The 288358-nt window shown below is 44.0% G+C and overlaps 6 protein-coding genes across 13 annotated transcripts in view; 3 read left to right on the top strand and 3 right to left on the bottom strand.

The window, feature by feature from the left end:
* The window catches only part of LOC142760782 (kelch-like protein 10), a 12078-nt gene extending 11884 nt beyond the window's left edge, over window positions 1-194 (top strand). Inside the window, exon 5 of the mRNA XM_075863960.1 lies at window positions 1-194. This exon is cut by the window's left edge and continues 251 nt beyond it. Within this exon, the coding sequence (XP_075720075.1) occupies window positions 1-112 (112 nt within the window). The 3' untranslated portion in view covers window positions 113-194.
* Window positions 195-71616: 71422 nt separating this feature from the next.
* Window positions 71617-94601, bottom strand: ING5 (inhibitor of growth family member 5). 2 transcript variants are annotated; one of them, XM_075861391.1, is made up of 8 exons: window positions 94344-94601; window positions 83924-83995; window positions 83257-83423; window positions 77416-77527; window positions 76925-77012; window positions 76661-76796; window positions 75017-75078; window positions 71617-74107 (listed from the first exon to the last, which is right to left on the bottom strand). In XM_075861391.1, the coding sequence occupies exons 1-8, from the start codon at window positions 94378-94380 to the stop codon at window positions 74071-74073; spliced, it is 711 nt and encodes a 236-aa protein (XP_075717506.1). In that variant the 5' UTR covers window positions 94381-94601; the 3' UTR covers window positions 71617-74070. The 2 variants fall into 2 exon arrangements, with proteins under 2 accessions (XP_075717506.1, XP_075717507.1); XM_075861392.1 differs by lacking the exon at window positions 94344-94601 and adding an exon at window positions 94059-94129.
* DTYMK (deoxythymidylate kinase) lies at window positions 94203-142178 on the top strand. 3 transcript variants are annotated; one of them, XM_075861389.1, is made up of 5 exons: window positions 94203-94942; window positions 113963-114065; window positions 120865-120955; window positions 121451-121648; window positions 141943-142178. In XM_075861389.1, the coding sequence occupies exons 1-5, from the start codon at window positions 94732-94734 to the stop codon at window positions 142057-142059; spliced, it is 720 nt and encodes a 239-aa protein (XP_075717504.1). In that variant the 5' UTR covers window positions 94203-94731; the 3' UTR covers window positions 142060-142178. The 3 variants fall into 3 exon arrangements, with proteins under 3 accessions (XP_075717504.1, XP_075717503.1, XP_075717505.1); XM_075861388.1 differs by having other exon boundaries at window positions 94204-94942; window positions 113963-114071; XM_075861390.1 differs by lacking the exon at window positions 94203-94942 and adding an exon at window positions 110922-111039 and having other exon boundaries at window positions 113963-114071.
* Window positions 142179-146799: 4621 nt separating this feature from the next.
* ATG4B (autophagy related 4B cysteine peptidase) lies at window positions 146800-184076 on the bottom strand. Of its 3 annotated transcripts, none has more exons than XM_075861385.1 (13): window positions 184031-184076; window positions 180851-180952; window positions 180111-180182; window positions 174074-174172; window positions 171871-171969; window positions 170748-170820; window positions 170586-170665; window positions 169836-169990; window positions 165003-165081; window positions 164162-164307; window positions 163125-163181; window positions 160569-160662; window positions 146800-148037 (listed from the first exon to the last, which is right to left on the bottom strand). In XM_075861385.1, exons 1-13 carry the CDS (start codon window positions 184062-184064, stop codon window positions 147964-147966), a joined length of 1164 nt encoding a protein of 387 aa, XP_075717500.1. In that variant the 5' UTR covers window positions 184065-184076; the 3' UTR covers window positions 146800-147963. The 3 variants fall into 3 exon arrangements, with proteins under 3 accessions (XP_075717500.1, XP_075717501.1, XP_075717502.1); XM_075861386.1 differs by lacking the exon at window positions 184031-184076 and adding an exon at window positions 183482-183567; XM_075861387.1 differs by lacking the exon at window positions 184031-184076 and adding an exon at window positions 183285-183305.
* On the top strand, window positions 183605-196181 carry THAP4 (THAP domain containing 4). 3 transcript variants are annotated; one of them, XM_075861381.1, is made up of 6 exons: window positions 183605-183952; window positions 185170-186071; window positions 191439-191595; window positions 192426-192535; window positions 194702-194805; window positions 195991-196181. In XM_075861381.1, the coding sequence occupies exons 1-6, from the start codon at window positions 183876-183878 to the stop codon at window positions 196108-196110; spliced, it is 1470 nt and encodes a 489-aa protein (XP_075717496.1). In that variant the 5' UTR covers window positions 183605-183875; the 3' UTR covers window positions 196111-196181. The 3 variants fall into 3 exon arrangements, with proteins under 3 accessions (XP_075717496.1, XP_075717497.1, XP_075717498.1); XM_075861382.1 differs by having other exon boundaries at window positions 183608-183952; window positions 185170-185483; XM_075861383.1 differs by lacking the exons at window positions 183605-183952; window positions 185170-186071 and adding an exon at window positions 188633-188729.
* A 35025-nt stretch (window positions 196182-231206) lies between these two features.
* On the bottom strand, window positions 231207-287896 carry BOK (BCL2 family apoptosis regulator BOK). The gene is made up of 5 exons (XM_075863959.1): window positions 287655-287896; window positions 262904-263212; window positions 249781-249909; window positions 244472-244635; window positions 231207-231850 (listed from the first exon to the last, which is right to left on the bottom strand). The coding sequence occupies exons 2-5, from the start codon at window positions 263127-263129 to the stop codon at window positions 231725-231727; spliced, it is 645 nt and encodes a 214-aa protein (XP_075720074.1). The 5' UTR covers window positions 263130-263212; window positions 287655-287896; the 3' UTR covers window positions 231207-231724.
* Window positions 287897-288358: the final 462 nt, after the last annotated feature.

Below are 288358 nucleotides of genomic sequence, written 5' to 3'. Positions count from 1 at the left end.
TTGTTGTGTAGTATCCTGCCTCACCAATATCCGAGACTATGCAGCCCGCCGAGACATCCTTTACAGAGATGAGGTTAAGGCTTCGTCTTCCACAAGTTCACTACCAACATAATTATTTAAACACAACTTAATACAAAACACAAAATATTTTCATTCCACCAGACCAACCAATAATAAAAGTTGTACAAACTGAACTGAAAGTCATATCACATTACGTTTTAGGCCTACATTTAGCGTGTATGTCGGGAAAACTCCCTATGTACTCGCTAAACGTGTCCATAAGGCTCTATTAGCTTAACGAAGGTCAAAAGATTGTCCTTTTGGCCTCCATGGGGCTGGTATATATCGGTATACCTTTTTTTGGGGGGATATAATCACGTAGATTATGCTATTCCATCCTGAGGGATCCCGCTAGAAAAATGAATACCGTGTGGGGTACTGTATGGACAATGATTTTAGGGGCTTTAGACTACGGAGTTATACAGAGCATCAGAAGGGCTCTTGTTGGGGCCTCTGGGACTGCAGGAGCCCCTGATGTCACTGTCTGATCGAGAGAGTCTAAGGCTACTCTAAGGTCTTCGCCAGAGCCGACCGCAAGGCTGGATGGTTTTTGCTGCATAGAATCCAGGTTGTATTAGCAGAGTTCAGTGTTGGATAAGAGGTGCAATGCAGGCAAACCTGAACAGGAACCAGACAGCCAGAGGGTAAACAGAACGTCCAAAACAATAAACAAGTGGATAACAGGTAAAACTGAGGTCAGAATCAGCCTGGAGTAGATAATCAAAATTGGTAAACAAAGGGTTATCCAAATACACCCCGAGGTCGAATTCCAAGAAGTCCAAAAGTCAGAGGTAAAGGGTGTAGGTAAGTAGCTTGATCAAAACACATTCAGACAGGAAATTCACAAGCAAAGAACAGGTGGAGGAAGCCAGGTATAAATACTAAACCTACACCTGATAGCCAGAAGGACAGAGAAAGGAGATAGGCATAAGGTAAAACCAGAACTGCCCAGAAGCTAGAACAGTAGTCATGGTGATCTTAAGGGAACAGGCATTTTCCTAACAGTATCCCTCTGTATACAGTGAAATACGTTGCTCCCCCCCTGTATTATCATAGTTATTAGTTTAGAATATTCATAAGATGCCCATTACAAAGTTAACAATGGGTGCATCTGTGCACACTGCATCTGTGCCCATTTCCCCACAGCACAACGCTTCATGTAGCGCTGTCCCCGGGGACTTCGGGCGACGCATCCCACTGTATACTGTAGCGTCCATGGCTGTGGACCGTCGAGATTACTCACCCCTCGATGGCCGCAGCCATGGGTCTGTGAGCGATGGCCCGCATCTCGTAGACGCCAGCGCTCACTTCCGCTCCATTCTGCTGTGTCCCGTGTACATGTAAATAATCATCAATTAACCCATGATCACCCTGGACGATAAAAAGGGTCTACCCTTTTCTCATTGCCAGAGCATTGTTGTGTTTACTAGTGTTAGTCTTGAAAATGGTCCCTTAGTGTTTTCCTGTTCCCAGTGTTCCTATACCTGCTACCTGTATCCTGTATCCCATGCTATCGTTGTTCCTGTGCCTTAGAAAGTTGGAGTCGTGTTTTGCCATCGATCACGCCTGCTGTGTGACACCACGCCTGGTGTCTGCTGCCAAGGTCCCATCTGTGCCTAGCCGTTACTACCGGACTATATAGACATTGACTTGGTACACTGTTTGGCCAGTGTAGCGTCCATGGCCGCGGGCCGTCGGGTTTACTCACCTCCTGACGCCCGCAGCCATGGATATGTGAGCGCTGGTCTCCGTCTCCCTCCTGGGAGAGGCCAGCGCTCACTTCCGCTCCGTTCGGCTGGGTCCCGTAGGGTGCACGCGCACGCTCGCGCCCGGCCTTAAAGGGTCAGCGCGCGCAATTAGGAAATCGTCATCACTATCAACTGCCACGATTTCCTGGTCTATAAGAAGGCCCCTGGCCTTCTAATCCTTGCCTGAGCGTTGTTAGTCTTTCCCAGTCTGTCTCGCAATGGTCCCTTAGTGTCTCCCGTTCCAGCTGTTACCCGTGCCCTGTTACCGTTCCTGTATTCCGTATTGTTCTAGTTCCTGTGCCTACCAGCGTTGGAGTGTCATCTGCCACGTCAAGTGTCTTCTGCCACGTCAAGTATCATCTGCCACGTCAAGTGTCATCTGCCACGTCAAGTGTCTTCTGCCACGTCAAGTGTCATCTGCCACATCAAGTGTCTTCTGCCACGCCAAGTGTCATCTGCCACGTCAAGTGTCTTCCGCTTCATCGGATACTGCCCGCCACGTCTGTCGCCACCTACCGCATCTGCCTCCATCCGTGCTGAAGCCACAGCCACGGTCCGGACTATTTCAGGTACCCCAGCATTACTGTCTGCCATTGACTTCCGCATAGACTGTGACCTGGTCAGCTGCCTCCCCGCTACGGCGGAGCGGCCTAGTGGGTCCACATACCCTGTGTCCGTGACAGCCAGCTGCTATCCCACTACGGTGGTATGGCCCAGTGAGTCCACATATCCACAGATCGTGACATATGCCTATACAGCGACATATGTCTCTACCTTCCTGAATCTTCATAGATATTAATTTTAGAATATTCATAAGATGTCCCATTACAAAGGAAACAATCGGTGGGTGTATGTGTGCCCACTTAAGGGTCCCTTGGTTGTGCAGTTGGGGGCGACCAAAAAATTACATGCACTTCATGGAAATGGAGATGCGAAGATGGTGGGTTTTTTAGTGGATGCAGGTGCAAGTACATTATTGTTTTTAATAAGGCATCTTTAACCCTCAAATTAAGGGCAATTTATAGTCTTTAATCCTGGAATTCTGAACTTTGATCACTATGAGCCGCTACAGAACATGTTTCAGGCATTGGTAATGTGCATGACTGATGTTTAATTCTGGCTACTTTCGTTCATAAATGTAAGGCCTAGTTTTAGCTAGGTTTTATGTATGACCATGTGAAAAGGTTTATTTTATAGAGTTAACGCATGCATTCACCTTTAAACACTATGTTAGGCTTTCAGCCGCTGGCGTGAAAAGAAAGTAGCATGACCTTTCTTGCCGCGGTTCTGCCTCTGAACTCCCATTGAGATCAAGCGTTTTTCGCTGTGTTTTTTTGCGGCAAGAAAGAGCAGGCAGGTCAAATTCTGCCTCAAATTTCCTTGAAGAATTTTGAGGCAGATTTTTTCTGCCTGCAAAATACTCTGTGTGAACAGGGCCTTACAGTGTGCATATTTTGATATGCCTTTGTAAATACTTTGCTTTACTTATCTTGAGTTACAACCCGCATTTTCATCCACAGTTGCATTCACAATACTTTATTTATTATCTTCCAACATTCCTTGCTCAGTGCATGTACAGAGTTTGCTCTTGTGATTTGCATTCTGGAAAGTTGTTATCTTTATTTTATTAAATTTTGGTGAGTACAAAACATTCCAACATATACGACAATATAAATATATCCTAGACCCACCCACTCCATACAAGAAAAGAAAGGAGGCAGAGAAAGGAATAAAAATACCACACCACTAATGAAGTAGAACTATTGCAATATAACATTATATAACATGGTGAACACCATAAAAAAACAAAATAAAAACGCAAGAATTGCTGTTTTTTGGTCACCTCATCTCCCCTAAAAAAATTGAATAAAAATTGATCAAGAATTCTTATGTACCCCCCGTAGCAGCAGATGTAAGCGGACGTGTGTAGCTGGAGCTCCCGCTGTGTCCATCCTGAAAGTACTGATTAACCCTGATTTACCTGGTAATACTTACCGACCTGGAGGCTGGGAAGCTGGGGGAGTCGATACCGTTTATCACAGCTGCAATGACCCAATCCAAAAAGCAAAAAATGCCGCCGGCGAGTCCGGGGCCAGGAAGTCAAGGTGGCGCCGAGGAGACTGAATGCAGGAGCAGACACATGCGGTCTGAAGCAGCAGACAGGCTGGAGAGTTTTTCACGAACCCCTCGTGCGAACGGATCTGCAGCAGGCAAGACGCCGGTGGCTAGCAGTGGAAAGGCAGGCAGCCTGGCCTCGGGCTCCAGATACTCTGTGCTGGGAGAGGACACGGTGAGTGAGGAGGAGGAAGAGCTGGGTAGTCAGCGGCGGGACAGGCGTGTTGAGGAAGATGGAGGCAGAACGCATCACAGGAGAGACCAGGTGAAGGAGCCTTCCCTCACAGACATACTTGCTGCGGTGAAGCAGAATTCCTCGATCTTATCTATGCTGACTGGGCAGGTGGGAGGCCTGAAGGAAGATATTCTGCTGTTACGAAATGATTTACAGAAAGTGGCAGAAAGAACCACAGTTATTGAGGGGAGAGTGTCTCAAGTGGAAGATGTTCTACCGGAGCTCAGACGTGATGTACAGTCTCATTCCTTGGCGGTGGTAGCCCTGCATGCTAAGGCGGATGATTTAGAAAACCGGTTACGCAGAAACAACGTGTGTTTGGTCGGAGTGCCAGAAAAAGCAGAGGGCAATAACTCGGATGAGTTTTTGGACAAATGGCTGCTGGAGCAGTTTGGCCGGGAAGAGCTGTCTCCTTTATATGCTGTTGAACGGGCGCTCAGAGTACCTACCAGACCGGGACCGCCGGGGAGACCCCCGAGACCCCGAGACCGGTCTTAGTGAAGCTGTTACACTACAAGGACAGAGATAGGATACTGCGGAAGGCAAGGGAACGGCAGGATATCTCCATTAATGGCGCTAAAATATCCTTTTATCCGGATTTCTCTGCGGAAGTACAGAAGAAGCGGCTGCAATATTGGGACGTAAAGAAGTGTCTGAGGAACCTGGCCATACCATATTCCATTATGTATCCGGCTAAATTGTGGGTGGTTGCATTTGGGACTGCTTCATTCTTTGAGAACCCCAGAGAGGCTGCCAGATAGCTGGATTGCAATGAGGCACGGCTGCGGAGAACAGCTGGAGAAGAGGATGCGTGAAAGCCCGCCTAGGCGGTGAAGTTTGGAGCCACGTTGTCGTTTGCGGGACTGTAGTACATTATATGTTATTATGCAGTTCTCCGGTGTGTGAGCACCCTTGTCTGAAACGCAGCAGGGTGGTATCCTTTTAACAAATTGGCCGTACTTGATGGCGATGATATTGTGGGATCATTACTGATGGGGTCGGTTAAATGTTTATCCTGGAATGTCCAGGGAATACGGGAAGCTAGGAAACATCAGGCAATCCTCAACTGGGTTAAACAACAAAATGCCCTGATAGTGGGGCTGCAAGAAACACATCTGACTAGAGAATCTGTGTCCCTATTGCAAAGAGTGTGGATCGCACATGGGTTTCACTCCTTTCATACGACTTATTCTAGGGGGGTGAGTTTGCTGATACACAGGAGTCTTCCCTTTGTTTGTCATTCGTCTTTCTCTGATGAGGAGGGGAGGTATGTGGGAGTGCACTGTACTATATATCATTGGGAGTGTATTCTAGTGGTACTGTACATCCCTCCGCCTTATTCTAGCATTGTACTTAAACGAGTTACGGAGAAACTCTCCAGGTGGCCGGAGGTACCGCTAATCTTGATGGGGGACTTTAATGCAGTGATGTCTGAAGGGCTGGATAGGTTCCATAGGGGAGGGGGAGGGCAAAGGGGTGAACTGACTGCCTTTGGAAGATTAATGGTGGAACTGGGCTTGCGGGATATTTGGAGAGATAAGCATCCAGGGGTGAGGCAGTTCTCGTCCGCATCGTCCACGTTTCAGTTTCTTTCACGAATAGATTTGGTAGCATGCTCAGCTTCAGCAGTGCCGTATGTAGTGCAAATTGAATATCTACAGAGGGCGTTGTCGGACCACTCTCCGATGGCGGTGACGCTGGAAGTGGGTGTAAGACCTACCAGGAATCCCGGGAATTGGAAGCTGAATGCGTTTTGGCTGAAATTGATGGATGGCGGGGAAATACGGGACCTGATAAAAGAATATTTCATTTTTAATACTGAGTCAGTGCCGCAAGGGGTGTTATGGGACACAATGAAGGCGTGGCTGAGAAGAGTATTCATTCAATATATTAAACGAAGAAAAATTAAATCTAGGCAACTGGGAGAAAGTCTAGAGAATCGGGTGACAGAAACAGAAGGGAGACATGTGGAAGAGGAGTCCGAGGAGACACTTAGACATTGGGTTGAGGCTCAGACGCTGTTGAAAAATCACCAACTAGCAATGGCGGATAATAAACGCTTATTCCTTAAACAGAAATATTATGAAGAAGGGGAAACTGCGGGGAGGTTACTCGCTAGGATGGCACAGCCGCACGGGAGTAATAATTTCATTCATGGTCTTAGGGGGGAGGGTGGAGAAAGACACGGGGCAAATCTTGCAAATATTTAAGCGGTTTTATACGGACCTATACACATCCAAAGTGTATTACGACACACAGCAATTGGACGAGTATCTGGGAAGCATTAATTTGCTTACCTTGGGCCAGGAGGACCGTGAAAGCTTGGAGGCACCTATTTCCTTGGAGGAGTTGGAACAGGCGATAAGGGATAAGGCAAATGAGAAAGCTCCGGGTCCAGATGGGTTACCAGGGGAGATCCATAAGGAATATGGGACGGAATTAGCGCCACAATACTTGATTACTTTGCTGGATAGCTTTGACAGAGGCAAATTACCGGACTCCCTATATGAAGCGACGATAGTGGTTCTCCCAAAAGAGGGGAAAGACAGTCAATTACCGGAGTCCTATAGACCGATATCCTTGCTGACATCGGATGTTAAGATTTTGGCAAAGGTACTAGCGCTGCGGCTAAATAAGGTGGTTCAGCATGTTGTGCATGAAGACCAATCGGGGTTCATGCCCTCCAAATCAACGGCTGTCAACCTCAGGCGGCTGTTTCTAAATCTTTAGGCGACACCGGACGTTCAGGGAGGAAGGGCTGTGCTAACATTAGATGCCGCGAAAGTGTTCGATTGTGTAGAATGGGGGTACCTATGGTGGGTAATAGAAAAGATGGGATTCGGCCCTAACTTCGTGAAGTGGGTACAGTTGCTGTACGTGGACCCTACAGCCCGAATACTTGTGAATGGTGCATTGTCCAAAAAGTTTTCGCTGGCCCGGGGTACGCGCCAGGGGTGCCCACTGTCACCATTGCTGTTTGCCTTGGCGGTGGAACCACTGGCGTGTCTCATAAGACAGGAGGAGCGCATACGGGGCTTGCAATATGGGGAACTGGAGGAAAAAATGTTGCTATATGCAGATGATATTTTAATATATATGACAGACACTGAGAACACTCTGGAGGTAGTAATGGACACGATCACAAGGTTTGGGGTGTTCTCAGGATTAAATATTAACTGGACCAAGTCTGCTCTTATGCCACTTGACCCGGTAAACATTGTGGATACTGGAGTGGGACCCCGGGTTCGGATAGTCTCTGAATTTACGTACCTAGGGGTTAAGGTGACGGCTAGGGTTCAAGACTATATGTCTTTGAATGTTTTACCACTGCTACCTAAGGTGAAACATAAGGTGGACGCCTGGAACAGGCTCCCGCTCTCTGCTCTGGGGAGGGCTAATCTAATCAAGATGATCCTTATGCCTCAAGTTTTATATATCCTTCATAATTCCCCAGTATGGATACCTAAACACTGGTTCAGACGATTGCACAATCTCTTTCGGGATCTGGTCTGGAAAAAAGGGGTTCAGAGGATTAAATTGGAGAAACTGCAATTGCCTAAAGATGAAAGGGGGGTCGCGCTGCCAAATGCCTGGATATATTACCTGGCCGCACAGAGCCAACAGTTTAAGCGGTGGGAGGACACAGAGACATGGGGTTCTAGCGCACGCTTATTGTCATACTTGGGGGGAGGACTCAACCCACTAGAGGGCCTGGAAGCGCATACCTTTAAGAGATTGGCGAGTGCTAAACCAACATTACTCCTGATACATAAAGTCTGGTGGCAATGCAAACAGATCTTGGGAGTGGGAATGTGTAGCAAATATACGCCCTTATGGCATAATCCGGTCCTGTGGGAATTGTATCAATTAGAGGGCATGCAAAAATGGGAGTTGGCAGGAGTTAGGCGACTACAGCACCTGTATGATGATAACGTGCTGAGATCATTTCAGCAGCTGAAAGACCTATTTCCACTGGAGCACAGTATGTTTTACCAATATTTGCAGATCCGTCATGCCCTACAGGCGCAGGCGCATGTGGTGGACCTGACGGTTTGTGCTCTGGGGATCCTAGAATATGTGGGACGGGCAGACACGACCAAAGGCCTGATCTCAATGGCATACAGGAGCTTGCTGTCCAAACACCTGGGAGACCCGATGGTGCTGGTAAAAGAGAAATGGGAACAGGATATCGGTCCATTAACCATAGAGGAGTGGGAGGAGATATTAGCGTCCACATGTCACTTATCCCTCAGTCTGGCGCAGAGGAGATCCCAACTCTTCTTGATACATAGAGTGTACCGCACCCCGTGGGTATTAAAACAGATGGGTATTAGAGCGGATGCTAAATGTCCTAGGTGCACGGAGGAGAAGGCGGACATATATCATATGTTTTGGACATGTGAGGCCCTGAGGACCCTATGGGGGAAATATTGGATCTGATAAAGCAGGTGTATGGTCGGGAATTGGCGGCAGACCCTAAAGTTATGTTGTTGGGAGCGGTGGGGGAATTGGAGAGTGACAGAATGGCAAGTCTGGCAATTGCAAAAATATTATATCAGACGAGGAAATGCATTGCTAAACACTGGCTGGACCCGGAGCCACCAGGGATGAGGGAAATTGTAGGAATGTTGAATCATAGTATCCTGATGGAGCATAAGATATTTTCGAAAAGGGGCACGGAAAAAAAATTTGATAAACAATGGAGCAGATGGTTGGCTTGTCCTGAGGTGCTGTCACCTGAACTGAGTAGACTAAGGGCAAGAGTCATCTGAGGAATTGGAGGTGACCGAGTTTGGAGCAAAGAGGGGGTGGAGGGGAAACATGATAATAGAGCTGTTTTCTGGTCAGGATAGGTATTGGAAACAATTGGTGGAGATATGGTTGGGGGCTGTGCGGGGGGGGGGGAGGGTATGTTGGGGGTTTTCTGATATGCTGTAATTATTGTATACGATGTTGAAAAACTTGAATTGTGAATGTCAATGTGTTATCTTATTTTGGTGTTCGTATCAATAAAATTGGATTGATTTAAAAAAAAAAAAATAAAGAATTCTTATGTACCCAAAATGGTATCAATAAAAACTACTAATAGCTTGCCCTGCAAATAAAATGCCCTCACACCACTCAATCACTGGAAAAATAACAAAGTTATGGCTCTCAAAATACGGAGGCACAAAACATTTTTTTAGCAATTAGTTTTTCCTTGTAAAAGTTTTTTTCCCAGTTTCCCAATACATTATATGGTACAATAAATGGTGCCATGAAAAACTACAACTCAGGCTGCAAAAATCAAGCCCTCATACTGCTTTATTTAAAAATTTAAAAAAGTTTAGTAACTACCCCAGAAAATGTGCATCTATCAGGAAACTACTGGAGGAATGGTCCAGATACCACATATCATCGATGGGCAGGCTCATTGCAGTTAGAATGACAATTCTACCCAAGCTGCTGTATTTATTTAGGGCCCTTCCTGTTAAGGTTCCTCTTCATGCCATCTCACATATACAGCGGATAATAAACAAATTCATATGGGCGAACTGAGGATCAAGAGTTAGTAAATCCACTTTGCATCGTTCAACATTTAGAGGTGGACATAGCCTCCCAGACCTGATATTATATTATTATCTCAAATCTCACAAATCACAGCCTGGAACTGTAATCCCAACACTGTCAAATGGGTTCTGTTTGAATCTCTTACCACATCTCCATCCTCACTTCGGGCACTGATGTGCTCTCCAGAATTAAAATCTCAGATTCCTGACATCGACAATAAAATTATCAAACACTCCCTAACACTCTGGTTACTTTGCCGGGATAGGTTATTAATAATAATAATAATAATAATCATCTTTATTTATATAGCGCCAACATATTACGCAGCACTTTACAATTTAGAGGGAACATGAAACAAACAATATCAGACATTACATAGTGACAAAGTTAATTTACAATTCAAACCTGAGGAGTGAGGACCCTGCTCGCAAGAGCTTACAATCTATGAGGAAATAAAGGAGACACAAAGTGTAACAGTGTTTGTTCTGTACAATAGTCCAGCCATTTTTATAAACATGGGCTGGTACACATAAAGCTGCATGGGCCGGTCACCAGCCAGTATCCGTGTATGACTGACATGAAGAGAAGGAGTGTTACGGAATCTTATTCTGATGACTAATCTAAAAGGGGGGCCATGGAAAGGAGTCAGATTAGGGGACATTATAGGCCTGTCTAAATAGATGTGTTTTCAGGGCACGTTTAAAACTGTTGGTATTGGGAATTAATCTGATTGTCTGGGGTAGCGCATTCCAGAGGACCGGTGCAGCACGAGAAAAATCTTGGAGACGGGAGTGGGAGGTTCGGATTATGGAGGATTTTAATCTAAGGTCGTTGGCAGAACGTAGAGCTCGAGTAGGGTGGTGGACAGAGATGAGGGAGGAGATGTAAGGAGGTGCAGCACTGTGGAGAGCTTTGTGGGTGAGAGTAATAAGTTTGAATTTTATTCTGAAGGGGATGGGCAACCAGTGCAGTGACTGGCACAGATTAGAGGCATTGGTGTAGCGGTTGGTCATAAATATGAGCCTGGCTGCTGCATTGAGGATAGATTGCAGAGGGGAGAGTTTGGTGAGGGGAAGATCGACTAGTAATGAGTTACAGTAGTCAAGACGAGAGTGAATCAGAGCAACAATGAGAGTTTTGGCGGTTTCCTCCGTAAGAAAAGAGCGGATTCTGGAGATATTTTTGAGGTGAAAATGACAGGAGCGTGAAAGTGATTGAATGTGAGGAGTAAAGGAAAGATCTGAGACAAAAATAACCCCGAGACAGCGGGCGTGCTGCTTAGGAGTTATGATAGTGCCACACACAGAGATGGAGACATCAGGTTTAGGGAGGTTAGTAGATGGTGGGAACACAAGGAGTTCAGTTTTAGAAAAATTCCGTTTTAGATAGAGAGGACATGATGTTAGAAACAGCGGACAGACAATCACTGGTGTTTTGTATTAGAGCAGGGGTGATGTCACGGGAAGAGGCATACTTATATCACATCCATCTCCTTTACAACCTTTATTACTTAATCCTAATTTCCCACCGGGATTGCACCCAGAGGACTTTCAGTGGTGGACCTCATCAGGTCTCAATTCCTTATCAACATTATGCAAAGATGGTAAACCCCTCCCTTTTGAGACCTTACGTCAGGACCTTCAAATCCCTCTCTGGGAACATTATAGATACCTACAAATACACCACCTTCTTTGTGGATCTGCCTTTCTACCACATGACCCCAGTCTAACTTTTTATGAAGCTACCTGTCGAGACTCACCTAGGGAAAAGGGGCTGATTTCAGTCTTGTACTCACAACTTAGAAGCGCAACATACAATGGTCCTACTACATATATGCTAGCTTGGGAAAGAGAACTAGGGACTTTACCTGATTCGACCTCGTGGCAGCAGATATATGATAGAACGGCTACAGTCTATCTATCGAACAACATTAAGGAAACCTCGTATAAAATTTTAACAAGATGGTACCTCACACCTGATAGAATAGTCAAAATGTTCCCGGGTAGTTCTGATACTTGTTTTAGAAACTGTGGAGAGAGGGGAACTATGGCCCACATATGGTGGTCCTGTCCAGCGGTACAGGCTCACTGGAAAATAATAGAACGCCTAATTAACTCTAAATTATATTTACAAGTCATCTCCTTGGTCGACATTGCTGAATGCAGACATTCCTGATATACCTAAACAAAATAGAAAATTAATCTCACATATTCTATCGGCAGCAAAATGGACAGTAGCAATAAGCTGGAAATCCCTAACTATTCTGTTTTTGAGGACACTGAACAAAATTAAAGAGATACATCAATTTGAGAAAATAGTCAGTGTTCTCGAAAACAGACTTCCAAAATGTGATGCCCAGTGGATAGGTTGGTCCTCGTAAAGACTTTTGTTTGATTATGTGAATTACTTATACATGAAAGAACTAAAAACTTTGATAAAGTTATCTGCACCAGGTTTTGATTGTTTTTGTTTTTAAGTATAATTCTTTCTCACTAACTTCTTGCAACTCGAACATGATATTCGAACATCACCTAGAAATAACCCTTTACCGAGTTTTGTTTTTTTAACCCCTTCCCGACATTTGGCGTACATGTACGTCATGGAAAGCATTGACTTCCCGCATCTTGCCGTACATGTACGCCGAATGTTTGGGACCGGCTCAGAAGCTGAGCCGGTGCCATCATCACCGGATCTCAGCTGTATCTTACAGCTGACATCCGGCTGTAACGGCGGGGACCGAAATTAGCTTCGATCCCCGCCATTAACCCCTTAAGTGCAGCGCTCAAACGCAATCGCTGCACTTAAGGTGTTTGCAGCTCATCGGAACCCCAGTAATGAAATTGCCGGGGTTCCGGTGGCTGCAATGGCAACCGGAGGCCTAATACTGGCCTCCCGGTCTGCCTAGCACCGAAGCCGGTCAAGATCCGCCCGGCGGCGGAGCCTTATCGGCTTCCGTAGCTGCCGGCAAGATGGCGTCGGGTCAGGAGCTGATCTCATCAGCGGTGGAAGTCAGCTGTACTGTACAGCTGACATCCACCTGTACCGGCAGGAACCGGAGCTAGCTCCGATCCCTGCCATTAACCCCTTCGATGCAGCAATCGAAAGCGATTGCTGCATCGTAGCGGTTACTAGCAGATCGCCAGCCCTGACAGGCAATCAGGACTGGCGACTGCTCATTATGGCAACAGGAGACACAATGGTCTCCTGCTCTGCCATTACGGAAGCCGATTTAGGCCCCGCCGGGAGGCGAAGCCTAATCGGCTTGCTGTCATTGAATGACTGACAGATCTAATACATTGCACTACATAGGTAGTGCAATGTATTAGAAAAAAAATAATCTGACCGTTGGACCTTCAAGTCCCCTAGGGGGACTTGAGAAAAAGTGTAAAAAAAGTATAAAAAAGTGTAAAAAAAAGTGCAAATAATAAAAGTTTGAAAGCGATTGCTGCATCGTAGCGGTTACTAGCAGATCGCCAGCCCTGACAGGCAATCAGGACTGGCGACTGCTCATTATGGCAACAGGAGACACAATGGTCTCCTGCTCTGCCATTACGGAAGCCGATTTAGGCCCCGCCGGGAGGCGAAGCCTAATCGGCTTGCTGTCAGTGAATGACTGACAGATCTAATACATTGCACTACATAGGTAGTGCAATGTATTAGAAAAAAAAAAATCTGACCGTTGGACCTTCAAGTCCCCTAGGGGGACTTGAGAAAAAGTGTAAAAAAAGTATAAAAAAGTGTAAAAAAAAGTGCAAATAATAAAAGTTTGAAAACAATAAAAGTTTCAAGTAATCAAATAAAACACAATCCCCCTTTTACTCTTATCAAGTCCTTTATTATTGAAAAATAATAATAAACCATATGTATTTGGTATCGCCGTGACCGTAACGACCTGAGGTATCAAAATATTATATTATTTATTGAACGCGGTGAACAGCGTAAAAAAAAACGTAAAAAACGTTACCAGAGTTTCTGTTTTTTAGTCACTTTGCCCTACAAATGTTAGAATAAAAAGTGATCAAAAAGTCACACGTATCCAAAAATGGTACCTATAAAAACTATAGCTCGTCCCACAAAAAACAAGCCCTCATACACCTCCGTCGACAAAAAAATTAAAAAGTTATGGTTCTCACAACTTGGCGACAGAAAAAATACATTCTTTTTACAAAAGTAATTTTATTGTGCAAAAAGTTGTAAAACATAAAAAAGTGCTATATATTAGGTATCGCCGGAATCGTACTGACCCGCAGAATAAAGTTAACATGTAGTTTATAATGCGTGGTGAACGCTGTATTAAAAAAAAAAAAAAAAAGCTGTGCCAGAATTGCGTTTTTTTGTTTACCTGGCATCCCAAAAAATAGGATAAAAGGTGATCAAAAAGTTGCATGTACCCCAAAATGGTACCAATAATAACTACAGCTCGTCCCGCAACAAACCAGCCCTCATACCGCTACGTCTATGAAAAATAAAATTAGTTATGGCTCCAATAAGTCAGGAAATAAAAAAATATGCAGTTGTGCCCGAGGGGAACATTTCTTCTGTTTGAAGAGGCGATTTATCAAGGACCTAAAATTAGGGAACCAAGAAAGGGAGGGCCCAAACATATCCGCTGGAAGCGACGGTGCCCGTATTATACCAGGACAACACTTCCTAGCAAAATTCCCCAAACTACAAAGGCGCGGAGTGTGGATCAAAAGGGGGATAATAAAGGACGCCATATATCAGTGCGACACCGGCCTGTGCAGAAAGGATTGCTTCACAGCGTAACACACATCTATGGATTATTTTATTGGTTTTTTTTTACCCCATTATTATACCACCTGACTATGCCCCTTATATACTCCGCCCGGCTTACATATGCCCTACATTATAAACGGAAACACCAGTAAGACTCCAAACAAAACTACTACCAAGCAAAATCCACGCTCCAAAAGCCAAATGGCATTTCCTCCCATCTGAACCCTACAGCGTGCCCAAACAGCAGTTTCCTTCCACATATATGGCACCGTCATACCCGGGAGAACCCTTTTAGCAATTTTTGGGGTGTGTGTCTCCAGTGGCATAAGCTGGGCACGACATATTTGCCACTGAATGGCATATCTAGGGAAAAATATAAATTTTTAATTTGCACCATCCACAGCGTATTCATTTATGGAAAAGAACTGTGGGGTGAAAATGCTCACTACACCCCTTAATAAATGCCTTGAGGGGTGCAGTTTCCATAATGGGGTCACTTCCCAGGGGTTTATTTTTATTATTTCGCATCTGAGCCTCTGCAGTTGTGAACCAATACTTTGTAAATCGCCAAATTAGGCCTCAATTTTACATGGTACGCTTTCACTCCTGAGCCTGGTCGACTGTCCAGGCAAGAGATTAGGGCCACATGTAGGGTGTTTCTAAAACCAGGAAACCCAGCATAATAATTAGAGAGCTGTCTTGTTATGGTGGCACAAGCCGGGCACCACATATTGTCCACATATCTGTGGAAAAAATCCCATTTTCACTCTGCAACATCGAGTTCACACTAATTTCTACAAAACACCTGCAGGGTTAACATGCTCACTACACCTCTAGGTAAATGCATTGAGGGGTGTAGTTTCCAAAATTGGGTCACTTCTGGGGGGTTTCCACTGTTTTGGGCCCACAGACGCCCAGAAACCAATCCAGCAACATCTGCACTCCAAATGGCGGTCCTTCCCTTCTGAGCCCTGCCGTGTGCCCAAACAGCAGTTTATGACCACATATGGGGTATTGCCATACTCGGTAGAAATTGCTTTACAAATGTTGGGTTCTTTTTTTTCCTTTATTTGTTGCGAAAATGAAAAAATTTGCGCTAAAGCTACGTCTTATTGAAGAAAAAGGATTGTTTTTATTTTCACTGCCCAATTCTAATAAATTCTATGAAACATCTGTGGGGTCAAAATGCTCACTACGCCCCTAGATGAATTCCTCAAGAGGTGTAGTTTCCTAAATGGTGTCACTTTTTGGGCGTTTTCATTGTTTTTTCCCCTCAGGGGCTTTGCAAATGTGACATGGCCGCCGCAAACCATTCCTGCTCAATGTGATCTCCAAAAGCCAAATAGCGCTCTTTCCCTTCTAAGCCAAGCCGTGTCTCCAAACAGCCGTTTATTACCACATGTGGGGCATTGTTTTACTCGGGAGAAATTGCTTTACAAATTTTGTGCTGCTTTTTCTCCTTCAGTCCTTGTGGAAATGAGTAAAAATAAGCTAAACCTACATTTTCTTTGAAAAAATGTTGATTTTTATTTTCAGGGCCTACTTCCAATAATTTCTGAAAAAAACCTGTGGGGTCAAATCGCTCACTATACCCCTAGATAATTTCCTCAATGGGTGTAGTCTCCAAAATGGGGTCACTTGTGGGGGGTTTCCACTGTTTTGTCTCCTCAGGGACTTCGTAAATGTGACATGGCCTCCGCAAACCATTCCTGCTAAACTTGAGCTCCAAAAGCCAAATAGCGCTATTTCCCTTCTCAGCCCTGCCGTGTCTCCAAACAACCGTTTATTACCACATGTGGGGTATTGTTTTACTCGGGAGAGATTGGTTTACAAATTTTACGGTGCTTTTTCTCCTTCAGTCCTTGTGGAAATGAGAAAAAATTAGCTAAACCTACATTTTCTTTGAAAAAATTTAGATTGTCATTTTCAGGGCCTATTTCCAATAATTTATGCAAAAAACCTGTTGGGTCAAAACGCTCACTATACCCCTAGATAATTTCCTCAATGGGTGTAGTTTCCAAAATGGGGTCACTTGTGGGGGGTTTCCACTGTTTTGTCCCCTCAGGGGCTTTGTAAATGTGACATGGCCTCCGCAAACCATTCCTGCTAAACTTGAGCTCCAAAAGCCAAATAGCGCTCTTTCCCTTCTCAGCCCTGCCGTGTCTCCAAACAACCGTTTATTACCACATGTGGGGTATTGTTTTACTCGGGAGAAATTGCTTTACAAATTTTACGGTGCTTTTTCTCCTTTAGTCCTTGTGGAAATGAGAAAGAAAATCGCTAAACCTACATTTTCTTTGAAGAAATGTTGATTTTAATTTTCACGGCCTACTTCCAATAATTTCTGTAAAAAACCTGTGCGGTCAAAATGCTCACTGTACCCCTAGATAATTTCCTTGAGGTGTGTAGTTTCCCAGATGGGGTCACTTTTGGGGGATTTTTTACTGTTTTGGCACCGCAAGAGCCCTTCAAACCTGACATGGTGCCTAAAATTTATTCTAACAAAAATAAGGCCCCAAAATCCACTAGGTGTTCCTTTGCTTCTGAGGCCGGTGCTTCAGTCCAGTAGCACGCTACGGCCACATGTGGGATATTTCCTAAAACTGCAGAAACTGGGCAACAAATATTGAGTTGCATTTCTCTGGTAAAACCTTCTGTGTTAGGCTGGGTTCACACGACCTATTTTCAGACGTAAACGAGGCGTATTATGCCTCGTTTTACGTCTGAAAATAGGGCTACAATACGTCGGCAAACATCTGCCCATTCATTTGAATGGGTTTGCCGACGTACTGTGCAGACGACCTGTAATTTACGCATCGTTGTTTGACAGCTGTCAAACGACGACGCGTAAATTGACTGCCTCGGCAAAGAAGTGCAGGGCACTTCTTTGCCACGTAATTTGAGCTGTTCTTCATTGAACTCAATGAAGCACAGCTCAAGATTTACGAGCGTCTCAGAGTGTCTCAGACGCCTCGTAAATTACGAGGAGGAGCATTTACGTGTGAAACGAGGCAGCTGTTAACAGTCTGTCTTTTCACATGTAAATGCCTCTCATCGTGTGAACATACCCTTATAAAAAAAAATTGTACTAAAAATTTATTTCTGCAAAAAAATATGAAATTTGTAAATTTCACCTCTACTTTGCTTTAATTCCTGTGACATGTGTAAAGGGTTAAGACATTTTCTAAATGCTGTTTTGAATACTTTGAGGGGTGAAGTTTTTAAAATGGGGTGACTTTTTGGGGGTTTCTAATATATAAGGCCCTCAAAGCCACTTCACAACTGAACTGGCCCCTGTAAAAATGGCCTTTTGAAATTTTCTTGAAAATGTGAGAAATTGCTGCTAAAGTTCTAAGCCTTGTAACGTCATAGAAAAATAAAAGGATGTTCAAAAAACGATGCCAATCTAAAGTAGGCATATGGGGGATGTTAATTAGCAACAATTTTGTGTGTCATAAGTGCCTGTCTTACAAGCAGATACATTTAAATTGAGAAAAATGCTAATTTTTGCAATTTTTCGCTAAATTTGGGTGTTTTTCACAATTAAATACTGAACATATTGAGCAAATTTTGCCAGTAACTTAAAGTCCAATGTGTCACGAGAAAACAGTCTCAGAATCGCTTGGATAGGTGAAAGCATTCCGGAGTTATTACCATAAAAAGTGACATGCCAGATTTGAAAAATGAGGCTCGGTCAGGAAGGTCAAAAGTGGCTAAAGAGGGAAGGGGTTAAACATCCTTTTTATTGACAATTTTTCACATTTTGTATTAAACATATAATATAGTATTTGCGTCATAATTGAAGAACACGCAATTTGCAAAACAGAATAAAATAAAATGCAATACAATCATGGCATATGACCAGGTTCACATAGTAAATGAAAAAAAAACAGTACTTCCCCTACCCCTGAACACGACTTAGGTCAGCAAAAGTAAACAGCGCATAGAATATAATTTTAATAATAATAATAATAAGCCAGAACTAAAGAGAGCCAGAGGAAAGTAGTCGGGAGACGTCACTCACTTCCTGCCCCAGGTCCTCCATCGTGTCGGACGAGCGAGGACACATCGGTACCAGAGGCTACAGTTAATTCTGCAGCAGCATCAGCGTTTGCAGGTAAGTAGCTACATCGACTTACCTGCAAACGCCGATGCTGCTGCAGAATCAAATGTAGCCTCTGGTGCCGATGTGTCCTCGCTCGTCCGACACGATGCAGGACCTGGGGCAGGAAGTGAGTGACGTCACAGCGTGATCTCTCGAGAACACGCTGTGTTTGTGCACTGCCAGAAGCTGGGTGTTAACGAAGAGAAGTGGATGATGCTGATTCGTCAGCATCATACACTCCCATTCACAACGCCCAGCTAGTAAAAGAAGTAAAAACGCCCAGATGTACGCACATAATACACGCCCAGTTGTACTTTTACTTTAAACACGCCCAGTTGTACTTTAGAAAGCCTCATTTGCATAAATATAAAAATGGTCATAACTTGGCCAAAAATGCTTGTTTTTTAAAAAAAAAAACGTTACTCTTATCTACATTGCAGCGCCAATCTGCTGCAATAGGAGATATGGGTTGCAAAATCTGGTGACAGAGCCTCTTTAAGCAAAAGCGGGAGCGTTTGGAATGGGTATAAAAGTTTAGGGAAACTGACCATCTTGATCAAATGGCATCTCCCCAGAAGGGATAACGGCAACTGACGCCACCTCGTGAGTTCAGCCTGTATTTTTGTAAGGAGCGGTGGATAATTCAGGCCATACAGGGTCTCAGGTACCTTCCCTATCTTAATGCCTAAATAAGTAATACATTGTTTAACTGGGTATATCCCGCACCCCAAGGATTGCCAGAAGGCCCTAGGTAATGGATGACCTAACTCCAGCAGTTCACTTTTAGCGACATTGATTCTGTACCCCGAGCATTGCCCAAAGTCTAGCAAAAAACGAAAAACAGGCAATAAATGCTCCTGAGGATTTGACATAAAAAGTATAACATCGTCATCAAACAAGGCTATCTTAACTGCCGAAGACCCCACCTGAATACCTTTAACCCCTTAATGACCGGCCTATTTTGGACCTTAATGACCAAGCTATTTTTTACGTTTTTCAATCGTCGCATTCCAAGAGCTATAACCTTCTTATTTTTCCGTCGACATAGCTGTATAAGGTCTTGTTTTTTGCGGGACAAGTTGCACTTTTTAATAGCACCATTTTTAGGTACATATTATTTATTGATTAACTTTTATTAACTTTTTTTTGGGGGGAATAGAAATAAATCTGAAATTTCGCCACTCTTTTTTGCATCCTAAATCTACGCCGTTTACCGTGTGGTATAAATAACACAATAACTTTATTCAGCGGGTTGTTACGATTGCAACGATACCAAATTTGTATAGTTTTTGTATGTTTTACTACTTTTACACAGTAAAAACGCTTTTTTTCAAAATTCTTTGTTTTTGTGTCTCCATATTTGAAGAGCCGTAACGTTTTTATTTTTTCGCCGATGCGGTCGTATAAGGGCTTTTTTTTTGCGGGACGACGTGTCGTTTTTATTGGTACCATTTTGGAGTAGATGCGACTTTTTGATCACTTTTTATCACATTTTTTTAAAGTCAGTATTCACAGAAAACAGCAATTTTTCCATAGTTTTTTATTATTTTTTTTACGGCGTCCACCGTGCGGGTTAAATAATGTAATAGATTTATAGTCGGGGTCGTTACGGACGCGGCGATACCAAATATGTGTAACTTTTTAACTTTATTTTGTTTTTTTAATAGTAAAGCATTTTGTAAGGGGAAAAGCTGGGTTTTTCATTTTTTTCATTTTTTTTTTTAAATTAACTTTATTAAACTTTTTTTTCACTTTTTTACTAGTCTCATTAGGGGACTATAATATGCGATTCTGCGATCGCATTTATAATACACTGCAATACTTTTGTATTGCAGTGTATTACTGCCTGTCCGTTTAACACGGACAGGCATCTGCTAGCTCATGCCTGCGGCATGATCTAGCAGGCATTCACTCCAGGCAGCCTGGGGGCCTTTATTAGACCCCCGGCTGCCATTACAGACACAGACACTCGGCGATCGTATCGCCGGGTGTCGGTGGGAGAGAGAGGGAGCTCCCTCTCTCCAAAACCACTCAGATGCGGTGCTCGCTATTGAACACCGCATCTGAGGGGTTAAACGTGTGAGATCGATACTAATATCGATCTCACACGGCAGAGCAGGGACGCTCCCAGCCCTCAGCTGCCTCTAGCAGCTGAGAGCAGGGAGATCTGAAGTTCCCTGCTCTGTAAACTTATTCCGATGCCGCGACGTAAAAAGTCTATGGCATCGGAATAAGGCCCGTTAGTGACCGACGTAGAAACACGATGGGTCAGTCACTAACGGGTTAAACAATGTGGACTCCTCCAGAAATCTAGCCATAGGTTCCAGTGCTAAATTAAATAATAGTGGCGACAAGGGACATCCCTGACGGGTCCCTTTATACAGTTGAAAGGGGGCCGAAAGAAATCCTGAGGAATGGATTCGAGCTTGGGAATTAACGTAAACACCCTTCAGAAAGATCCTAAAGGCTCCCTGGATATGCATCCTGTCCAGCACCATCCCCAGCCATTCCCACTGTATGTTATCGAAAGCTTTCTCTGCGTCCAACGCCAAGAGTGCCGGTCGGGTACCTGGCCGGGGATCATGCCTGACTGTTTCTAACACCGTCAACACCTTTTGCAGATTTGCCACTGCTGCTCTACCCCTGACAAAGCCCATTTGGGATCTTCCCACCAATGTAGGTAAATATAAAGCCAAGCGATTTGCAAAAATTTTGGAGAGTAACTTCTGGTCTTGGTCTACCTTTACTGAGTTTTAATACACAATGACCTAGGAAGAGATTATTTGTTTTTTACTAACACCATACTTGTACATGTGTTTGAATACCAATAAAGGTATCATACCTATTATACTTTTGTCTTTTTTGACACAAAAGTATTTAACATTTCATAATATATTGTTATATAATAAACAACAAAAAGCAAATTCCTTTTGTATTCAAGCTACATCAGGGAGGGGTTAAAAACAAGTATTTCTGTTCTATTGCAGACCCAATGGCACATATGTAGAATGCTTTCCCTGTTTTGTTTTCTTTTCATCTCTAATTAGTCACTTATTGTCATTAGCCTCTTAACCCCTTAACGACATGTCACGTACTAGTACGTGACAGCCATTAAGGGGAAGTATGGAGCATAAAACAAGACATAAATTTCGTATATCGCCGTAATCGTATCAACCTGTACAATAAGGTGAATATGTCGTTTTTACTGCCTGATGGACGCTGTAAAAACAAAACCCCCCAAAAAATGGCGTAATCGCTGTTTTTTGCCCATTCCACCCCACAAATATTTTTTTCCAGCTTCCCAGTACATTATGCGGTACAATAAATAGTGCCATGAAAAACTACAACTTGTCCCATGAAAAATAAGCCCTCATTTGGCTATGTCGACAATGAAATAAAAAGGTTATGGCTTTTGGAAGGCAGGAAGGAAAAAACGAAAATAAAAAACCAAATATTGGCCCGGTCTCTAAGGGGTTAAAGCCCAAAGACGAGCAATATTTCAGCCAAGGTTCCTCAGCTAGAAGGTTGTGGTAATGGTAATGCCATTGTAGCGTCCATGGCCGCGGGCCGTCGGGTTTGCTCACCTCCCGATGCCCGCAGCCATGGATCTGTGAGCGCTGGTCCCCGTCTCCTTCCTAGGAGACGCCAGCGCTCACGTCCGCTCTGATCCGCTGTGTCCCGTAGGGTGCGCGCACACGCTCGTGCCCGCTCTTAAAGGGCCAGCGCGTGCACATGAAAACAATCATCATCATCAACTCACATGATTTCCTGGATTTTACGAAGGCCCCAGCCCTTCTGATCCTTGCCTGAGTGTTGTTAGTTTATCCCAAGTCTGTCTTGCAAATGGTCCCTTAGTGTTTCACGTTCCAGTTTTTACCCGTGCCCTGTTAGCTGTTCCTTTATCCCGTGCTCTGTTCTTGTTCCTGTGACTACTAGTGTTGGAGTCGTCTCCTACTGCACCTGCTGTCGTTTGCCACGTCCAATGTCTTATGCTACGGCTTGTTCACTACTCTCCTGCTCTGCGTTTGGCACCTCGTACTCTCCTGGTTTGACTCGGCTTGTTCACTTCTCTTGTTGCTCACGGTGTTGCCGTGGGCAACTGCCCCTTTCTCCCCTAGCTCTGTGTACCCTTGTCTGTTTGTCTGTCGTGCACTTATTGAGCGTAGGGACCGTCGCCCTGTTGTACCCCGTCGCCTAGGGCAGGTCATTGCAAGTAGGCAGGGACTGAGTGGCGGATAGATTAGGGCTCACTTGTCTGTCTCCCCACCCCCGTCATTACATCGATCTTTGAGGAACCTGGGAGAGTTTCTTCGGCTGCTGCATCCTTGCTAACCCTACACCAGGGAGACCTCTCCGTGGGCGAGTATGGCATTCAGTTCCATATCCTGGCTGCTGAATTGACCTGGAACAACGAGGCTTTGGTGGCTACATTCTGGCAGGGACTGTCTTTAGGGATCAAGGATGAGCTGGCTGCTCGCGATCTGCCATCTACTCTGGACGATCTTATCCTACTCGCCTCCCGGGTTGACATGAGGATCCGGGAACGTTCCCAAGAGGTTCTCCGGGAGAGAGAACTTCCTAGGCTGGATTCTGCTGTCCTGCAATCTCCCTCAGTCATCCCACCAGAGGATCCGATGCAGGGTAATTATGTCAAATTGTCTACCCAGGAGAGACAACGCAGACGCACTTCTAGACTTTGTTTGTATTGCGGCCGTGGAGGCCATATTGTGCGTCTGTGTCCCCAGAGACTGGAGAGACCCCCTTGTATAGGATTGGTTGGAGAGACAACCCTAGGTGGAACGGAATCTAACAGAGCATTCGGTTCCAAATTGACTATTCCTGTGACCCTGGCATCCGGCGAGAGTACGCATCAAGTCTCTGCCTGGGGGGCGTGGCTTAGCGGCATATGTGAGCAGACGCAGGAACCGGAGCTCCCGCTGCCGATATCCTGAAACACATCCTGTGGCTAAATTCCTCTAACGAAGACATACCTGTGCAGAGAGGGGAGAAAGAGGAGAACCTGGTGACATTATTCTGTAGACTCTGGAGGCTGTAATGACCCGTTCAAGGAAGTCTAAGGCGGCAGAGGAAGGTGAGCTGGGATTACAAGATGGCGCTGACATGTGCGTGATGGCAGAGAGCAGAGACTTGAGAGGGGCGGCGGCATCCCGACTGGAGCGCTTTGCTAGAAAGACACCCGTGAAGGCAGATGCTGGAGGAGAGATGACAGGAGGAGGGAAAAAGCAGGCAGGCTGCTCCGGGTCCAGATATGAACCGCTGCGGGCACAGGTAACTCAGAGGAGGAGGAGGAGAATGGAGAAGATGTTGCAGGCAGCTCAGGAGGAGGGCTGGATCGAGGCCCGCACAATTCAAATAAGCCTGGGCCTACGTTGGCAGATGTTTTTTCGGCGGTAAGCCTATGTAATGCCACGCTAGCTAAACTCACTTGCCAGGTGGGCGGAATAAAGGAGGATATTTCCATGATACGGCACGATCTGCAGAAGGTGTCGGAGCGTACAACAGCGGTGGAAGGTAGAGTCAGTGATGTGGAAGACAGAATGCTGCCCATGAGGAGAGACGTAAATGCGGTAGCTGTGGATGTTACTTATCTGTTATCTAAAACGGATGACCTGGAGAACCGTTTACGTCGCAATAACGTAAGGATGGTGGGAATACCCGAAAAAGTGGAAGGGTCCAATCCGGATTCCTATTTCGAAAAATGGCTACTGGAGGTGTTTGGCAAGGAGTCGTTGACACCATTGTTTGCGGTGGAAAGAGCCCATAGAGTACCAACTCGCCCGGGTCCACCTGGACGGCCGCCAAGACCTGTGCTGGTAAAGCTGCTTCATTATAAGGACAGAGATTTAAGTCTTCGCCAGGCCCGGGAAAAGCAGGATATACGGGTGAATGGTGTGAAAGTGTCATTTTACCCGGATTTCTCTGTAGAGGTCCAGAAAAGGAGGATGCAATTTATGGATATCAAACGACGACTGAGGGATCTGCGTGTTCAATACTCCATGTTGTACCCGGCGAAACTTCGAGTTGCGGCGCTGGGATCCGTACAATTTTTTGAGAACTCAAAAGATGCGTTAAGATGGCTGGACAGTCACGAGGATCGCCTTCGTCAGAATCGAGAGGAAGCTGCTGCGTGATTATCAAGTGGATGGTTGAAGAGGGGACTCTGCTTACTAGGAAAAAGAAGGAGGATGCGCCGCACAGGGGAATAAGGCATTGTTTTTTTATGCATTTTATTAACTGTTCTAATTTGGGGCTGCAGCCTCTAGGTTTATAATGCTGAAGGAAAGACAGAGATGTCAAGTTAATTGAATATGTTGGAGTCACTAAAATGCTATATATCTATGGTAGTAAGGTGGCGGGAGGTTTGTGGTTCTCAGGTTTATATTGTGGGAAAAGATGTGTTTCTGCAGTGTAAATGGGAAGCTGAACAGTCACATTGGTGGAGATTTCTTCATCAGCCCGGGCCCTCTTTGGAGGGTAAGTTTCTGGAATGTTGGGCGGGCTAGGGAGGGGGGTGGAGGGAGGAGAATGTTTTGGAGGGAAAGGGAGTTGGAAGTGCAGTACGCTCTGATTGGCACTGGATTCAAGGGTAATGGCCTCTGTCAGATAAAAGAAATGGATAGATGGGGGGTAGGATAAATCTTTTGTCCTGGAATGTGAGAGGTATGGGAGAGGCAAGAAAACGGCGAGCTATATTTGACTTTCTGAAAGGGCAGTCTGCTGGAGTGATGGGACTACAGGAAACGCATCTTATCGCTGATACTGTGCAACAGGCACATAGGGTGTGGATTAGACACAGCTTTCACTCATTTCATTCCACATATTCAAGGGGGGTTAGTCTCCTGGTTCATAGGGATGTACCGTTTTGCTGTTTGGCTTCCTTTAGAGATGGAGAGGGCAGATATGTAGGGGTACATTGTAAGTTGTTTAATTGGGAATGTATAATTGTGGTACTGTATGTACCTCCCCATACTCGGTGGTTCCAATAAGAGAAGTGTTGGAAAGGCTGGCTAGTTGGCCGATGGTCCCGACTATACTTATGGGAGACTTCAACAATGTAATGGATATAAGACGTGATAAATTTCCAAAAGGGGGGGGGGTAGGTGAGGCTGTTCTGACGCGGTTTGGGAAGTACATGATAGAGGTGGGGTACACGGATGTGTGGCGGGCAAAGTGGCCCTCTACTACGCAATATTCTTGTGTGTCATCTACTTATGGATCGTTGTCTAGAATAGATTTGATGTTTAGTAACGGGTTAGGGATTGAGTGTGTGGAAGGGGTGGAATATCTGCCAAGGTCACTGTCTGATCACTCCCCAATGATATTGAAAGTTCGAACTAGTCCGCAGACAGGGGGGCTAAGACTGCATTGGAGGCTAAATCCGTTCTGGATACGACTAGTGGGGGAGGAGATAATAACTGCGAGCTTGCAGGAGTACTTTGAGTTTAATAAAGGTACGGTACCTATAGATATCTTATGGGACGCTATGAAGGCAAATACCAGGGGGGTGTATATCCGGGAAATCACGACCATTAAAAATAGATCACGACAGGTGGGAAAACATCTGCTGGAAAGGGTGACATTATCCGAGGAGAATCATGTAGCTAATAATACAGCAGAAACGAAGGCCCAGTGGAAGGTAGCCCTAAAATTACTAAAGGAACATCAACTGGAACAGGCAGCTAATAAAAGGTTGTTTTTGCAGCAAAAATATTATGAGGAGGGGGAAATGACGGGCAGATTGTTGGCAAATATGGCTAGGCCTCAGCGGGAGGGTGCGTTCATCCACCAATTGCAGGACAAAGAGGGGACACTGGTTGGAGAAACAGGGGACATACTGGGTGTGTTGAAATCCTTCTATACCGAGCTGTATCGTACGAGGGTAGATTATCCGGAAGATCTATTGACAGACTATCTAGAGGAAATGGAGTGGGTTACCTTAGGGGAGGAGGAGAGAGAGTGGCTGGAAGAGCCAATTACTTTGGAGGAATTGCAGGAAGCAGTGAGTTCTATGGCAAATGAAAAGGCTCCAGGCATGGATGGTATACCTACGGAGATGTACAAAACATATGGGGGGGAGCTTCTGCCAGAGTTATTAGAGGTGTTCCAAGATAGTTTTGCCAGGGGACGACTGCCACAGACTATGTATGAAGCGGCAATAGTAGTCATTCCTAAAGAGGGGAAAGATCGAACACAGCCGGACTCTTATAGACCAATATCCCTGCTGTCCGCAGATGTAAAAATTTTGGCAAAGGTTCTGGCTAATAGGCTGACAAGAGTGGTGACTAAGGTAGTGGGCCCGGATCAGTCGGGATTTATGCCATCAAGATCTACAGCGGTTAATCTAAGAAGATTATTCTTGAATTTGCAGACAGAGGCTGCAGATACACAGTGTAGAGCAGTGTTGTCCTTAGACGCGGCTAAGGCATTTGATAGTGTGGAGTGGGGGTATCTGTGGGCTGTTTTGGAGCGGTTTGGATTTGGGAATAATTTTATAACATCGGTAAAATTGCTGTATAAGGAACCGGTGGCTAGGATTAGAGCCAATGGGCGGATGTCAGATTCCTTTAGACTGGAGAGGGGGACGCGTCAGGGATGTCCACTTTCCCCGCTATTATTCGCTCTAGCGATCGAACCTCTAGCAAATGTGGTAAGGCAACATCCGGGTATAGAAGGATTTCGATGTGGGGAGCTGGAAGAACGCATAGCATTATATGCGGATGATATTTTACTATTTCTGGGAGAGATAGTTCGGTCACTGCCGTTGATAATGATCATATTGGAACGGTTTGGCAAATTTTCAGGGCTGCAAATTAATTGGAGTAAGTCGACATTGATGCCACTCAAACCATTGGAGGTGCCACTGGTGGTGGGGGGAATTGCTATACCTTGTGTTAAAGAATTTAAATATCTGGGGATTAAGGTCTCGGGGAGGGTGCAGGATTTTGTTGCGCTGAATGTGAAACCATTATTGGACAAACTAAAAGATAAGACTAGAATATGGCTTGGGCTACCACTTTCAGCGCTAGGAAGAGCAAACCTGATCAAAATGATTCTGATGCCTCAGGTTCTTTATGTGGTGCATAATGCCCCAGTGTGGTTGCCTAAATACTGGTTCAGGAGAATACATAATCTGTTTAGGGACTTAGTGTGGAAAAGGGGGATCCCCAGGATTAAATTGGAAAAATTACAATTACCAACGGAAAAGGGAGGATTAGCTATTCCAAATGCGTGGATATACTACTTGGCAGCCCAAGCACAACATTTTAAAGGTTGGAAGAATAGGGAAGAGTGGGGTTCTAGTGGGAAACTGGTGCATCATTTGAGTCGGGGAGAGGATATACTAGAGGCAATGGAGTCTCATAAACTGAGGAGGGAGGCGAAAGGGAAACCGACTTTGCTATTGATACATAGGGTCTGGTGGGAATGCAAAAAAATACTGGGCGTTACTGGGTGCTCCAATTATATGCCTCTATGGGATAATCCATACTTATGGGAGTTCCATATCTTGGACGGCTTTCAGGAGTGGGAACAAGCTGGGGTCAGATATGTATACCAGGTATATGAGGGGGGAAGTCTCAAATTGTTCTCACAGTTACAGGAGGAGTTTGGACTCCCACATCGGATGTTTTATCAATACCTTCAGTTGCGGCATGCGGCGCAGGCCCAGGGTAGATTGGTGGACTTGGGCTGCTCTACTATGGGAGTGATGGAACAGGTATTGGGAGCAAAAGAAACTAAAGGGATTATTTCTGTGATCTATGGTACATTACTTTCCAAATTCCTTGGAGATCCGATGGGGGTGATCAGATGCAAATGGGAAGAGGATGTGGGGAATATATCTGATGATGAGTGGGAGGAGATACTGGAATCGCCCAAAATGCTCTCCATTAATGTAGCACACAGGAGGTCACAACTTTTTCTCCTACATAGAGTGTATAGGACGTCTAAGGTGTTAATGCAAATGAGACTCAGACCAACGCAGGAGTGTCCCAGGTGTTCGTTTGAGGGGGCAGACATAAAGCATATGTTCTGGAGTTGTCCGAAGCTGAATGATTACTGGAAGGAGGTTGGAGGCATGGTAGAGAGGGTATTTGGGAGAGTTTTTCCGTTGGAACCTAAGATCTATGTGTTGGGCTGCATGGGGGAGGAGGGAGGAGATGGAGCTGAATTACTGGCCATAAAAAAGGTTTTGTATCATGCTAGGAAACTAATAGCAAAATATTGGCTGAATGCGGATCCCCCGGAGGTGTCTGAGCTAGTGGGATACGTTAACCACACGGTGGCATTGGAACATCGGATATATCTAAAACGTGGGGCAATACACAAATACGATAAGCAATGGGGAAAATGGGAACACAATTATGGCACTACAGGGAGGTAGAATACACCTTAAGGAGGAATGATAAGGAGGCAAGTATGGATATATCAGTAGGAGGCAGGAGAGAGAATGGTTATATGAGTCAGGGAAAGGAGGAGGTACTGCGGGGGGGGGGGGGAGTTGGGATGGAGGGAAGGGGGAGTTATGATACATATAACTGTATATGTTGTACAAAACTGAAAATGTATTGACTGTTGGAACCAAGTTAATGTACATGAGATGTATAATGTATGTTGTATTATCAATAAAAACTGGTTTGATTTAAAAAAAAAAAAGTCTCTGCCTATCTTGACTCTGGCTCTGCTGCAAACTTCATCCAGAAAGAGCTAGTGGATCATCTTCAGTTGCCCACAGTTCCCCTAGAGACGTCTTTGGCTGTTGCATCTGTAAATGGACTGCCTCTGCCGGATCCCATAATTTCTAAAACCAAGCCGTTGAAGCTCCAGGTTGGAGTCCTGCATTCTGAATTAATTTCCTTCCTTGTTTTGCCAAAGGCCATCAATCCTGTTCTGCTGGGCCTGCCTTGGCTTCGACTACATGCCCCAAACCTGGACTGGAATTCTGGAGAGGTTCTCCAATGGGGCTCCAAGTGCCATGGTCGTTGTCTGTTGCAGATCCATCCTGTCAAGCCTCCTCTGCCTCAGTCGATGGCGGGACTGCCTTCCCATTTTGCTCAGTATGCAGAGGTTTTCAGCAAAGGGGAGGCTGAGACGCTGCCGCCACATCGGACCTATGACTGCCCCATTGAACTGGTTCCTAATGCCTCTCTCGACCGTGGACGGGTATATCCTCTCTCCTTGCCTGAGTCTCTATCCATGTCGGCCTATATCAAGGAGAATCTGGAGAGGGGTTTTATACGAAAGTCTTCCTCCCTGGCCGGGGCTGGATTCTTCTTCGTTAAAAAGAAGGATGGATCCCTTCGTCCCTGCATTGACTACAGGGGCCTCAACCTGATCACAGTCAAGAACAAATACCCGTTGCCACTCATTTCTGAGCTGTTTGATCGCATACGAGGGGCCAAAAATTTTTCTAAGCTAGACCTGCGGGGGGCTTACAATCTAGTCCGGATTCGCCGGGGTGATGAATGGAAGACGGCATTTAACACCCGGGACGGGCACTATGAATACCTAGTGATGCCCTTCGGACTGTGTAACGCTCCCGCAGTGTTTCAGGAGTTCGTTAACGATATCTTCCGGGATCTACTCTATGTCTGTGTTGTTGTTTATCTCGATCATATTTTGATTTTTTTCCCCAGATCCGACGACTCATCGGAGGCATGTCCGTCAGGTTCTACTACGATTGAGGGAGAATCATTTATACGCCAAGTTGGAGAAGTGCGTCTTTGAGAAGAGATCTCTGCCCTTCCTGGGCTACATCATTTCGGATCAAGGCCTCAAGATGGATCCTGAGAAAGTGAAAGCTGTCCTGGAGTGGCCACGTCCTCAAGGCTTAAGGGCCATACAGCGGTTCCTGGGATTCGCCAATTTCTACCGGCAGTTTATTCCTAACTTCTCTTCTCTGATGGCCCCCATCTCGTCCCTTACCAAGAAGGTTGTGAACGCCAAATTGTGGACTCCAGAGGCAGAGTCCGCATTTATTAGCCTCAAGAAAGCCTTCACTTCAGCCTCGATCCTCCATCATCCTGACGTATCTCGGCAGTTCTCTCTGGAAGTGGACGCTTCCTCTGTTGGTGCAGGTGCACTTCTGTTCCAGAGGAGCTCCAAAGGAAAGGCAGTAGTATGTGGCTACTACTCTAGACTGTTTTCTTCTGCTGAGCGCAATTACTCCATTGGCGATCGGGAGCTGCTGGCCATCAAATTGGCTCTGGAGGAGTGGAGACATCTTCTGGAGGGCGCTGCTCACCCCATCCTGATTTTCACCGACCACAACGACTGAATCCCCGTCAAGCCAGGTGGTCGCTGTTCTTCACCCGTTTTCAGTTTGTGCTCCACTACCGTCCCGCGGACAAGAATGTGAGGGCCGATGCCCTGCCCAGATCGTTTGAGACGGAAGACACGGTGGAGTCCCTTCAGACCATCATAGACCCGTCCTGCATTGTCACTGCTAATCCTCTGCAGGTTAGAGTCATCCCTCCTGGGAGGACTTTTGTTCGGTTGGCAGACAGGAGAAGAATTCTCCGCTGGGGACATAGTTCTAAACTTGCTGGGCACGCTGAGTGTCCGTAAAACCCGAGACCTGATTGCTCGTCACTTTTGGTGGCCCACGCTACCTAAAGATGTTCTGGACTTTGTCTCTTCTTGCACGGTGTGTGCCTCTAACAAAGTGACTCACTCCAAGCCTGCCGGCCTGCTTCAACCTCTGCCTGTACCCAATGCCCCCTGGCAGCACATTGCGATGGACTTCGTCACAGACCTTCCCCTCTCAGCAGGATGTAACACTGTCTGGGTGGTGGTGGACCGGTTCTCTAAGATGGCTCATTTTATCCCGCTGACCGGCGGCCTACCTTCTGCTCCCCGACTGGCGAGTCTCTTCATTCAGCACATCTTTTGCTTGCATGGCTTGCCTCTACACATCGTGTCAGATCGGGGTGTTCAGTTTACCTCTAAGTTCTGGAGAGCCCTCTATAAACTCCTGGATGTGAGTTTGGACTTTTCCTCAACCTATCACCCCCAGTCCAATGGGCAAGTTGAGAGGATCAACCAGATCATGTAAAATTATCTCCGCCACTTCATCTCTTCACAGCACGATAACTGGGTACAGCTTCTTCCATGGGCCGAGTTTTCATACAACAACCACACAAGTGAGTCCACCACTTCCACTCCGTTTCACATCGTGTACAGTCAACATCCCAGAGTCCCTCTTCCTGTGTCGACTTCATCTCAGGTACCCGCTGCTGACTCTGCATATGGGGACTTCCTGCAAATCTGGCAACAGACCCGGTCCTCTATTTTGCTGGCGGTAGATCGCATGAAGCGAAAGGCAGATACTAGGAGAAGAGAGGGAACTAAAGTCTGGCTGTCCTCTCTGAAAAAATTTGCTTGAGGGTGCCTTCATACAAGTTTGCTCCCAGGTTCCTTGATCCTTTAGAGATCCTGCAACAAATCAACCCTGTCTCCTATAATATGCGGCTGCCTCCTACCCTCAGAATCCCTAACTCCTTCCATGTGTCCCTCCTGAAACCAGTGGTCCTGAACCGCTACAGCAAGACTTCTAGTTCCACAGTTGCTCCCAGCGGTCCTTCCGATGTATTCGAGGTAAAGGAGATCCTGGACTGCAAAAGGGTAGGAGGAAGGACTTTCTATTTGGTGGACTGGAGAGGGTTTGGTCCTGAGGAGAGGTCCTGGGAGCCAGAAGAGAACCTCAGCACTCCTGCTCTTACTAAAAAGTTCCTCTCTCACTCTGGCCCCAAGAAGAGGGGGCGTAAGAGGGGGGATACTGTAGCGTCCATGGCCGCAGGCCGTCGGGTTTACTCACCTCCCGACGCCCGCAGCCATGGAGCTGTGAGCGCTGTTCCCCATCTCCTTCCTAGGAGACGCCAGCGCTCACTTCCGCTCCGTTTGGCTGTGTCCCGTAGGGTGCGTGCGCACGCTCGTGCCCGGCCTTAAAGGGCCAGCGCGCGCAAATAGGAGGAAGTGATCATCATCAACTGCCACGATTTCCTGGTCTATAAGAAGGCCCCCGGCCTTCTAATCCTTGCCTGAGCGTTGTTAGTTTTCCCAGTTTGTCTTGCAAATGGTCCCTTAGTGTTTCCCGCTCCTGTTGTTACCCGTGCCTTGTTCCCCGTTCCTGTTTCCCGTGCTGTGCCTTAGTATCAAGTCGTGCCACGTCCGGTGTCTTCTGCAACGTCCGGAGGAATCAACCACGTCCTGTGTCATCTGCCACGTCCAGAAGAATCTGCCACGTCCTGTGTCATCTGCCACGTCCAGAGGAATCTGCCACGTCCTGTGTCATCTGCCACATCCGGAGGAATCCGCCACGTCCTGTGTCATCTGCCACGTCCGGAGGAATCCGCCCCGTCTGGCGCAACTTGCGGCTCCTGTGTCATCCGCCACGTTTGGCGCTGTCTGCTGCAACCTTCTCCATCTGTGCCAGAGCTGCGCCCACCGTCTTGTCTATCCAGGTATACTTGTGCGGGACATTGTATTTCTGGGGCTTCCTGTGGTTTGGCCAGCTGCCTCCCCGTTACGGCGGTACGGCCTAGTGGGTCCACTAACCCGCTCCGTGACACTAACTAAAAAGGAAGTGTTATGGTCCCTACCACCTAGGTCTCTGAACATCCCATAAGCCCACCCGGCATAGGAGAGGTTGGCTAAGGCGGGCCAGCCGATGGAGGTACCCACCCTTTTATATACCTCTGCATTAAAGGGGCAATGAAGCAGGAAATGCTCCATACTCTCCAGTGTATTGCTACACTCCTCCCGAGGACATCCTCTGTCATCAGTGTTTCTGTACTTCAGATTGCCCCTTACGTACAGACCAGTAGGAGGGTCCACGTCGCCAATCCCTCCTGGCTTTTACGACATCTGCCAAAAGTGACAGTCTGGTCTCTTGCAAAAACAAAACATCAGCTTCAACTCGGCTGAGAAAAACAAAGGCTGCAAATTTAGCCATATCTGACTTAATGCTGTCGACATTAATGGAAGCCAGCGTCAACGGTGCGGGTACCGCCATCCTGGATGGGAAAATTAGACGGCTTTCTTCTTCCCTCCACTGTCATGATCTGAAGAGGACCCTCCAGACCCTTTCTCTTTAGTTCTTTTTTTGGAGGTAGTGGCGTCCATCTCCTCCTGGAGGACCTCCCCCCCCCCTCACTCACACTCCCATCCTCTTCCCCTTGTCCCAGGTTGACCCCTGCCCCAGAGGCCTTTGTACCTCTCGGGGGAAGGGGCCCAGCACCCCCTGAGACCCCTACCTCACCCTCCTCCTCACTTTGCTGAGGAGCTGGAAGATCCATGAGGGCTTGGTAGTGGTTGGGGGAGAGCACCGAGGGGTGCAGATTTTACCTTCCGTGGCCGGGGCTTGGCCAGATGACTTTGGCCCCCTCAAGATCTTATCCTTTGTTTTTTTTATGCTGTACCCTCTCTTCCTCACTAACACTTTCATATTGGGAGGATTGAGAGTCCTCAGCCACTTGCTCCCTCTGGATCCTCCTTACCTCCTCATCCAGTTCAGCGTCCCCAAGGGCATCCGTCTCCAGGGCAGGCTCCGGGTTCAGGCCAGAGGTCCCCCCAGTTACCTGGGCTTCCCTCAGCTCCCTCTCCTTTTGCTTCTTCTCCAGCCTTCGATGGTAGGAAGGCTGGAGCCCTTTTCTTGATGTCTTCACTTGCCCTTTTGCCTCGCCGTCTCTGCATGCCTCCTCACCCACAGGAGCCACAGCACTCTCTTCTCCTGCAGGCTTGGCAACAGCATTGACCACGGAGCGAGGACACCTACTGAATGGGTGACCTAAGTCACCACACAGGGGACACCTAATCTGGTCACACGATGCAGCTAGATGACCTACCCCCCACAGTGAGCGCATTTCTGCACCGTGCAGGCCGCACTCAAGTGTGAGGGGTCGCCACACCGGTGACACAGCCTCGGCTGTCCCTGGTAGAAGACCAGGATGCGATCCCTCCCAAGGAAAGCAGAGGATGGAATGTGGGACACAGTTTGCCCCAGACGCTTAAGTTTCACCATAAACGTCCAAGCCCCCGACCAGATGCCAAACTCATCCAGATTTTTCCTGGGAATCTCCGCTACCTCTCCAAACCGACTTAACCAGGTCATGATGTCAACACAAGAAAGTGACTCGTTACGGGTGAGAACGGTCACCTTCTTGAGACCATTCTGGCGGGATATTGCTTGTGCAGCAAAATCCCGCCAGCCCGGCTTGTCCTTCACCAGCTCATAATTCCCCCAGAAGACCTCCAGGCCTCCCGGTTGAACAAAGCTGATGTCAAACTCAGCTGAGCCATGAGGGTGTATCAGGGCAAAAGTGTCACGTGCCCTGAAGCCCATCCCCAGCAGCAGCTCCACCACCGTTTTTCTGGGGGGACAGATCTCATTGCCACACCACTGGCGACGGACCACATTCCTCCTGACCACAGCCTGCCCGGTTGTCGGGAGTGACCACTGATCCCCTCTTTTCTCTCGGAAGGCCTCCAACCCGTACCTATCTATCCAGAAAGATAGGTCCCTCTGCACACCCCCTACAATTAGGGACTGCTTCCCCTCCCTTAAGGCCTGCAGGAGGCGCTGTTGCAAGTGACCTTCCCCAGGGCCAGAGGACGAGGATGGGTGGGCCGGTGGTCCCCCCCCCACTACCCTGGCATAAGTCCTGCTTAGGGCACTGGGGAGTGGAGCACCAGGCCCCGCCACATCACCGGCTGATACATTCACCCGTGATCCTACCATTCCCTTGGCCAAGCCAGGTTCTTTATTTTTTTGTTTTTCCGGTGCTTTCCCTGCCCTGACCCCAACCCCCACCTCTGCATCATCAGGTGCAGCTATGGAGGGGCCGCCAGATGACATAAGCGGCACCTCCACGCGACCCTCCGCATCATCGGTGTCCATATCGCTTGCCAGGGCAGGAAAAGACAGTTCTTTACTTGCAGAAATATTTTTATTCTTATCTTTATTTTTTCTTTCTTTATTAACTTTATTGCCTTCGGTGACTTAATTTGCTTTTTCTTTTGCAGGGCTGCTTTGCAGCGGCCGTTCTGCACTTATTCTTGCCAGGCCACTCCCCTCCTCCGCTCCGGAGTGGCTAGCTCCGCCCCTTGCAGAGGCTCTGACTCCGCCCATATCCGAGGCATTGGGTGCCTGCAGACCTATCACGCCGACCGGTGCCTTTGTGACAGGACCGGCCACGTTACAGGCACCCGACCCACGGGACCGCGCTGCAGCCGACTTCCGGTCCGTCCCCTCCTCCGATGCACGGCTCACACCGCCCACCAGGGCTCGCCGTCAGCCTGGTCTGGGACCACGCCCCCTGCTGCGCTCCGACTTCACTGTGAGTAGCGTCCGGCGCCATTTTGCCCGTCCTCGCTTCAATCTTCCCGCTTTCCCGCCCCGACTCCACATCAGAAGAAGGGGCTGGGGGGCTTGCGAGACCTACACTCTGGGCCAGAATCTCTTCTGAACCGGAGTGCAGGGGAGACCCATGAACATATACGAGCCTCACCTCTTGTTTTAGCCGTTTCTCCTCCCTCTGCTTCTGTCTCAGCTTCTTCCTTCTCCGCTTCTCTGCTGCCGCACTTCGTGCTTCCTCCTCCAGGGGGCAGATCCGGGCCGAAGCTGAAGTTCTCCAGAGACACGGGGGACTCCTGATCCCGGATCTGTGTTAGTATCCCAGGGGGATGCTCTCCCTCCAACCCGGAACTGGACTCTGGCAGGCGTGCCATGTTGGGAGAGATCTCCTCCCTCACCGTGAGCTCCCCTGACTCGCGTGGTACCTCAGAGTCCGACTCACTGTCAGGGACCGGCACCGGCGTGTCAGGGGTTTCTCCCACGGTGACCTCCATGCTGGTCTCCATGCTGGTCTCAGCTGCCTCTTCCTGCTGCTTCCCCCCTCTCTGGCTTGCATCAGCCATCGCCTGGAATCTGTCTTCATTTTTTAGCTTTTCGGCGAAGACTCCCCTTCCGGCCATTATCGTTCCCCTCCGCTCCTCCACCTCCTTCACTTCCCTTAGCAGGGCACGGACCTGTGCAGCGAACTTCGCCCACCTGCTGCCTGATGACTTGGCTGCCCTCTGCCGGGCCATGGTCAGGTCGCCGCTGATTCGCTGCAGGGACCTCCCCAGATCTTTGTACTCCTCCATGTGGGCCACCAGGCGGGAGCCAAACATGGCGGCGTCTTCTCCTGGCCTCAGTGACCCCCACTCGGACGGGTCCCTGCAGCCTTGTTGATCCATTCCCAGTTGTCCTTCTCCTCTCCTCATGGCATGCTGCGATGCCCCAACCCTGGGAGAGGACGAGGCCACGCTGTTACTGCCTCGAGATGTCCTTCTCTCCCCCAGGGCTGGCTCCACTTTCCCAGCTGGCTGGGATGTCCCTCCACCCCCCACTGGCCTTCTCCGGAGGGTGGAGGACCGGGACTCCATCTCCAGATGGAGCCCCCCCTCGGGGCACTCTGCTAGCCCAGGTAGGTGTAGTAAACCTGGGCAGATGATAAAGCAGAGTCCCCGGGACGGTATATGCTCCAAGCACAGTGCACCACACCCAAAACACTCCTCTCTCCTCAGAGATTAAGCTCGTTCTGGCACCTGTCTTAGCCTGAATCCACCGCTACTGTCTACATTGCCTCAGGTACCCTTGTACCTCATTGTAATGTACCTGTTTGGCCAGCTGCTATCCCGCTAGGCCGTACGGCCCATACGCCTTTACTTCTGCCTCTCTTCTTCATCATACTGATGTGACTCGACAGTTTTCCTTGAAGCACTCCTGTTTCAAAAGAATACCAAGGGTAAGGCAGTATCATGCGTATTTTTCTCCAAACTCTTCTCTCCTGCTGGGCGCAACTACTCCATTGGGGACCGAGAATTGCTCGCTGTCAATTTGGCCTTGGAAGAGTGGAGGCACCTCGCAGCGTGACAGTGGCAGATGGCACCAGATGGGTAACGTGGGCCACCAGTAGTGACAAGCAAAAAAAGTCCCAAGTCTTACAGACACCAGAGTGCCCAGCCAATTTTGAATTATGCCCCGAGCGCAAATTATTTTCCTGTCAGCGGAACGGACAAAAATGTTTTCAGAAGCAATGTCCTTGATCTGCAGAGGGTTTACGGCAATAATCCTTGAGGGATCAATGATGTATTGAGGACTTTCTTCATCATTCTCAAATGACTGGGACTTGGCATCGGCCTTAATGTTTTTGTCCGCAGAGTGGAAGTGAAGAAGAAATCTAAATCAAGCGCAGAACAGCGACCATCTGGCTTGATGAAGATTTAGTCGCTGTGCGGACTGCAAATATGTAAGATTCATATGATCTGTGTAGATGATGATGGGATGATTAGCCCACTCCAGCAGGTGCCTCCACTCTTCCAAAATCCAAATTGACAGTGAGCAATTCTCGGTTCCCAATGGAGTAGTTGCGCCCAACAGGAGAGAAGAGTTTGGAGAAAAATCTGCATGATACTGCCTTACCCTTGGTATTCTTTTGAAACAGGAGTGCTTTAGCACCAATGGAAGAGGCATTGACCTTCAAGGAAAACTGTTGAGTTTCATCAGGATGATGAAGAAGAGTGGCAGAAGTAAAGGCGCTCTTGATGTTGAAGAATGCCGACTCTGCCTCAGAGGTCCAGTTGTTGCCGTTTACTCCCTTCTTGGTAAAGGCAGAGATAGGGGCAGTAAGAGATGAGAAATTTGGCATGAACTGATGATAGAAATTTGTCCCCAACAGTTAACTCTCCTTGATTTAGGGTCAGCAGTGGGGCAGCTGCAGAGGATGTTCGACCCGGTTCCTTGAACACTGTAGCAAATCAGAGTACTCTGGACCCCCTCATTCCAAGATAAGGTTCACCTATGCCAGAGTTTTGCCAGAGTCAAGAGAAATAATAAAAGCGACCTTCGCCTCGTCAGAGGGGAAGAGATCAGCACGTAACTTGAAATGAATTGTACACTGATTGATAAAGCCTCTACAGGTCTTAGGATCCCCGTCGTAGCAAGGAGGTAGGGGCAGCTAAATGACAGATCCAGGACAGGCTGGAGGAATAGCAGGTGGTGGAGTAGCGGAAGAGCCAGGGGAGGAACAGATGGATGATCCAAACAGTTGATGACAGAGTTCACAGCCTGTAAGAGTTGACACTGGCGTCCCTGAAGGTCACGCATGTCCACTTGCATCAGCTAGATCGCAGTTTTACGTTGACCAGCAGGATCCATGGCCTGAGCGTACTGTCACGCTCCTGAGGTATGTGGACCCATTAGGCCGCTGAGTGGCAGCTGGCCAAAGAACAGTCTATGCAAAAGTCTTTGGCACAAGAGTACCTGTAAGAGTCCAGACAGACACAAGACGTAGCAGATGCTTTGGTACAGATTGTTCTTGGCACATATGATGTTTGATGTAGCAGATGGCACCAGACGTGGCCGATGACATCAGACGTGGCCGATGACAGAAGACATGGCAGATGGCACAAGACGTGGCAGCTGAGGCACACACGACTCCAACAATAGGCTTAGGCTCAGGAACAAACACAACAACAGGATACAGGATACGGGAAGCAGGATACGGGAAGACTGGGAGCAGGAAACAATTAACCCGTTAGTGACCGGCCCATCGTGTTTCTACGTCGGTCACTAACGGGCCTTATTCCGATGCCATAGACTTTTTACGTCGCGGCATCGGAATATGTTTACAGAGCAGGGAACTGTCAGATCTCCCTGCTCTCAGCTGCTAGAGGCAGCTGAGGGCTGGGTGCGTCCCTGCTCTGCCGTGTGAGATCGATATTAGTATCGATCTCACACGTTTAACCCCTCAGATGCGGTGCTCAATAGCGAGCACCGCATCTGAGTGGTTTTGGAGAGAGGGAGGGAGCTCCCTCTCTCTCCCACCGACACCCGGCGATACGATCGCCAAGTGTCTGTGTCTGTAATGGCAGCCGGGGGTCTAATAAAGGCCCCCAGGCTGCCTCGAGTGAATGCCTGCTAGATCATGCCGCAGGCTAGCAGATGCCTGTCCGTGTTAAACGGCCAGGCAGTAATACACTGCAATACAAAAGTATTGCAGTGTATTATAAATGCGATTGCAGAATCGCATATTATAGTCCCCTAGTGGGACTAGTAAAAAAGTGAAAAAAAAGTTTAATAAAGTTAATTTAAAAAAAAATGTGAAAAAAAATGAAAAACCCAGCTTTTCCCCTTACAAACTGCTTTACTATTAAAAAAAACAAAATAAAGTTAAAAAGTTACACATATTTGGTATCGCTGCGTCCGTAACGACCCCGACTATAAATCTATTACATTATTTAACCCGCACGGTGAACGCCGTAAAAAAAATAATAAAAAACTATGGAAAAATTGCTGTTTTCTGTGAATACTGACTTTAAAAAATGTAATAAAAAGTTAAAAAGTGATCAAAAAGTCGCATCTACTCCAAAATGGTACCAATAAAAACTACAAGTCGTCCCGCAAAAAAAAGCCCTCATACGACCGCATCGGCGAAAAAATAAAAACTTTACGGCTCTTCAAATATGGAGACACAAAAACAAATAATTTTGAAAAAAAGCGTTTTTACTGTGTAAAAGTAGTAAAACATACAAAACTATAAAAATTTGGTATCGTTGCAATCGTAACAACCCGCTGAATAAAGTTATTGTGTTATTTATACCACACGGTAAACGGCGTAGATTTAGGACGCAAAAAAGAGTGGCAAAATGTCAGATTTTTTTCTATTCCCCCCCAAAAAAAAGTTAATCAATAAATAATATGTACCTAAAAATGGTGCTATTAAAAAGTGCAACTTGTCCCGCAAAAAACAAGACCTTATACAGCGATGTCGACGCAAAAATAAGAAGGTTATAGCTCTTGGAATGCGACGATTGAAAAACGTAAAAAATAGCTTGGTCATTAAGGTCCAAAATAGGCCGGTCATTAAGGGGTTAAGGAACCATTTGCAATATGAACATGGATAAACAACAACAATGCACAGGCAAGGAGGAAGAGGGCAGAGTCCTTTTCATACAGCAGGGAGAGTAGGGATTAGCTAGGGAGCTTTTTGTAGGTGTGCGCTGGACCTTTCAGGCTGGGAGCGAGCAAGCGCGCGCACCCTTGCAGCAGCCGAGGACAGTATAGTGTTCTGGCCTCTCAGAGGAGGGAGACGTCAGCATGAGCTCGTGGGTCTGTGGTCGAGGCTGTCGGCGGGTGAGTAATGTCGGTGGTCAGCAACCGCGGCCAGTGCCGCACCTGCCATGAGACGAGGTGAGCCGTAGAGGGAGGCATTTTCAGCCAGGGACAGACAGAACCGCATGATGGGCACATCTGTAACACTCCTCCTCTCTGAAGCTGTACGCAGCACGCGCCACCAGAGAGGAGCAGGTCTGCAGGAGGAGAGGTCGAGCGAAGAGGAGAAGTGTCGAGACGCACGAGGTACGTTCCTGCCTTAACTCAGTCGGCCGAAGCTGCTGGGACCGGGACCCGGGTGTATACTGCAAGGGGGGTCTGGGCATTTTACTGACAGCCAAGGGCTCTATGGAGCTGGAATAATCCACCCCATAGAGCCCTCACATCACTACAATGGAAGGATGGGGGGGGGGGGATCTGAGTGTCTAACTTACTGCAGAGGGCTCTATATGGGGGGGGTTCTGACTTTAGAACAGTCAGTCAGATGCTCAGACCCCCCCTAACCTTGCAGTATAGTAACTAGTCAGGGCTCTATGGGGGGGGGGGATAATAGAGCCCTCTGCTGTCAGTAAAACGTCAAGACCCCCCTCCCTTGCAGTATACTCCCGGCCCCACAGCATTGGCTGACCTCTTTTAAATTAGTAGGGGCAGGAAACTGAGTGCAATATAATCCTTCCCCATAAACCTGCCCCCGCTAATTCAAAAGTGATCGGCCGATGCTGAAAGGCAGGGGATTCTACATGGGGCGGTCTGAGCATCTTACTGACAGCCGACGGCTCTAGAGGGGGAATAATCTTCCTTATAGAGTCACTAGCTACCATACTGCAAGGTTAGCGGTGTCTGAGCGTCTGACTGACTGCTGAGGACTCTAAGGGGAATCCGCGTCCTTAGAGCCCTTAGCAGTCAGTTAAACGCCCAGACCCCCACCTTGCAGTATAGTAATTAGTGAGGGCTCTATGGGGGGGGGGGGGGATTATTCAGCCCCATAGAGCTCTCAGCTGTCAGTAAGATTCTCAGACAACCCCCCAGCAATTAAATTAGTGGGGGCAGGAAGCTGAGCGCAGTATAGCTCCCCCACAGCACTCCCCCACAGCAGTCAGAGTCAGTACCCTCCTTGCAGTATAATCCCACCTTAGCACTTTCTAATTACTTTTTATTAAAAATTATTTTTACTTTTTGAGATACATCTGCTCAGTATCCTGTATACAGAGCAGCTGTATATAGCGCTGAATCCTGTATCCGTCAGGTCAGCTGGACTGACTGATTCAGTGTCAGCGGGTCCTGCAGGATTGTCACATCTAAGTTCATAACTGATCAAAACTTCTGACATGTCAAAAGTTTTTTAAAAAGTTGTTACACTTTAAAGAGAACTTTTCACCTTCCCATAGATGTGCATTTGAGTGCAGCATGTAATGGTCAGGGGCACTTTACATTTTTTTTCCTACCCTCTTTCCTTATTTAGATATCGGTGCCGTAATATTTGGCACCCGATATTTAAATAACCCCATGAACTGTCAATGGGGTGGTAATTGGCAAGGGGGCGTGTAACATCGCTGTGACACGGTACCAATCAGCTACGGACAGTGTCAACAGCAAGAGCTGGAGAGAGGAGAGCATGTGCGCGCGCACGCTCTCACTCTTCAGCTCTCGGCAGGCAAGTACAAGACTGTGTGATCTCTCGCGATAGATCAGTCTTGTCGTCCTTGTCTGCCGAAAGCGAAAGAGTGAGAGTCTGCGTGTGCGCACAGCTCCGATGCCATGGAACAGAAGAAGAATTCACACTCTTCTTCTCCTCTTCTGTTCCGTAGTGGTGGCGGAGCTGCGTGCTCGCACCCACACGCTCTTGCTGTGACACTGTCCGTAGCTGATTGGACAGTGTCACAGCGATGTTACATGCCTCCTTGCCAATTACCTCCCCATTGATAGTTCAGGGGGTTACTTAAATATCGGGTGCAAAATATTACGGCACCGATATCTAAATAACGAAGGAGGATAGGAATTTTTTTTAAAGTGCCCCAGAGTTTGTGCAGCCCTGCCCATTACTTTCTGCACACGTATGGGCAGGTGAAAGGTTCTCTTTAAGGCCCCATGCACACGACCGTATTTTTTCCCTCCCGTAAATACGGGTCCTTTGTCACCCGTATTCCACCCGTATTTAAAGACCCGTGCCCGTAAATACGGGTCCGTTGTCACCCTTATTCCACCCGTATTTACGGACCCGTTTTCTCTGCTATATTGCACTGCACTAATCGGCAGCCCCTTCTCTCTATCCAGCACTGATAGAGAGAAGAGGCTGCTGATCAGTGCTGGATAGAGAGAAGGGGCAGCCTCTTCTCTCTATCCAGCACTGATCGCCAGCCTCTTCTCTCTATCCAGCTCTGATCGGCAGCCTCTTCTCTCTATCAGTGCTGGATAGAGAGACGGGGCAGCCCTTTTGGGCAGAGTTTCCGCAGCTTAACGCAGCGATAGAAAGAAAAAAGGTCATACGTACCCCGGCCGTTGTCTTGGTGACGGGTTCCTGGATCGTACTCGGCTCTTCCCGGTATCCCTGGCGGCAGTGGGAACCGGGGCAATAACAGGGGTTAGTGATAGCCTTGTTACTGGCTAATGCTAAGGCCTAGTCTTAGTAATTAACCGCTTCGCGACCGGCCACTGTATATTCACGTCGGCATTTGCTGGGCTCTGTGCAGTGCCGACGTGAACTCACGGTGGGTGTTAAAAGCACGATCCGGGTGTCTCAGAGTAGCGCTGACACCCGGATCGCGCTGTTATCACCTGCCTCTGGTCCCGGAGATATGATCGGGACCTGATTAGTTCAGGTCCCGGTCATGTGATCACAGGGAAAGTGTGTTGTAGCAATGAACTGGAAAGTTTGTTACTACAACAAACTGGAAAGTTTGTTGCTACAACAAACTTTCCCGGGGACCGATTGCGGGTGCTGCCGTCGGTTATAAGGCAGAACCGGAGGCCATACAACGGCCCCTGGGTCTGCCATGCACAGCAGCCTATGAGAACCAGCCGGAGGCCGGTCCTCATAAGCTTCCTGTCTGTGTGACTCTCAGCCTCACACTGACAGTTTATAATACGTTACACTACCTAGATAGTGTAGTGTATAATAGCAGCGATCAGTGCTGCCAGTCTTCAAGTAAAACAAGTAAAAAATAAAGTAATAAAAATGTTTTATAAAAGTGTAAAAACAAGTTATAAAAGTTACAAAAACAAAAAATGCTTCTTTTCCTATAATAAGACTTTTATTATAGGAAAAAAATGAAAATGTTAAAAAAAGTACACATATTTGGTATCACAGCGTTCGGAACGACCCAAACTATAAAACTATAATATTATTTTTCCCGCACCGTGAACACCGCAAAAAAAATAATTAAAAAACAATGTCAGAATCACTATTTTTTGGTCATCAACCCTCCCAAAATATAGAATAAAAAGTGATCAAAAAGTCGCATCTACCCCAAAATAGTACCAATAAAAACTACAACCCGTCCCGCAAAAAACAAGCCCTTACACCGCTTTTTTGACTGAAAAATAAAAAATTATGGCTCTCAGAATATGGTGACACAGAAAATAAATAATTTTATCGAAAAGTGATTTTATTGCGCAATCGCCACAAAACATAAAAAACTATATACATCTGGTATCGCCGTAATCGTACCGACCCGCAGAATAAAGTATAATGTCATTTATAGCGCACGGGGAACACTGTAAAAAAAAAATACAAAAAACATTGTCAGAATTTATGTTTCTTTGTCACTTTACTTGCCAAAAAAATCTAATAATAAGTGATAAAAAAAAATCACATGTACCCTAAAATGGTACCAATGAAAAGTACAGATTGTCCCGCAACAAATAAGTCCTCGCAAGACTCCGGTGGAGAAAAAATATAAAAGTTCTGGCTCTCGGAATATGGCGAATATGCAAAATGTGCAGAGTGTTCCAAAAGCGGATAAGATCGGGCGGCATTTATCAGTGCGACACCGGCCACATATCTGCGAATTATTATTTATTTACCCCATTATTATACCCTCTTATTATGCCCTGATGTACTCTGTCCAGTTTACACATACCTCCACATTATAAATTGAAATACCAGCAAAACCCCAAACAGAACAGTTACCATGCAAAATCTGCGCTCCAAAAGCCAAATGGCGTTCCCTCCCTTCTGAGCCCCACAGCGTGCCCAAACACCAGCTTACGTCCACATATATGATATGTTATATCCGGGAGAACCCGCTCAACATTGTATGAGGTATTTGTCTTCAGTGGCACAAACTGGACACAATATATTGTGCTTTAAAATGGCATATCAGTGGAAAATTTTAATTTTCAATTTGCACCATCCGTTGCGCATTAATGCCTTCGCGCACCACGACTTAATAGCATGTCGTGGTGCGGGGGGTTATATATAGAGCGGGCTATTGCACTGCGCCCGCTCCATATTCTGCAGGTGTCCGCTGTGTATTACAGCTGACACCCGGGACTAACGGACAGGAACAGCGATCGTGCTGTTGCAGGAGCCTGTAATATGACATTATACTGCAATACATTAGTATTGCAGTGTATTGTACCAGCGACCTAATGATCGCTTGTTCCAGTCCCCTAAAGGGACTTTTGGGAGGTTTCCACTGTTTTGGTACCTCAGGGGCTTTGCAAAATGCGACATGACACCCGAAAACCATTCCAGCTAAATTTGAGCTCCAAAAGCCAAATATTGTTCCTTCCCTTCTGAGTCCTGCCGTGGGTCCAAACAGCAGTTTATTACCACATATGGTGTATTGCTGTAATCAGGACAAATTGCTTTACAAATTTTGGGGTGATTTTTCTCCTTTATTCATTGTAAAAATGAAACATTTCTAATGTTTTTTCAGAAAAAAGTAGATTTTCATTTTCACAGCCTAATTCTACTAAATTCAGCAAAAAAACTGTGGGGTCAAAATGCTAACTATACCCCTAGAAAAATTCCTTGAGGGGTGTAGTCTTCAAAATGGGGTCAGTTTTGGGGGGATTCCACTGTTTTGCTCACTCAAGGGCATTGCAAACGCGACATGGCACTGAAAAACAATCCAGCAAAATCTGCGCTTCAAAATCCAAATGGCGCTCCTTCCCTTCTGAGCTCTGCCGTGGGTCCAAACAGCAGTTTAGTAACACATATGGAGTATTGGCGTAATCGGGAGAGATAGCTTTACAAGTTTTGGGGTGATTTTTAATATTTATTCCTTATAAATATTATTTTTTTTTATATTTTTTCAGAAAAAAAGTAGATTTTCACTTTCACAAAACTCCAATAAATATAGCAAAAGACCTGTGGGGTCAAGATGCTAACTATACCCCTAGATAAATTCCTTGAGGTGTGTAGTTTCCAAAACCGTCTCACTTTTGGGGGATTTCCACTGTTTTGGCACCACAAGACCTCTTCAAACCTGACATGGTGCCTAAAATATATTCAAAAAAAAGGAGGCCCCAAAATCCACTAGGTGCTCCTTTGCTTCTGAGGCCGGTATTTCAGTATCACACTAGAGCCACATGTGGGATATTTCTAAAAACTGCAGAATCTGGGCAATAAATATTGAGTTGCATTTCTCGGGTAAAACCTTCTGTCTTACAGAAAAAAAATGTATTACATATGAATTTCAGCAAAAAAAAATAAATATGTCAATTTCACCTCTACTTTGCTTTAATTCCTGTAAAGCGCCTAAAGGGTTAAGAAACATTCTGAATGCTGTTTTGAATACTTTGAGGGGTGCAGTTTTTAATATGGGGTGATTTATGGGGTCTATCTAGTACATAAGGCCCTCAAAGCCACTTCAGAACTGAACTGGTCCCCGTAAAAATAGCCTTTTGAAATTTTCTTGGAAATGTGAGAAATTGCTGCTAAAGTTCTAAGCCGTGTAACGTCCTAGAAAAATAAAATAATGTTCAAAAAACAATGCAAATATAAAGTAGACATATGGAATATGTAAAATAGTAACTATTTTGTGTGGTATTACTATCTGTTTTACAAGCAGATACATTTAAAATGAGAAAAATCCTAATTTTTGCTAATTTTCTCAAAATTTTGGTGTTTTTCACAAATAAGCAATGAATTTATTGACTACATTTTTCCACTAACATAAAATACAATATGTCACGAGAAAACAATCTCAGAATCGCTTGGATAGGCAAAAGCATTCCAGAGTTATTAACACATAAATTGACACATGTCAGATTTGAGAAAATGGGGCTGGTCATGAAGGCCAAAATGAGCTCGGTCTTGAAAGGGTTAAACGCTGTCAATCAGACAGCAGCCATTACTAAGGCCATAATAAAGTATTAAAAAAAACAGACATAAGAAAAAAATAATTTCAAAGGGGAGAGAAAAGACATGGACCGCACATCCACTGTATACAATGATCAATTGCGGCTAGGCAAAATATATAAATATGAACGAGAGGTTCTTTGTAACATTTTGATCAAATTGTATGCAAGCCCACTTGCCACTTCACGGCGACCTCTTCTTTACTCTAACGGTTGCAGCACCGCATGGCGGCTACCGCCACCGCAGCGCCGCTCCTGCAGAGGGAGCAACCCAGGGGCCCAAAAGCACCCATGCCTTCAGACCGTGCCAAGCCTCCTTGGCTCTGGGCCACGTCCCCCCACAAGTGCAGCACTACAGCAACAGACACCACCACACAGCACCACAACATGTGAACAGATGGAATGAGCTCACCTTGCCATGCGCCCCCAGTGGCCGACTGAGAGTACAAGCAGGAGCAGGAACACTTATGAGGTCATTCCTAAATTAAAATCAGCTGGGCCAAAAGTGTGGAGTGCTGGTACCAAGTAAAACAAAACAACAGAGGGGATAGACTCTGTATCATATCAAAGGGGAGAGAAAAGACATGGACCGCACATCCACTGTATACAATGATCAAAATATATAAATATGAACGAGAGGTTCTTTGTAACATTTTGATCAAATTGTATGCAAGCCCACTTGCCACTTCACGGCGACCTCAAAAAAATAATTATTGAGATCAAAACTCCCCCATGCAACTCTCTTTCACCATTTTTTTTAAAAAAAGTAGATCATCTAAATCAGGGGTCAGGAACCTTTTTGGCTAAGAGAGCCGTAAACGCCACATATTTTGAAATATAATTCCGCGAGAGCCGTACAATATGTTTAAAGGGCCATTGACAGATCTTTGCCCTGATAGTGGTCCTTTAAATCAGTTTCTTATGCCCACAAGAGATTAATTTAAAGCCCCCAAGAGTGTAATATGGGTGGCAGATGTTTTTTAAGGCCATATTTTTTTTTTTTTTTTTGGGGGGGGGCTATATAATGGATTATGTGGGATTATTTTCAGGGGTGAAGTGGGAAGGGGGGGTTGGTGGGACACACTGTATTACACAGCCCCTTTATTGATGCAGCTCACTGCTGCTTACCATGAGGCTGTGTAACAATTTCCATGTTATAATGTTCACATTCAAAGCAGCAGCACAGCCAGGGGTTTCTGGAACGTCCAAGGGAGACACAAGGGAGGAGGCAGATGCCGCTTCACTAGGGGACGCTACGGCTGCTATAGCGGTATTTACGCCACTGCGCATAGGTTTGTACGGCGTAAAACTACAGCTCCCAGCATGGCCGAAACAATGATAAGGATATGCTGGGAGATGCGGTTTCACAAAAAAAAACATACCACCATCATCTCGCTGCAGATCATACAGTGACTACATTACTGATTAGAGGCAGAATAAACATTTACATTAAGTGACTCACCGGTGACGTCTCAGATTCTAGTTCTTTTCTTCTCCCTCCGGTTCAGACATCTATGATGGATTTCTCCCGGCCATGACCCACTTCTGCAGTTTTCCGTTTAGATGTCTTCAGCTTCTCACTTTTAAAACATTTCTGCACCTGTAAACAAAGTTACAATTCTCAACACATCTAAATATAACTGTCTCACACACACACACACACACACACACACACACACACACACACACACACACACACACACACACACACACCGTGCCCCCTGTAGATAGTGCCCCCTGTAGATAGTGCCCCCTGTAGATAGTGACCTACATAGAAGCCCCTGTAGATAGTGCCCACATATGGACTCCAGAGCTGCAAGGCAATAGTGCTAACCACTGAGCCACCGTGCTGCCCTACATATAGCTTCCCCTATAGTTAGTGCTCCACGTATAGCCCACCTCTGTAGATATTGTCCCACATATAGCCCACCCCTGTAGACTGTGCACTACATATAGCCACCCTGTTGCTAGTGCCCCACAGGTAACCCACCCCTGTATATAGTGTCCCACACATAGCCCACCCCTATAGAAAGTACCCTAAAAAATAGCTCCCCTATAGATAGTGCTCTACATATAGCCCACCCCTGTATAGTGTCTCACATATACTGCCCCACATATAGACCCCCCTGTAGATAGTGGCCCACACCCCCACATATAGACCCCCCTGTAGCTACTGCCCCACATATAGACCCCCCTGTAGCTACTGCCCCACATATAGACCCCCCTATATATAATAGCCCACATAAAGACGACCCCCCCCCCTGTAGATAGACCCCCCCCCCCACTATAGATAATGCCATTCACATTTTTCTGAGGAAAAAAATATATAAAGTTGACATACTCACATTCTCCGGTTCCCACGCTGTTCACTGGCGATGCAGACATGCTCTCTTCTGAGCATGTCTGCAGGAGCTGAATGAGCGTCCTTCAATGACGCTGATTGGCGGGGCAGAATGACTTGCCCCGCCAATCAGCACCTTCCAAGCATGGAAGCGGCGCGATGATGTCATCGCGCCGCTAGCCAATCAGTGTCATTGTAAGGCACTGGATGGTCAGGCACGGAACATGCCCGGCCATTCAGCGCTAATACATGTATTTGGCTGCCGCTAGCACCGGGGCCCCCTCCGGTGCTAGCGACACCTACAGGCATGAGAGTGCCTGTGTAAGGCTCGGCGGCGCGGGCCCCACAGTAGCGGTGCTACCCCTGTAGCAGCCATAACGGCTGCTAGCGGCGCCACCGGGCATTTGGGAGGGCGTGTCGGCTGGCGGCACGGGCCCCCTCAAGCCCCGGGCCCCGTAGCAGCCGCTACTGCTGCTACCGCGGTAGTTACGCCACTGGGTAGGAGCCCTGTCTGCGAGCCAGATACGGCCATCAAAAGAGCCATATCTGGCTCGCGAGCCATAGGTTCCCGACCCCTGATCTAAATAGTCCAATGAATCTACGACGTAGTCCAAACAGTCCAGCGGAACCTAGCAAAAAAAAGTTATTAGTATAAAAATTGTAAAAAATTTAATTTGCCACAATAGAAACTAGAGGTCAAGGAAAAATAATTCCCCTTCATGTAAATCTGCTACCTATCAACTGAAAAGTCATCCGCCAGAGGGAAAAATATTTCCCCATGGCGGAGTACAAGAAAGTCTAATTCCCAGGTGAGGCTTTCTTGTACTCCGCCATCAAGAAACGTTTTTCCTCCTGGCGGATGATTTTTCCGTTGACAGGTAGCAGAGTTCTTCCGTAGCAGTGTTAGAGGGGCAAACTCGCCAATTGCCCAGTGCCCCCAGAATGGGCCGCTACTCTTGGGCCAGGGCTGTTTGCTTTCCCCCCAGACTAAAATTTGCCAGCCAACCCCTGGTCATTGGCTCCCTGCTCCGCCGTTTGCTCTTGTAGGCCGCAGCCTGGTTAAGGCCTGAGACCTACAAGAGATCGGGAGCACGCTGATGACGTCAACTGCCCGGCACAATGACATCACTGCATCATGCCGTCCACGCCGGGCCACTGAACTCAGTTAAAAATCATAAGTCAATTAGGTTATAAAAAGGGGGCATAGAAGATGTGTTAAACCATTTTCAGTGATAATGCTGCGTTGCTGATCTATGATACTAAAGTAATACAGTAAGTAGAATTCTTTAAATCTTTTCTATGCATTAAACAGCACTTTAACAAATAAACAACAAATGTTTTCCTATTTAAAAAAAATGTATATACTGCGTGTTTGTTGTGTAAAGCCAGAAATTAGAAAACTCGGATATATTTGGGGGGGGGGGGGGGGGGCGTCTTTTTATAGTTCGCCTCAATGTATACAATGTGACTGGATAAACTGCCCGATCAGTGACATGGTTAGGAAGAAAAAAAATCCAACATCACATATCACATTTTTGGCAGACAGTCTGCCTTTGGACCCTGCGAATAATCCTGTATAAAATTTTAAAACAATGCACTGGCAAAATTGTCAAATTTGCAGCCACTTTTCATCTTATTTTTATGGCCAGCTTTAGATGTCCCCCCCCCCCCCCCCCCCCCACTCGAAACCTCAGAATAGCAGCCACTGATGTATTGTAAACAAATTCTCAGCTTCAAGGACAAAATATCGCTTTTAACTGCGCAGATAAAGAACAGAGACGGTGGCCTTGAGGACTATGTACACAGTCCCTGTACTACAGCACATGGAGTACATACAGGTCTGTATTACAGACTCATAGATACTACATGTGACACTGTATGGTGCCTCTGTGAAGCAATGTTTTTAGGAAATATTAAACTCTGTAATAACATGGCACACCACAATCTTTTTCTCTCCTCACAGCGTCCATATGAATTTGTCAAAAGACAAAGCCTCCAAATATAGTAAAAGCACTGTTGGAAAAATTATATATTATTGATAAAAACATGCAGCTTTACATACACTGAAACACATGTAGTTTTATGTAGAAAATTAGATTTTTTTAAGTATTCAACATAGAGTTATTTTCTTGTTCAGTCTATTAGGGGACACAGACCATGGATAAATGCTGTTGCCACTAGGGGGTGTGACACAGTGAATAAATAGGTGTTGGCTCCTCCTACAGTATGTACCACTCCTGAGCTAGTCAGTCTGTACAGAAGCAGAACACAAGGGTGGGAGCTGTGTCCTCTAATGTAGTGATCCCCAACTACCAGGCCACTAATCAATACCGGGCCGTGGATCATTTTGTACCCGGCCGCAGTATCTGGTATCCACCCCGATGGCTGCAGGGAATTCCTGGCGAAAAAACACACCAAATTTGTGTTTGTTGCGGAAAACTGCTGAGCATTCAGCCGGCCTGCTAGCAGGCCGGCCTCCTGGGATGACGTTTTATCCCTGTGATTGGCTGCAGAGGGCGGTCACATGGGATGAAGCATCATCCCAGAAGGTCGGCCCTCTGACGTCATCCAGGCCATCGTCATCCAAAGGAGGCCGGCCTGGAGGAAGAAACAGGCTTCTGGGTAAGTATGAGATTTGTTTTTAGTTGTGTTGTTTGCGACGGAGTTGCTGCGATTCCGCCTCAATAAATGCAAGAACTGCTCTTCTTTGTGGATTTTACCTCCCCATTGAATTTAATGGGGAAAACCCCCAACAAATAATAAGCAGCGTTTACTCAAATACAATTGACATGCTGTGGAATAAAACTCCGCACCACATGTCAATTTCTGAGCGTTTTTTCCACTCACTATTTACGCAGCGTGTGGATGAAATTTGTTCTATCTCATCCACTTTGCTGCTACTGTATTATGCTGCCGATGTTCCACAACTAATTCTGTTGCGGAAAAAATCTGCAGTATTTACACAACGTGTGAACTGACCCTAAACACCCCCCTCCCCCTGCCGGTCCGTGGAAAAATTGTCTTGCATGAAACTGGTCCTTTGTTAAAAAAATATTGGGGACCACTGCTCTAACGGACTGGACGAGAAAAGGATTTTATGGTGAGTACTCAAAAAAATCCTGTTTCCTCATTAGTCTCATTGGGGGACACAGATAATGGGACAGTGGCGTAACTATAGGGGTCGCAGCGGTCGCAATTGCGACCAGGCCCCGAAGCCAAGGGGGCCCGCGGCCTCCTACACCACATCAGTGAAAAGATATTATAGTAACTGGGGCCTATATAATAAACGACACAGACCCCTGTTACTATAGTAACTGACAGTACTTACATTCGGTGATGTGAACAGGCCCTTACTAATTATTTTTTTTGTTTGTGTTTTTTTAAAGGTTCGGTCGTTGGATTATGTTGGATTCGAGGACTACTTCGAGGACGGCTTTTTTTTATAATCAATAAAATGGTTAATGAGGGTTGTGTGTGGGTTTTTTATTTCAATAAACCTGTTTTTTCTATGTCTTTGTATTTTTTTTTTAAACTTTATTACTACTGCATTATTAATCGCTGCTGACTGATTGAGAGCATCCATTACTAAGGCGGGGCTTAGTGTTAGCTGGTGCAGAGGCTAACACTAACCCCCATTATTACCCCGGTGCCCACCGCCACTAAGGGTGTCGGGAAGAGCCAGGTACGGTCCAGTACCTCGAGCATCTGAAGTGATGGTTGAATAGTGGGGCGGCCGCAGGCTGGTATTATTAGGCGTGGAAAGGCCAAACACTGTGGCCCTTCCCACCCTGGTAATACTAGCCTGCTGCTGCTATGTTGTATCTGTCTGGTTATGAAAAATTAGGGGGACCCCACGTAATTTAATAAAAATAATAATAATTGGAGAGAACGATGTGGGGTTCCCTCATTTTTATAACCAGCCAGATTCAACATAGCAGCAGCAGTCTAGCATTACCAAGGTGGGAAGGGCCACTGTTTTTGGGCTTTCCCAGCCTAATAATACCAGCCTGCGGCCGCGCCACTGCCCACCCATCACTACAGATGGTCGGGTACTGGATCGTACCCGGCTCTTCTCGGTACCCCTGGTGGCGGTGTGTACCGGGGTAATAATGGGGGTTAGTGTTAACCTCTTTATGTCTAACATTAAGCCCTGCCTTAGTAATGGACATTGTCATTCAGCCAGCAGCCATTACTAAGGTGGTAGTAATAAAGTTTAGAAAAATACAAAGACATAGAAAAAATATTTTATTGAAATAAAAATCCTACACACAACCCACGTTATACATTTTATTGAGAATACAAAAAACGCAGTCATCGAAGTAGTCCTCAAATTCGAAGTAGTCCAACAACCGAACTTGTAAAAAAACACAAACACGCAAAAATAATTAGTAATATATAAAAAAGCAAAACAATTCTTATTATTACCTTTCCTGGGTCCAGCGCTGGAGCCGCAATGTCAGTGAGCTGGGATCTATAGCTAATCCTATCATGTGTGATACTGTCTGCTCAGCCACTGTATCTAATCCAATCCTGTGTGATACTCTTCTGCTGAGCCACTGTATCTAATCCTATAATGTGTGATACTGTCTGCTGAGCCACTGTATCTAATTCTGTAATGTGTGATACTGTCTGCTGAGCCACTGTATCTAATGCTATCATGTGTGATACTATCTGATGAGCCACTGAATCTAATCCTATAATGTACGATACTGTCTTCTGAGCCAATGGATCTAATCCCATCATGTGTGATACTGTCTACTGGGCCTTATATCTAATCCTATCATGTGTGATACTGTCTGCTGGGCCACTGTATCTAATCCTATCCATAGCTATATGGTCGTAGTGCTATAGATATGCTGTCTCCTATATAGACAGCATATCTGCTGGTTGTGGGCTGTTGTTTCAAGACCTTAGCGACGCCCTTGGCTGTTAGTGTTGCATTGTTGGGTCACTTAAGAGACCCAGCGATGCAGCTGACAGCTGCGGACCGTCGGCCATGAGAAGTTGGGGGGGGGGCCCAAGAAGAACCTTTGCATCGGGGCCCCTGAGCCTTTATCTGCGCCCCTGTAATGGGACGTCTCAAAGCAGTCAAAATGACAGGGAACCGAAAGAAAGGACGTAAAACATCTAGTCCACAGATGCCCTTAACACCTTGCAAATAAGGGAAGCATCTTCTGATGCCAAGGTATGCACCCTGTAAAATTTGGTGAACGTGTGCAAATATGACCAGGTAGTCGCCTTGCTGAGCTAGAGAGCCAAACCCTGATGGTGACGAAGATATGATAGGTAACTGCCCTCAGACAATTAAATTTATATTAACTACTTACATCAAAGAGAACCCCACTAGGTGTGCACCACCAAGGTAAATCTATATATTGAAAATGGGGAAGGGACAGTAGGAAAAGAGAGTGTGGTTCAATGGAAATACAAAAAAAACAAAAAACTTTTATTGATAATCTATATTGATTAAAATAAGCAACGTAAGTTTGTAATTATAAGTGCAGATGTCCCCTAACTCTGCACTAGAGACAAAATGACGTCTAATAATGGAGTGGATGCTCAGTAATTAAGTGAGTCAAAAAATTGGATGCCTGTTATATACTGTATGATGGATACCTGAGATACCTCAATGTGACATAATTATAGGAAGTTCTAAATCGCTAATGGTTGATAGATACCAGTGGAATCAGGTTTAATGATGTTATCATTGTGTCTATTATATCTGTACACAATAAGTAGGTTCCATTAGACAAGGGTCAAAATAACACTTTCTATGTCACGATTGAGGTGTGGGCTGTCTGTGTTCAGCTACTAATCATCTGCCAGAACATCAAGCAATTGACACTGCGCTAAAAAAGTTTATATTAAAAGTTATGGTGCTGTGAGTCCTTCCATATGAGTGGAGTTCCTCCACCGGGCTGTACAATTGTAGCCCAGCGGTGGAGCAACCATTTAACAGGAAGCAAACAACGTATGATCGGCGGTAGCGCCGTGTAGATGGAATTTAGTACCAGGAGAGGTAACTGAAAGATTGTGGGTCGTAACTAACCCACTGAGTGTCAGTGCGGCTCCTATTACACATTTAACCTTTGACCACATCCCGCCTTCGGGATGGGCGGAGAGTGAACAGGCACATATGTCGTGGGCAGCTCCAGAAATGGTAGCGATGATGTGTACTAAGCTGTGTTCGGGAATTTGGACACAGAGTAGAAGTAAATTTGATGCAGGCTGAAAGGCCAATTAACTGAGCATGTCTACCCATGCTCGTATTGCAAATTGTCCCTTAGTTGTATCCTGCTCCCCATGTTCCCGTATCCTGCTTCCCATATCCTGTTGCTGTGTTTGTTCCTGAGCCTAAGTCTATTGTTGAAGTTGTGTGTACCTCATCTGCCACGTCTGGTGCCATCTGCCACGTCAAGCATCATCTGTGCCACGAACCATCTATGTCAAAGCGACTGCTACATCTTGTGTCTGTCTGGATTCTCACAGGTACTCTTGTGCTAAAGACTTTTGCATAGACTGTTGTCTGGCCAGCTGCCACTCCGCTACGGCAGAGCGGCCTAGTGGGTCCATATACCCCAGGACCATGACAGTAAGAATGGTCCTACCCGTTAAGGGGATGGAGAAACACATGGTCCCAGTGCCAACAGCAGCAGCAATGCCGAAAAGGTCCTGTGATGCTGGGTCCCCGCTTGTCTGTGGGAAACAGGGAGAAAGACATGGAGACCCGGCCCCACCATGTGCCGCGATTGGCTGTCAGACGTCATGAGACACCCACCAATCGCTGGACAGAAGCAGGGGTGCGAGTCCCTTCCCTAACAAGAGCATAAAAATGTCGCCCCCACAAGAAAATGGCACAGAGACGCAGGATGTAAGGGGTAAGGACCCCAGAACGCTATCCTCTGGGAAATAGCCCACAGAACGCCTAAAGCAGCACTGCAGGTGGTGCATCTGATAGCCAAGAGGTGCGCTAGGCACCTTAGAAAAAGAAAGGGGTGGGGGGTTGGAATACTCATCCGTCCTGAAGTCCATCTGCAAAAAGTAAAAATCGTCAGTGAAGCCCCCTCTGTGTGCCAGCTCAACGAAGAAGGCTGACCCTCATGCTGGTGGGCGACAGAGGAGCTTGCGCTCATCTCCAGCATGGCAGGGGGATTACAGTGCGATGAAAACACTGAGCGCCTGACAGATGTTGTTACCACGCTGGAAGAAATAAAAGAAAAAAATAAAATAAAATAAAAAAGCAAAGACAATCTGCTATGCCAGCAGGGGTGTCTGCCTTCTACAGACACTAAGCTAAGACTGACTAGCTCAATGTCTGAAAGAGGGGTATATACTGTATGAGGTGCCAACACTTTCCTTATTCTTAGGCCTCATGCACACTTCTGTTGCCCGTCGTACGGTCGCTAATGACGGATCCGTGAAAACAGATCGCACACGGATGGCTTCCGATAGTTCCGTCAAAAATGGACAGGAGTAGGACCAGCCCTATTTTTGTCGGAACAGCCACACGATCCCGTTAAAACAACGGAAGTGTGCATGGCCCCATAGAAATTAATGTGTCAGTGTGCTCTCCGTTAAAAAAAAGCGGATAGCACCCTGAGGAAAATAAGTGAATTGGGCATGAGGCCCTAGTGTCACACCTGTCTGTGACACTGGCCTGGTCTGTGTCCCCAATAATACGAGCAAGAAATTATATTTTTAGGACAAGGGTTATAATTGGAGTGTGGTTGTCACAGCTGAGAGATATGGCAGTCTTCGGTCAGCCCTCACCTCCACAATTTCTTGTTCAGACACACCTCAATGACAAGTCAGAAGACAAAAGATTCATCTTCCCATCGTTGATTCCCATCAACGAATATTAGGATATTAAAGAGAACCTGTTTCAAAACACTTTGTCACTGCTGGACACTTGGTCAGTGACCTTAAATTTTGGGTTATTGCTCATGTACCGCCACATAGAAGAGGGAGCGATAGGATAGCTAGGCTCAAGCATAGGGAATTAAATTAGATTTTTAGATTGAATTCTTTACACCCTCATGGGCTGAATATTGATTTTAAAGTGGGTTCTGTCGGCTGATGGTATACACGGGGGATTTTTTTTGAGCCATCTCCTGGTTGCATTTTTCTGTGTAATTGTGTTCTTTGCTTTATTTGAACCTGTTTGTACACTTTAATGATTTATTTATAAGCATATATATATATTTTATAGTTGTGCTTTTATTCTGATGTTGTTGATTAACATATGTTTAACTTTCTTTCACTTACAGATGAAATCATGTTTTTGGGCCTCTCCTCCCTGGACCAACGCATGTCACGGTCTCCATTTCGTGTTCGGGATGGCTATCTATTTATTTCTGATGTTATTAAAATGTGTTAATGGGAATGGTTCAAATAGTGTGTCTATAGACATAATTTCTCTAATGTAGGGGAGCTTTTGAAGTAACTGGAGTGGTCTCGGTTTTCTTGGGGGTCCTGGGTATTTACGATGTAAATTGTGCTTTAAGACTCAATGAGCCCATAATATCCCGTCTCCCCGTATTTGCACAAACCGGGTCCGCTTATATAAGTATTTACTTAGCATTTACAAATTGTTCCCCTTCTTTTAGCCTTAATTATGATCGAATAGCCAGCTTGCCAACTAGTGTTCTATATTGTTTGCTGGTTTTGAGGCATTCATCCTACATTTTCTTAATTCTTTCAGTAGTACGGGCGTATGCCCTTACCTAAGATGGCGCATGCGTTGCGATGTTCCATTGTGCATGTGCGAGTGCGTGCTGTGCCGGTAGTATATTAGTGTGGACTTTTTGCCCTTTTATAAGATGATGCCCGCTCTCTGCATTTTTAGTGCGCATGCGCAAACTGATTTTTGTATGGACAGTTTCTGACACGTGCAGTGGCGATTTAGAGACGCAGAGTTCCATGAGGAGTAAGCCCTTTACTCGTTTATACATGTAGTGGTTTTTAATAATTCACACTCCTCGGTTATTGATTGGGAGTTGATAATTAGTGTTTTAACAGGTGTTGGACAGTACATTCTGATATTTGTGCCCAAAATGAAATATTGTGCCACTTTCAATGTATTTATTTATATGTCTGCTATATTTTATACTTGCATTTTTTGCACATTTATATGAATTACTTTGTAATTGCCTTTGACTCTGTGAGTCCTTATATATGTATCATTATGTGTGGCTGTACATGCTTGAGAAAGGTCCTATCGGGTGATTAAAGTTCTCACTTTTTTGCATGTGCTGCCTCGCTTCTCTTTTTTGTGAGTACTCATAAGGACTTCAGACCCAGTCCTATTTTGAGGCGTGCACTCTTTGCTGCATTTTTTTCCGGTGCTGTGATATAGGTCATATAATTAGAATTTATTAACTGACCTGAATAGCGCTATTTCCGGGATTCCTGCTGTTTATCAGTTTTTCCTGAACCCTTCTATTCCAGGGTTAAGGCCCACTGTTGTGTTGGCTCCCTATTTGCTGGAGTTAGCCAACGGGGTTGAGCTAGCTTCCCTGCTGATGCTGACCAATCAGCGCAAGGCAGCTTGAGGATATTCCATAACATTCTGATTGGTGGGGATTTGACCTCTGCGACTCTAATCGATCCCTAAAATAAAGAGACATTTCCCCTTTGGAAGTTTCCCTGCATAGTGGTGCACCTGGTCGACCATTGTTCAAGAAGCTGCAACACAGGTTAATTTAAGAATAGGGCTGTGTTTTAATGCTCCGCACAGCAGGTGTCCGGGAGCCTAGTTCAACGCTGCAGCTTTTTCATTCTGAGAATCAGTGGGTGTCATGGCAGTTGGTCTCCCACTGATTAGGAAGGAAATTACTTTCTATAGGGGAAAAATCCCTTTAAGGCCTGATTCACACGAACGCTGCGCATCTCGGACGCGCAAAAAACGCGGCTCACGTCCGAGGTGCATCCGTGCTCAGCGCTGCGGGGACGCGATGTCACGCATCCACCATAGTTGGGAGTCTATGGAGGGATGCGTGATGCGTGAAAAGATAGGACATGTCCTATTTTCCCACGGACCCTTCACACGGTCCGTTGAAACAACGGCTGTGTGAACGGCCAAATTGAATTACATAGGTCCGTGGGACGGTCGCTGTCCCATAGGCTTAAGAAGTAGTGGAGGTTCACACTTTCGGAGTACGTACAGAAACAATGGATCACTACTGAACTCCCAATTAATTTCTCTGGGAATCAAATGGACACAGTTTTTTTTATACAAATACTAGCTAATCCCAATGAATTAGAATATCATCAAAAAATTTATTTATTTCAGTAATTCAATTCAAAAAGTGAAATTCATATATTATATAGATTCATTACACAGAGTGATCTATTTCCAGCATTTTTTTTATTGTAATGTTGATGATTATGGCTAACCGTTAATGAAAACCCAAAATTTAGTATCTCAGAAAATGTGAAAATTGGGTAAAACTTGAAGATTGTAGATTCATGGTGTGACACTCTAATCAGCTACTTAAAGGAACAGTGTCACGAAAAAAATTTTTTTACATCAGTTTGATTTTAGTGTTTTATTAAAAACTTTTATATTTATTTGTGTGTTTGTGTTTTACTTTTTTTTATTTTTTCACTTTTTCTTCCCTATGGGGGCTGACATTTTTTTTTCCATTTCTGTATGTGTCGATTAACGACACATACAGACATGGAATACGGCAGCTACAGTCCCATAGTGAATGCGAACGGGGCCCGTTCCATCCACTATGCTGTACGCCGTCTGTGTGGGAACGGCGCATGCGCCACTCCCACACAGTCCAAGTTGAACTGTGCGCCGTCCGGTGCCATTTTCCTGTAGACTGGAAGTCGCGGCCGGACAGTAATATTACTACTTCCGGTCGCGGCTTCCGGACTTGTGCACTTGGAGCGGCGGTAGCAGACGGACCGGAGGCGACTGGAGCAGGTAAGTTATTTCTGTGTATGTAAGTGTTTTACTGTGTGTTTACTAGTGTATGTAAACCTACTACACTGTGTTAGCTCAAAAAATGGCGACACACAGTGTAGGAGGTTTGACCGTTCAATCCCCTCGTTTCTCCCGGCACTAGCCAGGATAAAGGAGGGGGGGATTCTGAGAGCTCACTAGAGCGAGTGAGTTTTCTCAAGTTTTGCAGCATAAAGCAATGTGGTTGCTTTACCACATGCAATGCTGCAATTTTGGGAATTGCTCCATCTAGTGACCAGCACTGGGAAATATTATAAATTAGAATCTAATTTATAATATTTCCTGACTCGTGAAAAAAATTAGAACAATGTTTAATCACCTATACACTAATTGTTTAACTAGCGTCACATTCCCTTTAACACAAAACACCTGCAAAGGTTTCCTAAGCCTTTAAAAGGACTGGTCTGTTGCTCATTGGTCCACAGTCCTGTTTTCAGATGAAAGTAAATTTAGCATTTCATTCGGAAATCAAGGTCCCAGAGTCTGGAGGAAGAGTGGAGAGGCATCAATCCAAGTTGCCTGCGGTCCAGTGTGAAGTTTCCACAGTCAGCGATGGTTGGAGGGCCATGTCATCTGCTGGTGTTGGTCCACTGTGTTAAATCAAGTCCAGAGTCAACGCAGCTGTCTACCAGGAAATTTTACAGCACTTCATGCTTCCCTCTGCTGACAAGCTTTATGGAGATGTAGATTTCATTTTCCAGCAGGACCTGGCACCTTCCCACACTGCCAAAAGTACCAATACCTGGTTTAATAACCACAGTATCACTGTGCTTGATTGGCCAGCAAACTCGCCTGACCTAAACCCCATAGAGAATCTATTGTCTATTGTCAAGAGGAAGATGAGAGACACCAGACCCAACAATGCAGACGAGCTGAAGGCCGCTATCAAACCAGCCTGGGCTTCCATAACAACTCAGCAGTGCCACAGGCTGATCACCTCCATGCCACGCCGCATTGATGCAGTAATTCATGCAAAAGGAGCCCCCACCAAGTATTGAGCGCATATACTGTACATACTTTTCAGTAGGACATTTCGGTATTCAAAATCATTTTTGAAATTGGACTTATATAATATTCTAATTTTCTGAGACACAAAATTTGGGGTTTTCATTAAGGGTATGTTCACACGCTTAACCAAAAACGTCTGAAAATATGGAGCTGTTTTCAGAGAAAATAGCCTCTGATTTTCAGGTGTTTTTGAAGCTGAGAATGAAGCTTCTTTTGAGCCGTTTTGAGGCATTTTTCAGTGTTCAATGGAAAATCAGCTCCAAGAAACACCTCAAGAAGGGAAATGCACTTCTTTTTACGGAGCGTCTTTTTACGCTCCGTTTTTTAAAACAGCGGCGTAAAAAGACACCCAGTATGAACTAAATTATGTTTTTCCCATTGATTTTTATGGGCAGATGTTTGTAGGCATTAAGCTTCCGTTTTTTTCAGGCGTTTTTCGAGGCGTAAATGCCCAGAAATATGCCTGAAAACACTGTGTGTGCACATACCCTAAGGCTCGGTTCACACGACCTATTTTCAGGCGTAAACGAGGCGTATTATGCCTGGATTTACGCCTGAAAATACAGCTCCAATACGTCGGCAAACATCTGCCCATTCATTTGAATGGGTTTGCCGACGTACTGTGCCAACGACCTGTCATTTTAAGCCTCGCTGTCAAAAGACGACGCGTAAAATGACTGCCTCGTCAAAGAAGTGCAGGATACTTCTTTGGACGTAATTTGAGCCGTTTTTCATTGAATCCAATGAAGAACAGCTCCAAATTACGGCCGTCAAAGACGCCTCGCATAATGCGAGGAGGAGCAATTACGTCTGAAATGACGGAGCTGTTTTCTCCTGAAAACAGCTCCGTAATTTCAGACGTAATGGTTGTTATCGTGTGCACATACCCTAACGGTTAGCCATAATCATTAACATTAAACTAGAAAAAATGCTGGAAATAGATCACTCTGTGTGTAATGAATCTATAGAATATATGAGTTTCACTTTTTGAATTGAATTACTGAAATAAAATAACTTTTTGATGATATTCTAATCCATGGAGAAGGACTAGTAAGTAGCAAATTGGAAGGGTCTTACACATCATGAAAAGTGCAAATTCACGTCAGGTTGTCATCAGTTGTAGACTTAGTCTAGGGTTCCCAAGTAGCGTAAACGCGGTGGTATTTCCACAAGAGAATTCTGTGCAGAAATTCCGCAGCACTTACAGTAGCAGCTAAGTGACTGTGGGTTAGGGTTCCATGTCGGATACGCTGCGCATTTTTTACGCAGTGTATCCAACCCGTGGGAACCCGGCCTAACACTAAATCCGCAGGAAAAACGCACTATTTGGTGTGGATTTCTGTGACAGATTTACCAGCATTTTTCTTGAGATTCTGCTGCAGATTTTCGGTTGCAGAAAATCTGCAGCGTATCCTGTGTGTGGGAGAATACCCTAAGAACTCTCAGAACAAGCTTACTTTAGGCTTAGAACAACAGCTCACATAGACTATACTTCTATATGAGGAGACATTTAATTACAAGTGGAAGACAAAGAAACCAAGTACGGGTGGTGCGCACATACGTTTAGATTTCATATCCATTTAATAAATCCACTCTGTATCATCTTCGCAGGTTGTGACATGAGGCGCTCCAAACTTCATTTAAATAGAACATTTATACCAGTCAAGAAGTCTTTTATAAATTAAATACATTTGTTGAGAAGTTTCAAACATATATTAACAGTTTGTAACCAACCATCTATAAAACCTGCAGAAATAAAAATACCAAAAATACATAGAGTTTACATTCTGTTAACAGGGCTATAATATTCCAACACATAATATCACGCCAGAACTTTGGTCACAGTTATCAGGGTTTATAGCTAGAAATATATGATCACGATAACAGCTACATTCAGACTTCTAATACAGTCAGAGTATAGAACAGGAATTAAATGGAAGCAAAAAGGACGAGCGTTACCAAGAAGAATAAAAATGGTTAACTGCTACATGTTCGGGATAGTCCTTCAATAAGACGTTTACTCCAAGGGAAAAGAAAAACTTGCGTACACGCCGCGGCTTGGTGGTTTTTCACATTGAAATGGGTGATCCTGTGGATCCCTACCATTTGCCCTCCAGCTAAAAGGTCAGAACTGGCCACAGAGAAATAATTCACCTCTCCTGCGTCTATTTGGATGGTTGGGGGCAGAGCTGTGCGAATAGTAAGTGTTCAGGACATTAATCCTCACCAACACCTCCAATTAGGCTTGGGCAGTAGTCCACCCTCCCCCAATGTTCCTCAGGATAGTGTCCTTTATGTCACACCCCATGTAGTAGACCGGTACAAAAATTACTGGATGGGAGATTTCCTTCTTTTGATTCTGTAAACCAAAAGGTTTGTATAAGGCCTTGTTCAAACAGCGCTTAAAAAAACAACCCAAAAAAACCAAAACGTTTAAACGTGTCAAAAACACTTTTTAAACTTCAGGCTTTAATGCGTTTTCATCACATTTATTGACGCGTTTTCTACGCGCAGTCGTCACTTTTTTTGGGCGCGTAATTAGGACTCCTTTTGACTATGGGAATTATGCACGTTTTCGGCGCAAAATAATTGACCTGACGTGTTTTTTACGCGACGTGTTTTTTAAACGCGCTCAAAAAAAATGCGTCATATGCACTAACGCACTGAGGCCAATAGGAAGCTTAAATCAAACAATGGGCCTAACTTTCCGCTGCTTACCTCTCCCCCATTAACAGTTTCATGGTGCTGCTCACTGGGCTACTATGTGCCAGATATATCAACAAATGAAATGTCTCACAGTATCAATAAATGGCTTTCTGAAAGTATCACTAGGGCCTATTCACAGAAATCGCAAAAACTGCAACATGTGAATAGACTCTTAGTTCACATCAGCATTGGCTTTCCGTTCTGGGTTCCGTCGGAGGTTTCCGTCGGGTGAACCCCGCAATGGAAAGTGAAACTGAAACCACAGATCCGTTTCAGTCACCAATGATATCAATGGTGACGGAAACATCGCTAATGGTTTACGGTCGTCACCATTCAGGCAGATTTCAGTTTTTCAGATAGAATCAATAGCACAGTCAACTCCGCTATTGATTCCGTCGTTAAAACGGAAACCTGCCGGAATGGTGACGAACGGAAGCCATTAGCGATGTTTCTGTCACCATTTATATCAATGGTGACTGAAACGGAAGCTGTGATTTCAGTTTCACTCACTGTTGCGGGGTTCACCCGACGGAAACCTCCGACGGAACCCCGGAACGGAAAGCGAACGGTGATGTGAACCGGCCCTAAATCACATGCATAAATCACAGTGGAAATACTGGAGTGATACAACTGAGAAAGAATAAAAATCAGTACAGTTAAATGGAACAGGTCTACAGGTCAGACCCTTTAAAATGAATCCAGTTCAGTTTGCCACTATGGCCGGATTCACACGAACGTTGCGAACCATGGATGTGAAAAGTTAGTTTTTCGTGTCCGAGGTGACTCCGTGCTGTACGCTGCGGGTCACATTATCATGAATCCCCCATACACTAGAGTCTGTGGAGGGATGTGTGAAGCGCAAAAAAATACGACATGTCCTATTTTCTCACGGACCGTTAAAACGGCGGTGAACGGCCCCATTGAATTACATAGGTCCGTGTAATACGTCACACAGACGTATTACACGTTCGTGTGAATTAGGCCTTAGGCTCTGCTCTAGGGTTCCATCAACTTCTCCAGTATTGTTGACTGCAATAATAGCACAACCTGCAGATCTATTTTTGCCATTGAACATAATGGAACACCAACATATAATAAAGTCATGGGGGTCTGTCAGCATCTGTTTGGATCAGATTGGAAAATGTATACACAGAGATCATTGCTCTGTTAAACAGAAGCCATGATGCTAGTATGAATAGAGTCATACACTCCCTAAACAGCCCCCAAAGTACCTGGGCTTAGAGGAAGTACAGTCCATTTGTCATGTGGTTTCCCATAATTTATAAGCAAACAGCATATAAAAGAAAAAAAATAATCTTGCAAGTGAACAACTGTACAGGATAAATAAAGCAAACTATCTACAGTTACGCAATACATTGTGTCGATTTTACCTATGAAATGTCAATTGTGTATACCAGACTCCTAGTAGAGTGTGGAACTGCATTACCACCTATAAGGATGTGTCTGCACCCACGTTATCAGTTTTTTTTTTACGCTCTCTGTACTGGTTCCAAATTCCCTTAACATATCCCATACACATACAACTTCTGCAGTGTCAAATATGCATCTTATTTTAATATAGAAGAGGGAGATAAGCTCAGCAAGGATGTCGCGTGACCACTTATCTGGAAAGACCGAATGTGACTGTCTGAAACCCAAGGGTAAGGCCACACGGTGCGTCGTAGACGCGGTTTTGTTGCATTTGAAAACCGCATGCGGTCAACTGCATGCGTTTTTTGTCTCTGCAATGCTGCAGTTCTGTTACGTTTTTTTACGCACATAGTTTATGGACATCGTTTTCACCCGTGTTGGAGTTTGTTAGGTGCTGCCTGTATATAGTTAATTACTAGTGTCCTAGTAATTGGAAATATACTGAAAAGAATGTAGATCCATATACATTAGGCAGAATTATAAGGCTAAGTTCACACACAGTCAATTAGTTGTAGATTTAAAAAGGTGCAGAATCCACAACAAAAAAGTACAGTACAAGTGAAAGCAGTTTCACAAAACCCCTTGAACGCACTGTGGAAAAAAAATCTGTGCGGATGAGGTCAAGCTGCAGATTGTGAAGCGAAAACTGAAATCTGCGGCAGAATCCACATGCAACACATTTAAGGCTAAATCTGCTGCATGTGCACACGGCCTTAGGAGTGAAGGAGCGGTAAAATCGCTATCTGCTCAAACAGATGTGCGCCACAAACTAAAGAAAGGCGTCATTGCTCCACTATACACAATCATACTGGTGAGGAATAGTCTCGTGGTTTCAGTGCTCCGGTAACACAGTTATCTTCTAGGTCATATGATATAACGTATTGTACTTTCCTGGGTAATTCATACAGGATTTCTCACGTATATTGGGGAGGTGCCAAAAATGCTGCAGGTTTTAAAAGAATTTTAGTGTAAACCAAAAGCCGTGAACATCAAAACCAGATTAGTACGGCTCGTTGCTTCTCACTTCTCATTTTAAATTAGTAAAAGATCCTTTTTATTTTCATTGAACTTTACTGCACTGACAGAAGTTAATAAGGCTCTGTTCACATCTGCATCCTGGTTTCCAGGTTCCATCGCGGAGTCTCCTATGCAGATGTGAACAGAGCCGAATTTATGTACTTTACACAAGCGCACAACGGGGCCTATTAAATAGAAAATAAACACGATTAAATATTGTTACGGTCAGCCTGAGTGATCTGCTCTTTATCTGGTAATTTGTTCTATATCTTTGCAGTCCTCTAAAGGCCCTTTTACATGGCCAATGATCAGGCAAAGGAGTGTTCATATGAATGATCGTTCCCGATCATTGCCCTGTTTACACAGGGCAACGATCAGCCAATGAACGCGCAAATGATCGTTCATCATCTGATCTCATTTATGCAGCAGAAAATATTATCGTTGCCGGCGGCACATCTCTATGTGTAAACAGGGAGACGTGCTGCGGCCATGATAGAAATGTATGGAGACGAGCGATCAGAGTAACAATAGCTTGTCCCCCATACTTTACTGATCATTGCTCCTTCTGAATGGAACAAATAAGTGCCGATCATCAAGCGGTCTCATTGATAGGTGATTGTTTTATGGCCGAAATTGGCCGGTGTAAAAGGACCCTTATCTGTGACCTTTCTAATGTTGATACAGACCTAGAAAAAGGACGGTGGCAGTGTGAAGGGGGGTACTTTATAAGAAACATATTTTAGGCAGTAGTGACTAAAGACTGCTAATGCCAGTTGCACACGACCTATGTGCCACTCAGGCAGTTTTTATACAAGTGGCACCCGATAGTCTTCACGGACCCATCCACTTTAGCTGGTGAATCGGGTCCATGAAAACTGACCCAATTCTCCGATCCATGGAAAGATAGAACATGTCCTGTTTCCACGGACCACTGGCGGGACTAGGCCGGCACACACCATCAAATGCACAAGGCATAACTGCTGTATTAATGCCTACCAATCGGTGAGTGCTATATTAACCGTTTCTTGCCGCAGCCATATTTTGGATTTTCACTTTTGTGTTTCCCTTCCAACGTTCCAAAAGCCAGAACGGTTTTATTTTTTTTCAGTCGATATAGCTGTATGATTGCTTGTTTTTTGCAGGATGAGTTGTAGATTTTCATGGCACCATATAATGCAGTGGGAATCTGGGAAAAATATTTGTGGGGTGGAATAGGAAAAAACACAGCGATTCCTTAATATTTTGGGGGATTTCGTTTTTACAGCGTTCACCGTGCAGTAAAAACGGCATGTTAACTTTATTCTGCGGGCAATACATTTACGGCAATAACACATTTTTTTTATGTTTTACTACTTTTACAAGGAAAAAAACGATTGTTAAAATAAAATTTGAGTTTTGTCACCATATTCTGAGAGCCATAACTTTTTTATTTTTCTCTCGATTTAATGGTATGAGGGCTTAATTTTTGCAGGGCGAGCTGTAGTTTCTAATGGTGCCATTTTGAGCTACATGACTTTTTGATCACTTTTTTAAAAAAAAACAAAAAAAAAAAACAATTGTGGGAGATGAAGTGACCAAAAAACAGTGATTCTGGCATTTTAATAGTTATGGCGTTCACCGTGCAGAATAAATAATGATACATTGTAATAGTTCGGACTACTGTTTTTTTTTTTAAACTTGTGTGTATATAGATATATATATATTACTGTATTTAACTTGTCCCCTAGGGGACTTCAACCAGCGATCCTTGGATCGCTTGCATGATATGCTGCAATACTAATGTATTGTAGTATATAGTTATGCTGACAATCTCCTATGAAGCCCTCTACTACTCTGAGCCTCTGGCAGGACCTCATCCCCCACCCAGTACGCTGAAGTGTCGGCTGTAAGATACAGCAGATACGCTCATTCTATGGAGCGGGCTCAGCCCGTGTGCCTGCTCCCTACTCCCCCACCCAAGTTGCGCAGTATATATACACACGACGGATGTTGGGAAGGGGTTAATACAGCAGTTAGCGTTCTTAAAAAAGGAAACAAGATCTTGCGACAACCAGCGAGATCTAGCGTTCTGAACTTAGATGCTGCGATACTCCTACTGGAGCAAACTCCATAGTGAAAGCGTGTGCGTGTGTGTGTGTGGGGGGGGGGGGTTTGAATTTTTTTAATTCAAAAGTGGTTTTTTTTTTAGGCGCCAATGGGATATCAGATAAAACAGGCCCCCTTTTCCAGTGACTAGTAGACTTTAAGAAAATTTTCTTGATGAAGTAGTGGAGTGGCTTCCTGCAGCACCACTACCAGTAGAAGTGAACAAATCAACGTTGCCGTAAAAGGTGTCCTGAAAGGAGACGCTATATCCAACAGATCACAACAGTCAGACTGGTTGAGGTTTAAAAGGCCTGGTCCAAAAGAGAGAGGTGTGTGTGTGTGTGTGTGTGTGATCCTTGTCCAACTAGGTTAAATGGGAGTTACAGAAATATAAGAGTATGTTCACACTGAGTGTTTTCAGGTGCATTTTGGGGCGTTTACGCCTGAAGAAACCGGAATCATATGGCGTTCTGTTCCAACGGGGCGTTTTTTTTTACGCCTCATTTTCCAAAAACAGCACGTAAAAAACCCCCGCGAAAAAGTGCATGTCACTTCTTGGGACATTTTTGGAACAGTTTCATTGACTGTATAGAAAATCCGCCCACAAAACGTCTGTAAAAAAACCCCCCCGAAAATTGCGAGTTTGATTAAAAAAAAAAAAAAAGGTCTGAAAATCAGGAGCGGTTTTCCCTTGAAAACAGCTCCATATTATCAGATGGTTTTGAGTTTGTGTGCACATACCCTAACTCCTAATTTCATTGCAAGGTCACCACACATGCACTAACAGGAAAACTGGTCGGACATCTCATGGATCAGTAGAGGTCATGATGTGAGGGTTAAGTCAGGACTGAAATATAAAATGTCAAAAGTTTGTTTGTTTGGACAACCTCTAAACGAATGATGAAATTAGCAAATGAAGTGAGATAATCAGGTAAAAATAAGAATATGTATCTGCATAAGGCCTTATTCAGACTGGTGTATTGTACCCAAATTTAACAGTCCATATTCCAGATGCAACACCCAAGCCCCTTGCAGTTAAAGTCAAAACTGAACTTACATCCTACGTATAATCTATGGAGCGGGAGGTTTGGTTCAGTTAACCCAGAGGTTCACGTAATAAATCTGGAATATGCAGTTACACTTGGGTACAAATACGTCAGCGTGAACTAGACTTTAAACAGATTGATCAATCCAAAGCAGGTACAATGGTCAAAAAACAAAAACTACGAAATGTGTTGAAAATAGGAGGCATTAGGGTATGGAATTCATGACTTTACTTCAAACCATTTCCAAATGGAAACCCTCCAAATAAAAGGATTTCACAAGAACATCAAACTCAGCAAAATTACTACTGCTCACGATAGCCAATTTATACATATAATCTGATCTCCATATAGATATACATCTTTTGTATTTACATGTAAAAATAAAACTGCCACTCTAATACAATATAGAGAAATCATTTCATGGGGCAGCTACACATAAACCCTCAAAAGCAGCGTAAGGCTGCTCGCACACGTAGTCGCCATGCTGTGGCAAAGTGCGGTGCGGCCGAGAACCATGCAGCAAAACGTGGTTTTACAATGCGTTTAAGGCTAGGTGCCTTAGACAGGTTAACCACACTGAAACCCTGTGCTTCGCCTGTATTAGCCCCGCCGCAGAACACCTCATCACAAAACGATGTCAATTTACAGTAAAACCGTGGGCGGTTTGGTCACGCGGCACACTACTGCAGCATGGCTGATGTGTGTAAGGGCACCCTAATAGATTCACTTGATGGGCTCTATAATAATGAAATATATTATCCACATCTTTATCTTCTCTGTATACTTCTATTTAAAATATATTTTTAATCAAATGGGATTGGAAATGGATCTTTGGTGCGTTGCAAATTAACCAAGTGAGCCAGGTCACATTTATGTCAAAACAGCAGCCCGAGCTCCCATTTAGGCCTCATTCAAAACAGAAGTATTTGTAAGCCAAAAGCAGGAGTGGCACTCAACATGGAAGAATTAGGCTGGGTTCACACGACCTATTTTCAGGCGTAAACGAGGCGTATTATGCCTCGATTTACGCCTGAAAATACGGCTCCAATACGTCGGCAAACATTTGGCCATTCATTTGAATGGGTTTGCCGACGTACTGTGCCGATGACCTGTAATTTTACGCGTCGCTGTCAAAAGACGGCGCGTAAAATAACAGCCTCGGCAAAGAAGTGCAGGACACTTCTTTGGACGTAATTTGAGCAGTTTTTCATTGAATCCAATGAAGAACAGCTCCAAATTACGGCCGTAATTGACGCCTCGCAAAACGCGAGTACGAGCAATTACGTCTGAAATGCAGGAGCTGTTTTCTCCTGAAAACAGCTCCGTAATTTCAGACGTAAATGCAGTTAGCGTGTGCACATACCCTTACATTTTTCTTCTTCTTTGTGTAGGTTCCACTCCTGGTTTTGGCTTCCAAATACTGCCATGTGAATGTGCCCTTATAGTAATGATCATTCATTCAGTTTGTAAATTTCCCTTTTGTAGTTTGCTGGTCACTTCTAAAGTGATGTCATTAATTTTTAGGGCGGAAGCAGCATGCATACTGTCAACGCTATGTAAAACTAAGGGTGTATTTACATGGTGCGGTTTTGCCATGTGGCTGAGAACCACACCGAAAAACCACATGCTTTCTTACCGCAATTTGCCAAGATTTTGCAAACATTGCTAATACACCCCTATACCACTGAGGCACTGCGTGCCTGATGTTCTGGAAGTCTGACTCCTAATCGACTTATGGTCTACATTCACTTACTATAAATTATCCCACAAAATAGATAATTTCACTGGGTTAATGTGCCAGTAGACGGTTAGCAGAGGTCACGATTACCGAAGACTCAATACGTACTTAATACTGCTTCACCATGGTAGCAAGAGCTTTCCAGGTCGAATACAAACATATACAGTCATGTGGAAAAGTCACGTATGATCTTCATGCAAACAGTAAATAAAGCTAAAAGTTGATGTCATTAAAATAAAACATTGACTATGCAATCATTTATTAGACAATGACAGATCGGCCACTTCCTTCTATGGAAATTCCCTTAGGGTGCTCATACGCGTTGCAGCTGGGCGGGTTGTACAGGTGAAGCACGGTGTTAAAAAGGTGTATGGTTTTGCCGAACGGTTCTTGGCTGCCCGGCTATCCACCACCACAGGCCGCAACTTGTACAGGCACCATAAAGAATCTGGTAGAAATGACTAAAATATGGTTAGAGAGGATCTTGGAGGAACCGGTTTTAGTTATAGCTTTGTTGGAGAAATATGTGGTATTACCATGTCTAAATCCAGAGAGCAATCTGAGGCCTTCAGAAACGGTGTTATAGATGCTTAAGGGGAACAAGTCATGGACATTATGTTGCTCTCACGGATGGCAGTACAATGTAGTGACAGACACGCTGATTTGAGCAGTCTGCCACTCATTTGCTTAAATTAATCCATTTCTGACAACCAAGCCCAGGCTGTGCTTGCAGAAAGCAGTCCGGCGTATTCATGCGCTGCTACTAGCTCCACCCACTTTCCACTAAATGACAGATGTCTCCCTCTTACTGTACAAAGAGAGTAGAGGGTGGAGCTAGCAGCAGCTCATAAATACGCCATTCTTTTCCCTGGCAGCACTGCCAAAGGGAGCAATAACTGGTATTAGACCTCTTGCACACGACCGAGTTCTGGCTGTGAAAAACGGTCCACGTGTCGGCCGGATTTCCAGGGCTGACCGCGGTAGAGGTGAACGGGACTTCTGCCATCATAGATGATTTTGTTCAGTACGAAACAGGAGTTCTGTGAGGAGGCAGGGAACCCTAGCATCACAAAAAGGTCCATGATGCCAGGAGTGCCGTTCACATGTACTGCGATCGGCCGGGAAATCCGTCCAACACACGGACCGTTTTTCACGGCCCAAACTCGGTCATGTGCAAGGTGTCAGAAGCTTTGCTTACTTACTTAAGCCAAAGAAGGAAATAGCATCTGTTTTTTTTAGGGGTTAATTGTTACAATTTGTTATCGTTTTTTTAAAATTCAATTACATCACCTTTAATTACTTGAATGTTTGGTCACGTGTTTTTTTTTTTTTTTAAAAACCCACATGGCTATATCAGTTTATTAATATACACACAGTAAAAGTTCTGATTTCTGGTAACAATTCATGTTTTAGAGCAAATATAAACGCAAAGCCAGTTCCACACAACTAAAATATGGCTGCATTTTGGGTTCGAATAATGGCTGCAACACCTGGACCCACTGCTAAACCGAAAGACCACCACAGCGGTCTATGGTGATCTAAGGCTCCTTCCACATTAGATTCGGAAGATCCGCTCTCCCATACTTTATTTTTGAAACCAGGATTGAATCTCAAAAGGAAAAAGTGAACCAATCAATGTAGTAGCCGTAATATGGACCCTAAAATGCGGCTAGATCATGGCCACGTAAAACCATTTACCGTACGGTGTTGGGGCATAGGAATTTATGACACTAATGTCTAACACTAGTTAAATAGGGCACAAACTAAATGCCACTCAAACCTCAGCCCATTAGTGTACATTCATATATATATTAACACCACAAAATCGCATGTGAAACATACATGGTAAAACCACGTTTTTTGTTTTTGCTTAAAGAAATTCTAGGAAACACTCAAAACGGCATCCATGGGAGCATCTACAATTGCAGCTTTTAAATGCAGTTTTGTAAGCAAGGCAAACCCAGAGTTCAATTCATAGGAATATATGAAACCTTATTTAAAAAAAAAAAAAAAAAAAAAACCTACTAAAAAAAAAAATTAAATAAAAAAAAAAAAAAAAAACACACGACACACAGACCTTAAAATATGTGCTACTTTAAAGTCTAAACCCTCACACACATGACAGAGCCGTGTGCAAAGGCGGTATAGAGCTGTAATATGGTCACGTACATTAGGCCACAATATTTTTATTTAGCTTATTGAGCTTTTGGAGTTCATATATATGGGATATACCAGACCAGAATTTTACTGTGTGTATATATGTATGCATACAACCATAACAGTACATTAACAGAGAGTGTCCCTGTAAAATGGATTTACAAATATCACTAACATTTTGTTTTCATAGATGAACATATTGTGTCATTAACCATATATCGATTTCATGGTATGGTTAAAGACTCATCATGGCGTAACACATTCTCACGTTAGTTTGATCTCCCTTCAGTAACAGAAGATGAAGAAAGATTACGCTGCGAAACAGTAAAAAAAAATTAATTTAAATTATAGTAGTACCAATCCAAGTGCAACAAAATTCTCCCCTAGGAAGAGGGTTGTAGATTTGGTAAGAATCTGTGGCTTCCATCTTTAAACTTTAGGAAGCCGTCCAGTAGCAATACAAAGAGCAGGGATGACGCAAAGAACAAAAGTATGTGGAAGTAATGAGGACGAATCTGATAAAAGTTGTGGTGTTGTAATCATTTCTTCCGCTCCTGAGTGCAACGTGGACAGAACCTTAAAAAAGATAAAAATGTACATTATAATAAAATATTACAGGATGGACAGGGTAACGTACAAGGAGAACAAAGCTATTGGTCTAAGGTATAAATGAGTTGTACGTTAAAATGGAACGTCCACTTTTATCCATCTTCTGATCTGTCATAAGATGGAATCCATTGTGAGGACCTACGAGTCCCACTAAAAGCTAGAACAGAGTCCTGTGAATTCAGCATATGGCTCAGATATTGGGGTTTACTCAATAGAGATGCCAGCAAAAACCTCAGAGATAAAGGGATCACCAAGGTATGAGCTAACAGGGATCCTGTGTCTGGTAGAGGGCTCTTTGATTTTGAAACCCCACTGTTTCCTAAAACACAGGCAAATCCTGCCGCCATGTTATCTTTTGATATTCCAATAACAAATCAAAAAGTGAAAGCACTCTGAATGGTCTCAGAGTTTGGTAGGGCTAGTAAAACAAGGTGGCCACATGCCTTTTGTTTGGCTTGTATTACCTACTTTGTCCAGATGAAATGACTCTGCAAGTGCCACTTGGGCGGTCAGTTTCCCAGCTCCTGTTTGTCATTTTAGCCTCAGAATGGACGTTGGCACACGGTAGCCACGTTACGCTCATCCTAACTGATAGGGGAGAGTTGTGCAGGCTAAAATGGAGGCTAAAAAGGTATGTGACCACATAGTATTACAAAAGCTATCAAATACTGGGCCCAGATATGTAAGCAAATAGGAGCTGATAGGTCCCCTAAAATTGGAGCTTTGTTATAGGGTCATCTGGGTGGGTACTCAATTCACCTAGATTATGGATACATATGCCCCTCTAAAGATATTGAGGATAAAAATACTACTTAGTTGTACAGACAGTTAATTTATACTTTGGTACACAGCAATAAGATGAAATGTCATACTTACCACTTTCCTTTTGGTTTAGTGGTGAGATCTACACAGGCAAAATGGAACCATTCAATGGGACACTAGAAACAAATTAGTGTGAAATATTACACCGATTCATAAGAAGTTACCAAACAAAATGTGCTTCTCAGTGAGATTGGAATGACACTTTAATTCTGTGTACTGGACTAAGAACTTTTGTTACCCACTTTTCATGATATACTGTATGACACATATTTTGCTGGACCTCGCACCTTAAGGCCTCATTCACATGAGCGTGAATCACATCCGTGTGCTGTGCGTTGAAACAACGCACAGCACACAGACCCATTGATATGAATGGGGCCATTTACACGTGCATGATTTTTCATGTAGCATGTGTCCGCTGTGTGAAACTCACTGTATGTCCTATATTGATGCGTTATTCAGGCACCTACGCGCCCATTGTAGTCAATGGGTGCGTGATTTACGCATCAATTCATTCAATGCAAAGCGCAATGATGCATAACGCAACAGACACGGACCAGATTCACGCGCGTGAATCGGATACGCTCGTGTGAACGGGGCCTAAAAAGAACGGATAGTTATAAAACGACAATTAAAGGGGTATTTCTCATCTCAAACATTTATAGCATATCCATAGGAGGTACCATACTTGGAACACGGATCTCTTTCGAAATCGGGGGTCGACCAACCCGGCCTGTTGAGATGGCCGCCACATCCAGACCGACACGCAGTTGAAAGGTGGCCGGCAGTACGTAGACAGCTAAGCTTTGCGGTTTCCATAACGATCATAGAAGTAAATAGGAGTTGCAAAAACAGCGTAGCACGTCTTCCATAACCCCCTGCTCATTCTATGGGAGTTAGACAGTGCAGCTGTTTCCAGAACCCGAACCACCTCTGCACTAATCCCTCGCTTGGATGCGGCAGCCAGCGGCCACCTTTTCCCGGCAGGGACAGAGGACCCCTGATCTCGGGTTAGATGCAGGTCCCAAACCTGCCATAAATGTCTGATGAAAGGATACCACTTTAAATTAAGGTTTATATGACAAACAGTTTTTGAATCTGGGGAAAAAATAAATAAATAACTAAAGGGTCTATATCCCCCTATATACAGCATACACCAATTAGCCCTATGCTACAGTACTTAGAACTGCATTAGCTACAGCAACTCTTGTATTTAGGTTCAGTATGCTAAAGATAGACTCGGAGGACAACAAAATAGCTAAAAAAAAATATTGATAGCATGGAAGAAACGTAAGAACTGAAGAAAACCCCCCCTTTTCATTAAGACTCCATCAATAACACAATGAGGAGTGATGTTAGACTTCCTATCTGACAGCCCACATACACTATGAGACCCATCGAAACAAGTTTTCCTCTTAAGCTCACCATACACTAGTATTCTGCAGCCCTTGTTGGCAATACTTAGTTGGATACTCAATAGAAGCCTAATCCAAGTCAGAGATCAATTGGAATTTGTCACTTTAACTTGTCTTGATTGATGTCCAGAACAACAACTGTGATAGACCAACCACGGAGGACAAGCAGTTCTACTGTATGGCCAACTTTAGGGCTTTTCTATACGGTTTAAGTCATCTTACAGTCTAATTTTAGACCCAATTTGTCAATAAGAAATGACATAATGATATACAGAATCCTTACATCTGGGTTATCACAGCCAATCATTTCTCCATAAGAAACCTGGTGGCACAGGCAATATGTGGGTTCATTAGGGTCTACGGGCATATCAAGGACATCTGAAGGATGAACAGACAGAACTGCATCTGAAAACACTGGCCTGCAAGATAAAACATAACGTAATCACAAAATGCATCATAATAGAAAGGGATGAGCAAAGCAGAGCAAAAGCCAAATTACCAGCCAAAAAAACAAAACAGTGCTCTACATAGTCTAAGAGTGGCTTACCCTCCTTTTAACTTCTTTTTCTTCACAGTATCTTCTTCAGAAACTCGGCGGCCTCGAGATCCGCGCTTATCCTTCTGGCCACGATTCTCTAAACACAGGGTAAAAATGAAAACAAGATATTTTACATGCTGAAAAAAAAACAGCTAAAAAAAAACAAAAAACATATGTAGGCATTGTTAGGCTCTGTTCACATCTGCATTAGTCTTTCGTTCTTCTCCATCATAGGAGCAGTACAACGAAAAACCCAACATGTCAGATGCATCGCATTAAGGAAACGAACAGCGTCCGACAGAGCCCATTGACTTTCACCGTGTCCATTGTTTTGCTGGACAGAATAGAACAGCATGCTGCGCTATTTTGTCCGGGGAAAAAAAACAAAAAACCAGAATCTGTGATGGAGGCTCCTAACGAAGCTTCCCACACAGATGGGAGCAGAGCCTCATTTACATACAAGAGCCGGCAATGCCAATTACTAGAAATAAAAGCCTCACTTTTTATACTACGTCCAGACGGGCTGTCAAATTCTGTGCCTTCGAGTTTTTCCTTGAGGTCAGCTTCAAATCGTGCCAAATCAGCATCCAGCCGTCTAATGTGTTTATCCACCTACAAGAAGAGAAGACACACACGGCTTCATTTCTGGGCTGCACGTGCCATTTATCGCTTGTGTAGGGAACATATCCTCCTGGAGAGTGGACCAGTTCATGATCTGCAGAACTGTAATTGTGGGTTCACACTTGGCATTACCCAAGCACTTCGCGCATTAGGACGAGCATACTCGTCCTGTGTGACAGCCGTGTCTGTGTGTGCGATCGAGAGCGGGGCAACGGCTGTAATACACAGCCACGGCCCCGCTCTGACAGCGGAGAGAAGAGAAGCATCTTCTCTCCGCTGTTAACCCTTTGAACGCCGCGATGACAGCTGATCGCGCCGTTCAAGGAGAGGGGACTGCACATTGATCGCGTCACAGAAAATAACTGACGCGATCAAAGCCCATAACTCATATGGCCAGACAGCCCAGGGTCCAGTGAAGGACCCCAGGGCTGTCTGAACATATTTCCTGTTAGGGCATACTGAGGTATAATCAGTACAATCAGTACCAGGCTAATGTACTGGCATATAGATATATGCCAGTCCATTACAGTTACAAAATCAAAATCAAAATGATAAATCCCTTTCTTATTTTTACACTTTTTCTTCCCTATGGGGGCTGCCATTTTTTGTTCCATTTCTGTATGTGTCGATTAACGACACATACAGACATGGAATACGGCAGCCACAGTCCCATAGGGACTGCGAACGGCTCCCGTCCCATCCACTTCAATGTTCGCCGTCTGTGTGGAAACTGCGCATGCGCCGCTCCCACACAGTCCAATTTGAAATGCGCGCCGTCCGGCGCCATTTTCGTGTGGACCGGAAGTCGCGCCCGGACAGTAAGATTACTACTTCCGGTCGCGGCTTCCGGACTTGTGCACTTGGACCAGCGGCAGCAGACGGAGCGGACGGGCCGGAGGGAGCCGCGGCGGCAGGAGATTTATATGTATGTTTGTGTACGTTTACTACTGTATGTAAACCTACTACACTGTGTGTTAGCTCAAAAAATGGCGACACACAGTGTAGGAGGTTAGACCGTTCAAACCCCTCGTTTATCCCGGCACTAGCCAGGATAAAGGAGGGGGGGGGAAGCTGAGAGCTCACTAGAGCGAGGGCTTTTTACCCAATTTTGCAGCCTAAAGCAATGTGGTTGCTTTACCACATGCAACGCTGCAATTTTGGGAATAGCTCCATCTAGTGACCAGCAATGGGAAATATTATAAATTAGAATTAATTTATAATATTTCCTGACTCGTGAAAAAAATAAAAAAAATTTGAACAATGTTTAATCACCTACACACTAAATGTTTAATTAAAAAAAAAAATACATGTTTTTCTGGCAACACATTCCCTTTAAATGAATGTAAAAAAAAAATAATGGTAAATAAATAAATAAAAAGTAAATAAAATACACAGAAATACACATTTTTTTATAATAAATCAACTTTTTAAAATATAAGTCCCAAAACATGAAATATAGACATATTTGGTATCGCCACGACCGTAACAACCTGTACAATAAATGTATAACATCATTTATGATGATCGGTGTATGGTGTAAAAAAAATAATATTAAAACTGCTGCACAAATGCTTTTTTTCTGCATTTTAATCTAATAAAAAATGTATAGAAATTAAACGATAATGTATTTGTACAAAAAAATGGTACGTACATAAAGTACAACTCGTCCCGCAAAAAACGAAGTCTCATACAACTACGTCGTACAAAAAATAAAAGCGTTATGAGCGTCGGGATGCAAAGAGGGAAATGTAAAAAAAATTGCTCTGTCCTCAAGGCTAAAATTGGCCGTGTCCTTAAGGGGTTAAATAAACGTAACTGGAGCATTCCCTGAATACAATGAGCAAACCCAGCCAATTATGAAATAGCGACGATCAAATTTACCTGTGCACCGAGTTTCCCATATATGCCTAAAATATGTATTAGCAAATAAGAAAAAAGGAACCTTAAGGCCTCATGCCCACTTAAAGGCATGGTGTCGCCCCAAAAACATGTTTTTTTTTTAAAATTTAAACATTTAGTGTGTGGGTGATAAAACATTGTTCAAATTTTTTTTATTTTTTTCGCGAGTCAGGAAATATTATAAATTTTTTCAAATTTATAATACTACCCATTTTTGGTCACTAGATGGAGCTGTTTGGAGCTAGTTCCCAAAATTGCAGCATTGCAACATTGGGTTAAAAGCTATCGCTCTAGTGAGCGCTCAGCATCCCCCCCCCTCCTTTATCCTGGCTAGTGCCGGGATAAACGAGGGGTTTGAAAGGTTTAACCTCCTACACTGTGTGTCGCCATTTTTTGAGGTAACCCACAGTGTAGTAGGTTTACATGCAGTAGTAAACACACACAAACACTAACATACATTGAAATCGCTTACCTGCTCCTGCCGCCGCGGCCCGTCCGCTCCCTTTGCTGCCGCTGTTCCATGTGCACTTGGAAGCCGCGACCGGAAGTAGTAATATTACTGTCCGGCCGCGACTTCCGGGCCACAGGAAAATGGCGCCGGACGGCGCCAATTTCGAATAGGACTGTGTGGGAGCGGCGCATGCGCAGTTCCCACACAGACGCCGTACACGGCAGTCAATGGGACGGGAGCCGTTCGCAGTCCCTATGGGACTGTGGCTGCCGTATTCCATGTCTGTGTGTGTCGTTAATCGACACACACAGAAATGGAACAAAAAATGGCAGCCCCCATAGGGAAGAAAAAGTGTGAAAAAAAGAAACAGTAAAACACAAACACACAAATGAAAATAAACGTTTATATTAAGGCACTAACATCTTTAACATATAAATAAAATATTTGTGATGACACTGTTCCTTTAAGTTTTTTCCTTCAGGGTGCTAGCTGTTTGTTTTTTTTTGACGGCTAGCACCCTGACCCATTCATTTCAATGGGGCCATGCACACTTCAGTTTTTTTTTACAGTCCCGTTGTTCCGTTCCAACAAAAGTAGAGCATGTACTACTTTTGTCCGAGATTCCGTGACCGTGAGGCCCATGCAAGTCAATGGGTCCGTCAAAAAAACTGAAGGCATTCGTGTGCCGTCCGTGAGTGACGGAGCCGTTGCCTAGCAACGGCCGGGCGGGCAGAGGTACACAGAGATAGATATTGCACTGCACTAATCGGCAGCCCCTTCTCTCTGTCAGCACTTATAGAGAGAAGAGGCTGCTGATCAGTGCTGGAACGCAGCGATATTAAGAAAAACAAGTTCCTACGTACCCCGGCCGTTGTCTTGGTGACGCGTCCCTCTTCTGACATCCAGTCCGACCTCCCTGGATGACGCAGCAGTCCATGTGACTGCTGCAGCCTGTGATTGGCTGCAGCGGTCACATGGTCTGAAATGTCACCTCAGGAGGCCGGACTTGAGGAAGAAGCAGGCAAGCAGGGGGTTCTGGGTAAGTAGTTGCATTTTTTTGAATGAAACATGAATAATCTATATTGTGACCGCCGCACATGATATTCCCTGTCCAGCGGTAGTCTTTGTCCAGGGTGCTGAAAGAGTTAAGTGGCTGTACTGATTGGCAGTAACTCTTTCAGCACCCTGGACAGTGAGTACCATGTGCGGCTCTCACAATATCATGTACATAGTGTGAATGGGAACAGTTTCCTCTCGGGAACTGAAACACGGAAGTGTACACGGCGTACACACGGGAAGCACACTGATCAAATCACCGACACACAGATCTGTGAAAAACGGTGATGGAAGTGTGCACAAGGCCTTAAATATAGAGCCAGGTTTTTGCCTACATAGTCTAAGTGGGGAGGGGCAGCGTTAACCATGATTCGATAATCGGAAACGAAGAACACAGGAAAATGTATAGACTATCCCTCATTTCTGTTCGGGAGACCTTCAAACACTGGTTTCTGCAAGGCAATGCCGGAATCCTGCAGAGGTCAGTCTAGTCATCCACTAGTATACAGAAGTAAAGTGATTAGATGCCACCAGTCCTCGTGCTCCCAGAATATTTTTTTTCCGCTTCACTGCCAAGGACTTATGTAATACGTCATGATTTTAATTGCTTGCTGCGGTGTCAGTGGTTTTAATGTTATGGCTGAATGGAGTAAGGGCTATAGCTTAGATCTTGGCATCATATCATGTTAACGCCCGGAACCTTAGCCGTTATACAGGTGCAATATTTGGGGGCACAAGATAGAATTTTTTACTTCCTTCACGGTCTCTATAAGACTTGCTTCGTACGGCCGTGTTCCGTCCTGGAGATCCGAACCGTACGTCGGCCGTATTTTCTAGACTGAACACAGTTCAGGGAGCCGGACTCCTAGCATTATACTTCTCTATTATGCTAGGAGTCTCTGCCTCTCCGCAGGAATACTGTAATCATGTTTTTAGTACAGGACAGTATTCCTACAGGGAGGCAGTGACTCTCAGCATCACGGATGACTAGGATGCTAGGAGTCCGGCTCCCTGAACTGTGTTTGGTCCAGGAAATACGGCCGACATACATTATGCAATTCACGGACCGAACACAACCATGTAAAGCAAGCCTAAGAGAGGGGTTGTGAGGAGAGAAGCTGAAAGTGACAGCAGGAAGAAAGATCATACACGGTTACGGTGATCTATCCCCCTGTACAGCTTTTGAGTGAACCCCCTAGGGGGCAGTACAGGTACCTCTCTTCAGGTTATTACCCCTATTACCAATGAGCCAGAGGCAATTTTTATGCATTTTAATTTTTACAAAAGGTGTCCATGAATGTAAAGTGCTGGGTAACATTTTCACAATGTAAAGGTTGTCTAATTTTAGAAAATATAGGAGTATATAATGATTCTTTACCTTATAAGGCCTAATGCACATGATCGTGTTTTTTGTCTGTGGGCTATCCGCAATTTTGCGGATAAAACTCGACCCATCCATTCATACGGCCCCATGCAACCGACCGTGATGTTCACCGATCCATGTGGGGGCTGCAAGAACTCAGGACTGTTCGTTTTTGCGGATCACGTGACCTACTCATGGGGTTGGGACAAACTGGTGACATCAATTCCAGCCTTACTTTTATTTTGCGGATCCGTGAATACTGATGACATATGTTGAGAAAGGTTTTTTTGCGAACGAAAGGACCGCAAATACAGACAACAGATCCGTGGTTTTGCAGACCGCAAAATCACCACGGTTGTGTGCATCAGGCCTAAATCAGGTTTATTTGTGGATGTCAAAAGTGAGAAAACAGTACCAGCAACGAGTGGGTTAAAGTTCACGACAGGAGACCCTTTGCTTCTGATCCAGTTTTTTCCTTTGTAAATATATTTTTTCTCTTTCAGCAAAAGTAAGGCTATGTTCACACGTTTAACAAAAGTCTGAAAATACGGAGCGGCTTTCAAGGGAAAACAGCTCCTGATTTTAAGCCGTTTTTTACTCAAACAAGCGTTTTTCACAGCGTTTTTTCTATTGAGTCAATGAAAAACTGCTCCAGAAACGGCTCAATAAGTGAAATACACTTTTTTTCGAGACTTTTTTTTACGCAACCGTTTTCAATAACGTCTGCGTAACAAACACCCCATTGGAACAGAACGCTGTATTTCCCATTGAAATCAATGGGCAGATGTTTGTGGGAGTCCTGCTTTCCGATTTTTCCGCCGTTTACGGCCCGAAAAACTGCTGAAAATAGGTGGTGTGAACATACCCTAATGGTGAAATACAAAACTTGCCATGGATTGAAAAGTAAAGTACAGCAGCCGTTTTGTCGTCACCCCCCCTTCCTTCTCTTACCATTTCATAGGTCTGCATTGCTAACTGCACTTTGTCATCACTGTACTCTTTGCACTTGCCATAAGCATTCTGGATACGCTGTAGATGTTGTACTCTCTGTTCGGGGGTCAGGTCCCGCACCTTGGCAATATACTCACTGGCCAATGCATCAATCTCTTTCTTTTTATCTGTAAACATTATAAGAAAATAAAAAAACAACATATATGACTAAGGCGGACGCTGTATGATACTATTTATCACTCCAGGAGCACGTGGTTGCAGAGATCGAAATTTGGGATTTTACCATAATGACGGTACACGGTATCTACATACAGCATATTTCATAGTGGGTTGTCATAGGGCCACAGTAACAGTTATGTTGCTGCCTTACATGTAAATAGCAGGGAACATCACAAGGCTTTCCATCAGAATGGATTCAGGAGTGTTTACTGCGATTCACATGAACAATTAACCAATTATTTCTTGTACCCAAGTTGAAAAACCATGAAGTGGAGAAAAATAGGCAAGCACTGGTACACATGGGATCTGAAGAACGAAGCTCCGCGTTGGTAAAGCTGCATCAGTCATGAGAATCACTTTGTAATATCCACGCAAAACAATTTTACTTTTTTTTTTTGCTGGGCTACGAAGACTACACTTCCATAAAAGCTAAATACACAGAACATACCCTCTGTTCTCTGATCCAGGTCACTCATAAGCTGGAAATTTCTTTGGAGTTCACAAGGCAAATTTTCGATACCTGTAGGAAAAAATAATAATTCATTGCACGATTAACTCGCTACAACATTGTTTTTTTCCTTCAATAAATATGTAATAGCTTTTTTTTTTGTGCTAAAACTATCGTTTTATAGCACGGTTCAAAAAAATAAATAGAAATAGGATACATGACCATCAAGTTCAACCAAGAGATGAGAAATGAAAGGAATAAGCGTAAGGGTATGTTCACACGTGCACGTCCGTTACGGCTGAAATTACGGAGTTGTTTTCAGGCGAAAACAGCTCCGTAATTTCAGACGTAATGGCTTGTGCTTTTTCGCAGCGTCCATTACGGACGTAAATGGAGCTGTTTTTCTATGGAGTCAATGGAAAACGGCTCCAATTACGTCCCAAGAAGTGACAGGCACTTCTTTGACGCGGGCATCTTTTTTACGTAAAAAATAAAAAAAAGGACAGTCTGCACAGTACATCGTAAAACCCATTCAAATGAATGGGCAGATGTTTACCGACGCTTTCAAGCAGTATTTTCAGCCGTAATTCCAGGCGTAAAACGCCTGAATTACATCTGTAAATAGTGCGTGTGAACATACCCTAACACGTAGCATTTTTCAGGCGTATTTCGGGGCGTTTACGCCCGGAAAAACACCTGAAAAAACGGAAGCAGAACGCCTACAAACATCTGCCCATTGATTTCAATGGGAAATACGGCGTTCTCTATCAACGGGGAGTTTCTTTTTTTCCCGCCTCATTTTCAAAAACCGGAGCGCAAAAAGACGCCTGCGAAAAAGTAGTACGTCACTTCTTGAGCAGTTTTTCATTGACTATAGAAAAACAGCTCCAAAAACGGCCGTAAAAAATGCAGCGAAAAACGCAAGTTGCTTAAAAAACGGCTGAAAATCAGTGTGAACATAGCCTTGGAAGTCTGTTTAACCCCTATCGATCCAGAAGGTAAAAACTAAATGGAAAAAAAAAAAAACAACACAGGAGGTCTCCGCTGCACTCAGAATAGAGGATTACGTTGTTTTTAAAATTCATTTTACATTAAAAAAATAAAAGTTGTGTTTGTTCTCACTTTCGGCAGAATCGCATTTCCGCCGCAAAAGTTGCAACACACACACAAGTCTTCGTTGTGAGTTTTAACTCCCCATTGAATTCAATGGGGAAAACCTGTGTCAAAAATATTTTAATTATCTTTATATGTGTGAACATATATTGTTTTTTTGAAAGTGATTAGAATATGTTTAAAGAGGCTCTGTCACCAGATTTTGCAGCCCCTATCTGCTATTGCAGCAGATCGGCGCTGCAATGTAGATTACAGTAACGTTTTTATTTTTAAAAAACGAGCATTTTTGGCCAAGTTATGACCATTTTTGTATTTATGCAAATGAGGCTTGCAAAAGTCCAAGTGGGTGTGTTTAAAAGTAAAAGTCCAAGTGGGCGTGTATTATGTGCGTACATCGGGGCGTGTTTACTACTTTTACTAGCTGGGCGCTCTGATGAGAAGTATCATCCACTTCTCTTCAGAACGCCCAGCTTCTGACAGTGCAGACACAGCCGTGTTCTCGAGAGATCACGCTGTGACGTCACTCACAGGTCCTGCATCGTGTCAGGCGAGCGAGGACACATCGGCACCAGAGGCTACAGTTGATTCTGCAGCAGCGTTTGCAGGTAAGTAGCTACATCGACTTACCTGCAAACGCCGATGCTGCTGCAGAATCAACTGTAGCCTCTGGTGCCGATGTGTCCTCGCTCGTCCGACACGATGCAGGACCTGGGGAAGTGACGTCACAGAGTGATCTCTCGAGAACACGCTGTGTCTGCACTGCCAGAAGCTGGGCGTTGTGAAGAGAAGTGGATGATACTTCTCGTCAGAACGCCCAGCTAGTAAAAGTAGTAAACACGCCCCGATGTACGCACATAATACACGCCCACTTGGACTTTTACTTTTAAACACGCCCACTTGGACTTTTGCAAGCCTCATTTGCATAAATACAAAAATGGTCATAACTTGGCCAAAAATGCTCGTTTTTTTAAAAATAAAAACGTTACTGTAATCTACATTGCAGCGCCGATCACATGCAATAGCAGATAGGGGTTGCAAAATCTGGTGACAGAGCCTCTTTAAAAGATAACATTTTGCATGGACTCCATCTTGTATGGTAGGCGTCCATTTTGGATCATTGGAATCCATCTTTTGGCCTGAAGGAGCCATCTTGAGGTTAATAAGTAAAAAGTAAATGTCAGCAGATGTCCTGAAGCAATTCTATGTTATGTGTTCTTGAATTGAATGTTTTATTACTCTTGTAAAGAGCAGATCAAATAGCCTTGCTGGAATGGACAATGACTGTTTACTATAGGTCAGCCTTGGATTCAGGCCTCTGTTTAATTAATTAAAACTTATCTCACTAGAGAATGGAGACTGCAGATAAGAAGTAGACACATTAACATGTGTATCTGAAATGTGTGTCCTTCCCATGGGACAAGGTTCAGGCCACCTGGGGCTTGGAGGGTGAAGTATTATTATAATGCATTGAAATAATTCTTATTGGCTGAATCAGAGTCATTATCATATTGTAGATGATTGGCTGAAACCAAAGCCTACACCTTTCCTGTCATTATACCATATGTGGAGTTTTGGGATATTACCATATATAGAATGTTTATGTTTGCAAGTACGAGGTTACCAACTACTCTAATTTTCCTATAAATAAAGATGGATCGCCCCCTGTGGGCAGAGATCGTTTGAACACTGAAGCTACGTGTCATGGTCTCTCCGGCCGGCCTCTCTCAGATCCACCATTGAGAGAGCATTCACTAATTTGGAACTCATGGACAAATGCAGATAATGTCCAACGTTAACGGACATACTAAATTCTACAGCGACACCTGCAACAAGAGCAGCGATTCCGCATCATAAATTAACATGCTGCGGATTAAAAAAAAACAAAACAAAGCACTGCAGGTCAATATATTTGCGGTTTCTCGGCTGATTTTTTTACACTGCTGCTACTGTAATATGCTGCGGATTTTACAACATTAAATCCGTTGCGGAAAATCTGCAGTGTTTACACCCAGTGCTTTCCTACCCTAAAAGAAAAAAACAAAAATTCCCTCCTGATCACAAGAAGCAATCAGACTGAATCAACACTTGACCAAAGAATATTAAAAAGGACAAACTAAACGGTCGACAAACTTCTGACATGTCATAGTGACGCGCCAGAAGTTTTGATTGGTGGGGGTCCGAGCACTGAAACCCCCACCAATCGCTAAAACGAAACGGCAGAGGCAATTGTGTGAGCGCTCAGCCACTTCGTTTCTGTTCGGCCTTTTCCAGAAATCAATGTATCGGAGTACGGGCTCAATAGAAAGTCTATGAGTCCGTACTCCAATACATCGGTTTATTTTTTGAATAGCCGGTCTGATGAATCCATCAAAAAACGGATAGTCTACCTTCCGTTTGTTTTAGTTCGGCATTAGTCTTTGCATCCATTTAAGTTGCAAAAACTTGCGGTCCACCATTGCATCCATTTTTATTGTTTCAATACATTTAAAATGAAAAATGAAGTAACTTAGCAAATAGTTTTTTTTTGTGTCAATATTTTTGAGTCTACAACTCCTATGCACGCCAATATGTCTCCATGGTAACAGAGTAAAAATAAACCCTGCGCAGTCTGATCCTGAAGTAATACTCCCTTCTATCTCTCCCCCTACTTCCGGCTATATTAGGCCCCATGCACAGTTTTTTTTTTTATCCGTAATTATGGACCCATTCAATTCTATTGGCCACAGACACCTTCAGTATTTTTACAGATGGGTGTCCGTGCTGAAAAAAATATATAGAACCTGTCCTATTCTTGTCCGCAATTACGGCACAGAGTCTCCCATCTAAACCTATGGGCACTTCCATAACTACGGACGGCTACAGATGCGCATCTGTAAATCGTCCGTATTTACTGGAACGTTGATATGCAACATGTTGGTGACATTTGCAGCCTCCCTCTTTTTTTACAGATCCGTATATACGGATGCAATGACTACAAATAGATGAAAATATGGTCGTGTGCATGGGGCCATAGTAAGTAGTAGGGGACAGATAGAAGTACAATTACAGGATCAGACTACAAAAAGATTTTTTGCTGTCTGTTACCATGGAGACACAGGTCTGCAAAAAGAGCTGTAGAAACCAAATAAAAATAGATTTTTAACCCTTTCAAGACCGAGCTCATTTTGACCTTCATGACAAGCCCCATTTTCTCAAATCTGACATGTGTCAATTTATGTGTTAATAACTCTGGAATGCCATTGCCTATCCAAGCGATTCTGAGATTGTTTTCTCGTGACATATTGTACTTTATGTTAGTGGAAAAATTTGATCAATAAATTCATTGCTTATTTGTGAAAACCGCCAAAATTTAGAGAAAATTTGCAAAAATTATGTTTTTTCTCATTTTAAATGTATCTGCTTGTAAAACAGATAGTAATACCACACAAAATAGTTACTATTTTACATATTCCATATGTCTACTTTATATTTGCATTGTTTTTTGAACATTATTTTATTTCTCTAGGACGTTACACGGCTTAGAACTTTAGCAGCAATTTCTCACATTTTCAAGAAAATTTCAAAAGGCTATTTTTACAGGGGCCAGTTCAGTTCTGAAGTGGCTTTGAGGGCCTTATGTACTAGATAGACCCCATAAATCACCCCATATTAAAAACTGCACCCCTCAAAGTATTCAAAACAGCATTCAGAAAGTTTTTTAACCCTTTAGGCGCTTCACAGGAATTAAAGCAAAGTACAGGTGAAATTTACAAATTTTATTTTTTTTGTGGAAATTGATTTGTAATACTTTTTTTTTCTGTACCACAGAAGGTTTTACCAGAGAAATGCAACTCAATATTTATTGCCCAGAATCTGCAGTTTTTAGAAATATCCCACATGTGGCCCTAGTGCGGTAATGGACTGAAACACCGGCCTCAGAAGCAAAGGAGCACCTGGTGGATTTTGGAGCCTCCTTTTTTTAGAATATATTTTAGGCACCAGGTCAGGTTTGAAGAGGTCTTGTGGTGCCCAAACAGTGGAAATCCCCGAAAAGTGAGACGGTTTTGGAAGCTACACCCCTCAAAGAATTTATCTAGGGGTATAGTTAGCATCTTGACCCCACAGGTCTTTTGCTATATTTATTGGAGTATGTCTGTGAAAGTGAAAATCTACTTTTTTTCGGAAAAAATATAAAAAAAAATAATATTTGCAAGGAATAAAGATTAAAAAGCACCCCAAAACTTGTAAAGTTACTTCTCCCGATTACACCAATACCCCATATGTGGTACTAAACTGCTGTTTGGACCCACGGCAGAGCTCAGAAGGGAAGGAGCGCCATTTGGATTTTGAAGCGCAGATTTTGCTGGATTGTTTTTCAGTGCCATGTCGCGTTTGCAACGCCCTGGAGGGAGCAAAACAGTGGAATCCCCGCAAAACTGACCCCATTTTGAAGACTACACCCCTCAAGGAATTTTTCTAGGGGTATAGTTAGCATTTTGACCCCACAGTTTTTTTGCTGAATTTAGTGGAATTAGGCCGTGAAAATGAAAAAAAAATAAATAATAAAATCGACTTTTTTAGAAATGTTTAATTTTTACAATGAATAAAGGAGAAAAATCACCCCAAAATTTGTAAAGCAATTTGTCCTGATTACAGCAATACACCATATGTGGTAATAAACTGCTGTTTGGACCCACAGCAGGACTCAGAAGGGAAGGAACAATATTTGGCTTTTGGAGCTCAAATTTAGCTGGAATGGTTTTCGGGTGTCATCTCGCATTTGCAAAGCCCCTGAGGTACCAAAACAGTGGAAACCTCCCAAAAGTCCCTTTAGTGGACTGGAACGAGCAATCATTAGGTCGCTGGTACAATACACTGCAATACTAATGTATTGCAGTATAATGTCATTTTACAGGCTCCTGTAAGCGCGATCGCTGTTCCTGTCCGTTAGTCCCGGGTGTCAGCTGTAATACACAGCGGACACCTGCAGAATATGGAGCGGGCGCAGCGCGTGAGTCCGCTCCATATATAACCCCTCGCACCACGAGATGCTATTAAGTCGTGGTGCGCGAAGGCGTTATGCGCAGCAGATGGTGCAAATTGAAAATTACAATTTTCCACTGATATGCCATTTTAATGCACAATACGTTGTGCCCAGTTTGTGCCACTGAAGACAAATACCTCATACAATGTTGAGCGGGTTCTCCCGGATATAAAACATCATATATGTGAACGTAAGCTGGTGCTTGGGCACACTGTGGGGCTCAGAAGGGAGGGAACACCATTTGGCTTTTGGAGCGCAGATTTTGCTTGGTAACTGTTCTGTTTGGGGTTTTGCTGGTATTTGAATTTATAATGTGGGGGCATATGTAAGCTGTGCGGAGTACATCAGGGCATAATAATGGGGTACATAAATAATAATTCGCAGATATGTGGCCAATGTCGCACTGATAAATGGCGCCCGATCTCATCCGCTTTTGGAACACTCTGCACATTTTGCATCGCCATATTCTGAGAGCCAGAACTTTTTTATTTTTTCTCCACCGGAGCCGTGTGAGGGCTTATTTGTTGCGGGACAATCTGTACTTTTCATTGGTACCATTTTAGGGTACATGTGATTTTTTTTTATCACTTTTTATTAGATTTTTTTGGCAAAGTGATAAAGAAACATAAATTCTGACAATGTTTTTTGTATTTTTTTTTTTACAGTGTTCACCGTGCGGTATAAATGACATTTTACTTTATTCTGCGGGTCGGTACGATTACGGCGATACCAGATGTATATAGTTTTTTATGTTTTGTGGCGATTGCGCAATAAAATCACTTTTCTATAAAATTATTTATTTTCTGTGTCACCATATTCTGAGAGCCATAACTTTTTATTTTTCCGTCAAAAAAGCGGCGTAAGGGCTTGTTTTTTGCGGGACGGGTTGTCGTTTTTATTGGTACTATTTTGGGGTAGATGCGACTTTTTGATCACTTTTTATTCTATATTTTGGGAGGGTTGATGACCAAAAAATAGTGATTCTGAAATTTTTTCATTATTTTTTTTGCAGTGTTCACCGTGCGGGAAAAATAATATTATAGTTTTATAGTTTGGGTCGTTATGAACGCTGTGATAACAAATATGTGTACTTTTTTTTAACATTTTCATTTTTTTCCTAGAATAAAAGACTTATTATAGGAAAAAAAGCATTTTTTGTTTTTGTAACTTTTATAACTTGTTTTTACACTTTTATAAAACATTTTTATTACTTTATTTTTTACTTTTTACTTGAAGGCTGGCAGCACTGATCGCTGCTATAATACATTACACTACCTAGGTAGTGTAACGTAGTATATACTGTCAGTGTGACGCTGAGAGTCACACTGACAGGAAGCTTATGAGGACCTGCCTCCGGCTGGTTCTCATAGGCTGTGTGCATGGCAGACCCGGGGGCTGTTGTATGGCCCCCGGTTCTGCCTTATAACCGACTGCAGCACCCGCAATCGGTCCCCGGGAAAGTTTGTTGTAGCAACAAACTTTCCAGTTTGTTGTAGTAACAAACTTTCCAGTTCATTGCTACAACACACTTTCCCTGTGATCACATGACCGGGACTTGAACTAATCAGGCACCAATCATATCTCCGGGACCAGAGGCAGGTGATAACAGCACGATCCGGGTGTCAGCGATACTCTGAGACACCCGGATCGTGCTTTTAACACCCACCGTGAATTCACGTAGGCGCTGCACAGAGCCCAGCAACTGCCGACGTGAATATACAGTGGGCGGTCGGGAAGCGGTTAAAGGTGTGTTCTCAAACATTTATTGCAAATCCACAGGTTAGGAAAGTGAATATTCCCTATAGAGAGTTTATTTGAGATAAATTGCCACGGTCTTTAGTTGTTCTCTTCTGTCAAATTTATTAAAATGCTATTCAGCCACTTAGGCGCTGTGCACATTGCATTTTTTGACCTACGATTAACATATACGCCCGGAAAAGCTCCCAACTGAAAGAGGCTCTGTCACCACATTATAAGTGGCCTATATTGTACATGACGTGATCGGCGCTGTAATGTAGGTGACAGCAGTGTTTTTTTATTTAGATAAACGATCATTTTTGACAGTTATGACCTATATTAGCTTTATGCTAATGAGTTGCTCAATGGACAACTGGGCGTGTTTTACTTTATGACCAAGTGGGTGTTGTACAGAGGACGGTGACGCCGATTGGTCAGCGTCATATACACTTCTCCCCATTCATATACACAGCAGATAGCGATATAGCTATATCGCTATGTGCAGCCACATAAACACACTATAACATTACTGCAGTGTCCTGACAATGAATATACATTACCTCCAGCCAGGACGTCTCGCGAGATTACGCTCTAAGCTGTCATTTACAGCGAGATCTCGCTGTGCTGTGCATCAAAGAGAAGTGGTCAGGATTGGGAATACACATCCCGTCCTGGCTGGAGGTGATGTATATTCATTGTCAGGACACTGCAGTAACGTTATAGTGTGTTTATGTGACTGCACATAGCTATATCGCTGTGTGCAGAGTAAATTAATGGAGAGAAGTGTATGACGCTGATTGGTCAGCGTCATACCCTCCTCTGTACAACGCCCACTTGGTCAAAAAGTAAAACACGCCCAGTTGTCCGTTGAGAAACTCATTAGCATAAAGCTAATATAGGTCATAACTCCGTCAAAAATGATCGTTTATCTAAATAAAAAAACACTGCTGTAATCTACACATGTAACACATACTTCTCATCAGAACGCCCAGTTAGTAAAAGTATTAAAAACGCCCCGATGTACGCACATAATACACGCCCACTTGGACTTTTACTTTTAAACACGCCCACTTGGACTTTTGCAAGCCTCATTTGCATAACTACAAAAATGGTCATAACTTGGCCAAAAATGCTCGTTTATTAAAAATAAAAACGTTACTGTAATCTACATTGCAGCGCCGATCTGCTGCAATAGCAGATAGGGGCTGCAAAATCTGGTGACAGAGCCTCTTTAAATAATAATTGTTTAACTAAAAAAAAATATAAAGAACATTTCTAGCGACACTCCCTTTAAGGGTATGTTCACACGAGGGCGTCCGTTACGGCTGAAATTACGGGGATGTTTCAGCCTGAAAACATCCCCGTAATTTCAGCCGTACCGGCATGTGCAGGCTCTTGAACGCCGCGTCAATTACGGCCGTAATTAGCGCTGCTATTCATTGGAGTCATTTGACAGCGGCGCGTAAATATACGCCTCGTGTGAACAGACAAACGTCTGCCCATTGCTTTCAATGGGCAGATGTTTGTCAGCGCTATTGAGGCGCTATTTTCAGACGTAATTCGGGGCAAAAAAGCCCGAATTACGTCCGTAAATAGGCCGTGTGAACATACCCTTAGTCAGAAGCTTTCCTGAGGAATACCACTACCAGACAACTGATAACCTATCCACCGGATATTTACTTGTATAGGAGCAGAGCTCAGCTGCTATTCCGTGGCCAACTGCTTCCGGCATGTACGCCCGGTGCCCGAACGGCGGGTGTCGGACCCCCACAGATCATGTACTGATGACCTATCCAGTGGATGGGTCATCAGTTGTCCGGTAGTGGACAACCCCTTTAACACCACAAGGTAGTGTGCAGTTATATCTGCATCCGGGAAAGCTGGGTAACAACCCATGCGGCTTTCTTGGGCTCCTGAACAGCAAATCCATCTCTTCAGGAGTTTATTTCGCTCTCTCTCCCCTTGTGTCACTGAGAACTAGTCAGAAAGCTGGGTGACAACTCACATGGGAGCTGTAGACAATAAAATACATATTTCTCAGCTGACAAATCAAAATGTATATTTACTATTTTTTCGTTTCCATAATGGGGGGGGGGGGGGTTGTTTTAGAGGCCAACCTTATATATTGACCATTATGACAAACGATTAACTAAACCAACGCATTATACAGCTATGAAAGCAAAACACACAAGACACTTTTTTTTTTTTTTTAACGGAACCACATCCTGAGACAACAAACACGAGATAGACACATACACCCACCCTGCGGAATGTGAACTATAGTAACGGTCATTTTGTATTTGGCTGTTACACTCGAAATAAGTGTAATAATATAGATTGCCAGTTTCAATAAAGTTTTCCTTGATCATTTTAGTTACGTAAGCTCTGTACGTCATTACGTAAAACTAAATGCAAGGAGTACGCGCCCGCAAAGTGGTGACGCAGTTTTAATAAGACGATCGGTGGATTCTTATTCTAACCCTCCCGCGCCACGCAATAACGTCTCCGACTACCCAGCCTGTTAATCCCTCTTGCCCCCGCACTCACTGTCCAGGTAGTGTTCGAGGTACATCGCAGTCGCCATGTTCGCAAAGTCCGAGCGTTTCCTTCCTCAGATCTCAATCCCGCTCAGCGACTCGCTGGTTTATTCATGAGCAGTGCGTTTCCGGCGCGGCGGGTTGGATGCCTGGTTGATTAATATTCATTAGGCTGGACAGCCCGCGCTCTGTGCAAGTCGATGGGTTGTTTTTTTTTTTCTTTGATCCCGCCCCCTGTATGGTCCGCTCACCTTCGTGATTGGTGCGTTGTCTGGGCTGAGCGCCCTTCCCATTGGGCGAAATCTACCCGGAGGTTTTTGCGTGTGACAAGCCATTAGCTGTAAAGCAGATCGGCACACCCCTCAAAGGTTATTGGAGCGCGCCCATTAGGGTCATATATGATTGGCTCTCGAGTAAGCGCGATATTTGTAACGGAAGTGTTAAAGTTCCCGGCTGCGTTCTACTGCAGTGACTGTAAAATGGCAGGACGTCGTGGCGCTTTAATTGTTCTAGAAGGGGCAGATAGGGCTGGAAAGAGCACCCAGGCTCGGAGATTGGTGGAGGCGTTGAAAGACCAAGGTTACCAGGCCGAGGGCATGCGCTTTCCAGGTGAGAGCCCCCTAGGGCCTGTTCACATCACTGTCTGTGTTCCACTGAGTGGTTCCGGCGGAGGTTTTCTATGGGGCCATGCACACCCGTTTTAACAGAACTGCGTGGCAGTCAACAGTAGAACATGTCCTACGTCTGTCTGTCGTTCAGTTTCCGTCTTGCCCATTGACGCCTATGGGTCAGTCAAAACCATGTACGTTAAACTGTGTCAAAGTTCCCTGCAGTCAACACACAAGATGGGTTTTAGGGCCTGTTCACATCAGCGTTGGCTTTCCGTTTCGGGGTTACGTCGGAGGTTTCTGTATGGTGAACCCCGCAACCGAAAGTGAGATTAAAACTACAGCTTCCGTTTCCGTCATCATTGATATCAATGGTGACGGAAACATTGCTAATGGTTTCCGTTCGTCACCATTCCGGCAGGTTTCCGGTTTTCTGACGGAATCAATAGCGCAGTCTACTCCGCTATTGATTCCGTCGTTAAAACTGAAACCTGCTGGAATGGTTGATATCAATGGTGATGGAAACGGAAGCTGTGGTTTCAGTTTCACTTTCCGTTGCGAGGTTCACCCGACAGAAACCTCCGACGTAACCCCGGAACGGAAAGCGAACGCTGATCTGAACAGGCCCTAAATGGACTGTTTAAAGCGGAAGACAAACAAACACAACCTCAGTTTAAAACGGAACGGATGGAGAGTGACAACGGAAATCACACGGGTGTCTCAACAAACGCACTGATCCGCTTTAACCCCTTCCCGCTGTGGCCACTTTTGACCTTCCTGACAGAGCCTCATTTTTCAAATCTGATGTTATGGATGTATACTCAGGTATACTCGTCAGTTGACTGCCTGGTCCAAATTCAGTAGGTTCAGCTTTAGCGTGCGCACGGAAGAAAATACACTGACACCAAGGGTAGGGTCAAAGTAGATCTCATTTATTATGCATTACACTCAAGCTTATATGCTGTCACAAAAAGGGGCTTTCCTTCTGACTTTAGGCTGTGCGTGGTACTCATACATTGGTTCTCTCTTTCTCTCTATGTATATATATATGGTTAGGGTGTATTCCCGGATGCAGGGGCCGTTGTAAAAGAGGAAGTGGAGTCACAAACATACTTATAATCCACAACACTGACATATTTCACTTTATGTGGTAATAACTCTGGAATTCTTTTACCTATCCAAGCGATTCTGAGATTTTCTCGTGACACATTGTACTTTAGGTTACTGGCAAAATTTGCTCGATATGTTCAGTATTTAATTGTGAAAAACACCAAAATTTAGCGAAAAATTAGCATTTTTCTCAATTTAAATGTATCTGCTTGTAAGACAGGCAGTTATAACACACAAATGTTCCTAACTAACCTCCCCCATATGTCTACTTTAGATTGGCATCGTTTTTTGAACATCCTTTTATTTTTCTAGGATGTTACAAGGCTTAGAACTTTAGCAGCAATTTCTCAAATTTTCAAGAAAATTTCAAAAGGCTATTTTTTCAGGGACCAGTTCAGTTCTGAAGTGGCTTTGAGGGCCTTGTGGAAATCCATCGCTCAAAATATATTAGACTAAAATTTATATGCGTCCAAACAGACTCTCAAGGCCAGACCCCATTAGTCAGTATCCTAATTAGGATATTTCACCGATATATATTGAGAGAGGAGAAGAAAACACACAGACGCTGCTGATATGCTCAAAATGCTCCTCTGAAGGATTTATTACCAGACTCAAACTGTTAAACTGAAATTCAGAAGGGGTGTAGGCTTGAGGTTAACCAATCCGAGACAATGTGACAATATTTGTTATTCAGTAAAAAGCATACAATAAAATACATCCCAGATACATCATTATAATTCTTCACACATTAGGTTTTGCAGTTGGCCTTATCTCTTTTGGACAGAATGTTCCCGTGGAGATGGGGGAGACCTTCCTTCACGCATACTTGCCACCCTTCCTTCTTACTCCCTGTCCATTCTCTACCAACTTCGCATGGGAACCAAAGTCAAAGATAAAACATACGAAATCAACATTACTTGTATTAAAGGAACAATGACTTTTCTATTCACTACAATAAAACCAAGATGGGAATTCCAGACAAGATGGCTGCTGCACGAAACTAAATAATTTAGACATTATTATAATCACTTTCACGTAATACATATCTTAGTAATTCGGCATCCTGCTTGATAATTCACAATGTAATTTCATACAGAGAATATAAGCAAATAAATCATCCTTCACAGCCTTATATATTAGAAACCCCCAAAAAGTCACCCCATTTAAAAAACTTCACCCCTCAAACTAATCAAAACCGCATTTAGAAAGTTTTTTAACCCTTTAGACGTTTCAAATGAATTAAAGCAAAGTAGAGGTGAAATTTACAAATGTAATGTTTTTTTGCAGAAATAAATTTTTAATATTTTTTCGCTTTATAACACAGAAGGTTTTACCAGTGAAATGCAACTCAATATTTATTGCCCAGGTTCTGCAGTTTTTGGAAATATCCCACATGTGGTCCTAGTGCGCTACTGGACTGAAGCACCAGCCTCCGAAGCAAAGGAGCACCTAGAGGATTTTGGGGCCTTATTTTTATTAGAATATATTTTAGGCACCATGTCGGGTTTGAAGGGCTCTTGCGGTGCCGAAACAGTGAAAATCCCCCAAAAGTGACCCCAATTGGGAAACTACACACCTCAAGGAAATTATCTAGGGGTATAGTGAGCATTTTGACCACGCAGGTTTTTTACAGAAATTATTGGAAGTAGGCCGTGAAAATTAAAATCAAACTTTTTTTTCAAAGAAAATGTAGGCTTAGCATTTTTTTTGTGGTAATAAACGGCTGTTTGGACACACTGCAGGGCTTAGAAAGGATGGAGCGCCATTTGGCTTTTGGAGTTCACATTTAGCAGGAATGGTTTGCGGAGGCCATGTCGCATTTGCAAAGTCCCTGAGGGGACAAAACAGTGGAAACTTCCCGACAAGTGACCCCATTTTGGAGACTACACCCATTGAGGAAATTATCTAGGGGTATAATGAGCGTTTTGAGCCCACAGTTTTTTTGCGGAAATTATTGGAAGTAAGCCCTGGAAATAAAAATCTACATTTTTTCAAAGAAAATGTAGGTGTAGCTAATTTTTTCTCATTTACACACGGACTGAAGGAGAAAAAGCACCGCAAAATTTGTAAAGCAATTTCTCCCGAGTAAAACAATACCCCAAATGTGGTAATAACCGGCTGTTTGGACACACGGCAGGGCTTAAAACAGAGAGAGCGCTGTTTGGCTTTTAGAGATCACATTTAGCAGGAATGGTTTGCAGAGGCCAGGTTGCATTTGCAAAGCCCCTGAGGGGACAAAACATGAAAACGCCCAAAAAGTGACCATTTAGGAAACTACGCCTCTTGAGGAATTCATCTAGGGGTGTAGTGAGCATTTTGACCCCACAGATGTTTCATAGATTTTATTAGAATTGGGCAGTGAAAATAAAAACAATTCTTTTTCTTCAATAAGACGTAGCTTTAGCGCAAATTTTTCATTTTCTCAACAAATAAAGGAAAAAAAACGCAGATGTTGCTTGATTGGTTTCTGGGCGCCTGTGGGCCCAGAACAGTGGAAACCCCCCAGAAGTGATCCAATTTTGGAAACTAAACCCCTCAATGCATTTACCTAGGGGTGTAGTAAGCATTTTAATCCTGCAGGTGTTTTGTAGAAATGAGTGTGCTCTCCATGTTGCAGAGTGAAAATGGGATTTTTTCCATAGATATGCCAATATGTGGTGCCCAGCTTATGCCACCATAACAGTACAGCTCTCTAATTATTATGCTGTGTTTCCCGGTTTTAGAAACACCCTACATGTGGCCCTAATCTTTTGCCTGGACATTCGACCAGGCTCAAGAGTGAAAGAGTACCATGTCAAATTGAGGCCTAATTTGGTGATTTACAAAGTATTGGTTCACAACTGCAGAGGCTCAGATGTGAAATAATAAAAAGAAACCCCTGAGAAGTGACCCCATTTGGAAACGACACCCCTCAAGGCATTTATTAAAGGGTGTAGTGAGCATTTTCACCCCACAGGTCTTTTCCATAAAAGAATGTGCTGCGGATGTGGCAATTTAAAAATGTATATTTTTCCCTAGATATACCATTCAGTGGCAAATATGTCATGCCCAGCTTATGCCATTGGAGACACACACCCCAAAAATTGTTAAAAGGGTTCTCCCGGGGCGGAGCTTAGCTATGGCAGAGTGAACACGCGTCTCGGGGGAGCTCCGTGCAGCAGAGTGCTTAGCAGCAGCCTGAGCCCGTCTAAAACCGGCAGGAGATGCCCGCAAAGCATCGGGGACAAGGCTCTACACCCTCCCGCTCCTTACCTTGCTCGCAGACGCGGAGTGCCAGCATGGAGCGCTTCTTTTCAACGACGCCCGCTACTCAGGAGCTCCCAGGTGTCATGGCGGACCCGGCACTGCAGCCTGCCACGTGCAGATCCACCGGCCTACAGCACGCATCAGCAGGATCTCAAGCACAGGGGCAGACGACCGCACCAAAGCCTGGGGCCAGCAACAATGAGGTACCGCCTGTGTCCCCTGTCCTATCTGGAGCTGTATTTCAGCCAGCCACCTTGTCCCTGCCCAGAAGCCCAGACTCTGTCCCCTTACAGCCCGCATTGCATGCGGATTTGCACCTGCTCAGGGAACTGATCCAAGCTCTCCCAACCAGACAGGACTTAGATTCCCTGGTAACTAGGATTGAACAATCCCACCAACAAGACATCGCTGCCTTACAACAAGAAGTGGATAGGGTGGACACTAGGATTGCTAACACTGACCAAACGGTCTCCTTTATTGACAGCAGAGTGCTAGCTCTGGAGCAGGCAGCCATTTCCAACAGAACACACATACAGTCCCTGGCATTACAGTTGGATGACCAGGAAAACAGGGGTCGTAGGAACAATATCCGTCAAAGGCCTCCCAGACCTGGGTCCCAGAGATGACCTTCCGGCCAGGATAACCGGCGTCTTTAATACGGTCACTAATAGGCCGTTGGAAGCGACATTTTTATTGGACCGTGTTCATAGGGTCTCTCGGCCCGGTCCGAATGACCCATCCAACCCCCGTGATGTCCTGTGCCGACTGAATTACTATTCGGACAAGGATTTAATCATTCGAGGTGCGTGGTCACATAGTCCGGTTACGGTGGATGAATGCAGGGTCTCGATCTATCCAGATGTCTCTCCACGCACGCTCTACATGCGGCGTCTCGTGCACCCATTATTAGAGAAGATCAAAGCGGCGGGAGCCACTTATAGATGGGGACACCCGTTCCACGTAGTCGTCAGGAAAGAGTCAGCCACCTTCCTCCTGCGCCATTTCTCAGATTTGGAGGCCTTATTTAGTTTCCTGCAGATCGAGCCGTTTCCGGTCCCGGATTGGCTGGCACTGGACCGGCCGGAACCATCGCAACGTCGGCGCACTCGGCGCCCTAGCCAACATCTCGGCAGGCCTTTGCTCCGAGAGTCATTAAGGTCTCAACCGGATCTTTCGTTGCGGCTACCTCCTGAGGCCTGATGTGGATTACCCTCTGAAGAATCCTCAGATCTCCGTGGCAACGCCTGGTCTACAGATTATAGCGCTGGGCTCCGTATAGTGCCTAGCGACTCTTTTTGTTACAGGTTTTCCAGACGGCCCCTCCGAGGAGTGCCTTTTCCAGCGGAACTTTGAGCAGTCCCGTTACTAGTTCAGTGACTTGCCGAGACCTCCGTGGATTATGTGCTGTCACCGAAGACTCCACAGCTGCCTACAGAACTGTAGATATATCCCGGCCTACATTTTACCTTTCTTTTGTTCTTGGTCTCCTCCCCCCTCCCCACCCTACCTCCTCCCGCATTTTAGTTATGTCTCTGGCCTGGGATGCATACGTTCCCCCCCCCCCCCTACCCCCCCTTTTCTCCCCCCCCCCATCCCCCCTTTTCTCCCCCAAGTGAATTGTCAGGAAGTTGCTCATGGTACGGTATCCTGTTAGTGTTGCTACACAAGGCCCCATGATGTCACAGGCCGTAGTATTACTATTCATAGGGTTTCACTCACTGCCTGAGATCTAGTTTGCGATCCGATTGTTTTAACTGTACCTTGCTGTGTGCCGCACTAGTTCTCTTTCTGGCGGGCCTCTTACTTATCTCTGTCCGCTCATCACCCTATTTTTCCCTCCCCCCCCCCCCCCCCCCTCCTCCTCACCTCCCCCCCCCCCACCTTTTTTTATAACCGGATGTACTAGCTTTTCGGCCTTCCAGTAGGTGGGGTTTACTGTCACATATCTTATGTTACTGACAACATTGAGAAAGGAACACTGTAAAGACAGAGCACAGTTTTTTCAGGAGAAGGGTTAAGTTTGCTTATATGGCCGTGTTTTTGTAGGGCCATGTAACATACAGTGTTATGTCCTCCCTTGCTCACCTCTTGGTGGACATCGGACGAGTTCTTATTTTATGTTTTTGTGCTGCATGGGGCTCCCCCCCCCCCCCACTTCTCTTTGGTTTTCCTTGTTCCCGTTTTGTTACTAACCTTTTCTCCACAGGTTTTCTTGCCGTGTGGGTGTCGGCCTTTGGGCCCCTTTTTCTGTCTATTTTTCTTTTTTCTCTCTGGTCTTTCCTTTCACTCCTCTTTGTCTTCCCTTCTCTCCCCCCCCCCCACTTCCCTCTCCCGCCGGGGACATGGCCCGCCACTCCCAGACTGACCTTCGGATAGGCTCGCTGAATGTCAAGGGGTTGCATAGTCCCGGGAAGCGATCCATTTTGTTGAACATGTTGAAAGGTAGACACTTGCATGTAGCTTTCCTACAGGAAACGCACCTTAGTGAACAAAAACCTTTTAAGATGTCTAATCTCTGGTTTCCTCACGCCTATCATAGTTTCTCTCCTGACCTGAAATCCAGAGGGACAAGTATCCTGTCTCGTACTCTTCCATGGGAGTTTCTGGATTCTCGCAGGGATGGGGCCAATGCTACTGCTCAAGGGCAGCATCAACTCGCAGATCTATACCTTTGCTTCCTTCTACCTACCCAATGTGGGTCAGGGTTCAGCTCTGCTTGGCTTTTTGGATAATCTGGAGGAGTTTGGGGAGGGCACCATTGTCCTGGGAGGTGACTTCAATGTCTCATTGGAGCCCACCATGGATGTCCCAACGGGATCATCGTCCATTCTGCACTCCCAACTGCGCCGTATTAAACGAGCGCTTCACGAGCATAATTTTGTGGATACATGGCGCCGATTACATCCGGGAGATAAAGATTTTTCTTTTTACTCTTCCGTTCATGACATTTACTCCAGGCTCGATCTCCTATTTGTCAAACATCGCTCACTTCCAACTTTACAGGCCGCCGATATTGACTCAATCTCTTTCTCAGATCACACCCTTGTCACGTTATCCTTAGCATTGCAAACCCCGATATTGCATCAATCCCAATGGAAGCTCAATCCATTGCTTCTTAATGACTCCTTAGTTTCTTAGGACGTGCAGCGTACACTTGTAGATTACTTCTCTACCAATACCCCTGCAGACACAAACCCTCGGGTACTATGGGAGGCGCACAAGTGTGTTGTACGTGGCACCTTTATTAAACACGGGGCTCGACTAAAAAGGGAGCGTGCGGTGACCACTGCTCGGCTTCTATCGGAAATTAAGGTTTTAGAGTCTACCCACAAGCGTTCCCATGAACTAGCATGTAAAGTCGCATTAATTCAGAAAAAAGATGAGCTTCGCACCCTATTATTGTCTAAGGCCAAAGCCACCCTCTTGAAATGCAAGCGCCATTTCTACGAATATGGGAACAAATGTAGCAGGTCACTGGCTAGAGCACTGAGACTCCAGCAAGCGCGCACCTACGTACCCTTTATTGCAACATCCCCCACCACTCGAGCTAACTTGCCATTAGACATAGCCTCACAGTTCCGCGACTTTTATGCCTCCCTATACAACACAGACTCCACCAATCCGGCCACGCTGGCAAGCAACTTCCGCACACGTATCAAAACCTACATTGCAGACTCAGGTTTGCCCACCCTGACAGAGGAGGTCCTCACCGCATTGGAGGCTCCAATTACTGCGCCAGAACTAGCTGATGCGCTCAAGAACTCCGCTAACGGTAAGGCCCCGGGGCCTGACTGGTTCACGCTTCCCTACTATAAAAAAAATTCACCGCTACCCTTAGCCCGCATTTTCTAGCATCCTTGAACTCCTTTTCCTCCTCTGCTCGCGTTCCACCAGACGCACTCAGGGCCCACATTGCAGTGATTCCAAAGCCAGGTGCGCTAGTTACAGGCCGATTTTCGCTTTTCAATACAGATATTAAACTCTTCGCGAAGATTTTGGCAATGCGTTTGGCTCCATTGCTCCGTGGGGTCATTCATCTTGACCAGGCAGGGTTCATGGTAGGTAGGGAGGCCCGAGACAATACCATGAAAGCGATCAATCTCATACACAGGGCTAAGCTGTCCCGTGTACCACTCATGCTCTTGTCGACAGACGCCGAAAAGGCTTTCGACAGAGTCAATTGGACATACATGGAGGAAACACTACTCCGACTTGGCCTGGGTCCTCAGATGATGAGTTGGATCATGTCTTTGTACTCTTGCCCCTCTGCGAGGGTCCGGGTGAATGGCATTCTCTCGGAAGAATTTGCCATCCATAATGGGACCCGCCAGGGCTGCCCCCTTTCTCCTCTGATTTTTATCCTGACATTGGAACCATTTCTAAGGCATGTTCGAGCCAATCAGGACATTCAGGGCCTAGGGGAGGGCTCCCATGTCAAGAAGGTGGCAGCGTATGCAGATGACCTGTTGTTTTTCCTGACCAACCCAACCACTTCCCTCCCGAATCTGATGCAGGAGTTTCGTCGCTTTTCCAGCCTCTCCAATTTTAAAATAAACTTTGCCAAATCAAAGGCCATGAATGTTTCCCTCCCTGCTATCTACGCTGGAACAATCCTTTAGTTCCAAATGGAACTTGGTGGCTCTCAAGTACCTGGGAGTGTATATCCCGGCGGATTTGAAGGGAATATTTAACTTTAACTTTCTGAGGTTTCTTACCGAGATTAAGGCGGATTGTGCTAGGTGGTCGGGAGGCACGTTTACGTGGATGGGCCGATGTACTATTTTTAAAATGAATATTCTACCTCGACTACTCTACTTATTCCAGGCCCTTCCTATAGCAGTTCCACCATCATTCTTTAAAGCGATAAACTCTATACAAATCTCTTTTGTCTGGAATGGCAAGCACCCACGCCTTAGCCGTATGCTCCTATGTCGATCCCGGAAGACGGGGATTAGCACTTCCTGACATTCGCTCGTATTACATTGCAGCTCATCTGGTGCGCGTAGTGGACTGGTGTAGACACGCCCCTTTTAAGGCATGGGTGGGTATTGAGCAAAGCTTTTCAACGGTCCCTCTCGAAGTATCTCCATGGTTGAAACGTGGACTTCTCACATCTCTGCACCATCATCCCACGCTCCGATGTTGTGCACTTACTGCGGTCCGTTCACACCTCCTGCCTCTGTGCTCCCCCATGTCTCCGATCCTGGGGAACCCATCTTTTCCCTCGGGGTTGAGTGACTCGGTATTCAAGTCCTGGGCGGTGTCTGGTGTCTTCAGGGCAGAGCACTTTCTGAAGAACTCGGAGCGGCTCTCCCTTGAGGAGTTGACACAGATGCCTGAACTCCCTCCTTTGGGTTACTGGCGCATATTTAAACTCCGCCATTTCTACTCCTCTTTACCGCCTTTGGAGCTATTCCAAGTTCCTAGGTCTCCACTGGAGGACTTATGTGTTGGCTCTGAGCCGGCTCGCCATTCATTGTCCACGATCTACCACCTCCTTCTGAACCCGCAGGACCTCCCAGCGCCTGGTTATATTTGAGTGGGAGTCGGATCTGGGGATTACCCTTACCACAAACCAATGCTCTCGCATTCTCACGCTTGCCCATAAAACCTCAATTAGCTCGCGTTATCAGGAGGCCAGTTTTAAATTGCTCTCACGTTGGTATAGGAGCCCGGTTAGCCTGCATCGTATTTTCCCGAACGTGTCACCTCTCTGTTGGAGATGCGGATTGGACAATGGTACCCTACTCCACACTTTCTGGTCTTGCCCGCTACTTGCAGAATTCTGGGATGGGATTAAAAAGGTGATATGCGAGGTAACGGATACCAGCTTTACTATGGACGTGGCTTTCTTCCTCCTCCATCACTGTGACATCCCAGCAAACATCTATAAACGCTCCCTGCTTCACTATTTAGTGATGGCTGCGCGGCACTGTATTCCCTTGCGATGGAAGAACTCCTCTCCTCCCACTCTGTCCCTCTGGGTTTCCAAGGTCAACAATCTAATGCACATGGAGGACCTGACCTCTAGCATTCACGACAATCACGCCAGATTCTTCCTCACATGGTCTCCTTGGATTATATTCCAGGACACTGACTCATATAAAGACATTCTTGGACATACGGTCATTGGTGATTAGTCCATAGCGGACGCAGTCTGGGGGAGCGGGGACCTCCCCGGAGGGAGAAGCTATCCTCCCACCCCCCCGGCCCACTCATCTCTACCTCCATCATTCTGTCTTGCATCATCTCTCCTGTGCATAGGGGGGAGTATCTAGCAGTATATCCTAGAGATGACAGAGGTTGCTACATGTGGATAAGTTTTTGATATGCCGCTCAATTTAATGCATCTCTAACCTTGTACATGTATTTCATCCTCCCTTATGTACTTGTATCTGTATTCTTTTTTTACTGTGAAAAAAATTGGCTGTTAGCCATGAAAATAAAGAATTTAAAAAATAAAAAAGTGTTCTCCCGGTTATGGCGATGCCATATATGTGGAAGTAAACAGCTGTTTGGGCACATTGTAGGGTTCAGAAGGGAAGGAGCGCCATTTGGCTTTTGGAGTGTGGATCTTGCTTGGTAGTAGATTTGTTTGATTATTGCTGGTGTTTCCGTTTATAATGTGGGGGTACATGTAAGCTGGGAAGAGTACATCAGGGGCATAGTCAGGTGGTATAATAATGGGGTAAACAATAAAATTATCCATAGATGTGTGTTACGCTGTGACACAATCCTTTCTGCACAGGCCGGGGTCGCACTGATATATGGCGTCCTTTCTTATGTCCCTTTTGGTCCACACTCCGCACCTTTGCAGTTTGGGGAATTTTGCTAGGAAAGTGTTGTCCTGGTATAATACGGGCACCGTCGCTTCCAGCGGATATGTTTGGGTTCTCCCCTTCCTGGTTCCCTAATTTTAGGTCCTTGATAAATCGTCTCTTGAAACAGAAGAAATGTTCCCCTCGGGCACAACTGCATATTTTTTATTTCCTGACTTATTGGAGCCATAACTATTATTATTTTTTCATAAACGTAGTGGTAGGAGGGCTTTTTTATTGCGGGACGAGCTGTAGTTATTATTGGTACCATTTTGGGGTACATGTGACTTTCTGATCACCTTTTATCCTATTTTTTGGCAGGCCAGGTAAACCAAAAAAACGCACTTCTGGCATAGTTTTTGTTTTATACAGCGTTCATCATGCGTTATAAATTACATGTTAACTTTATTCTGCGGGTCAGTACGATTCCGGCGATACCTAATTTATAGCATTTTTTTATGTTTTACAACTTTTTGCACAATAAAATTACTTTTGTAAAAATTTATTTTTTTCTGTCGCCAAGTTGTGAGAACCGTAACTTTTTAGCTTGTTTTTTGCGAGACGAGCTATAGTTTTTATAGGTACCATTTTTGGATACGTGCGACTTTTTGATCACTTTTTATTCCAATATTTGTAGGGCAAAGTGACCAGAAAACAGAGACTCTGGTAACGTTTTTTAAATTATTTATTTATTTTTTTTTTATATGCTTTTCACCGTGTGCAATAAATATAATATCTTGATACCTCAGGTCGTTACGGTCGCGGCGATACCAAATACTAATGGTTTATTATTTTTCAATAATAAAGGACTTGATAAGAGAAAAAGGGCGATTTTTATTTTATTACTTGAAACTTTTATTGTTTTCAAACTTATTTTTTTCACTTTTTTTATACTTTTTTTTTTACACTTTTTCTCAAGTCCCCCTAGGGGACTTGACGGTCCAACTGTAAGATTTATTTTTTTCTAATACATTGCACTACCTACGTAGTGCAATGTATTAGATCTGTCAGTTATTCACTGACAGCAAGCCAATTAGTCTTCGCCTCCCGGCGGGGCCTACATCGGCTTCCGTAATGGCAGAGCAGGAGGCCATTGTGTCTCCTGTTGCCATAGCAGCAGTTGCCAGTCCTAATTGCCTGTCAGGGCTGGCGATCTGCTAGTAACCGCTACGATGCATCAATCGGTTCCGGCCGTCCATTTTGCGGGAAACACTGGCTTTCCATGTCGCATACTTACGGCAAATGTCGGGAAGGGGTTAATATCATTTTGGGGTACGTGATAATTTGATCAGATTTTATTATTCTTTGGGAGGTGAGACCAAAAAACAGATTCTGTTTTTTATAAATTTTTAACTTCGTTCTCTGCGCAGTATAAACATGTTTTACTTTATTCTGCGATTCGATACGATTATGGCAATACCAAATGTATATAGTTTTTATATGTTTTACTACACAGTAAAAACACTTTTTTCTAAATAAAGCCATACATTTTTATTTTTTTTGTCAATGGAGCTGTGTGAGGGCTTGTATTTTGCGTGACAAACGGTCGTTTTTATTGGTACCACGTTGGGGTACACGTGAATTTGATCACTTCTTATTCGTTTTTTTTTTTGTTAACAATGTGACACCAAAAAAGGAAATTCTGGCCTTTTTTTTTTTTTTTTTTTTTTAATTTGTTCACCGTGCGGGATAAATGATATTTTTATAGGTCAGGCCGAATGCGGTGATACCAATTATATATAGTTTTTGGGGTTTTTTTTCCCATTTGTTTTCTAATTATAAAGGACTTGATCAGGGAAACAGGGTGATTATGGTTTTTCTTACATAAAACTTATTTATTTACCGAAAACTTTTTTTTAAAATCTTTATTTTACACATACTAGGGGACTTGAAGATCTGATCTTCTGATCCCCAGTACAATACACTGATTTACTTCTGTATGTACTTGTGTAGTGCAGTGTATTGTAACTGTCATTTTACAACTGACAGTTAAGCCTATTACGTCCTGCCTGGGGCAGGACCCAACAGGCTCCTGTACCTGGCAACCAGGAAGCCGTTGCTAGGCATAGCAACCATCAGCACCCCACGATTTTTCGCAGGGGGCCAACAGGGTACAGAGGGAGACCCCTCGCCGCTGTCGCTATTCACAACGGGATTTAAAGAGGCTCTGTCACCACATAAGTGCCCTATCGCCTACATAATGTGATCGGCGCTGTAATGTAGATAACAGCAGTGGTTTTAGTAATTTTAGATTTGTGCTAATTAGTTTCTTAATTCCCATCTGGGCGTTTTTCAGCTTTTGACCAAGTGGGCGTTGTGAAGAAAATTTAATGACGCTGACCAATCTGTGTCATATACTTCTCTCCATTTGTACTCAGCACAGCGTGATCTTGCGAGATCACGCTGTGCTGTCACATACACCCACATTAAGTGTCGGATTGTGAATAGATATCGCGTCCTGGCTGGAGGCAATGTCTATTCACTGTCAAGACACTTCAGTAAAGTTAATGTGGGTGTATGTGACAGCACAGCGTGATCTCGCTATGGACATGAATGGAAAGAAGTGTATGACGCTGATTGGTCACTGATTGGTCAGCGTCATACACTTCTCTTTACAACGCCCACTTGGTCAAAAGTTAAACGCCCAGATGGGCATTAAGAAAGTCATTAGAATAAATATAAACTTGCTCCTAACTTCCTCAAAAATGATCGTTTTTCAAAATAAAAAAACTAATCTACATTAGTGCCGATCACTAATCGAGAGGGACGCGTCACCAAGGCAACGGGCGGGAGACCGGACTGGAGGAAGCAGGAAGTTGTCAGTAAGTATGAAAGTCTTTTATTTTTATTTTTTACAGGTTTATACTGATCGGTAGTCACTGTCCAGGGTGCTGAAAGAGTTACTGCCGATCAGTTAACTCTTTCAGCACCCTGGACAGTGACTATTTACTGACGTCGCTTAGCAACGCTGCCGTAATGACGGGTGCACACATGTAGCCACCCGTCATTACGAGAGCTCCATAGACTTCTATGGACTGTCCGTGCCGTTATTACGGCCTGAAATAGGACATGTTCTATCTTTTTCAACGGCACGGGCACCTTCCCGTGAGAAAACGGGAAGGCACCCGTCGCCAATAGAAGTCTATGAGCCCGTTATTACGGGTCGTAATTACGACCCGTAATAACGGGAGTTTTTACGGTCGTATGCATGAGGCCTTACAGGAATAAAATGTATTACAAATGAATTTTGCAAAAAAAATTTAAACTTTTAAAATTTCACCTATACTTTCCTTCAATTCCTGTAAAACGCCTAAAGGTTACAAAACTTTCTAAATGCTGTTTTGAATATTTTGAGGGGTGCAGTTTTCAAAATGGTGTGTTTTATGGGTGTTTCTAATATATAGGGCCCTCAAAACCACTTCAGAACTGAACTCGTCCCTGAAAATATAGCCTTTTGAAATTTTCTTAAAAATGTGAGCAATTGCTTTTAAAGTTGTACGCCTGGTAACGTCCTAGAAAAATAAAAGAATGATTAAAAAAAGATGCAAACCTAAAGTAGACGTATGGGAAATGGTAATTGCTAACTATTTTGTGTGGTATTACTATCTGTTTTACTAGCAGATACATTTAATATTAGAAAAATCATAATTTCTTAACTTTCTCTAAATTTTGTTTTTTTTTCACAAATAAGCAATGAATTTATCGACCACATTTTTTCACTAACAAAGTACAATATGTCACCAGAAAATCGTCTCATAATCGCTTGGATAGGTTAAAAGCATTCTGGAGTTATTACCACATAAAGTGACATGTCAGATTTGCAAAAATGGGTCTGGTCCTGAAGGCCAAAATGAGCACGGTCCTGAAGGGGTTAAGGGGTTAAAGAAGCTCTGTCACCAGTTTCATACTTTATTTCCTACCTAATCTAATAGTTGTTATCTACAACACAGCGCCTGTGATGTTTTTTTTTTTTTAAAAAAAACATTTATTAGGGACAAAGTTGTGAGCACTTTAACATTTATGCAAATTTTTTATAGAAGTTCAACTGGGCGTTTTTTTTTACTTTAACCAAGTGGGTGGTAAGAAAAGTGTATAACGCTGTATGACACACTTCTCTTCATTCATGTCCGGCTTTAGTCACAGCACGCTGTGCCGCCACCCCCTCCCCCCCCCCCCCAGTTCCTTCACGAGTGCGACGGGGCAACGGCTAAACAAGGAGAGGGGGGCCAGGATGAGTGGTGTCTGACTGCAGCTGAATTGGAGATGGAGCTGCTGTGTCCTTCTCACAGAGCAGGGGAAGGGCTTTGTTCTCTGCAGGTTTTGAGGGACGGGCACAGAGCTGTAAAGGTGCCCATACACATGTGTATCATGATTTATACTTGTTGCACAGTGTTACCTATGAAGAGGGGCTGAGATCTTGGGATCGCAGCGCTCGAGCACTGAGGAGTTTTATTAATGGGGCGGACATTGAGGCGTAATCAAAGAATTCAAGATGCTTCAAACTCTGGTATGTGTCAAGTCCCGGTTTTGAGGCATCCTATTGGTCCACAGCCTCCTCATTGTCCGCGCCATTCATTCTTTGCTTGTACTTCAATAGCAGCACAATTTTATATCTAGTTATAATGTGGTACATATATTTAGGGATGATGGGGATTACATTAGATATCTGAGGTGCGGTCACGTGATTCTGTAACCGCACCTCAGATAAAGCAAGCAAGTGGGTGGGATAAACTAAAGGGGAAGGGAGAACTAATGGGGAGGGCCAATAGACAGAGAGGGCGGAATAATTAGTAAAGAACAGCCCTGTCGTTGCGTCGGTCAATGAGGTATCGACACAGGACTGAGTGTATTCTGACTCTCGTGCACGAGCCTGTCCCGAGAGCGAAAAGAGACAGAGGAAATCAGAACTTCCGGCAGGGCAGAGGTAGGGAGAATAGGAAGGAAAGTGTTCAGATTTAATACAGAATATGTATTAGGAACTTTATTAACTAGTTACATAAAATATTAGTTCAAAAATTGTGTCCTTGGAAAACCCCTCTGACAGCCTGAAATCTCAGCCCCCTTCATGGGTAACATTGTGTAGCAAGTATAAATCAGAAGTACTGACTATGTGCTTGGTAACCCCTCTGCCCGGACAAGAACTATGGGCAGGTTCACACCTGTGTTGGTCTTTCCATCGTTCTGCTCTTTCTGAGGAGCAGAACAACAAATACCGGAATCGGTGTTTCTGTTGTACGACGTACGCCACTGGCGGCCAACAAACTCATTGACTTTAATGGGTTCTGGCGGGGTGTCCGTGGTTTTACTGGAAACAATAGGTGCAGCATGCTGGAGCCTCCAATTCGGATGTGAATAGGCCCTAAAAGATCTTTATGATGGAGTAATCATGCGGCCTGGTGTCTCGCCTCTCTCTCTCTCGTGCTCTCTCTCGCCATATCTATCTAATACACTCGCTCTCTAAATGTCCCTCGTGGGAAAACTCCTTTAAAGAGCACCTGTCACCGTTCAGTAAAGGCCATTTTTCACCATTCAGTAAAGGCCATTTTCCTACTTCATGTCATAGGTGGTGTCACGCTGATATCTGTGTAACTTGTATCCCAATCCGTTTTTTACTTTCCGAGTTAAAGTGGTTTTCCCGAAATGTTTTTATTTATTTTTTTAAATCATTGCAACACTTCTATATTAACACATTATTGCACTGTGTATAACGTTTTCTTGTTTAAAAATCTTTCCTCTTTGATTGCGCCCCATTTACCTTTTGGAGGTTGTTTACCTCGCTATCTCCTTTCCTCTTCTCTTCCTGTCTTTGTCCTCCCTGCATGCACAGTGTTTGACCCAGCATGCAATGCGCCGTACTACCCGCAGCCATATCATCCAACAGAGCATGCGTGGTGGACGTTGTGTGTGTCAACCCCGCATGCTCTAAATCGGATAAGGAAATTCTACAACACATAAACACGTGGTACAGTCACGTCACTTGTGACTAGACCGTACACTCGGAGGACAGGAACTTGGAGACAATTGACGGGTCTGGGGAGGAAGTGGCAATTTCAAGTCAGCAAGCGTTCACGTGACCGAGCATGGGATACGCCGCTACAAACATCGGATCAAACGTAAGTATATTACAAAATTTATTATTTTGCATTGTTAAGTTAAAAGACATATGTTTTTTTGCTTCCGGAAAACCCCTTTAAGAGCCATTTTCTTAGGCTAATTAGGCTATATTAGCCAAAGGGGCGGTAACACTGAGGTTTCAGTGGTGGCACTGTCTGTGTTGGCTGTACGACTGTCCGATCAGCGTTATACAGTTTCTCCACTTCCCTGCACAGCGTGAACTCCGCTTATATTTCCCCTTAGGCTAGTAAAGCATAATAAGAAAATGGCTCATAACTTGGAAAGTAAAAAACAGATTGGGATACAGATTACAGGAGGAAATTGGGCTTTACTGAACTGGTGACAGGTCCTCTTTAAGATATTGAATAGCGTACAGGGAATAACTAGGCATATAATGTCCCTATGTATAGTAGCGTTGTTATATGTCACAGCAGTGCTTCCCTGCATAAATAGGTAGTTTTGAAGATCATACACGGCTAAATTGAATCACTTCAAATTAGATCCTATTCCTTGGTTGCAGGAGTAGCTGGAAACATTGAATCTTTTACCACAAAACGATAGTGTAACTTGTAAGATTGCTGGGTCGTGCTGCCTACATCAGGTAATGTAAGTGAATGTGATCGCAGGCAGGGCAACACGGTGATCTCTGGCTGCATGGCCTGTCACAGCCAAAGTTGCCGTGTAATCCTCGCCTAACTAGAAACCGTTTTTGCTTGACAACTGGGCGTGCACAGCAGATTAGAGGAAGGGAGACACCTAGTTGCAGGAACTTCACACAGAATTTTAGTTTTATCCGTGCAATTTCTAACAGTAAGGCGGAATTCACACGACAGGGTTTCCCGTCACCCGGCTGCATTAAGAACAATAGACCCCTAATGGGGCTATTCACACAACCAATTTTTTTACCTATTTTCGGCCGTTTATTTTCGGCCGTATATTTTCGAATGTGTCCCGAGTGATGGCCGGGTCTACCGTTGCTCGCGCACTCTCTCCTCCTCACAGTGCAGAGTGCATGTGAGGAGGAGGGTCTTTTTTTTGCTCCCTGTAGGAGTCGAAATCCCCAATCCCCGGCCGGGGATTGGGGATTCCGCTACAGGAGATGTGCGTGACTACACTGTCAATATATGGACACAGCGATGTCACTCACTTCTGCAGCGGATTCCCCGACTCTATGGCCGGGGATTCCGCTACAGGAGAAGTGCGTGACTACACTGTCCATATATGGACACAGTGACGTCACTCACTTCTGAAGTGGAATTCCCGACCTGTGGCAGGGAATTCCTCTCCAGGAGAAGTCCGTGACTACACTGTCCATATATGGACATTGAAGTCAGTGACTTCTCCTGGAATGTGGGGGTGGGGGCTGTGTGGCATCACCTGCAGGGGGCAGGGTGGCATTCTCTACAGAGAGCTGTGTGGCAACAAATTTAAATGAAATTCATCCGATTTTAAAACGGGAAAAAACGGATGCAAATCGGCCGGTAAAAATGGCAACACGGCCCGGAACAGAATCGGAACGGATGCAAACCGGACCCTGTTGTGTGAATGAGGCCTAAGTTGGTTTGTATCAGGTATACGAGTAGATCAGCATATGTCTGCAAAGTTAGTGTCTATATAAAGCTAAAGTGCGATCTCACATTTGACTGATGGCTTTCTATGCGTCTTCACACAGGGAATAACTTCGGTGTCTTCTTCCTTCTTTTTTTTTTCTCCCCGTTATTGTTTTTCTGTAGAAAGAACAACAGAAATTGGTCGACTTGTTGGCTCCTACCTTGAAAAAAAATGTAACATTGAAGATCATACTGTTCACCTGCTGTTCTCTGCCAACCGCTGGGAGCATGTGTAAGATTGTTTTCATGTTTTGTTTAGTATTTAATTTTGTCGTGAATTGCCAACATTACTAGTAATTGTATGTAAAACGCTCCATGAATGTATACAGCAAGCAGAAGCCAGTATGTGCGACTCTTATGTACGTTTGGCACAACACTGAATCGCACGGCACACCAAAATTAAACATGTAGCCCTAGTCTTAAAGAGAATATATTAACTTTGGGGAAACTTAGTCTTATAATCCGAAAAATACGGACTTCTTACTTAACCCCTTCCTGACCCATGATGTGCCGGCACATCATGGAGAAGGGATGATTGGAGCGGGCTCACACGCTAAGCCCGCTCCATACACTGCCGGTGTTCGCTGTTTTATAGCTGACACGCTGCTCTAATGGCCAGGAACAGCGATGGCGCTGTTCCTGGCCATTTAGTCAAATGCCGCTGTCAATAGCAACCGCTGCATTTATAAGGGGTCTTCCTAAAAATGTCAGATTAGATGTGGGTCCCACCTCTGGGACCCGCACCTACCTCTAAATCAGGGCCCCCTAAACCCCGATCTAACTTGCACCGCTGTCTGCCGGCCACTTCCTGGTTAGGTGGTCGGGAGTTCTGGAAACAGCCGAGTGCTCTGAGCTACGCTCTTTCTGTAACTCCCATAGAAGTAAATGGGAGTTAGGTTAACAGCATAACTCCGCGAGCTATGCTGTTTCTGGAACTGTAGCTCCGAAAAAGGTGTAACTCCCATAGTACTGAATAGTAGTTATGGATACAGCGTAGCATGCTACACTGCTTCTGTAACTGCCATTCACTACTATGGGAATTACGAAAACGGCGTAGCTCAGCGAGTTACGCTTTTTCCGTAACTTATCCATGTATTATAGCAGCGATCTAACGATCGCTGGTTCAAGTCCCCTAGGGGAACTAATAAAATGTGTAAAATAAAAAAAATAAAGGAATGAAATTATATGTGATACAAAAAATGGCGCTCAGAATGTGATGAAACAGAACAAATAATTTTTTTAACATAGTTTTGCTTTGTAAAAGTAGTAAAATATGCAATTTTTTCCTATTTTCTGTTGTCTATAAAACCTGGGTAAGGTGCGTTTTATAGTCCGAAAAATACGATGATTTTAGTAAAAAATTTACATTTAGGCCTCATCTACACGACCGTAGCCATGTGCACGGCCGTGATTTTCGGGTCAGCCGGCAGCGGACTGTTAGCCGCGAGCCGTCCGGAAATCGCGGGCCGTGCACATGGCCGCGGCCATTATTTTCAATGAGCCCGGACTGCAGAACAGGGCCGTAATAAGGCTTGCCCATTTCTGCGCTGCGGGCCCCTGGGCCATGCACGGACTGTGGAAACCACGGTCGTATGAATGGGGCCGCAATTCTCCCGTGGATTTTCGGGGGAATTGCGGCCGCAAAAGCACGTTCGTGTGCATGGGGGCTCATTTTACGCAGGGTCTGTTCAGCACTTATATGTAATGCAAAAGAGACATTCCTCCTGTTTGACTGCAATAGAAGCTTTATGGCAGACACTCCAGTTCTGTGTATGGGAGCCAAGTAGACAGCTATGCTCTCCTATGCATTATAAGCATGGTGCTGGACATTGAGCAGTATATGCTGAATTTTTAAAGGATGTTATACATCTACAAGTATATTAACTGGATTAAATGGATAATGAGGTGCAAGTGTGTGAAACATGGAGGGATAGTGTGTACGTCATGAGGCACAACGTGTATAGCCAGGTAGAAGCCTATTTGTGACGCCTTGATAGTTCATAGAGCGGGCTACCCTGCTTGCTATGCCAAACAATAACACACCATGCTCTCCCAGCATCAAAGACCCGGCTGTGTCCAAGAGAAGCGAATATACATAATAATGAAAAATACCTGGGGTATTGGTAATCATTTTGGCCAAAAGGACGCAAGCTCGCAATCCACGACAAGGATCCCCAGACTTGCGAGTCCCTAACTCCTTAAATGGAACAGAACGTTCCTGATGTACAAACAGAACCGATAAAAACAAGCGGACATATACAAAACCACCGAAAAATGCCATACTTACAAATGGACACAGCCAGGTCAGAAACGCTGATGAAGGAATGAGGAGGTGCTTTAAATAATAATAGCCACTCCCACTGGTCTTGAGGAGAGTGGTGTGTGTGGTGCATGGGATGTGTAGTAAGAAATAATAAATGAATGGTGTGTGTGCAAGTGTAATACTATGAGTGAAATATAGGGGGCAGTAATGAGTGAAGTGCCTCAATAGAAATAAATGGATAATGAGGTGCAAGTGTGTATTTGTAAGTATGGCCTTTTTCTGTGTTTTCGTATATAACCCCTTAAAGGAACAGTGTCACCAAAAATTTTTTTTTAATATCAGTTTTATGTTAGGGTTTTATTAAAAACGTTTATATTTATTTGTGTGTTACTTTTTTCTATTTTTACACTTTTTCTTCCCTATGGGGGCTGCCATTTTTTTTTCCATTTCTGTATGTGTCGATTAACGACACATACAGACATGGAATACGGCAGCTCCAGTCCCATAGGGACTGCGAACGGGGCCCGTTCCATCCACTTTGGAGTACGCCGTATGTGTGGGAACGGCGCATGCGCCGCTCCCACACAGTCCGATTTGAAATGCGCGCCATCCGGCGCCATTTTCCTGTGGACCGGAAGTCGTGGCCGGGCAGTAAGATTACTACTTCCGGTCGCGGCTTCCGGACTTGTGCACATGGAGCAGCGGCAGCAGACGGAGCGGACGGACCGGAGGGAGCGGCGGCGACTGGAGCAGGTAAGTGATTTCTATGTATGTGCGTGTTTCAGTGTGTTTTACTAGTGTATGTAAACATTCTACACTGTGTGTTAGCTCAAAAAATGGCGACACAGTGTAGGAGGTTAGACCGTTCAAACCCCTCGTTTCTCCCGGCACTAGCCAGGATAAAGGACGGGGGGATTCTGAGAGCTCACTAGAGCGAGGGATTTTTTCCCAATTTTGCAGCATAAAGCAATGTGGTTGCTTTACCACATGCAATGCTGCAATTTTGGGAATTGCTCCATCTAGTGACCAGTGCTGGGAAATATTATAAATTGAATCCAATTTATAATATTTCCTGACTCGTGGAAAAAATAAAAAAAATTAGAACAATGTTTAATCACCTACACACTAATTGTTTAACTAAAAAAAAACTAAAAAAAAAACATGTTTTTCTGGCAACACATTCCCTTTAAGGTAACGGCCAATTTGAGTTTTTTCCTCCCCGCCTTCCAAAAGTCATAACTTTTTTTTATTTCTTCGTCGATATAGCCATATGAGGGCTTGTTTTTTTGCGGGACAAGTTGTAGTTTTTCATGGCACCATTTATTGTACTGGGAAGCTGAAAAATTGTGGGGTGAAATGGGCAAAAAACAGCAATTACGCCATTTTCTTTTGGGGGGTTGTCTTGTTTTTACGCCATCAATCATATGCTAACTACATATTCACCTTATTCTACTGGTTGATACGATTACAGCGATACCAAATTTATGTTTTTGTTTTACCACTACTTTAAATTTGATTAAGAAAAAATATTTTGTTGCCATAATCTGACCAATTTAGCAATGTGAGGGTTTACATTTTGCGGGTTGAGCTGTAGTTTTCACTAATACCATTTTGGGGTACATGCAACTTTTTGATCACTTTTTTTTATTCCATTTTTTTGGACAGACAAAAAACAGCAATTTGCAGTCTATCTGTCTGCCGCAGTATATCATGATTCTGACAGTCTCCTTTGGTACAAAGATGCTAGGGGCCTTCGTTAGACCCCCCCAGGCTGCCATGACAACCATTTTCACCATCCGATCGCATCGTGGGGGGCACCATGGCGTGTTTGAGGGGGCGCCCCCCTGATTCTAACAAATTAAATGCAGCGGTCGTGATTGACTGCGGCATTTAATGTGTTAAGTGGGTGAGGTGTCGGCTGAATAACACAGCGGTCACCTGCTGAGTATGCAGCGAGCTCAGCCCGTGAGCCCGCTCCATACTTCTACCTACTAGTATGGGACATGTCGTTAAGGGGTTAAGAAATAACCTCACTAGGTAAGTACTGCACATATTGGCTACTCTGACTAATGGTATACTTTATTTATGCAACGTGCTTTTTTTGACTGAAATTTAGACCGTATTTATCTAATGCATTCATGGACATCCACTCGAGTCTCTTCAAACTGCAATTCTTCTGTCAAACAGAAGCGCTTGTTGTTGCCCATGTGTAATTTCCAACATATTGTACAACTACCAACTAATCTAAACCATTCTTCCCTTTTTCTCATAGAAAATGGGAGAATCGGTACCAGCCGTGCTGCTGGTAGATCAACAAGGTTTCAAGGGTAAAAAACACCAGTGTTCAAGTGCCTGTGATGCCCTATAAAGAGAACTTGCAGCCCTGCAATATAAAGACAAATGTGGATGGAGGTTTCACCCATGCAGCAACGTTTCAGCTTGCTCAGTGGATCTATTATGTGTTTACAATTTGAGCGGTACTAGCAGATTTTGACCTGCCTGCGTTTTTTTTTTTTTTTTTAACTGCAGCCATTGAAGCTAATGCAAGGCCCGCGGGCAAAGAACGCTACGAAAAACGCTTGGAAACTAGTGCCACAGGTTTATTCTGCCTCCCATTGATTTCAATGTGAGAAAGTCAGAACTGCGGCGACAAAAGGAAATAGTTTTTGTTTTGTTTTTTCCCCACGAGCAACTAAAAACTGCCTGGGAAGAAAAATGACCCTGCCTCCCATTGAAATCAATGGGGGGGGGGGGGTTCAGCTGTTTTTTGGCGCTGATCAATGTGGTTTCTGCTTGAAAATCAGCGTAAAAAAACTGAACTGGGCCTAAAGGGGTTTTGTGGTTCCTGTTCCAAATAACAGTGCTGTCGGTTATTAACCCCCTTAACGACATACCAGTACGTGGTAGCCGTTAAGGGGAAGTATGGGGCGAGCTCACAGGTTGTGCTCGCTCCATAATCAGTGATACCTCACTGCAACGGGCGGAATCAAAGATCACTTTGGCATTTAAGGTGTTAAACGGGCGGAATCAATCGCAACTGCAGCATTTAAATTGTTAGAATCAGGGGGTACCCCACAAACTGCATCACACCCCCCCCCCCCCCCACGGCAGGATTGACTATGGTTGTTATGGCAGCCTGGGTGCCTAATGTAGGCCCCCAGTTCTGCCCCTTTGTACTCCTTTTGAAGCCTTGCCTCTGGCAGGGCTTCAAAGGAGACTGTCCGTATCACGATATGCTGCAATACGTTAGTACTTCAGTATATCATGCAAGCGATCCAATGATCGCTGCTTCAAATCCCCTAGGGGGGACTACTAAAAAAAGTTAGATTTTTATAATGTTCAAAAAAAAAAAAAAAAGTACTAAAAACACCCCTTTTCCCATTTTTCACCTAAAGCAATGTTAAAAAAAATTACAAGTTAATATAACTGGTATCGCCGCGTCAAAGTCCGAGCTATCGCAATATAGCGTTGCTTAATGCGCTTGGTGAACACCGTAAAAAAATAATTATAATGTGCGAATTGCTGTTTTTTGGTCACCTTAGCTCTCCAAAAAAAGGAATAAAAAGTGATCAAAAAGTCGCATGTACCCCAAAATGGTATCGGTGAAAACTACAGCTCACCCTGCAAAATGTAAGCCCTCACACTGCTAAATTGATGGAAAAATAAAGTAAGAATATGGCGACACAAAACATTATCATTTTTTTTTTTTTTTTAGCAAATTGTTTTTTTTAAAAAAAAAGTGGTAAAATCTAAAACAAAGCACATACATTTTGTATCGCCCTAATCGTGTCAACCTGTAGAATAAGGTGAATATGACGTTTGTACCGCCTGATGGACACCGTAAAAACAAAACCCCCCAAAAAAAAATTGTGTAATCGCTTGTGTTTTTTGCCCATTTCACCCCATAATTTTTTTTTTTTTTTTAGCTTCCCAGTACAATAAATGGTGCCATGAAAAACTACAGCTTATCAAGCCCTCATACGGCTATGTCGACAAAGAAATAGAAAAGTTATGGCTTTTGGAAGGCGGGGAGGAAAAAACAAAATATACCTCAATTTGGCCTGGTCCTTAAGGGGTTAAGTGCGTGTGTGCGTGCGTTCTGGTTTTTTCCTCCCGGAGACTGACTTAGGAGGTTTCACTGTCCGTTTGTCCCCCAATGACACGAGTGGGAAAAGGAGATTTATAGAGTACTCACCGTAAAATCTTTTTCCCGTGCGAGTTCATTGGGGGATAGAGATCTCACCCAGTGATTTGTTGTTTTTGTTTTTTGGATGTTTACGTGTTATTTTGGCAGCAGCATATACCCACGGTCCCCTGTTTACCCCCAATGAATCAATCCGTAACATTTACTATTGGTTCCTTTTTCAGAGCTGTTCTAGATTTTGAGGGGTATTCCCAACTCCGACATTTGACATATCTATAGGATATGACCTAAATGTCTGATGGGTGTGGGTCCCACCTCCTCTTCAAGAGGTGTCACCTGACCCCTGTCCCACCTGATGTGGTGGCTGCTGTATCCAGGCATAGAATGAAAGGACTGTGCGTTCTCCACTGATTCTTATGGGGGTTACAAAAACAGCCGAGCAAGTGGCCAGCGGCTGCCTTACCAGGCGCGTATCCCGTGGATATGCCATGAATTTCTAAGGTGGGAATAACAGTTCTGTGTGCATTCTCACAACTTGTAGTTTTGAAGTCCTGAAAGTGTGACTACTGTATTTAAATACTTTATTCTCCTTTCTTTGTTATTTAATATGTATTACAGTCCCCTTATCAAAGAAAAGCTGAGAAGCGGAGTCACGCTTGTGGTGGATAGATATGCGTTTTCTGGTGTTGCATTCACAAGTTCAAAAGAGGTAATGTCAAGCTAGGTGGGATGCAGGACACAAGGTTAACAGCACACTGCCTATGTATTTAGTGACCGCTAAAACAGGTTTAAAGTGTACCTCCAATATATCGAAGAGACAAAAAAAGTATAGTGCAGGACCTTGTAAAATAATTCTGGTAACTTGTTTAGCAGATTCAGCTTCTAAGTAGCAGCACAGACCGGCCGCGGACTGTGCTGCTTGCGGCTTCTAACTATGCAATAGGAGACCACGGCTTTAGTCTCCAGTACAGGAGCCATCACTGTAGGATCACACATTATATGGTACTGGAGATAGGAGCCAGAGCAGGAGACAGTCTCCTAATGCAGCGCTAATCCTTTATATAATGGGAAGTACACTTTAAAAGTTGGCCTGTTAATCATCTGGGAGTAGATATGTCATGGAAAATCTATTTTTTTAAGTTTGTCACAGTACACCTTGATTATTGCTTCAGATGCAAGTGAACTCTTGAATCTTTGTTTTCAGAATTTTTCCTTGGATTGGTGTAAGCAGCCTGACGTGGGGCTTCCAAAGCCAGATCTTGTCGTCTTTTTGAACATAACTCCTGAGGCGGCTTCTAAACGTGGAGATTTTGGAAATGAACGTTACGAGACAAGTGCTTTCCAGAAAGGGGTGCAAAAGCGTTATGATGAACTGATGGAAGACAAATCTCTTAATTGGAAGGTACAGGGAATGTGTCCACATTCTTCACCTAAATATACAAACTAGTATGATTTGAAAATGTTAGCTCTTGGAACCTTTGAGACGTTGATGCTATTTTAGGTTAAGTTCACATGTTGTGAAATTGGTGTGTATTTTTGGTGCATGTTAACGCAATCATGGGCCAAAATCTATTAGACTGAAATTTGTAATGGGTATGTCAACCAATACCCGCCCTCCAGTGATTTATCCAGTTCCCAAATCATAGGTGATAAATATATCTGAGCGAAAAGATGACACGAGACCATGCTTGTATGCTCAAAAGCCTTCTCTGCCGTTTATTGCCAAACTCAATTACAATAATATCATTCAGAAGGGGTGTAGGCTTTGATTTCAGCCAATCATCTAGAATATGATGACTGATTCAGCCAATGAGAATATTTTCAATGCATTATAATAATTCTTCACCCCTCAAGGTTCCTACAAATTAAAGAGACTGTCACCACATTATAAGTGCCCGATATCCTACATAAAGAGATGGGCGCTGTAATGTAGGTGACAGTAATGCTTTTTATTTCGACAAACGATCTATTTTAAACCACTGAGTGGTTTTTAGCTTTATGCTAATGAGTTTCTTAATGCCCAAGAGGGATTGAGCCATGACAACCAATCTGGCCACTCTAGGTTCCAATCATCTTTTAGAATTGGCTTTCCTGAACTCTTCCTTTTTATTTTCTCAGCTTTATCTACAGACCTACTTGTCCTGCATAATTCCAGTAGGGTCTATATCAGGGGTCTCAAGAATGCGGGCCGCATGCGGCCCCTGGGGCTGTCATCTGCGGCCCCCGGGGCTGTCATCTGCGGCCCCCGGGGCTGTCATCTGCGGCCCCCGGGGCTGTCATCTGCGGCCCCCGGGGCTGTCATCTGCGGCCCCCGGGGCTGTCATCTGCGGCCCCCGGGGCTGTCATCTGCGGCCCCCGGGGCTGTCATCTGCGGCCCCCGGGGCTGTCATCTGCGGCCCCCGGGGCACAGAGCAGCTAGTATCGGCTCTGCTCCGAGACTCTGGAATTCCCTGACATCGCTATCCACATATGAACAGCGATGTCTGGGGCTTCCCCAGAGCCGGAGTCCCGGGCAGAGCGCTAGTATAGGCTCTGCTCCGGGACCCTGTGGAGTTCCGTGACATCACTGTCCATATATATGGACAGTGTCAGGGTCTTCCTCAGAGCGGAGACCCGGGCAGAGCGCTAGTATCGGCTCTGCTCCGGGACGCTGTGGAATTCCCTGACATTGGGGTCCATGTTTGGACACACGACGTCTGGGAATTCCCCAGAGCCGGAGTCCCGGGCAGAGCGCTAGTATAGGCTCTGCTCTGGGACTCTGGGGAAGCCTCTGACATCGCTGGCCATACATCGACAATGTCAGGGGCTTCCCCAGAGCAGGAGTCCCAGTGATGTCAGGAGCACAGCTGCAATCCAAGGAAAAGCCTACTAGTGCTCTGCCCGGGACTCAAGCTCTGGGGTTGCCCCTGACATCTCTGTCCATATATGGACAGTGACGTCAGGAGCAGAGCTGGAATCCCAGGCAGAGTGCACTGTGGCGGCATCCACAGAGGAGGGGGGTGCACTGTGGCGGCATCCACAGAGGAGGGGGGTGCACTGTGGCGGCATCCACAGAGGAGGGGGGTGCACTGTGGCGGCATCCACAGAGGAGGGGGGTGCACTGTGGCGGCATCCACAGAGGAGGGGGGTGCACTGTGGCGGCATCCACAGAGGAGGGGGGTGCACTGTGGCGGCATCCACAGAGGAGGGGGGTGCACTGTGGCGGCATCCACAGAGGAGGGGGGTGCACTGTGGCGGCATCCACAGAGGAGGGGGGTGCACTGTGGCGGCATCCACAGAGGAGGGGGGTGCACTGTGGCGGCATCCACAGAGGAGGGGGGTGCACTGTGGCGGCATCCACAGAGGAGGGGGGTGCACTGTGGCGGCATCCACAGAGGAGGGGGGTGCACTGTGGCGGCATCCACAGAGGAGGGGGGTGCACTGTGGCGGCATCCACAGAGGAGGGGGGTGCACTGTGGCGGCATCCACAGAGGAGGGGGGTGCACTGTGGCGGCATCCACAGAGGAGGGGGGTGCACTGTGGCGGCATCCACAGAGGAGGGGGGTGCACTGTGGCGGCATCCACAGAGGAGGGGGGTGCACTGTGGCGGCATCCACAGAGGAGGGGGGTGCACTGTGGCGGCATCCACAGAGGAGGGGGGTGCACTGTGGCGGCATCCACAGAGGAGGGGGGTGCACTGTGGCGGCATCCACAGAGGAGGGGGGTGCACTGTGGCGGCATCCACAGAGGAGGGGGGTGCACTGTGGCGGCATCCACAGAGGAGGGGGGTGCACTGTGGCGGCATCCACAGAGGAGGGGGGCGCACTGTGGCGGCATCCACAGAGGAGGGGGGCGCACTGTGGCGGCATCCACAGAGGAGGGGGGCGCACCGTGGCGGCATCCACGTGGGGGGGGCACCGTGGCGGCATCCACAAAAGGGCTGCCCAATCTTGACATGTGTGCCTGCCAAACACTGCTAACTGAGGCGACGGACTGCATTTAGCGACACAAACTGGATTCTTGAAATAAGCACATGGAGAAATATCTCAAATTTAAAACCTAGCGGTATTATTATAGTAATGTAGTATTATTATTGTGTTCTAGTAATATAGTGTTATAGTAGTTCAAATAACTAATTGATTAACAATAATTTTGTATTGTATCAAATTTGAAAGTAATGCGGCCCCTTAACTTCCCATTTTTTCTATATGTGGCCCACTTACCCGGCCGAGTTTGAGACCCCTGCTGTATATGATGTATCTTTACATTACAAATTGACATTAAAAACCTGTGTCACATATAGATACACCATTTCAAAAGGGTGGCGTCTTCATTCTCAAAAATAAAACCAAAAGTTATACACTTCTCCACACTCATCTGATAATCCAGAACACTTGGGAATCCCATCCCCATCAGATCCTATAGATACCTAATTAATACCACAAAAATATTTTTACTAAAAATCTGGCATAAAATTCACAATGTTCAGATAATTGTCACCTCCTTCCCAACTAAATCTGTAAAGACTCATGGTGTCTTACACAATACCTCATATTCCATCCTGGAAATATCTACACAGAAAAACCTCAATTTAGGTTACTGTCATACACATTTAATGTTAATTACTCTTTGGGGTCTAATACACATTTTGTAGACCTCCTGGAACCAAATTCATGAATTCAAAACAAAATTGTACCTGATCAGTCCCTTCACCATTCCCTCCTTTTTGGACTCAGCGAAAGTAATGTAGCAGGGTTCAAAACTACATATATCAACATAATAAGGTTGGGCACACTCTCTGGGAGGCACTTGTTTGGCCCCCTATATATATAATACACAATAGCCTGAAACAAAAAAAAATTCCTCATGACAAAACAGCATGTTCTTTTAGATACCTTGCAACCATTTACTTTTAAAACGTCATACATTTTCAAAAATGACATTTAGTCAGTACTATAGCACTTCCTATGCATATGTAAAAACAAAAATAACAACTTTAATTCTTTATCCAATAAAACAGAAAATAATAGATCTGCTAATATTACTGCAAACCATTAAACTATATGTGGGAGTAGGGAACATTAGAGGTACATATACCTTCAAGACCACGTTTTTCACAATATCTGTATTTTAATTCATTTGAATTAAGTTCAAAACATTACGACATTAAATCTGATCACATCGTAACACATAAATATGCAGCGTAACGTTTATCTTTTATGCAGACAAATTCTGACGTCATATTTTACACAGTCGGTACTTACGGACAACAGCGCATGCGCAAAGATAAGAAACATTCCTAACCACTGCAACCAGCAAGCGGCCTTCTATGTCACACACACAACCCCCCTTTCCTTCATACCAATGCTTTTCTAAAATGACTCGAATTTAAAGCTATACAAAAGACACTAAAAAGTTTACACAGTACGGTTATTAAAAAAATAAAATAAAAATGGGAGCATACAATATAGATTTGCTATATTGTAGCCACTAGTTTCAAACTTCACACATGTTACATTACACACGTCTCGCACATCACACCCGTTCACAACACACACACACACACACACACACACACCCTCCCCCCCCCCCCCCCCCCCGTTCTGACCCACGTGAGTCACTGCAATGTACCCGGCTGCTCCGTTTTTTTTCACTCTTATCAAAATTTACACCTGTATTCAAATAGTTTCTTTTCACATCAACCTTCTTGTAACCACCTGTAATCACTAACTTCGTAATTTTAACTTATGCCTAGTTAACAGAGTTTAACTCCCTTTTTCAACTTTCCACAAATCATTCTGTTATCACATGCAAACATCCATCTTTTGGCTGACAGCCTTTTGAACAATTTCTTCCACAGTTTGCTATTCCCATCTGAGTCTAGGGGTTTTAGTGGTGATTTCTTTAGGGGCCTTGGGTGTGCTCCAATACCGATGTCCTTCACTGTAATTTGTGTAGGTAGTTATGCTACTACGACACATGTGGGTCATTCTTTGCTGTGAACACAGATTGTTATGTTACAACGGTGTTCGTTTCCAGCGGTCTGATATTAATACAGACTGACTGACTTGGCTGTTATACTACATCAAAAGTCCATGCCAGATTATAAAACGCGTGCTAGAAATCAGTCTGTACTGATTCCCACCTTATGCCAGTCTGACAATGCATAGAACTTGTTGTTAAGGACCCTTACACATAATATTACAAGCTGGCAGTGTGTGCTAATAGTGTATCAATGATTATTCAAAACAACATTCAAAGTTTTTTTTCCTATTGCACTGGGTAATGGTACATACACCCCTATCACACGTCTCACATGCACTTTCATATATATTCATTTGACTACTACAATCCTGACAAAGAATCTGATTATTACAGAACCCCTTTGAGTTATAGCGTTTTCCTTCCCCGGTTTGTCACAATCTTTGGCTGTATATCACACTACGGCGCTTCCCTGTTGGTCTGCTCTCCAAGTTCTCCATTATCAGGACTTAACCACAGAAGTCCTTGTGGTACTCAAAGTACTACAGGATATTACCTACCAATATCCAACCAACCTTTGTCACCTACGGACAGATTCCACCACCAACGGGCAGTTTGTAGTACCTTTCTGTCACCTACGGACAGACTGTTACCTTCGGACACATGGTGCCAAGCCAGGCGTCCACGGTACTCGACTATCGTAGACCAAGCAGGCGGCAAGATAACATTCCCCTTTGATCCTTAACAGTTTCTACACAACAGCCAAATAATAAATACAATTTTCAACAGACCTATAACAATTCACAGTTCATTGCAGGTTCACTACACAGCGTTCAGCTTCCTCATCTTACACCGACAGATGTACACCATGGATTCACACTACCTCTGCACAAGCTTCTCCTTTTTTTTTTTTCCTCATGTCATCACATTCTATAGGAGGGCGTCACGCACTCACTCCTTACATCTTCTGTTCTCACAATCCTAACAATTTAAATGTTCAATGCCGGCAAAAATTCTCTGATTCACACATCTGTACAACAACTCAAGATAACGTATGTATCTGCAATCATTCATCACGCTAAAAGCTTTCAACATACCTGCTGGATAAAGACTGCATGTCAGGAGATGTGACGTCATGACCGCTTATTCCGGCCTCGGGAATGAATGAGTGAACAATGTTTGTAAGAATAAGCTTCTTACGTACCGGCCGGTTTTTGATATTCACTGATGCAAATGCCATCAGGCCTCCAGCGACAGCGTATCAGACGAGCACTTTCACAGTGCAGAAAAGTTTTTTTCAGATCTAGCTTTTCACCACTCTTCATTTATATGGGTTTCATCAGTTTCAAATAAATAGGATAAGTATGCATATAAAAACTGTGGATTTGCAATATTCATATTGTTTAAATGTCTGACTTTTTCCCCTTCACCAATGACTGCACCAGGAGAGAGGGTCTACCTACAAGAAACCTTAGGAATTAAAGTTTCAGCCTCTCCCAATGCTTCAGTGGGTTCTTGTCCATGCAGTTTCTTGTCCTAGGTTATCAGGTATAGAAGAAATGTATTTATTTTTTCTTGGTTATCTTCCGCAGTGGGGGTAGTTCCTTCCTGCAAGATTTCTACTCTTATGGCAGTCTGACTGGGTGAGTTTTCCTGTGTGAAGCCGAGGTGTTAGGGTATGTTCACACGGCAGCGTCCGTAACGGCCGAAATGACGGGGCTGTTTCCAGGAGAAAACAGCCCCGTCATTTCAGCCGTAACGGCATGTGCAGGCGCTTGAACGCCACGTCCATTACGGACGTAACTGGAGCTGGTTTTCCATGGAGTCCATAGAAAACGGCTCCATTTACGTCTGAAGAAGTGACATTACACTACTTTGGCTCGGACGTCTATTTACGCGCCGTCTTTTGACAGCGACGCGTAAATATACGCCTCGTGTGAACAGACAAACGTCAGCCCATTGCATTCAATGGGCAGATGTTTGTCAATGCTTTCAAGCCGTATTTTCGGACGTAATTCCAGGCGTAAAACGCCCGAATTACGTCCGTAAATAGGCCGTGTGAACATACACTTAGTCTAATGAAGCTATTTTCCTTCTAGAATTTTTTTTTTTTTACACCATGTGATGTTGTTGAGCCATGAAGCAGGATGTTGTCTGCAGATGGTGGGCGTCTGCACACAGGAACACAAACGTACATGTATGAACGGCAGTAGTGGTCTCATGAAGTGAAGCACAGAGGATGCCAGGATCAGGGCCACAGGTTTTTTCCGTAGACAATGCAGGTTACTTTTTTTTTATATACACATCCTTTTTGCTATTTTAGAATTTTTATTCTTGGTTTGAAAATAATAGTACAAAAATGAGCTTTTTTACGTTTCAGCTATTTTTTTTGGTAATAACATAGTTTTACCCTAAAATAGACCTTTTATTTGTGATCGTCATTGTCTACCGTAAATTGTAATATATTACATGTCTATATTAGGGTAATTGGGTCAGGGCTAGCGTTACGACAATGATTGGCGGGAGGGGAACGTTTTTGCGGTGGGTATTTAATGTGTATTTATTCTTAAAAAAATTTTTGCACTTATTTTTTTTATTACTATGGTCTGTCCCTCAAAGGTAAAAAAAGACCTTTTGAGGAACTTTATATATTTTCTTTCTTCTTTTACACCATGCTTTTCCACTGTAACTGGAGCTGCACAGCAGCCCCAGTTACAGGGGATATCTGCCCTCATAGTGATGATTGTCACTAATAGGGCTGTGCTGGGTCTAGTAAGACCCAGCAACAGTCTGTCACTAACGGCACCCGGCGATCATGTGACCAGTCACATGAACATTGGGAGCAATAGAGGCGCGGCTGCTGCCTATTCATATACACATCGTTCATTGAGCGCTGTGTACAAGTCCTCCGAGAAGAATCCTCTCCTAAGAGTCCCCGGCAGTCACTGACAGCCGGAGACCCGACATTCAGCTGCCCGATTGCTCAAGCGGCAAGTTAAAACCCGAGCCGTAAAAAGTCTATGGCTCGGGTTTTAAGGAACCAGTTAAATGTTGTTTTTTTTTATTGAGAAACACACACTTTATTTTTCATGTAGATACAAATTATTATTAAACATGTGCAAAAGAGATGGCAAGCACTTCGAAACATCCCCTCCCACCTCCACCTGATATTACACCTTTAGTGACAAAGCAGAGTCGTAATAAAGTCCCTAGGATTCCTCTGCGTATTAAAGTCCGTTATAATCTATATCAGAGTTAACAACCGTGCCACAATCATTTATCTCCCTTTGACTACCTGATCGCTCCCTAGCTACTCTGAAGTGAAGGAAGACTAGTTCTAAGTATCGCCTGAGATGCTATTCCTGGCGCTTCGATCCACAGTCCCCGTTGTTGAAACTTGCACAACGTTTCATGTATACACACCTCTAACAAAACTACAGAGTTTATCACCTCCAAGAATTCCTCCACTGAGGGAAGCGCATCACCCAACCAATGTCTGGCAATAGTCTTCCTTGCCTGATGCAACATTTTTGGCACTGCTTGTTTTTGCATTTCAGATAATGGCAACTCCTCTACATGTCCCAAGAGACCAAGCAAAGGTGTTTTAGGGACAATGGGATGGAACATCATCTGAAGTAATGCATAAATGTAATTCCAGTAAGATGATAAAGGGCACATCCAGAGCATATGTGACCGATCTGCGTTGGGCTCAGGGCAACTGGGACAGCTAGCATCAGTTCTAATACCCATTTTGCACGTTAGATATGGTGTACGATAGACCCTATGTAGGGGGTATAGTTGGGACCTTCTATGATCAACACTGAGATAGCCTAGGTGCTAATTCTAACCCTTCATTTCAAGTCTCATTTGACATGGTACCCACATCTACCTCCAGCTTTCCTTCAATCCTAATATTGGGTCACCCAAAACCTTCGGTAGAATACCTTTTATAAGCAAAGGAAATCAAATTATGGTATGTCTCCCCTCTCACAATGTGATCCAACACCTCCATCTTGCACAAAGTCAGGGAAGTAGCTCTACATTGGCATTAAGCCGCTTCTCTCCGCAGCAAATACCTATAGAAGGCTGCATGAGGGAAAGGGTTATCCTCCTATAGGTGTTAAAACTATTTGAACCCATCTTCGTACAACTGATACAAATTGTATGCCTCTATGTACCCAGCCCTCTAAGCCCTCCAAAATGTGAAATTCCCCAAGAAAGGGATTATCCCATATGGGCGTATACCAAGTGTATCCTGAAATACTTAAAAGTGATTTCCAACTCTCCCAGACACTATGTAGCAGAAACAGTGTTGGTAAGGTAGATATTTACCCCCTGCTGTGAGACTCCAGCACAGATCTGCCCCCCCAGAGGATACTCGAATTTTATTGCTAGAGCCGCCTCCCTGCTCCCAGCTCTGCATGAGCTGAACTTGTGAGGCTAGATAATGGGTCCAGTCGTGTGAAATAGCCATCTCCCCTCAATCCTCTGACATCTTTAATTTCTCTAGCTGAATACGTGGAACTCTTTTTCCAAACGTGCTCACAAAACATCCCATGCACAGTCCTGAAAGGATTAGTCGGAAGCCACAGTCGGTGCATTGTGTGTGTGTGTGTGTGTGTATGTATATATATATATATATATATACACACACATACATACACACACTGGTGTGGCATCAGTCGTCTTCACCAAGTTTGCCTGTCCCATCATAGATAGTGGCAATTACACCCATGCATGCACTTTTTCCACTATCGTAATCTGTAACATCTCTAGAGACACCGATGCTTAAATTTGTCTACCTTCGGTATAATCAGACCATTGATCTGAGATATTGTTGCATTAGGGTAAAATGCCAATAATGCTGATTTGGTCCAGTTAATTGTAAGGCCCAAATATGAAGCAAACTGGTCAATGATGAACCTAAAATTTCCTAAAAAACTGCATATCCCCCACAAATAATAGTATGACAGTATCAAGCGCTACTCTCTTCTCCCAATCTCCATATCTGAACCCCCTAATATTGCCAGATGTTCTCAATTTGACTGCCAAGAGGCTTAATGGCCACTGCAAACCGCAGTGGTGAGAGGACACCTCTAACAGGTACCCTTCCCTAGGGTAACGACATCTGAGTGTTCATCGTTGGCCCTAATCCTAACTGGGCATTACATATAATAGCTTAAGCCACTGGAGAAATTTAGGTCCAAAGCCCATATTTTCCAGGACAGCTCATAGATGGCCCCATTCAACACTATTGAAAGCTTTAGCGGCATCCAGAGCTAAAAATAGCTCTGTTGTGGGGCTCACCCGGTGCCACCTGGGGATTCAGGTACAATCTTAATTTCATCGCTGTAGACTTTGCCGGCATGAAACACTACTGGTCAGGGTATATCACTGAAGTGATTACCCCTGCCAGCCTATCAGCGAGTACTTTGGCCAGAATTTTTACATCTGATGTGAGGAGAGTGATCGGTCTATACGAGCTTGAGAGATTTGGGTCTTTATTGGATTTGGGCAGCACCAACACAAGCTCTTCATAAAGAGACTGTGGAAGTGAGCCTCTTTCAAAGGAGTCTCCATATACGTCTAGTAATTTTGGGAGTAAATACTCACCATAGAGTTTATATAACTGGTGCTAAGGCTGGGCGATTAACCCCTTAATGACCGGGCCTGTTTGTACCTTAATGACCAAGCCAGATTTGTCAAATCTGGTATGTCTGACTTTATCAGAGAATAACTGTGAAAGTTTTGAATATCCAAGTAATTCTGACATTGTTTTTTCGTCACATGTACTTTATTTTAGTGGTAAAAGTAGACTGATACAATTTGCGGAAATTAATTAAAAAATAAAAAAAATGTTAGAAATTTTGTAAAAATTACCATTATCCCCTATTTTTAACTGCAATATGTCACATATGTACACACATACTGTACAATTTTTTTTATTAAATATATATTTCCATCTCTTTACTGTAATTTGGCAGCACTTTTGAAAAAATAAAATACATTTTCAGCAATTTAGAGGACTTACAAATTGAATAATAATTTTATAAATTTTGAAGTACATTTTGTTTTCCTGCACCAAGTCAGGTTTTCAGAGGCTCATAGGTCTCAGAGTGATGGAAACCCCCCACAAATGACCCCATTTAGAAAACTAGACCCCTTAAGGTATTTATCTAGGGGTATAGTAAGTATTTTGACCCCAGTTTTTTGCTAAATTTAATGCATAGCAGGTGAAGAAAATAATAATTTCACTTTTTTTCATAAAAGTATCAGTTTGAAGACCGATTTCTTTGTAAAGCGAACATGAAAATTAAGAAACACACCCCAAAATCTATCACCCTCTTTCTCCTGTTTTCAAAAATACCCACATTGTGGCCCTAGTGCGTTGTTTGGACACACGGCAGAGCCCCAAAGGAAGGGAGCACCCGGAGGCTTTCAGGACTCATATTTTGCTTGAAAATGTTTTAGGCCCCACTGTACATTTGGAGAGGCTTTGAGCTGCCAGAACGATAGAAACTCCCCATAAACGACCCCATTTCGAAAACTACACCCCTTAAGGTATTTATCTAAGGGTATAGTTAGCATTTTGACCACACAGGGTTTTCGCTAAATATATTGGAATTAGTCTAAAAATTTAAATGCGCTTTTTTCTGAAACAACATAGACATTTTTAATATTTACAAGGAATAACGAAGAAAATGCACCCCAACATTTGTAAAGCAATGTCTCTCGATTACGACAATACCCCATATGTGGTAATAAACTGCTGTTTGGACCCACAGCAGGGCTCAGAAGGGAAGAAGCGCCATTTGGATTTCTGATTTTGCTGGAATGGTTTTCGGTGCATTTGCAATGCACTGGAAGGACCAAAACAGTGGAAACCCCCCAAAAATGACCCCATTTTGGAAAGACCTTCAAGGAATTTTTCTAGGGTATAGTGAGCATTTAGACCCCACAGGTCTTTTGCAGAGTTTATTAGAATTAGGGCGCGAAAATGAATATCAAAATTTTTCCCACTAAAATGTTGAATTTTCACAAGAGATAAAGGAGGAAAAAAACAACCATTTTTTTATAAAGCAATTTCTCCCGAGTACGGAAATACCCCACATGTGGTCAAAAGTTTTTCATTAGAACTTAATTAACCCTTTCAGGACTGATCCATTTTTTTGCTTTCATATTTTAGATTTTCACTCCCCCGCTTTCCAAGAGCCATAACTTTTTTTTATTTTTCCATCAATAGAGTGGTGTGAGGGCTTATTTCTTGCGGGAGGAGCTGCAGTTTTTCTTGGTACCATTTTTTGGTACATAAAAAGTGATTAAAAAGTTGTATTAAATTATTTTTTTTTAGAGCTAAGTTGGCAAAGAAAAAAAAACAGCGATTTTGACGGTTTCAATTATTAATTTTTTTTAAATTTGTTCACTGTGCAAATTAAATGGTATATTGTAATAGTACGGACGTAGCGATACCAATTTTGTTCATTTTTTTTACATTACCTTAGAAGAAAAATGGGAAATGGTGTTTTGTTTTTTTTAACTTTAAAAAAATAAAATTCTCACTACTAATAACTAATTCTTCTACACATTTTATTAATCAATCCCCTTAGGGGACTTGATCCAGCGATCATTGGATCACTGGTACAATACACTGCAATACTAATGTATTGCAGTATATTGTTGTTCTTAAAGGCTTCTGTAACAGAGCGATCGCTGTACCTGTCCGTTAGTCCCGGGTGTCAGCTGTAATACACAGCCGACACCCGCAGCGTATGGAGCGGCCTCCGCACGTGAGACTGCTCCATACATCAACCCCCGCACCATGATGGGCAATTAAGTCATAGTGCGCAAAGGGGTTAGTGCACAGCGGATGGTTCAAAGTGAAAATTGCAATTTTCCACCGATATGCCATTTTAGTGCATAATATGTTGCGCCCAGTTTGTGCCACAGAAGACAAATACCTCATAAAACGTTAAGCGGGTTCTCTCGGGTATGGCGATGCCATATATGTTGGCAAACTGCTGCTAGGGCACGCTGCAGGGCCCGATCTTATCAGCTTTTGGAACACTGCACATTTTGCATCACCATATTCTGAGAGCCGTGTGAGGGCTTATTTGTTGCGGGACAATCTGTAGTTTTCATTGGTACCATTTTGGGGTACATGCGATTTTTTTATTTTATTTTTTTTTATTCAATTTTTTTGCAATCCTAACCAAAAAACAGGAATTCTGACACCGTTTTTAGGTTTTCTTTTTGCGACGCTCACCGTACGCTATAAATGACATTTTTACTTTATTCTGCGGGTCGGTACGATTACGGCGATACCATATGTATATAGGTTTGTTCCTTTTTTTTTTGCGTTTGCTCAATAAAATCACTTATTTATAAAAAAAAATATTTTCTGTGTCACCATATTCTGAGAGCCATAATTTTTTTATTTTTTAGTCAAAAAAGCTGTGTAAGGGCTTGTTTTTTGCGGGACGGATTGAAGTTTTTATTGGTACTATTTTTGGGTACATGCGACTTTTTTGATCACTTTTTATTCTTTATTTAGGGAGCGGTGGTGACCAAAAAAATTGTGATTCTGTCGTAGTTATTTCTTGCTTTTTTTTTGGGGTGTTCATCGTGCGGGAAAAATAACATTACAGTTTTATAGTTGGGGTTGTTACGAATGCGGTGATACCAAATATGTCATTTTTTAACGTGTTCATTTTTTTTTTTTCTATAATAAAAGTCTTATTATAGGGAAAAAAAAGCATTTTGTGTTTATAGCACTTATAATATCATTTTTACACTTTTTTTTTTTTTTTTTTAAAACCTTTATGACTTATTTTTACTTTTTCCACTTGTCCCACTAGGGGACATTGAGACTTGCAGCTTTGATCGCTGCTAGAGTACATTACACTACACACGTAGTGTAATGTACTCCAACTGTCATTGTGACGTGACAGTCACACTAACAGGAAGCATCGGAGGACCGGCAGGAGGCTGCTCCTCCGAGGCTTCCGTACATGGCAACCCGGAGGTCATTGTCTGACCTCCGATTGCCACGACAAGCATCGGTATCCCCCACGATCACTTCGTGGGGGCTGCCGATGTGCTTCAAACCACTTAAATGCGGCGACGGCAATCCGTCGCCGCACTTAAGGGGTTAACTGCGGCGATGGCAATCCATCGCCGCACTTAAGGGGTTAACTGCCGAAAGCAGCGGCGATGGTCCGCTGTCCGGCGAGACTGATATGTCAGCTGTCTAGGACAGCTGTCAGCGCGCGTCTGTCACTCTGTGTTTACACAGAGTGACTGTTTGAAATACTGACGAAAATGAACGTTATGGTGCGGGAACTAGCAGCCGACCAGGACGTGCATTTTCGTCATTGGTCGTGAAAGGGTTAATCAAATTAATTTGCCCTCAAGGCGCCTCACTTTTTTTTCACAGAATCGTTGAATCGATCTTTAGTGGTGCTGTCCTGCCTCAGCACTGCCTGGTCTGCCTCTCTGACAAGCTTCGCCCCGTTCTGTCCCTGCTTCCTCACGGAACTTCTGTTCTGTACTGAACAAAATGATAGTACGAAACAGCAGCTTAGTGGGGAAGCAGGGACTCCTAGTATATAGCCACACTGCCCTGTAGATTGCGCCACCACCCTGCTGTACACAGCACCCCTCCCCCTTCTATCACTGTAGATGGCACCACTATAGCTCCATCTAGGAGCTAAATCCCTGGTCAGGGATTCGACAACTCCTGAACGGGGATTCAGTTCCTAGTGGCAGCTATAATGGTGCGATCTACAAGAAGGATGGGGGGGCGGTGCTGCGATCTACAAGGAGACTATCACGCCTGAAGAATTAAAGGAGGCAGTTAGTGGTATGAAAGACGAGAAGGCACTAGGTAGGGTTGAGCGTTTTTAAATTAAAAAAAATAGTCGGCAGCACGTCTCCCGGTGTAAACAGGGAGACGTGCTGCTGGCATGATACAAATGTATGAGGACAAGCGATCAGAGTAACAAGCGCTCGACCCCCATACTAGCTCCTTGTAAAAGGAGTAAACTCACACCGATCAAGTAGCGGTCTCGTTGATCGGCGCTCATTGCACTGGCCAAATGTGACAGTGTAAGGGTATGTTCACACGGCCTATTTACGGACGTAAATCGGGCGTTTTTGCCCCGAATTACGCCCGAAAATAGCGCCTCAATAGCGCTGACAAACATCTGCCCATTGAAAGCAATGGGCAGACGTTTGTCTGTTCACACGAGGCGTATATTTACGCGCCGCTGTCAAATGACGGCGCGTAAATAGACGCCCGCGTAGAAGAAGTGACCTGTCACTTCTTTGGCCGTATTTGGAGCCGCTATTCATTGACTCCAATGAATAGCAGCGCTAATTACGGCCGTAATTGATGCGGCGTTCAAGCGCCTGCACATGCCGGTACGGCTGAATTTACGGGGATGTTTTCAGGCTGAAACATCCCCGTAATTTCAGCCGTTACGGACCCCCGCCGTGTGAACATACCCTAAAAGTACCTGAAGTGCCTTAATACAATGTGTGACCATTTTATATGCATCCACTATGGTAGGTTCAGGTGCATCGAAGCCTTCCCCTGTGTAAGTATCTTCTGCTCCTCCGGGAGTTCATCCTCAAGGGTCACAGCCTCTCCTAGAATTGTAGCATCCGCGGGAACAGAAGGATGCAGTGTCAGCGGTATGTATGGAGCTCTAAGACAGTGGGCAATCTGTTCAAGGTGGGCTGCTACCGCTCTTTTTGTTTGGGGCCTGGTGTTGACTGCTCTCGTACTGATGCCTAAGCACCATTTTAAAGCCTTGGCCCCGCCACCGCTCTTCATTTTGGAACTAGTTTTACCGTGTTTTGCCTGTGATATCAACCCCAAACTGCACTCAGAGCTTCAGGTATGTTTCAGACACCGACACTAAGGTCAAAGGAGTGTTATCCATCGTTTATCCTGATATCTGCTGTATCCGCAGCGATGGCAACGAGCTGCACATCCTCTCACATAGCTCGCTAGGCTACTCCGGTGGGGCTCCTTTCTAGTGGAGAGATGGTGGGAAGTTCAGATGCTTGAGAAAGGGGAGCGTTTGGGTTTAGTGTGCTATGGAAAAAGCCACAGAAGTAAGACTTATGGAGCCTGCTAAATACGTGATTCCAACTCCCTGCTCTGTAGTTTCTAATTCATGTGGAGGTGTGCATATCTTTACAGGCAGTCACCGCCTTTATTGTAATACTTTAATGTGTCTTAGGACAGCCAAGGAAAGCTGACTAATGTGCCTTGTGTGTAGTGTCAGGCCACCTGTTTCTTGTAGGGGAGATATATGAGTAAAATATAACATTTATTTATAACTCTCTAAAAACAGGGGTACAATCACCACTGTGAAAAAGCCCCACCGTGTGTATAAAAACGTATTAAATAATAAACTCTGAGTTCTAATTCAATTGTGAACCTACTATAGCTCAGTGTTCAACAAGAATATCAATACGGAATCAGCATTTGAAAAATGCCGCTGACATCTATGCGAGCATGCTTCCGTGGTGTACAGCAGAATATCTGCTGCTGAACTAAATATCGCTGGCATCCCTGGCCAGAGTGACCAAGCTACAGACCCCTGATGAGTATTGAAACGCGTTGGGTCGGTTGTTCTAATTCAATTGTGAACCTACTATAGCTCAGTGTTCAACAAGAATATCAATACGGAATCAGCATTTGAAAAATGGGCATAACAATAGTCTTGACCCTATGCCGCTGACATCTATGCGAGCATGCTTCCGTGGAGTACAGCAGAATACCTGCTGCTGAACTAAATATCGCTGGCATCCCTGGCCAGAGTGACCAAGCTACAGACCCCGGATGAGTATTGAAACGCGTTGGGTCGGTTGTGAATAGGAATTTTTTAGCATTGGGAACACTAGCATTGTTTGTATACCTCAACACTAGGAGCTTCCGGTGCGGTTATCACGGACTCTAGTGTGAATTAGGGTCAAGACTATTGTAATGCCCATTTTTCAAATGCTGATTCCGTATTGATATTCTTGTTGAACACTGAGCTATAGTAGGTTCACAATTGAATTAGAACTCAGAGTTTATTATTTAATACGTTTTTATACACACGGTGGGGCTTTTTCACAGTGGTGATTGTACCCCTGTTTTTAGAGAGTTATAAATAAATGTTATATTTTACTCATATATCACACCAGTGAATCCTTTAAAATTGTTATGTTGTGGGAGCACAATTGAATGTATCTTTGAAATACAGTGAATTCACCTGTTTCTTGTAATAAGAAATAGTGGCAACAGTGTATTGAAAAATACTTGCTGAGAAATCCCACCCCTACCTCCTTTTTTATTTTATTTTTTTGTTAAATTCATTTTAAGGTGATTAATTAAGAAATTCCTTGAAAGGTAAAGGTCTGCTTAGTGATGCCCCTACCACATCATCCAGAAAGCATGATGTTTCTATTTATCGAGGTGGAAGGCTATGACTGAAAAATTAGACTAAGAATCTTGCTTTAATAATGGTGAAGGTGGCCGAGCATGTTTTCTGGTGGAGGATACGGGCAAACTATCAAAAGCTAGAGGGGTTACTATGAAAATAGAAACTAAAGAACCCAGGACCGTGAAGAACGTGTTTGAACGGCTAGATGGTTGTAGGCTTAGGTGTTTTCCTGTATATGTTAATGTTATGTCCGTGAAGTATTTCCAGTGAAAAATTCAGCTTTTGACCAGCTTCATGAAGCTTAACAAGCCCTTAAGGTATGTGCACACAAAATCAAAAAGTCTGAAAATACAGAGCTGTTTTAAAGGGAAAACCGCTCCTGACTTTCAGCCGTTTTTTAAGCAGACCTGTTTTTCGCTGCGTTTTTTACGGTCGTTTTTAGGCTATGTTCACACGGAGTATTTTGGGGGAGGAATATCTGCCTCAAAGCTCCAAACGGAATTTTGAGGCAGATATTCCTCCCCCAAAATACTCCGTGTGAATAGCAATTATCGCGCCGTTTTTCGCCCGCGGCCATTGAGCGCCGCGGGCAGAAAACACGCTTTCTCCTGCCTCCCATTGAAGTCAATGGGAGGTCGGAGGCGGAAGCGCCCGAAGATAGGGCATGTCGCTTCTTTTTCCCGCGAGGCAGTTTTACTGCTCGCGGGAAAAAGACGCCGACGCCTCCCATTGAAATCAATGGGAGGCGTTCTCGGGCCGTTTCTGCCGAGTTTTGCGACGCGGTTTCCGCGTCAAAAAACTCGGCAAAAGACCCCGTGTGAACATAGCCTTATAGTCCATGAAAAACTGCTCCAAAAAACGGCTCGAGAAATTACATGCACTTTTTCGCGGCCGTGTTTTTACGTTGCCGTTTTTCCAAAAAACGCCCCGTTGGAACAGAATGCCGCTTTTCCTATTGAAATAAAGCGGCAGATATTTTGTGGCGTTGTGCTTCCGATTTTTCGGCCCGAAAAACGTCCAAAAATAAGCTGTGTGAGCATACCCTTAAAGTTTTATTTACCTGAATGGTGCTGTTATAAAGATTCCCCTGGTTTTTCCAACTAGGCCTCCCCTGAAGCTTGTCATAGCCATAACAATGCTGAAGTGGGCCGGATTTTTTTTTTTTTTTTAAGTACCCCTATGAGTGCTGTGCCATCTTTGATAGAGCCCCAAGAGTTTTTCTGCCCGGGCACTTAGTGGCTATAAAAGCTGGAGTCTCTACTAAATAGCAAATGTTCCAGGTATTAAATTTTGGCTAGCTTGCCTACTATCCAGAAGAGGGTTGTAAGGGATCTGCCAGACACAGCTTCTGTGTCGACACCCGTGGTTAATCAGTCTGCATCTGCTCCTAGGTCTGATAGTGACTCGATCTGCTACCACTCAGGCTGGTAGGCTCAGGAGTGGGAGAACCTATCACAGCCTGGCCAGACGGTTCTAGCTCCCGCCCTCGGCCTATTTATAACTTCATTTCCTTGTCTTTGCCTGTGATTGTTTCCTGGCTCTGCTGCTCCTGCTATCATTATTGACCTTGCTTCATTTTGACCCTGGCTTTACGGACTACGCTCCTGCTCTGCGTTTGGTACCTCGTACACTCCTGGCTTGACTCATTCACTACTCTTGTTGCTCACGGTGTTGCCGTGGGCAACTGCCCCATTTCCCTTAGCTTCTGTGTACCCTTGTTTGTCTGTCGTACACATATTAAGCGTAGGGACTGTCTCCCAGTTGTACGCCGTCGCCTAGGAGGCCGTGCAAGTAGGCAGGGACTGAGTGGCGGGTAGATTAGGGCTCACCTGTCTGTCTCCTTACCCCGTCATTACAAGGATATTCCAGCCTTTAGCATTTTTCACCTATCCAGTGGACTTTGATCTCCCATTCCCCAGCTGCCAGACTGCGGCTGGGAGGAGTTTGAATGTAGCAGAGTCCTGGCTCCATTCAAAGCCTGTCAGGCTTACGGAAAGAGCCAAGCACTGGTTAAGAGAAAAAAAATCTAAAAGTTGGAATACCCCTTTAATGCCTCAACGGACGCATTAAGGTTGTCGGCCGTACCACTTTCCTGACTAGTCTCTCTGGGCTTATGGCTGTGGCTTAGAAATTGGCTGGGAGATTTTGTTTTAAAATATGAAAATGCCATTCGGCGCAAAGGGTCTTAACATTAAATAGCCAGGGCCTAATAGGCTGCCTGTCCGTTTTACACTGACATATATATATAATACATAATAATTCAAAAGTATTGCAATGTATTATGAGCGATTAGAAGGTCCAATATTGAAGTCCCATAGTCTGATTTAAAAGTGTAAAGTTAAAAAAAAAAAACAAGCTGCCCCCTCCTTGTAAAGAACTTTTTTTATCTTGAAATAGAGTAAACAAAAAAGCGCATATCTGTAATGTTCCATACAATAAATGGAACATAATATTTAAGCAAACACCTCAATTCCATACAAAAGACTGCCAAAATTGCTGAGGTTTCTTGGACATCCTGCCTCCCAAAAAAGGGCATAAAAGTGATTTAAAAAAAATTAGCATGTACCCGAGTAATAGTACAATTAGAAAAAAAACACCTTGTCCTGCAATTAAATATAAAATAATAATGCCCTGATAGAACTACTGGGGGGCTTCACCTTTTTATATCCTCAGGCTTTCCTTTCAGGAGATGGTTTCTTCTGGTGCTGTCATGGGTTCTGAAAAAAAATAATAATCTGAGGCTATGTTCACACGCAAACGTAATATACGTCTGAAATTACGGAGCTGTTTTCAGGCGAAAACATCTCCTGAATTTCAGACGTAATTGCTTGTACGTGCGTTTTTCGCGGCGTCCATTACGGACGTAATTGGAGCTGATTTTCAATGGAGTCAATGAAAAACGGCTACAATTACGTCCCAAGAAGTGACATGCACTTCTTTGAGGCGGCCGTCATTTGACAGCGGCGCGTAAAAAAAAAAAAGCCTGTGTGCACAGAACATCGTAACCCCATTTATTTCAATGGGCAGATGTTTGGAGACGTATTTTCGGACGTAATTCGAGGTGTAAAACGCCCGAATTACCTCCGTAAATAGGGCGTGTGAACATACCCGAATGGTTGCCCTTATTTCTGATACATTATGTTCACTGTGAAAGTCTTGGTTTTCAAAACCTAAAATAAATGGTGGATTCCCAGAACCATTGAGTTCACACAGGATAGAAAAGTATTTTCAAGGCATCCTAACTGAACGATCTAAATGTGATCAAGTGTCGAATAACTTTTTTTTTTTTTTTAATCAGGTCATTGATGCTGCACAGAGTATGGAAGATGTACACAATGCTATAAAACAGATTAGCAAAGCAATCATAAAGGAAGCCATGGATCAGCCAATTGGGAAGCTTTGGGTTGAGGACTGATGTGAACATGGTCTGCTGGGATTCCGATTGCTCAGAAACAAGACTTGGTCACTTTAATTGTAAAGCTGGTGGATGTTGTAGAACGACTATACATAACATGAATACAGTGTTTTGTTTTTTTAACTAAAATGCAAACTTCACTACCAGTCTTGGTTTTTAGATGTTTTGACACATGCTGTGACATCATTGTGACTTTGCCTGGAATACGTGTAAGCATTGAGTTAGCATATGTTCACATTTGCATAATGAACGATGGGGTCTGTCCGGGTTCCATTGTGGTATGTTTGGATGAGAAAAGTAGCGCTACACGCAGCTCAATGTTTTTGTTTTTTTGTTTGTTTTTTAACATGACTGAATTTGACACAGGCTCTGAATGGCCTATGATACAAATATTAGCAGAGCCTAAGTTAAACATTTCAACGGGCTATGTGAGAACTGAAAAGTATTAGTACGGCTACATAGAGTACAGCGGGCCGCTCACATAGACTTCCGGTCCCCCGCCATCGCCATAAAGATCTATTAAAATCTCAGAATCAGCGTGACGGGGGACTGGACTGTATATTAAACGTCTTAAATATTACATTTAACTAGTGACACTTGCATCTAATTAAACATGCAAATACACAAGAATAGTGAGATGTTGAATTGGATGTTTATACAAGTGCATGTGTTGCTGCTGTTCAACCAAATTCACAATCTCTATGTAAGCTCTGAATAAAGATTTTATTGCAATTGCTTTAGTTCCTTGTATCCTCTTCCTCCTACCAATTTTTTTTCCCCTTGCACATTCCTCATATTTTAAAGGTTATTACCATTTTATAAAGTGATCTTATTTTGCTAAGGTGACCTATGAGATCCCCTCTGATCCTGAGCATTCATTTAGGGATGCATCCCCTTCTAAGTTTTCCCTGCACTGCAGTGTTTTCGACTATCTGCCTGTGCAGCTCTGTTACCTGCTCAGCCGGTGGGCACTAAATTAGCACAGCAGTCCCTTTTTATTCTCTGGATCGTAGGTTGGTCCCAGAAGATTGCTCCTGCCATTCATGAAGTGATAATATATTTTCTAGAGATATGCCATCACTATAAGATGGGATAACATTTTAGAGGCGTTCAAGATTAGAAAAAGTCTGCTTACCACCCCCACCTGTCGAAACCATGCCACATCTCTCCATGGGCTGTCTCTGGTATTGTTGAGAAGCCTTTCCTGATATGACGGCAAATGCTCCCCTCGAGGGTATACTGGGACATGTACTATGTGTATACATAGGGGGGAATGCTCCTGAAATGTCACATCGTAATGTATTTATAAGAAGGTCTGTGATGGAATGGGGATCTAGAAATGGCTGCAATAGAAGCAAATGGAGATAAACGTGCTTGAGTGCTACCACAAGCAATGAAAGAAAAAGGTTTCTGTGACTACAAGACCCACTACATACCAAAAATATATAAAAGGTCTCTAAGACAAAGTAGGGAAATGTTTAAAACAAAGAAAATGTGGCTGGCTGTGCCCACAATCACAGCCAGTAATTACGGGCACGGCCGTGTGCATGAGGCCTTAGACCATAGTGCGTGAATTTCACCATCACTCGTCTCACCTGTACACTAAGCAAGCTAACCCCAAGTATCTGCACTTATACAGATTTTCTTCAGACCAACTGACACCCTTACCTATCGGTTGGCTGACCCCTTCTGGACAGGCCACACAATTTTAACTCTTAAAAGCATTGAGATTCCCAATGCCACTACGTTGACTGTGTATCGCTAAGATCCCAAAACCTAAATATGACCACTTGAGTTGCTCCAACAACTGTCCATAATTCTTCTAAATATGGATGTTAAAGGGAAGGTGTCATGATTTTTTTATTATATTGCTTTTAATAAAATATAAACAAATTTTATTTATTCGTGTTGTGACTGTCTACTTTATTCAAACTTTTACTTCTCTGTGGGGGCTGTCATTTTTTTTTCTCCATCTGTGTCGATTAACGACACATACAGAGATGCTATACAGCACATACAACCCCATAGAGAATGCGAACGGGAGCCGGTCCATTCTCTGAAGCATACGCCGTCTGTGTGGGTACGGTGCATGCCTTTGAGTCCAGGTTGATACGTTGGCTGCTAGTTCTATTTCCTGCTTAAAATCAACTAAAAAAGAAACAACACTTTAGAAATATTGGAATGTTGTATGGCCTTAGAGCAATAAAAAAAAAATGGGAGCAATGTTGTATATACATTTTAGAATCCTATAAGTTGGTAAAATGTGTTGCCATCTATACTCTAGTGCCATACATATTCAAAGGCACGTGATAACCATGTTATTTAGCGAAGTAAATGAGAAAAAGTGTGTATAAAAAAAAAATACATTGCCAGAACAATATTTATAAATAGAAATGTGAAGTTGATAAAAGGGCATGGATTTTATTAAATGATGGGAACCATACGCCTAAATATTAAAAAGAAGAAATCGGGAGTACTGTAGCTTTAAATTGTTCATGGTAGCCTCAATATAATACATATAAATAGTGGACATTGTCTTACAGTACATCACACATTGGTACACATCATACTGACCTCTTAGGCCCCATGCACACGAATGTGTTTTTGCGTCCGCAATTCCCCTGAAAATCCACGGGAGAATTGCGGACCCATTCATTTCTATGGGCCCATACACACTATCCGTGTTTTCACGGGTGCCCGCAAATCCGTGCCACACAAACTCAGGACATGTCTTATTACGGCCCGCAAATTCGAAGTCAATGGGCCTGTGGAAAATGCGGGTACACCTCCGTGTGTCAACCACAGTTTGCGGAAGTGTTGCTAGGCGACGGCCGGGAATTAATTCTGTCGTCATCCTGTTTTACCTAGGCATTTTGCGGATTACATACGGATGAACTGCGGAGGACATTTCACGGAATACGGTCCTGGAATTTGCAGACCAGAAACACACTACGGTCGTGTGCATGAGGCCTTACAGCTGTAATAGACTATTGGAACACTGTTAAGCCATCTTTTATACACTTTTCCCACAGAGAAAATACAGTGACACAGATGAAATATCTGACGTATTCTGGACTTGGAGTATCGACTGCCTACGTATACCACTGAGATGCGCGTTTTGGGCATGGAACAACTATTAGTGGGAACACAGGTTATGATTTAGTGGGAATAAGAGGTCATCTACCTTTTAATTTAAAAAAAATAAAATATTTTGGGAGCAAAAGATCTAAAAAAGTGTTTCAGTACTCAAGCCACTTCTCTGCTTTCAAATCAATTGCGGTTTGATCTTTTGCTGAAGACGGACAGACTTGTTGCTATGGATATTATGCCTGACAACACCATTGAAAATTCTATGGTGGTATCACTAGTGACAAGTCTCAAATGATTCATATGTACAACTGGGTTGGCAGTAGTCCAGCCATGTAATTACTCATTCTCTTTCATTTAGGAAAAGGAAACAAAACCTTGAATGTAATAAGCTTTAAAAGCTCCCATTTTCTGGTCCCCTCCATATCTAGCTGGGGATTGTCTTCGCTCATCTTACCTGGTCTCCATTGCAGACAGCAGTGAGGAAAGGTTTTAGCTATAAATTACCTCCCAGACAGAAACAAAGCAGACAGGCCGGAACGAACGGGTCCGATACGCTGCGTGATTTTTATGCAACGTATCAGACCTGGAACCCGCAGCACCTTCCATCCAAAAGAGAAAAAAATGAAAATCGCACCACGTTGGGTTGAAAGCGTTCATACTCCCTCAGTCTTCTCTGCGCGTAGCCGACCTCCTGTGATGACGTTGCAGGCCATGTGGCGCTGCAGCCTGTGACTGGCTGCACTGGTCACATGGGATGAAACGTCATCCGAGGAGGCTGGACTGCAGGAAGAAGGAGGGTGTTCTGGGTATGATTTAATTATTCTTTTTTCCTGGAGCTGCGATTTTTGCAACGTAATAGCTGTGGTTACGCCGTAAAAGTCGCAACACTTGGGTTTCTGTTGCAGGAAACCCGCAACAGAAAATCACAAAAAATGCCGCATAAATGGACACGCTGCGGATTTAAATTCCACACCGCAGGTCAATTTAACAACGTGGTTAGGAGATTTTCTAAATCTCATCCACTTTGCTGCTGCTGTAAACGCTGCAGAATTTCCACACACAATTCCGTTGCAGAAATTCTCCAGCGTTTACGCTACGTGGGAACCCGGCCTAAGTCCTCTCTATTTTCCCAAATTCCGTTACACAAGCACTAGCATGAAAATAGGAGACAAAATGAACGTTTTCTGGGAAGATTTTTCCTCCCCCGTTAGGCTACATTCACACGAGCGTGTCTGATTTACGTGTGTAAAAAACGCAGCGTATTTTGTGCATTTCATGTCTGTTGCATATGGCATCAGGGTGCTTCGGCATGCTTATGGCATGTGGTTTTCACGTCCGTGCAAGCACTTTTTTTATTTTTTATTTTAATGCTCTGCATTTCCTTACCAACTGATGTGTGAAACACGGACAGCACATGGGTGTGTGTCTGTGTGCCGTCTGAGGTTTTGCCGCACCCATAGAATTCAATGGGCGACAAGGTGCGCAAAAACACACCAATATAGGACATGCTGTGTGTTTCACACAACGGAGACTCGCATGAAAACACGGACGAGTATTACGCTCGTCTGAATGAGCCCTTAATTGTGATACGGGACAGAAGGATATGGTAAACATTGCTAGTACTTTAAACTTGGATCTTTCTAAAAATAGTCAGGTGAAGAAGCTTTTAATATTTTTAAAATAAATATTGAAGTCACAAAATGGCTACATTCACTTATGTAGGCAACTGCTATATTGTAAGTTAGTAACAAGCACAGTCACATCATAACTCTATGGTCTGTGAATCATTGTATACTTTCAGCAGCTCAGCAAAACGATCTGGTCAGAAGACCATGCAAGGCTTAAGGCGGTATTCCCAACTCACACATTTTTGGCATAGCCACAGGAAATGTGTGAGAGGTGCGGGTCACACCTCAGACACCCACAGCTTTGTGGAGAACAAGGGTCCCCCACCCAGTTTTGGGAGACAAAGTGCAACTAAAGGCTTTGGAATTCTTCATCCCAGTAAACTTGAAAGATGTATATTCCCTCTGATGGTATCAAATGAGAAATGTTTGCTTTTTAGGAAAGTATCTTTTCACAAATATAACACTGAATCCTGGGCATTCTAGCACCATGCACTGCATGAAAATACGGGTCGCAGCAAGACATTGTAAATAGGACAATTCTTACATCCAGCAATGTTTGTAATTTTTATGGTTATGGAAACAGCCGAGCGAGCGAGCTGAGCTGTTTCCGGAACTCCTATAGAACTAAACAGAGCCGTGCACACGCTACCCGCACCGATCACACATTCACGGCATATCCTGTGGATATGCCATTAATGTGTGTGTTTGGAATACCACTTTAAGCTAAAAACAATGGAGATATTTTAAAGAAACAACCGCAAAAACTATTTGTTACTGAAGGCAATTAAAGGCTCTTTATGGAATTCTTCATCCCAGTAAACTTGAAAGATGTATATTCCCTCTGATGGCATCAAATGAGAAATGTTTGCCCAGCCATGAATCCTGATTGATGTGATCGGATTCCACATCTTTACAGCGGGCTGGACTTCCTTCTAGAAGAGTATCTTTGCACATGGAATGTAAAAACTGATTCCTTACAACGCACTGGATCCTGGACGTGTCTGGGCGTCCTAGCGCTGGGCACTGCATTAAGATACAGGTCGCACAGGGCTCTGTAAATAGAACAGTTCTTATATCCAGCAATGTTTGTCGTTTTTATGAAGAACAAAGAAGCAGCAGCCTCCTTACTGTGGACTATTCCACTTTTCCCCTTTACATCAGTCCTTATAGTCTTTTTGCTTTTTCTTCAAAAAGATAAAATTTCGAATTCTTCATCTTCTGAGTCAAAGAATCTGTCAAGGCGGTCGGCATCTGAGGAATCTAACACAATGATAATTATCAAGACTTACAACAGTCCAGTATAGTTCAAATGTAACTTTCATAGAGATTTCCTGCATTGCCATTTGTAATTGCAAATCTCATGTAAGAAATCTCTGCAGAAGTGGAGCTACTCATTGTTCTTGATAGTCAGAGGTTGTCCTATGTGCCCCATTACATCAACAGTAAATACACGTCTATGGGTTGCCCTCCTCGGTCTAGTTGTTAACATTCTATACAATCAATTCTTAGTTATATGCATTTCTGGGAAATCTAGGGACAAAAAATATGACCACCGTTACACTCCCACATGGGTTGTCAGAGCTTTCATAGAATCCTGAATGGCACATCTACCCATCTTGCAGTGGTATGGCTGTGGGGGATGCATCATTGCACAATGTCACAGATATAACTGTCTGCCGCTCCTCGCGTCGTCCTCCTGGCTGGCTCCGCTCCTGTTCTCGGAGATGCATGTGTGGTGTCCTCCCACGCCGCTGACGCTCTGCCCTTGCTCCTTTAAGAGGGCGGGAGAGAGCGTGCGCCAAAATAATTCACCCAGCTTTTCCTGGGTATTTAAGGTACTCTTCCTTTCCTTCTTTGCCAGAGCAATTTGGTTCTTACTAGCGTTTCCTGTGCTCCTACGCTATATTGTCTATTGGATTCCTGTGTTTTGACCTTGGCCTGTACCTTTAACCATCCTTTCCTACCCTGACCTGCTAAGTGACCGGTGACATTAAAGAGAGAGGAGTAGGGGGGCGTGGCCTAGCGGTGAATGTGAGAGGACGTGTGTGACCGGAGCTCCTGCTGTACTCATCCTATAAGGTCCATATATCCCGTAAAATTCGGGGAAAATAGCTTCCCCAGGGTCTTACCAGAGTCTGGAGGTGGAGGAGCACGAGTACCCGGCCATAATGACGCGCTCCAAGAAGCAGAAGTCGCCGCCAGCGAGTCCCGGGTCCCGCGCTCAAGATGGCACCGAGGAGAAGGAAGGCCGCAATAGAGGCCTCCGGCAGGAAGTTGTGGAAAAGCTGGAGAGGTTCGCCCGCACGCCGAGAGCAGGGGGGGCGGCTGCACAGCGAAAGTCGGCTGGAGAGCAGGCAGCTGGAGGCCCATCTTATGGATCCAGGTACTCTCCTTTGGCGGGGGACATGAGAAGTGAGGAGGAGGAGGAGGAGGAGGAGGAGATGAGTGGCGCCATGCAGGATCAGCCAGGTGCTGGAGGGAAAAGTGGAGTGAGGAAGGAGGAACCCTCCCTAAAGGACATTTTGGCAGCGGTGAAGCAAAATTCTATGGTCCTTAATACCTTAGCAAGCCAGATGGGTGGATTGAAGGAGGACATTTTGCTGCTCAGGAATGATTTGCAGAAAGTTGCGGAACGCACCACTGCCGTGGAAGGGAGAGTCTCAGACATGGAGGATGCGATTCCTCACATAAAGCAGGATGTGCAGGCACACTCGCAGGCAGTGGCGACATTGCTGGCTAAGACAGACGATATGGAAAATCGGTTGAGACGGAATAACGTTCGCCTTGTGGGGGTTCCGGAAAGAGTGGAGGGAACGAATCCGGATGACTTCTTTGAAAAGTGGCTGATGGACTCATTTGGCAGAGAGGAATTGACCCCTTTATTTGCGGTGGAGAGAGCGCACAGGGTGCCGACCAGACCTGGCCCTCCGGGAAGGCCGCCGAGACCGGTGCTGATAAAGATTCTACATTATAAAGATAGAGACAAGATCCTGAGGAAAGCTAGAGAACGTCAAGACATCTCCTTTAATGGGGTGAAAGTGTCCTTCTTCCCGGATTTCTCTATGGAAGTACAACGGAAAAGATCACAGTTTATGGATATAAAGAGACGCCTAAGGGCGTTACAAGTGCAATATTCCATGATGTATCCTGCCCGTCTGAGAGTGGTGGCGCTGGGCACAACTTCCTTTTTCGAGACACCGAGAGAAGCGGTTAGATACCCATGAAAGTCAGCTGAGACCGGCAGAGGGACGGCGTTGATCCGGAACAGACCGGCTGACAAAAGGAGGCTGGGGTTGCGGGACTGAACCAGGTGTCGTAAAAAGTTGCAAGATATGGCATTGAGGGTTTCTGGTCATGTTTGGACTTGGAGCTGGAGGGCATGGTTGCGGTGAACGCGGAAGACCGGAAGAGGAGGAATGTGTTTATGGACATTGAGGGGTACCGATATGTTGAAGGGATGGTAGTTTATTTGCAAGAAAATGGCAGCGGGAGAGATGGTCAGTTACGCGGGAAAAGTGCATAACGAGTTATGGTATTGTTGAATGTACGGTGGGCGGAGTTGACCTGCCGACGCTTGTTATGGGTAATGGCAGATAGGTTCTGTCGCCCCAACCCTTGGAAAGGGGTAGGTTTACGGGGGAGGTTGCAGGGGGGGGAGGGGAGGGAGGGAAAGACGACCCAGCCGGTCGGATATGTACAATTACGAGAACAGGAAAGGATGTGTTGGGATATGTTGAGGGATGATGGGATCACTTAATTGTTTGTCCTGGAATGTACGGGGCCTGCGGGAAGCCAGGAAAAGACAGGCGGTATTTGATTTTATTAGGAAACAGGAGTCGAGGGTGATAGGATTACAGGAGACGCATATGACTAGGGATTCAGTTTCCATGTTGCATAGGGCCTGGGTAGGCCATAGTTTTCATTCTTACCATACTACATATTCAAGGGGGGTGAGTCTTCTCATACATAGGGCAGTGCCATTTATATGTCACGACTCCTTCCAGGATGGGGAGGGGCGGTATGTGGGGGTACACTGTACGATGTATCATTGGACTTGTGTGTTGGTGGTGTTGTATGTCCCCCCTCCATTTTCTAGCGGATGTATCAAGAAAGTGGTGGAGGAACTGGCTAGGTACCCGGAGGTGCCGCTACTAGTGATGGGGGATTTTAACGCAGTATTGAATACCAATATGGATAAATTCGGCATGACAGGGGGAGGTTTAACAGCGTTTGGCCATCTTGTTGCTGAAGTGGGTTGGCGGGACATATGGAGGGATAAACATCCAAATAGCTATCAGTATTCTTGTGCGTCTTCCACATATCAGTCTTTATCCAGGATAGACCTAATCTTGTGCTCACCGGCAGCGGTACCCTTTATAGCCCAGATAGAATACTTGCAAAGAGCGTTATCGGATCATTCTCCTTTGTTAATGAAGGTAGAGACGGAGGGGAGGACAGGGCGGGGGCAAGGGTGCTGGAAACTCAATGCCTTTTGGCTGAAGCTGATAGATAATAAACAAATTTTAGACCTCATAAAGGAATACTTTCAGTTCAACTCAGGTACGGTACCGCAAGAGATACTGTGGGACGCGATGAAGGCGTGGCTGAGAGGGGTGTTCATCCAGCACATTTCAGCAGTAAAAACACGGTCTAGACAATTAGGGGAAGCGCTGTTGGAAAGGGTAACAGAGACAGAAAGGCTACATATAGCAGATAACACACCAGACACACTGAAGCATTGGGTGGAGGCGCAGCGGTTGTTAAAACAGCATCAGTTGGAGAGGGCAGATAACAAAAGGATGTTTTTGAAACGCCAATATTATGAGGAGGGGGAAACTACTGGACGGCTGTTGGCAAGGATGGCGCAGGCTCAGAGGGAGAATAATTACATACACACTATTAAAGGGGAGAGGGGGAGGTTGGAGACGGATACAGGACAGATTTTGAAAGTGTTTCAGCAGTTTTACTCGGATTTGTATGCCTCTAGGGCAGAGCACACACCTCAGCAGCTGGAAGAGTATATAGGGGAGACAGAACTTCCTAGGTTGGGAGGGGAGGAGAGGGACATTGGAGGAGCCCATATCTCTGGAGGAACTCCAGGCGGCTATAGGGATACTGGCCAGTGAAAAGGCGCCGGGGCCAGATGGTCTTCCGGTGGAAGTTTTTAAGGAATATGGGGAGGAGCTAGCACCGCAGTTACTGGCCACTCTTTTAGATAGCTTTGATAGGGGGCGGCTTCCGGAAACAATGTATGAAGCGACTATAGTAGTTCTGCCTAAAGAGGGGAAGGATCCCCAGCTCCCGGGCTCTTATAGACCAGTTTCCCTACTGACGGCGGATATTAAAATCATGGCGAAAGTATTGGCGCTTAGACTAGCTAAAGTAGTGGCTGGGGTGGTACATGGAGATCAGGCCGGCTTTATGCCATCCAAATCGACGGCGGTGAATCTGAGACGGCTGTTCTTGAATTTACAAGTTCTGCCGGATAATCGTGGGGGGAGAGCCATTATGTCCTTAGATGCGGCTAAAGCATTCGATTGCGTGGAGTGGAAATATTTGTGGTCAGTTCTGGAGAAAATGGGATTTGGCCCTAATTATATAAAATGGGTAAAGTTGTTGTATGTAGCCCCGACAGCAAAGATAAGGGTGAATGGGGTGCTATCGGATCGGTTTGCGCTGGAGCGGGGAACGCGTCAGGGATGTCCATTATCTCCATTGTTGTTCGCGTTGGCGGTGGAACCCTTGGCGTGTGCAGTGAGACAACATGAACATATTCAGGGGTTGAGATATGGGGGGGTGGAGGAAAGAATTGCACTATACGCAGACGATATGCTGTTATTCATGGCGGATACCGAGCGCACACTACCGTTAGTGATGGCCCTAATTAAGCGGTTTGGGAAATATTCAGGACTACTCAAAATCGGCTCTAATGCTCATGGACCCGGGGGTTATCCAGAATGGGGAAGAGGAGGTGGAGATACCTGTGGTCACGGAGTTTAAGTATTTGGGGGTTAGGGTGACGGCGAAAGCACAGGATTATATGTCCCTTAATGTAATGCCACTGTTAACAACGATAAAAGCCAAAGTAGAGGCGTGGAATAAGTTACCGCTATCGGCTCTGGGTAGGACGAATCTGATTAAAATGATCCTCATGCCCCAGGTGCTGTATGTCCTACATAACTCCCCGGTATGGATCCCCAAATATTGGTTCAGGAGATTGCATAACCTTTTTAGGGACCTAGTATGGAAGAAGGGGGTACCTAGGATTAAACTGGAGAAATTACAGCTGCCAAAGGAGGAGGGGGGCCTGGCTGTGCCCAATGCTTGGGTGTATTATTTAGCTGCCCAATGTCAACATTTTTGGGGGTGGGAGCAGGAAGAGACATGGGGGTCCAGTGCGCGCATCCTATCATATCTGGGGGGGGGGGGGGGGGGGGGAGAACCCGTTGGCAGGAATGGAAGCGCACAGCTATAAACAGATGGCGAGTACCAGACCCACTCTGCTGCTCATACACAAGGTGTGGTGGCAGTGCAAGCAATTGCTGGGGATAGGAGAGTGCACTAAATATACACCACTCTGGAGGAATGCTTATTTGGGGGAATTGGGTAAATTGGAAGGGATGCAGGGGTGGGAGCAGCGAGGCATAATACGATTGAGCCAGTTGTACGAGGGAGGCATACTTAAATCTTTTCAGCAAATGAGGGAGGAGTTTCAACTGGACTCCCGCATGTTCTATCAGTACCTGCAGATTCGGCACGCTGTGCAGACACAAGCGGTCAGCGTGGACCTGACGATGCATGCCGCGGGGGTGTTGGAGCATATTGCAAAAGCAGTTACATCAAAAGGATTAATTTCATTGGTTTATCGCAGGTTATTGGTGGAACATCTGGGGGATCCTATGGCACCAGTGAAAGCTGTATGGGAGAGGGATGTGGGTCCTATTACAACAGACCACTGGGAGGCGGTATTGGCAGCAACATGTACTTTGTCCATTAATGTAGCACAACGAAGATCGCAGTTGTTTCTGATACATAGGGTGTATAGGACCCCGTGGGTGCTGAAACAAATGGGATTAAGAGCAGATGGCAAGTGCCCTAGGTGCCCGGAGGAAAAAGCAGACATCCTTCATATGTTCTGGACATGCGGGAGGTTGGGGAGTCTGTGGACGGAAATATCGGAGCTAGTGGGGAGAGTGTTTGAGGTACAGATTCCATGGGATCCTGTGGTAATGCTGCTAGGGTATGTTGGAGATTTGGGGGGGGATAGGATGTCAGGGTTGGCAATTGCTAAAATACTATATCAAGTTAGGAAAGGAATAGCAAAGCACTGGCTGGATGCGGAGCCACCATCAAAACAAGAAATCATAGGGGCACTCAACTCACAGGTTCTGATGGAATATAGGATATACTCCAAGAGGGGGTCCAAGGTCAAGTTTGAAAAACAATGGGCTAGGTGGATCGATCAATCTGGGTATGCTTCGGTGGAGCTAATGACACTAAGGCAACAAGTTCAGGTATAGGGACACTGACGGGGGGGTGCATACGGAGAGCAGGTGTAAGATGGGGAAGGGAAAAGGGGAAGAGAAGGAGAGAGGATTGGAAAAGTGGTACTGAGAAGACCGGCTGGGGGGATACAAGGGGGAGTTGGGGGGAAGGGAATGTTTGGTTGGATGTAAATAATTGGGTCTGCTGAAATTTGCTTATACACTGTATGAGAACGTACAATGACCTGTAATAATGTGAAGTTTGTTGAATAAAATTGAACTGATTAAAAAAAAAAGAGAGAGGAGTAGGCACTACTGTAAAAGAGAATTTTGAATTCTGCCAGTAGATTTTCACAACAAGGGCTCCATATCCCCATTTGGTGGTGCGCAGTAATCACGAGCAAGAATGGAAGAAGAAGGTGAAAAAGCGGCACTCACCCATGATGGTAAAAACTTCTATGTGGAAAAGCAAGGGAGGACCAAGCAGATAGTCAACAAGGTTACAGCCTGTTTCCGTAACAAATCTCTCCTGTCTGCCCCGACCACTTGCTATGTAACCAGTTACAAACCACGCCGCCTGCCCTGACCTTTTGCTATACCGTAACCAGACCACGCTTACTGACACGTCACCGGTTATGTTTACTGCTGCAGGGAAACCCCAGGTTGCTACCCCAAGAGTGCACAGTTTGCCATATGTATACACGACTGGAGCCGGAGTTCCAGGGTGAATATCTCTGTGGCAGATGTGAGCATGTTGTTCACCTGGAAGCTCGTATTAGAGATCTGGAGGAGCAGAATGCAACACTGAGGAGGATAGACAATTTTGAGCGGAGCTTGCTGCTCACAGAGCATGCAGTTAGTGGGTTAGAACTGGAGGGTGAAGACATGGGTGAGCAGGATCAGGTAAGTAGCTGGGTTAATGTAGTTAGGGGCAGTAGAAAGGGGTCAAAGACAAGGAAGGCCGATCCGGTTTCTGGCATTCCAAGCAAAATTGCCAGGTTGGGTGATGATGCGAGGGTGTCAGTCTCAGAAAAGGCAGCCCTAGTGGATACTGATCTCCCTAACAGCCGGGAGAACAGCCCAGCTAGTAGTCGGCGGGATGGTAATGCAGGCAAGCCAAGACAATTGATAGTTGTAGGGGATTCTATAATCAGGAAGACGGATAGAATAATTTGTCGCCAAGACCGCCTCAACCGAATGGTTTGCTGTCTCCCTGGTGCCAGGGTTCGGCATGTGGTGGAACGGGTGGACAAATTGCTGGGAGGGGCTGGTGATGATCCAGCTGTCGTGGTCCATGTCGGTACCAACGACAGAATAAATGGTAGGTGGAGGAGCCTTAAGAATAATTTTAAAGAACTAGGCTACAAGCTGAAGGGAAGGACCTCCAAGGTTGTATTCTCAGGAATACTGCCTGTGCCATGCGCATCACAGGAAAGACAGCGGGAGCTTAGGGAGTTAAATGCATGGCTGAAGTCTTGGTGTAGAGGAGAAGGATTTGGGTTCCTAGAGCACTGGGCTGACTTTTCATTGGGGTACAAACTGTATTCTGCAGATGATTTGCACCTAAATGGAAGGGGGTCCGCTGTGCTGGGGGAGAGAATTCTAGCTGGGGTGGCGGAGTATTTAAACTAGGGCTGAGGAGGGAGGTCAATGTAGAAAAAAAAGGGGTAGCCAGGTTAGAGAGGGGTCAGACTATATTGGTGGGGGGAGAAACAGAATGTGGGGAGAGGACTAGACAACAAGATAAGGAGATCCTTTCGTTACAAAACATCAGTGTAAATAAAAAGGACCGATTAATGTCAAATCACATTTCTGATAATAAAAGTGAAAAACTGACAGGCAAGTTAAAGTGTATGTTCACAAATGCCAGAAGTCTAGCAAGCAAAATGGGGGAGCTGGAGGCCTTGATACTGGAAGAAAATATAGATATAGTTGGTGTTGCTGAAACATGGCTGGACTCTTCACATGACTGGGCTGTAAATCTACAGGGTTTTACACTTTTTCGTAAAGACAGGACAAATAGGAAAGGTGGTGGTGTATGTCTGTATGTGAGAAGTGATATGAAGGCGAGTGTGAAAGAGACAATAGTGGGTGAAGACTGTGAGGAGGTTGAAACCTTGTGGGTGGAACTAGAAAGGGAGGTAAACACTGAAAAAATTACTTTTGGTGTAATCTATAGACCCCCCAATATAACTGAGGAGATGGAAGGTCAGATATATAAACAGATGGAGCGGGCTGCACAGGCGGGTACTGTAGTGATAATGGGAGATTTTAATTTCCGGGATATTAATTGGTGTCATGGTTCGGCTTCAACTGCAAAGGGGAGACATTTCCTCAACCTGTTGCAGGAAAATTTTATGGGCCAGTTTGTGGAAGACCCGACTAGAGGTGAAGCTCTGTTGGATCTGGTCATTTCTAATAATGCAGATCTTGTTGGGAATGTCAATGTTCGTGAAAACCTCGGTAACAGTGATCATAATATAGTTACATTTTACCTATACTGTAAAAAACAAACGCAGGCTGGGAGGGCAAAAACATTTAATTTTAAGAAAGCCAATTTCCCCAGGATGAGGGCTGCAATTCAGGATATAGACTGGGAAGAACTAATGTCAAATAATGGAACAAATGATAAATGGGAGATTTTCAAATCTACTTTGAGTTATTATAGTGCAAAATTTATTCCTACAGGTAATAAGTATAAACGACTCAAATTAAACCCCACATGGCTTACACCTTCTGTGAAAGGGGCAATACATGACAAAAAAAGGGCATTTAAAAAATACAAATCTGAGGGTACAGCTGTAGCCTTTGTAAAATATAAAGAGCTTAATAAAATCTGTAAAAATGTAATAAAATTAGCAAAAATACAAAATGAAAGGCAGGTGGCCAAGGATAGTAAAACAAATCCTAAAAAATTCTTCAAGCATATAAATGCAAAAAAGCCAAGGTCTGAACATGTAGGACCCCTAGATAATGGTAATGGGGAGTTGATCACAGGGGATCAAGAGAAGGCAGAGTTACTAAATGGGTTCTTTAGCTCTGTATATACAACAGAAGAAAGAGCAGCTGATGTAGCCGGTGCCAGTGCTGTTAATATATCAGTTGATATACTGAATTGGATGCACCACATACCACTCCCCTCAAGACTAGTGGGAGTGGCTATTATTATTTAAAGCACCTGCTCACTCGCCTTCATCAGCGTTTCAGACCTGGCTGTGTCCATTTGTAAGTATGGCCTTTTTCGGTGTTTTTGAATTGGATGAATGTAGAGATGGTCCAAGCTAAATTAAATAAAATAAATGTGCACAAGGCTCCGGGACCAGATGGGTTACACCCTAGAATTCTTAAAGAGCTTAGTTCAGTTATTTCTGTCCCCCTTTTCATAATATTCAGAGAATCTCTAGTGACAGGTATAGTGCCGAGGGACTGGCGCAGGGCAAATGTGGTGCCTATTTTCAAAAAGGGCTCTAGGTCTTCCCCGGGTAATTATAGACCAGTAAGCTTAACATCCATCGTGGGGAAAATGTTTGAGGGGCTATTGAGGGACTATATACAGGATTATGTGACAATAAATAGCATTATAAGTGACAGTCAGCACGGTTTTACTAAGGACAGAAGTTGTCAAACTAACCTAATCTGTTTTTATGAAGAGGTGAGCAGAAGTCTAGACAGAGGGGCCGCTGTGGATTTAGTGTTTTTGGACTTTGCAAAGGCATTTGACACTGTCCCCCATAGACGCCTAATGGGTAAATTAAGGACTATAGGTTTAGAAAATATAGTTTGTAATTGGATTGAGAATTGGCTCAAGGACCGTATCCAGAGAGTTGTGGTCAATGATTCCTTCTCTGAATGGTCCCCGGTTATAAGTGGTGTACCCCAGGGTTCAGTGCTGGGACCACTATTATTCAACTTATTTATTAATGATATAGAGGAAGGGATTAATAGCACTATTTCTATTTTTGCAGATGACACCAAGCTATGTAATATAGTTCAGACTATGGAAGATGTTCATGAATTACAGGCAGATTTAAACAAACTAAGTGTTTGGGCGTCCACTTGGCAAATGAAGTTTAATGTAGATAAATGTAAAGTTATGCATCTTGGTACCAACAACCTGCATGCATCATATGTCCTAGGGGGCGCTACACTGGCGGATTCACTTGTTGAGAAGGATCTGGGTGTACTTGTAAATCATAAACTCAATAACAGCATGCAGTGTCAATCAGCTGCTTCAAAGGCCAGCAGGATATTGTCGTGTATTAAAAGAGGCATGGACTCGCGGGACAGGGATGTAATATTACCACTTTACAAAGCATTAGTGAGGCCTCATCTAGAATATGCAGTTCAGTTCTGGGCTCCAGTTCATAGAAAGGATGCCCTGGAGTTGGAAAAAATACAAAGAAGAGCAACGAAGCTAATAAGGGGCATGGAGAATTTAAGTTATGAGGAAAGATTGAAAGAATTAAACCTATTTAGCCTTGAAAAAAGACGACTAAGGGGGGACATGATTAACTTATATAAATATATTAATGGCACATACAAAAAATATGGTGATATCCTGTTCCTTGTAAAACCCCCTCAAAAAACAAGGGGGCACTCCCTCCGTCTGGAGAAAAAAAGGTTCAAGCTGCAGAGGCGACAAGGCTTCTTTACAGTGAGAACTGTGAATTTATGGAATAGCCTACCGCAGGAGCTGGTCACAGCAGGGACAGTAGATGGCTTTAAAAAAGGGTTAGATAATTTCCTAGAACAAAAAAATATTAGCTCCTATGTGTAGAAATTTTTCCTTCCCTTTTCCCTTCCCTTGGTTGAACTTGATGGACATGTGTCTTTTTTCAGCCGTACTAACTATGTAACTATGTAACTATGTAACTATGTAAGAGTGAAGTCTAGATCCCTCTATCAAAGGGTGAATACCAGGTGTCCCCTTAGGGCTAAACTGGGGAGTGGAGTCTATGTCAAATCCCTTGGTGACAAAGTGGGCTCACACCACACTTTACTGGCCGCATGACAGAATTTCCACGTGCCGCGAGACAGTGACATACAGAAGTAGCCACGAAAGCTGCATGCTTTTCAATCCCCAGGAGAACGGTCATGGCAGCCATATTTGTTACCCAGTTTTTCCAAAAAATAAGATAACTTTTTAACAACTTTACACAATAAAACTCAAGACACTTCAATATTAGAACCATATATATTCAAAGCAAAAATACGACCATTGCCAACTAGGGATGTTACAATACCAGAATTTGGACTTCGATACCGATACTCTGTGTAGTATTGCGATTTCGATACCAAAACAATACTTTGCCAACAGTAATAAAAAAAAAAGTTCTTCCATTTTCTGATGGGAGGCGCGAGGTGTGAATTTTGAGTGTCTCACATTAAGGCTGGGTTCACACAACCTATTTTCAGAAGTAATGGAGGCGTTTTACGCCTCGAATTACGTTTGAAAAAACGGCTCCAATACGTCGGTAAACATCTGCCGACAACCTGTCATTTTACGCGTCGCTGTCAAAAGACAGTGCCTAAAATTACAGCCTCGTCAAAAGAAGTGCAGGACACTTCTTGGGACGTAATCGAAGCCGTTTTTCATGGACTCCGATGAAGAACAGCTCCAAATTACGTCCGTAAAAGACGCCCCGCAAAACGCGAGTACATGCAACTACGTCTGAAATTCAGGAGCGGTTTTCTGCCCATACATGGTATGTCCCTCAATCGTGTCACAGGGATTCTTGTGACGCGATCCAAGGGGCATCTCCACTTCTCATTTTCCCCTGAATGCTGCAGTCCGCTTTGATCGCAGCATTCAGGAGAATAGCGGCGGAGATGAGAGGTTTCTCTGATCTCCACCGTTATAGAGTGGGGCTGCGGTTGTGTAATGCAGCCATTGCCCCGCTCCTGACAGTAAGTGCGCTCGCGGTCAGCATGAGGTGATGTGGCCGGCGCTGCACTAATGAGCGCAGGCACTGAAGACAGAACATGGGGGTGTTTTGCAGTGCGCCCGCCATGTTCTGTCTTCCGTGCCGGCTGCATCGCATCATCCTGACCCCGTGCACTTGTTATCAGGACTCGGGAGCGGGGCAGCGACTGTATTACACAGCCGCAGCCCCGCTCTCATACATTCATGTGTTACAATACTGAGCTGTGCGGCCGCACAGCTTAGTATCGAAATACATGAAATAACGGTATCTAAACAGTATCGAAGTTTCAATGCATCGTGCATACCTATTGCCAACACACAAAAAATGTTAATTAGTTCAGCTTAATAAATGAACCCTAGAACAAGCAACATGACTAGACTTACCTGGGGTAAGGTTTAGTACATCCGGATTGGATAGATGGAGGGGCAGCTGATCAACTACCTCAAACATGGGCAAAGATCCCCCATTTAGTGATATCTGGAAAGAAACCCGATATATTATTACATCTATATGAAGTGTGTGCTTGCCTTCTGATTTTTTTGAGCAATCCCCTCAATACAAACGACAGTTACAAATGATCGGCATTATGATCGCCCTACAACTTAAAGAAAAAAAATAATCACCCGTGCTACTGTATTCTGCAGAAATGGCAGTCTGTCTCTGGTACTTAGCAGTTTGTCAAACGTTTGGCTACACTTTGACATGTCATAGTGACATGTCAGAAGATTGGATTGGTGGGGGTCCGAGCACTGAGACCCCCACCAATCGCTGGAACAAAGCAGCTGAAGGTCTCGTGTGAGCGCTCAGCTGCTTCGTGTCTGTTTGTTCTTTTTTCCGGAAATAAATGTATCGTGTACGGGCTCAAAAGAAAGTCTATGAGCCTGCACTCGATACATCGGCTTTCCGGAAAAAGCCGAACTGATACGAAGTAGCGGAGCGCTCACACGAGCACTTCAGCTGCTTCGTTCTAGCGATTGGTGGGGGTCTCAGTGCTCGGACCCCCACCAATCCAGACTTCTGACAGGTCACTATGACATGTCAGCAGTTTGTCAAACGTTTAGCTACACTTTAAAGTATTCCTACACATAAACGGAGCGATTCAGATAATGGGCCTCTGACATCAATTTGGCTCCAAAGCCGGGTGCTCATGTAGCGTAAACGCTGTGGAATTTCCGCAACAGAATTCTATGCAGCATTTACAGTAGCAGAAAAGTGAATGAGATTTAAAGGGGTTTTCCAGGGACACAATTTATGAACGAATACTCCAAGGAAATATTGAATAAAGTTTCGAATATGCTTTCTGTGTTAAATCTGAACACATTTCTTCCTATTCACCCTGCTTTTCATCTGTGTCTTTTTTTCTCTCTCGAGACAGGCTCGTTCACGTACCTCACTGACCGACGCAACGACACAGGGCTGTTTCTTTACTAATTATTCCGCCCTCTCTCTGTCTATTGGCCCTCCCCACTAGTTCTCTCTTCCCCTTTAGTTTATCCCGCCCACCTGCTTTATCTGAGGTGCGGTCACAGAATCCTGTGACCACACCTGATAGCCAAGTGATCGCCATCATCCCTGTCTATATGTAACCCCCATCATCCCTAAATATATGTAATCCCCATCATCACTGGCAGCTTGCAGGCACTGATGAAAATGGCACCGCCATTGAAGCAGAAACAAAGAATGAACGGAGCAGAATTTTGAGGAGGCTGTGGACCAATAGGATGCCTGAAACCCGAGACTTCTGACGTACACCCAGGTTTGAGGCATCCTATTGGTCCGCAGCCTCCTCAATGTCCGCTCCGTTCATTCTTTGCTTCTACTTCAAATAGCAGCATGATTTTCTTTACGTGCAAGCTATTCCTCAATTTTCAGGGCGGGCAGCGCAGGAGCACTGAGGAATAGTATGCATGCAAAGAAAATCGTTCTGCTATTGAAGTAGAAGCGAAGAATGAATGGAGTGGACATTGAGAAAGATGTGACCAATGGGTTGCCTCAAACCCAGGACATCTGACGTATACCCGGGTTTGAGGCATCCTATTGGTCCATTCTCCATAACGCCTGCCCTGTTGAATTCTTTGCTTACGCTTCAATGCCCGCCCCATTTTCTTCTCATTAATGAAACTCCTCAGTGCTCGTGCGCTGCCCACTTGGAAAAAATTTGTGTCCCTGGAAAACGCCTTTAAACAAATCTCATGCACACGCTGCAGAAAAAATACGCAGCAACAACGTTGATAAATTGACCTGCGGTACAGATTTTAAATCCGTAGCATGTCCATTAATGCTGCGGATTCATTGCTCTTTTGCTGCGGATTTTCCCCATTGAATTCAATAGGGAGGTAAAAAAATGCAACAAATAGGAAATGTTGCGTCTTTTGCGGCGGAAACGGATTCCACAGCAAATATTGCGAATCAGAAAAAAACAACACTTTTTTTTGTTTAAAATAAATAAAAACGTAATAATTAACTGCCCCCCCCCATGGTCACTTAGACGCATTCCTCTGTTCAAGCCGGCCTCCTGGAATGACGTTTCACCCAATGTGACTGCTGCAGCGGTCACATGGGCTGTACGAAGAACAGAGGGACATGTTGCTATGACAACAGCCAGGGGTAAGTATTATCTGGGTTTTTTCAACCACTGCTTTCGGCAGCGGACATCTGCCCGAGAATCTGCACCACAATTTGGTGTGATTTTTAGGGCAGAATTCCCTGCGGATTCTAGTTTGGATACATTGCCAAGGTTTAGGCGGGTCTCTGACCCGTGGGAACCCAGCCTGATCGAGTCGTAGCTAGGCTTTTCCTTCACCAGGAGAAAATATTTAGTTAGCTGCCCTGTATCTGTCCAAGGCTTGTTGGTGCCCCCTGGCACAAGCCCCAAAGCTACGCCCTTGTATAAAAGAGAACAGACAGCTTTTGTATATATTTTTACTTTATGTACCAACCGTTCTAATGCGCTGACACAAGTCCTCAAAATCTTCTTCAGAACTACAGAAAAATCCCTACGGTAGAGAAGAGAACATTGCTCAATATGTTTGCAAATTTTACCCATAACAACCATTAAGTTTGTTTTTTTTGTGTATTTTAGCAAGCAGAGCCTAGGAGAATTCTTTTTAATATGTTGACACCCACAACGGGAGACGCGGACGCCTCATTTTCTTACAGCAACATACCTAGATTAGGCACGGTTCCATGGGTGTGTTTTTTTTTTACAGGTAAATGTAGAGCATTTTTTCAACGGTTTCATTCTTTGAAGTTTTTTTATGGTTACTCCACTACATTCCCTGGTATATACCTTCTAATAAAAGGGGTTGTCCACTACCGGACAACTGTTGACCTCTCCAGGGGAGCGATAAGCCTCTCCGGCTGCCTCCGGGCACTGGGCGTCCATGCCAGAAGCAGTTGGCTCCGGACACCGTATAGCGGCCAAGCTGCCGTACTGCAGTCTTGCTCCTATTCAAGTGAATAGAAGCAGAGCTGCAGCACGGCCGCTATGCAATGTACGGAACCAACAACTTCCGGCTCCGTAGATTGCATAGTGTGAAATGACATCCGATGCCTGGAGGTAGCAGGAGCAGCTGATCAGTGCGTGGTCCGGGTGTCGGACCCTCATAGATCATATACTGATAACTGGATAGGTTATCAGTTATCTGGTAGTGGACAACCCCTTTAAGTGGGTAAATTGACTCCAAAACTAAGAGAAGTCTTTATGACAGTTTATGCACATGCATTGTATTGACATCAGCATAGGCTGTTTCTAAAACCAGGTTGCATCTCTTGTAGCTTTGCAGTTTGTTTTTGTACTTTGAGTATAGGATGCAGCCCTTTATCTTAGGGATTTAGCAATGGTTGTTATTTGCGGTGAACTTCCTTCTCTTTATTTTTCAGTGTGAAACTGGTTGCTATGAGTAACATCAGAAGATATTTGCATTTACACAAATATCTGAATGTCAGTCACCTTATTATCTAACATTCCACTTACCACAGCAATGGAGGGGTCAATCTCTGACACATGCATCCGGCATGGAGGATGCTGGCAGTGGAAGCTGTCATCTACAATATAACCATCATCACTGGGCTCCACAGCCGGCTGTGTAGTGTGGGGATCTAGATAAATGAGCTCATCTCCTGTAGAGAGAATAATTACAATGTAATAATTATGATAGGAAAGCAATGCTAAGCAAAACTGCCAAATAAAGAAATATCGAACTGCGACCAAAATATTCTGCATCAGTCACTGGTCACATAATAACAAAACACAGACAACAAAAATCTGAATTACCAATTAAATGCACAATTTGGATTGGTTGGTATTCCGTATGGAACATGCTTTTAAAGGGGTCAACGATATGGAGATGTCAGAGGGGGGTCTCCTGCTTTGGACCCTCCTTTCTGACCCATAGCTGAGAACCGCTACACAGAGCACTGTGTCATTTCCCTTGCAGCAACTATAGACAGGACATTGGGTTCCCCTGGCAATAACAACTAGTGACAAGCCCAGACCAAGTACATTCAGGGTACGGTGCACCAAATGGAACAGTTGTGCAAATTGTATTGCCCTGCAGTCTGGAGTGAGGTTCCGATTCGCAGATTGATTTTTCGGCGCTTGCGACGTGCAATGCATGGCCCAATTAAGATGCAGTGACATCATATTTGGGACCCGTGTGAGGTAAAGACTTGTTGAACTTGTAAAGAGTGTACATGGGAACTCCCTTCACAACTTCCCTTTGAAATTATAGTAACAGGTAAATGTATACATAATAAAGCGAAAAGTACAGCATTGTTACGGATATCAAAGGGCGATCTCCGACAGCTATACTTACCGACATATCCTATGAAGTAATGGGCACTGTTTGGTCGACCACCAATGACTCCTAACGACTGTGGCAGCATGAAGCAGTGCTGAAAAAGAGACATTGGAATACTTCAGCGGATAACGTAGATATGATGAAGATGCAAGTAGTCATGGTGTGGATGCATACATACAAGTAGTGATAGTGTGGATTCATACATACAGGTAGTCATAGTGTGGATTCATACATACAAGTAGTGATAGTGTGGATTCATACATACAGGTAGTCATAGCGTGGATTCATACATACAGGTAGTCATAGTGTGGATGCATACATACAAGTAGTCATAGTGTGGATTCATACATACAGGTAGTCATAGTGTGGATTCATACATACAGGTAATCATAGTGTGGATTCATACATACAGGTAGTCATAGTGTGGAGTCATACATACAGGTAGTCATAGTGTGGATTCATACATACAGGTAGTCATAGTGTGGATTCATACATACAGGTAGTCATAGTGTGGATGCATACATACAAGTAGTGATAGTGTGGATTCATACATACAGGTAGTCATAGTGTGGATTCATACATACAGGTAGTCATAGTGTGGATTCATACATACAGGTAGTCATAGTGCGGATTCATACATACAGGTAGTGATAGTGCGGTTTCATACATACAGGTAGTCATAGTGTGGATTCATACATACAGGTAGTCATAGTGTGGATTCATACATACAGGTAGTCATAGTGTGGATTCATACATACAGGTAGTCATAGTGTGGATGCATACATACAAGTAGTGATAGTGTGGATTCATACATACAGGTAGTCATAGTGCGGGTTCATACATACAGGTAGTGATAGTGTGGATTCATACATACAGGTAGTCATAGTGTGGATGCAAACATACAGGTAGTGATAGTGTGGATTCATACATACAAGTAGTCAGTGTGGATGCATACATACAAGTAGTCATAGTGTGGATGCATACATACAAGTAGTCATAGTGTGGATTCATACATACAAGTAGTCATGGTGCGGATTCATACATACAAGTAGTCACAGTGTGGATGCATACATACAAGTAGTCACAGTGTGGATGCATACATACAAGTAGTCACAGTGTGGATGCATACATACAAGTAGTCACAGTGTGGATGCATACATACATACAAGTAGTCATAGTGTGGATGCATACATACATACATACAAGTAGTCATAGTGTGGATGCATACATACATACATACATACATACAAGTAGTGATAGTGTGGATTCATACATACAAGTAGTCACAGTGTGGATGCATACATACAAGTAGTCACAGTGTGGATGCATACATACAAGTAGTCACAGTGTGGATGCATACATACATACAAGTAGTCACAGTGTGGATGCATACATACATACAAGTAGTCATAGTGTGGATGCATACATACATACATACATACAAGTAGTCATAGTGTGGATGCATACATACATACATACATACAAGTAGTCATAGTGTGGATGCATACATACATACATACATACATACATACAAGTAGTCATAGTGTGGATTCATACATAAAAGTAGTGATAGTGTGGATTCATACATACAAGTAGTGATAGTGTGGATTCATACATACAAGTAGTGATAGTGTGAATTCATACATACAAGTAGTCACAGTGTGGATTCATACATACAAGTAGTGATAGTGCGGTTTCATACATACAGGTAGTCATAGTGTGGATTCATACATACAAGTAGTCAGTGTGGATTCATACATACAAGTAGTCATAGTGTGGATGCATACATACAAGTAGTCATAGTGTGGATGCATACATACAAGTAGTCATAGTGTGGATGCATACATACAAGTAGTCATAGTGTGGATTCATACATACAAGTAGTCATGGTGTGGATGCATACATACAGGTAGTCATAGTGTGGATTCATACATACAGGTAGTCATAGTGTGGATGCATACATACAAGTAGTGATAGTGTGGATTCATACATACAAGTAGTGATAGTGTGAATTCATACATACAAGTAGTCACAGTGTGGATTCATACATACAAGTAGTGATAGTGCGGTTTCATACATACAGGTAGTCATAGTGTGGATTCATACATACAAGTAGTCAGTGTGGATTCATACATACAAGTAGTCATAGTGTGGATGCATACATACAAGTAGTCATAGTGTGGATGCATACATACAAGTAGTCATAGTGTGGATGCATACATACAAGTAGTCATAGTGTGGATGCATACATACAAGTAGTCATAGTGTGGATTCATACATACAAGTAGTCATGGTGTGGATGCATACATACAGGTAGTCATAGTGTGGATTCATACATACAGGTAGTGATAGTGTGGATTCATACATACAGGTAATCATAGTGTGGATTCATACATACAGGTAGTCATAGTGTGGATTCATACATACAAGTAGTGATAGTGTGGATTCATACATACAAGTAGTCACAGTGTGGATGCATACATACAAGTAGTCACAGTGTGGATTCATACATACAAGTAGTCATAGTGTGGATTCATACATACAAGTAGTCATAGTGTGGATTCATACATACAAGTAGTCATAGTGTGGATTCATACATACAAGTAGTCATAGTGTGGATTCATACATACAAGTAGTCATAGTGTGGATTCATACATACAAGTAGTCATAGTGTGGATTCATACATACAAGTAGTCATAGTGTGGATTCATACATACAAGTAGTCATAGTGTGGATTCATACATACAAGTAGTCATAGTGTGGATTCATACATACATACAAGTAGTGATAGTGTGGATTCATACATACAGGTAGTCATAGTGTGGATTCATACATACAGGTAGTCATAGTGCGGATTCATACATACAGGTAGTGATAGTGTGGATTCATACATACAGGTAGTCATAGTGCGGATTCATAAATACAAGTAGTGATAGTGTGGATTCATACATACAAGTAGTCATAGTGTGGATGCATACATACATACATACATACAGGTAGTCATAGTGTGGATTCATACATACAAGTAGTCAGTGTGGATGCATACATACAAGTAGTCATAGTGTGGATGCATACATACAAGTAGTCAGTGTGGATTCATACATACAGGTAGTCATAGTGCGGATTCATACATACAAGTAGTCACAGTGTGGATGCATACATACAAGTAGTCACAGTGTGGATGCATACATACATACAAGTAGTCATAGTGTGGATGGATGCATACATACATACAACTAGTCATAGTGTGGATGCATACATACATACAAGTAGTCATAGTGTGGATTCATACATACAAGTAGTGATAGTGAGGATTCATACATACAAGTAGTGATAGTGTGGATTCATACATACAAGTAGTGATAGTGTGGATTCATACATACAAGTAGTGATAGTGTGGATTCATACATACAAGTAGTCACAGTGTGGATTCATACATACAAGTAGTGATAGTGCGGTTTCATACATACAGGTAGTCATAGTGTGGATTCATACATACAAGTAGTCATAGTGTGGATGCATACATACAAGTAGTCATAGTGTGGATGCATACATACAAGTAGTCATAGTGTGGATGCATACATACAAGTAGTCATAGTGTGGATGCATACATACAAGTAGTCATAGTGTGGATTCATACATACAAGTAGTCATGGTGTGGATGCATACATACAGGTAGTCATAGTGTGGATTCATACATACAGGTAGTCATAGTGTGGATTCATACATACAGGTAGTCATAGTGCGGATTGATACATACAAGTAGTGATAGTGTGGATTCATACATACAAGTAGTGATAGTGTGGATTCATACATACAAGTAGTCACAGTGTGGATGCATACATACAAGTAGTCACAGTGTGGATGCATACATACAAGTAGTCACAGTGTGGATGCATACATACAAGTAGTCATAGTGTGGATGCATACATACAAGTAGTCATAGTGTGGATGCATACATACATACATACATACAAGTAGTCACAGTGTGGATTCATACATACAAGTAGTGATAGTGTGGATTCATACATATAAGTAGTCATAGTGTGGATTCATACATACAAGTAGTGATAGTGTGGATTCATACATACAAGTAGTGATAGTGTGGATTCATACATACAAGTAGTCATAGTGTGGATGCATACATACATACAAGTAGTCATAGTGTGGATTCATACATACAAGTAGTCATAGTGTGGATGCATACATACAAGTAGTCATAGTGTGGATGCATACATACAAGTAGTCATAGTGTGGATGCATACATACAAGTAGTCATAGTGTGGATGCATACATACAAGTAGTCATAGTGTGGATGCATACATACAAGTAGTCATAGTGTGGATGCATACATACAAGTAGTCATAGTGTGGATTCATACATACAAGTAGTCATAGTGTGGATTCATACATACAAGTAGTCATAGTGTGGATTCATACATACAAGTAGTCATAGTGTGGATTCATACATACATACAAGTAGTCATAGTGTGGATTCATACATACAAGTAGTGATAGTGCGGTTTCATACATACAAATAGTCATAGTGTGGATGCATACATACAAGTAGTGATAGTGTGGATTCATACATACAGGTAGTCACAGTGTGGATTCATACATACAAGTAGGCATGGTGTGGATTCATTCATACATACTGTTTGAGACAAAGCCTGGAATAGATTTAAAAGGAACGGGAAGTATAAAGTAAATCCTTTTACTTCTCTCTTCTGTATGCATTTCTACATTTGGTTCATAAACGGCCACCAAAAACCAAAAGTGAATCCAAAACTAGTAACAAAAATGAAAAAATTATTTCTTCATTAAAATGTAATGAAAAAAAAATAAATACCTTCAGAGTTTCGATGTATGCTTCATTGATCTCACTTAGGCCCAGCCGTAGAGGTATGAGTAATACTAGAGGTTTCCACAGTCTGTGTGAATCAGCTCCAGCGTAACCATTGCACAGCGGCCCAGAGTCACAGCTTCCCATTCCACATAGTCTTCCTGTACAGAGGAAATGGCTCACATGTCAGGAGTTTCATTGTGCTCCAATAATCAAGTGTCATTAATGGAAATGTAGGTTTTTGAACAGTTATAGTGATGAAGGAAAATCTAATATAACTTCTTTTGGTGCTTAATATTCTGGATAATTTATAGTAGGGAGTACATTATGCCATGTAATACAATTTGCAGACCCCCATGCCAATCATCTTTCAGCAAGCTGAAGTCGGTAGTAAAAGTGCCATTTATGCAGCTGTAGTCTCCTGCAGGTTCTAAAGGGACCTGGTTTGGGAAACACTGCAAAAATATCTAGTCATTTGGTCTAGAAGTAGGTTTATTAAAAAAAAAAAAAATGGACTGTGGACAATTTAGCATAAATTGAAAATGATTTAGAGGGATGGTAATAGAAAACGGCCCTTACCTGATGCAAGAACAAGCTATTAAATACAGATAGGCGAGGTGTGCATATGTCACAGCTCACATAAGCGAATATTATAAAAGTGGATGCAACTTTTCTCAAAATCTGCTGTCTGTATGTTATACATCATATAGCACCACTGTTGCTGCTGAACATTATTCATGCCAGTGCCTTACTCACTTATCTCATCAGTCACCACGGTATTATCCATAGCTATGTGAACAGCCATCACGCTCCACTGATCAAAAGCAGCTAGCTTCCTGCAATGAGAGAAATAAGACTGGAAGAATGAGGTAATCCTGATCAAATCTATGGATAAACAACATCTATGCTATCAAATACCTCAGAACTTGCGCTACAGTGTTTGGGCCATACCACTGACCAATGTATTTTCCTTCACCAACTCCCATTTGGGCTGTAATAAAAGCAAACAAACAATTACCACGAAGACCAATAAAGAAACACGTGTGCTAGAGTACCACGTCTAAGGCTGGATTCAAACGAGCATGTTCGGTCCGTAATTGACGGAACGTATTTCAGCCGCAAGTCCCGGACCGAACACAGTGCAGGGAGCCAGGCTCCTAGCATCATAGTTATGTACGACGCTAGGAGTCCCTGCCTTACTGCAGGACAACTGTCCCGTACTGTAATCATGTTTTCAGTACGGGACAGTAGTTCCACTGAGAGGCAGGGTCTCCTAGCATCGTACAGAACTATGATGCTAGGAGCCCGGCTCCCTGAACTGTGTTCGGTCCGGGACTTGCGGCCGAAATACGTTCCGTTCTTTACGAACCAAACATGCTCGTGTGAATCCAGCCTAACCGGATAAGCTAATGAGCATTACTGTGTCATTAGAGAATAGACTGTTATTAGTAGGACATACGTATATTTACTAATCAAACTTACCACATACCTGCACAGAGGGTTCCTGATTATGCCAGTCACACACCTACATATAGCACCTAGCGACTGTATAAATACCTCGTCTATTCAGTTCTATCACAGTAAATGACAAATCCTAAGAGCCAGGTAGCCAATGGCATCTAACACGCTGGACTTAAGACTCATTCACACAGGGTATATTGGTCGGTGTTTTGCATCAGTATTTGTCGGCCAAAACCAGGAGTGTACAACAAACAGAAAACAAGATTTGTACCTCTTCTGTGTTTTGGACGCTCTCCTGGTTTTGGCTTACAAATGCTGATGCAAGATATGCAAGTGTGAACGATGCCTTAGCGAATGCAAGATCATCATAGAGTAGGGACATTGTCCTATTTGAATACATGGCATAAAAGATACGTCTATGTGTGTGTGTGTGTATATATATATATATATATATATATATATATATATATCGTTATCCCCTTTTTGATATTTTATTGACGGAAGGGAATCTTCTATGAATATCCACATAGTCAAGCTGCTGACGGCGAAATGCATTGTCTCACCCACACAGATCTCTCACCAATCTGATGTATGGAGTAATAACTATCTTTCTTGTCTAGAAAAGCAGTCAGGACACTAAGGTACTCTCCAGTTGGGCCTTTTTTGTCCCATCTCCAATCTGAAAAAAAAACAACCAAAAAAAGCAATATTAAGATTATGCATGTTGCTGAAATAAACAATGAAGCTCAGGTACAATTTCTGCTCCACCCATCTCATCCGCTTTGCTGCTACTTTAAACACTGCAAAACTGCATGGAAAATCTGCAGCATATCTGGCCTGTGGGAACATACCCTAAAGGCTATGGACGCCTTTGCAAGGATTTTTTTTTGTCATGTTCATTTGCTTCTTAAATGCAAAATTAACCCCTTGAGGATGCGGCCTAATTTGGGCCTTAAGGACGCAGAAATTATTTCATTTTTTTTCCTTCTCCATAACTTTGTTTTATCGTGTTTACTGTGAGCTTCAAATTTATCCTTTGCTGAAGTTATGATTATGTTTTTATGTTATCATATTCCAACAGCTATAACTTTTTTTGCTACCGTCCACAGAGCTGTAACCTAGCTTGTGTTTTGCGGTACGAACCGTAGCTTTTTTTTTTGGTATGATTATAGGGTACATACAACGTTTTGATTACCTCTTTATTGCTTTGTTTTGGAAGGCAAGATGGCCCAAAAAAACAAAAAACTGAGAAATTCTGCACTTGCTCTTTATTTTTATTTCTTTTTTGGCATTAACTTGGCAAGATAAATAATGTTTTAATTTTATAGTACAGGTCTTATGGATGCGGCGACACCAATTATGTATATTTAAAAAAAATTAAAAAATAAAAAATTCTTATGATAAAGCATTTTGTAATAGGGTATTGTTTTTCTTTGAACGTTATTGCACATTTTATTACACAGACCACAGTACAGGAATGAAGCTGTGTTTGTACAAGATAGTGAAGGCAGCACCATCCTGGACACACAGACCTCACATCCAGAATGTATTACTGAGAGGGGCAGGCACGCACATGAGAAGAGTCTGGAACTAAGAGGTCTAAGAAATGTCCCCACCCCCTCCACTGTCCCGACTGCGGTGGTCATCTTGGAGAGTAGAAAACATGGTTAAGGAACAAAGGCCAAGACATTTAGGAGCGTGGCAGCAGGTAAGTTGACTTTACATTTCCAATGTATAGTCAAATTCTTTTGGTACTGGAGGGTCGCTTTAATGGAAATTCTCACTCTGGTTTATTTGATGTTGATTATTAATTTTCCATTGTTTTTTATTTTTCTGTCTCTGCTTGTATCACTGTATAATATTCTCATGTTGCACTCAGTACTTTATCTTAATGTATAAAATTTGGTGGAATTCACAGAAAACGTTAACTTAAAAGGGATATTCTAACAATAGGATCTTTTGACATGTCGCAAGATCCGATTAGTGGTAGTCTAGGGGCTGGGAGGTCTGCGTCAGCACTCTTCCAGTGGAGGGGGTGGGACCGTGTCCCAGACAACCAAAGAAGCTGTCCGTGGTGAAGACAAATAGGTGCTTGTTTTCAACACAGAGAAGGCCAGCCATGCTCTTGTAAGGATCCTTTGTTATTATAAATGCTTCTTAGGGCCTGTTCACATCACCGTTCATTTCCGTTCCGGGGTTCCGGAGGGTTTCGTCGGGTGAACCCCGCAACGGAAAGTAAAACTGACAGCACAGCTTCCGTTTCAGTCACCATTGATCTCAATGGTGACGGAAACATCGCTAATGCTTTCCTTTCGTCACCATTCCGGCTGGTTTCCGGTTTTCCGACGGAATCAATAACGCAGTCGACTACGATATTGATTCCGTCTGAAAACCGGAAACCAGACGGAATGGTGACAAACGGAAAGCATTAGCAATGTTTCCGTCACCATTGAGATCAATGGTGACTGAAAAACGGAAGCTGTGCTGTCAGTTTCACTTTCCGTTGCGGGGTTCACCCGACGGAAACCTCAGACGGAACCCGGAACGGAAATGAACAGTGATGTGAACAGGCACTTATACCTAGTGGTGTCCTTTGCACCCCTCCTCTTTCCCTGCACCAGAAATAACAATATCAGTTTTGTGTAAAATGGTCCTTTAAGGTCAATATGGAATTCAAGCTACTATTTTTGTAAATATACAAGGGACCACACTATTCAATTTATCAAAGTTCAGGCAAGATAGAAATGGAAGATGTTACAATAAATGAGTCTACTGCATCTTACCTCGACCTAGATGCCTACAGATCAAAGCCTGAGCAAAAATCATCTGCCCACATCGCAGCATGCAGCCCCAGCCCGTGTCAGATGTCGGACCAGTTCCACCTGCAAAGAGATTATCCAAATAAATTTTTTTTCCAATTATATTTGTGGCAAGATATATTCTAGCAGGATACACAAAGAGAGCAGAAGTTTATTAAAAATAAGAAGCTTTATTTCACTTTTTTATTGTGAATGGAGTCACTCTCCACATAGCTGTAGATTATGGTATACTAGCAGAAATATAGGATGAGGACTGAGTCACAGCCTGGAGACTAGAGATTGCAGGCAGCAATCAATAAAATCAATGACTGTATGCCGGGTTGCGGATATGGCAGCTTCAAAGAGGTCAAATAAAATGGGATAAAGATATGCCATCAATTTTATCTCTCTGGATAACCCGTTAAGATCTTGGCTTAAGATCACTAGGCCCCCAACTGCCACGACAGCCCATCAGCACTCCACGATCATGTTGCGGGGTGCGATGGGAAACAAAGGGTGCTCCCTCTGTCTAACAGCTTAGATGCATCTAAGGGGTTAAACGGCTAGGATCGGCTGTTAGAGCAGGGCATCAGCTGTAATATACAGCTGACACCTGCAGCGTATTGAGCAGACTCAGCCCGTGAGCCTTCCCCATATTTCCCCCTCCACCTCTGGTAAGAGGTTAATGGCACATTTATCCACTTTTACATGTAGTATGTATGTTGCTGCAATAAAAACTATATATACACTGTGTAAGGCCTGTGTCACACAAGCGTATATGTCAGCAAGCAGAATACGGATCCACAAGTCCCTATTAACGATTCCTATATCATTCATGTATGTTGTCAGTATTGCATCCGTATTGGAGATCAGTAATACTATTGGGCTGTCTTCTAGGGAGATACAGGAAACACATAAGAAAACCCCCTTCTGAAATACACATGCATTAATGATGACGTACTGATGATTTCACAATCTCCATTGACTAAGTCCAAGACAAAGAAACCAGCAAATCAAGTGAAGCGTCAAAATGTCCCTAATATTGCCTCAAATATCCTTATGAAGCACTTCTAAAAATTAGCAAAATCCCCAAATTGATGACAATGGTGGGATGGGTGAACACAAATGATTAGGAAATCTATACCAAAAACTTTTGTCGGCAGGCAGTGCAGGTCCTTAGTCTACAGTGACGTCTTTTGGCCTCGCTGTAGAAAAGGCATTCTGTACTTAGAGAAGCCTTCTGAGAACAGATCCCAGCTGTTTAACACTTTGATCACCGAGATCAGTGACCTCGGCTTGATCAAAGGGGACCCCCCTCTTCAAACGCATCACCGGAAAATTGGTGACGCAATCGTAGACTGGGGAATCCATCTGCAGTCAGTCCTGGGGTCCTACAAAGGAACCCAGGGCTGTCTGCTCAAAATGCCTGCTGCCAGGGCACACTATGTGATGCCCTAACAGCAGCCTGAGTCATAGTGACATAGTGTAATGTATTAGCATACAAGAGTATGTTACTACATTAGAAGTAAAAAATAAAGTTGTAAATAAATGTTATGCCTTCATGGGATTAAAAACAAAATGTTACAAAAAAAATACAAAAAGATTTAAAAAGTCCAAAAAGTCATTATTTTGCATAAAATAAATTTTAATGTCCATACATTACATTAAAACAGAAAAAAAACCGAAACAGAATTAATTGAACAGGTTATTTAGCATGAAACCTGGACTGAATAAAAAAGCAACCACCACAAAATAAATGATACAACTTACAAAGTACATTTTATACCCCCCCCCCCCCCAAACCAGGCAGAAAAAAAAAAAATACTATTTCTCGTGCATAAAACAAGGCCACATATAGCCACATCAATGAAAAATAAGAAAGTTATGGCTACTGAAAGACCACTAAATAGGTCACCATGTTTTCTGCGATAATATAAGCATACCTGAGAAAATGAGGCTTTATTCAGTCACGCACCGTATTCTAATGAGGCGTGAAGTGTCTAATGGCCGTACATACTTTAGTGAAGTGCCCTGGGTTAGCGGAAACTCCTCCGCTTCGCCCTTTATTAAAACCCCTTCCCGTATGCACAATGCCCCAGTGTGGTTGCCTAAACACTGGTTCAGGAGAATACATAATTTGTTTAGAGACTTAGTGTGGAAAAGGGGGGTCCCCAGGATAAAAATGGAAAAGCTACAATTACCAGCAGAACAGGGGGGGTTAGCTATTCCAAATGCGTGGATATATTATCTAGCAGCCCAAATACAACACTTTAAAGGATGGAAGAATAGGGAGGAGTGGAACTCTAGTGGGAAACTGGTATACTATCTGGGTCAAAGAACGAATTTATTAGAGGCCATGGAGTCGCATAAATTACGGAGAGAGGCGAGAGGGAAACCGACTCTGCTACTATTACATAAAGTTTGGTGGGAAAGTAAGAAGATATTGGGGATTGCAGGATGCTCCAATTATATGCCTTTATGGGATAATCCATATCTATGGGAGTTTAATATTTTGGAAGGATTTCAAGATTGGGAACAAGCAGGAATCAGATATGTGCACCAGGTATATGAAGGAGGTACTCTTAAAGGAACAGTGTCATCACAAATATTTTTTTTATATGTTAAAGATGTTAGTGCTTTATTAAAAACGTTTATATTTATTTGTGTGTTTGTGTTTTACTTTTTCTTATTTTTACACTTTTTCTTCCCTATGGGGGCTGCCATTTTTTGTTCCATTTCTGTATGTGTCGATTAACGACACATACAGACATGGAATACGGCAGCCACAGTCCCATAGGGACTGCGAACGGCTCCCGTCCCATTCACTTGTGTGTACGGCGTCTGTGTGGGAACTGCGCATGCGCCGCTCCCACACAGTCCAATTTGAAATTGGCGCCCTCCGGCGCCATTTTCCTGTGGACCGGAAGTCGCGGCCGGACAGTAATATTACTACTTCCGGTCGCAGCCTCCGGACTTGTGCACTTGGACCAGCGGCAGCAGACGGAGCGGACCGGCCGGAGGGAGCCGCGGCGGCAGGAGCAGGTAAGAGATTTCAATGTATGTTCGTGTTTGTGTGTGTTTACTACTGTATGTAAACCTACTACACTGTGTGTTAGCTCAAAAAATGGCGACACACAGTGTAGGAGGTTAGACCGTTCAAACCCCTCGTTTATCCCGGCACTAGCCAGGATAAAGGAGGGGGGGATGCTGAGAGCTCACTAGAGCGAGGGCTTTTTACCCAATTTTGCAATGCTGCAATTTTGGGAATAGCTCCATCTAGTGACCAGAAATGGGAAATTTTATAAATTAGAATTAATTTATAATATTTCCTGACTCGTGAAAAAAATAAAAAAAATTTGAACAATGTTTAATCACCCACACACTAAATGTTTAATTTAAAAAAAAACAACATGTTTTTCTGGCAACACATTGCCTTTAAGCTTTTTGCGCAGCTACAGGAAGAGTTTGGACTCTCACATAGGCGGTTCTACCAATATCTTCAGCTCAGGCATGCGATGCAGACACAAGAGAGGATGGTGGATTTGAGTTGCTCTACTATGGGAGGGATGGAACGGGTGCTGGAGGCCCAGGACACTAAGGGGCTTATTTCGGTGCTATATAGTATGCTACTTACCAAATTCTTAGGAGATCCGTTGTTGGAGACTAGACGTAAATGGGAAGAGGATGTAGGGACTATAGCGGATGAAGAATGGGAGGAATTAATCGGATCGCCCAAAATAATCTCTATTAGTGTAGCACACAGGAGGTCGCAACTCTTTTTGCTGCATAGAGTGTATAGGACACCTAAGGTGATGTGGCAAATGCGAATTAGAACAACAAAAGAGTGTCCCAGATGTATGTTTGATGGAGCAGATATAAAACATATGTTTTGGAGTTGCCCGAGGCTGAATGTATATTGGAAAGCAGTGAAGGGAATGGTAGCTAGAGTATATGGTAGAGATTTCCCACTGGAACCTAAGATCTTTTTATTGGATTGTATGGGGGAGGAAGGAGGAGATGGGGTAGAATTACTGGCTATAAAAAAGGTTCTGTACCATGCTAGGAAATTAATAGCAAAATATTGGCTGCAGGCGGACCCCCCGGAGGTGGCTGAGCTAGTTGGATATGTTAATCACACGGTCTCACTGGAACACCGAATATATCTAAAGAGAGGGGCAATACATAAATATGAGAAACAATGGAGTAAATGGGTGAACACCTATAGTAATGCGACACATTAGATGGGATTTAAAGGTGGACTGGAGCATATATATGTTTAAGGTATGGTGGGATCACGGGCTGGCATACAGGAAGGAGGGACGAGGTGGAGGGACTTGGCGAGGCAAGGAACAGAGAAGGTACTGCGAGGGGGGGGGGGGGGGGAGTTCGGGTGTTGGGGTTGGGGAAAGGGATGTATGTACTGATACAACTAATGATGATGAAATGCAAAGTGTAATGTAAATTACAGGAATTTTGTTCTAAGCACAAGATGTTATGCTGTTACTTTGCTTTTTCCCCTGTGGGCTGATTTCTTTGTACTGTATCAGAAATGAAAAGGATGTATAATTCATGTTGTATTTTCAATAAAAACTTGTCTGATTTAAAAAAAAACAAAAACCCCTTCCCGACATTTGAGGTATCCATACGCCAAAGTTGGGTAGGGGAAGTATGGAACGGGCTCACGGAGTGAACCCGCTCCATACGATGCCGGTGTCGGCTGTATGTTACAGCCGACACTTCAGAGTAACGAGCGACCAATAGCTCGTTAAGAGCCGCGGTCAATAGCGACCACAACATTTAAATCGTTAGAAAGAGGGGGGTGACCCCCTCTAACAGCTCATCGCGCCCCTCCGAAATGCAATCACGGTGTGGCGATGCTTGCTATGGCTGCCTGGCCGCCTAATGAAGGCCCCCCCGGTCCGCCATCTTTGTGCTCCTATTAAGCGCTGCCTCCGGCAGGGCTTAATAGTTGCATGTCAGAATCACGATATACTGCAATACATTAGTATTGCAGTATATAGTGCAAGCGATCTAATGATCGCTGGTTAAAGTCTTCTAGGGGGACTAATAAAATAAAAAAAAGTAAAAATTTGTAAAATAAAAAAGGTTTTTTTAATGTAATATTAACAGTTAAAAAAAAAAAAAACCCTTTTCCCATTTTCCCCCTAGAGCACAGTAAAATAAATAAACATAATTGGTATCGCCGCGTCCGTAAAAGTCTGAACTATTACAATGTATCGTTATTTAACCCGCACGGTGAACGCTGTAAAAAACAATAAATTGTAAACTCCAGAATGTCTATTTTTTGGTCACCAAATCTCCCACAAAAAATGAAATGAAAAGTGATCAAAACGTCGCATGTACACCAAAATGGTATCATTAAAAACGACAGCTTATCCCGCAAAAATTAAGCCCTCATACCACTTAAATCGACGGAAAAATAAAAAAAGTTATGGCACTCAGAATTTGGCGACACAAAATAAATGTTCTTTTTTCACTTAGGTTTTTACTTGTAAAAGTAGTAAAATATAGAAAAAACGATATTTATTTGATATCGCCGTAATCGTATTGACCCGCAGAATAAAGTTACCATGTTGTTTTAATTGCACAGTGAATTCCGTAAAAACAAAGCGCATAAAACAATGGAGGAATTGCTATTTTTTTCATTTTCTACCCCGCAAATATTTTTTTTCCCGTTTCCTAGTACATTATATGGCAAAATAAATGGTGCTACGAAAAACTACAACTCGTCCCGCAAAAATCAAGCCCTCATAGGACTAGATCGACAGAAAAATAAAAAAAGTTATGGCTTTTGGAAGGTGGGGAAACGAAAATTTGCGGAGACCGGAATATCCCCTTAACAGAACGGCTTATCTATGAAATTCTTAAAAACTGGTGGGTTGAGGAAAAGCTATAGGACATTACCTGCATATGTACATTTTGTAATGTTCCTAGAGAAAAATGACACAAACACGTAGAAGGGGCTTCACTACATGCTCCATATTGGTCCGATCATTCATACCTATTGCTGGGAAATTCCGTCGGTAAGTAAACCACAGTCTGGATGTGACATCATCAAGAAGCTCTTCCTTTTCTGCATGAAAAAAAATGATAAAAGTAGATATTTAGTGATCTATTCTCGTCATCCTGAATTGGCCATATATGATCTCACTTTACAGCTCAACACATCATGTAAGGTGGGCGAGCGTGGGATCACGAGTGTTTCTCTCAACCAAACGTTATCAATACTGCACAAGGAGATTTTAGAATGTTCATCTGTGCGATTGATACAATTCTTCCCTTTTTTTACTAGAAATGTTAAAGGGGTTATACCACAAAGAACATTTATCAGCCAACCACAGGATTGATGTTGAATAGCTGATCGCTGGGGGCCCCACCAAACACACAACGGGGATCCTGAGCCCCCGGTTCCTCCACAATGCAGGACCGCAGTGAGGAGGAGTTAGATTGGTGCGGTGGTCACACATGCATTCAATGTCTATGGGGCTGACAGAAACAGCCGAGTACATCGCTTACCGCAGTAACTGGTCTGTGACAGAGTTCTGCCCGTCTATGGCTGCCACTATACCTGCCACATAAGCGGTGATGTGGAATTGAGGCAGTATTAGACCGTATGAGGCTATTGGTTAGGAAGGAGAATGATAAGTGGCTGGAAAAAGTTAAGGATATTGATGGGAAATGTTAAAAATTTGTATAAGGAAAAAACTGGGGTTTTGAGACGGCAGGGCTATATGTTGGTACCTGTTAACGCACTGTACTGTTTCCCCAATATCCAGACAGGTTCTGCAGTTTCAGGGAAGTCCGGGGTATCCGCAAACCGCAGAGTGTCATAGGTAAGTGTTGCTAGAAAGACATAAAACACAGATCATTGTATTTATGAGAACATTTTCATGGTTACGACAGATTCTTTCCTACACAACGACTTATGTCAAATGCTGCACTTGCTAAAGGAAGATGCAAACACGAAGTACCAGCAGTCACTGCAAAACTAGGGCTAAATGGAAACACGCGCGAGACCGGTAAAACCACAGACTCAATGTCATCCTGCAATTTTAGGCCTAGTTCACACAGAGCTTTTTGCAGACAAAAAAAAAAAATCTGACGCAAAATTCCTTCAGAAATTTTAAGGCAGATGTTTAACTGCCAGCGTTGTTTTGATGCTTTTCTTCCACGTTTTTTGCCCATGGCCATTGAATCGAATGCAAAAACCGCAGGCAAACAACGCATAAAACAAGCGCCGCAGGTTCAATGGGAGGTTAGAGGCGGAAACCACTCGAAGAAAAAGCATGCCGCAGTTTTTTTCCCACGAGCAGCCAAAAGCCACCTAGGAAAACAAATGTGTGCAGTTTTTTGGCGCTGGTTCCGGCGCGGTTTCCGCATCAAAATCAGCGCCACAAACTCTGTGTGAACTGACTCTTACCTTGCTTAAGCGTTCAAAGGTTTACATAGCCTTTAAAGGGGTTTTCCCACAAGAGACATTTATGACATCCCACCTCTGGGACCCCCACCTATCTCCAGAACGGGCCCCCTAAACCCCATTCAGCCGCTCTGTGTCGCGGCTGAATGAGGTCAATTCCGACCATGCAAAAAGTTATATGGTCGTGAATTACGTAAACAGCATAACTCGCTGAGCTACGCGGTTTCTGTAATGCCAACAGTAGTGAATGACCGTTACGGAAGCAGCGTAGCATGCGAGCTACGCTGTTTCCGTAACTACCATTAATTCTATGAGACTTACGGAAAAAGTGTAGTTCAGCGAGTTACGCGGTTTACGTAACTCACGACCATATAACTTTTTTCGGCTGAACGGGGTTTAGGGGGCCCCGTTCTGGAGATAGGTGCGGGTCCCAGAGGTGGGATCCACATGTATCTGACACAGGATGTCATAAATGTCCTTCATGGAAAAACCCCTTTAAGTACAGAACGTCAATGTGATAACATGACCATCAATCAAAACCTATATAAACAACGAGACCATGGTATAATAAGGCCTCATGCACACTTCCGTGTGCCGCTGAACGGCCGCTAATGACGGTTTCGACGGAATCAATAGCGTAGTCGACTGCGCTATCGATTCCATCATTAAAACGGAAACCTTCCGGAATGGTGACGAACGGAAACCATTAGCAATGTTTCCATCACCATCGATATCAATGGGGACGGAAATGGAAGCTGACTTTCCGTTGCGGGGTTCACCCGATGGAAACCTCTGACGGAACCCCGGAACAGAAAGCCAACGCTGATGTGAACAGGCCCTTACTTTAATTTTATATCAAACTTCATGCACCTCAATCTATTCGTGTGGACTGCAGCTGTAGCTCAATAGTTAAAACCATTCAGTAGCGCGACAAAATTCTCAGTGTAGCCCCGGCCTAAGAGTCTATGGAGATCGCAGCCCTCGCTAACGCTGCATTGCATGTCATACAACATTTACCGCAGACTTTTTCATAACTACAACGTCCCTAAGACCTCATTCACACAACCGGCTTTTTCGTCAGTGTGCTATCCGCATTTTATGAGAGAACACGCTGACACATTCATTTCTACGAGGCCATGCACACATCAGGGTTTTTTGCAGATCCGTTGTTCCGTAAATTAAAGAACATGTCCTATTCCTGTCCATTTTTCCGGACCCGTGCCATCGAGTTTATGGGTCCGCAAAAGTGACAAACAGCACACAAAAGCCATTTGGGTGCGGTCCGCATTTTCGTAGATACGTTGCTAGGAAATTCCCGGGAAATCCCCTCAACGTGACCTCCCTATGAGTTTTTCCGGAGGGGTGGGACAAGACGGCGACAATTTCCTCCTTTTGTTTTTTAAGCGGACTGTGAAATACAGATGACACAGATTATACGGAACGGAGGCCATTCGGAGAGATTACGGACATTAGGATTCGTAGTTTGCGGCCTGATCCACGGCAACGGTCGTGTGTATGAGGCCTAATAGTTTTTACAAAATGTAGCGTACAGTTGGCTGACGTAAATGTATTAACCCCCTCCTGACAGAAACTTTACAGAAAGCCTCAGTCATCAGTGAACGTGTATGGTTGTTGTTGTTGTTGTTGTTGTCGTCAATGTTCCTTGTGTAATAATACTAGAAGGCAAAATGAACCAGAAGGCGGCGCTGTACAGTGAACCGATAATAGAAGAAATAGCTCATAGGAAGTAATACTAACAATACTGCGCTGGGTTTATAGCTGTGTAATACTGTCCTCGACAATAGGCCTGGCATGGAACTACAGGGCTGTGCCACCACTGGGTGCCGCTTCCCTGTTCCGGCTCACCCCAGCAGTTCTCATATATGTACGTGTTACAATAAGGCGCCATGGCAGATAGGTAGCAGCCTGAGCACACAATCCAATGCTGAACTCACCTGCGTCCATCATCCCCTCTCTCTCACCCACTCATATGGCAATGAGACAACCTACCCTAGCGACAAACGCTATATCAGCTGATATAAAACCCACCAATCACAAGCGGGCTTGCTACAGGATGTCTGAAACGTATACAAACACGGAAACCAGGCAGTTACGTAGAGGCTGACATACTTTTGTACGGAAACAGGCCAAACCACGGCAGCGGGATATACTCAAATGCTCGTATCCGTTCTGGTTAATACATAGACCTCCGTGCCATGTTAAAGTCGCAACCGCTTTTGGATCGGAAAGAAACACAAGGATTATAGAGGCCATCTTGTTTCCGTACAGCAGGGTTTCTTCCGCGAAGAAGGGCGCTGCCATCTTGTACGGAACACGAAAGGGGCTGTCATGGTGATCTGCTGTGTAGCACCGAATTGTACCAACCGTCAAGGAAAGGGAAAGAGAGGAGCTATTTCCTTTCACAGGTACCGGCTAGGGTGGTCTCTGCCGGATATTATTAGAATAACATAAGAATGTAATGTAGACAGCCACCTGTTGCTTACCATCTGTCGTGCAGATTATCATGATGTGAAGCATGGCATGCTGGGATTTGTAGTTTCACTCAAGTTATGTTGCCCCGTGTTTTATCTATGAGAGCGATTTATCAAACTAGTGCAAGGTTTTATTCACACAGTGCCGATGTGGTGCAGTTTTTATTTTAATGCAGTTTAAAGCTACAACCAGGACTGGATAGTAAATTGAGGGGGGAGTATATAGAAAATATTCCACTTCTCTTCTTTTGCACCCACTCCTGGTTGTGGCTTCAAAACCTGCACCAAAACTGCACTGTGTGAATATACCCCAAAGGGAAAGCAGAACCTGTAACTTTTTATGCTATGTGTTTTACATGAAATAGTTATGATAAATGTCCTCTTTAAGAGGACCCGTCACCTCTCCTAAAATGTCTGTATTTGTGAATAGTTACATTCCCTATGAGATGACCATTCCACATAATCTTTTCTTTGAATTCTGTGTCATTCCTCTGTTATTCCTCCTAAAACATTATGAATAAAATGACACTGTCCAATCAGTGCTGACCGTCTCAGACTGTGTATGGACACCCCCCTTTGACAAGGGGAATGGTAAAACCCAGTCAATATATCCATACGTTTCCAGTAGGAATAACAGAGGAATAGCACAACGCAGAGTTGTAATAAAATATGCTCCAGAATTGTCATTTCACGGGGAAATACAAGCATTTACTAAAACAGACCTGTCAGGAGAGGTGACCGTTCCTCGTTAACACATATTTTAAAAAAATCAAAATCGCCAACAGTTGAAAGTGTTTTTTAACGCCTTTTTTGCACAGGGCAATGATCGGGAACGAGCGATCATATGGACTCTCGTTTGCCCGATCATTGGCGCGTGTAAAAGGGCCTCAAGTGACTTATCCCCCACACTGATTAATAGAGGGGGACAACCTATTTAATGGCAAATTTGCCTAGTTATTCATTGATATGTCCCCCATTACCAATGCGACACATCTAAGCAGATTGGCTGTGCAGGAATTTAGAAAGGCTGCGTTATTGGTTCAAAGACATGAAATGGTAGCCATTTTGGTTGTTAACTTTTCAGAATATTGTATTATGACATGATCTGGTTTGTATTTTATACTGAATATTTTTATCTCTTCCCCTTCCAGGTTTCCACTTAAAGATTCAGCTCGCCTCTACCTGTGGACGGTCGCTATACAGCGCAGTGACTGGAACCCCGGCCCTTATTCATTCCTGTGCAGTGAACATTTCAGTGACGACAGCTTTGTCCCACGTATGCCTGACCAGCACCCTCTTCTCAGACCAGATGCTGTGCCATCCCTCTTCAAAGATGGCAGAGAGATCAAAACCAAGAGAGCATTGGTATTACGACTTGGAAAAAGAAAACCGTCGATGAAAAAGTTATCAGCCTTATCTATGGAAGATAAAAAGCATCTGGTGTCACCAGGTGTAGATTCTGTAGGTAAAAGCGGTAACCCTGGTAATACCCCAAAAAATTATGCCATCATGGACACCAGGCATCTTCATCCGTGTGGCCAACATATAGCTTCTAAGTTTATCTTCTCCCTGCATTCATACAGTAAATCTTCAGCGACCCCATTGTCACAAAGTGAGGTGAATTCTGATTCTTCACTTCATCCGCTGGAAGAAGGAACCAAACACCCACATGATCTACATCGTAAAGAAATCAACGCGCTCTCGCCGTCACTTGAACACGGCGGTGGGAATGTCTTTAGTGTAGATGGTTCTGAGGAATCATTTAGTAATAATAATACAGTAATGGCTTCCATTGGACAGACAAACGTAACTGATGGTGAAGTATTGGAGTCGCCTTCATATGCGGTACAGGAACCTATTTCACTTATACAGATCCGGTATCTTCCTCAAGACAATAACTCTGAGGTCTCCTTAGATCATTTTGACTCCCTACATTCTCATTGCTCCCTAGCGAAGCCCCTGCCCAGGCAAATAAAACAATGCAGTAATGAGGAATTGATGAGACCCAGAGAAGAGGAACTCTGCGCTGGCCTGCTAGCCTATAAAGCGCAAGGTAAGAAGTACTAAATTAAAGGGGTTGTCTGCGACCGGACAATTGATGACATATACCCGGGATAGGTCATCCGTATATGATCGGTGCGTGTCCGACACATGGACCCTGCACCAATCCGCCACTCCGGCTGCCGGATGTTTTGAATGATATGCAGTAGTTGGAGCCGGAAGCAGATGGCTCCGACCACTGCATAGTGGCCGTTCTACGGAACTGCAGCTCTGCAGAACGGCCGCTATGCAGTGATCGGAGCCATCTGCTTCCGACGCCAACTGCTGCATGCTGTTCAAAACATTTGGCAGCCGGAGTGGTGGATCGGTGCGAGGTCCGGGTGTCGGACACGCACCGATCACATACTGATGACCTATCCTGGGGATAGGTCATCAGTTGTCCGGTCGTGGGCAACCCCTTTAACATTCGCACATAGCAGATTTTCCACAAATTTCTGCAGCAAAATCAATCGGATTTTGAATTGAATATGGTGAATTCCGCAGTGAACATCCAGAACAGAATGAGCATGCTGCAGATATGAAAATCCAGAAAATGTTCAGCAGCATGTGGATAATATTTTCCCAATCTCATCCGCTTGCCTGCAACAGTCTTGCGCTGCAGGTTTTCCGTTCCCAAATCAGGACGGAAAATATGCTATGTGTGCAGGAGGCTATGACATAATATATCTATTTCTTGCCTATTCATCGTTGATTTTGTATTGTACCATTACTTGGGAGTACAATTGAGTCTTCCTTTTGCCTTGTTCTATATATTTTCCTTACATGTTCTTCTAAATGTGGCTCTAGACATTAAATAGCTGATTTGCTCAGCAATTTCACAGCGTAAAGTTTCCATGTAAACTCATCTACGTGTTGCAGAATTGACTTGCGGTGTGGATTTAAAAAATCTGCAGAATGTAAATGTAGTTTGCGTTTCTGCCTTAGAACTGTACCTGACAAGTTTATAAAAAAAAAACAAAACCCCAATCTGCATCAAAATGTAAAATTCGCACCTAAAAATTCTTAAAAAAAAAAAATGCAATGTTAAGTGTGGATTTACCTGTGTTTATCTGCGGCTCCGCAACGTGTGTATGTCGCCTTAGGCATTTCTGGTGATGCTTGGTTCCTCCAGGGGTAGATGACTGAGGAACGATCAGTTCGATAGATGCCTCAGTTGTTTAACACTTAGGGTATGTTCACACGGCCAAATTTCAGACGTATACGAGGCGTATTTTGCCTCGTTTTACGTCTGGAAATACGTCTCAAATACGTCGTCAAACATCTGTCCATTACTTTCTATGGGTAGAACGCTGTATTGTCCACACGACGCATAATTTTACGCGTCGTACGGCAATTACGACGCGTAAAATTACGCCTCGTAAAAAGAAGTGCAGGACACTTCTTTGGACGTTTTTGGAGCTGTTTTCTCATAGACTCCAATGAAAACAGCTCCAAAAACGGACGTAAAAAATGCCGCGAAAACGGCGTGAAAACGCCGCGAAAAATGCGAGTTGGTAAAAAAACGTCTGAAAAGCAGGATCTGTTTTCCCTTGAAAACAGCTCTGGATTTTCAGACGTTTTTGTTGACTACGTGTGAACATACCCTTAAATGCCATGGTCAATAGCGATTACGACATCTAAGTGATTTCAGGAAAAGGGGCACCCTCTGTCACCCCATTGGCACCCCCTCGTCGCGGTTTCGATTGCAGCCGGGGGCCAAACACGCCCCCAGGTTTACCAACAGAGGGACACATAATTGGTATCGCTGCGTCCAGAACTACCCAACCTATAAAACTATTACGTTCTTTATCCTGCATGTTGAACGCCGTAAAAAAAAGAAACAAGGCCAGAATTGCTGTTTTCTGTTCATCCCGCATTCCAAAAATCGGAATAAAAAGAGATCAGAGTCGTATGTACCCCAAAATTACTGCAAGTTGTCCCACAAAAAATAGGCTGTCATACAGTTACGTTGGAGGGAAAATAAAAATGTCATATCTCTTAGAATATTTTTCCATTTCTCCCCAAGAAAATTTAATCTAAGTTATATGTACCCCAAAATATTACCATTAAAAAATACAACTTGTCCCTCAAAAAAACAAGCCCTCACACGGTTATGTCTACGAAAAAAAAAAAGTTATAAGTCTTGGAGTGCAAAGATGGGGAAAATACGAAAAAAAATTAATTGCTTGGTCTATCCCAAAATAGATCGGTCAAAAAGGGTATTTTTTTTTTTCACACTATTAAACTAAATGGGTGTCGTCCTTTACTATCTTTTTTTTTTTTTTTTTTAGTATCATAAAGAATGCATTTAAACAATTGGAGGAAGAAACTGATCGGCCCTCCGTGTCATGTAATTGAGATTGTTCCAGTAGAAATCTGCTGGGTTGCTAAGGACAACGGCATGGGTTTTTATGCACCTCCTCATTGTATTTGATCTACAGCTATTATTAATATTGTTTAACGTGACATAATCTGTACCATTACACTGTCCGCTTCCCCTTATCATGGCTGAGATTGTCAGATTTATCACTGGATCCTATTACAAGTGTGCACACATACATCACAAGTCCTGCAAAGTGTAACCTGAAACTATATTTCCCAGTGTGCACTGCTCTTGCGTGACATCACTTCCTGCCTGCAGAGGGGAGAATGGCAAGTGAGCTCAGTGCAGGTAAAGTCTGCTGTGCCTAGTGTGTATATGTTATCTGCACCCCTTCACTGCTGGGGTGTAGCACACCGCGCCAATCTGCCACACATTGTATGTAAGGGGCAATGCCAGCGTCTGAGGAGACATTGCTGATATACATTATACTCCATTAACTGCAGACCTCTCGATGATGAAGTCTTTTTTTAGTTCAGAATTTTCCATCGCACCTGTGTAACTACTCAGAATATCACACCCCTGTATGTTAAACAAGTCCCATATACAGAGACGCTCAAAGAAATACGATATCCTGCAGGGACCAGATTAATTCTATTTAGAAATGTCATTTATTTGCTGAATTAATTGGCGTAAATATTTTGTTTAGCCGAGTAACTTGTAATCTTTTTTGTTTTTTTTGTTTTTTTGTGTGTGTGACCAATGTTGTTTTCTTTCTTTTGTAGAGTTATTAGACTAAATCGGGGAAAGATATTTAAAACATTTTGTTTTTCTTTTAGTCTAGTTCAGTCATCTTTCGTCATGCAATATTTACCGATTTATTGTGGTATCGGTGAGAGTAATAGGCCGGTACACCGCTACCTGGTAATCTGAAATATGGATAGTCTGAAATCTGTCCGATGGTGTTGGCTTCAGGCCGTGGCAATGTAGGGGGCATCGGCTTCACAAGACAGACCTTGTTGTTGCAGTCAGCGGGGATTACATGGGTTAGACAAATCCTTGGAGCCAAGTAGCCACTGTGTCTAAGAATGTGCTGCTGGCACCCGCATGTTGTGGTTGTTTTCTACTGATTTCTAATGTGTAGTATGTGGAACTTACTGTTTTATAATTATCATAGTAACCACTAGGAGGCAGTAAAGTATTACACCTATTAAAACATTGGGCACTTTCATGCGGCATTATTTTGATTCCGTGTTTGTAAAGGTATGTTCACGCCCAGAAAAACGGTTGAAAATACGGGGGCTGAACGCCTCCAAACATCTGCCCATTGATTTCAACGGCAAAAACGGCGTGTCACTTCTTGAGCCCTTTTTGGAGCAGCTTTTCATTGTCTCAATAGAAAAACCGCTCCAAAAACGGCTGTAAAAAACGCGTAAAAAAAAGTTTGATGCTTAAAAAACAGCTGAAAACCAGAGGCTATTTTCCCTTGAAAACAGCTCCGTATTTATAGCCGTTTTTGTTAAGCGTGTGAACATAGCCTTAGCCAAAACCAGGAGTAGGTGCAAAACACGGAAGCAGTACAAAGCTTTTTATTATCCTATTTCTCTGTGTAGTTCCCACTTCTGGTTTTGGCTTAAAAATGCTGAAGTTAAATATTGCTGTCCTAACGGTGAAAGTGTAAATAAAGTTCTTTGCTGCCCGCAAATGCGTAACTGTGAAAAAAAAAAAACATGAAAAGAACGTTCTTTAAATACATATTGTATTTAATGCTGTCTATTAATGTGAGTTTGTATAATAGATAATTAAAGGGGTTGTCGCGGAGTGTCATAATGATGGCGGCTGCGCGAAAATCACGCAGCCACGCATCATACGGGGCTGACACACGTAGCTGTTAAGTGCCTTTTGCGCACGTAAAACTCAGCAATTTTTGCGTGCGCAAAACGCACAAGCTCATGTAAATCCAGTCTAACTCTGACAGTACAGAATGATGTTAGGCATAGAGAATATGTCACGGGACTTGGGGTTGGGTGTGGGATTCAAGAGGTTATTAGTCGGTGAGCCAGTACAAGAAACCTTTTACTGTTGGGTTCAACTTTTACATATTGAAGGGGAACCTAAAGGAGTAAAAAAATACTAGCGTCAGTGGTTCTCAGTTTCCCCTTATCTTAGTTTAGACAGCTTCAGCGATGTTGTGATGTTCCGACATGTGACGGTAGCAGTCATTTACTGGCCACAGCGGTGACGTCAGTAAGGTCGACATGTCAGCACTGCTGCCAGTGATGAGACGTCATTGCTGCCACAGTCTAAACAGAGACCGTAAAGGAAAGGGAAATCAATTATGCAGCTAATTGTTTTTTTTATTTACAGGGTTGGAAAACCACTTGGCCCAAAGTTTAGGGCATTATGAACCTGCTGACAGGTGCCCTTTAATGTAACTCGGTGTGGGCTCACAAACACCTTTGCAATTGAATGTCATTAAAAATGTCCAAGTGTTCTCCTTTATTCCATTTGTTCTTCTTGTAGCAAAATACTTTACATACATTATGCTGATCCTGAGTTAGATCATGTATTATAATCTAGTCCCATCCACACCTACATTCATAATTCTCAAAGGTGCAGAGCTCAAATCCCCCAGCATTCTCTGCTTTTTCAAAATCCCTAAAGTACTTTCTCTTGTGATTTGTATTCTGGTAGGATGTCGAAAAAACCTCTTTCGAGTTGCAATAAGGTACAGAGCACTACATTATAGAAGCTCGGCTAAGCTGTTAGGGACATGTCAACTGTTTTCAATAAGCGCTTGCAGAATTGTGAATGCAGCTCTGGACTAATAAAGGATCAATACAAGATAAATAATGCAATATATTTACAAATTTATTGAACTCTATATGCATATTATAACTACAGCGAATGTATACTTTAAAATGAAGTTCAAAGGTGAGAATATGCTTTACATCTTGCTCCTCCATCTAAAAGACCAAAAGAATGAAGAAGAAACATTTTTGTAAGACTATTAGAAAGGTTTTAAAATGAAGTATATAAGTAAGTTTGTTGTTTTTACAGGTCCTCCCTTGAACCCAGCTGTAGCGCCACTGGCATGGATGCTGGGGACATGGATATCTGATCCCCCTGGTAAAGGAGAGTTTCCCTCAATCCCACCTTTTTGTTACATGGAGGAAGCGGTCATCTCACATGTAGGACAGCCAATGCTGAATTTCACGTGAGTGACGCAGTAGAACAGATGATGGGTCTTTTTTGCAGATCTTATTACATTAGCTTCTTAGTAGTACATGTAATCCAATATACAATTTTGATTACACACAGACACACCAATGCCAGCTGCTTACCGAGAGTTAAAGCGACCCTCCTGTCTCAGGACAAAATTATAAATGTGTTGGGTATATGGAGTAATATTCCCCGGTGCCGTGGATCTGCCGATTTAACATCCCATCTGTGTTGTCTTTAAATGGCCACAGCGCTTCTCAGATTGCGTTTAAGAGACTCCCTCACATGAGCAGCTCTGGCCAATCCGAGAATAGTGGGAGTGTCTCAGACTCGTAGTCTAAGAAGCGCTGCAGCCATTTTGGGACATCACAGAGGGGACCATTAAATGGTGGATCCACGGCAGAGGGGAACAACTGGAGGGCACCAGATATTATTCCTCCATACACTCCATCATTATTTGAAATGTTGTCCCGGGACCGGAGGGGCGCTTTGAAGAGCAGTTTCTTTTCTGAAAAACATGTAATAGTCTAGGTTTGTTATAGCAAAAGGGAATGCAAAAAAGGAGATGCATCAGTCTTTTCTCTATACATTTCTTTGCTTTTGGATCCACTTCTGGCTTTGGCTCAAAAAAACTGCCACAAAAACTATGTGTGTTATCCTGGCCTTAGTAAGACTGAAGACTATATCCATGGTAGTAAGGTAGAAGGAAATATGAGTTGTAAAGGTGAACATAGATTGCTTTATTTGAGATCTATCTGTCTGTCTGTCTGTCTGTGCGCGCATCAACGGCAGTGTAGTTTACCTGATTGGATTTATGTCATGCAGGTTTTGTGCCTCTAACCCAGAGACAGGGAAAGCAATGCACAGAGAATGTGGATTCATTCGTGTGAAGCCTGGGACCAACCAAGTGGCATTTATATGTGCCCAGAACATAGGTAACTTCCACATAGTACCAACAATTCTGGAATCCATGTATGTTTGTAATATAATGACCAGCTACTATATATATATATATATATATATATATAAAATGTTGACTGTTCTTTATGCACGGCTAAACGTAAACGACTGGACCAATCTGCGCCAAATTTGGCACATAAGTAAATCACGTGCTTCCGAAGGTTTACACCGGGGTTCAGCTCTCTAGGACCTACCGTTCTCGACATATTCACAAAAGCAAATATGACATCACTGGTTTTCACATCCAGGACCTTCATATCACATCAGATGACCTGTATTAGCCAATAGAATCTCGCAGGTCCTTCATTCTTGGCCTCACTCACGTACACACAGTTGTAGACCAGGTTTCCATAACAACCAAGCCATTTTTCTTTACTCGACGTGTTACTCGCTGTAAAGAACTGTACCTATACTGCATTTCAGCATTCTCCTAAATTGAAATCCTTTCATACCGGTTATGCCTCCAAAAAGGAACCTGCATTTAGACAAAAGACTCATGTGGCAAAGCGCATGGCTGCTGCCCGAGCTGCTGAAATCTCTCAACAGAATCAAGCCCGTGGATTTCAGCATTCTCATAAATTGAACCCCTTTCAGACCAGTCATGCCTTCAAAAATGAACCCTGCACTTTGACTTTATTGGATATGTTGGCTTCATATCAGTAGGAAACAAATAGACCAGTGTGCCGGGTAACTCTGCTATTCTATATTATAAAAGTCAATGTCTGTTTGTCTGTCCTCAAGGCATCCAAACGCCTGAACCATTCCACCCTAAACTTGGCACATAGGTACATCAGGTGTGCGGGGAGGTTTTCGTAAATGTCCCAACCTTGCCGTTGTTCTCTGTTATCAACCAGAGTCTGTTTGTCGTCCTCTATAGGCATCCATACACCTTAACTTCTTGACCCAAAATTCGGCACAAAGGTTCTTCGGGTATTCAGAAAGGTTTTCCTAAAGGTCCCTGCTGCTGTTCTCTGTTATCAGCCATTATCACATGATCACGATCCAATACTAAACAGAACGATTACAGACATTCGCTTTTATAGTAAAAATGTTTTTATCTGGCAGTAGCAGGTAGTGCACTTTACAAGATAATCCTAGATGGGAAGGTACAGGGGAGCGGTTACCCATAGCAACCAATGAGATTACTGAGGGCCAGGTGGAAAGTTGTATTACTAGCTGCAGAGACTCCACTTGCCCAACTGCAAGCTGTTCAAATGCGTCATACTGCTGCTCAAGCTGCTGAAACTCCTCAGCAAACTCGGGCTTTCTCAGCAATAGATCAGACAGGTGGCTCTCAGAAGCACAGAGCCTCCTGCCAAAACCCAGGCCAGTCAGCAAGCTGATAGAGCACATGATGTTCAGCGTGCTAATGAGTGGGCTTTCATGCATGATGCTGTTTTCAATTATGATCCAACCATAGTCTGTAGCCAACTGGTAATAAAACTGCCAATGTTGTTAATCAACAGTGTCACAATCTTATGACACAATTTCCTACCAGTTTAGCTGTTAGGTATTTAGGAAGTTAAAATTGAAATAAACAGTGTGTAACTGCCAGGGTATATAGGGCTAGTAGCGATTTCCACAGAAACCAAGAAAATATGAGGGCATGGATTAGACTCCTGGGCACCCTTGGAACAAATCCAATAAACACACAAACAGACAGACCGACATGTTATACCCGGACAGCGTCGGGTACTTCTTCTTGTAGGCTATAAAAGGCAAAGCAACTACAATGTACCCGCATTATGATGTTTATACCTATACATATAGATCAGTTGTTGTTTTCGTCACTTTTGACAGCAAGAGTGTATACCGTTTATCTTTTTAATATATGCTTTGATTTTACAACTATTTTTTTATTATCATACTACCAAGCTGATTTACGATGACACACAGGGATGAATTTTCAACCACTTTTTAAAATTTCTACTTTTTTTTTTTTTATACAACAAAAATAATCCATAGTAATAGAAATGCAATACAATAAAGTATTTGTATAGAACCCTTTGTATATTTCTTTTGTCCTTGTCTGCAATATCTTGTTTCAATGGCTGTTCTTCAGTATTATCAAGTATTTTCTTACATTCTTATATGCAGATTTACTGGTCTTCCATAAGATTTATACATCTTTCAATTTTCAGGTGTAGTTGAGGTGGAAGAAGGAGAGGTGCACGGAGAGCAGCTCACTCTGACCTCACATTCACTAAGCAGAATCAGCTTTGCCAAAGAACCGCATGTACAGCAGGTAAGAAGAGTGCATCTTATAATGGGAGTATGTTACATCAATCTACCGCACGCGGCACTATGATACTGATTCTGAACTTCAAATACAGATTTTTATTGTGATCCAGCTAAACACATTATGCTCCATTTTATACTTCAAAAGTCTCCTGCTGATTCATTTAGCATCCTTACAAATACGATGGCGTGGATTCTATAGAAGAAGCGGTTTATCTATACTCCAGTTTCTGGAGAAGTTTTAGCCTCTATTCCCACATAATAGTTTTGCTGAGTTATTTCTATATTGTACAGTTATTTAAAAAAAATAAAAAATAGATAAAAAATTTGGTAAAACTAACAAAAAGACACATGTGCACACAGCCTTAGATCAGGCTGATTTTTATCAACAGTTGAAAATCTGCCATGTTGTTCATTAACCTTCTGTTTCCTGTTTTAGTTAGAGCCGGAAGTTCATTCTGCTCCTCCTGGTGCACGATGTGTAAATGTTAGCAGACCATCCTCTGCTCCACCTTTTGTTCTTCTATTCACTGTGAACTCTTCTCACAATTGGCATTCTAAGAATCCACAACAAAGTAAAGTACAAAACATGTCAATGTGAGTTTTCAAAATCTTTGGCAAAAGCCGTGGCAAAATCTGCATGTAGAACTTGCAGGTTTTGCTATAGATTTGCTGTGAATTTGCGTCAAATTTACAGTGGAGTTTTTTGGTGCCTCATCTGAACACCCCCTTAGTGGGCTTTGAGAAATAGAAGTGCATAAGAGACGCTCTATGAAGATTTACACATTTTGCAACAGGGAGAGAAATGACAACCGGCTGTAACTAAACATTGGCGCACAAGATTATTGAAATATACATTAGAACTACTGTTGTAAAGTCTGCTTGACGTCACAAGGATGACACTTTACGGCAGCTGCATTACTTACAGATGGGAGCCGGGCTAGAATCCTTAAGGTGGGGGGTATATTGGTATGTATTATGAACATTATACTGTGTTTTCCACGCCTGATCTTAGGTCTCAGCAATAAGTAACATTCCATGTCTAACAAGATGATTTGGAGAATTTTAATTACATTTACAAAACAAGCTCTGGTCATTCTTCTAAAGTAAAGATAATCGTGCTAGAAACTAGCTAGATTACATTCATAATTGGATACATGAAGCTGTACTGTGACACTCCTTCCCATTACAGATTTCCCGCACCTTCTGTCTGACCGCCGAAGGGAAGTTGGAGCAGACTGTCTCCATGGCAACTGCCACACAGGCCATGGCTCCTCACTTACAAGTTACTTACAAGAAAGTTACCTCGTAACCATTGGCATCCAAGATATTGAAGTAGTTCCTGTATTGCTCACATTACTTGAATAAATTTAAAGCTGCTGACTTCTCTGGTGTTTATATAGTTAAAAATGTGTTTTGTTAATGTTGTTATATGTGAAACTCTCATATTATATAGATTCATTCCGCAAAGAGTGATCTATTTCCAGTGTTTCTTTTCTTTTAACCCCTTCCCGACATTTGATGTATCTATACGCCAAAGTCGGGTAGGGGAAGTATGGAACGGGCTCACGGAGTGAACCCGCTCCATACGATGCGGATGTCGGCTGTTTGTTACAACCGACACTTCAGAGTAACGAGCGGCATCGTTCTCAAGCGCGATCCCGCTCGTTTAACTCATTAAATGCTGCGGTCAATAACGACCACTGCACTTAAATCGTTAGAAAGAGGGGGGCAACCCCCTCTAACAGCTCATCGCGCCCCCCGCAACGCAATCGCGGGGGGGGGGCGATGGCTGCCTGGGGGCCTAATGAAGGCCCCCAGGTCCGCCATCTTTGTGCACATATTAAGCCCTGCCTCCATTACTATTGCAGTATATCGTGCAAGCGATCTAACGATCGCTGGTTGAAGTCCCCTAGCGGAACTAATAAAAAAAGTAAAAATGAGTTAAATAAAGTTGTTTTTTTTGTGTAAAAAAAAATTTAAAATATTAAAAGTTCAAAAAAAAACCCTTTTCCCATTTTCCCCCTAGAGCATAGTTAAAAAATAAATAAACATAATTGGTATCGCCGCGTCCGTAAAAGTCTGAACTATTACAATGTATCATTATTTAACCCGCACGGTGAACGCCGTAAAAGAAAAAAAAAATGTAAATGCCAGAATCCACTATTTTTTGTTCACCTAATCTCCCACAAAAAATTAAATAAAAAGTGATCAAACCGTCGCATGTACCCCAAAATGGTATTATTAAAAACTACAGCTTATCCCGCAAAAAATAAGCCCTCATACCACTTAATTGACAGGAAAATAAAAAAGTTATGGCTCTCAGAATTAGGCGACACAAAATAAATTTTAGAAAAAACTATATATATTTGGTATCGGCGTAATCGTATTGACCCACAGAATAAAATTAACATGTTGCTTTAATTGCACAGTGAATTCTTTAAAAACGGCGTGCAAAAAACCATGGAGGAATCGCTGTTTTTTTTCATTTTCTACCCCACAAATAATTTTTTCCCGTTTCCTAGTACATTATATGGCAAAATAAATGGTGCTACGAAAAGCTACAACTCGTCCCGCAAAAATCAAGCCCTCATAGTACTATATCGACTGAAAAATAAAGACGTTATGACTTTTGGAAGGTGGGGAGGAAAGAAACGAAAATTAAAATCTGAAAAAGGGCTGCGGCGGGAAAGGGTTAATGTTGATGATTATGGTAACAGTTAATGAAAACCCAAAATTTAGTGTCTCAGTAAACTAGAATATTATATAAGCCCAATTTCAAAAATTATTTTTAATACCGAAATGTTGGCCTACTGAAAAGTATAATCAATATATGCACTCCAAAAGCATTTGTACTATTGGCTAGGCACGGTTCAAACCAGAAGCGTCCCCCCATAAGTTACCACATAGGCAGCTCCATATTGTATACCAAGCACAAAGAAGAAAGACGAGCTTCTAGCCAGATATTATATAAAAAGTAGAATTTTATTTAACATATATAACAAAGTTTAAAATTAGATGAAAGGACAAGACCCCAGTATAACCATAAGAGCGATTACTGATAATGCAAAATATTGGGTATCTGTATACAAACTAAAGGTCATATGCATATCCACATAGGATAGGCTCCCCTGTTTTATAATTAATAAACCATATGAAAAATATAGTAAGTCAGTAGTAAGATAGCAGGAAGAGACCAATGGTTCAAATAAAGTGCTAGTGCATAAATGCAATGTTTGAAACAGACAGCAATAGCTTACCCATTGGTGCAAGAAGAAGTAATAGTCAGTGCACGCTCCAGCACATGAACCCCAACGCGCGTTTCGCTAAAGGTGCTTCCTCAGGGAGGGATGTGTGTGTATGTCCTGCAGATTGCTGCCCTTATATAGTGTATCATATTTGGAGTGGCGCAGCGCGATGACTGGTGGCGCATCCCCCGTGACGCGGCCGGTAGCGAGGACCGCCCCACTTCCGGCTCCAGGCACTGGAGCGCACATCCGGATTCCCGACGCGGCACTATGATACTGATTCTGAACTTCAAATACAGATTTTTATGGTTATCCAGCTAAACATTATGCTCCATTTTATACTTCAAAAGGCTCCTGCTGATTTATTTAGCATCCTTACAAATACGATGCGTGGAGTGTACAGTATATGCCCTCAATACTTGGTCCCGGCTCCTTTTGCATGAATTACTGCATCAATGTGGCGTGGCATGGAGGCGATCAGCCTGTGGCACTGCTGAGGTGTTATGGAAGCCCAGGTTGCTTTGATAGCGGCCTTCAGCTCGTCTGCATTGTTGGGTCCGGAGTCTCTCATCTTCCTCTTGACAATACCCCATAGATTCTCTATGGGGTTTAGGTCAGGCGAGTTTGCTGGCCAATCAAGCACCTCATTTAAAGTATAAAATAAACATGATATGAAGGAGGCCTAAAGCGGGCTCTGATTGGTTGTTGTGGGCAACAAGGCATTTTTTCTTTTAGACAGTTTTGAAAAATGAGGCCCATTGTATGTAGCATACAAGTTATGTAATAGCTAAAGCTTCACTTTATTACATAGTAAGAATAAGGTTTCACCTCTATACATCTCAACAGTCGAGTGTGTGTCACCTGCCACGTCTGGTGTCATCTGCCGCGTCAAGCTGCATCTGTGCCAAAGCATCTGCTACACTCCGTGTCATTCTGGATTCTTGCAGGTACTCTTATGCTACGGCAGAGTGGCCTACAGGGTCCACATACCCCAGGACCGTGACACTGTTGTGGATAATTCAAAGTCAAACAGTTGCTCCAGATTCATTCATATTTATTTCCTCATGAGAAGGTTTCACAGCAGTGTCATAATGATGTTACTCAGCAAGTGATGGCAGACGGCATTTTACATACATTATGAGTGGGCTTATATACAGTTTTTTAGACTGAACTTTTACTACATCAGCTGTAATATTTTCTCTTGAGTTTGCACAAAACAAGTTACATTCACAATATTTTCTTAGCATTGCAATATTTTCCTATCAAGTCAGAAAATGGTAAGTCCTTATCATCTTCTGTATTCTGTAAGGAGGGCGTAGAGGGTGGGGTCTTGAGTCATCAGTTTTCCCTCAGCCTTTATTCTTGCTGATTCAATTCCTTAACCCCTTAAGGACACGGCCAATTTTAGCCTTGGGGACAGAGCAATTTTTTTTTACATTGCCCTCTTTGCATCCCGACGCTCATAACGCTTTTATTTTTTGTACGACGTAGTTTGTATGAGACTTTGTTTTTTGCGGGACGAGTTGTACTTTATGTACGTACCATTTTTTGGTACAAATACATTATCGTTTAATTTCTATAAATTTTTAATTAGATTAAAATGCAGAAAAAAAGCAGTTGTGCAGCAGTTTTAATATTATTTTTTTTACACCATACACCGATCATAATAAATAATGGTATACATTTGTACTACAGGTTGTTACGGTCGTGGCGATACCAAATATGTCTATATTATTTCATGTTTTGGGACTTATATTTTAAAAAGTTGATTTATTATAAAAAATGTGTGTTTCTGTGTATTTTATTTACTTTTTATTTATTTATTTACCATTATTTTTTTTTTACATTCATTTAACTTTTTTTTTTAATCCCATAAAGGGATTTATCATTTTGATTTTGATTTTGTAACTGTAATGTACTGGCATATATCTATATGCCAGTACATTAGCCTGTTACTAATTGTACACAGGCAGTTATTAGGGCATACCTCAGTATGCCCTAACAACAGGAAATATGTTCAGACAGCCCTGGGGTCCTTCACTGGACCCTGGGCTGTCTGGCCATATGAGTTATGGGCTTTGATCGCGTCACAGTTATTTTCTGTGACGCGATCAATGTGCAGTCCCCTCTCCTTGAACGCTGCGATCAGCTGTCATCACGGCGGTCAAAGGGTTAACAGCGGAGAGAAGATGTTTCTCTTCTCTCCGCTGTCAGAGCGGGGCCGTGGCTGTGTATTACAGCCGTTGCCCCGCTCTCGATCGCGCGCACAGACGCGCGCAGGGACGGCTGTCACTGGACGAGTATGCTCGTCCTAATGCGCGAAGTGCTCGCCGCTCAGGACGAGCATACTCGTCCTGTGTCGGCAACCAGTTAACACAGCAAAAACAGAAACACATTCTCTCAACATATCACTCTTATATTGAAGTTAAAATGGAAGTATAGACTAGAAGACAAAATGGTGGAATTAGTTAATTTCTTTCACATTTCACCCTTTTGATAATATCATTATCACACATATATTATTATTATTATTCTCTTCACTAACTAACTGTCATCCTTCCTATCCTGGAAACCACCCCCGAGACAGTCCGTACTTCACAGAGTATACAGATAAGCTGCATAGATCATGAGATGTCTGACATCTATTCTTGACTGTTTCTTGGTAGCAATTTCCACTAAATCGACCATACGTTGTATTGATAGCAAAAAACACACACAAACTCTTTTCTAACTATTGTAGATGACAACAGCCGGCCAGAGATGCATCACATCACAAGGACCACCCCGGAGAAATCCCCGGTGAAATCACTCTCAGAGCATTAACTCATCTTTAAAGGTGGTGCTCAAACGGCTGGGTTGCATCTGTGGGACCCTCTTCTCAGAGATGATGTCCTCCACCCTACTCTCAAACAGCTGAGGGGTCTTCAGGAGAGACGGGTAGTCGAGCTGGGCTGTCAGACGATCAACTCTGTAGCTGTTTTGTCATCATGCTTAGAGAATAGTTGTATCCACATCTTTAAGTCTCATTCGTCATCATCTCCTTGGTCAGGACCGGAACACCTGGGGGCACAAGACGCTGTCATAGTTGCACACCATCATTGGTTATTACAATTACCATGTACCTCATACTTCATATTGAATAGTAATGTGGCATTTTTACAATCTGTTTCTCCAACGTGTACCTTATGTAAATTGACTTTGCGCCCATTAATTCTGGCTATGTGATTAGCATACATAGGCCCTATGCACATAGTGGGTGTATTTAATAGGCCAGCAATTTCTAAATATGTTCCTTGGTCTGAGAGAGCATTCTGAGCGGTGTGATTTACATCTATTTCAACATCATAGCTATAGTCTGTGAGATTGAGATCATTCATAGATATTGGCACACCAATTAAAGGGAATCCTTTATGATTTGCTGGAACATGAGAACAGATCCAACAGTCACTTATGTTCAGCTGCTTGGCTGTTTGTTGATGTAGAAGCCAAATAGAGTTCTTCCGCCGTTCACCATTCACCTGTGTACAATAGGATAAGATACAAAGGAACAGGCAAGACAGCAAATGCATTTTTTACATTTTCCTATAGTCAGTCCTCATTTCTCAGAGTGGCCTCACCCTTTTTACACAGATCTGCGTCCCCTGACCTGAAAGTTCACCTTTTTACAGTGAGAAGCGTGAATCCAGTTGGGTTTCCCCTCCACTTTCACTGAGGTAGAAGTGGTCAGTAGTACTTGGTATGGGCCATCAAATCTGGGTTCCAGATGTTTCCTCACGTATCTTCTTATCATGACCCAATCTCCAGGTTGGAGGTGATGAGTTCTAGTTTTGTCTTCTGGGTCTGGTAAAGAAGAAAAGACTAAGCCATGCAAATTAGTCAGCTGCTTATGGAGCTGGACAACATAGTCAGTTAGAGAAGCATACTGTCCATGTAATTCCTGTGGAAAGAAAAGTCCAGTCAGCGGTGGCCTGCCAAACAGTACTTCAAACAGTGAAAGTCCATGCATTCCCTTTAGTATATGCCTCATTGCAAATAGAGCTAACGGTAGGGCTTGTACCCAAGTCAGTTTTGTTTGCTCACAGATTTTAGCTATCTTATTTTTTTTAAGATGCCAATTGCTCTCTTAACCTTCCCTGCTGACTGTGGGTGATATGGAGTATGTAGCTGTTGGTTAATTTGCAACCCTTTCAACATTTCTGTAAATACCTGCCCCATGAAATGTGTCCCACGGTCAGACACTACCGTCTCAGGTAGGCCATATCTGCACAGAATCTCAGATATTATGTTCTTAGCTGTCGCTACATCTGTTGCCTTAGCAACAGGCCATGCTTCTACCCAAGAGGAGAACATATCCACACATACTAAGACATACTCATAGACTCCACATTTAGGTAGTTGAATGTAGTCTATCTGAAGTCTCTGGAATGGGTAGTCAGGTTTAACAAGGTGTTTCATGCATTTCTTGCACCATTGTGTTGCAAATTGTGAGAAGCCTGGTGCAACCCAAAATTTACTTACAATAGAAACCATTCCTCCTTTGGAAACATGAAATGGAAGATGAGATAAGTTTGTTAAAAACTGATATATAGCTGGAGGGGCACACAATCGACCATCCTCATGTTTCCAAACACCATTATCTGGCTTACAACCTGTCTTCCTCCATTTACTGTGTGTCTGGGGACCTGCCTGTTTTTGCAAGGTTATGAGTGTTCATTGTCAGATTTTGGTCATCTTTTGGGGACTCTTGGAGGATCAGAAGAGCAGCTTTTTTAGCCGCTTCATCTGCCCTGTTATTACCCATAGTGATAGGATCTTTTGCTCGCTGATGTGCCTGGCATTTGATAACAGCTATAGCTCGAGGTAGCTTTACTTTTTCCAGCAGCTCCTGTATGAGGTCTGCATGCTTCACAACCTTCCCACAAGAAGTTAAGAAACCTCTGTGCTCCCACAGAAAACCAAAATCATGTACAATACCATAAGCATAACGGGAGTCCGTATATATATTTACAGTCTTTCCCTCTGCCAGCTTGCATGCCTTGATCAGGGCAAGCAACTCTGCACTCTGGGCAGAATGTATGACAGGATCAAGGGTCTCAGAGTATAAGACAGAGGGGTCTATTACAGCAAAACCTGCAGCAAACCCTCCCTCTGGCTTTTGTTGCCTAGACCAATCCACATAGAGGGTCATTTCAGCGTTTGGGATGGGCTCATCCAGCACAGGACTGGAAGGGGTGTAAAAAAGTTCCACCACCTGCCCACAATCATGCTCTGGATCCTGTCCATCCTCATTAGTCTGGAGTGGTAAGAGTGTAGCAGGATTTAGTACATTACACCTGAGTATGGTGATATTAGATGGTGCTAACGGAGATTTCATATTTGGTTAATCTGGCAGCAGAGCGGTGTCTGGTGGTTAGGCTGTGAAGGACTGCTTGTACAGCATTACATTTATCACTTTTCCTGATTCAATCTACAAATGACACAAAGTTGTTCTGCAATGTTATACAAAATATCTATATCAGCATTTAATTTTGTGTCCATTCATTTCAAGAACAATATTACATTCCTTATCTCACTAGCAGCTGTTCTCCACCTCCCCCTTCTCTTATCACACTAGTTGATTCTAAATTATACCATATGGGAATTTACTATATGGTCATTTGCAACTTTAAAACAACTACTACTTCTATAACTTCCTTTGCTTTAAACTTTACTTTATAAAATATGAATTTCCTCTGACAACCTCCTGCACTTTACTTCAGTGTATTAAAATTCCATACATTTGTCACTAAAAGATGCTAAACAGTTCTATGAAGATAATGAATATACAAAATAACTTAAATTATTAAAGTATATATTCTATACTGACTACTATAAAGATACCTTGGGCTCTTTGTTGCTTTCTATAAGATGCTACAATCCAGCTACTCCAATCTGCTTTGTCATTTGACATTCTGGATTTACAATCCCCTAGTAAGCTTACATCATTTTAACAGGTGCTTGTTCACCCATATGCCATACCTCAAAATTCATCTTCTCCTGTGGGGTCAGAGAAGCCTGCGGACGCCCTATTCTGTAATCTAGTGATTGGCCAGACCCTCGTTTGCCGTGACTGTTGCCCATAGCCCTGCTATGATGGAGGGGACTCATACCCTTCTCTCTCAGTTTTTATCTTCACTAACAAAGACTATGGCTATTGGCTGTTAAGGAAAGTCCCACACCACGTGTCTCCTACGTACCCATCTACACTCTGTATACACTATCCAACTGAGCCAAATTACAACCAACTAAACAATAATCCCACAAAGGAACTGCTCATTATATCATTTATATCAAACAATCTAAGACAGGTATCTTCTAAGCACTATGATTTTTCATGAGGGAAACAAGACATGTGCAGCTTCAGGACACGCACACTTTTTGTCCTTCTGCTGCTCAGGCAGTGGTTAATAACAATTTACTTGACAAACACAGAAAAATAGAACAACAATCGTGTCTGAGGACGGTAGGGTCCTCTTACTTATCACTGCACTGCCCCCACCATGCCTTCTCCGTAGAGGTGCGTCTTGAGGCAGTTTCAAGCACTTCGCCGTAAAGGCCTCTGTCACTCTGATGTGGCATGCACCAACATCCTCATTCATTCATTCACATACATATCAAAAAGAGGTTAGTACATTTAACAACTGTTTCAGGTTCTTGGCAAACGTACTCACGACAGAGAACAGAGGGACTTGGGACCAAAGGAAGAGAGAGCGAATGAGAAAAAAGTTTCTCACCTGTTTAATGGCGCCAGTTCGGTCTCCTGTCCTGGTTCCGTTCCAGCCGCTTTCGGTTCCCGGGTTTCGGCACCAAAATTGTTGTGGATAATTCAAAGTCAAACAGTTGCTCCAGATTCATTCATATTTATTTCCTCATGAGAAGGTTTCACAGCAGTGTCATAATGATGTCACTCAGCAAGTGATGGCAGATGGCATTTTACATACATTATGAGTGGGCTTATATACAGTTTTTTAGACTGAACTTTTACTACATCAGCTGTAATATTTTCTCTTGAGTTTGCACAAAACAAATTACATTCACAATATTTTCTTAGCATTGCAATATTTTCCTATCAAGTCAGAAAATGGTAAGTCCTTATCATCTTCTGTATTCTGTAAGGAGGGCGTAGAGGGTGGGGTCTTGAGTCATCAACTTTCCCTCAGCCTTTATTCTTGCTGATTCAATTCCTTAACACAGCAAAAACAGAAATACATTCTCTCAACATATCACTCTTATATTGAAGTTAAAATGGAAGTATAGACTAGAAGACAAAATGGTGGAATTAGTTAATTTCTTTCACAACACCAATATATAAGGACTCGCAGAGTCATTAGTAATCATAAGATACAATTAATGTAATAGTGCAAAAAATATATATATGTTAAAACCCAGTGAACAGGTCATATATCAAGAGGCATTCAAAAAGTAGAAGTCAGAGTATCTCGGTAAATCCGATACAGTATATAATAAGTGACACCTTCATGGTCGTGATGTCTGCCCTATATGCATGCCAGTTTATATATACATCTTGCATTGGACATGGGTGTTATGAGATATTTAGATCTTTCTTTATGCCTTGTATTTATTATTATTACTTTTTTTTTTATATGAATGTGTTTGAGGCATTGTCGGTTACGATTTATTGACCTTGGTTTGACTGGTCTCACCATTAGGGATTTGGGTCATTTCTGGCCATATATATTGTAGCACCTATGAAGTGCGCAATTGCACCTCTTTTTTGTGATCTGTTTGACTCTCCATTATCCATGTGTTTGGTCTTCGGGGGATCCCTGGGCTGAGCATTGATTGGATTCATCCTGTTCTGGGGTGCATTCCATATTATGGGTTGGGAAATTGGGATTGGTGGGAGGGAGTCATCTTTTCACTTTGGCTATATGGGTGTTTAAATACCTCTGGTTATGAGGTTGGCCACTGTATAAAACTCAATTCCCCCCCCCCCCCCATATGTGTGAATAGGTGGGCCCTTACCTTCGTTTAGGTCTCATGTACCTTTGCCTCTTGACCATTCATTTGAATGGTCTATAATAAGAATTTTTTTATCATCTTCGGGTTTTCCCTATTTTTTACAGGCACCTTTTGATCCAATGTGGTTCTCCTACATATATGTACGTGATTGTCACGAGGCGGGGTGTGGACCCACTGGGCCGTACCGCGTAGCGGGACGGCAGCCGGCCAAACAGGTATGGTGTAAAGTCTATAGTCCAGAAAAGGGTACCTGAGGTGATGTAGACAGCAGCAAGGCAGGCTCGGCTGGGCGAGGTGAAGCAGGTCAGACGTGGATACGGCACGACTTTGGCACAGCACAGTGCTAGACCAGGAAGGTATCGAATGCTAGGAACTGGAACAGGTACGGGAACCGGAACGGGTACAGGTACAGGTAACACACTAGGAGGCCATCACATAGACAAACTAGGGAACAACAACAACGCTCAGGCGCAGAACTAGGGGTCTGAACCCCTCTTATAGTCCAGGGTACTCAAGGGTCAAAGTTCATCACAAGTTCCGGTTCACGCGCTGCCCCTTTAAGAGCGGGCACAAGCGTACTCGCGCACCCTACGGGATCCGGCTGAGGTGAGTGGACGCGAGCGCTGGCGTCTCCTGAGGAGGAGGCTGGGGCCAGTGCTTGCCGACTCGTGGCTGCGGCTGTCAGGGGAAGGTTGGAGCTGACAGCCCGCAGCCACGGACATTACAATGATTATATCTCACTATAAACGTTCTCTGACTTATGCCCATCTCTAAAACGGCGTCCATTTCCCGCATTGCTGTACTAAGCATGTGCGAGTTACGTCATGTGACTGACTCCTGACGCATGCGCGTTTAATGATTTCGTCACTAGCGCATGTGCAGTTAGGGAAACGGTTCTCCTTTCTAGCGGTTTGCATTAGATTGCGGTTTAGATATGCACAGTGGTTACACTCGGAGTAAGTCCGCTATTTATATACGTCATATGTATCTTATTTTGTAATCTGTTTTGTAATGAATACACACATCTGGTTTATTGGGTATCTATATTATTCTTAAATATTTTATAGGTGTCTCTTATTATATACTGTATTGGATTTACTGAGATACTTTGACTTCTACTCTTTGAATGTCTCTTGATGTATGGCATGTTCACTGGGTTTTAACATATATATATTTTTTGCTCTTTTACATTAATTGTACCTTATGATTACTAATGACTGTGAGTCCTTATATATTGGTTACTGTTTGTATTTTAAACATGCTTGAGAAAGGCTCTATTCAGCTGAAACGTCATACGGGTAAATAAAGCTCCCTTTCTTTTTTGGATGTGCCGCCTTGTCTCTCTTGGATTTTACAGTAGGGGACCTTAGCTCAAGTCCTGTTGAGGCTTGCACCCATTTCATCTTCATATATCCAGTGCTGTGATGCTTTTGATTGTTGTTGTGCTGGGTATTGTGTCCTAATGTCCCCAACATACCTTTTTTTTTATTTTTTTTTGGTTCTTTGCTTCACTGTCTGTGTGCTGCGGCCGCGCTCCGGTTTGTTTACAGTCTGAACATCTGGTCCATGGCTGTTTTCTGTTCCCCTCCCAGCCTACAATTCCCATGCTGCATTGCGTTGGCATCTCAGCCATCTGAGGATTCTTCCTGTACGCCTCTGTCAGAGTATCCTGGGTTTGGGAGAGCTAAAGGTACTCTAACAATCCAGCTTCTGACTCCAAATCAGAATATCGATGCATCGGAGAGAAGACACAGACAAGTGCTTCAGTATCTCATGTGGCATTCTCTGTAGAACCACGCCCCATTAGGTTTATTTATACAGGACTAGATGGCAAAGAGAGATAATATACAAAAGCCATATATACACAAGCCAATAGAAGACACACACGATTACAAGTATAGCTTCATTGCAGTGGTAGCTTAAGAGCTCATTCACACAAGCGTGAATCTCGTCTGTGTGCCGTGAGTTAAAGCAACAGCCCATTGAAATCAATGGGTGCGTGAAAACCACGGACAGCACACGGATCCGTGTGCTGTCTGTGTTTTACGGATCAATTACATTGAAAAAAAAAAGTGCTTGCCAGAGCCTGAGAAACACATGCCACATGCAAAGCACACGGATGCATAACGCAACACACACGGAAAGATTTAAGCGTGGTTTTTACGTGCGTAAATCTGTCACGCTCATGTGAATGTAGCCTTACCAATTAGGTTTAAGATCACTTATGGTACATACATACATGTTAGATAAAGACACAGCCTGTTGGAAACACCCTGAGCCCCCACCTTTGGAAAAAAACAAGTTAAACTGAACATTAAACTTTCCTGGGGGTTTTACTGCCCACATACACACATCTAACAACCATTAACTCTTTATCTCATAGCTTTAATTATACAGGATAAACTACTTAACCATTCTGTTCCTTTCATACCTCCCGCCCAAAATAACTTTTAGAACATTTGATTGGTCGGGAGTAATGTGTGCATACACGATTGGGCATTCAGCTAAAGCAGAGTAAGGGACAAGTGACAACCAACCATGCTCAGAGGATAATGCCAAGGATCTGGTCTGCTACTACCTCCTGTGTACAGTGACGTCCGCTATGACGTGCCCGTACACTGAGCCGCCGGAAGACTGCACTGAAATAAGATGCACAGGAGCAAGCCGGAAATCCTGAATTTTCAAAGCGGAGTCATCAATTGACGAGCCGGGAGATAGAGCGATGCAGGCACTTTATGAAGTGTAAGTATATTACAAAGTGTACCTCGGTAATAAGTTATATAAGTTTCAGAATGGCAAATTTGCCGGAGGCGGGATTTAGCAGAGGCAGATCTGGGGGTCTTCATTAGGCCCCCAAGCTGCCATAACCATCGGCGCCCCCCGATCACATTGCGGGGGGGGGGTGTTAGGCTGTCAGAGCGGGCCGTCCCCCTCGGCTTTTCCCATGGAGGACATTTATGACATATCCGCAGGATATGTCATAAATGTCAGATAAATGCGGGTCCCACCTCTATCTCCCGCACCTATCCCTAGAACGAGGCCCCCTAAACCCCATTCTACCTTTTTGCGCTCTCCCGGCCACTGAATGATTACATGGTCGAGTTACGGAAACTGCGTATCTCGTTGAGCTACGCTGTTTCCATAACTCCCATAGTAGTGAATGGCAATTACAGAAGCAGCGTAGCATGCGAGCTACGCTGTTTCCATAACTACTATTCAGTTCTATGGGAGTTACGGAAACCGCGTAGCTCAGCGAGATGCCCTTTCCATAACTCAACCATGTAATCATTAAGTTGCCGGGAGAGCACAAAAAGCTAGAACGGGGTTTAGGGGCCCGCGTTCCAGAGATAGGTGCGGGTCCCAGAGGTGGGACCGCATCTATCTGACATTTTTTATATATCCTGTCGATATGTCATAAATGTCCTTCATGCGAAAACCCCTATAAATTCTGTGATTGCTATTGACCGTGGCATTTAGCTAGTTAAATGTGTGGGTCGGGAAGGGGTTAATTAAGGAAGCAGTCAGGGGGTCCCCTGACTGCCGACTATAAGATATAGGGAGTTTTTAGCAAGATTTATTCTTGCTAGAACCTGCGTGTTATAGTCCGAAAAATATGGTATGTGTGATTATTTTTTCTTTTTAAATTGGTGTGTTTTCATGCTGCGGGTTTTGGTGCGTTTTTTCTATAGTATTAGGCAGTTACAATTCGCAAGCAGAAACGCAAGATAAATTGACATGCTGCGGATTTGAAAATACGCACTGCAGGTCAATTTACGTGCAGAAAAATACTGCAGCGTGTACTTCAGATTTCCTGGAATCTCATTGACTATGTTGGTACTGTATTACGCTGGGTATTTGCCGCACGCAAACACCCGCGGCAAAACCACATGTAATACACATTGTTAAATCGTTTTTTGTCAAAAAAAATAAGGGGATAAAAAACGCCACTGAAAACCGTAAACGCTGTGTGTGAATCCAGCCTAAGGCTATGTTCGCACGCTTAAAAAAAAAACCACTGTAAAATACGGAGCTGTTTTCAAGGAAAAACGGCCTTTGATTTTCAGCCGTTTTTTATGCATTAAGCTTATTTTGATGCGTTTTTACGGACGTGTTTGGAGCTGTTTTTCTATTGAGACAATGAAAAATGGATCCAAAAACGACTCAGGATATGAGATGCACTTCTTTTTTAGGCCTCATTTACACGAACGTGATATACGTCCGTGCGACGCGCGTGCTTTTCACGCGGGTTGCACGGACCTATACAAGTCTATGGGGGCATGCAGACAGTCCGTGAGTTTTGCTCAGCGTGAGTGCGCTGAAAAAAACTCACGACATGTTCTAAATTTCTGCGTTTTTCGCGCATCACGCACCCATTGAAGTCAATGGGTGCGTGAAAACCACGAAGGTCGCACGGAAGCACTTCCGTGCGAACTGCGTGATTCGCGCAAGAGCTGTCAAACTCTGAATGTAAACAGAAAAGCACCACGTGCTTTTCTGTTTACAAACATCCAAACGGAGTGTCAGAATTTAGAGATGAGCGAACCGAACTTCACCGGGTTCGGCCGAACTCGTTTTGACCGAACCCGGCAAAAAATTTTCCGGTACGCGACGTCAGGAGACAGTCACTGTCTAGGGTGCTGAAAGAGTTAAACTGGTTCAGCACCCTGGACAGTGACTTCCGATCACAATATACATGAACGTGTAAAAAAAAAAAGAAGTTCTGACTTACCGATAACTCCCGGCTTCTTCCTCCAGTCTGACCTCCCGGGATGACAATTCAGTCCAAGTGACCGCTGCAGCCAATCACAGGCCAAGCACAGGCTGCAGCGGTCACATGGACTGCCGCGTCATCCAGGGAGGTGGGGCCGGATGTCAAGAGAGGGACGCGTCACCAAAGCAACGGCCGGGAGACCGGACTGGAGGAAGCAGGAAGTTCTTGGTAAGTATGAACGTCTTTTTTTTTATTCACAGGTTGCTGTATATTGTGATCGGAATTCACTGTCGAGGGTGCTGAAAGAGTTACTGCCGATCAGTTAACTCTTTCAGCACCCTGGACAGTGACTGACGTCGACTAGCCTTATCTCTATGATGGCGGCTGCGCGAAAATCACGCAGCCGCGCATCATACACTGATGACACACGGAGCTGTCAAGTGCCTTTTGCGCACGCAAAACGCTGCATTTTTTTGCGTGCGCAAAATGCACACGCTCGTGTTAATGAGGCCTTAAGGTGCGCTTTTTTATGTGACTTTTTACAAACAAAAAAACGCCCTTTGGGAATGAAATGCCGTTTTCCCATTGAAATCAATGGTCAGATGTTTGGAGGCGTTCAGCCCCTCGTATTTTCAGCCATTTTTCGGGGCGTTTATGGCCCGAAAAACAGCTGAAAATAGGCCGTGTGAACATACCCTAAGGCCTCATGCACATGACCATGTTTGGTCCGTGATATATGGACCGCATGTCGACTGCATTTCCCAGACCGAACACAGTTCAGGGAGCTGGGCTCCTAGCGTCATAGTTATGTACAGGGCCGGCTTTAGGGGTGTGCGACCTGTGCCTTCGCACAGGGCACATCACTCCAGCAGGTGGAAGGGGGCGCTGCGCTGGCTCCCTTCCACTGCTTGTTTCAGAAGCGCTGGGGCCCGGCGACTCAGCAGTCGCCTTTCCGCCCGGGCGCTTCTTCACTTAGTGGCCGACGCTACCGCTGCTTGCATGAGGGCGACGCTAGCAGCCGCTGTAGCTGATACAGCGGTAGCAACGGCACTATAGCAGAGCACAGAGTTATCTCCCTGCTCTGCTATCTACTAGTGCCACTGTAGCTCCCTGAAGGAGCGGAATCCCCGTGTGGTCGGGGATTCCGCTCCTGGAGCGCTCCTTGATGTCTCTGTCCATATATGGACAGTGACATCAGGGGAAACTCCTGCAGCTGAATCCCCGTCCACAGCCTTGCAGATGCTGTGACCGGGGATTCCACTCCAGGAGAAGTCAACGACGTCATTGTCCATAAATGGACACAGACGACAGGAGCTTCTCCTGGAGTGAAATCCCCGGTCACAGCGTCGGCAACGCTGTGGACGGGGATTCCGCTTCAGGAGTTTCCCCTGATGTCACTGTCCATATATGGACAGAGACATCAAGGAGCGCTCCAGGAGCGGAATCTCCGGCCACGCGGGGATTACGCTCCTTCAGGGAGCTACAGTGGCGCTATCTACAAGGGGGCTGTGAGCTGTGTGGTACTACCTACAAGGGTGCTGTGGGCTGTGTGCCACTACCTACAAGGGTGTTGTGGGCTGTATGCCACTACCTGCAAGGGGGTTGTGGGCTGTGTGCCACTACCTACCAGGCGGCTGTGGGCTGTGTGGCACTACCAACCAGGGGGCTGTGGGCTGTGTGGCACTACCAACCAGGGGGCTGTGGGCTGTGTGGCGCTACCAACCAGGGGGCTGTGTGGCGCTACCAACCAGGGGGCTGTGTGGCGCTACCAACCAGGGGGCTGTGTGGCGCTCCCTACCAGGGGGCTGTGTAGCGCTCCCTACCAGGGGGCTGTGTGGCGCTCCCTACCAGGGGGCTGTGTGGCGCTCCCTACCAGGGGGCTGTGTGGCGCTCCCTACCAGGGGGCTGTGTGGCGCTCCCTACAGGGGGCTGTGTGGCACTATCTACAAGGGGGCTGAGTGGCGCTACCTACAAGCGGCTGTGTGGCGCTACCTACAGGGGGAATCTGTGAGTGGAGAGCTGATGGTAATTTTACTGAGAGTGGTGGGCTGATGGTCATTTTACTGTGAGTGGGGGGGCTGATGGTCTTCAAGAGGTTTCTGCCTCTGACCTCCAATTGAAATATTAATAGGAGGTAGAAAATACCTGCGGCGCTCGTTTGGAGCTTTTTTGCTGCGTCTTTTGCATTAGCTTCAACGGCTAAAGAAAAAACACAAAAAAAAGGTCAAACAACGCCTTCAGTTCCTGAAGGAATTTGAGGCAGATTTTTTTGCCTTACAACATGTGTAAACATACTGTCATGTCCATGGCTGCGGGCCGCAGCCATGGGTCGGCGAGCGCTGGCTCCAGTCTTCTCCTCAGGAGACGCCAGCGCTCACTTCCACTCACCTCGGCCTGGTCCCGTAGGGTGCGCGCGCACGATTGTGCCCGCTCTTAAAGGGGCAGCGTGTGCACCGGAATTTAAGGCTAAATTAGCCCATGAACACCCTGGATTATAAGAAGGGCCCAGCCCCTTCATGCAATGCCTGAGCGTTGTTTGTCGTATCATAGTTTGTCTAAGCATATGGTCTCCTAGTGTTTTCCAGTTCCCAGTGTTTCCCGTACCTGTATCCTGTATCCCGTGCTATCCTGGTCAAGTGCCGAGCTGAGCTGGAGTCGTGCTGTGCTGTATATACGCCTGTCCTGCTACTCCACGCCTGACGTCTACCCGCTACCTAGCCTCAGCTGAGCCTGCCTTGCTACTGTCCGAGCCGCCACAGGTACCCTATACGAACTATGGATTGTGACCTGCGCCCTGTTGGCCAGCTGCCATACCGCCAAGGCAGTACGGCCCAGTGGGTCCACGAACCCAACGTGACACATACCCTACGAGTGTAGTGTTTTGTTTTTTTTTAGCCGTTTTCCGTCTTTCTCAAAACAATTTTGGTAGGGGCCCTGAGTCCGAAAAGGTTGGGAAACTTGTACTAAGCTACAGGATCACGCCGACCTACGCAAGGATCCCGTCGTGGAGCAGCTCAGTTCGGCATGGGAACGGAGCCTAGGTGAGCACAATTTTTGTTTTTGTTTGGGGGCACTGTCTACAAGGGGGAGGTGTGGGCAGCTGTATGGCACGATCTACAAGGAGGAGGTGGGGGACTATGGCACTGTCTACAGGGAGGCTGTATGGCAAAATCTACAGGGGGGCACTATAATATGTGGGGGCCTCTAAGCTGACATTATACCGTCTAGGGGTACTACAGGGGGCATAATACTGTGGGCACAATTAGAGGACAAAATACTGTGTCCTTGAAGGGGTTGTAATATATTATATTATGAAATATTATTATTATACTGTATGGGGGCACTAAAGGGGCATTACAATTTCTTTATGGGGATTTTTTTTTTTAATTATGGGGATGGGGCGCCGAAAGATCATTTCGCACGGGGCGCCATCTATCCTAAGGCCTGCCCTGGTTATGTATGGTGCTGTGAGTCACTGCCTTCCCGTGGGATTACTGTTCCGTACTGAAAACATGTTTCAGTACGGGACAGTATTCCCAAGGAGATTCAGGGACTCCTAGTGTTTTAGATAACTATGATGCTAGGAGCCCCGCTCCCTGAACTGTGTTCGGTCCGGGAAATGTGGCCGACATGTGGTCTGTATATCACAGACCAAACACAGTCATGTGCATGAGGCCTAAAGGGGTATGTTTTATCACTTATAACACAGAAGACCACTGGCGTAGAAAAGTATGCGAAAACCATTTTATCATCATGCAGTGACTAGTTTTGATGATTGTTTGGACATGCTGATGATCATGATGATTGTTTGGACATGTTGATGAGGATGATGTTAATTGGACATATTGATGAGGATGATGATTGTTTGGACATATTGATGATGATGTTTGTTTGGACATATTGATGATGATGATTGTTTGGACATAGCTGTACTGGGGTGACTAGCTTATCCAGTTTCTAAAACATCTTAATGGCTTTGTGGTTTTGGCCCAGGAAGTCACTAAGTCAGTAAAAAAAACCTGCAAATCTCACAAACAGCTTTCCACTTTAGGGCTTGTTTATAGCATCAACATTGTTTTTCATGACGTTCTTAGGCTGTTTGCTTTTCTTTTTTTTTTTAGGTAGTCCCATAGTGACACAAGATCTTGATATTGCTCCCAGAATCCTATTAGCTCTCCACGACTTACTGAAAGGTCATGGGACTACGCTGAGCCCTGTTAGATGTGGTGGGATTTCTGATCCCTCTATGATCTCTGCTGGCTGAAGTCCAGGATATTTAAGTCACACAGGCTGAAGGTCACAGCTGACTGTATACAATAATCTTCAAGAACGTTTTCCCCCAAGGGCTATCTATATGTGGATTAAATAATCATCTATGTAATAATACAGTATTAAAGTTATCCGTAATTGGTTCCGTACTTTATGCAAGGTACTGTATGCTTAAAATTAAACTTTTACTGTTATGTACACTAAAATTGGGCTAAATGCCAAATTGACTGGTATCCGGCTAAAGCAACTTACTCAGACCGTTTAGAGCACAGGAATAGAGAAGAACAGAAGCTCAATATCCATCAATTGATAACAACCCTGCTCTCATAACAGTAAAAGTTACATTTTAATCGTTCTTTCAGGCAGTATATTCTTAGATCAATTTATCAGAACAATGGAGTAATATGTACTGTATGCTTGGTGTTACTTTGCAATCTTTTCTGAGAGTGGGAGGAGAAGCAGAAGACCCCCCCCCCCCCCCCAAGCATCACAAAATGGGCCTCAGTGTCACATTTTTATTTTTGTTTTTTGGATTGTTACTGACTATATCATGCATCTTTAAATGAATTGCACGTTTTAGATAAATATGTATAGTGAATAATAATAAATTGGATGATTAATTATCTACCTAGGTGTGAGTCATCCATGTTAAGAAGGCTCCATGATGTAATGGCAAATGCAGATGATAATGTATTCTAATATGTAACCATTTGAATTGTTGCCATTAATGTTTCTAATGTTATGCTCAGTTGAGGCATGGACTCCACAAGACCTCTGAAGGTGTCTTGTAGTATCTGGCACCAAGATGAAAGTTGCGTGATGAGGCTTCCATAGGTCAGACTTGTTTTGGTTTTTCTTTCTTTCTCAGATTTGTGCTACAATAGCTATGGTGTGGGAGCAGACCAGATTAGATAGCCAGTTGACCTTGTTGCCAGTTGACCTTCCTTGGACCACTTTCGGTAGGCACTGCCTACCAGGAACACCCCACTAGACCTGCTGTTTTGGAGATGCTCTAACTCAGTCGTCCAACCATTACAATTTGGCCCTTGTCAAAGTCACTTAGATCCATACACTTGCCCATTTTTCCTGCTTTCAACACATCAACTTAAAGAACTGACTGCATAACATATCTCACCCCTTGCCTGGCGCCATTGTAACCAGATAATTAACCCTACACACTTTTCTAAACAATATTTACCTTTCACAAATACGGTTTCTTTTAGGCTTTGGACATGGGTGCACATAACAGATGTTGTTCTTTCAGGGTGTAGAATGAGCTGTGGACACAGGTTTAGGGTTCAATTAAGTCTACTGCGACAATATTATCTTATTATCTACCTCTTCACCCTTATCCTGTATTTAATCCAAAGTCCACCCATCATGTACAGTGCTTCAGAAAAACTTTATTTATAAATCTAGAGGCCCTCCGCAAAATTTACGAGTTAAGAGTTATCGTCCTCTTATTCTTGTATCCTGCATTTTTTAGCAATTTTCCCCTCTGCAGGCTCTATCTCTAATTCTCAGTTTTCTCTGAGCTAGTGGGTAGAGCCTAACTGCTATCATGTCTGCCACACACAGCACACAAAGAAAAGAAACACCCTGCTTCCAAATCTCTTTCTAGCACACCTTCAGGCCCCATGCCCACTTCAGTTTTTTCCTTCAGGGTGCTATCCGTTTTTCTGATGGCTAGCACCCTGACCCATTCATTTCAATGGGGCCATGCACACTTCAGTTTTTTTGACGGTCCCGTTGCTCCGTTCCGATCCAAAGTAGAGCATGTCCTACTTTGGTCCGAGACTCCGTGACCGTAAAGGCCCATGTAAGTCAATGAGGCCGTCAAAAAAACTGAAGGCACACGGAAGGCAACCGTGTGCCGTCCGTGTGTGACGGAGCCGTTGCCTAGCAACGGCCGGGCGGGCAGAAATACATTACAGAAATATTACACTAATCGGCAGCCACTTCTCTCTATCCATCAGTGATAGAGAAAAGAGGCTGCTGATTAAAAATAAAATAAAAAGCAGTTCATACTTACCCGGTCGTTGTCTTGGTGACGAGTTCCTCTTCTTCTTCCAGTCCGACCTTCCTTTCTGACGCAGCAGCCTGTGATTGGCTGCAGAGGCCGCTGCAGCCTGTGATTGGCTGCAGAGGCGGTCACGTGGGATGAAGCGTCATCCCTGGAGGCCGGCCTTCTGACATCATCCTGACGTGCGTGACCGCCACTACAGCCTGTGATTGGCTGCAGCGGCGACATGGATGAAACGTCATCGCTGGAGGGCGGACAGGAGGAATGTAAGTATGAACTTATTATTATTTTTTTTATGACATTAAAATTTTATTTTCCGAGCGCCGAGCATGGTACTGTCCAGGGTGCTGAAAGAGTTACCGCCGATCAGTGCAGCCCATTAATTCTTTCAGCACCCTGGACAGTACCATGCTCGGAAACGGAAACACGGAGTGCACACGGGAGTGCACACGGCCGCTAAAATGGGCACATGGAGCCGTCACAAACGGCCGTGAAAACTGTGTCGGAAGTGTGCACGAGGCCTCAGAAGCAGCAGCAGCTCATTGCGGCATTTAATTCCCCATCCCAAGGTTTTACAGTCCCTTGAGACACATTGCAAGCCCATGTTTCGGTAATACCAAAAGAAGGAGAAGATCCATTTCTGTCATTTGATCTATCTACTAGTAAGTCTTAAACTTTTCTCAAAGATTTTAGCCTCGAGGCTCTCCCCTCATCTAGCCCAAATATTCCATAAAGACCAGGTGGGTTTTATGACCACCCATGAGGCCCAAGATAACACTACTAGGGCAATTAACCACCTTCACCGTGCCAGGTTGGATACCCTCATGATGTTAAGCTTATCAACTGACACTTAGAAGGCATTCGACCGGGTGGACTGGGTTCTCATGTGGGAAACTCTGACTCACATTGGCCTATGGTCTAACATAATGGCTTAGATCACTAGTCTTTATTCCAGTACCTCAGCCTCAGTAAAAGTCAATGGTCAGCTTCTTCTCATCTTTCCCCATCACGAATAGCACGCAAAAGGCTATTACCCCTTAGTTTTTATTTAATGTTTTGGAAACCCCTACTCTGTCATGTCTATAACTATCTGGAAATCTCCGATATGATGCTTGGAGACGGTCACCACAAAGCAGCCACCTACGTGGACGGCCCGATCTTTTTTTTTTTTTTTCTATCGCTCTTTAGGATCTCGATTCCAAAGTTAATAGCGAAAATATGCAGCTACTGAAGGCTTTTAAGATTATCAAAATTCAGAGGCTTTGAATGTTATGCTTCCTGCATATCTGGTGGAAAGTTTGAGTGAATTTTACGCTTAGCTGGACAAGAGATTCTATTAAATATCTGGGGATATCACCCCCTTATATGCCCTCAACTATCCACCACTTCTCCATATCAAATCTAGTCTCTCTTGGACTAGGAAAACCTTAACATTGTTTGGGCATTGTTCTATTTTCAAAATGAATATTCCTCCCTGAATCTTGTATTTATTTCAAGCATTGCATATTCACCTCCCACGCCTGTTTTTGTCATCATTATATTTACTAACCAAATTTATTTGCGTAGGTAACTCGGCAAGAATTGCAAAGACACTCTTAGCCCATCCTAAAACATGTGGAAGTCTTGGCCTTCCGGGCTTCCTAAACTATCACCATGCTTCCCATTTGCTAAGGATCGTTGTCTGGTGCAGACATGGCCCTACCAAACAACGGGTTCTGGAGGAACAAGCATTTTTCCACCACACAACATCCCACAATTTCCTCCACGCTTAAAGTGGTGGCTCATCTGTTCCCTAACAGCGTCATTTCCCCATACCCGTCGCCTCTGGTCCCCATCCTGGGCAATGTTGAGTTTTCCTCGGGACTGGAAATAGGGCCATTACATACTTGACTATCCTCCAAAAAGTTTAGAGCTTCCGACTTTATAACAGGATCTTTCTGGAAGTTGGCCTCCGCTCTGCTAAAGTGTGCTGAACCTTGCTCCCTATATCTCTGGCAAGTGACGCAACTTAGGCACTTTATGGACTCTCTCTAGTCCCCAGGGAGATTTGCACAGGCTGACTGTGTTCCCTGTGTACTGCGTCTGGAGTTACACGACATGCTTTGTCACACATTTATAGGATCTTCATTTCCCAATCTAGTGATCCTCACCCTACACATGTCATGAACTGGGAGAGAGACATGGAGATGACTTTCACAGCGGAATAATTAAATCGAATGTATGAACTCGCCAATGGGTCGTCTATCTCCAGCAGGACACAGCAGGTAGGTTTCAAATTGCTCTCCCGTTAGTACATGGTCCCCACCAAACTGCATACTGTATCGTCTATGGCCACGGACCGTCGTTCAGACTTACCTTCTGACGGCCGCTGCCATGGACGTCTGTGTTCTCGGCGGCATCTCCCTCCAGGGAGATGCCGGCACTCACTTCCGCGTTCTGAGACTGTTTCCCGCAGGGTGCACGCGCCCATGGCCTTAAAGGGCCAGTACGCGTCCAGTTGTTAAAAATCAGTAATTAGCCCAGAATGCTGCTGGACTATAAAAAGGGCTCTGCCCACTTGATCTTTGCCTGAGTGTTTTTGTATACCTAAAGTTTGTCTTGCAAATGGTCTCCTAGTGTTTTCCAGTTCCCAGTGTTACCCGTTCCTGCTACCTGTACCCTGTATCCCGTGCTACCGTGCCTCTGTGCCATCTGCAGTGAAAGTCAAGTCATGTCTTCCGCTGCATCTACTGTGCCATTTACAGTGAAAGTCAAGTTGTGTCTCCGCTGCTGTCCACATATCCTCCAGGTACCCTTTCTGGATTATAGACAATGTATTGTACTTAGTTGGCCAGCTGCTATCCTGCTATGCGGTACGCTCCAGTGGGTCCACGACCCATGCTGTGACACATGCCATGATTCCGTTAGTTTCACCTCTCTGCTGGAAATGTGTCTCTGAAGTGGGCTTCATACGACACTGCTCCAAAAAATTAGGGGAACACTTAAGCATCACAGTATACTGTAACTCCAAGTCAATTAAACTTTATGGATGTCCATCTGTCTAGTTGGGAAGCATAAGTATTTCTAAATTTATTTCACCTGCTTTGGTGCAAATGAAAGTGACAACAGGTTCCCTGGAGAGGTATCCGCAGGACAACCCCCAAAAAGGGAATAGTTTTATATGTGGTAGCCACAGACAATTCCTCTCACCTTATCCTTCCTGAATAATTCTTCTCTAGATTTGCATTTTGCTAGTGTCCTTGTCACTACTGGTAGCTTGAGGCGCTACCTGCAGCCCATTCAAGTTGCACAGATAGTTCAGCTCTGAAAGGATGGCACATTTATACGTACTGTCGCAAGAACATTTGCTGTGTCTCCCAGTACAGGCTTAAGAGCATGGAGCAGATACCAGGACAGGGACGTAGAAGGGTATCAACCCATCAGCAGGACCAGTATGTGCTCCTTTGTGCAAGAAGGAACAGGAGTACTGCTAGAGCCCTACAAAATGACCTCCAGCAGGCTACTGGTGTTCATGTTTCTGACCAAACTGTCAGAAACAGACTCCATGAGGGTGGCATGCAGGCCCAATGTCCTGTAGTGGGACCTGTGCTTACAGCCGAGAACCGCGCTGCACGATTGGCATGTGTGAGATAAAAAAACAGAATTGTCAGGTCCGCCATTGGCGCCCCATTCTCTTCACAGATGAGAGAAGTTTCACACTGAGCACATGTGACAGGCGTGAAAGTCTGGAGATGCCGTGCCCAACGTTATGCTGTCTGCAACAACGTCCAGCATGACCGGTTGGGCGGTGTCCGTGATGGTCTGGGGAGGCATATTCTTGGAGGATCGCACAAACCTCCATGTCATAGCCAACGGTACCCTGACTACTGTAAGGTACTGGAATGAAACCATTGTCAGACATTACACTGGTGCAGTGGGCCCTGGGTTCTTCCTGGTGTAGGACAATGCCTGGCCTCATGTGACCCGAGTGTTTAGGCAGTTCATTGATGACATTCTGAATCAGTGCATCCACCGATGTCAAGTAGCGCTACAGACTGTCCAAGGAGCTCACTGATGCCCTGATCCAGCCGCCTCATTAGGAGCATGCTCAGACATTGACGGGAGTGCATACTTGGGGGCCATACTACTACTGAGTCACATTTTAAGTTGTCGTTATGAAATTCACGCAAATCGGCTTAGCGTGTGATTTTAATTTTTTACTTTAATTTTTGGGGTGATTTTGAAATCCAGACCTCAATTGGTTGATGATCTTGGTTTCCATTGAGTGTAGATATGTTATTTTGTTCTTTACACAATTTATATCGGTAACTATTTTAAACTGGAATCTATCGTTCATTGAGATCCAATATGTAATATAAGTGTTCCCCTTTTGAGCAATGTACGTATATTTTGGGAATGTTGTCTTCTCTACCTTCTGGTCTAATGTGTGCTCTTTTTCTGCTCCATCTGTGACATCCCCATCTCTACTAAAAACTAATCGGTAATTTGGTATCTAATTAGTTAATGCAGCCCGCACCTGTATTTCTGCATTAGGGCTAGACAACTGTGTCTATTCTTGGTCAGTTTTTTGCCAGGAATTCAGGAGGTGATGCAGATGGTAGACCTCACTGCTACGGTTCATAATTCTTAGGATAAATTCCATAAAATCTAGCTTAATTTGGCTACGCTTTCACAACTCCGATTAATACTTTGCGGCGCTTCTAGGGTCATTTCACTGCCTTCTTCTTCCTCCTTTTTTTAAATTCTGTCTATAGTATGTGAGTTATATGTCTAAGTATTATAGATTGATAGGTATTCCCCTCATACAATTTTATATATAATATGTTGGAGCAATGAGATTCACTCTAGGTGTACACCACCGATTTATGATATATGTATAGTAACAGGAAAGGGAAAGAGGAAAGTAGTGTGATCAAAAAATATTGAAAATAATAAATTCTTTATTAGTAAATAGTTAAAATAACAATGTTAGCTGAAAATTTGTAGTGCCAATGACCCCTCACTTGACACTATAGACAAATAAATGTCTTAATTATTCTTACTCCGTTGGGGAAATATGCGAGTAATGGGACAAGTAGCCTAAATCTTAGATGTATATTGATTAGCCCACAGTTGTATATGCTAAAGCAAAGTGTTGTGGAAATTACACTGCTAGAGCATTAACTTAAGTTGGTTGTAGTGGTGCACAATTCTCTATAATGCTGTGCTGAAGGTTCCTTCATCGGGCTGTAATGTTAGCCCAGCGATGGAGGAACCTAGTAAAGTGACAGTCACTGCGTGTCTGTCAAGTTGCACATAGACCAGATCAGCATACAATGTACAATGCTGAGCACGGTCAAATGAGAGAGAGTACACGGCAAAAAGCCGGGATAAGCTGTCTGGGTGCTTGTTAGCACGTCCAGTGCAGCTAAACACGGTCCCTATTTGTGGGCTAATGCAGCTCACGGAGCACAGAATGTGTGTGCAGCCTAGATGGAGAGACTGCTAAATCAACAGTCTCTACGTAGCGGCTCAATGGTCACACGGCTCAAAATCAAAAGTGCCGTTTGTGAATAAAGAACCAGTGTAATCTACAGAGTAGAGCCGAGATCAGCTGTCTGGGTGCTGTCAGCACGTCCAGTACAGCGTAGCACGGACTCTCACTGTAGGCTGCTACGGCTCACTGGGCACACACTGTGTGCTGCATCGAGGAGAGACTTTCAGGATGACAGTCTCTGCATTCCTGTGGAGCTTCTAGTTGATCACTACGGCATACAGGGAGTAGTGCCGTTCGTGATCAGAAAGGGAGTTTACAGTGTTGAGCCCGGATCAGTTGTCTGGGTGCTAACAGCACATCCAGTACAGCTCAGCACGGTCCCCCACTGCAGGCTGCTGCGGTTCCCTAGGCACACACTGTGTGTACAGCGTCAACAAGAGACTGTTGAAATGACAGTCTCTGCGGTCTTTGGAGCTGCTCGTTGATCATTACGGCACACAATAGACAGTGCCGTTCGTGACCAACAACCAGGGAATTGAAGCCTGTATGCCGGGATCAGCTGTCTGGGTGCTAATCAGCACGTCCAGAGCAGCCCGGTCCCTTTGTTTGAGCTGCTATAATTGACTGAGCGCACGTACTATGTGCAGCTTCAGTGATAGAGGCATAGAGCGGTCCCTGTCTCTTAGCAGATATTCTGCCACAGTTGTTAGTTGGAGACTAGTGTCTCAAATAACGGAGTTAGTGTTAGAGCATGAAACATTGTTGATAGTAAAACACCCGACGTGCGTTTCGCCGGAACTTCCGGCTTCTTCCAGGGGTGGTGGCCGCCGGACTCACGGCCCAGATATACTAAAAATTCCTGATTGACAGGAATAGAGACCAATCAAGACAATTGTAGATTGCAAACAGTGTGACAGTGCAACGTGATACTTCCTGTTAGTTCTAGGAGTGTATCAATGTTAAAATAACATTGCCTGATCTAAGAATCAGTCAATTCACGACGGAAAGTACAAGGATTATGCTTTGTGCTCACAAAACAATTACACATATGAAATTATCATTGCAGAAACAAACATGCAGCAATTATTTTGGAAAGGGAAGGTGATAAAAGTTATTATTAACAAAAATATCAGTATTAATCTGTTTGTCCAGTAGTTTTGATTTTGATGTACAGCCTGAGACAACAGCTGTAGATCAAGTATATGCATCATTCAATTAATGATTACAGTTGTGATAAAAACAAATGAATCTTACACCATGTTAGGTGAGAAGAGAAGGAAGGTTGATAGGTTGTAAAAATAATATGTTCAATGCTGTTAAGCATAATTACATCTAATGTGGACAGACTCATAAGTCCATGATACTAGGATGGTACAAATTGATTACTGTGTATATCGGAAGCAGATAGTCACATAAGTGTAATGGCGAAAATAATTATCAATCCCGTCATACCTATACAGTAAAGAGATGTTCTGTTATAATTCCTGGTCACTTTCGCTCAGAGATCAAAGAAAACAACCAAAATTAAAATTATCGTTTAGGCCAAACGGTTTAACGGAGTTCATACGGAATATCCACTCGCTTTCTCTTCTCAAAAGAGCCTCATCGAGGTTGCCTCCTCTGATACCCATATTAATTTTAGAAATGGCCCAACCTTTTAGAGTCCGCCATTCCAGATTGTGTCTCTCTTTGAAATGTCTTGCAATTTGGGGTAGGTGTGAATATTTTCTTTTGGAGTTTACATTCCTTCTCAGTTCTATCATAGTTTATGATCGTCCTGATATGTTCTCCAATGCGGATTTTGAGTGCTCTGATCGTTTTGCCCACGTATTTCAAGCCGCAGGGACACTCCAAACAGTACACTACTCCCTCGGAATTACAGTTCATATATTCTCTGATCTTATACTGTACCCCAAATCCATCAATGAATTGCTTGGTTGGAGTCAGGATTCTGCATGCCTTACATAGTTTACATGGGAAAAACCCATTGTTCTGGACTTTCTTAGAAATATCGCCTCGTGTAAAATGACTTGCGACCAAGAGATTTGATATGCTGGTTCCCTTACGATACCCCGATAGGGCTCTCTCTCCCAGAACCACATTTAAATTAGGGTCAGATTTGAGGACATGCCAGTGTTTGTTAATGATCTGCATCATGCTGTCCCAGTCTGCATTGTAGTTAGTAATAAACCTGGGCTGTATAGGGCGTTCAGTTATTTGATTATCTTTCTCGGCTTGTGTTTTTTTAGGAGTAAGAAGTTCTTCACGGTTCGTTCTTAAGGCTATGTTGTAGGCCTTTTTGATATTACGGTTAGAATAGTGTCTTGCCTGTAATCTGGCCTTCAGTTCCACTGCTCGTTTTTTAAAAATAGAAAAGGTTGAGCAATTACGCCTCAATCTTAAGAATTCACCCTTCGGAATTGCCCTAATCGTGTTTTTGGAGTGTGCGCTTTCAGCAGCCAATAAGCTATTAGTCGCGGTTACTTTTCTATAAAGATCAGTGTGGAGGTTCCTCTCTAGATCTGTATGAATGAGAATATCCAAAAAGGGAATCGACTGTTGTCTAAGTATCTGCGTATCTATAATGTCTGAGTATTTTGGACGTTATTTTCTGAATATTGAAGTTTTGATCGCTGTCAATCAGTATACAATGAGAACTTCAGTTGTTCTCAACGCTGGCTTGTTGGCCAGATTGTAATGACGTGTTTTTGTTTGTCTTATGTTCTTTGGAAAATTTTAATAAATACAATTATAAAAAAAGAAGCAGCAGTAGCAGCATTGATGACCTCAAACAGCAGCAATTAGCAGTATAGCTGAGAATCCAGCACTGGAATGAGACAGTAAAACACTTACTAGAAACTGCAGTAGCATCTGCATGTGTGTCTCTCTTACTCTGTGTAACGTCCGTGGTCGCTGACCACGAACTCCTTCCATCCAGTCAACGCCCTTCTCTCCAGAGATATCTGCACATGCGGCCGTCCTGTTCCACAGTGACCACCAGGATGCGCTTGCGAGGTCAGTCCAGACTTAAGGAGCCAAAGCGCACACAGGTGGGAGATTGAGCTGATTGCTCCCAGAGCACCCTGAGCTAGAAGAAGGGCTGTGCCCCTCCCTGCAATGCCTGAGCATTGTTGTCATACCCTAGTCTGTCTAAGCAAATGGTCTCCTAGTGATTCCCAGTTCCCAGTGTTTCCCGTTCCTGTAACATGTATCCCGTGCTATCCTGGTCAAGTACCGTGTTGAGCTGAAGTCGTGCTGTGCTGTATACCACGCCTGTTTTGCTACACCACGCCTGGAGCCTGCCTGCTTCCTAGTCCCAGCCGAGCCTGTCTTGCTACTGTCTGAGCTACCACTATATTAACTATAGACTGTGACCTGTGTCTTGTTGGCCAGCTGCCATACCGTCAAGGCGACACTCTGCTCCTACTCCTTCCCCCTCCTTCCCTCTTCATAGACTTCTATGGGCAGCATGTAACCTGATCCCTTAGTGAGATGATCGTCTGTTGTCTCTGAAGACGGATTTTAGCAATTCATCGAGAGTGATTGATCTGTGCAGGGGGGGGGGGGGAGAACTGCCTGATAAGTAGAGAGTGTCATTTTTCTCTAATAAGATATATTACAACGTTTTTTTATATTCGTTTCTACAATTGATTTATGCAAAGTTTTTTGAAAAGTTAGTGACCATGTAAGTGAAAAAAAAGGATAGCCATCTGCAGCAATCACTAGGGAGAGCCCAGAAGCTTACTGCATACTGTATTATCTATGAGTTCAATGTATAAACTGTAAGCAGTAAGCTCCCTCTAGTGGCAGTTGCAGGTACCTGGTCAAGATCGCACTTCAGGCAGTCATGTTTATATGCTTGATTAAAACAGTACCAGACAAGAGTTCCAGCATCCTTTACTTGGCCAATGCAGATTTGTGATTGGTCACTGAATATCCTTTTTAAGCCAATCATCCATTCTCCATGATTGCTTCTCTTTTGCCCACTGTAACCTTGTTTTCTTCTGTTTAGGTATTAAGTGTTGGTTTTCATTTGGCTTTTTTATATGTAAATCCCATTTCATTCAGCCGATTTCTTACCGTTCTGTCACAAACTTTGACTCCTGTTTCCGCCCATTTGTTTTTTATTTTTTTGGATTATGCATTTTCTATTTTTAAGGCCTATTGCTTTGAGATTTCTATCCTGATGTCTTCCTTGGTCTATCTGTATGTTTTCCTTTTATAACCTTCCCATTTTGTTTTTACTTGCACCCAATTTTACACACTGACTGGGAAAAACCAACATCTTTTGCCACACTCCATGTTGGATTCCATCTTAAAGAGGCTTTGTCACCAGATTCTCAAATCCCTATTTGCTATTGCATGTGATCGGCGCTGCAATGTAGATAACAGTAACGTTTTGTTTTTTTTTAAAACTTTAATTTTTGGCCAAGTTATGAGCTGCTGTGTAAATGAATGGAGATGAGTGTATGACGCTGCCTGGTCACTGATTGGTCAGCGTCATACACGTAAACACGCCCAGTTAAAAACACAATACACTCCCAGTTGGACATAACGAAAAAAAAACGCCCAGTTGTCCATTTCAAACCTCATTTGCATATATATATAAAATAGCTCATAACTTGGCCAAAAATGAACTTTTTTAAAAAAAACAAAACTTTACTGTTATCTACATTGCAGCGCCGATGACATGCAATAGGAGATAGGGATTTGAGAATCTGGTGACAGAGCCTCTTTAACAGAGTGTTGTAATCCTTTCCATTGTTTCAATTGACAACTTTTTTTTATTGTGTCCATGTTGGTTTTCAATTAGCCAAGTCCAACAGCCTGTTAACCCCTACCCGCACCAGGACGTAACTGTCCGTCGTTGCGGGAGGTTACTTCCCGCACGAGGACGTATAGTTACTGAGTTTTTCCCGGTGCACACTGTCGGCGACAGTGTGCACCGGGAACCGGGAGGTCAGCTGTCACCGACAGCTGACACTCCCCTCTTGCCGGCCAGCGGTCCTTTGCCGCTGATTTCGGCGAATTAACCCATTAAATTCGGCGATCGGGTGCAATCGCTGAATTTTGGGGGTTTCTAACATATCGGCAGACCCCGGTCCGAAATCGCGGGGTTTGCCGATAGTTACTATGGCAAACAGAAGCCAAACAATGGCTTCCGGGTCTGCCATGGACGGTAGCCCATCAGGACCAACCTTCGGCTGGTCCTGATAGTGACTTCCTGTCACTCTGACAGGAAGCCTGTGTCATTCCCGATGGCACACTGTCGGCGACAGTGTGCATCGGGAACTTGGAGATCAGCTGTCCCCGACAGCTGACACTTCAGTGTTGCCGATCAGCGGCTCATCGCCGCTGATTTCTGCAATTAACCCGTTACATGCGGGGCTCTATTGCGATCTCCGCATGTAGCGGGTTTGTCGTTTGGGGGCTTCTGATGCTTGCGATGACACCCGGAGGCCAGACAACGGCCCCCAGGTCTGCCATGTATGTCAGCCTATGAGGATCAGCCTCTGCTGATCCTCGTAGACCAACTGTCAGAGTGACTGTGACGTCACACTGAGAGTTGGAATACGTTACACTACCTAGGTAGTGTAATGTATTCTAGCAGCGATCAGAGCTGCAGGTAAAAAAAAGAAAGTGTAAAAAGTAAAAGAAAAGTTAATAAAAATGTTTTATAAAAGTGTAAAAATAAAAGGTTTTGTTTTCCTATAATAAGTCATTTATTATAGGGAAAAAATGAAAACGTTAAAAAAAAAGTACACATATTTGGTATCACCATGTTTGTAATGACTCAAACTATGAAACCATAATGTTAATTTTTCCGCACGGTGAACGCCGCAAACAAAATAAACGGAAAACTGTCAGCATCGCTATTTTTTGGTCACCACCCCTCCCAAGATATAGAATAAAAAGTGATCAAAAAATCGCATTTACCCCAAAATGGTACCAATAAAAACTACAACCCGTCCCGCAAAAAACAAGACCTCCCACAGCTTTTTTGACGAAAAAATAAAAAAGTTACGGCTCAGGATAGCGTGTCCCAGAAAATAAATAATTTTATAGAAACGTAATTTTATTGTGCAAACGCTGCAAAACTTAAAAAAAACTATACACATATGGTATCGGCGTAATCGTACTGACCGGCAGAATAAATGAAAACGTAATTTATTGCGCACGGTTAACGCTGTAATAAATAAAGAATTTAAAGCGCCAAAATCGCTGTTTTTTGGTCACCTTAGCTCTAAAAAAGATCCTGAGGGGCCAAAATGCTCACTATACCCCTAGAAAAATTCCTTGAGGGGTGTAGATTCCAAATTAGGGTCACTTTTGGGGGGTTTCCACTGTTTTGGTCCCTCCAGGGCGTTGCAAATCCGACATGACACTAAAAACCAATCCAGCAAAATCTGCGCTCCAAAATCCAAAAGGCCCTCGTTCCCTCCTGAGCCCTGCTGTGGGTCCAAACATCAGTTTACGACCACATATGGGGTATTGCCGTAATCGGGAGAAATTGCTTTACAAATGTTGGGCGGCTTTTTCTCCTTTATTCCTTGTAAAAATGAAAAAATTCTATGTTTCCACAGAAAAATAGGTGATTTTCATCTTCACAGACTAATTCCACTAAATTCTGCAAAAAAACTGTGGGGTCAAAATGCTAAGTATACCCCTAGAAAAATGCCTTTAGGGGTGTAGTTTTCAAAATGGGGTCACTTTTTGGGGGTTTCGACTGTTTAGGTACCACAAGACCTCCTCAAACCGGACATGCTAAAAATATATTCCTAAAAAAAGGAGGCCCCAAAATCCTCTAGGTGCTCCTTTGCTTCTGAGGCCTGTGTTTCAGTCCATTAGGACACTAGGGCCACATGTTGGATATTTCTAAAATCTGCAGAATCTGGGCAATAAATATTGAGTTGCGTTTCTCTGGTAAAACTTTCTGTGTTACAGATTTTTTTTTTATTACAAATGAATTTTGGCAAAAAAAAATGAAATTTGTAAATTTCACCTCTACTTTGCCTTAATTCCTGTGAAACGCCTAAAGGGTTAAAATACTTTCTGAATGTGGTTTTGAATACCTTGAGGGGTGCAGTTTTAAAAATGGGGTGATTTATGGGGACTTTCTAATATATAAGGCCCTTAAAGCCACTTCAGAACTGAACTGGTCCCTGAAAAAATGGCCTATTGAAATTTTATTTAAAATATGAGAAATTGCTGCTAAAGTTCTAAGCCTCGTAACGTCCTAGAAAAGTAAAAGTACGTGAAAAAAAATGATGCAAACATAAAGTAGACATATGGGGGATGTTAACTAGTAACTATTTTGTGTGGTATTACAATCTGTTTTACAAGCAAATACATTTAAATTTAGAAAAATGCTAATTTTTGCAAATTTTTACTAAAATTTGACGTTTTTCACAAATAAATATTGAATTTATCGACCAAATTTTTTCACTAACCTAAAGTCCAATGTGTTACGAGAAAACAGTCTCAGAATCGCTTGGATAGGTAAAAGGGTTACGGAGTTATTACCACATAAAGTGACACATATCAGATTTGAAAAAATCATCTGTGTCCACAAGGCCAAAACAGGCTGTGTCCTAAAGGGGTTAAAGGGTTTTTTCAGCCACTAAAAATTGATAGCCTATCCTCAGGGTAGACCATCAATAGCTGATGGGTTGGGGTCCGACTTTTGGGACCCCTGCCGATCAGCTATTTTGAAGGGGCCGCAGCGCTTGTGCTTACTATAAGTCGTTGACACGCATTTAGCGTCGATTCACAGATATTGCAGCCTTCTTCTCTCATTCACTTCAATTGGAGAAAAGGCTGCAATACCGTACCTGTGAATCGCCGCTAAATGCGTATCGACGACACAGTGAGCAAGAAGAAATGAAGGGGAAGAGGCACTCGTACGAGCGCTGCGGCCCCTTCAAAACAGCTGATCGACGGGGGTCCCGGAAGTCGGACCCCGACCCATCAGCTATTGATGGCCTATCCTGAGGATAGGCCATTCATTTTTTAGTGGCTGAAAAACCCCTTTAAGGTCTGTAAGCATTCCAATTTAACTGCTGACTAATTAGCATTTTTAGTCTTGTAGTTGGTATTTGTTTTAGAAATGCAAATTACAAGATTACATAATTTTTACTCATTCTCGAGTGATTGATTCTATATTTTTTTCCCCCTACTTGATCTTGACAAAAATATTCCATTAATTAAAATAATTTAATTTCATTTGTTTGAGTTATGTTTCACAAAGCCAGAAGTATCAGCAATTAAACAAACATTGTTTTATGTCACATCTGAGATTTGTGTATTTGCTATGAAGTAAAACAACTGGGTGAGTATCCTATAATTGTGGTGATTTACGGTACATCATTTTTTGCAAGGGGTTGTATGTGGGGGTTCTGAGGAGCTGCATCAGAGAAACGGATATATAAGGATATATTAAGAAATTATTCAGCACGGGATCCAAAATACTTCATGGTGTTAAATATTTCACTTTAAGTTGGGAAATATTTCAGAATGGTGACTATTTAGAATCTGTGTCTTTCTGTCTCTCCAGAGTCTTAAAATGGGATTATTGGATTAGGAACATATAAAGTGTAATTGGCATAGGACTAGACACTAAAGTGCTAATTCTTCTTTAAGTAAAATTGCATAATATGGGGTCAGTCATAGGGTGCAATTTATTGGGGATCAGGGTAGCATTCAGTACTAACATGACAAAATACACTATGACAAGTCGAGTACAATCCTATTTTGTAGAACTAGTCTGATTCCTTTATCATGTGTAATACTGGTGTAGTATTTCTGACAGTTAGACCAGTCTGTGTAAGCGATTTACTTTGTGCATGGACATGTTTTGGTTCAGCCATATCACAAGAATAATGGGTTAATTTTGAAGAGTTCATGAATAGTACAGGCGGAAGCAGTGGAAGTGCCAAAATCTGTCTGTACAGGAATAGCACTGAGACGATGGGAATGGGACAACACTGTCTGGTGTCTCTTTATAAATCCGTGTCAGAGCCAAACTTTCATTCTTGTGAACATGTATATTCCATGAGGAGTTGAGTGTAGAGAAGTGGTCGGATCAGGCCAAAGAAAATGAATGAAAGCAATGTCTAGCAGTAAATGACTTGTCATCGAAGCTGCAATTAGTCCAGAACAATGGGCCATGACAAGAGTTTACCGCTCTCGAAGCAGAAAAAATACTACGGTCTTCAAGAAGTGACCTAAATTGCAGGCGCTGGAGACCAACCAATGGGATCGTAGACCAGGCTCAGTGTTGACAACACATTTTGTTACATCCGTCTGTAAATTGTAGAAGGAAAAATAGAATTAGTATCCATACAGCTTTGAAAGACACATTTGAAAAAAGCAAAACCATGCATAGCCTTCATTCACACTAGTGTCATGGTTTAGGTTCAGTGATATATATGATGTATCCCTTATAATCCGTCATATTCCAATATGATCGGTTTGACGGATCTATTATGACCTGTTATGATCCCCTCCCCACTTTTATTGACTTATAATGAGTCCATCAGTTTTGATTGGCTAGAATCGCACACCATACTACACTATTCTGAACTTTAAAAAAGCAACCTAATGAAACAGAATTTACACAAATGTGAACAGACCATCTAGTATCATCTTCCTTAATGTCCCAATAATTTAGCTATTCGTTTCAGATAACAGACATTTAAAATATTTTTTTAATTCATTAAATAGAATGAGCAACAAAGAGAGCGTGGGCCATTCTTAAAAAAGTGGTCTCATCAACCCTGTTCCATATAGCCTATTGTCATGGGGTGCTGATGGATTGCCATGGCAGCCACCCCTAAGAAAGGCCCCCTGGACTGCCACGGCTATATTAGGCCCTGCATGTCAATGATACAGGAGTATTTAAATGTTTTATACACCGCGTTCCAAATTATTATGCAAATGTAATTTTTCGCTGATTTTCCTAAATAGTCGATGCAAATGACAGTCAGTATAATCTTCAAGCCATCAACCGTTGGAGTATAATGCAAATTTTATTGAACAAATCTCCTAATGATAACAGGTTTTTTTTAGAAGTAAAAAACTCAAAATTCACTGTTTCAAATTATTATGCACAACAGAGATCAAAACATTTTAAAGGTTGTAAAGAGAACTAAAATGGTAATTTGTTGAATTTGCAGCATCAGGAGGTCATATTTACAGCAATCAAAAGTTCTTTCAATCAAAAAAAACTTAACAGGCCAAGTTTCATGTTAACATAGAACCCCTTCTTTGATATCGCCTTCACAGTTCTTGCATTCATTGAATTTGTGAGTATTTGGACAGTTTCTGCTTAAATATCTTTGCAGGATGTCAGAATAGCCTCCCAGAGCTACTGTTTTGATGTGAACTGCCTCCTACCCTCATAGATATTTTGCTTGAGGATGCTCCAAAGGTTCTCAATAGGGTTGAGGTCAGGGGAACATGGGGGCCACACCATGAGTTTCTCTCCTTTTATGCCCATAGCAGCCAATGACACAGAGGTATTCTTTGCAGCATGAGATGGTGAATTGTCATGCATGAAGATAATTTTGCTACGTAAGGCACGGTTCTACTTTTTGTACCACGGAAGAAAGTGGTCAGTCATAAACTCTACGTACTTTGCAGAGGTCATTTTCACACCGTCAGGTGCCTACCAGCTCTCTCCCCATGATTCCAGCCCAAAACATGACTTCACCACCACCTTGCTGACGTCTCAGCCTTGTTGGGACATGGTGGCCATTCACCAACCATCCACTACTCCATCCATCTGGACCATCGAGGGTTGCATGGCACTCATCGGTAAACAACACGGTTTGAAAATTAGTCTTCATGTATTTCTGAGCCCACTGCAACCGTTTCTGCTTGTGAGCATTGTTTAGGGGTGGCCGAATAATAGCTTTATGCACACTTGCAAACCTCTGGAGGATCCTACACCTTGAGGTTCGCGGGACTCCAGAGGCACCAGCGGCTTCAAATACCTGTTTGCTGCTTTGCAATGGCATTTTAGCAGCTGCTCTCCTAATCCTATTAATTTGTCTGACAGAAACCTTCCTCATTATGCCTTTATCTGAACGAACCCGTCTGTGCTCTGAATCAGCCACAAATCTTTTCACAGTACGATGATCACGCTTAAGTTTTCTTGAAATATCCAATGTTTTCATACCTTGTCCAAGGTATTGCACTATTTCACGCTTTTCGGCAGCAGAGAGATCCTTTTTCTTTCCCATATTGCTTGAAACCTGTGGCCTGCTTAATAATGTGGAACGTCCTTATTAAGTAGTTTTGCTTTGATTGGGCACACCTGGCAAACTAATTATCACAGGTGTCTGAGATTGATTACAATGATCCAAAGAGCCCTAAGACACAATACCATCCATGAGTTTAATTGAAAAACAAATAATTAAATGTTTATGACACTTAAATCCAATGTGCATAATAATTTGGAACATGGTGTATTAGGGATTAAAAAATTGGAATGTTGAAGTCCCTTTAAGGGACTAGAATAAAAAAAGGTCAATAAAGTTTATTAACAATAAGAATAAACTATTCATATATAGTATCGCTTTCGCTGCAATCATAATGGCCCGTAGAATAACATTTACATGTTTTTATACCTAATAGTGAATATAGTGTAAAAAACAAAATGAGTTGAACTTTTTTTTTAAACCCTCCTCCAAAAAAGAATAAAAGTTTATAATTTAATAAATTGTATGTATTTCAAAATGGTGGCAATGAAAACAACAACTTGTCCCACAAAAAACTAGCCCTCAAAGCTACGTTGATGTAAAAATAAAAAATAAAAAAGTTATGGCTTTCGGATTACAGCAACGCAAAAGCTTTTTTTTTTTTCAATAAAAAGGTGCTTTTATTGTGGAAAAATAGTAAAACATAAAATAGCTATACATATTTCCCCCAATACTGTCCTCCGGGTCAGGTCTTTACAGTGAGGACAGTATACAGGGAATTATTCGCTGAATAAATGTATAAAAAAACCCACCCTCACATGTCAAAGGGGGAAGTTTTATACGCCAGTCTTAATAGACTGTAAAGTTAGAGTAGACTCTGACACATTTATTAAGGGGCAAAAGCCTCTTTATAAATGTGTTGCATCTTTCGGCTGGGCCATGCGCCACAATCATGACGCAAGCCCGCGGACATGCGCCATTCATTCGATACCTTATTTAAGAGGCAAAAGCCTTTTAATAAATGCGTCGCATCTTTTGGCTAGGCCATGCGCCATTCATTGTTCCCCGTCGGCACAAAAAATAAATTAAAAAACACATGCTCACCTCAGTGCTATGCCCCATAGTGAAATCTACGCCAGCTATAATTTGCGCCAGTTTTCTGTCAAATTATAATTTGTCGGGCGATCGCTTATTTCCCCAATGTCACATCCTCTTTCCACAAAAGTGGCAAAAGTAGCACAAAATTGCAACTATTGGGCTTTTTTACGCCATCTGGTTGATAAAACCCACCCCCACAAATAAACACCACCACATGGCAAGCTACACTGCAACAAACCATCTATGAAAGTGTCCAAAGAAACTTTAAAATGTTGGCCATGTAATACATGGACTGGCCAGGTCTGCCAGAGTGAGAACCGCTCTTAGTGTTTCTGTAATGATGGGGGTAGGGAAACAGACAAGTGAGCCCTAATCTACCCGCCACTCAGTCCATGCCTACTTGCAACGACCCACCCTAGGCGACGGGGTACAACTGGGCGACGGTCCCTACGCTCAATAAGTGCCCGACAGACAAACAGACAAGGGTACACAGAAGCAAGGGAAAAGGGGCAGTTGCCCACGGCAACACCGTGAGCAACAAGAGTGGTGAACGAGTCGAGTCAAACCAGGAGTTTACGAGGTACCAAACGCAGAGCAGGAGAGTAGTGAACAAGCCGAGTCAAACCAGGAGTGTACGAGGTACCAAACGCAGAGCAGGAGAGTAGTCAGTAAGCCAGGGTCAATATGAAGCAAGGTCAAATAGTTCAAGAAGCTGCAGCAGGGCCAGGAAACCAAACGAGAAACACAAGCAAGGAGGAACAGGAAAGGCAGGTATAAATAGACAGAGGGCGGGAGCTAGCTCCATCTGGCCAGGCTGTGATAGGCTCTCCCACTCCTAAGCCTGCCATCCTGAGTGGTGGAAGATGGAGTCAGTCTCACAGACATAGAAGCAGGTGCAGACTGATTACCTATGGGCGTGGATACAGAAGCTGTGCCTGGCAGATCCTTAACAGTTTCTTGTTTCTCCTCTGGCCAATAGACAGGGTCTTAAATTGGGACCCCTCCTCTATGAGGTCCTTTTGGGATTGTCTTGATGAAACAACCATTTTAAACCTTTGTTAGTAACCGTCTTCAAGCCTCTGGGTCAGTGGGCGTAACTACCGCCGTAGCAGCAGTAGCGGCTGCTACGGGGCCCGCGGCATGAGGGGGACCGTGTCGCCCGCCGGCACGGGCCCCCACCATGGCCGGAGGCTCCGCTACAGCGGGACGCCACTGAACAGTACGGCAGAGCAGGGAGGTATCTCCCCGCTCTGCCATTAAACAAAAGACATGTATCCCCTATCCACAGGATAGGAGATACATGTGTGATCGCTGGCATTGATAGGGAGAACGGGGGACTAAAAGTCCCCTGAAGTTCTCAATCACAAACTTCGGACTTCCGGGGTCTGTGTCGGCAGCTCCGTAGAAATGAATGGAGCGCCGGTCGCGCTTGTGCGCATGCGTGACCAGCGCTCCATTCATTTCTACAGAGCTGCCGACACAGACCCCTTTCAGTCCCCCGTTCTCCCTATCAATGCCAGCGATCACACATGTATCTCCTATCCTGTGGATAGGGGATACATGTCTTTTATTAGGACACACTGTAGGTCGCATTTTTTTGGGAGGGGGGACGCTGTATGGCGTTCCCTACAGGGGGGGGGCTCTGTATGGCGTTCCCTACAGGGGGTGACGCTGTATGGCGTTCCCTACAGGGGGGGGGACGCTATATGGCGTTCCCTACAGGGGGGGACGCTGTATGGCGTTCCCTACAGGGGGGGGGAATGCTGTATGGCGTTCCCTACAGGGGGGGAACGCTGTATGGCGCTCCCTACAGGGGGGGGACGCTGTATGGCGTTCCCTACAGGGGGGGCTGTATGGCGTTCCCTACAGACCCCCCCTGTAGGGAACGCCATACAGACTCCCTGTAGGTAACGCCAGACAGCCCCCTCTGTAGGGAACGCCATACAGCCCCCCCTCTAGATAACGCCATACAGCCCCCTCTGTAGATAACGCCATACAGCCCCCTCTGTAGATAATGCCATACAGCCCCCTTTGTAGATAATGCCATACAGTCCCCCTGTAGATAACGCCATACAGTCCCCCCTGTAGATAACGCCATACAGTCCCCCCTGTAGATAGCGCCATACAGCCCCCCCCCTGTAGGGAACGCCATACAGTCCCCCATGTAGGGAACGCCAGACAGTCCCCCCCTGTAGGGAACGCCATACAGTCCCCCCCTGTAGGGAACGCCATACAGTCCCCCCTGTAGGGAACGCCATACAGTCCCCCCTGTAGGGAACGCCATACAGTCCCCCCTGTAGGGAACGCCATACAGTCCCCCCTGTAGGGAACGCCATACAGTCCCCCCTGTAGGGAACGCCATACAGTCCCCCCTGTAGGGAACGCCATACAGTCCCCCCTGTAGGGAACGCCATACAGTCCCCCCTGTAGGGAACGCTATACAGTCCCCCCGTAGATAACGCCATACAGCCCCCTCTGTAGATAGCGCCATACAGTCCCCCTGTAGATAGTGCCATACAGCCCCCCCTGTAGATAGTGCCATACAGCCCCCCCTGTAGATAGTGCCATAGCCCCCCCTGTAGAGAGTGCCATACAGCCCCCCCTGTAGATAGCGCCATACAGTCCCCCCTGTAGATAGCGCCATACAGTCCCCCCTGTAGATAGCGCCATACAGTCCCCCCTGTAGATAGCGCCATACAGCCCCCCCTGTAGATAGTGCCACACAGTCCCCCCCTGTAGGGAACGCCACACAGTCCCCCACTGTAGGGAACGCCATACAGTCCCCCCTGTAGGGAACGCCATACAGTCCCCCCCTGTAGAGTACGCCATACAGTCCCCCCGTAGATATCTACAAAGGGGGCTGTATGGTGTTATCTACAGGGGGGCTGTATGGCGTTGTCAAAAGGGGGGGTTTGTAAAAAAGGCACTATCTACAAAGGGGGGGGGGTTGTGTGACACCCGGGGGAGGGGGGGGGGCCCAGTCAAAAGTTTGCTATGGGGCCCAGTCTTTCCTAGTTACGCCCCTGTCTGGGGTGGTGTGTTTTTCTCTGTAATGCTCCATTATATTAAACACAATAAAGGAACATTAGAAATGTCAAGAGACAGACGCGTTTAACTTTCCATAACTGGTTAAACAAAGGGTATGTGCACACACACTAATTACGTCCGTAATTGACGGACGTATTTCGGCCGCAAGTCCCGGACCGAACTCAGTGCAGGGAGCCGGGCTCCTACCGTGTTTCCCCGAAAGTAAGACAGTGTCTTACTTTCTTGTTATCCCCAAAAGCCCCACTATGTCTTACTTTCGGGGTATGTCTTATATTGGAAAAAAATTGTCGAATTATTATTTTTTTTTTTTTCACAAACTTTATTTAACTGTTTTACATTTTTTTTTTTAGTCCCACCAGGGGACTTCACTATGCGATGTGCCGATCGCATATATAATGCTTTGGTATACTTAGTATACCGAAGCATTATTGCCTGTCAGTGTAAAACTGACAGGCAACATATTAGGTCATGCCTCCGGCATCGCCTAACAGGCAGATGCTGAAGGCAGACCTGGGGGTCTTTGTTAGACCCCCGGCTGTCATGGAAACCCGATGGCGACCCGCGATTTGTTTGCGGGGGCGCCGATCGGGTGACAGAGGGAGCTCCCCCCTCTGTCAAACACATTAAATGCCGCTGTCACTATTGACAGCAGCATTTAATGGGTTAAACTGCCGGAATCGGCGCGCGCTTCGATTCCGGCAGTTGCAGCAGGAGCCAGGCTGTGTATAACAGCCGTGCTCCTGCCGCTGATCGCGTAGGTACAGTCTCAGTACCCGCGCCATCACAGGACGGCGCGGTGACGTATGGAGAGGGGGGCGGCGCGGAAGTGGGCAGGAGGCGGCAATACCCCCGTGTTTCCCCGAAAATAAGACATATGTCTTACTTTCGGGGTACGGCTTATATTAGCCGACCCCCCTGAAACCACCGATACGTCTTACAATCGGGGGTGTCTTACTATCGGGGAAACACGGTAGCATCATAGTTATGTACGATGCTAGGAATCCCTGCCTCTCTGCAGGACAACTGTCCCGTACTGTAATCATGTTTTCAGTACGGGACAGTAGTTCCACGGAGAGGCAGGGACTCCTAGCATCGTACATAAGTATGATGCTAGGAGCCCGGCTCCCTGCACTGTGTTCGGTCCACTACTTGCGGCCGAAATACGTCCGTCAATTACGGACGTAATTAGTGTGTGTGCACATACCCTAAGGCCTCATGCACACGACCGTGTTTTTGCGTCCGCAATTCCCCCGCAAATCCACGGGAGAATTGCGGACCCATTCATTTCTATGGGCCCATACACACTATCCGTGTTTTCATGGGTCTCCGCATGTCCGCAAATCCGTGCCGCAGAAACTCAGGACATGTCTTATTACGGGCCGCAAATTCGATGCGGACATGCCAATAGAAGTCAATGGGCCCGTGGAAATTGCGGATACACCTCCGTGTGTCATCCGCAGTTTTGCGGATTTGCGGAAGTGTTGCTAGGCGACGACGGGGAAGGAGTTCTGTCGTCATCCTGTTTTACCTAGGCTTTTTTTTTTCATCCGCATTTTGCGGATTACATACGGATGAACTGCGGATTACATACGGATGAACTGCGGATGACATTTCACGGAACACGGTCCTGGAATTTGCGGACCAGAAAAACACTACGGTCGTGTGCATGAGGCCTAAGAGCTCCAACTATACAGCCCCACAAGCAGTGATAAGGGAGCTGCAAACTGGGCCTAACATCCAGCTTCAAATTTGTAGGAGGAGCATTGTAAGGAAAGCCACCATATCTGTCATCTGCTCTCAACCAAAATGGCAATTCTGGGAACGGGAACACTCCAGGAGATGTTCATTGGCAGGGAGCAGTTGACAGACAGACAGCAGTTTACAATACTCTTCCCAAATGTCCTTTTCAGCTGAATGCCAGGCACAATAAACAGCCCAGGACAGTCATTCTGGGAGCTGTAAAGAGGTGGTTCTGAGCACTCACTAGTTCACATCTTTATGGGCGGTTTATAGACGGAGTGTATGTCGGTATCGTCCCAATATGTTTGTTTATGCTAACACTATATTAAGATGACATTTGTATTATAGGCGGATACTATAGAAACCCTCTTAAGAATGGCATTCAATGAACCTGAAATTACTTTATCTGAATAACAGAAACCAAGTAATCTAAATGGAATCAGGACTGAAAGCCACAGACTGGACTTAGATTCCCAATGAATTCCTGGTATTTCAACTGCGTCACAGACCTCTTAATCCAGCTTAAGAGTCATTTGAGCTCCTAGTCATTATTAAAATATGGTGTGATACTAATTTCCGTATGCTTTCTTTGGACTTATTCTTAAGTGAAATTGAGCGAACTAGGAAGACGGATGTATAGTCAGAGCAGATTAGAAACCAGAAACCACTGTGAGCGGTGCACAATGTACAGTAACAGGATGTCTAGTTCTGAAAGCTAAAAGACTGGTTATTGTAGGCATCCCCTGGGGAATTGCAAAGACAACAGTTTCTATGGATGGGGTAGAAGAGAAAAGAAATGTCAGAATTAAATGCACACAGACTCCCAGCAGTGGGTCTTAAATGTAAGAAGGATTAAATGTACGAATCTGATCCCCATGCAACGGAAGGAGTGCGAGGGAAGACACCAGTCAATTCAAGTGTCATACGGCAATTGTTTTACCAACACAATAGGGTTGGTAAAATGTTTGTAAAATAAACTTATTTTTCTAGGGTTGCCTCCACCCAATCCAAGAAAGGCTGTGTGCGTGTGTGCGTGTGTGCGTGTGTGCGTGTGTGTGTGTGTGTGTGTGTGTGTGGTTTTAGGACAAAATTCTAAGGGCACCATTCCGGAATTAAAATAAGTGCTGTAGTATTTGTGTGCAAAGTATTTGTATTAAATTTATAGTTTGTAAATTATTACGATATATTTTGCAAGCCACATGGTAGGCCATATACCGATGGCGTGACAGATGTGTGTGGGAGGTAAAGAGATAGAAAAGCAGCCAAACTGGAAATATATCAAAGTTGTAGGAGGAGCTCAGTGAGAAAATGACCAAGGATAAATAATATGGAGCATAAAATAAACCAAGATAAGCACCTAGAGAAAGGTGCTTCTAAATATGAAATAGATGATGCTAAGTGGAGGAAAAGAATCCTCTAAATAGAAAAGCCACGGTGTTGACAAATAGTGCAATAAAGTTGCCAATTGTCATGTCCATGGCTACGGGCCATCAGCGCCACTCTCCCCATGACAGCCGCAGCCACGAGTCGGCGAGCGCAGGCCACAGTCTCCTCCTCAGGAGACGCCAGCACTCGCTTCCACTCACCTCAGCCGGATCCCGTAGGGCGCACGGGCACGCTCGTGCCCGCTGTTAAAGGGGCAGCGTGCGCACCGGACTTTGATGAAGCATCAGGTCGTCAGTACCCTGGACTATAAGAGGGGTCCGGCCCCCTGCTTCGATGCCTGAGCGTTGTTGTTGTTTCCCTAGTTTGTCTAGGCAATGGTCTCCTAGTGTGTTCCTGTTCCCTGCATTCCGTACTATCCTGGTCGAGTACTGTGCTGAGCCAAAGTCGTGCCGTGCTGTATTCCACACCTGACCTGCTTCACCTTGCTTGACATCTACCTGCTGCCTAGTCCCAGCCGAGCCTGCCTTGCTACTGTCCGAGCTGCCACAGGTACCCTATACGAACTATAGACATTGACCTGCGCCCTGTTGGCCAGCTGCCATACCGCCAAGGCGGTACGGCCCAGTGGGTCCACAAACCCTACGTGACACCAATGGAGTGCCAACAAAGAGTTAAGGCCTCATGCAAAAAAAACGTGTTTTGTTTCTTTTTTGTCCGTGTGCTATCTGCAATTTTTTTTTGCATGAACCCATTCATTTATATGGCCATATGCACATGACCATGATGTTCACAGATCTGTGTGGGGGCCACGATTCTGGGCCAGGAAAACTCAGGACATTTCATTTTACTGTCCGTATTTGCGGCAAGGACTCGCCCATACAAGTCTATGGGATCTTGAAAATTGCGGACAGCATAGGGGTTGCCGTCTGTGTATCATCCATTATTGCGCATACGTTGCCAAATGACTCTAGGGAATTCATGTGATTCAACGATCATCTGACCTACTCAGGGGGTTGGGACAAACTGGTCACATCAATTCCTGCCTTCCTTTTTTTTTGCGGATCCATGAATACTGATTACACAGTGGAAGGTTTTTTGCGGACAAATAAACCGCAAACACAGACAACGGATCCATGGTTTCGCGGACCACAAAATCACTACTGTTGTTTTCATTAGGCCTTATACAGGTCCCTAGGGAGAAGCCATGGTTCAAAGTCTTAAGAACCAAGTGTGCCATCAGACCGGGTCACACTACAGGGCACTACAGGTTGTACTGCTGTCAGGGACCCAGGCAAATAAGGGACCAAAACACACCTGTGGGCAGCCATTCACCTGCTGCCCACTAGTCGCTGCATGGGTACTACAAAGTTTTACTTCTAAAATAAAAGGACCCTACTTAATCGGTAACAATGGGCAAACTTACTTTACAAAATGGTGTCATTTAAAATTAGTATTCTGTTCCTTCTTCCCAATGGACCCACTTAATATATTCCAGCCTGTCGAGCCCATATTTTTTCTTTTTATTTCAAAGTAAGTCGGTATCTGCCTTTGAGTATAGATTGCTTGAGAAAGGCCCCATGGAGTAGGGCTGAAACGTCGCAAGGGGTGATTAAAGTGATCCTATTTTTCCCTACAATTGGAGTGCTGTCTTGTATCTTGGAGTGTGCTGGTTATTTGGGACACTGGTCGTGTGTCTAAACAGGAACTTTTCCACCCTACACTGATGGAACGGTGCTGATTTTTTCTTTGTTTTTTTTGTGTTTGAGAATAAGTATGCCATCCTTCCTCAGGTGCCCACCAAGTATACGCAATAGGGTACAAGATAGAGGCTGGTGGACGTAAAAGAGAGTTCAGGGACCCTTCTCATTTGCCCATATGAAGCCGCAGAAACATGAGGCAATCCCTTTAATTATAAATATATTTGGAAACCCTCTAAATAGAAAAGTTCTGGTGTTGATAAATATCGCTTATACGGCAATAATAAATAGCCAGCTGTACAATGTGTAGACCACACCCGGCAAAAGGAACATTAAGGCCTCCCACACACGAGCGTGTTTGGTCCGTGAAATACAGTCCGTATGTCGGCCGCATTACCTGGACCGAACACACTGCAGGGAGCCGGACTCCTAACATCATAGTTATCTATGACGCTATGTGGCACCGCCTCGCTGCGGGACAACTGTCCCGTACTGTAATCATGTTTTCAGTACGGGACAATAGTTCCGTGAAGAGGCAGTGACACCTATCGTCATAGATAACTATGATGCTAGGAGCCCGGCTTCCTGCAGTGTGTTCGGTCCGGGAAATGCAGCCGACGTACGGACCGTATATCACAGACCGAACACGCTTGTGTGTGAGGCTCCTAAAAATGTATCAAGGAGTTGCTATGTTTCTGTGTAAAGTAGCAATATTTCTGCCTCCACCATTCTATCTATCTCATTATTTAAAGAAGATCTTGGCTAACGCTGTCTACAATGTCCGCCATTCTTTGTACTCCCTAATGGTAAAATGTTGTTGAATACATTGGTGCTAAATATGAAAATGGATTTGTAACAAATATAAATCCTGCAGAGAATCAAGAAGGAAGCGTTAGGTTTAGGCTAGGTTCACAAGACATTTGGACTCCCAAAGAATGTCTAATGTGCCGTAGACTATCATTTACCAACGTATGACAAAAGAGTGTTGGTGTACCTTGGCCTCAATTGTATTTAATAGCATATTCAACCTGAGCCAATGGCTGACATATCCAACTGTATAGGCATGTAGTTACATACGACGGGGTCATTCAGTGGATTGTTTCAAACAGCCTTATTGAACCCAATACCCAAAGGGAGGTACCTGTGAACCTAGCCGAAAGGTGGCAACACAAAATAAAGAACTGCTGGCCAATTGAGCAGTTATTTCTCCCAACTCCAATATAAACATGCAAGCTCAGGTAGCGACTTATCTCCTGAGGTAACAAAGAATCTGGTATGTTGAAATTCAACATACCTGAACCTTAATTTGTCTATTATTAAGCCAGGATCACACACACCATTTTTGATGCAGTTTTTGGCTCTTTTTTTTTTAGCCAAAGCCAGAAGTGGATCCAAAGGGAAGAGATGCATCAGTATTTTCTTTATACCTTTCCTTTCTTTTATGTCCACTCCTATGTTCGTTTAAAAAAACTAAGCTAAAAACCGCACTAAAAACGGCATCAAAACTGTGTGTGTGATCCTGGCCTAACACGACTGCAGGAGCAGACAACATAAAGATTTTGCATCTGTCATCATGGAGACATATAGGTCTGAATAGATGCTGTATACACAAAATAATAGGATATTTTTTCGTTTATTTTAATTTTAGATGAATTGATGCAATAACAAAATGGTTGCAAAGCATGTGGAACTGCGGAGCTAAGTGTGAAAGATTGATGGATTTTCCTAGAATGTTATGATAATAAGGTATTTACCCATCCTCCTCTCCGCTTTAGCCAGGTTACCAAGGTCTTGCGTACAAACTCTCCTAGACAGTCCACGATGGTCAGAACCAGTGCCGGCTGAGAATGTTTTACACAGTCAACTGCAAGTCCAGCTGCCACTGCATACAGTGAAACCACTTTACCCCATGTGATCCCTGCAGAAGCAAATGAGAGTTCATTAAATAAAAAAAACCATGATTATAAAATAGAAACATACATAAAATGACTATATGCTAATGAACAACACTCGCAGGCTTATGGTCTCTAAATTATGAATTGTGGGAGATCTAATGCGGACCAATGACAGTAGTCAGATGTAACAAACAGTTTCTAAAGTTTTATCAAACTCCCTGGTGAAACAATTAGGCTCAGTTCACATTAAGATTTTTGGCGCTGTTTTTGAGATGGAAACTGCGTCAAAAAATGTCCAAACCACCTTCCATTGATTTTTCTCGCGGAAAAAAAAAAGCGGAATGTCCTTTTTTGCCGCAGTTCCGCCTCTGACATCCCATTGAAAACAAATTGTGTTTTTAATGCGATATCTACATAGGTGTATAGAGGCCCATTTCCAGCAACCATCACTCCAGTGTTCTAATGGTACATTGTGTTTGCTAACTGTGTTAGAAGGCTAATGGATGATTAGAAAACACTTGAAAACCCTTGTGCAAATATGTTAGCACCGCTGTAAACAGTTTTGCTGTTTAGAGGAGCTATAAAACTGACCTTCCTTTGAGCTAGTTGAGAATCTGGAGCATTACATTTGTGGGTTAGAGTAAACTCTCCAAATGGCTCGAAAAAGAGAGATTTCATGTGAAACTCGACAGTCTATTCTTGTTCTTAGAAATGAAGGCTATTTCATGCGAGAAATTGCCAAGAAACTGAAGATTTCCTACAACGGTGTGTACTACTCCCTTCAGAGGACAGCACAAACAGGCTCTAACCAGAGTAGAAAGAGAAGTGGGAGGCCCCGCTGCACAACTGAGCAACAAGACAAGTACATTAGAGTCTCTAGTTTGAGAAATAGACGCCTCACAGGTCCTCAACTGGCAGCTTCATTAAATAGTACCCACAAAACGCCAGTGTCAACGTCTACAGTGAAGAGGCGACTCCGGGATGCTGGCCTTCAGGGCTGAGTGGCAAAGAAAAAGCCATATCTGAGACTGGCTAATAAAAGGAAAATATTCATATGGGCAAAAGCACACAGACATTGGACAGAGGAAGATTGGAAAAAAGTGTTATGGACAGACGAATCGAAGTTTGAGGTGTTTGGATCACACAGAAGAACATTTGTGAGACGCAGAACAACTGAAAAGATGCTGGAAGAGTGCCTAACGCCATCTGTCAAGCATGGTGGAGGTAATGTGATGGTCTGGGGTTGCTTTGGTGCTGGTAAAGTGGGAGATTTGTACAAGGTAAAAGGGATTTTGAATAAGGAAGGCTATCACTCCATTTTGCAACGCCATGCCATACCCTGTGGACAGCGCTTTATTGGAGCCAATTTCATCCTACAACAGGACAATGACCCAAAGCACATCTCCAAATTATGCAAGAACTATTTGGGGAAAAAGCAGGCAGCTGGTATTCTATCTGTAATGGAGTGGCCAGCGCAGTCACCAGATCTCAACCCCATAGAGCTGTTGTGGGAGCAGCTTGACCGTATGGTACGCAAGAAGTGCCCATCAAGCCAATCCAATTTGTGGGAGGGCCTTCTGGAAGCATGGGGTGAAACTTCTCCCGATTACCTCAGCAAATTAACAGCTAGAATGCCAAAGGTCTGCAATGCTGTAATTGCTGCAAGTGGAGCATTCTTTGACGAAAGGAGAAAATTATTATTTCAAATAAAAATCATTATTTCTAACCTTGTCAATGTCTTGACTATATTTTCTAGTCATTTTGCAACTCATTTGATAAATATAAGTGTGAGTTTTCATGGAAAACACAAAATTGTCTGGGTGACCCCAAACTTTTGAACGGTAGTGTATATCTATATGCCAGTACATTAGCCTCTGTACTGATAATAACAGGCAGTTGTTAGGGCATATCTCAGTATACCCTAACAACAGGAAATATGGTCAGACAGCCCAGGTCCTTCAATGGTCCCTGGGCTGTCCGGCCATACAGGGTATGGGCCTTGATTGCGTCACAGAGATTACCTGTGATGCGATCAAAGGGGGGTCCCCCTTCTCGTTTTCACTTTGAATACCATGGTCAGCTTTGATCGCGGCATTCAAAGGGTTAATGACGGAGGGAATAGGTTTCTCTTCTCTCCGCTGCAAAAGCGGGGCTGCGGCTGTGTATTGCAGCCGTTGCCCCGCTCCTGATCACGCAGACACACTGTGTGTCACGCAGGACGAGAACGCTCGTTCTAATGCGGCAAGCACCTGCCGATCAGGACGAGTATTCTAATTTTGAGTCGGCAACCAGTTAAAGGGGAACATCTGTTTCAGTAAATAAAGCTTCCTCATATTATAATGAATACAATTTTGTAATGCATACTTTATATGGCCAAAAGTATGTAGACACCACTCCTGATTATTGAGTGCAGGTATTTCAGCCACACCTATTGTAAACAGGTGCATAAAATCAAGCACACAGCCATTCAATCCTGAGAGACAAACATTGATAGCAGTATGGGTGGTACTGAAGAGCTCAATGACTTTAACTGTGGCACCTTTACCACAAGCCAGTTTGTGCAGTTTATCTGCCCCGGTTTATTGTATGTGCTATTATTGTGAAGTGAGAGCATCTAGGAGTAACAACAGCTCAGCCACGAAAAGGTAGACCACGCAAACTCACAGCGCAGGTCCGCCGAATGCTGAAGTGTGTGATGCATAAGAAATTGCCAATTCTCTGTTGTATCACTCACTACATAGTTCCACAATGCCTCAGGAAGTCACATCAGAACAAGAACTGTGAGTTGGCAGCTTCATGAAATTGGTTTCCATGGCCGATCAGCTGCACACGAGTCTGACCTCACCATGTACAATGCCAAGCGTCAGCTGGAATGGTGTAAAGCACACCACCACTGGACTGTGGAGTGATAATTCATGGTTCTGGCAGTCTGATGAATGCTCCCAACTTTGAAGAAAAGTTTGGGGTTCTGCCCTTTTTCTGTTCCAGCATGACTGTGCCCCAGTGCACAAAGCAAGTTCCATCAAGACACGGTTTCAAGAGTTTGGTGTGTAACTCAAGTGGCCAGACCTTCTCGTCCAACATCAGTGCCTGGCCTCACAAATGCTCTTTTGTATGAATGGGCACAAAAATTTTGTGGGAAGCTTTCCCAGAAGAGAGACTGATATAGCTGCAAAACGGCGGCCAGCTCCATATTATCGCCCCTTGGTTTTGGCATGGGATATTCATCAAGCTCATAGGTGTGATGTTCGGGTGACCACATACTTTTGGGCATGCAACGTAATTTTTGTGTCAATTCCTCGGTTTTCAAGATCTCTGCTTGCTGTTCTGGAATGGGAACCTTCATTGTTTACTTCCAAAGGATGAAAATAAGTCTTGGGCCTTATTTACACGAACGTGTTAAACGTCCGTGGGACGGGTGTTGAAACAGCGGCCGTCCCACGGACCTATGTTATTCAATGTGGCCGTTCACACAGCCGTTGTTTCAACGGATCGTGTGAAGGGTCCGTGGGAAGATGACATGTCCGTTCTTTTCACGTATCACGCATCCCTCCATAGACTCTCAACTATGGGGGATGCGTGACATCGCATCCCGCAGCGCTGAGCACGGATGCATCTCGGATGTGAAAAACTGTAGTTTCTCACGTCCGAGATGCGCAGCGTTAGTGTGAATCAGGCCTTAGTCATAGAGAGTACAAGACAGAACTCTAATAATGGTACTTTAACCCCTTCCCGACATTTGACGTATTCATATGCAAAAGTCGGGTAGGGGAAGTATGGAACGGACTCACGGAGTGAACCCGCTCCATACGATGCTGGTGTCAGCTGTTTGTTACAGCCGACACTTCAGTAACGAGTGGCAGGGCTTAATAGTTGCCTGTCAGAATCACAATATACTGCAATACATTAGTATTGCAGTATATCATGCAAGCGATCTAACGATCGCTGGTTGAAGTCCCCTAGGGGAACTAATGAAAAAATAAAGTTGTGTTTTTATGTAAAAAAAAAAAAGAATACTACAAGTTAAAAAAAAAAAACCTTTTCCCATTTCCCCCCTAGAGCATGGTAGAAAAATAAATAAATAAACATAATTGGTATCGCTGCATCTGTAAAAGTCTGAACTATTACAATATATCATTATTTAACCCGCACGGTGAACGCCGTAAAATGTAAAAAATTGTAAACGCCAGAATCTCTATTTTTTTAGTTCCCTCATCTCCCACAAAAAATGAAATAAAAAGTGATCAAAATGTAGCATGTACCCCAAAATGTTATCATTAAAAACTACAGCTTATCCCGCAAAAAATAAGCCGGAATCGACAGAAAAATAAAAAAGTTATGGCTCTCGGAATTTGGCGACACAAAATAAATTTTCTTTTTTTACACTTAGGTTTTTACTTGTAAAAGTAGTAAAATATAGAAAAAACTATATATATTTGGTATCGCCGTAATCGTATTGACCCACAGAATAGAGTTAATATGTTGCTTTAATTGCACAGTGAATTCCATAAAAATCTCAGTTTTTTTCATTTTCTACCCCACAAATAATTTTTTCCCCGTTTCCTAGTACATTATATGGCAAAATAATTGGTGCTATGAAAAACTACAACTCGTCCCGCAAAAATCAAGCCCTCATAGGACTATATAGACGGAAAAATAAAGACGTTATGGCTTTTGGAATGTGAGGAGGAAAAAACGAAAATTTAAATCTGAAAAAGGGCTGCGGCGGGAAGGGGTTAACGAGCTGAGCACCTGTGTGTGCATCACATGACCAGGACAGATTTAACTTTTTAATATAAAATGAATAAGCTTTATTTGCTGAAACTGGAAAATGCCTTTAAGGGTATGTTCACGCGGCTTATTTTCGCCCCGAAAAATGGCTAAAAATACGGAGGCTGAACGCCTCCAAACATCTGGCCATTGAGTTCAATGGGAGAAACGCTGCATGTCACTTCTTGAGCCGTTTTTGGAGCCATTTTTCATTGGGCTAATAGAAAAAAGGCCAAAAAAAACGCCGAAAAAATGTAAGTTGCTTAAAAAACGGCTGAAAGTCAGGGGCTGTTTTCCCTTGAAAACAGCTCAGTTTTTGTTAATCATGTGAACATAGCTAGACTCAAGATGACTGCTTCCACTGAAAATAGCACATACACAATTTCCAACTGTAGTACCTGCTGAGAATATCTCTGCAGCGACTGCAAGGAATGCATCAGACAGGACAGACTCTGAGGTGAGGGAGATGTTCAGTTGTCTGGAAATGTTCCGGTATACAGCTGGCCTCATATATTCAAGCTCATCCCCTGCAATATAAGAACAATAATGGGAACATAGTTGTTACTAAATCTTTGGGTCAAGACAGTGTAGTGGCAAATATATACTTTCCTTCTAACTTCTGATTTCTTTTCAGTTGTATATTATTTCATATAACGTTGTAATTGTATCTTCATTTCTCTGTACTAAGAGTGACTGCAGACACAGTGCCGCACCTGCCATGAGGCCAGGTGAGCCGACCGCCTCAGGTGGCACCACCTACCCAAACGGGGGAGGGCGGCATTTTCATCCCGGGACGGACTGGACCGGGGGGAGGGGCCATGCAGACGCACATAGCAGACGTGCCGAACGTCTGAAACACTCCTCCTCCTCTCTGACGCAGCACATGCCGCCAGAGAGGAGCAAGTCTGCAGGAGGAGCGGTCGAGCGACGAGAAGCACAAGGTAAGTTCCTGCCTTGCTGGGACCAGGACCCGTGAGTATACTGCAAGGGGGGGGTCTGGGCATTTTACGGACTGCAAAGGGCTTTATGGGGCTGGAATAATCCACCCCATAGAGTCCTCACATCACTATAATGGAAGGATTAGTGTGGGTGGGGGAGCGTCTGACTGTCTGACTTACTGCAGAGAGCTCTATAGGGGGGGATTCTGCCCCCTCTTTAGAGCAGTCAGTCAGATGCTCAGACCCCCCTAACCTTTCAGTATAGTAACTAGTCAGGGCTCTATGGTGGGGGGATAATTCCCCCCTATAGAGCCCTCTGCTGTCAGTAAAACGCCCAGACCCCCCCCCCCTTGAAGTATACTCCTGGCTTTGTAGCTTTCCTGTGCTTAATTAGCGTGGGAAAGCTACAAGCGGGGCTGTGACTGGTGAGTCTCACAGTCACTCCCAGTGCACACTGCATGCGGCAGCAGCGGCCGCCAGTCTGACTGAGTCTCTGACCAGTCACCACCCACACGCAGCACAGACAGGATAGACTGATAAACCCTCAACTACTACAGTTTCACAGGCATTGACTAAGATGGATTCTATAGTGTAGTGGTTAGCTTGTCTGCCTTACAAATGGAAGGAAGGTTGCTGGTTCAAAGCCCAGCTGGGTTTTTTCCTTTTTTTTTTTTTTATATATTATTAATATCTTACTTGTATTGGGCTTTGTTCACACTAGCATTAATATACGTTTACCTCTCTTCCGTCAGAGGAAGAGCGGATCGATACGTTAAACGGAAAGCAACGGCTCCATTAGAATTACCATTGCTTTCAATGGTAAGTCTTTTGTATCAGTTGCTTTCCGTTTGTCTCCGTTCGCTAGGTTTCCGTTCTTTTGAACAGAAATAAAAGTTCTGCAGACTGCACTTTTATTTCCTTTAAAAAAAACGGAAACTTATCGAACGCAGACAAACGGAAAGCAACTGATACAAAAGAATTACCATTGAAAGCAATGGTAATTCTAATGAAACTGTTGCTTTCCATTTAACGTATCGTTCCTCTCTTCCTCTGACGGAAGATAGGTAAACGTATATTAATGATAGTGTGAAAGAAGCCTTAGTGCCTGTTCACATCAGCGTTGGCTTTCCGTTCTGGGGTTCCGTCGGAGGTAACCCTGCAACGGAAAGTCAAACTGAAACCACAGCTTCCGTTTCAGTCGACTGCGCTATTGATTCCATCACAAAAACCTGCCGGAATGGTGACGAACGGAAACCATTAGCAATGTTTCCGTCACCATTGATTTCAATGGTGACTGAAATGGAAGCTGTGGTTTCAGTTTGACTTTCCGTTGCGGGGTTCACCCGACGGAAACCTCCCATGGAACCCCGGAACAGAAAGCCAACGCTGAGGTGAACAGGCCCTAATCCTTCCCCATAAACCTGCCCCCGCTAATTAAAATAAATATATTATATAATGTATATAGCGCTGTATCCGTCAGGTCAGCGGGACTGACGGATTCAGTGTCAGTGGGTCCTGCAGGATCGAGCTGTTACCGATCACATCTAAGTTCATAACTTAGATGTGATCGGTAATAGGCAACCTAATGGATTCAGGTCTCAGCGCTATATACAGCTGCTCTGTATACAGGATACAAAGCAGCTATATCTCAAAAAGTGCAAATCATTTTCAATAAAAAGTCATTAAAACTTGCACCAATCGCATTAATAGATATCTTTATATATCATAGTGACATGTCCGAAGTTTTCATCGGTGGGGGACTGAGCACTGAGGCCCCCACCGATCGCTAAAACGAAGCAGCAGAAGTGCTTGGGTGAGCGCTGTGCCGCTTCATTTATGATCGACTTTCAGCCGAGTGAGCGGTGTACGGACTCCTAGACTTTCTATTGAGCCCGTACACTGCTCCAAGGAAAGCCAAACAGAATTGAAGCGGCACACCGCTCACCCGAGCATTACTGCTGCTTCGTTTTAGCGACTAGTGGGGGGTCTCAGTGTTCGGACCCCACTGATCAAAACTTCTGACATGTCAAAAGTTTTTTAAAAAGTTGTTACACTTTAAAGAGAATCTTTCACCTGCCCACAGATTTGCATTTGTGTGCAGCATGTAATGGTCAGGGCTGCACAAATTCTGGGGCACTTTATATTTTTTTCCTACCCTCTTTCCTTACTTAGATATCGGTGCTGTAATATTTGGCGCCCGATATTTAAATAACCCCATGAACTGCCAATGGGGCGGTAATTGGCAAAGGGACGTGTAACATCGCTGTGACACTGCTCAATCAGCTACGGACAATGTCAACAGCAAGAGCTGGAGAGAGGAGATCATGTGCGCACGCACGCTCTCACTCTTCAGTTCTTAGCAGGCAAGTACAAGACTGTGATCTCAGGTGAGAGATCAGTCTTGTCGTCCTTGTCTGCCGAGAGCTAAAGAGTGATAGTGTGCGTGCGCGCACAGCTCCGATGCCATGAAACAGAAGAAGAAGAATTCACTCTTCTTCTCCTCGTGTTCCTTAGTGGTGGCGGAGCTGCGCGCACGCGCTCTCTCTCCAGCTCTTGCTGTAACGCTGACCGTAGCTGATTGGACAGTGTCACAGCGATGTTGCACGCCCCCTTGCAATTACCTCCCCATTGACACTTCATGGGGTTATTTAAATATCGGGCGCCTAATATTACAGCACTGATATCTAAATAACGAAGGAGGCTAGGAAAAAAAATGGAAAGTGCCCCAGAGTTTGTGCAGCCCTCCCCATTACATGCTGAACTCAGCTGCACATGTATGGGGAGGTGAAAGGTTCTCTTTAAAAGAAAGGTGTTATAATTTTTTATTTTTTTTTATTTGATATGTTTTATTTTATGGGCCTAATTTTTCTAATTATTTTAATATGTTTCCGAAGGTAGCTATTTATTCATATGTTTGTACGTCTGTTGGGGCAGCCTTCTTTATTTTTATTTTTCATACTGCTCATTTTTGTTTTGCAGGTTCCGCTGGACCATTTGGACTACGTCGTAGATTCGTTGGACTACTTCGCTGATTTAAGCTTTATTTTTTTAAAAAAATGGTTAAAGTGGGTTGTGTGGAAGAGTTGTCATTTCAATAAAATAAATTTCTTTATGTCTCTGTTTTTTAATACTTCATTACCACCTTAGTAATGGCAGCTGTCTGATTGAGAGCGTCCATTACTAAGAAGGGGCTTAGCCTTATTACTGGCTAACACTATCACTAACCCCTATTATTACCCCGGTACCCACCGCCACCAGGAGTACAGGGAAGAGCTGGGTACGATCCAGCACCCGACCGTCTGAAGAGAAGGGCGGGTACTGGGGTGGCCGCAGGCTGGTAATATCAGGCTGGGAATGGCCAAAAACCATGCAGATACAATAAAGCAGCTGCAGCCTAGCATCACCAGCGTGGGAAGGGCCACGTTTTTTTATCCCTAACCAGCCTGTGGCCACCCTGCTGCCTTACCGTCGCTTCAGATGGTTGGGTACTGGATCGTACTCCCCTCGCGGCAGTGATAACCGGGGTAATAATAGGGGTTAGTGATACCCTTTTAACTGGCTAACACTAAGCCCCTTCTTAGTAATGGACGCTCTCAATCAGACAGCAGCAATTAATAAGGCCATAATAAAGTATTATAAAAAACAGACATAAGAAAAACTTTTTTATTGAAATCTAAACTCCCCCATGCAACCCTCTTTCACCATTTTTTTTTTTTTAAAAAAGTAGATCATCGAAGTAGTCCAATGAATCTACGACGTAGTCCAAACACTCCAGCGGAACCTACCAAAAAAAAGCAGTATAAAAATTTAAAAAACGTAAATTTGCCACAATAGAAACTAGAGGTCAAGGAAAAATAATTCCCCTTCATGTAACTGCTTCCTGTCAACTGAAAAGTCATCCGCCAGAGGGAAAAATGTTTCCCCATGGCGGAGTACAAGAAAGTCTAATTCCCAGGTCAGGCTTTCTAGTACTCCGCCATCAAGAAACATTTTTCCTCCTGGCGGATGATTTTTCCATTGACAGGTAGCAGAGTTCTTCCGCAGCGGTGTTAGGGGGGCAAACTCGCCAATTGCCCAGTGCCCCCAGAATGGGCCGCTACTCTTGGGCCAGTGCTGTGTGCTTGCCCCGCAGACTAAAATTTGCCAGCCAACCCCTGGCCATTGGCTCCCTGCTCCGCCGTTTGCTCTTGTAGGCCACAGCCTGGTTTAGACCTGAGGCCTACAAGAGATCGGGAGCATGCTGATGACGTCAACTGCCCGGCACGATGACATCACTGCATTATGCCATCCACACAGGGCCACGGAACTCAGTTAAAATTCATAAGTCTATTCGGTAATAAAAAGGGGGCATAAAAAAGTGGCATACAAAAGGGGGCATCCTTATTGTGGGGGCATAAAGCAGGCATTTGAGTGTGGCAGAAAAAGTGGCATTAGTACTGAATGGGGGCATAAAAGGCCGCATTACTACTGAGTGGAGACATTATTTCTGTGGGGATAAAGGGGTATTAGTACTGAGTGGGAATTCTATTACTGGGTGAGGGCCCTAAAAGTGGCTCTATCACTGAGTAAATTATAAAGGGGACACTAACACTGTGTAGGGGAACAAAAATAGCACTTACTGTGTGTGGCCTTTGGGGGAACAAAAGGGTGTGTGTACTATTACTGTGTGGGGCACCTAGTATAGTATGTATAGGGAGTTTGCGTAGAGGTAGGGAATAGTTAGGGAGTGTGCTAGAAAAGCAAGGAGTCAAAGGTATCTGTGTCATATTCTGCAGGGATTAGGAAATCGTGTCCGGGAGAAGTTGTCATTGCGGTCATGGCTGGATAAAGAAGAAAAGGTGAAAGTGAGCGACTTCAATCTGAGAAGACGTCACCTGTGAGTCACTCGATATAACTATACTGTAATCACTTATATGGTCTGCAGATATCTTGTGTATAACTGGCATCTACCTCTATAAGGTCACTGTATGGTGGTAATATTGGGTTTTTTCTGACACTATGTTGTAGTAATATGTGATCATGGTTTGGTAGTTTTTTTCAGTAACAGTATGGAGTTATTATTCAGTAACAGTATGGAGGTATTATTCAGTAGTAGTATAAAGGTATTATTCAGTAACAGTATGGAGGTATTATTCAGTAACAGTATGGAGGTATTATTCAGTAACAGTATGGAGGTATTATTCAGTAACAGTATGGAGGTATTATTCAGTATCAGTATGGAGGTATTATTCAGTAACAGTATGGGGGTATTATTCAGTAACAGTATGGAGGTATTATTCAGTAACAGTATGGAGGTATTATTCAGTAACCGTATGGGGGTATTATTCAGTAACAGTATGGGGGTATTATTCAGTAACAGTATGGGGGTATTATTCAGTAACAGTATGGAGGTATTATTCAGTAACAGTATGGAGGTATTATTCAGTATCAATATGGAGGTATTATTCAGTAACAGTATGGGGGTATTATTCAGTAACAGTATGAAGGTATTATTCAGTAACAGTATGGGGTATTATTCAGTAACAGTATGGGGGTATTATTCAGTAACAGTATGGGGGTATTATTCAATAACAGTATGGGGTATTATTGGTAATGTTGGTCTTACAATCTATGTACATTACTGTGGTGGGGGCTGTGGGGAAGTGTGTGTGGCAGCGGATGATCAGGCTAAGACAGTCTGCAGAGTGGCATGTGATGTACTTTGACATGTAGGTGAGACTTACGTGTAGGGTGTGGGCCTATAACTTGTGTACAGCCCAGGGCCCTTAGATCATATTAATCCACCACTGGCATCGAGCCAGCACAGGCAGACCACTACAATACAGCAGGTAGAGCAAAGAAACCAGCCCAGGACGTGCCTCTTCAAAACAGGCCTTGAAGTTTCACCTGGCAAGAAGATGTGTTAAACCATTTTCAGTGATAATGCTGCGTTGTTGATCTTTGATACTAAAGTAATACAGTAAGAAGAATTCTTTAAATCTTTTCTATACTTCAAACAGCACTTTAACAAAAAACAACAAATGTTTTCCGATTTAAAAAATGTATATATTGCGTGTTTGTTGTGTAAAGCTAGTAATGAGAAAAACTCCGATAGAATTGGGGGGGGGGGGGGGCGTCTTTTTATCGTTCGCCTCAGGCAGCAGAGAGGCTAGGTTCACCCCTGTGCAGACAACTTTAAGGCCGGATTCACACAAGCGTGTTTGGTCTGTGATATATGGTCTGTGTATCGGCCGCATTTCCGGGACCCAACACGCTGCAGGGGGCCGGGCTCCTAGCATCATAGTTATCTATGACGCTAGGTGTCACTACCTCTCTGCGGAACTACTGTCCCGTACTGAAAACATGATTACAGTATGGAGAAGATGCTAGGAGCCCGGCTCCCTGCAGTGTGTTCAGTCCGGGAAATGCAGCCAACATACAGACCGTATATTACGGACCAAACACGCTCCTGTGTGAGGCTCCTTAGGGTCAGTTCACACTGAGGTTTTTGGTGCTGATTTTTCCGCGTCGTAATCAGCGCCAAAAAATGACCAAAATCGCCCCCATTGATTTCAATGGGAGGTAGAGGCGTTTCACTTCCCGGGTGGCTTTTGGCTGCTAGCGGGAAAGAAAGCGGTATGTACTTTCTTGCAGCGGTTTCCGCCACTGACCTCCCATTGTATGAATCGGAGGCAGAAAAATCCCGCGGCGCTCATTTCCTAGCGTTTTCACGGTCCTTGTATTTGTGTCAATGGCTGCGGGCAAAAAACGTGGAAAAAAGGCAGGCAGTTCAAAATCTGCCTCAAAATTCCTGAAGGAATTCTGAGGCAGATCTTTACTGCCAGCAAAAAACTCTGTGTGAACAGGGCCTTACTGTCATTGTGGTAAGAATAGGGATGGATACACATATATGGTTTCTTGATAAGACTAATCCTAATTTTCAAATGTGGTCAGGCTTGATCTACAGTTATATATGTCACCTTGTTTTATTCTTCCAATGCATCGAAAATAAAAAGTGGATTAAGTTCATTTAAAATCTCGCTTTGTGTCTACAGCTCCTTTGGAGGCCTATATGTTTCGATGGTAAAAGACTACAAAAAAACCCTGTGCAGTCTGATCCTGCAGTCATACTACAGTCTGTCCTCTACTCCTTGCTAACCTACCAAATACATGTTAGTAATAAGTAGGTGACATTGTAGGGATTATGACTGCATGATCAGACTACACAGGGTTTGTTTGTAGTCTGTTGCCATGGAGACACATTGGTAGAAACAAAACAACTTTGCTTGATCTTTCATTTAAGGCCTCATGCACATGGCAGTTAACTACCACATAGACTCCATGTGACTCAGACAGAAAAGACCGTATGCCTCTGAATAAAATTGGAGTCATGCACCTTTATGACAGCCCTATTACGGCTCAGTGCAAAAGAGTGCCGTAACACAGCTTTGTGCATGAGCCCTTAGATGCATTGGAACAATAAAAAAAATGGTTTAAAAGGGAATCTGTCATCCTGTTGAAAGCTAACAAGTGGCTGGCACCGCCACGTGGTATATGCTAATTAGGTTGGTATGAGCTCCAACCACGTCCCTCCCCTCTGCAGTTGACGGCTCTACTTGTCTTAAAAGCAGTGGAGGGACAAGTGGTTGGAGCCTGAGGGTATGTTCACACGCTAGACTAAAAACTTCTGAAAATACGGAGCTCTTTTCAAGGGAAAACAGCTCCTGATTTTCAGAAGTTTTTTTAGCCACTCGAATTTTTCGTGGCGTTTTTTACAGCCGTTTTTGGAGCTGTTTTAAATAGTCAATGAAAAACGGCTTCAAAAATGTCCCAAGAAGTGACCTGCACTTCTTTTTCGCGCCCGTTTTTTTTACGCACCCGTTTTTCAAAATGGCCACATAAAAAAACGGCCCGTCGGAACAGAACCCCGTTTTTTAAATCAATGGGCAGATGTTTAGAGGCATTCTGCTTCCGATTTTTCTGCCGCTTTTCGGCCATTTACGGCCCGAAAAACGGCAGAAAATAGGGCATGTGAACATACCCTGAGATGGAGGGCACTTCTTGGTTCGTCAGACTCTCCATCCTAATTAGTATAGGGTGCACTGTGGAATTAAAGTTATTTTTTTACCCTGATGCAGGCCCTATGATACACCATACTGATATGTACATCTTCCATTACCCTATCACTAACTAACGGTTGTAGACGTTTCTTAGCCTAAAATGTGCTGACAGATTCCCTTTAAAATCTAACATGACTGAAACCTTACAAATTCAAGTGTGACTGCAATTAATCCCAATGTCCTATTCCCCACTATGTAAGGCTGGGTTGACACAGAGTTTTTTGCAGGCGGAAAATCTGCCATTCCGTTTGGAATTTTGAGGCAGATTTTGCTCTGCCTGCACGCCGATTTTCGTGGTGTTTTTCGCTCGCGGCCATTGAGCGCCGTGGGCAAAAAACGCTGCGAAATACGCTTTCTCTGCCTCCCATTGATGTCAATGGGAGGTCAGAGGCATAAACGCCCGAAGATAGGGCATGTCCCTTCCTTTTCCCGCAAGACGGTTTTTCCGCTCTTTGGAAAAAAGCGCCTCCGCCTTTCATTGAAATCAATGGGAGGCATTTTCGCCCGTTTTTTGTCACGTTTTCCGACGCGGTTTCCGCGTCAGAAAACTCGTCAAAAAATGTCTAACTCCAAGAAATACAGTGAGTAAGGCGTCTTCAATCTTTAGCCATTAGTTCTCAATATAAATAGGCTACCCAGACTGTCAGGGGTGCACCATTGACTTTATAACACCTCCTACTGAGCGCAAATACCCCATATAGTATTATAATTACATTTACTTCAACTCATTGGCTGACATTTACCATGCTGTAAAACTGTAACTCCAGGTAAAAATAGGAAAAATTCAGCTTGTGGCTAAAGAGATAAAGTTTTACTTGCCATTAATGTTTCAAAAGTTAAATTTTCACTTTTTGGTGTGGTCACACTTTAAACTTGAAGTTTATTATATGGAAATTGCCCAATGATTGCTCATGGAAGTTTAATGAATTCCAAATGTCTGCTTTAGTAAACTTGAAGGAAAACATGACATGGTTTGATAATACCAGGGGTTTCACAATTTTTTTTTCTCGTTTCTATGTAAATAAAGCTAACTTATTGTACAAGGAAAAGTTCTGCAATTTGCTGATGGTTCACTACAATTGCATCCAGTCTAGGGGTCCTCTATGAACTTAGGCTATGTTCACACCTACATCGGGGCTTTCCGTTGTTCTGCTTAGTCAGAGTAGCAGAACAAGGGAAAACCGGAAGCAGTTCCGTTGCACCATGGACACCACCGGCGGCCGATGAAACTCATTGCTTCCATTGGCGTTCTGTCGGGGTGTCCATGGTTTAACCGTAAACTATATCGCAACATGCTGCACCATTGTTTCTGGTAATCTCTGCTGGATTTGCGACGGAGGCCCCTAACGAAGTCCAAGTACAGCAGCAGCAGAAATCGCTCTCCTGTCCCGGTAGTTTGCTACAATGTATCAGTGATGGTTCTGGAATCCACAAGTATATTATAAACTTGCAGAACTTTTCTGAAAATACTGTAGTACAAGCATGTGCATCTTATTTATAACGCATTTTACCGCTATATTTTTCTTGTATTAGTTTTCAGTTTAGAGGTTTGGTTCAAATTGTCATAAATGCGCGCCAGATAATAAAACGTGCAACATTTTATTTTTATTACAAAAACCTGTTGGACAATGTAGAGCAATTCAATTCAGACACAAATTTGACAACTGTCAGCAAAATGACACTATTTATAAATGTGTCCCACTATTTCTTCTAGTTTAAACTAGGATTTAATTCTTGTACACGGGTGTTTTCCTTTCTCCTATTCACTACAGATGGTAAAATGTTGTGAGTACAATTTCTCAATGTACAATATTATGAAAAGGACACAATTAATTTAATTTGACGTTATTCTTTTACGGTAGCTATCATATGATGGGTAAACAAATAACCGCAAAAGAACCTTCTAAAGCAAAGGAAAGCTAAGGGTATGTGCGCACGCTAGCTGCCTTTTACGTCTGAAATTACAGACTGTTTTCAGAAGAAAACAGCTGCGTCGTTTCAGACGTAAAAGCTCCTCCTCGCATTATGCGAGGCGTCTTTGATGCCCGTAATCTTGAGCTGCTCTTCATTGACTTCAATGAAGAACGGCTCAAATTACATTGCAAAGAAGTGTCCTGCACTTCTTTGCCGAGGCAGTCAATTTACGCGTCGTCGTTTGACAGCTGTCAAACGACGCCGCGTAAATGACAGGTCGTCGGCACAGTACGTCGGCAAACCCATTCAAATGAATGGGCAGATGTTTGCCGACGTATTGTAGCCCTATTTTCAGACGTAAAACGAGGCATAATACACCTCGTTTACATCTGAAAATAGGTTGTGTGAACCCAGCCTTACTGGATGCCGGCTGACCACAGATAGCAATAGTGGACTGGATACAGGCTGGTGACGGACAACCGGATGCAGGCTGACCACAGATAGCAAAAGCGGACTTGATACAGGCTGATCACGGACAACTGGATACAGGCTGATAACTGGTAGAAATAGGGCAGATGTTTGCCGACGTATTGTAGCCCTATTTTCAGACGTAAAACGAGGCATAATACGCCTCGTTTACGTCTGAAAATAGGTCGTGTGAACCCAGCCTAAGGATCATACCATTGGCTAGACTGTTTTTTAGGCCACTTTTACACGACAGTATTCCGGTCAGTATTTTGCATTAGTATTTGCAAGCCAAAACCAGGAGTGGATCCAAAAAACAGAAAAGGGACAACTCTTTCCATTATACTTATCCTCTTTGTAGGTTCCACTCTGATTACAAATACTGTGTATGAGCCTGCATGACCCCACAGAATTAACAAATCCCTAAAGCAGGGCTACTCAACGACTTTTTGCAAAGGTTCACTTATTGAGGTCTGTTGTCAGATGGAGGTCCGAGCTAAACACCAGTAATAAAGATGTTGTATTTCTAACTTTTTGCAATATTTGTCAAACTATTTACATCTAAATTTATTATTTTATTAGGAAAATTGGCATATTTTCTATTTAAGAGCCCTTTGAAATTAGGTACCACTGGGGTGACTGCCATTGGAACAGACTGATGCAAATGCTCATCTGTTATCCAAGTGCGCGATATCTGTTCTTCACCAGATTCATAGTGGAGAATGCAGATTCACAAGTATATGTGGAACCAAACATAGTAAGAATATGGCTGGCTTTTTTACTAATGTGAGGCACACGAGGATACTAAATTAGTATCCACATGTGCCTTAATAACATGCAATGTCATTATTTTTAAGTATTACCTTTGAAATATCCACCGTTTTCACAGTGGACCACTGACAGAGGGGCACAGACATGATGGGAACATGCCACTGACACTGTGGTAGACGGTCCTGGCCTGAAGTGATGCTATCCCCCATGCTCTGCCACTGCCCTTCCCCCTACCATTCTCCTTCCCTCACTCCCCAAACTGTTTATTTCATTGGTGGCAGTGGTCTACGTCCCTCCACCTCTCCGCTACCTATGTGTGCTTTGGAGCAAAAAGCTCACTTACGTGCCGCTGCAGCAGAGAAGGGACCTCCCTCCTTCACCGCTGTAAGGTCAGGACATAACTGGAAGTTGCGTGACCGCACTTCTGGTTTTATCCGGAAACCCCATAATACAAAGTGCTGCTTTCCGGTCCAGATAGCAAGTGAAATCTGCAAGGAATAAGGTCTGTATATTCAAAACAGAACATCCAGCATATTGCTGTACATATGCTATGAGGGACTCAAGGACATGGCTGAGATCATGGAACACTGTTGCGATTAGAGGTTAAATGTGTGAACATGAACTTTAATATCCTGTAGAAAATATGCACAAACGTGAACTAAATCAGCCTCAGACAGGTGTCTGGTTTATGTCCCATTGGATAAGCAAAACATAGACACATTGTGGACCATAAAACAAGAGACGATGGGCAGTATGTAAGGTTGAGAAAATTGTAGGTTCCCAAGTGTACTGTATTTTCCAAGACCGTCTGATAACGTTTCTGGATGTTCACAGTTAATCAGACAACCATATTACGGAGCGTTTTTATACACAGTTTTATATGGGGTCAGTGACAAAACAATTGGAGTGACTACGGCTCCGTAATAAAGGACTATAGGAACTTGTGCCACCATATGGGCTCTGTGCATACGGCTTTGCACACCAATATATAGTACTTGCTCCAAACTCATATAGTCCCCGGCACAAATGTTATCAGACTTATGCAGCAGCTCTTACGATAAATCTGCCCCAAAATTTACTTGTCTGGAGAAAACAATGGGGGAATATTTATTAAAAGCAATGCAAAGGAAAAAAAACAAAAACGAAATTGCCCATAACAACCAATCAGATTTAATCCCTCAGTGGTCCTTTTGAAAATAAAAGAACCAATCTGATTGGTTGCTATAGACAACTGCTCCATTTTTTTCTATGGATCAGTTTTGATACATCTCCCCCAATGTCCTAGCATTTATTAAGCAAACTAAACAGATATAAAAATAGTAAACCGTACTGACCCAGCCTCAGGAAGGTTGCGGATACCTCCGCCATACGTCCACATGCTGTAGAAGAAATGCCATGTTCTGGTTTACTCCATCCAAGGCCAGAACGCTGCAGCCGAGCCTGGATATAGTCTCTGCATAAAGCTTTTCCTTGTGCGACTAGCTCCTTATCTGTGGGGGACCTGTCAAAAACCTCTAAAACTTCTGCAGCAAACACAGATGAGCGGCGTAGCATCTCCATTTTTAGAGCGCTCTCTCCAGGACTTCACGATTAGCCTCCATTCACATAAACACTGATGCTTGGGTTCTTAATCCAAATAACACCTGAAAAAGATAACAATACAGCATAATGCGTAACCCTTAAATTATTGCTACATTCTGTCTACTATTCTGGCTGATTGTCAATGTGCAGATGAATGCCATCTTTAGTTCCCTGTTATCAGCCATTTCAGGCTTGAGAGACTGACTGTAGTGTAGCCGTCATGATCACTATTATCTCATACATTTTAAAATACTAAGAAGCTCTAGAAACAGATTATGTAACACTGACCGGTTTAATGCTTTGTAATACTATGTTTTCCAAAGCATTATGTAAGCGATCGAGTGAATATCGCTTCAAGTTCTCTAGCGCAGTGACCCCCAACCACCGGGCCGCGGACCAATACCGGGCCTTGGATCATTTGGTACCGGGCCGCGGTATCTGGTATCTGCCCCGGTGGCTGCAGGGAATTCCGGGCGAAAAACCACACCAAATTGTGGTGCAGTTTTTCACCTGGAATGTCCGCTGCGGAAAACTGCTGAGCATTCAGCTGGCCTGCTAGCAGGCCGGCCTCCTGTGATAATGTTTTATCCCAGGAGAGCGCTGCAGCCTGTGATTGGCTGCAGCGGCGGTCACATGGGGCTGGCCCCCTGACGTCATCCAGGCTCGAATCCTAGGATGATGTTTCTTCCAATGTGACCTTAATATGCTCGTCTCTAGGGAGTTTACTATGCTTACCTGCACATGGTGATGCTGCTGCAAATTCAACTGTACTCTCTGACGCCTGGAGCTGATGTGTCTTCTCTCTTCTGACGCCAAGGTTGAAGGACCTGTGGGTGACGTCACGCTGTGTGTCTGCAGTGAAAGAAGCTAGGTGGGAACGATGAGGTCACCCACAGGTCCTTCAACCTTGATGTCGGAAGAGAGAAGACACCAGCTCCAGGCGTCTGAGGGTACAGTTAAATTTGCAGCAGCATCACCATGTGCAGGTAAGCATAGTAAACTCCCTAGAGACAAGCATATTAACCTTTTGGATGCCTGGAGCCGATGTATCTTCTTTGTCCGACGCCAAGGTTGAAGGACCTGTGAGTGACGTCACGCTGTGTCTGCAGTGAAAGAAGTTGGGTGGGAACGATGAGAAGTGTATGACGCTGATTTGTCAGCGTCATACACTTCTATTCACAACGCCCAGTTGGTAAAAACACAATACACGCCCAGTTGGTAAAACGAGAAAACACGCCCAGTTGTCCATTGAAAAGCTCATTTGCATAAATATAAAATTGCTCATAACTTGGGCAAAAATGATCGTTTTTTAAAAAAAAACAACTTTGCTGTTATCTACATTGCAGCGCCGATCACATTCAATAGGAGATAGGGATTTGATAATCTGGTGACAGAGCTTCTTTAAGTTGCGGGATGTCAGCTGTATATTGGCGTACTGTTACGGCCTATTTAGTTCAAAAGGCCAAAATTAAGATGTAATAGTATGCCCATTTACGCAAAGGGGTTAAAATAATCTTTATATCTACGTTAGTTTGTTCAATTACTTTTGAGCCTTTGAAAATACAGAAACTATGTAAAAAATGTCTGTGATTGCTAAACGGTTAATGCAATATTTTTTTGAAGCAAAGCTGAAAGTCTCCACCAATCACATCTTCATGATAAATTGTGAAAATTGTGTCACTGTCCAAATACTTCTGGACACAACTGTAAAAATGTTTCCAGTTATTTGGTATGCAGTACTCCAAAAATGTATAAATGACAAAAATCTTGTAGCTGTTGATCAAACACATGGAAAACTGGTCATTGACTGGTTTGTTATTCCTCTCGGCATATCTGGAAACGGCTGACTTTTTTTTTTTTTTATAATATGCGAGGTTTCTGGATGACTGGACACTATTCTGGGAACCACTATGTTTAGCACCAGGAACGACGGGTAATTTAGACTCGCTGTCACTAAATATGTATCTATTTAAGTAATGTCTTCTTTTGTGCTTGTATTGCTGAGAACCGTGGCCTCGCTGCCAGCCCCAACTATAATCATATCTTTGCTACATTAGTAACCGTTCATTGTCACTCTTAGTACTTGAGGCAACAACCAACAAGTGGAATGGATACTATTGTAGTTATTTTTGGATTGTCCATGTTCTGGGAACGTTAAGTGTTTATGTTAAACTGTCAGCTCGCTTCAGTATCGTCTTAGTGCCCTACATCGCTGCTAAAAGATACATATTCCAACTTAAGTTATCAAGTTTATACTTAACCCCTGTCATATTTATTGCTTTTGTCCATGGAAATGACACCTTCCTCATTCCTTTTATGGATCAAGCGCACACATTTGGGGAAAGAGGGGATTAAAAATGGCTGCCCATTCTGGTGCAGGCCCTAAGTCTGGTGTAGGCCCATAGATTTGGCCAAAGCCTGAATTTTCAGTTTTTGCCCAAAGTTGGACATTTATGTTCAATTAGTTTCTGAAGAAGAACAATCAAACGATTTCAAAATATTTAAATTGTATTGACTACAGAATGTATTTACTACATCAATTTCCGCAATTAGGCTTCGTTCACATCTGCGTCAGGGCCCTATTCTGACGTTCCGTCTGAACTTTCTGTCAGAATGGAGCCCTGACTCAAACAAACGGAAACCATAGGTTTCCGTTTCCATCACCATTGATTTCAATAGTGACGGATACGGTGGCAATGGTTTCCGTTTGTCTCAGTTGTGCAAGGGTTCCGTCGTTTTTTTTGGTATTCATTCCGTCAAAATGACGGAACCCTTGCACAACTGAGACAAATGGAAACCATTGGCACCGGATCCGTCACCATTGAAATCAATGGTGATGGAAACGGAAACCTATTGTTTCTGTTTGTTTCAGTCAGGGCTCCATTCTGACGGAAAGCTCAGACGGAACGTCGGAATAGAGCCCTGACGCAGATGTGAACGAAGCCTTATCTTGCATTGAGTGGAATTTAGTTGTGCCAGTGGAAGGGTGAATTTGCAGGTGCTTTACAAAGAAAACATGAAGCTACCAACTGCATTTCCATGTTTAACACTCTTTCTATTGTTACGATCCGTTATCTTTGTTTTGCAGCATTTTCCTGTATCTGCTTGGTGGTCTTCCTCCCTTGCATTTTGTCCTTGTTGATAAGGCCATAAGTGTTGGCAGGGAGGACATCCTCACAAATATACTGATAAGCCCTAAACAGGCCTCCAGTTTTCTGGTCTTTGTTTCCTGTGATATTCAACTTAATTAACCCTAAAGGTCAGTTTAAACAATGTAAACATCTGTGTAACGTATTAGGAATTATTCTATAAAATGCAGATTCAATTTTATAAATGTGACATTAGATTTTTGTTGGCAGATCCCACTGATTTCTACAAGACTTGAACATCCCAAGCAGAAGATGGCAATGGGGGAAATAAGGATTGGACAGGAGGGCAAACTGTGCATGGTAAAACGCATTTCCAATGATCAGGACTAAGTAACATTCTGGGTTTGTGTTATATGGTCTACAATAAAATGGCTATAGGTGTTTTTTAGTTTTTTTAAATTACGCCGTCTAAAGGCCCTATTATACGTGCCAATCATGCCCTGTGTTAACAGCAAACGCTCGTTCCCGATCATTACACTGTGTTAACAGCAAACGCTCGTTCATCGGCTGATTGTAAAGTTTATGGAGCCAAAACTATTATCATTGCCGGCAGCACATCTCTCTGTGTAATCAGGGAGACGTGCTGCCGACATCATAGACATATATGGGGACGAACAATTGTAGTAACGCGCGCTCCTCCCCATACATAGCTGCTTTTGAAAGGCGCAAACGAGCGCCGATCAATGAGCTGTCTCATTTATCGGCGCTCATTTACACATCCCACGTCGGGAAAGGACCCTAATACACAAGGCTGCACACTTCATTGACTTCTGGGAAAGGAAGAGTCAACATCTCCTGCATACAGTATCATCCCTATATGATGTCATCAGTTTTGATCACAATATGAGACCGATTAGGGATACATGAATTCGTGTGTTTTCTACATTTGCCATCCGGCAAAAAAAACAAACCTCTTTCCCAACTACCATGAATAGTTCGATAATAAATCTTTATTTGGTTATGTAAGCAAATAGACGAACCATTTGCTTACATAGCCCAATAAAGATTTTAAAGTTTGGAAAGGGTTTTTTTTTTGCCGGTTGGCATCTATCGTCTATGTATTGATAATGTGCCCACCAACTACCAGGGTCTCTTTTTTGTTTTTGTGTATTTTCTACATTTAGAGTTAAAGGAATAATACAGGCTCTCTTCTCTTTTGGTCTACGCTTCCAGTTTTGGAAGAAAAAATGTGTGGAAACGCACTGTGCCTTAACTATGGTATGTGAACCAGCCTAGAATTCCTTACATTTGAGAATTAATTCAAATACATACCATTTAAGAGAACTTGTCACCTCTCCTGACATGTCTGCTTTAGAAAATAATTGTATTCGACATGAAATAACACTTCTGCAGCATCTTTCCTTGGGACTCTACATTGTGCAGTTCTTCTGTTATTCCTCCTAGAAATGTATTAATAAATTTACAACTCGGTGTTACCTGTTGGAGGTGTGTCCCAACAAACACTGACACTATTCAATCAGTGCTGACAAAGTGAGGGTAAGGCCACACGGTGCGTCGTTGACGCGGTTTTGTTGCGGTTTTATTGCGTTTGAAATCCGCATGCGGTCAACTGCATGCGTTTTTTGTCTCTGTTGCGGTTTTAAAGGAAATAATTGATGGACATAGTTTTAACCCCTGTTGAAGTTTGTTAGGTGCTGCCTGTATATAGTTCATTACAAGGCATTGCAGAACTGTTAGGGTAAGGCCACACGGAGCGGCCCTGACACAGTTGCAACGCGGCTAACAACCACGCCGGCACCAAACAGCCTGTTCGTGGCCGCATGTTAACGCGGGTAAACCGTCCCTTTATCTGCAAAATCATGCGGCCATGAATTAATACACCCTTTATGACCGCACGATTTTGCAAATTACAACAACTTACCCCTATTCATTCTCTATGGCAGCGCCGGAAAAAGCCGAACACTGCACTCGGCTATCTCCGGCGCTCCCATAGAGAATGAATGGAGCGGCAGTGCGCATGCGCATGTAACTGGAATACCCCTTAACGAGGTATTTGACAGCCGCTCCTACATAGTGCCAGAGCGGTTGTTGGCCGCGTTGCGACCTTGTCAGGGCCGCTCCGTGTGGCCGTACCCTTAGCAAAATCGCAAGCAGTTCAACAACAACTTTGGCAGCGCGGTCATTAACTGCATGCAGTCGAACATTTTGAAGATGCAGTTAACAGCACAAAAAACACATTGTAATATAATAGCAGCAGTCTGTCCATAACACAAATTACACCATTGACTTCTATTGAAAAATGACTTGCTGCAGTTTAAAAATGCAACATAAACCCACCGTGTCTGCACCGTGTGGCCTTACCCTGAGACTGTGTAGGGACACGCCTCTTTGACAAGGGGAATGGTTACACCCAGTAGTCAAGTTGTACATACATTTCTAGAAGGAATAACAGAGGAATGGCACAATGTAGAGTGATAAGAAAATAAACTATATGGACAAAAATATTGGGACACACCTGATAATCACTGAATTCTGATGTTTCATTCAGTCCCTTTGCCACAGGTGTATAAAATTCAGCACTAGCCATGCAGTCGCCTTTGCAAACATTTGTGAAAAATGGGTCGTTCCAAAGAGCTCATTGAATCCCAGCGTGGACCTGTATTAGGATTCCACCCGTCAGTTAGTGAAATTTCTTCCCTCCTAGCAAGGACATAACTTGGAAAGACTAGGCCCCATAGCAAACTCTTGACAGGGGCCCCCCCAGGTGCCACATGCAGCCCCCCTTATAGATAGTGCCCCCTGTAGAGCCCCACCTGTAGATGGTGTCACACCCCACTTATAGATAGTGCCATACAGCCCCCTGTAGATATCGCCATAAAGCCCCCTGTATATAGTGCCACACAGCCCCCCCCATGTGGATGGTGCCACACAGCTCCCCCTTGTGTTTAGTACCACACAGCCCCCCAAGTCGTACAAGGCAATGGCGCATCTGAGAAAGTTCTACTAGCCAGGGGATGTCAATTAAACATGGAAAGGTGGGTTTGGAAGCAGGACTATGTGACCCTTCAGGATAACGGCACCGCCCCATGACCCTTTAATGAGTAATTATCATATAGTGTGCACCGTTTTAAAAGTTGATTTTATAGATTTTGCTTCATCCGAAAAAAACATACGTTTGGAAATATTGTCAGGTCATGTATTATCGCATGGTGGCGGTTCAAGGGGTTAAAACTACCTGACAAGTTCCCATTAAAAATACAATGAATTGAAAACAATTATATCTGCACTGCAATTTTGTTATTATAAATATAACCTTTATAATTACAGCTCCAGAACCAAGCTCCGTACATAAATACAGCACTAGAACCAAGCTCAGCACCTAAATACAACACCAGAACCAAGCTCTGACATATATACAGCACGAGAGCCAAGCTCAATACATATATACAGCACCAGAACAAAGCTCTGACGTATACAGTACCAGAACCAAGCTCAGCACATAAATACAGCACTACAATCAAGCTCATACATATATACGGCACGAGAGCCAAGCTCAATACATAAATACAGCACCAGAACCAACCTCAGTACATATATACAATACCAGAACAAAGATCAGTACATAAATACAAAACCAAAACAAAGCTCTGACATATATATAGCACGAGAGCCAAGCTCAATACATAAATACAGCCCCAGAACCAGGCTCAGTACATATATACAGCACCAGAACAAAGCTCAGTACATAAATACAGCATCAGAACCAAGCTCAGTACATATATTGAAATAGCTCTGAAGAAATCCCGGTCCGGGATGAAACGCGTCAGCTGATTAATTAGTCCACACCTGGCAGGTAGTGACGTCAACCTTGCCTCGTCCTGCAGTCTCCAGCGTTGTTCAAAAAATCAACGTGGATACCAGCATAGCACGATACCGACCCTCCAACGTAGGAGTGTGCTTCACCGCCAAAAAATCTGTTCACCTTTGTGTGAAATCTCAGCTGCCCCCGAGTATGAAAATCTAAGCTACTCAACATAAGCACTGAGCGTTGATGGAGTGGATATAAGGAGAATCTCTCATGTGAGAACGGTGTCCTGTCATTGATGAGATCGAAGGGGTGAAAAACCCGATTGGTATATTTCCAAGCCTTAAACCCTACAATTGTTCCAGGAGGAGGAACATAGCGGAAAAGAGGGAATCTCCAGTCTGTTCGGTGTTGCGGGATCAACATGAAGATGAGTATCTGTTTCTTTACCTAAACTTGTATTGCCATTATATAAGAGGAACTGCTCTTGCCAGAGAAAATTTCTCCAAAAAAAAGGAAAAAAACGCAAGTGTGAACGGAGACCAACGGTGTCTGAATAAGAATCTCAAGAACCGGTTCTTGCAGCTAATGACCTATAGGGATCTATTGAAAGGCCTGTGTACAGAATTTATAAATCCTTAGATTCCTTATATGACAGGTTATTATGTTTAGAGGGGGATAAATTGATGGAAGTAAGGTTACTAAAGTCTGTGTTGGCATCCTGGCCAGGAGACATTTTTTAAATTATCTACATCTAGTTTGATACAAATGTGTTTTCTCAAACCCTTTCCTTTTCCCAAAAAAGAAAAAAAATTATTTTGTATTATGGAGAAAAGAGGAAAGAGATATATATATATATATATATATATATATATATATATATATATATATATATATATATATATAATCTTTAAAATATATTTTTATATGGAATTTAATAAAAATTTATACAAAATTATTCTTATCCCAAAGAGTGCCTGGTATGTTTTGGAAAATATTTATTTATTTTTTTCTTTTTTTAATTATTGCTCTCTGAAACGGCACCGTGCTATATATTGATTGCATATTTTGGGATTTCTATTAGGTATGGTTTATAACCATTTCTTGTGTTTAGTTCAGTACATATATACAACACCAGAACAAATACAGCTCAATTTAGTGCAACCCCTGTCATATAGGTTTGTACGGCGTAAAACTACAGCTCTCAGCATGGCCCGAACAATGGTAAGGATATGCTGGGAGATGCTGTTTCACAAAAAAAAATCATACCACCCATCATCTCGCTACAGATCATACAGTGCTGATTAGAGGCAGAATAAACATTTACATTAAGTGACTTACCGGTGACTCAGATTCTAGTTCTTTTTCTCTTTTTTTCTCCCTCCCGTCCAGACCTCTATGATGGATATCTCCCGGCCACAACCCATTTCTGCAGTTTTCAGCTCAGCTGTCTTCAGCTTCTCACTTTTAAAGGGAATGTGTCGCTAGAATTTTTTTTTTTTTTTTTTAGTTAAACATTATTTGAGTGATAATAGTCAGGAAATATTATAAATTAGATTCTAATTTATAACATTTCCATGTGCTGGGCACTAGAGGGAGCAGTTCCCAAAATTGCAGCATGGTCAATGTGGTAAAGCAACCTCATTGTTTTATGCTGCAAAATTGGGGCAGACACACTCGCTCTAGTGTCCTCACACAATCCCCCCTCCCTTATTCAGGCTAGTGCCAGGAGAAGGAGCGACTGCACAGTGTAGGAGGATTAGATACAGTGCTCAGCAGACAGTATAACATGAACATAATACACACATCGCATACACGAACATAAATTACCTGCTCCTGCCGCCGCTGCCGCCTCCGCTCCTATGCCTTGCGCCTTCGCTGCCCTGAACATATGGCCAGAAGCCGCGGCCGGAAGTCGTTATCTTACTGTCCGGCAGCGGCTTCCGGTCCACAAGAAAATGGCGCCGGAATTCGCTGTTCGAACGAGCTTCGTTTTGGTCTGTGTGGGAGCGGCGCATGCGCCGTTCCCACACAGACGGCGTATGCAGCAGAGAATGGAACGGCTCCCGTTCGCATTCTCTATGGGGGTGTATGTGCCGTATTCCATCCTTGTATGTGTCGTTAATCGACACATACACAGATGAAAAAAAAAATGGCAGCCCCATAGAGAAGTAAAAGAAAGTAAAAAGTAGAACACAAATAAATAAAATGTATTTTAATATCATACTAAAAGCAATATTATAAAAAAATAAAAATTCATGACACCTTCCCTTTAAAACATTTCTGCACATATAAATGTAGATAAAATTCTCAAAATATTCTCTAAATATAATAGCTCCACACACTGTGTCCCTGATTATAATAGTACCATACACTGTGTGACACACACACACACACACACGCGCACACACACACCGTGCCCCATGTAGATAGTGCCCCCATAGCCCTGTCAATAGTGACCCCCCCATAGAGCCCCTGTAGATAGTGCCTCACATACAGCCCTCTGTAGATAGTGCCCACTTATGGACTCCAGAGCTGCAAGGCAATAGTGCTAATCACAGCCACCGTGCTGCCCTAAATATAGCTTAGTGCACCACATATAGCCCACCTCTGTAGATAGTGCCTCACATATAGCCCACCCCTGTAGACAGTGCCCTACATATAGCCCCTCTGTAGATAGAGCCTCACAGTTACCCCAGCCCTATATATAGTGTCCCACATATAGCCCATCCCTGTAAATAGGGCCCTAGAAATAGCTCCCCCCTATAGATAGTGCTCCACATATAGCCCACCCCTGTAGACAGTGCCCTATATATAGCCCCCCTGTAGATAATGCCCCACAGGTAACCCACCCCTGTATATAGTGTCCCACATACAGCCCACCCTATAGATAGTGCCCTACAAATAACTCCCCCTATAGAGAGTGCTTCACATATAGCCCACCCCTGTATATAGTATCCCACATATAGCCCACCCGTGTAGATAGTGCCCTACATATAGCTCCCCCTGTATATAGTGCTCCACATCCCCACATATAGACCCCCTCTGTAGATAGAGCCCCCACTGTTCATAATGCCACTCACAGTTCGAGTAGAAAAAAGCAAAACTTTACGTACTCACATGATCCCGTTCCCGCGCCATCCGGTGGCAATGCAGATCTGCTCTCTTCTGAGCAGGTCTGCTGGAGCTGAATGACGCAAGCGGCGCGTCGTTGATTCGCGGGTCAAGTCATTTTTCCCCACCAATCAGCGTCATTGTAAGGCGCTGAATGGTCCGGAGCGGAACGTTCTCGGATATTCAGCGCTAATGCATGTATTTGTATCTGCGTGCTATAGATGCAGATACAATTATTGCAAGAGGGGGTGGCTGTCGCTAGCACCGGGGGCCCCCTCCGGTGCTAGTGACACCACCGGGCATGAGAGGGCCCGTGCCACCTAGCCCATAAATGTTAGAGCCTCGGCGGCGCGGGCCCCATAGTAGCGTCGCTACCACTGTAGAAGCCATAACGGCTGCAAGCGGCGCTACCGGGCATATTGGGGGGGGCGTGTCGGCAGGCGGCACGGGCCACCTCATGCCGCAGGCCCCGTAGCAGCCGCTATGGCAGCTACAGTGGTAGTTATGCCACTGCCTCTTAGATAATCCACAATCAACTGTGAGTGATATTACTGCAAAGTGAAAGCATTTAGGAACTACAGCAACTCACTAACGAAGTGGCAGACCACGTAATGTTACAGAGCGGGATCGCCAAGTACTGAGGCGCATAGTGCATAAAAGTCGCAAATGCTCTGCTGTCTCAATAACTGAAGAGCTCCAAACCCCCTCTAGCATTAACATCTGCACAAAAACTGTGCGCTAGGAGCCTCATGGCATGGGTTTCCATGACCAAACAGCTGCGTTGGATGAAGAGGTGTTAAGCACGTGGCCACTGGACTCTGGAGCAGTGGAAACGTGTCCTGTGGAGTGATGAATCACACTTCTCTATCTCTCAGTCTGATGGATGAGTTGGGGTTTGGCCAATGCCAGGAGAACGTTGCCAGCCTATCTGCATTGTGCTATGTGCTGTGTGGATTTGGTGGAGAAGGGATAATACTATGGGGTTGTTTTTCAGGGGTTGGTCTAGGCTCCTTAGCCCCAGTGAAGGGAAATATTAATGCTGCAGCATTTCAAGACATTTTGGACAATTGGAGCTGCCAACTTTGTGAGAACAGTTTGGTATTCGGCCCTTTTCTGTTTCAGCATAACTGCCCCCCATTAACAAAGCAAGGTCTATAAAGGCATGGTTGGTGAGTTTGGTGTGGAAGAACTTGACTGGCCGCACAGAGCCCTGACCTCAACCCCATCCAACACCTTTGGGATGAACTAGAACGGAGATTGCAAGCCAGGTCCTCTCATCCAACATCAGTTTCTGACCTCACAAATACTCTTCTGGATGAATGGGGACAAATTCCCACAGACACACTACAAAACCTTGTAGAAAGCCTTCCCAGAAGAGTGGAAGCTGTTTATGCTGCAAAGGGGGGACCAACTCCATATTAATGCCTATGGATTTAGAATGGGATGTCATAAAATCTCCTGTAGGTGTAATGTGTAGGTGTCCCAATACATTTGTACATATAGTGTATGTTCCAGAACTGTTATTTCATGGGAGAAACTACTATTTACTAAAATAGACATGTCAGGAGAGGTGACGGGTCCTCTTTAACTATAATGAACATACTTTTTTGTTTAATAAAGCTTAATTTTGCTAGACAAGCTGAATTTTCGCATATCTTTTAAATCTCTTTTTACTCATAGAAACGTTTTAGTTTACGTTCACATTGATTTCTATGAATTTTTCTAAAGAAAAATGCCATTATTTTTCAACCAATGGGATCCATTAAAATCCCTTTTGTTTCCATTTTGATGTGTTAAACGAAAAGACTGGTCCGAAAAGAAAGCCCTGGAGCCCGCGTAAACAGAAGTAGCCTGTAATGGCGGAAGGAGGTGAAGCGAACAAGTGAGCCCTAATCTACCCACCGCCCTGTCCCTGCCTACTTGCAACGACCCGCCCTAGGCGACGGGATACAACTTGGCGGTGGTCCCTACGCTGACTAAGTGCAAGGGGATACAAACAGGGAACAAGCAAGAGAAGGGGCAGTAGCCCACGGAACACCGTGAGGGAACGGAGTGGTGAACGAGCAGTCAGGATCAGGATGTAATGAAGTATACAAACGCAGAGCACGGAGCAGGAAGCAAGCCGGGGGCAGAGCGAAGCAGGATAAGCGGGAACTGAAGCAAGGCTGAAGTACGGCAGAAGCAGGCTGGAGCAAGGCAGCAGTGGGGCCAGGAAACCAAGAAGAATCACAAGCAATGAGGAAGAGAAAACGGCAGGTATAAATGGACAGGCGGCGGAGCTAACTCCGACTGACCAGGCCGCGATAGGCTCTCCCACTCCTGAGCCTGCCACCCTGATTGGTGGGAGCCGGTGTCAGTCTAAGAGGTCTGGCCTCAGGTGTCGATTGATTAATCCTGGGAGTATCCACAGACGTAGTGCCTGGCAGATCCTTTACAGTACTCCCCCTTTTATGAGGGGCTACCGGACCCTTACTAAGAGGACCCGGTTTAGTGGGGAAGAGAAGGTGGAACCTCCTGACCAATACCCCAGCGTGAACATCTCGAGCAGGTACCCAAGTCCTCTCCTCCGGCCCGTATCCTCTCCAATGGACCAGGTACTGGAGGGAGCCCTGGATCATCCTACTGTCCACGATCTTGGCCACCTCGAATTCCACCCCCTCAGGGGTGAGAACGGGAACAGGAGGTTTCCTCGAGGGGGACCAGGACGGGGAGCAGCGTTTAAGGAGGGAGGCATGAAAGACGTCGTGTATGCGAAAGGATGGGGACAGCTCCAGACGGAAGGATACAGGGTTGAGGACTTCAATGACCTTATAAGGCCCAATAAATCGGGGAGCAAACTTCCTGGACGGGACCTTAAGGCGCAAGTTCCTAGACGACAACCACACCAGATCCCCGACGACAAACTGGGGGTTAGCAGAACGTCTTCTATCAGCCTGAATCTTTTGTACGCTCTGGGACGCCTCTAGGTTCTTCTGAACCTGGGCCCAGACTGTGCACAGTTCCCGATGAACGTCCTCTACCTCGGGATTATTGGAACAACCAGGAGAAACGGAGGAGAACCGTGGATTAAACCCGAAATTACAGAAAAACGGGGAGACCCCTGACGAGTTACTGACCCGGTTATTCAGGGAAAATTCGGCGAGGGGAAGGAATGAGACCCAATCAAATTGACAGTCAGAGATGAAACACCTTAAATATTGTTCCAGGGATTGATTAGTCCTTTCCGTTTGGCCATTAGTTTCGGGATGGAAGGCGGAGGAGAAGGACAGATCAATCTCCAACTTTTTACAAAAAGCTCTCCAAAATAAGGAAACAAATTGTACCCCTCTGTCAGAAACGATATTGACTGGGGCCCCATGGAGACGCAGAATGTGTTTAACAAACAAAGAAGCTAACGTCTTGGCGTTAGGTAGTTTCTTAAGGGGCACAAAGTGGCACATCTTGCTGAAGCGGTCTACTACCACCCACACCACCGACTTGCCCTGAGATGGAGGCAAATCGGTGATAAAATCCATGGAGATATGGGTCCAAGGTCTCTGGGGAATGGGCAAAGAACGTAGTAAGCCCGCTGGTCGGGACCTAGGGGTCTTGGACCTAGCACAAACCTCACAAGTGGCGACGTAAGCCCTAACGTCCTTAGGCAACCCAGGCCACCAATACTTTCTGGTAATGAGGTGTTTGGTACCCAAGATGCCAGGATGACCAGATAGTGCGGAGTCATGGTTTTCCCTGAGTACCCTTAGCCGGTATTGCAGGGGGACAAACAGCTTGTCCCCAGGGAGGTTCCCGGGAGCTGAACCTTGATCAGCCGCAATGTCAGAGGCTAAATCAGAATCAGTGGCAGAAACGATTATACCAGGGGGTAAAATACAAGCAGGATCCTTCTCAGAAGGAGGATTGGCCATGAAACTACGTGACAGTGCATCAGCCTTAATATTTTTGGACCCAGCCCTATAGGTAACCAAGAAGTTAAATCTGGTAAAGAATAGCGCCCATCGAGCTTGTCTAGGATTAAGCCTCCGGGCAGATTCTAGGAAAACCAGATTCTTGTGGTCAGTAAGGACCGTTACCTGGTGTCTGGCCCCCTCCAGGAAGTGACGCCACTCTTCAAAAGCCCATTTAATGGCTAAAAGTTCGCGGTTGCCAATATCATAGTTACTCTCCGTGGGCGAAAACTTCCTAGAGAAATAAGCACAGGGGCGGAGATGGGTGAGGGAGCTGGTACCCTGGGACAAGACGGCCCCCACTCCCACCTCGGACGCGTCAACCTCCACAATAAATGGCTCCCTTTGGTTGGGCTGAACCAGCACGGGGGCCGAGATAAAGCACTTCTTGAGGGTCTCAAAAGCCTGGACGGCTTCAGGAGGCCAGTGGAGGACATCAGCACCCTTGCGAGTGAGGTCCGTAAGAGGCTTAGCGACGACCGAGAAGTTGGCAATAAATCTCCTGTAATAGTTAGCGAACCGCAAAAAACACTGTAGCGCCTTCAGGGAGGCAGGTTGGACCCATTCCGCCACAGCCTGAACCTTGGCAGGGTACATGCGGAATTCATGAGGAGTGAGGATTTGACCCAAAAATGGTATCTCCTGTACCACAAACACACATTTTTCGGTTTTCGCTAACAGATTATTTTCCCGGAGGACCTGGAGGACCTTCCTGACATGCTCCACGTGGGAGGACCAGTCCTTGGAAAACACCAGTATGTCATCAAGGTACACTACAAGAAAATTTCCCAGGTAATCTCTCAGAATTTCATTAATAAAATTCTGGAAGACAGCAGGGGCATTACACAACCCAAAGGGCATGACCAGGTATTCGAAATGACCTTCGGGCGTGTTGAACGCAGTCTTCCACTCATCCCCCTCTTTGATGCGGATAAGGTTATACGCCCCCCGTAGATCGAACTTAGAGAACCATTGGGCCCCCTGAACCTGATTAAAAAGATCCGGAATCAAAGGAAGGGGATACTGGTTCCTTACTGTGACCTTATTCAAGTTCCGATAGTCAATGCACGGCCTAAGACCACCATCCTTCTTCCCCACGAAGAAGAAGCCAGCACCTACAGGAGAAGTCGAGGGGCGAATGAAACCCTTGGCCAGGCATTCTTGGATATACTCCCTCATGGCTTCACGTTCAGGACATGAAAGATTAAATATCCTACCCTTAGGAAGCTTAGCACCTGGTACCAAATCGATGGCGCAATCGTAATCTCTATGAGGGGGCAACACCTCGGAGGCCTCCTTAGAAAAAACCAGCGAAGTCCTGAACAAACTCAGGTAGCGTGTTTACCTCCTCACGGGGAGAAATAGAGTTAACCGAAAGACATGACGTCAGGCATTCACTACCCCATTTGGTGAGATCCCCAGTATTCCAATCAAACGTGGGATTATGCAGCTGCAACCAGGGAAGACCTAATACCAGATCGGACGATAATCCCTGCATCACCAGTACAGAGCACTGCTCCAAATGCATGGAGCCAACAAGGAGTTCAAAAACAGGAGTATGCTGAGTAAAATAACCATTAGCAAGAGGAATGGAGTCGATACCCACTACCGGGACAGGATAAGGCAAATCAATAAAAGGCATTTTTAGAGACATAGCAAATTCCACAGACATGATATTAGCAGATGAGCCAGAATCCACGAAGGCACTGCCAGTGGCAGACCGGCCAGCAAACGAGACCTGAAAGGGAAGCAAAATTTTATTGCGTTTCATATTAACGGGAAATACCTGTGCGCCCAAGTGACCTCCCCGATGATCACTTAGGCGCGTAAGATTTCCGGCTGCTTATTCTTGCGCCTGGGACAGGTGTTCAGTTGATGCTTGTCATCCCCACAATAGAAGCAGAGACCATTCTTCCTGTGGAACTCTCTACGTTGTCGAGGGGACATGGAGGCCCCGAGTTGCATAGGTACCTCCGAGTCTTCCGTGGAAGAGCGAGGAGACGGGACCTCGGGGGGGATCGCAGGGAAGTCAGAGGGGAAAACACTGAAACGTTCAAGCTGACGTTCCCTGAGACGTCGGTCAAGTCGTACTGCTAGGGCCATAACCTGGTCTAGGGAGTCAGAAGAGGGGTAGCTAACAAGCAGATCCTTCAGGGCGTCAGATAATCCTAACCTAAACTGGCACCTTAGGGCCGGGTCGTTCCACCGAGAAGCTACGCACCACTTTCTAAAATCAGAACAGTATTCCTCAACAGGTCTCCTACCCTGACGTAAGGTCACCAGCTGACTCTCGGCTAAGGCAGTCCTGTCAGTCTCGTCGTAAATGAGTCCGAGGGCAGAGAAAAAACGATCAACGGAGGAAAGTTCAGGGGGGTCAGGAGCCAAAGAGAAGGCCCACTCTTGGGGCCCTTCCTGGAGTCGGGATATAATGATTCCCACCCGCTGGTTCTCGGAACCTGAGGAGTGAGGTTTTAGACGGAAGTAAAGTCTGCAACTCTCCCGGAAGGAGAGAAAAGTCTTACGGTCCCCTGAGAATCGGTCAGGTAAATTGAGGTCAGGTTCTAGAGGTGAGGTGAGGGGTACTACTATGGCAGCGTCAGACTGGTTGACCCTCTGAGCCAGGGCCTGGACCTGTAGGGAGAGGCCCTGCATCTGCTGGGTCAGGGTCTCAAGGGGGTCCATGATAGCGTCAGCGTAGGAGAAATGGTAGAATAGGTATGGGCTTGTGATTATGTAATGGCGGAAGGAGGTGAAGGGAACAAGTGAGCCCTAATCTACCCACCGCCCTGTCCCTGCCTACTTGCAACGACCCGCCCTAGGCGACGGGATACAACTTGGCGGCGGTCCCTACGCTGACTAAGTGCAAGGGGATACAAACAGGGAACAAGCAAGGGAAGGGGCAGTAGCCCACGGAACACCGTGAGGGAACGGAGTGGTGAACGAGCAGTCAGGATCAGGATGTAATGAAGTATACAAACGCAGAGCACGGAGCAAGCCGGGGGCAGAGCGAAGCAGGATAAGCGGGAACTGAAGCAAGGCTGAAGCACGGCAGAAGCAGGCTGGAGCAAGGCAGCAGTGGGGCCAGGAAACCAAGAAGAATCACAAGCAATGAGGAAGAGAAAACGGCAGGTATAAATGGACAGGGGGCGGAGCTAACTCCGACTGACCAGGCCGCGATAGGCTCTCCCACTCCTGAGCCTGCCACCCTGATTGGTGGGAGCCGGTGTCAGTCTAAGAGGTCTGGCCTCAGGTGTCGATTGATTAATCCTGGGAGTATCCACAGACGTAGTGCCTGGCAGATCCTTTACATAGCCTTTTAATTCTTACCTATTTTAACTTTTTTTTACATATCAGGCTGGGTTCACACCCGGCAAATTTGGTGCAGATTTTCAGATTACACACAACAAATCTGCTTTGAAGATGATGAATCACTCATGAGAATTAAAATATGTAAATTCTCATTAACATACTGTGGGGAAAAAAATCAGCATAGATTTTAGGACATACTGCTAATTTTCAAATCCTCAACATACAGGTAATGCCAGCGGCAGATCCCCACCGCCGGGTCTCGTACCTTGTATGGCGGCCTTTCCTACTCGAGGCTGTGTCTCCTGCTCGTGGCCGCACTGTGCGCACGCCCCGACCACTTTTTAAAGGGCCTGAGCGGGCATATTCAAAAATGTCTCACTAATCACTGTTGCTTCCCAGGAATATTTTAGGCACCTTCACTGTTCACCAGGGGCCTGAGCAATATTGGAACAACCTAGTGTTATCCAGCCAAATGTTCCTGTATGCACCTGATCCTGTCTGCTATTTCTACCAGTTATCAGCCAGTATCCAGTTGTCCGTGACCAGCCTGTATCAAGTCCGCTTTTGCTATCTGTGGTCAGCCTGCATCCGGTTGTCCGTGACCAGCCTGTATCCAGTCCACTATTGCTATCTGTGGTCAGCCGGGATCCAGTTATCCTTTACCAGCCTGTATCCAGTCCACTGTTGCTTTCGGTCAGCATGTACCAGTCTGCTTTCAGTCTGTTGTTGCTATCTGTTATCTGCGGGTGTCCAGCTGCCTACTACCTGCTTTTTTCCTGCTACCTGCCTGTCACCTGCTACCTGCCTATGTCCAGCTGCCCGCTACCTGTCTGTATCCAGCTATCCACTATCCACCTGTGACCAGTGAAATGCTGTCTGCTTCCATTCGTCAAGGTATCATCTGCAGGTGCCTGTTTCTTGTCTGTTTGGCCAGCAGCTACTCCGCCGGGACCACCTCAAAGAGTAGCCCAGTGGGTCCACAAACCTGCTGGTCATAACATTACCTTATCCCATCAGTCAAGGATTTCGCATGGATATTTTGCAGGTTTTGCCAATTTCAAGTAAATGGGGAAATCTGCTTAAAAGCCACATTAATGCTGGCCACACACATTAGATAGCTGGACAGCTATGCATAACAATTCCCCCATGTACATGCACGCTTGTCTCGGCCGAGTGTGCATGTGCTTTCAATAGGGAGAAGGGAGAAAGCCACAGCCAAACTCTAGTTCTACTAAACCGAACCAAACTTCCAGCACCATAGATCCATACCGTGCTGTAAGTTTGGTTCAGTTGATCCTCCGATGGATCCTAGTGTTACATCTAGAATACAGATTGTTGTACACAGATAAATGCCAATTTCCCATGCAGTATTTTGGTGAGTATTTTGCATCAGTGATTGGAAGCCAAAACCAGGAGTGGAATCTACACACAGAGAAACTATAATGGATTTGCACCTCTTCCGTGTTTTGGACACATTACTGGTTTTGGCTTCCAAATACTGGGGCAAAATACTGACCAAAATATTGGCATAGTTAAATGGCCAAAATGTAAATTTTACAAAATTACAAAAATGGCTTAAAGGGAAGGTATCACGAAAAAAAAAATTTTTATATGTTTTTGCTTTTAGTATGTTATTAAAATAAATTTTATTTATTTGTGTTTTACTTTTTTCTTTCTTTTACTTCACTATGGGGGCTGCCATTTTTTTTTTCATCTCTGTATGTGTCGATTAACGACACATACAGAGATGGAATACGGCACATACATCCCCATAGTGAATGCGAACGGGAGCCGTTCCATTCACTATAGCATACGCCGCCTGTGTGGGAACGGCGCATGCGCCACTCCCACACAGTCCAAAAGGAAAGTCTTCGGCCGAGCGACATCCGGCGCCATTTTCATGTGGACCGGAAGCCGCGTTCAGACAGTAAGATGACTACTTCCGGTCGCGGCTTCCGTCCATATGTTCAGAAGCAAGGCCTAGGAGCGGAGGGAACGGACGGAGCGGAGGGAGTGGAGGCAGCGGCGGCGGCAGGAGCAGGTAAGTTATGTTTGTGTATGTTCATGTTATACTGTGTAATTACACTGTATCTAATCCTCCTACACTGTGCATTCGCTCAAAAAATGGCGGCACACAGTGTAGGAGGTTTGTACATTCAACCCCCTCCTTTCTCCTGGCACTAGCCAGGATAAAGGAGGGGGGATTCTGTGAGCTCACTAGAGCGTATGTGTCTACACCAAATTTGCAGCATAAAGCAATGAGGTTGCTTTACCACATTGCAATGCTGCAATTTTGGGAATTGCTCCCTCTAGTGACCAGCACATGGAAATGTTATAAATTAGAATCTAATTTATAATATTTCCTGACTTGTGAAAAAATTAAAAAAATTAGAACAATGTGTAATCATTTATTGACTAACAGTTTAACTAAAAAAAATATTATTTTTTTTCTAGCGACACATTCCCTTTAAACCTTTGGACAATCCAGTTGTTTCCCCTTATCCCAAGGTGAGCTGAATGTGACTCCATAACTGAGCTATTTATTCTTGTTCTCTTTAAACCATCCTCTGCAGCCAGAACAAAGCATGACAGCTGAGCCATAGTAAATCAATACACCTCTCTCTTCCCCGTCTCCTCCATGGCTCGGTTTACATCATCCTATTTGGATACCATCAATAGCGTGCAGGCAATTTGTAACATTGATCGCAGTTTGACATTGTCATTCCTAACACAATCCCTACAATTTGCCTTCTCTGACAACATTTAAATTATGATGGCAGCGATTATCATCCATTGAATATGATCACTACAGGTCATTTACAAGCTGCAATTCTAGCTAGATGCAGTCTGAGTATATCAGGGCTATTTTGTATATTTTTGAATGTATCAGGTCTTGTTTGTTGGGTGCTTTTCCCTATTTCTCTATATAATGTTCCGAGGACAACATATACAAATCTATTTGATCAACCATAAATGTGCAAAATGAACTAGGACAGATGAATGTAAGGTGTATTGCGAGTAAGATCTGTCTAGTGACTGTAATGTAATGATTGTACGATTACATGTTACACCTCTCACTGGAGCAGCCATGGGAAGAGGCTCCAGCTGTGATCTGGATTTCTACGACTTCAGATCTGCTTTACAACTGAGCATTCTTGGCTTGATATAATGTGATGTGGCATTTTGTCACTTAGTAGTTACACTTTTGACAGAAGATGAGTAATAAATAGACTTTCTGGGAGCGTGGTGATTTTGAACTCTCTTTTAACCCTTCAAATTCCTTCTGTAGTAAACAAAAGTAGTTGCTCCTTGCTTTAGAATATTTACGAATGGCGGTTGGGGCTATACGTATTTCTTTTAGCAGGATAGCGTTAATTGCGTGACTTGTTTTAGACTTTTTTCCCCTCTGTTTCTTAGAGCTCATGAACATGCCACTTCTGTGTACATGGACACGGTATGACTGCGCCTGGAGTCGCTATGGGTCCGAATTGCAGACCTGCAAGCGATCCGTGTGCAGCCACATAGTGCCATTTTGGGGGTTCGTATTCTTCACGGGAAGCAATGCTTTTAGGGAAGAATATCTTTTTAACATGGCTCTTGTTTTGTTTTTTCTCACACTTTAGGCTACATGCACACGACCATGGTTTTTGGCAGTGTGCTATCCGTTTTAACAGATAGCATACTGAAGCATTCAATTCTATGGACTCATGCACACTACCGTGTTTTTCACGGATCCGTGTGGGTGCAGTGGGACCAGGCCGCAAAACTCAGAGCAGGTCCTATTCCAGTCCATGTTTGTGGTCTCGCCCATTCAAGTCTATCCGTGTGCAACAAACTCACCTTTATTCATGACTTATTCCTTTCTAACACTCTCAACCTCCTGGCTATTACAGAAACATGGCTACACCTGTCTGACACTGCTTCCCTGCTGCTCTATCATATGGTGGTCTCCACACCCTTCAGAATTAAATTCAAACTGCTGCACCTCCTCACATCTCCTCCCTCATCTCTGTCTACCTCCGTACTCGGGCTCTACAATCTGCTACCAACCTTAGATTAACATTTGCCATAATCCGAACCTCCCACTCCCGTCTCCAAGATTTTCTCGTGCTGCACCAGTTGTCTGGAATGTGCTACCCCAGACAATCAGATTAATTCCCAACATCCACAGTTTGAAACGTGCCCTGAAAACACATCTTTTTAGACAGGCCTATAACATTCCCTGATCTGACTCCTTTTCCTGTTCCCTCCTTTTACATTAGTCATGAGGACTAGACCCCCACATTCAGCAGTATCCTCCACAATCCTTGCACTGCACATCATGTCTGTCATACACAGATACTGGCTGGTGACTGCTATACAATTAAATATTATAAATATTATGGCGACATGAAAACCACGGACATACAGAACTGATTCGGAGGACACACTGATGAAACACGGACCACAGAAAAACAGACAACAGGTCCGTTATTTACACGCCTCAAAATACAAATGGTCGTGTGCATGTAGCCAAAGATACAGTATGAGTCCATAGCATGCCAAACCCTTAGACTCACGTATGACCACAGCATAGGGACCGATGCAGACGGGGACATTGCGACCTAAGACATACTAATTATTGGAACATCAGAAATTCTAAATGCAGGAGAGTCAATGAAGCGCGAATATTTAGGCATAACTCATAATGTGGTCATTTGCCAAGTAAGTCTTTCCAAGGAATGCACTGAAAAATCAACGAAGCATTTTGCTAAAAGCAATGAAGTCACTGATCCTTATACTAATGCGCAGGGGTTGCTCCTGAAGGCGTAGCAGAAAACAAATAAAAACAGAACATAACTAGGGTAGGCTTGGCTTTATTACAACGTCACAAAAGAAATTTGACAATACTTAAGATTATTGTCTTTTACTTGTTGGCTGCTGTGATTTTCATTTTAGAAATTGTAGGCATGATTCTAAGCAAGTTGTGATGGTTGCATTATTTTAATGTAGGTTTACATCTTATGATGTAAGGGAACTGTATAAATCTAATCTATCCTATATCTATCTATCTATCTATCTATCTATCTATCTATCTATCTATCTATCTATCTATCTCCCTTCACAGGCAGGGACAATCATATAATAGATCAGGGCAGTAGCAGAAAGGTCAAATTCCATGCCTTTGCCTTGCAGATGTGTTTACAGGAACCTGTTTTGGGGTTGCAAACTGGGCAATTGCCCAGTATTATTTAGCTTTGTTTGGTATTAATAACTTGAAATTCAATTGCAGTATTGTGTGAACTATATTTATGTCAGCTCTTTAAGGATGTCTTATTTGGATGCTGCATATTATTTGGGCACTATGTGGTGGTATTATGTGGGCTGTACATGGCAGTATTGTCTTGGCCCTATATATTGCAGTATGGTGGTATTATACTGTCTGAAATGACAAGAAAAATAAAAAAAATGGCAAGCCGGGGGCTAATTTGCTTGTTGCCCTGGGCCCTATTATCAAAATATCGGCCATACTTATGCTGCTGATAGGCTCTAGGGAAGCTGCTGGAAATATAAATTACCCAACTGCCCTGATCTATTATCAGATTAAACCTGTTTGTAAAGGGAACAATTCTAATAACATATACTGTATATTGAAAACATTTCTTTATGCAATTCCCTAAAATATACATGTAAATTTCCTATTACAAAGAATGCAGGAATTAATTTTATAACATTATATGACGATGAGTGACGAGGTGCATAGTATAAGGGTATCACTATAAATCAGCACAGATATTTGGCAGAAATATCCTATTAACCTTTGAACCATAAGCCACAATTGAATGTACTTAGGATTGTCCCTTTATAAAGGCTTGGATTGCGTTTATTACATGATAGTAGTCCACAGTATCAGATTTTACAACCAAGTATTTATGCAATTTTACAATATATTAAAATATGCAGATTATAATGGCCAAGTAAGAGGAATGACTCACGCTAGGATGTCTCGCCCTTGTAAAAACGTAAGGCCCCATGCACACGACAGCAAAAAACCTCAGTTTTTGCGGACCGCAACTGCGGTCCGCAAAAACGGAGCCATTCACTTTCATTGAACACGGACACCTTTCCGTAGCACTACGGAAGGGTGTCAGTGCCGTGGAAATGTTCCGGGAATTATGGAACATGTCAGTTCTTTCGCATTTTGCGGGCCATGCTCCCATACTTTGTATGGGAGCACGGCCCGAAAATGCGGCTGTCAGTCAGCGGCCGGCCGTGCCCGCAATCGCGGGCCGTGATTGCGGGCACGGTCGTGTGCATGGGGCCTAAGCAAAGATATATTGAGACAATCTTAGGACAGGTGTTACCTGTGTACAATCACAGAATATATAATGTATGATCACGGACTATATAGTATAGAATCACGGACTTTGTAGTGTCCATCGTAACATACAGGTCACATAAAGTCTGGGCTGGCAATTTCTATTCTTGCGCAAGGTGTCTCATCTGTCACTTTTAAGGGGTGCTCTACTGTCCCTGATGGCCTCAGCACCTGGAGCTTGCACCCCACACGTGGTGACCAAATCTAAGGAAAGGCGCAGAATACAGCTACATGTCCTAGTTTTAACCAACCTAAGGACGGCTCTGCTACATTATATAAAGTCTAATGTACTAGGTAGTGCTTCTAAATATTTAGTAGTAGTCACTAATTTTTTTTGCATGCAATATTGATTACATTATTAATAAGAATCTATTCTAAGCACATATTTTATTGACTTGCGGTTTTGCTGCAGTTTTGGATTTGATCGTTGGTGCATTTCTCGATTACAATGAACATCGCAGTATTGATACAGTTTAAAACTGGTACGTGTTTTTTTTTTACAATAAGCAATGCAAATAATACTCTCATATCATCCGACCAATCAAATCAATTACATGTCGGACTGTTTTATGTTTTTTTAAAGCTACATAGGTAGAAATGCTTTTGTCATATTTGTTCTCAGCATTGGATCTGTTCACTATGACGTTTTAATGTTTTTAGTCGGAATTTATACAATGCACCTGCGCCATTAATAGATTCATAAAAAAATATTTATTAATTGGACGGAATACGTAGATGGTTTGTATTGAATACTTTAAGATTTAGAAGGAGCAAACAGAAATCTATTTATTTACCACCGCTTATTGATCTAGCACAGGAGAGATGGAAGAAAATAAACCCAAAGAGTACAAAGTCACTACTCACCCTGCGCTGGTGCCGAAGTCACTGATGTGTTCACCTCTCCCCAGGTACCACTGACTAGGGGTGTGAAATGCTGAATCTCATGTTCTCGCGCCTCTTTGTTGTGTGTCTGTGCGGTGTTCCTCCAACTGTTAGTTCTCACTGAGCTTCTTCTCCTTGACTACTGGCTCCTGCGGCAGGTCTTGTTCTCCAGTGCTCACTATGCATTTGGTCTGGCAGAAGCAAACATAACCAGAAGCTTTGAGACAGAAGGAGGGGGTGGGAGGAAGGAGGGAGTGAGCCAGCTTTATCCTTCTAAGGAAAATAGAAAGAATGCAATGGAGGAGGGAATACATTGCCGTGTAAAGGTGCAATCAATGCCAATCAAGTCATAGTTCTAAATTGGTGCAGTTTTTTTGGTCCGGTTTTGGAAGCCACAACCATGAGTGGATTAAAAAAAAAAAAAAAAAAGAGAAGTAGAATCTTTACTATATACTTCCCCTCCCTTACGATCTACCCCACGATTAAGACTTCAGAAACCTGAATAAAAAAACTGTACCAATACTGCACTGTGTGAATAAAGCCTAATTGGAGTATAATCCTGTAGCTAGGTTCTAATCACATACAGTGAGAACATCTGATTGGCAGATCAGATATAGATTTAGTTTATTGCAATTTTACTTTTCTCAATCATTTGCTAAATAAACTGTATGATGCAGAATATGTGA

This window comes from Rhinoderma darwinii, chromosome 4 (genome assembly GCF_050947455.1).
Source record: "Rhinoderma darwinii isolate aRhiDar2 chromosome 4, aRhiDar2.hap1, whole genome shotgun sequence".
Taxonomy (NCBI): Eukaryota; Metazoa; Chordata; class Amphibia; order Anura; family Rhinodermatidae; genus Rhinoderma; species Rhinoderma darwinii.
This window is presented reverse-complemented; position numbering and strand designations above follow the sequence as displayed.

Bases quoted from the DNA above. Each gene is read 5' to 3' on its own strand.
- THAP4 (XM_075861381.1), top strand. From the start codon at position 183,876: ATGGTGATCTGCTGTGTAGCACCGAATTGTACCAACCGTCAAGGAAAG. The intron at 186,072-191,438 runs GTAAGAAGTACT...TTGTTTTTACAG, and splicing joins GCTAGCCTATAAAGCGCAAG to GTCCTCCCTTGAACCCAGCT. The intron at 192,536-194,701 runs GTAACTTCCACA...TTCAATTTTCAG, and splicing joins TATATGTGCCCAGAACATAG to GTGTAGTTGAGGTGGAAGAA.
- BOK (XM_075863959.1), bottom strand. From the start codon at position 263,129: ATGGAGATGCTACGCCGCTCATCTGTGTTTGCTGCAGAAGTTTTAGAG. The intron at 249,910-262,903 runs GTCAGTACGGTT...CTTATATTGCAG, and splicing joins CGCAACCTTCCTGAGGCTGG to GGGATGAGCTTGAATATATG. The intron at 231,851-244,471 runs GTAAATACCTTA...TACAATTTACAG, and splicing joins TAAAGCGGAGAGGAGGATGG to ACGGATGTAACAAAATGTGT.
- ATG4B (XM_075861385.1), bottom strand. From the start codon at position 184,064: ATGCTTCACATCATGATAATCTGCACGACAGATG. The intron at 180,183-180,850 runs GTACCAACATAT...TTTTTCATGCAG, and splicing joins ACAGTACAGTGCGTTAACAG to AAAAGGAAGAGCTTCTTGAT. The intron at 148,038-160,568 runs GTAAGTCTAGTC...TCATTGTGTTAG, and splicing joins TGTACTAAACCTTACCCCAG to ATTCCTCAGATGCCGACCGC.
- ING5 (XM_075861391.1), bottom strand. From the start codon at position 94,380: ATGGCGACTGCGATGTACCTCGAACACTACCTGGACA. The intron at 83,996-94,343 runs GTGAGTGCGGGG...TTTTTCCTACAG, and splicing joins CCTCGAACACTACCTGGACA to GTATCGAAAATTTGCCTTGT. The intron at 83,424-83,923 runs GTATGTTCTGTG...TAATGTTTACAG, and splicing joins CCTGGATCAGAGAACAGAGG to ATAAAAAGAAAGAGATTGAT.
- DTYMK (XM_075861388.1), top strand. From the start codon at position 94,732: ATGATTGGCTCTCGAGTAAGCGCGATATTTGTAACGGAAGTGTTAAAG. The intron at 94,943-113,962 runs GTGAGAGCCCCC...GTTTTTCTGTAG, and splicing joins CGAGGGCATGCGCTTTCCAG to AAAGAACAACAGAAATTGGT. The intron at 121,649-141,942 runs GTACAGGGAATG...TTTTTTAATCAG, and splicing joins ACAAATCTCTTAATTGGAAG to GTCATTGATGCTGCACAGAG.